Genomic DNA, 288358 nt, shown 5'->3' on the forward strand with positions numbered 1-288358 from the left:
ATCACCTTTTATGCTGATTTTGCGAAACTGTTGCCTATTTATTTGCATTCATGCAGTTTTGTTTCTGGCTACCCGGTGATTTTGTAAGTCTAATTCACTAAAATTTTAGCTCTTGTTAGTCTCCATTAACATCTGAGGAAAAGATCCGGCTCTTTAGCTGCTAATTGCTGCACTATGTTCACCAGCTAGTCACTACTACCATTTGGTAATTATAGATAAAAATAAAAGAAAGACATGAAATAGAGAGACAATACAAAAAAAAATACAGATCTAAATGAACAAAAACTATTCAAAGACAGCAGTTGGTCTGCTTTTCAAAGGTGTCCACAGTGCTGCTTTAATATGAAAGGTCACAACTGAATACTGAACTTCTTCACATGCATGGCTAGAATTGTTTGAATATAATTGCTTTTCTAAAGATTTAATGTTTTGTAAGGCACGAACAGTCTGGGGCAGTGATTTTAATCACAAAAGAGCAACTGTCTTGTTTTTATTGATCATTTTGGACCATAGAGTTGTTACCAAGAGTACATGGTGAACATAAGCTAAAGAGACTGAAACTACTGCACATAGTAAACTTAATCTTAGCAACAGGCAAATACACTGTACTTCTGATCAAATAGCAGGGTAAAGTGAACGCAAGAAGAGAAATCTGAATGTATTTTTCTATAGCACTTACTCAAGCATAAACGAGTATGCAGCTCAAGTTACTGTTGAACAACACCCTGCCGTCCTTTTCAGTGCTGCACTTGTTTCTGAGAAGATCCAATATGCCAGCTCTGATCTCTGGGGTGAAAGACTGGTAGAAGTTATCTGTTGCTGTCATGAAATTCAGCAGACGTTGTCCAGTCTGGCTGCTCGGATTGAAGCACTCAGTGATGTCAAATGTGTTGGGAATGACGTGTTCCTCGTATTTCAGACCCTGGCTCTTCAGGCAGGCAAGAATCTCTCCTGAGGAGCGGTACTCTGTGATTGCGTCGACACAGAGCTCTTTCTTGTAAGTCTTCCACAGGATGTCCCAGCCACCATTAGCTGAATAGTATGAGATTAAATAATACATTAATCCTAGAGGAAATATTTTGAAAATTAAAAGGACACTCAGAACGCAGACCTCCACCAAGGCCAATAGTCCAGTCAAATCTGCAAGTGCAACCACTATTATCTTTGGATATAACTATTAGAATTACAGCATGTCCAAATATGGTTGTGCCTAGCTGAAGCCTCATTGTCTCATTACATTGTGGGTTGCATCTGAATATTTTCTGTAAAAAGCTAGGCTATATGTTGAATCATATTCATTTCGTTTTTCATGTGCACAATATCTTCCTTTGTAATTTCCAGCCCCAGCCGCTAAGTAAAGTTTGATGCTATTCTGACGCTTTTGATTGGTTCTCATGTTTGAATTTAATAATCAAAAAGTATTTGAATGTAATAAGTTACATTACTTTGATAAAGTAATTGAAATAGTTACATTTTGAATTTTATGTATGCCTTTGCTCTTCAGAGGAAAGCACAGACTAGTAGGAAGAATGGCAGGAAGCGGTATACGGAAAACTTACCTGCTTCATTGATTATCATAAGCCTGCCATTGTTCTTCAGCAGGCTGTGGTAGAACTTGATAGTAGTGGAGAGATTATCCACATAGTAGATCATCTGGCAAAGAGAGGGTTGTGGGAAAATTTTTATTTGATCTTTTGCTATAGTTCTGTATTCATTTATACAGTATTTATGTCTATTCATAACACTACTCGTTATATACGATGCTCCTCAATGAAGTCAAGCAGAGAAATCTCATTGCTTACACAGAGTGAGACACTGACATTTGACAATACTCTTTAGTATGCCTCATTTTCAGAGGGTAACACAGGCCAGAAAGTGATCCTTACGTTATTTTTAAATTGTCCAGCAAATTCACGATACCTGAATCATGTGTATGAAGTCAAATTTCTTCATGTCACCCTTTGCTTTGACTTGCTTCTCATAGTCCTCGCACTTCATGATATGCCAACAAAATGGGATCTTCTGAAGGTTGGTGGTCTTTGCTACCAAAGCTAGAAGTTAACAAAACAATAGCATTGTGATAAACAGTCCAGTTTTATCAAGGCTCAGCCTATCTCTTACACTAACATGTCACCCAGTCCGTTCCATCCAATAATAATAATCAGGATTTTGTTTCACAAAATAGTCAGGAGGAAGAAGACGAAGAGACAGAGGAGGGAAACAAAAACATTTCACTGTGTGTTGTTTTGAATTTCGCTACCTTTGAAGTTGTCTGTGAGCTGAGAGCTGCCCTCCACAGTGTCCGCAGTGATCGGGACAGCAGGGAATATAGACTGCAGTAGAGTGAGCATCTGGACATCCAACTCCCCTGGAATAAACCAGGAAGTCTTAGACTATGAAATCCCACTGCCTCAGTGTAATGCTGCCTTAATGTGAAAACATCATGCCCCAAAATATATGTCTTTGCAATATTGCAAACATTTCTGAAACATTCAAAACTACTTTCAGGACAACATGTCATTAATATGTTTAGATCAAGTGTGTGTGTTTGTGCGTGTGTGTGTGTGTGTGTGTGTGTGAGAGAGAAAGAGAGAGAGAGAAAGAGAGTGAGAGAGAGAAAGAGAGAGAGAGAGAGAGAGAGACGTGATGTGGCATTACTCCATAGTCTCATAATCTCAGACACAAACAATGACTTTGATGTTGCCGCTGTGCTATAATCAATGTATTCTATGACCTAAATTGACCTTTAGTTAAAATTAGTACAAACCTAAGTGTTTCCTGTCCTGTCAGGTTTTGTCTTGTATTGTGATTTCTCATTATTGGACCTGTATTGTGTAATAATTATGACTACTCTCCAGCTGTCAAATTCTTACTCCAAATAAATAGGGCACAGCATATCTCATATCAGGTCATAACTGCTGCTAACTTAGTCACTGTGCAAACTAATTGCTATTAGCTGAGTCTGGAATGGGCGCTAGAACCAGAGTCAGATAAGCGGGCAGATAAGCAATGGAACTGAGCTCAGAAGCTTCCCAAAGAACTAACACAGCTGGACCGGGCCGAACACAAGAACAAGAGTCCAGTTAGACGACACGGGCAAACAGTACTGAGGCAATTTACAGCGGTTCCACAGTTGTATTTTTCTGTTTGACACGGACAATACACATACCAGTATTTCATTTCTTGACATTTTGTGAATTTATTTTGTTTATTTATTAGACTGAAAAAACTAAGTGCTTGTGTGATGTAGCAAACTTGCCTTATGCTATCAGACTATCTCCTCTCGAGGTACAGAGTGGTATTACAGCACAGGATGTTCTGTGGCTAGTGGGTAAGCAGGTTATCTTCAGTAGATATCTCTTCAACACATTACATAAACGTCTTTCACACATACACGTCTACATCTTCACCCTCTGTTGATATTGTGAATTCATTTTTTGAATGTTTTAAACTCAAATTCCGGCTGAGTGGGATGAGCAGTTCAAAACGAGCCCTTTTGGTTTACATCTACTCTCATTTTAGTTCAGAATTAGAACGGAGATTCTGTAAGGCCACAACTTCTAGCAGCCAGATGACGGTAGCAAAGGAAGAAGTCAGGTGACGTAATATAAACAACAACAAAGTGCGCGTAAAGAGGTAGTTGGGGTAGATGGATGAAAAGACAGAGGTTCGAGTCATGTGTGAAAAAAGACAGTGATAAGTTTTAAGTTAAATTAAGTTAGTGTAGATGATTAACGTCACGTGAGTTACGAAAGTTAAGTCACTAAGCCAAACCACGGTATTTTCCCAAACCTAACCAAACTGTGACCATTTCACAATGTTAACCACATGTTACTTGTCAAATGTGATTTTTCATAATTGGATCCAAGCCACATTTGGAATTGGTTTGAATTGCAATTGCAATTCCAGGCAGACATTCTTTAAATAAAACTGCTTCTTTAAACACATAAATCCCACTCTAATTTCTAGCACTCATCACATACCTCCACCACTTCCGACACCAAGAACATCCAGGCTGCTTTTTCCTGCTCCAATTCTGAATCAACACATGATTGTAAACAAATGAAAAGTAAAAATGTTAAAAACAAATAAACATATTTGCATTACCCAATAGCACGTACTATAAATCTGTGTGTCACTCAATAACAAAGTGTTTTATATCATTGAACCAGGATAAAGCATTTCAGGACTGAGAGAAATAAAAGATCAGGCAAATAACATGGTACAGCAATAAAATGAAATAAATCAATAAAGATAAATACTTACAATAAAATAGATAAGACATGTTGCCAATAACATGCTGTGTCAGAATTAATTAAAGGCTTTTTGATAAGATATGTTTTGAGAAGTGATTTAAATGTCCCTGATTCGGCAAATCTCAGATCTTCGGGCAGGGAGTCCCACAGCTGAGGGGCCCTGACTGCAAAACCCCAGTCACCTTTAGTCTTGAGCTGGGACTCAGGAACAGCCAGCAGAGCCCTCACAAAGGATCTGAGGCTGCGCTCTGGCTCACATGAGAGTAGCTATTCAGCAATGAAGCTGGGAGCTGAGCCATGAATTGCTTTAAAATCTAATCTAAAATTAACTAGTAACCAGTGAATAGATGCTAAAACAGGTAATATCTTGTATTCTAGTATTTGTTAAAAGCAGAGATGCTGCATTTTGTACCAGCTGAAGGCATGAGATGGTTTTGTGGCTCAAACCTGAATACAATGAGTTACAGTAACAAAGAAATGGGTCTAAAATGTTTAACATATTCTGAGATAAAGGTTCAGTGGGTACACTATTGCTTGCTTAAGGCAGAAGGGAACACAGCCAGTGGACAGTGAGCTATTTACAATCGATAAAATAGTGTTAACACTGTTAAAACTTTTTTTGAGAAATCTGGCAGGCATAAAATCTGAAGGACTCAATGAAAGCTTTAAATTGGCCATTGTGTCCTTTAAAATGCACAGTGACAGGGCCTGAAAGTCACTGAAGATGGTTTGCATCGTAGAGAAGTAGGGTCAACTATGGCATGACCAATCTGGAGTTTTATTTCACTTTTTTTTGGGTGTGAAGAACAATAAAAATTGTTCACAGATCATAGTTGTGGCTTCAGTTTGTTGGATTAGAGGAGGATTACGGATTCAGTAGTTTTGAATAGAGTTCTGGGGTTATGATGGTTTGTTGTAATGATCTGGCTTCGTCTTCTGATAGATAGACATTAGTTCTTACATACTTTGATATGAAACCATCAGACTGTCTGCATTTTCTCCTAATTTCTCAGGTGCTGTTATTTAGCCAAGACATGCTGTGAGTTGCTATGACTTTCCAGATTTTAACAGGAGTCAACTACAGCTTTACATGTATTGTTGAAGTTGTTTAGTAATTCTTCTGTAGACATATTTGATGTAGTGCCCATGTGTTTTAGCCTCCTCGTTAGAATGTCTGCTTCCCATACCCAAGGTCGCTGGTTCAAGTCAGGACCATATATAACCTCCATACAGAGAACCGTTACACATCCACAGGTGCAGACTAAAAATACAGCTAAGGCGTAATAAACACATGTGTTTTATGCACAAATCAGTCGCCCAGTTAGAGACTATATGGATCGTACATATCAATTCTGCTGCTGCATGGAAACAGAAATAGCCATCAAATGAGAAAGAACAGTACAGTGCATCCTACAAGCGGATTTGGATTGCATTCTTGGTAAGAATCATGCATTACTTGAACACATTTCTGACAAAATCAAAAAGTGGAAACAAAACTGCACTGTGTTTCCTGCAAGCTACCCACCTCTGCGTTATCAGGGTTGTTAGGACATGGAACTTGGGCACAAGCACAAAAAAAATAACTTTTGACCAACAGAGAGGGCACTATTGCCAGCCTTGCGCCTGCATGAAATGGTGTGCAATTTCATTTCACTTTGAAAGGACATTTTTAAGTCAGAAAGTAGCTCAATGAGTTAAATGATTGAATGCAAAAAAGACATAAAGAAGGCAACCAGAACAACTACTCAGTCTGGGTAAAGGAAGGAAACAAAGTGCAGTGCAGCACTCCCAGCCTTTCTTCTTGTACCTTTTAAATTCTCCTGGCAGGATGTCATGAACACGCTGGAGAATAGCCTGGTGCTCTCCCGAATGTTCTAGGAAGAACCGAAAGCTTTGGACAGAACTGCCCTCGTAACAAGTCTGCTTCGCTTCTGCAGCCATGACTGATTTCTGCAATGCAAGACACACAGTGATTGGAAATCAAACAAACAGCAATGATGTGCATTCAATAAGCTGCTATTCAAAAGCTAACTTTAAATCACTAATGTTCACTAACAATGACTGTACAAAAGTATTCTACAATTACCTTAAATATGTGGAGAGTAAGGACAGAAAAAGAGTTTCCCCACTCTTAAGTTACAGAGTTAGTCCCCGCCCCCAGGCTGGCTGCCCGCCCTGTTGAGAGATGAACTTTGACAGTACATCAGAGACAATCACAGCGTTGTCTGATTCATATCCCTTGACATATTCTACAGGCTATTTCGAAATGAGCCTTATCATTAGCCTTTTATGGGAATCCAAAATTTAAGCAGAAATTGTTTAATAGTTAAACTAAACAGAGCAAATTATATTATTTTATAAAGTCAAGCAGTAAAACATTTATTATGTTGTGCCTTTTTTACACATTTACTGTAATAAATAAACCCAGACCTTTTTGTACTTAAAAACCTTGCAAGGATGATGTATAGTAAGTCAGGGTTGCTATGGATGCTTTCATACTTATAAAGAAAACTTTCAACCAGCGGCAGGTCAGCTTTTTGCTTCTGGTATGTCATTTTGAAATGCAAAGCCATTAGTAGGGGTGTTAGTTTTAGTATCATTTAACATCTTATTCACCGTCGTAGTACTGTTTAACACCAGTGTAGGTGGTCAGAGTTAGCCAACCCTGAGTTTACTTGATAACCCTGAGTTAACTCTGAATAGGTTGAACTCCCTTCGTAGTACAGGCCACTGATTAACGTAGAGCTCCACTATTAAAGTTTATAACTCCCATGAACTTTATTAGTTAAACATTTTAAGTGTTTCATTTGTATTCTGTTTATGAAAATCTGTGGCGAAGGGTCCTTTGAATGCTGAAATGCCACCATCTTGCCTGGGACATTACAAATCAGTGGGTTTAAAGAGAGTACAGTAAACTGGAATGTAAGGGCGGGCTCACACCTAACTGTCCGGGTCCTGAATCAAACCAATGCGAAGATGATACATTGTTTAAATTTTTCAACTGGTCCGGTTTGTGTTCACAAAGGCATAAAATCAAATGGTCCAGAAATTGTAAACAAAAGTGGAAATGTCCCTGGATTATTGGTCATACAGTCGGCGGGTAAAAAGACAACCCCTATAAATTTCTACCTGGAAATCATATATGGAGCACCATCAGGTTCATGTTGGTGTCTGGAGCGCATATCAGCAGACATTAGAGGGTCATAAATATGAACATTGTCGTGTAAAAAATTCAAGGCTTAAGCCAGATGAAAAAGCTTGAACTTTTCCTAACATGTTTATTTTCAGCAAAAATAGACACCAATTAGATTACAAAAGAGAGATCGATGCAAAATAGAGACCCAGGTTGACATGATGGCATGTAGCAACTGATTTTCTTCTTGAGCTTCTTTTGGACCTCCTTTTACAGCTTTGTTTCTAAGCATTTATTTCATCTCTTGGCTCTTTTTCCTGCTGCAACTGGTTCTGTGGAAATTCCCAGATAGCCAAGTGGCTGTCATAGATTCACCATGATGTCTGCCTGACTGTGTACTGCTCTACCTCTCTTTGGCCTTGGCATGCTTATTGTTGATCATGACATCCTTATTGTGCACTGCCTTATTGTGCTCCCTCACTCTGCTGTGTGTCTTGCTCTACCTCTGCCTGACAGCACACACACACACACACACACACACACACACCCAGGTCCCCCTGTTGAGCCCAGTCAGTCAGATACAGAGAGGACCACACACACAGAGCTTCAAAGTTTTAACATTGTGATCTTAACGCTTTGCAAATCAGAAGGACAGATCGTAAAGATCAAAACATTTTCTGAATACATAATTATGGTAAATCAATCACTTATTGCTTAAAACCCATCATTCTTTGTAATACATTGCTCACAACTAGATGTCTTCCAGGGATTTTACCAAAGTGGTCTTATTCTTATCTTTTTGGAAACACTCATTTTTCTTTTGTTTATACTTTCTCTGCACACATGCCTGGTAATAATTTCCCAACACCTGGGTTCTGATCTATTTACATTAAAAAATGCTCACAAAGAGGAGTAAATCATTGTCAGTGCTTGGAGTAAAGACTCATCACACAGAGAGAGTCATTTTTAAACCTTAAAACATATTGTATGTGTATATAGTGTTTCTTAACGCATATATAAAAAGTGTGCCAGTAGAGGGGTTTAAACAAAAGTGACTTATACTATACTTTATATTAACTTCATCCTAAAATTTAAAATGTTAAGATAGTAAATATTACACAACGTCTCGTAAAACAGGGTATTAAATCATTTGATAATGCAGGCATTTCGTGGAAGATGCTCTGCCATCAGACGGTCTTATCACAGATTTGTTTGCATTTGCCATGCAAAGTGGACCAGTGCAGTAAGTAGGCCACAATTGCAGACATAAAACAAGTTGGCCCATGCAATTGGCTAGTAAAGGTCAATCATAAACGCTGCTTATGTTTACAGAATACATATGTATCTCCTTGAATAAATGAATGAATGCATATATATCCCTACATGCTACATACAAAACTAATTAGCCTATTATTATTATAATATATTGTAAATATTTGTTGTAATGTTTTTTATAGTATCTCTTTCATATTTTGATATATTATCTATATTCATACAGAAAATCAAGATCAAGCAAAGTTTGCCTTTCTGCTCCACAGGAGGTTTCTTTCCTCCCTGAACTCACCTTAGGAAACCTACATTACCGTTTAACAGGTGTACCGCCCCAGTCAAACTCCCTCCTTCTGTTGAACCTTCTGTTCTCTTGACTGTTGCAGTACTTCTTTTTAGTTAATTTTAATGTGTTGATTGGATGTACCAAACACCAAGGCAAACGAGCAAAACCTACAACCTATAATATGAACTATTTTAAATAACAACAATAATACACAAAATAGTACAGTAATAATAAGTATTTTTTAAATGACATATACAATTGAAGCTTCTTGTGATTGATTTGAATGGTGTTTGAGTCCGGCGTTCACACCGACCCAACAAATTGCACCAAGGGGGTAAACGCTTCAGGGTTCGGTTCAACTGGACTAAACAAGGTCAGTGTGAACCCCCCCTTAGGTACAGAACTAATATATATATATATATATATATATATATATGAAAAGATTATATTCCTTTTTAATGAGTCATATGAGAAAATGACATAGCATGTTGATTAATGTTATTTTAAGTTATTTTAGGCACTTTGTTCATTTTGATGAACATGTCTAAATGAAAACTAAAAAAATATTGGATTAAGTGGATGAATATAAAAGATTTGACATTGTTTATTCAATAAATTCTGGCATGACAGAGAAGACGAATGGCCGCAGGTTTCCTCTGCTTTATTATTTCTCCTGTTTACAGGCTTATCATCTGTTTACGTCCGCTGTGCCCGGGGCCTGTTACACATTTCACTTAAATGTGTCATGTAGCCTGGTTTGTGAGAAAAAGCCAAACAAACTAAGAAACTAACACATAAAATACAACCTCCTTGGCAGAGGTAAAAAACAGTAAAGGACAAAATAATAAAAACAACTTCAGCACTACACTGCAGTAAATAATACTCCTTTGAACAACAAAAACACCAAGCGGTCATTCCACCAAGCTGGAGCTGGAGATTATGAATGAAAGACAATTTTTTTTTGTTTTTCATGCTGATGTCTTCTGCTCTGCCTCAACTCTGTGATTTTTTCTGTTATGACTCTGTCTGAACCAGCGCTGTCCAAAGCTTCTCTACTAAAGACATAGGCCTAAATACAAACATACTCCTGGAGCACCAAGCTTCCAGTCTGGGCAGAGTCAGCTAACATGACACCTAGCTGCACGGCTAACTGAGCTAACTAGCAAGCGGCATCTACCGTTAGCAGTAGTTCTATCGCACACAGGCTCTGCCCTCTACTGGACTCTATGGTTACTACCTCCTCCAATCACACGCACACACTTGCCCACTGAAATTTAATCGTGCACGTAGAGGGGGTGGCTGACTTCATGTCAAGAGCTGGCCCTCAACCGAGCGGGTGGAGACTGCACAACAATGTAGTTCAGCAGGTCTGAGCTCGCTTCGGGAGAGCAGAGGTGGATCTGTTTGCCAACACCCACTGCCCGCTGTGGTTCTCAATTCAGCCACAGGACAGCCCACCCTTGGGGATGGATGCGTTACACACGCATTGCCAGAAGGGCTGCTGTTTGCGTTCCCCGAAACCCCATCTCATCCCTCCAGTTAGGTGAGGCGGGAACGGTCGTTCGTCATTCTGGTAGAAGTGACGTAGCCTACAGTGACAGAACCCTGGCCTGTACCTATGGTCTGGGGGGCTCTGTCACAAGGGTGAGACTTCATATGCACAATGCTGGTGTTGGACCAGCCTCTCCAGGTTTTGCTCCTACAAGGGGGGAGAGGCAGATTCGTACAGACCATACAAGCGGCGGGCAGTCTCCACCACGTCTTGCTGTAAAGCTAAGTGGCTGGGCTTTCAGCGTTTATGCATTGAAAGGGAGACCGATCTGCCTACCTGTTCGGTGGGATCCGTTTTCTCTTTCCTGCAAGGTCTGATGAAGAAGGGGCTGTCACGCTGCGGGGTGTGAGAAGACAGCAACCGGTGTCGTGTCTCTCAGCGCTTCAGTAGGACTTGCTGCTTGCTGCTTCTAATATCTGCACCTTATGAGCCCCTGGAGCAGTCCTCATTGAAAATGCTATCTCAGCCCTGCGTCTTGCTCTCACCTCTGCTACGAAGGTGAGTGAGCTGTGTGCCCCAGCTGCATGCTGGTTCTTGGTATCCACAGTTGGTATCCGCTGCACTGTGGACATCACACCTCCTTTGTTCTTAAGAACATAAGGAGCATGTTCAGGTCCAGGACAATAAATCTGGATGCTTTTCACCCCCCTACCCCACTTAGGGTGAAGGGAGGTGAGAGTGCATCTGTTGTGTCCATGTGTGCTAGGCTAACGTCCTATGTAGAGCACACAGCCCCCATTCGATGCACTGGTCAGCTGTTCATCTGTTTCAGTGATAGTGCAGTTAATAAAACCCTGTCCAAGAAGAGCCTGGTCAGCTGGCTTTGTGAGTGAATCTCCCAAGCCTGTACACCCTTAGCGGTGCGCGCATGTTTCACTCGGAAGTGTGGAAGTGTCTACGACCCTTTTTCTCGACCCTTACGCACCCGTTTGTTTCTATCTCTCGGATATGTCGGGCTCCTTCTCGGGATCCTGCTCGCAAGTGCGACCTAGGATCTGAAAAGTGAGGATCTGGTGACTACTGGGTGTAGAGGGGGAACATACACTGGCAGTGCCTGACGTTCCAGTGAGAATTCAGGGCAGTCCAGGTGTTAATGGTCAGGCCAAGCCCCTATCGGTCCAGCGACCTTCTCAGGGGTGTCCCACCATTCTGTCACTAGATGATGTGGTGGTTGGGGCTTTGGCCGGCCTGTACCCATAGAGTCCAGTAGAGGGTGGAGCCTGTGTGAGATAGAACAAAGGTTACGATATGGTAACCCTAGTTCTATAAGCACAGGCGGAGCCCTCTACCGATGAGCCCTGCTGCTCTGGTGCCGACTGCGGAAGAAGTGGTCGGATGCTGAGGCAGTAGGGACACTGCTATTTATACGTCCCGCACGTATCGGTAGTGATGTCCTATTGGTCGGCTACGTGCACGATAAAATTTCAGTGGGCAAGTGCATGCATGTGATTGGAGGAGGTAGTACCCATAGAGTCCAGTAGAGGGCTCCGCCTGTGCTTATAGAACTTGGGTTACCATATCGTAACCTTCGTTAGTGGCTAAAGTAACTGCTAAAAACATGTAAAGCTATCTGTCCATCAGTAAACTCTGTAAATCAAAATCAAAAAGAAAATATTTTCTCCATAAAATCTGATCCAGTTCCTACAAATTAGTGAATAAAGTTAAAGCTGTGTTTTTGTATATTAATCAGTGGGGCCTAGTTTTGAATAGCCAGCCCCATCTCCACACATCGATTATAAGCAGCGCTGTGCCAACTAGGTCCTGCCAAGACCCCAGGAATGAATCCAATTTTCATAGTGGCCAAACTGTGGAATTACAGCTTCTGTTCACGTGATGCACACTGGCCCCAAGAGACAGTTTCCCATTGAGTTATATTGTGAAAGAAGCAGCTGTAAAATGGTGGACACATTTTTTTAGCAACACAACTCCCGTGTTTTGGTAACCCCCCAAAATGCTTCCTTTATAATAGGGTTTATATGTAATAATTTGCTTTCACATTTGTATGGATCCTTGCTCGATTGCTAAAATGTTCATGTGTAAGGTGCAGTAGTAAAATGACACATATCAAGCGTTGTGAATGTGGTGCAGTCAAAAGCAAACTTCACAAATCACAAATCTAAATAAAAACACACAAAAAAACAACAACAACCAAACAAACAGATTTAACTGTAGCCAGTAAATCCAATTTTATTGCAGATACTAGGGATATTCTCGAATCCGGATATGTTATTTGGGAAAGCATGTGTAATGTGGAAACGGGTGTTTCTTCTATACTCAAGGTTGCTCTGTATTATTCAGGGGAAATAGTGAGCTGAGGAATGTGATAATTAGTGTGAGAATGGAACTAAAGACATGTGTTAAATCAAGCTGCAGCAGAGAAGAAGCTGCTGGTGTCTGTTCACCTGTCGGTCTGTCTGGTCACTTGTCTGCTTTGTCTGTTTAAAGCTGCTGCTGTGTCCAAGTGTGTCGGCATAGTTAAAAAAAAAGGTTGCATCTAGGTTATGTCTATTTTTTTTATTGAGACAGGCTGAGCTACTGCCTATAATATGAACTGAGAATAGTCAAGCAAAGAAGTTGAACCGAGGGCAGATTGTTGAGGACTTTGCGGTACACAAGACTCACAGAATGATGTTCAGACAGGTGAGTACAACAACTGCGTTACCTGGCAACATAGCATTGTGCACGTGTGTGTACGTGTGTGTGCACGCATGCACTACGCGGTGTGTAAAAACTGAATAAACTGTTATATGTTTGTGGCTGGAGGAGTTTATATTGTTTATATACCTCTACCTGCTTTTGTGATGTTTTATTCTGCTGTTAAAGGGACAGTTATATCATTTCTGTAGCCTAAAGCCATAAAGGGCTCGGTGGTGTGATGTTGTTCCAGTAGTGTTGGACTGACATTTAATGCAATTGTAAATCTAAGCTCATTCCCTTTATCTAAAGAATATTTCATATAAAGAATATTTTCTATATGCTGTCAATATAACAATATTTCTATTTCCAGTGCCTTTGAGTACATTTGAGTACCTTTTTAGCACAATAGAAATATATGGTATTATTATTATTATTAAAGCAGATGTTTCTGATTGTTCAGTGTCCCCTAGTTAAGGTTGGGAGATGTAAATTTGGTGCATTGAAGGAAAAAAAATTGTATTGCCGATGAATATTAGGTTAGAAAACACAATTTTTTTCTCATTTTCACATGACTTCCTATATCAGCCACACCCACTTATTGTATTCTATCTGAATACAAAGACAGATCATTTTGTTGGTTGAACAGATACAGATAATAACGTCTGTACACCTCTAGCAGATACCTGTCTGTTTTGTTAATTGTATAGTTTTTACAGCAGCTTTAGATTTAATTCCAGTGATTTGCTGTCTAGTTTTCTTTTGTGTATGTTTGTGTGTCAGCTATTACTTAGTGTTTTTGGTGGGGGAGGTGATCAGTGATCTATTAAAGTTATTTTATTTGTCCTTGCTGTGTACCCTTTACATGTCCACCTTTTGTATTTTACAGTTACTGATGCTGCCCTCAAGATGGTGCCAATACTTCATATATAAGTGATAATTAATTTGGCTGAAAACAAATAGTGACTGCAGCCGCTACCATGTGCCTGTGTTTATCTAACCAATATACGGTTCTGCATGTATCAGTATGCATGTACCACGTGTACAGGTTGTAAAGCTGAAGAGACAAGGTTTTCCAGGGTATAATTACATTGAAGTTGTGTAGCGTTATTACAGTTAGTGGAAAAGCCCTGTGCTCTTGTTTGTTTGCTTGATACGTTTAATTTTGCATCTATAAGCCTCACTACAGCTCTTAAATCACTTAAGTCATTGGCCTAGAAAACATCACTAGTGTCAAGATTAGGCTTTACCACCTCCCCCTTCCTTGTGTTTTCTCTGTCAGTTTTGTCTGTCATGTCATGTCATGTCTTGTCTGTGTGTTTGTGGGCGTTTCTGGCTGCGGCTGCTGGATCGTCACCACCTGCAGAGTCTCGCACCTGTGGCTCATGCCGTAATCAACCCATGCAGCGCAATTGTCCGGCTCATCTTACACTCCTCGCCAGTTTATCTCCCGTGGTATAATTGCACCGGCCAATTCTTTGAATTTAAGTCTAGTTGTGTACTTTTGCGAACAGCTTCTAACGTCCTGTGTTTTTGTCTACTCCAGATGTTCCCTGTGTGTAACTTCAGTCTGCCTGCCAGTCAGGCAGCCCAGAACTGAGCTCAAGGACGGAATCGCAGAATCTGGAGTTCTCTGCCCCATCCCCAACCACCTGGTTTTCTCCGTGCACATTGACAATAAACCTGCCTGAGTTTTTGACACATGCCTTGTGTACGCTCTTGAATCCTTTATGGTGAAAACCTAATAAATAGTTAAAGAGGTCAGTAACATTACTTGTTCTTCCAGTCAATTTGGTCAGTACATTTTACCACCATAACGGACATGAGCTTAGACTAGTTGAAATATTTAAAAAAAATATTTGCAAATGTTAATTCCACAGCAGCCGCTATGCAAAATGGAAAGCCCAGTATAAACAGGTCCTGTTTTTTGATTTGAAGTATTCTTATGGATGTAAGAACACCTGCATTCAAAATCACACAAAATACTAGTACAGGAGTGTTCAGCTTATCTAAAATAACAGCTCAATCTCCCTGGAAAATGAAATGTTTCATTTTCCATTTATTTTTATATTTCCAATGTAATACGATCCAGTGAGAGCAGCAGTGTAATGGGGTTGGTAGCACAGCCTGCCAGCTGTAGCCCATAAAAATTATATTATGATAGAATCTGAAGCTGATTACAACATTTTATTTTATTTTATTTTATTACAAGTATTGAAGATTACATTGAAGTAATACATAATGGTATCAACACAATATCTGAAAAAAACAATATAATTAAAATAGACTCCTGGAGATCAGGTTCAGATTGTGTGAAAGCAGGTCTGTCTAGAACTGATCATGTAAAACAAGGTGTTTCCCACATAGGCTAAAAGCCTGTTATTATGCACAGTCAATTACACACTATACAGTTTGAAACAATCACCTTGTTAACCACTAATTCAACAACTATGTAATTAATCTACTGCAATCACTGTATTAACACTGTTTTTAAGTGGACTGATCTATGACTATCACTCCAAGGTTGTTGTTAAAGATAACCTTTCCGTTGGACTCTATACTACAGTCTGGGTGCCGAAGTAACTCCAAGACACCGGCTTTCAGCTCAGGTGAGACTGTTTTACTGAAGTCCAGCACCTCAGTGAGAAAATCAAGTAGCAGCTCTCCCCTCTCATCCCCCTCAGTGAAACACTCAGTGATGTCCATTTGAGATGGCAGCTCGTAGCTCTGGTAGCTCACTCCCTTGGAGTCCAGGATGCTTTTGATGTCTCCTGCGGTCACACACTGACTTATTTCTGTGTTACAGAGCTGTTTCCTGTAGGTATGCCACAGCTTTCCCCAACCACTCTCACCTGGAATAGATGAAAGTCTAAGAGTATAGGCATGTTTAGAGGCCCTGTGAGGCTGTATTTAGGCACAGCGGTGCTTTTAGCTAAATGTTAATGTTAGGGTGCTAACATTCACACACTGGCAATGATAATATGCAGATGCATGCAGGTATAATGTTGAGATAACAAAGGGTTCTCTGTGCATCTTACGGCAGTATGCAGCTAAACCAGGTGTCACCATAGAACATCTCAGCAGCACACATGATGTCTACCTGCTGAAATGTCCCTGTAGTCTGGCTGAATGAACTAAAGAGCTTTAAAGATTTGCATATTTGAACACAAAACTACAAAAATGCTCACAAAACATGGATTATGATGGCTCTGCAGCATCATTACATTTCTGGGGATTAGAAAATATTTCTCCCCCTTTTCCTAAAGGTGCGATATTATCAACTCACTGCTCTGCAGACAAGCGCATTAGATTTATACTCTTAACACAGTTGAACCTTTTGGCCTAAAGGAAGAACTACATTTGTCATGTTTCCTCTAACTGGTTACACTTGGATTCAGTACTTCAATTTATTTTTACTTTTCTTTTGTAACTTTAGGATATGTCTAATGTATGTATAATGCCAATATATTTGAAATCCTGTTCAACCAGTTATACAATGACAATTGTACATCTATTCTAGCCTGACTATATATTTTTTTGCCTTGTCTTTGTCCATTTTGGCTCTGATGAATACACAGTAATGTCAAAACGTTGATCTGTTTGCACTAGTAAAGGCTGCTAATCAATCACTGTGCCTCAGTCCCTTTTGGTCATAAACCAAAGTATTTGGACACATGAAATTTTGCCTTGAAAATATAATCATCAAAGTGATTACAATGCATCCCGAGGAAACATGAATGAGTGAACCAAATTTATGACAATCCATTGAATAGTTGGCTCATGGTGTTCATAGAGGAAAAGTCAAGAGATCCTTAACATAAATCATTTCCATGAATATTTTGGGCTAATTCATCTACTAGATGTTGAGATATTTTACTCGATAAGGTTATCCTGTTAGTGGCGCCAGAGGAAAAGCCAGGCCATCACCAACGTTAGTAGGATTTATCCTCTGTGAGCCATAAATGTCCGCATCTGAAATGTTTGTTATATTTCAGTCTAAAGTAGCAGACAAACCAACTGACAGACAACCATCTGGGATATCTTGGTAATTGCTGAAATCAAATTATTTTTAAATTTGTAATATTAGGACATGAATGTGGAACTTCTTACTGATCTTAAAAACAAATTTTAAATTATTTTAAATGGCAGTTTAAATTATTTTCCCACCTACTCCATGATAAATCTGTACAGTATATACCAGAATGCCTAAAAGGGGTTTTCAGATTTTTACTGAGACTCAGTGCACCGTGTTTTCATCCCTACATGCACTGTACACAGCACGACTAACTCCAACAAATCAGAGAGAAGAAAAAGATAAAATGTCTTGATAATTTAAGATTAGACCCATCCACTTACCAGACACTAGCATGATATAAGCTTCCCATTCTTGTCAAGAAGACTCTGGAAGAAGCTGATTGTAGCTCCAGGATCCTTCACATAGTACAGCATCTGTCGATTTCACATCAGATAATGAGCTGGTAACTGGATTCATAGAGCACCTAATTATAACGCTATGCTAGACAGATGTTCTAATGGGATTAATTGCTGTGGAGCGCCGCCAAATGAATATGACCCAGATGTGTCAAAAATGGGGTCCGGGAGGACTACATCGGCAACACCAACCTGTATCATGTGAATGAAGTCAGCCTTCTTAGTCATCTTTTTCACTTTCCAGTGCTCCTCAAACTCAGAGGCAGTCATCTTGTTCCAAGTGAATTTGATGTAATCTAAATCTGGTTTCTGTGCCACCAAAACTGCATCAACAGACACAAAACAGAGTTATGAGTTTAATTGTTGCATCACTGTATTTATACAATAATTTATGCCAATTAAAGGAGGTGAGAACTGGAGTGATGTGGGACCGACGACAAGTAGGCCTAATTGTTAACAGCCTCGCTAATTTTGGTTTCAGCTACCTTATGGAAACCTACACAGCCATGAATTTTCTGTGAACTGCTTATTCAAAAGAGGCAAATCTAAGGGCGGGTTCAACCTTGGAGCCTTTACCCCTTTGGTGTGGTTCATTTGGGCGGCTGTGGCTCAGGAGGTAGAGCGGGTTGGCCATTAATCGGAAGGTCGGCTCCCCCTGGTTGCGTGTCGAAGTGTCCTTGGGCAAGATAGTGAACCCCGATTTGCCCCTGGGGCTGTTCCGCCAGTGTATGAATGTGTGTGAATGTTAGTTTCCTTTTGAGCACTTAGGCTCAGTGTATGAATGTGTATGACTGGTGAATGCAGATGTAGTGTAAAAGCGCTTTGAGTGGTCGAAAAGACTAGAAAGGCGCTATACAAGTACGGAGCATTTACATTTACATTTGTTGTGAACGCAAGACTCAAATTCTGATGCGGATCGAGCAACCGCCCTGTAGTCCAACTCGAAGGGGTGTCAAAGGAAGTCTGTAGCGGTTCATTTCTGGTGTGAATGCCATTCGAACCAAAAATAGAAAGCGTACTATTGTATGTGTCATTTCATTGGTTAAAAAAAATAAATTCCCCCCCTGTTTTGGTGACTAGTAGCATGTTGGCTACGAAAATGTTGAATAGCAGTGGACATACCTGGACTCACGATGAAGTGAGATGCCACTTCAATATTTGGGCTGAAGGGAACGTTTCTCAGTTACTACAGAAGGTGTATAAGAACATTCAAAATATCACACAGTGTTATGTGAAAGTTAAAAAACTGCATCAACAGTACATCAAAGTACTGTATTATGAAAGTGTTTGTTTGAATGGTTTTGATTGGATTTTCTTTTTGTCATATCTAAATGTAATTTTTTTGATTTTGTTGCAAACTGCTTAGGCAACATTGTTTAAATGAAACACTGAAATGAGCTGTATTTGGAGGGATTTGTTTTTTGACCCGCCAACTGTATGACAAATAATCAAGGGCGTGGATTTTAGTAGGGGCATGTCCGACATGGACACTAAAGATTAAAATGAGAAACCCCAGGATCCTTTTATTATAATAACTTTTTGAATATATGTGTATGTGTGAATAATTGGTGGTAGCAGAAGCATGTGAAACTGCTGGTCAGACAGCAGCAGACCTGGAGCTAGTATGGATTCAGTGTTTTATTCAAAGACACTTCAGAAAGGTGGCTACTTGCTGACATGAGGGCTTGAATGTGGGACTGGTGGTTCAAAGACCATCCCCATACTACTACTTGAATAACTTTATTACTAATGTATTAGTGAGAAAGCCAAGGGCAACTTTAAAATGTATTCTCTGCATTACAAAATACAAAAAATAAAAAGCATTACCCTTATTTGCTGTTAAATTAAATATTGATTTATTATGGGGAGCAGGTAAATATACAGATACAGTATAGATTTGTGATATGCGAGATAAGTGTGTGTACCTCTGTAGTTATGTAGCTGCTGGCTGCTCGGCTCCACCACCTCGTTATCCACCGTCACCCCTGGGTGCTTCAGACGAAGCACGGAGAGCATCTCTAGGTCAATCTCACCTAGAGGCACAAACAGTTTTTATTTTGAAAACCACCTTTTTTATTGAACTACTGCCCCACAGTACCCAAACTGTTCAATAATTAAAAAACATAATTACATGGGTACATTTAGGCAACCAGCATGTCATCATGATCCTCTAATTCAGATTGTGCTGCAGATTTCGGATGGAAATAGCTAATAGCACCTGTCAGTTTTGCAGGAAATTATACATTTTATGACTCAAAACAGAGAGTTATCACTATGGTATTCCTCTCATTATCATTTAGCCACAGGCAGGTGATTTTGTTCTACTTCTTATTAAAAGGTGACAAGTTCCTTTGAACAAAGTAAATTTAAACAAAGAAGCTGATCTGGACAGGAACTGAATCTTTCTGATTAGGTTGAGTAATACCTCGCGGGGGAGTTTGTAGTCATTCTAACAGATTTTACAGTCCATTAGAGAATCTGTAACATCACTCCATTATGATACTGACATGACAGCTCAGGTAAATTAAAAAGGATTGGCTTTGACATAAGTGAAGGGTAACAGCACTCATGGGCAAGTAGTGGATTTGCTCAGAAACAAATTAACCTTGCTGTATCACGAGCGCTGGAAACAATGAGCAATAAAACCAAAAACTGGAGAGGTCGCTTTCTCTGCAACTAAGGTTAAAGATTAATCTGACAGCTGGACAAATGCCTGCGAACCCTTGACAGTGATAATAAGGGTAAAGTTTTTCATTGCCGCAGCCATAAATGACAGCACAGCAATAGGAGCAGTTACAGCAGACTGATCAAACAACGCCGTCTCACCTTTGCTGTCGGCCGCAGAGGCCGCTCAGCTATTTGCTGTGTCACATACAGTTGAACACAACATAACTTCAGCAGTGAAAGTGTCTTATAGTGTGTGTCCTTACCAGCTCCACTTCCAACTCCAATGACATTTAGATGGGGCTTTCCATCTCCAATGCTGAGAGCGGAGCAAAAAAAAAAAAAAGGAGTCACTTCAGAACAGTCAAGTCTGGAAATTCACATCCTCCAACCTGCCAAATGTGGGTCACATTTTCGGGCTTGTAACTGTCAGTTCTGCCTGACACTTAGATATCTGATCTAGCATCTGAAGCATCTGCAATACAGAGGCCTTGATTGTTGCTACAGCATGTTCTGTCACTCACCGTTGGATTTTAAATAACACTATTACACTTTTTAATTTACTTGTGAGTCATATCTCTCCAGATTCCTTTCTGATTTGCACCCGGAGCAGAGAGTTGTGTTTTTTCTCTGCAGCACGGTGTCGGCCTCTTACAGTTCAAGCTTATATAAACATGGAAAAATGCAAGAAGAGACATTTCCATAAACACTCACTCATTGTCATTCACATACACACACCTTGTGTAGCTAGTTAATCTATGAGCATTTGGGTAGTCAATTATTTGGTTTTGTGGGCATAAAAGTTACAAACTGCATGATATAACCCATTAATTATATCATTTTATTTATTATATATCCTGACTGTTAAAAGGTAAACTTTTGCCTTATGGTAATCTAGTTAATCAGCAACAAGTTATATGTTTACTAGAGTTCGACCCTCACAGGATTCTTGAGGAAGAATAACAATGTTTGAGAGTTCTGGTTTCTGGTAATGATATAGTGGCTATTATTTTTCTTTACACAAACAATAATAACATAATCAAACATTTCAGGATCCCTTAAATATGTTTAAAATGTAGTGATCTGGACATTTATATAATGAAAAATAAATGTTCTTATGGACAAACTATATAATGGTGACACTGTCTCTGAATTATCTCTACATATATTTTGTATTTTTTGTACTGCAACGTTATGGTACTTCGCCTACATGAATACACTAATATATCATATATCACAAGACAAGGAAAAAGCAAAACACCACAAATTAAATGTACAAGCTTTAGTGTGGTTAGCAGAGGTCCACAGATATGGAATGAGACTGTAATCCAAATGTCATTTGTGTGTTTTCACAAAGACCTTAAGGCAGCAGTTACCTTGAAAATGTTAAATTCTGAATACCCTAAACAGCTGGGACTTCTAAACTAGTTATTCTACTCTGATGTCCATTAAATTGTGAGGTAATTTCCACATGGCGTTTGTTATATTGCATCTCACTTATTTAACCAATGTTAAGACTGATGTCTTGTGACCATTTGGTCATTTTGTTTAATTTAGATGGGGCCTTTTTAGTTTGGTCTTAGGTGTTTTGTAGGTTGCAAACTGCAGGGCTCTCAAGTTTTATCAAAAGTTTGGAGTGAGATAACGCGTGTTAGAGGAGGAGCCACTCAAATATTTGCAGCAGCGGCCCCTCAGCCCCTCAGTTTTTACTAACAGTTAAATTTGACCTATAGTTTATAATTGACCCAAACAAATAGAAATTATAAAAGTAGGTAAATCTGATAAAAGACTATTGATACTTATATTTCAAAAATACAAATGTAGCCTATCAAAAAAAAAAGAGATTTGGCCCAAACGAGCCCAATACATTGAGCAGCGCTCAATGTATATATCGTTTTAAACATTTCATGGTTTCAGCTTTACAAACCTGAAAATTTGCTGTTTTAACTTGTTATTATTTAAATGTATTTTTTTGTGTCATTTCGTTCATTTCCTTCATTTTAACTAGGCTGGTTATTGCGGCGCTGCAGCCCTTCAGTGGGCGATAAAAAAAAAAAAACAGTTCTCAAACACAGAAAGCTGCCTGGCTTGCTCTAAATGACAAAGTATAATGCACATATTCATCTCTTGATCTTTCTCTATCATGGTTCTATAAAGCCCCATGGTGCCACAACCAAATTCAAACCATGTAAAAAACACAGAAATATGTTGTCAATATTCGATTAAGCCACTACTCCGGCTAAATCCGTCCATTTAAAAAAAAATAATAATAATATATATATATATATATATATATATATATATATATAAAAATAGTTTGGAGAGGATACGACCTCTGTGGTAATTCAACTCGGTAGAACCCTGTCAGGGCTCTGAAGTGGACCCAGAACAACTCTCATCAGCTGTTGGCTGTAAACACTAGCAGGACTGAAGTTACAGTGCGGCTGTGTTAAAACAATAACTTAGCACAACATAACTGCGCTATAATGACGTTATGCTTTATTAAATGTCACAAAATTATCAAAATAGATATTAGATATATGTCAGTCCAGTGACTGTTATCCAACAACAGACTTGCCTCTCATTCCCCGGTGCCAGGGGGGCCGGCAGGAATTTTGGGCCCCATGACAAAAAACTCAAATTGGGCTCCCTCTCCGCAGTTGTTGTCACCACATCTGTAGGACCTAACTGTCCCATCAAAAGCTTTACATCACTCTAATTAAAGGCTAGTAACGGTCTTGCTTCTTGTAGTTCAATACTAGTACTAGCACACTAAATAGTTCACTATTTGATGCAAGATTCAAGAAAGCCACCATAAAAAATGTCCTTATGGCAATCTTTTACAGTCTCAATGTATTTTTATTGTAAAATTAAGAGATAAATTCTCTTAACATTGATGAAAAACAAAAGCCTCCCTGTCCCTGTCAGTCAAATCTGCTGGCCACAAACCAGGGTCAACATCCTTTTTATGACTTCTGTCTTCTTCCACCATACATCTCCCATTCTCATCATCGCTCTAACTTTCTTTCCCTTTTTCCTTTGCTTCCACACTTCTTCCTCATTCTACCTGAGGGGGCTCTGGCTCTGTAGGATGTACACAATGCCTGTGATATATACATATATACCGTGATATATACACAGTATATCTATTAAAATATGCTATATACCAATAAATGACTAACACTATAGAACATTGACCCAAATTACCTACAGTTCTGTTTCACCACCACTTGATTAGATACATTAGATACGATATATTTTTGTGTGTGTGTGTGTGTGTGTGTGTGCGTGCAAGCTTCTCAAATAAATTGCCCTTCATGATGGGAATAATAAAGTCTGTATCTATAGATGTCATTTAACGGCCACAATTCAATCTAAATTAACATATCAAACTGGATTATTTTAATATTGTCTGTAACTTACATGCAGGCTGAGGTAAGCTGCTCACTGTTTCCAACTGTCCAGCATCCAGTACAGACAGGAGGTTGTTTTATTTTATTCATTTCATAATGGTCATTATGTGAGAAAATAATTTGTTTGAATTTCTGTCATTAATAAATATTTCATTGTCTTTTTTTGTTATGGTAAAAAGAGCAAGAGAGACAGAGAAATCCCCGCAGACTCCCTGGAATGATGCTAACTGGCATGTCATTAACACCATGCTGCTCACCTTCTTCACTGGGACAGGGAGGCTACAGTTATGGGCAGACTGGGCTGCTGCTGACTCACCTGTTAGTCTGCTAAAAGGGGCAGGGACAATGATTTAATATGAATATCTTGCTAAACGTTTCCTTGCACTGATTAAATGTTGATGAAATGTAGGCTAACACTAGTCTGCTAGCTAGCTTATTTCACTGTGGAGGCCAGCTAACCACCTTTCTTGGTGAAACACTGAGTTACAGATTGACATCCTTTCCTTTGTCTTTCCTCTCTCTCTTTTCTCCCTTTCCTTTTTTGAAAACCAGATTTTGGTTTACTAGGCAACATTGTGATCACTGTATTTCTGGCCTACTGACTGCAACTAAAGTCACTGATAAGTGCAGGACCAAACCATTTCATGCAGATACAGGGGGGTGTTCGGTCAATATGGAGGTTTACTTTTTGGTCAACGGGATATTTAACTTTTATTGCCACAAACAAGTAAAAACAAAGAGATCATTATTATATTTGAAATATACTCAATGATGATGGTTTATATAATGTATAATCTAATATATTGTATATTAGCTTTTACCTATTTCTTGGGGCCCCTGTCAATCAGGGGCCCTTGGAATTGTCCGAACTTTTCCCCCCTATACAGCGCCCCTGCCAGGTGCTGCCAAGTGAAGACAGACTCACGGGAGGACCCATGTGAGCACTGAACGATTAGTTCATTCCTGCTCCACAGTAGCCGAGATGTCACATGAAAAATGAACGACTCAAACCCAGAGACCCACAGTTATGAGTCCTGAACTAATCAATTCTGTTTCCTGTACTGCCTGCTTACCACAGCCTGTAGCCGAGCTGTCACGTGACAAATGAACGACTCAAACCCAGAGACCCACAGAGTCCTGAACTAATCAATTCTGTTTCTTGTGCTGACGGAGACCTTGCAGCTGCTGTGTGAGTGAACGTAAGAGTCCAAGACTATTCACACGAGTGAAAATGAACGAGTTACTCACTGAGACAACCCGTTCCTCCTGAGTCACATACAAGATTAGGTCAAATTAACGACACGTTCTTTGAACGACACAACACTCCTCTTAACTTACTTCTCAGCGTGAGAAATACAAGGTGTTATATTTCTTGTAAATCTCAACTTAAACATTAATGTAATGAAATCAAATATAAAACCAAAGCTATTTGCCACTGCCAGGGCTTCACCTTTTATCTAGCTTGTTAAAACAAGTTAGAGTCTGGAGCCACCATCATAACAGGCACCTTCTGAGCAACAGAATCTATTTTCTTGTTTCTTTTTTTTTCTGAACAGGTATCAGCAGAAACTCTTTTCTTTTATCAGGGAGCAGCAGAAACAGTCTATGTTCAGTAGCAATTGTCCTGTTAGAGTAAGGTGAAGTGGTCACCTCGAACACATGCCCGCCAGCCGCCGAAGTTGAATTCTCTTGAACTTTTTGTACGCGACGCGCAGCACAAATCATTGGAAGAAAGACTGATCCTCGCTCTTTGTGAGTTTCCAGAATCTATTACTGTTTACAAAACAGGAGGGAATTCGCATGGCAGAGCATCCCGCAAAACTATTTAAAGGCCTATCAGGTAAAGTTATGTAGCCTATAATTTTAATTTAAGTTAAATAAGCTACAGCTGTGTAGAACACAGAAGCCATTGCCATGGTTACTCTCCATAGAGCGCCTACCGTTTACTCGCAGAGCGCTTGTCTCCTGTTTACCTGAGGAAAGAGCAACCCCACGGGGCCAAAGACTACTTTGCAATTTTAAGGATGTTTCATAGACCGACATCTTCCCCAATGCTAATCAGCATGCAGTGTGTAGCTATCCACTTTGCTCTGGCATTTGATCGCTTGTCTTGCTTTAGTTTATCTACTTCTCCCACGCGCTGCATCCAGCGTAGTCTACCGCAGGCTGATCCACATCCCACCCCTCCTCTGGCCCATGGTTCGACTGTACGTATATTCAGAGCCAATGAGCAAGGGACTTTCAAAATAATAAAAATTGTGTTAACGTGTGATAAAATAATTGTTGGTGTTAATTAATTAGCCTAATGCGATAACACGTTAAGGTGCCCAGCCCCAAGTCATTAAATGAGGATTGCATGATTTCTTCAACACTGTGACATCTGTGCACCAACTTTCGTTTATGGAGAAACAGAGTCCGCCTCCCCTTGTTTTTCCTGTGAGCTCCGTTACGCGATCTGCACGAATGAGATTAAATCCCGGCAGGTAAAGTGCGCTGTCTGGGATGTGCTCAGTGAGCCAGGATTTGGTAAAACAGAGGGCGGCAGATCCGCAGGAGTCGGAATTAGTTCTGTTGAGGAGCAGCAGTTCATCCGTTTTGTTGGCCAGAGAGCGGACACAACAGTTCCAGGTTCGATAAAGAGCGGTGGAATTCATAGTTTTCACGTGACGTCACATTATTATTATATTATTATTACAGTGTTTTTATGTGTTGAGAGGAAACCCGCTTGACACTGTTCTTGATCATAAAAGTTTATTACATCAAAGAGTTCAGCATCAATTACAAGCTCTGCAGCAGCTTGGAGAGTGACCCAGCCCGATGTCTCTCTGTACATCAGACACAGCTTATATAGGATATGTTTAGGTATCTGTTCCATAGAGGGGTTTGAGTCTGCAAAATAAAAGGTCAAACCCATTGAAGGGTACAGTACAATTCTGAGGTAACAAAACAAGGGGTTAGAGGTCAAATTCTATAGAAGGGTTCAGTCCCTACATAACCATAATCTTCCCATAGAAGGTCACTGACCCTCTGTCTTGCTGCTACAGTGCTATTTTGAACTGTTATGAGTCAAATGCACAAATATTGTATACCACACTATGGAGCGTAATCCAGAGGCGGCCGTCTGCTGCGCCATCTTGGTCTCAAGGGGCTTTGCAGCCTATAAGGATGTCCATTTTCACTCATCTCCATTATGTCTTACATGATTAGGCTATACTTATATTTTAACTGTTTTGAGAATAAACTGAACAGAACTTTCATTACTAAACTAATATCAGCCATTATATCAGTCTTGCTCTTATGTAGTCTTCATTTATTTCACCTTAGCACCAAAATTTAATTTATCTATTGGTCAACCAGGTCTCTTTACAAAAGTTGTGAAACTTCACTATAACATTATTGTACAGTATATCCCTTAAAAAGCTAAACCATTATGATATATTCTTGACTCTGATGCTATTCTTTTCTGTTGTCAAAGGTGTGGTAACCTTAAACTCATAAAAAGTGTGCGTGTGGCAGATTACCTGGCCAGTATATCTGGCAGCATATTGTGGATGAAGTCCTGCATACACTGATGCTCAGAGGAGCGCTCCAGAAAAAGCTGGAAGGATTTCTGGTACCTGTTATCATCATAAACCAGACTCCTAAGCTGAGATGCCATGGCAAATAATCTGGCAAAAAAAAACAATACAGAAAATAGTTCCATCAGACAGCAAACAGGAGGTCAGGAGGTAATCTGCAAAATGTGTGTGTGTCTGTGCGTTTATTTCTGTACAATTTAGGTTTTATTTTAGCTCCAACACAGTTGCTGTTGCTGACCCTTATACCCCTCACCTATCAGTCAACTAGTGTGTGTGATGTCTAGGAGTTAAAGTCAGGCTGTCAAATGTCTCATTCTAAGACTCACTGTAGACTAAATGCCACTTATTTTCAAGTCAGTTTATAATAGATTGTAATTTTACAATGGTTTGCTTTCATACTGTAGTACTACACTCACTTAATTTACAAAAATACTCAAAGCCGAAGTCAGCGTGTGCTACAAGGTTTTCATGTTTTAGTCATCAGTACTCCACCAAGCCAATATGAAGCCAACTTCCCTCTGACGGATTGTTATTATTCTTGGCTACAGGTGTGCTGTACACGAACATTGTTTCCGGGTCCAGCAGTTGCATGTCATATCTTTACAGTCGTGACAGAGATGCCTATGTATTTACAGATAAACAGCACCATACAGAAATCAGTCCCAGTAATCGCGTACCTCGACATGTTCACAGCTGATCGAAGTGCAAACAAGCTGTTGCTCGCTCAGTGGATGTCACACTGACTGTTTTACATTGTTATTCATTGTACATGTGGTGTACGTTCACATTTCGAGACAAAAGGCGCTATTTTTCCACTTACATGTCGTGCCGCAGCGAGTGCCTCCGGAGAGATCTGCAGGCTACAATAAAACCCCTCCCACTGCAGCCACAGCTTCCCTTAAAGGAGGGCCAAAGGTTGAAAAGAAAATATTCATAGTCTATCCAATGATGTAACACTACACTACATACAAGTCCTTAGGGTTGGCTTTTTTACTTTTTTTAACCACAAACAGCCCATCCAATAATTTACAAAAGTGAAAAATTTTGACTGTTTTTTCTCTCACTTTGTTGATTTTTAAAATCGACCAATTCGTTTTTCAATGATTAAAAAAACAGGAGACACTGGTTACACAAACTGGTGACACTCCCTCACTTCTTTACAGCATGTTTTGATTATACATCCCTAGCAAGCCTATATGGCAAGCCAAGCAGTTCAGAAAAAGGCTACTTGATTTGTTGAAAACATGGTGACAACATGTTAACAATGAAGAAAAGATTGGTAATTGTAGTCATGCGATTGATAGTGCTTCCATTCCATGTCTATTGACTGCCTGGAGGGTAATCAATGTCACTTTACAAACCTATTACATGCACAAAAAAGCTATATAATTCAATAAAGGCAAATATGACCTCTTTAAATGAGCCTCTGGGAGAATGTAAACAGGAGCATCAAGATAGTGATCATAATATGGTTTTCATCTTTCACATTTAGGAAACAGTGCCCATCAACTTTGACTGCATTTGCGCACCAAGAATCACCGCTGTAAACAGAGTGTGCCTCCTCTCATCTTGCCAGTCTTGAGGCTCTGACAGCTCGGAGCATGGTCCCCAAAGCCATTGCTGGATCCAGGATGTTAATGGAGCAGGTCTGTGTAAAGAGTGGACACAACAATCTCTGATTTCCCTTTGCTTGGCAGCCCGAGTCCCATTTTGTCCAGACTGGACTTTAGCCAGGAGCAGCCTTAAATCCAAGACAGGCCAGCATGGCTCCTATCCCGGCTCTCTTTCCTCTCTTCTGTGGCGATTACAGTGCCCGCTGTGGTGCCTCGTCCGGTAAGCATAGGTAATACCTGTTTCAATAAGTGGGGTATTGCGTTGGGAGCAGCTGAGGGGAAATAGACACAGCTATGGCTCAGAAGTAATAGAAGAAAAATATTGTGAGAACACATAATGACAAACAACATATTATGAGGGAAATCAGAAGTATTATTCTCGCCAACAAGTATCCTGGATTGTTACAGAGTAACCTATTAAACACTTCACAACAGCCAGAATTTATTTTATGATGTGGTGTATAACATATGTGCATTTGACGCATAACAGTTTAATTAATTTGGTTCAACTGTTGTAATTGCCCCCTGGCCCAAGATCATGTAAACGGTCTGATGGCTCCTAGGTTTTAGCAGCAACATTCTCTCATTATCTGACAGTAAAATCATGGGTCTAGCTCTCAATCAGTTAAGTTTGTTTATTTGAATGCGCTTTGTATTTAATTTCTCCACTTTGCCTTTGGTTTGCATTCAGGTAGTCAGAAGAATGTAAGTGGATGCATTGTTCAGACCTCATGACCTGTTCAGATCATAACCTTTCCCAAATATTAAAATGGGCACTTTGTAAACAAAACTATATTTTTATGTTGATGAATTGATTTATTTTTTATTTATTTATTGACAAAATTATTATTGTTGATGAAACTATATTTAGACTTATAAATGGAATTCAAGCTCTGTATACATTTATTTTGAATATTTGAAACCCGTAAGGATATTTGTATCACGAACCTTGGTCATACATTTACCCAGCTCTGTTCGGGTGGTTGGGACCATGAAGTCAGTTATCTCTGATGGTTGACGTATTGTGGACCAGGAAACTGAATACGTACTGTTGTAAGTAAAAAGGTACAGTGGTGTGTGTTTATGCAACATTTACAAACCACAATGCATTATAGAATATATCCAGATCTTTTAAGTGTAAGAAAGCATGCATATAAATTACATCACCACAAAAGATACTTTTTAAGTCTTTTTCTAGCAAAAGAGGAAAACTTTTTTTAAACAATAAAAAACAGCCAGATACCAAGATATATGTAAGAGGTCCCTGGAGGTGTGCTATCTAGTGTTAAGACTATACAATCAAGGGTGGAGGAGTAGGAATGTGTTAAAATAGAAAATACAATTACCTTACATAACAAAAAAAACCTTCTGTGAAGAATAAAAATACCTGTAATGGACAGTCTGAAAACAGGACAATAATTCTCCAGGACAGAGGGATCTGCACCTTTTAGTGAAGAACAAACACCTGGGGAGCCTGGGGATCAAACAACTGCTTAGACAAAGAGTAACGATGGAAGGATTAGGATCAGATATATCAATTAAAATAGTTGTTGGTGGAAAATTAACATTTAGTATGTTTGGATGTATATCTTACAGATATAGAATAAATAAAAAAGAATATCTCATGCTAGTATTGTATAGGTAAGTGGTTTCCTTCTTTTCAACTGTATTCAGTGTTAATACACTACTGTGATCAATTTCATGGTGATATTAAATTCCAAGTTAGTGTTTAGAATTTTGGTGGTGGGATTAACCCTGGTTTACATGTGCATTAAATAATGTGCTTGTCAGAATGGCACAGTGCTCAGGTATAAACAGGTAGTTGGGCCAAAATGCAGACACTAAAACAAGCCTGGATCATTTTTCTGGATTGGGAAGGGAAAAAACTTACAGTGATGTCCAAACGAAAGACAGTCCATACAAAAAAAAGGTAATCCAAAAAGACAGAATAGTCCTCCTAACACTGGTGTTAAGCTCCTGAGTTTAGCCCACAATCACTATCATGCACCTTAGAGAATTTGCCTTGGATTGGGCGTATTCAGAAGAAAACAGCAGAGTGATTTTTGATTATTTATGACATTAATTTCAGGAAATTGTTCTTCTTGTAAATTTCATGCTTTCATCTAGAATTTTCTAGGTTATTAACCCCACCCTGGCTCCCTATTTTTTGGACACGTAAAATAGTCTATCTAAATTTGTGAAAACACTTAGGAATTCAATTATAGATGGATGGACTTCATCTAAGGAACTGTCCCGTTAATTAATTAAGATTCCTCTCTAAAATCACAGAGGCTGCAGGGCTTGCTGTCTGAACGTAATGATATTGTGTTCAGAACTTCATTGCAACCATAGTGGAGCAAATCAGGATGAAATCTAAACATATTTTATGAAGTGGTGTGTACTAATATCCTACTTCTCATTAACACTGAGTACAGATGTGGTGTGTAGTCCACGAACAAAACCTGCTCGGAGCAGTTTAGAGATGCAGCGTAAATTGCCATGGCAACAGACCTCGGATAACACTTATCCTGAAGTTACCTAGATGAGTCAGTTACCCTGCTTCATAGTACAGGCCACAGGCATGTTCAAAACAAAACAGGGCACAAACAAGACCAGACCCACAACATACCAAAGCTATCTAAATAGGCGCATGGACACAAATAAATGGTACACAGACAAAAAAGAAGAAAGGCAGGGAAACAGACTGAAACAAGGATCAAAACACAGGACAGACAAACCAGACCAAACATAATGGAATAAGCTACCAGGCAGAGAACTCAAAATAACAGTCAGAACAAAGATAGCAAAACTCAAAGCAGACAGACAGAATCGTGACAGTGCTTCTTTATCTTTTTATTTATACAGGTATTAGCTGGTGATGCCTGTAGGCCTAGCTACTAATTCAGCATCTGTTAACAGGATAAAAGGTTTAATACATCCAAACACTTTGTTGTTATTATAACTTTTATTAATTGTCACCCAAATGAGGGCAATGAAATCACTTGTAACTTCCTCCATTGTCCTGGTTTTCATCTTATGCCAAGTACAGACAACACAACTTTCAGCGTCCGCAGATCACCGTGTTGTACAGAATACGAGACTTGCTGTCTTGTGACGGGAGTCTTGAAGTCATTGTGGTGTTCAAATTATGTGACTGACCGGTGACAGGAGGGTTACACCCTACACGAGCTGGCAGCAACTCTGTCACTTGACACTTGAAACTGGTCTCCAAACCACGTTTTGTCAAGAAAACATGTGACTGGGGAATGACGCGAAACAACGCGTGGAAGAGGGTTTGTTTATTATTAAAGATAAACATTATAAAGACAAAGAATATGAGTGAAATAATGGATTATCACACGCGGACAGCAGAAAATGGCTGTGTTACAGACAGTTGGAAGTGAGTAAAAAATGCTTTGAAGTGAAAAAGTAGCAGCCTGCTCAGCCAGCTGCCTCTCTTCATTGGCTAAATGTGGATGTCGGTCAGGTGATGGCTCCAGATATTTAGCATGTTAGATATCTGTCTGGTATCGGCGATGCCTCCGCAAGCCTCCTTAATGCATCCTTGAGTAGTTCACACGTAATGATTGGCGAGTGCCAAATAGATTTTCCCCCCATCACAGCCTGACAGTTAGCAAGCTCGGTGACTTGCAAATCAGGCCCAAAATCATGTAGTGTGAACTAGGCTTTACTCAAATCAGGGTTTGCATTCTTTGTAAAGTGATAATACGTAGATCATACACAAATGTTCTAATATTATACTGACTATCAAATAGGGCGACAGAGTGTGACAATAAAAAGTAAAATATAACAGTAAGGCAAGTAAAGTAGTAGAGTAAAGTAGTAAAGTAGTACACTACCTGAAGAAAATGCTGCAGCTTTAATTAAAACACATTTAGAATTGTGTTTGAATGTTTCTGTTATTTAACATATTGAAATAATTTGTTAGACTGTGTGATTTATTCTTATCAGGGTTTCTCACCCAAGTACCTAAGTTAAAATCAGGCATTTAGGCCAGCCAATCATTTTTTGCCATGCCCTCTGCACTCTGTATATTTTCCTGCTATTTTGTCCTTTGCCACACATGACTGATGTGTATTTGTGTGCACAGTGTTGCCATTCATTTCATTATGGTACTGTATGAAAATCAGCTTTTAAAATTTTGCTTGATTTAAGCAATCCATCCTGTCAGTTTTACTTTTGTCAAAGACACATTTTTGTTGCATATCAACACAGTGCTACCTCGCACTTCTGCATCACTACACAGACCAAATTTAACACTGACCAGAATCAAAGCAGACAATATTTATTGTGATTTATTTCAAGTCTTAGCAAGCTGATTTTCTCACCATGGAGACCATTTATTTTTCTAATGTAAGAAACTTTAGCATGCTTTGAAATGTGAGGTATGATATTGTATATACTCTAAAAGACTGCCATAAGAAAGACATCCTAAGAGAAGTATGGTATTTTACGTACATTTCTAAGAAAGAGAATGAAGGTTATGCCATGTCTCTTGGCTTGTCCATGGCTCCCACATTTCCCGGTTGTTATAATGTCAGACGGACAGGAATTAGGCCAAGAACCCAAATTAGATTGTAATTAGGCCACAGACCCCATCTGATAAGATTTTAATCCAGGGAATGAATCCCTAGAGGAGTTTTTAGCCAGATATGAATTAGTAGCCAGTAGTCCATAATGTAGTTGTTTGACAAGACGATAACAATATCCATTTTTAGACATGCACCCCTGTTGTTAATAAAAAACCTCAGTGAAACCTCAAGACATTTACTGTGATCCCCAGCACTCAGACTATCCTTTTTTTTTTTTTTAACATTGTTACTGTCAGTATTACCTGGATAAGGTCTTTTAAAGTAAAAGTATATGAAAGACAGACAAAGATTAAATTAATGCAATCTACAAATGAAAGAATCACCATTTTGACAATTAAAATGAATGGAATAAGTGAATTTGTATCTGACCTTGTTCTTGTGTGGTTCAATTGATGTCTTTTGCCTCTATAAGCTGACAGAAATATACAGGAATAACTACATCATAATTCTCCTCCTTGAAGAAAACTAATTTTTAATGCCACATCCTGTTGAACATTACACTTTCAGCTTGTATAAAATACTGCTGCCAGAACATGAACTACAAGCATGGCCGTACCCGTCACCGAGGCCCAGACCTCTGTGCTGTGAAATGATAGCATAAAAATAACTTGACGTTGGTGCAGCTTAGATATTTTACAACACCAAGATTAAATTGTTTGTTGATTGAATTGTGAAACAGGTAACTAGAGAATTTTACAACTGGACTGCTAGTAATTCAATACTATTCATCCAGAGACATCATCTAATGAATCCTGTGCTCCTGTGCAGTCGAGTGAGTTAACTAGATATCTAGCCAGCTAATGTTAATTGTATCCATCCAATGGTAGACTGATACAATTGTGTAATTATATACTATTATAATAATTCAAATTTAAAATGATGCAAACGCAAACATAAAGAAGAAATTGTCTAAATATGTATAAAATGTTTCACTTCAGCGCAAAAGTCAAGTGAGAAGTCATAAAGAAAGAGTCAGGCAGTGAATACAGAGGGTCAGATAGTAGATGGGGTCTATTGTAGGAATTTGTCTCTACTTTAACAATTTCATTAAACACTGACAACATTCATTTTCAACGCATTCTCATCTCAGTGTGTCATTACCGACGCTTTCAGACAGTGTAATTATTTTACGCTAAAGGTACCATTCAGCGTCCGTATGAAACACCATCGTTTGCTATGTCGCAGAAACACAAAGGAGCCAGTCGATATGCATAAAGTCAGTGACTTAAGTTTAGGCACTAACATGTGTGATCGTTATGGTAAGGGTAGTGGGCTTCGGGGGACTGTCAACACCTTTAACACAAACAGACGCTAAAGGGTACCTTTAGTGTCAAAAAACTACCTGAGATGAGAACAGGCCTCATTTTCAGATGTTTTGTGATCATTTGAGCCTCTTCTGTATTTCAGATTCACTGTAAAAAGTCGTTCAGTGCTATTGTCCTTATAACTTAATTTTAAAAACTATATTTATTCCAATAAATTAACTTATTTTTCTTTCTTTGTTTTTTGAGTTTTCAAAAAGTAAAAAAGTGTGAATATTTTCGTAACTTAATATTTTCTATAATAAAATTAATTTCATTGGACTTCACCATAAATTGATTTTACAAAACTCATTTTAAAAGTTTATATCAGACGTATCCTTATGGACGTATCAGACGTAAAAAGACACGACCCGCCCACCACCTGCAGCAACAGAAGAACAAGCCCGGGCAAATCCTTCATTCTCGTCTGTTCCAGAAGTTTATTCGAACGGGGTTTTCTACGGAGCCGGATAATACTTCACGTACCTCATGTAAGTAACTCTTTGTATTGTTAAAAGTGAGATTTTACCCTAATTAACGTCTTTGTGCTGCACAATCGCTCTGTCGAAGAGCGCCAATTTCGAATGTGCTCTAACGTTAACGTTACCTCAAACAGTTTGTTAACTTGAGCCACATAAGTTACTGTATTAATCTAACGTTACGTGTGTGTGCGTGTTGTATAAGTAATGTTGTCTTTGTGTGATAGTTTAATGTTTCAGAGGTGTTTGTAACTTCTTCAAAAACATTGAGTCCACTGCCAACGCTGTCGAAGCTACGACAGATACACGTTAGCTAACGTCTAATGTTAGCTAAGTTAAGTGATTACTGATTATCGTCGGTTGGAGATGAATGTTAATGTGCCAGTGCAGCAGTTACTTTGGCGAGTACACAATCCACACAATCTAACCAAAACCACATTGATGAGGGAGCAAACATTTGCAACTATGAGTGTGGGCACTGTTAGCTAATGTGGATTGGCACATAGCCTGAAATACACCCACACCGCCCGCGGTTAACACACCTCAACGGTGGTGCTCATTTCCATTCTAATTATGCTTTTACAAGAAAGAATGACTCTGGTAGATTAACAAAAATAGCCTAGGTTAAATTTTGGCAAGCGTTACCCTTTAATGTGAACTGAATGAACCAGCATTTGGCAGGTAGTGGATTATTTATGCATTTATTTATTTTTCTTAATAAATGAGATTGTTTGTCTTAAATACTTTATCTTGTATCTCAAAAGGGGGCCGCAGAGACCACTGTTCATGAGGACCTAAAAATTAAGAACATGAGCATCTATGTCTGCCGTGAGCCAGATGCAGTAGGAATCATCATTGAGGGAATACCAGTCCTTATCAATCTTGGAAACCTGGCCAAAGCATGCTGCTTCCTGCTTGGGTTGACATATGCACTTAATCTTGAGTATCCATCCAAGCTTTCCAAAACATTTGAGGTGTTTCAAAGACTTTTCGTGGGACTTGACACACTGCGGCCAAAACCAAGCCCCAAGTTCATGACCCTGAAAAACAAACTCCTTGCCTAGGCACTCAGACATGACTGTCACTGCACTTGTGAAAAGCTGTTTTCTTTGTCTGTTCAACATCATTATACATTGGACATAATGGGTGTTATGTCCAATGTTATATTGGACATAATTGGACATTCAGGGTGTTGTAATGGTTTATCCTGGTCATGTTTTATACTGTACACAGGTCATACTTCCTGGTGTGAAAAAGTAATTATATTTTATACACACAAAATAGACCTGCTGTGAAGCTGCACTTTAAAAACTGGTCAGTAGGTGAGATCAGTGAGATGTTTGACTAAAGATGTTTCAAAATATTCACATTATTATATAGGTATTATGCCAAGTTGAGGTCAGATGGTCATGCTCGTGACCTGTAATGTTAGTGTTAAAATGTTTCAATATTATGTTCACACTGTACTGTTAAAAGGATAGTTCACTTCAAAATGAAAATTCTTAACTATCCTTTTAAGGTGTCTTACTAACCTACTATTTACAAGCTGAGGTCATGTTTTGTTTAATACATGAATACAGAAGTTCTTGATTGTTTATACTGTCCAGCTCATTGCTACTGTTTTGGATATGGCAATGATTTAATAAATGTTGGAAATTGACATAGTAGCAACTATTTATTTGAAGCTATTTACACTTTCAAAACAAAGAAAGGGTAAATTGATCAAAATTAATAAATCAGAACATTATCTACTTATTTTTTTCATTTAAAAGTTACCTATTTTAATTAAGTTTAATGTGTATAAAATGATGATATTTTCTACATTGATAGTACTCAATTTATTGGCTTTTTCTGAAAATGCTACTTAATATTTTTGCATGCATTGAAATTCACATTATTAAGTTGTATTTACTCAAAATATCAGTTAGTTCACTAAACTTGAAAAAAATAGTTGGAAAATGTTGTCTTAATTTTATTGAGTTAGATCCAAGTAACAGTTTTAACAGTGTTCATGGATCAGTCATTGCAACATTTAACTTGATTCTCATGCTAGTTTTCAAGCTATTGTTACTCATTTTGTACTCTCTTAATATGGATGTACACTCAAAAAAATGACCTCAAGCCCTTCTTAGAGGTGATACATTTAAATATACTGTAATTTGCTTTATTTAAATATATCTATTTTATAGCACATGTATATATATGCAAGTTGTTTGACAAAAAAATATTAATAGCTTCACTTATGAGATTGATTTACGTTAGATCGCCAAATAAAAGCTTGATTCGGGACCGGTCTTTGCGCATGCGCAAGACATTGCGCTATTTTGCGGTTAAGCCGCCTACGATTTCTGTGCCTTTATTTTCCTATGGGGAGAGTGGTGGACAAACCTCAGGAAGCACTACCCTTGGCGTCTCGCACTGCTCAGAGACGCCGCTGAGCGCCTCTCTCAAAGTTAAAATTATTTAAACTCACCTCGTTGCTGCTGACCTTTAATGGCTCTGGGCGCAAACAAAGCCAGAAGTAATGATGAGATATACCTGCTCTGCGTTTTGCCTCTGTGCTGATGTGCAGGCGAGTGGAGCAGAATTGAAATTTAGCTGTGAAATTGTTAATCTGTCAGTAGGCTTACATTTAAAATTATTGCATAATTTAACAATTTATGCTACATTTTGGCATATCAGAATCAGCTTTATTTGCCAGGTATGTATACACATACGAGGAATTTCACTCAGGATTGTACATTGCTCACAATGTGCTTACTCATACAAAAATACAATAACACAATAATGAAATAAAATCAGACACAAGCTACAGTGAAGACAACACAAATATACCCACTATGAACAAAGACAATAAAGACAGATTGACAAATTGACAAATAACGTTACACAATGTTCAGTGTTTATATTTATCATCAAATTCTTCGATTCCATTCTAGTATTCTGCATCACAGAAATGGCTGTATTGTTGGTTGAAGTAGAGCTCCTATGCACTAATTTGTATTTGACTACAATTAATGATTACTTTTATTTAGATAACATTACATCTGCTGAGCATTTTCTCTATTACTCACACTTCTAATATATGTATCATCTTTTTCAGTTGTAAAGCTGCTTGTGGCAACCTCCTAGTGATGGTAAGTAAAAGACTACTACTAACTACTACTACTACTAATGCTGGTACAAGGTGATTTGTATCATTGTCATTTGTTCAATGTGATGTGCTAATTCTCTTTATTCTCCTTTTAGTATTTTGACATTACAAATGAGCCCTTTTTCCTACATGGTGGTAATTATAACAAAGACAAATTCTCATTTAAACACATTTTATCAATGGCCTACTTGTAAAGTGCTTCTACCCAAAGCCCCTTTTTTTCCACTGCACAGTACCAGCTTGACTCAACTCGCCTTTGTTTGGTTTTCCATTTTGTAAAAGTTGTACCTGTACTGTAGATTTCGAATATTGACAGTTTTACGAGAAGTGATGGCGGAACAAAAATGTGGTTGAATATTTTTGGAGTTGAGGAGCTCCACAAGGGGCTGCGGGGGAAGCCTGTACCAACCCACGGGAGGAGCGTGTGAGGCCGGCCAGCCGCCCGCTCACAGAGCCCTCTGCTCCCGCTGTCACACAGACCGCTGCAGCAACAACGGCAGAGGAAAACACAGCTGGAAGGTTTTCATACTGCTTATCTGTCTTTACATTCTGAGGAATGTTAAAACGTTTTAACGTAAAAAAGAGAAAGCTGTGTGGATTGCTGATGTGTGTGCTTTGACATTACGTCACGGCAGTCATGTGTGTCCGAGTCGAGTAGTGTCGAGGCGAGTTGAGAGAGCCCGTTCTCATCTCAAGGCGTCATACAGTATACCGATGATTTGAGAAAGAGTGACAAAGCGCTCTGGGGCATCCCGTACAGACCGGAAGTGCTACGTTCATGATAAAGGTGTTGACAGGCCCCCGAAGCCCCTACTCATACCACAACCATCAGAAATGTTAGTACCTAAATCTAAGTCAGTGAATGTATGCATGTCGACCGGCTAACCCTACAGCCTCACGGGCCGATGTGTGCAGCTGTAGGGTTAGCCTCCCTTGTGTTGCTGCAACGTAGGAAACGGGGGTGTTTCATACATCTCAAACATTCAACAAGAGGAACAAGAAGAAAAGTATTTTTAGTCGAGGGATCTAAGTAAAAGATGTTCAAATCAAAATGTATTACAAAAATAAATAAAAAAACATAGACGTTTGTCTCATGTGTTTGTTAATGGGGGATCAAACAAAAATAATTTATATTATATTTAATTAATAATTTCCTTTCCTATTTATTATAAAAGTTTGAGTTAGACAAATGTAAATCAGTTTCATTTAGTTAATGTAATAATTTCAGTTTGGCTGTATTTGATAAAAATGAGTTAGGCTAACTCAATTACATTCTGTTGAATATATTTGATACAAATGAATTAGAATACCTAATTTACATTCTGCTGAATGAATGTACTGAGTTTGAGTTGAGGCTACATATATTTATTGGATGGAAATCCTGCCCACAATTTGAGTTCATCCAATGAGTTATTTGTTTGAGTGTATTTAGATCAGGGAAATGCAATTTTCAGACTGGTATTTCATAGCCCTGTGTGTGGCCCTGACTACAAGTGGGAAACTTGACCATATCACATTAATCTGTTCTCCATTCACTGGCTCAGAGTTCAAGCTAGACTTAAGTCCCTTCATTAATTATACAAGTTTGCACCGTCTTATCTATTCGACCTCATTGTTCTCCACATGCCACCTCCATGCTCTCAGATTACAAGGTGCTGGTCTTCGAATAATCAGGACAAAATTAGGAAGACAAAAAGTCAGTGGGTGAAAAAGTATTTTTCTACCAAGCTTCACATCTTTGGACTGAACTCCCTTTTGCAACTGATTCTGATTCTAATGAACTATGTCTAATTAAGTACCAGATACTCATTAGGATGTCAAAGTAAACAACTGTCTGTCTCTCTCTTACACACACACACACACACACACACACACACTGCTGTATAAAGGGCACAACAGCCAGACAGTGTTACTTCTTTTATTTGTATGATTACATAATTCTGAACTCAAAGGTCATATTTAACAAGAGTTTACAGACTTGCAGCTCTGTGAGGCTGTACTTAGGCACAGCGGTGCTTTGGGCTAAATGATTGTTAGCATGCTGAAAATGACAATGCTAACACATGTAGATGTTTAGGAGGTATAATGGTCACCATCTCAGTTTAACTTGTTAGCATTTGCTAGTTAGAAAGTAGGCCTGCAGCTGAGGTAGATGGGAATGTCATTGGGTCATAAACCACAGTATTTGACAGATACATTTCTTAACAGATGGTAGTGCTAGACTAAAGTTTAAGGGATCAGCAAAATTATTACAATTCATCTTGTGGAGGTCATGAATGTATATACAAAGTTTCGTGACCAAAATGTAGGAGTTTACAGAAATTTCATCATTCATCCAAGAGGCTTCATCAGTTCTGTTGATCAACACTGGCTGCAGGGACTCCCCTGCATCTAAACCTCTTGGCCACAACACCTTGATATTAGTATCATCAAGGTGCATGGAGGGCCACGTTTGTCCAGAGGTTTTTGATGCACAAGCAACATGCAACTGTGATGCAACTGGGGTTCAATTCTAGCTGACTTCTGTTGCATTGCCTTCCTATCCTGTCTTCCTGTTGTTCTCGTTCATTAAAAATGGAAAAGAAAGAAAAATGGAAAGAAATTTCCATAAATATAGTATTTTTCTGGTAAATACAGTTTCATCTTAGAAAGACTAAATATCTGCAGCAAATTGATGAAAACTGTAAGAATGTCATTACTGATGGGGTGTAGACAAACACATAACAAATCAGTAATAAATGATAAACATTCATTATTTTATATTCGGTTATGCATTGTTCCTACTAAATGTTCATTAAGCCTTTTACTCTGCTCTCCCAAACAGCATCCAGCATTTTATCAGAATGATCCAGCTTGCGGTGATAGATGAATCCTGATTAGAACTAGACTCTGCCATCGTCAAACTGTTCCCATATTTTCACTGAAACCTGCAAATATGTCTTGAGAGCTACTAAAATGAGATGGATTGGACATGACAAGATCAGCCCATGTCTTCGCCACCAATCAGGTGGCCATGACACAAGCATTTGAATTCAACCTTCTCTTAAACAAAAGTGACAGTCTTAAATAAATGAATTAGATGAGACAAAAGATTTAAACACTGTTTCCCGCACAACCTGCGATCATCCTGGGACTATCAGACTTGGAATCTAACTGGAGGGCATGAATCTTATCAGCTGCTTATATATTCTGGTCTGTGCCTCAGAGCCTGTATCAGTAATTACAATTTATCAGCACTTGAGAGTCAAGGAGCCGATGAAGATCACAGCAGGACTAGAGCATCTCCTTGCAAAAGATTTCACTCAGTTTGAACCCTGAAATGTACAACAAAGAGGAAAGAATGCAGTGTTTTATTTTCACATGGTTCCACAATTTATTTGCATTTTTGTCCAGCTCTCCATGTACACACAATAGTAACACAAATAGCATGGTACTGCAAACAATGAGTTAACATACTTTGAGATTTTCTTGGACATAACCCAATAGAATTCTCTTCTCAGGTCCAAAGTTGGCTGTTCTTTGTTTTATAATGGAAATGTGCCCAGATAACTTGTTAAATAGTTGACCATGTTATCTAGAAATGATCAACATTCACAACTGAATTTTACACACTTGACATTTACCATATGTCCCTTTGTTAGCCAAATATTAGAAACACTGCCTAAAAGAAACTATTCAAAAAATGTTTGGCATCTTGGAAAACATCTTCGCAAGGCCACTGGGAGCACTTTCTGCCAAAATGGATCAAGCATGCCTACATACAATCAGCTGTTGAAATACAATTGTTACAACATGTAACAACCATATTTGCACAACCATTAAGATTATAGAGTTACTGGTAAAATACATTCAGAAGGAGGTCAGATAACACAAGACCAAATCTTCAGTTTGTGGAGGCAGAAAGAGAAACAGCGTAAACTCTGGTCAGTGCCAAAACCACCAAGTATTTTGTTTGTTGTATTAATTCTCCACTGGGTCATATGAATAATGCACTGAAGGATCCATGTCTATGTGACACAAAATGTAAGAGTTTATGGCCCACTAAGGTGCTTTGGGATGATGCTCTGGCACCAAAAATCGTGGAAATCTGAAAAATTCCTGGGCTTGTCGAGGGGTTGGAGAAATAAAAATGAGAGATAGCTCATTTAAGTTTGGGTGTGTGCTCACAAAAATATTTGGTATTTGCTGTCTTCGTGGTGCAAAAAGGAACACAATACTGTCAAAAACTAGTTATTCACCTTGTTCTATGTTAGCTGACCTTGTATATTGATGTAATGGTATGAAATAAATGGTGTAAAAGGAAAACAAAGTATGACATCCTCGTGAAAGGTGTTTTTGCTAAAAAATACAATGTGTGATCCAGTGGATAATTCTTCACTTCTATTCTTGTATTGTTTTGGTGCTTTATTTGTTTTGCATTTGATGAAACGTGTATTTGAGGTATGATCTTTATCATGCTGGTATTTGATAATTTGCATTGCGTTTATGTTGTCTTCTGTTAATCCTGGACTGCATTTGTCACCAAAGCAGTCTGCCATGTTTCAGTACAAATTCCACGATTTTGAGGTTGTTTCTTAATTTAGTCCTCAGTGGCCGAGAGTCTAATGAGCATCATGAAGGAGAAATTACTGCATCACTGTATTGTTAAAATCAAGGCAAGCCTGCTTTTGGTTTCCACATATACACAACATATGGCATTATCAACATAACACAATCTGACAGCAACAACTTGCATTACAATTAAATCACTAGAAAAGTCATTTGAAAGGAAAAAAAACAAAGTGAATCAGCACTAACGTAGTGCATAGAGCATCTTGTTTATTCTCAGAAATTCAAAAAAGGCTGTTTGTTTACCCAAAAGGCGTGTGACATTTCCTTTCCCAAAGATCCAGCACTGATGAGACAAAGTCAAATGTCAAATGTTCCGTTGTTCTGCCTTTGAATGTCATGAGCGACTGCTGACTCAAGATGTTTTGTCTCCCTCATTACATAAATACGAGACAAATAGCCAAGTGGTTCCTCTGATTCTCTGACACACACAAAAAACACTTTTCGGAGTCCTTGTGATTTGTGGGTGGCAAACAGTGCTTCAACTGTGTTGTTCACATTGCAAGCAGTTAAAAAGAGAAACTAGAGGTCGATTCATTTCCTACGTCTATAGACCTTTTGTCTCATTTTCACAATGTTCGGCTTTGGTTCCTCTTCTTTAGTGAGGAACGTCTGCTGCAGCCAAAATCTCAGGGCTACATTGCCCTTCAGCAGCATGTCACGTGCGAGCATCGCTGCTTGTCCGCTGCATACAATACAATTGGCACTACAGCAAATAGCCACCCAGTTCAAACTGACCAACGATCAGTGGTATGTGATGGGCGTGCTTGCTAACAATCAGAACGGAGTCAGGAGTCTTTATCAGGCCGAGCGCATCCTTGTGAGGTATAGCAGCCTGGTTACATATCCATGTCACCATCATAGGCTAGGGTCAAGGGCTTCTGCGGTGGGGGAGACGTCTTAGTGGTTTTGGATGGATTACTGAAAAAAATAGACAGGAAAGAAAAGCTGGCAGTGTATCTGACTTAGCAGCACAGGGCACCCAACTTTATTTCTGTCTTTACAAAGAATTCCATTATCTGATAGCAGCAGCACACAGCAGACGAAATACTGTGAGGAATATAACTCATACTTGACATGGTTCTTTCCAAGGAAAGCAGATGGTTCTCATCTACAATTTGTGTGACCTACAATGGAGCTTTTGTTCTTCAAATTGTGCATCGTGAAGAATTTCTTAAGAAAGTTATATAGTACATACCAGACCAGGAATGATAACGCAATAATGAAGAGTATTAAGATGAATCCAACGGCAGTCACGGCGTAAACCCACAGCTTTACTCTTCCATCTGTGCAATCAAAAAGCAGTTTTAATACAAACTTTTGAATATATGTACGTCTACATCCTTTGTCTGGAGATCTTTAGAACTTTTCTCACGTTTCAGAATAAAGAAGTCGGTTTATTCCATTTCCAAACATACTTCAGAGCAGTGACTAGAATTTCTTGACATTTTTATGGTCTCCTGAGTTTTTATTTTTTATTTTTTTACGGTATACAATGAGCCCAAGTAAAAACATTGACCTAAAATGAATTCCACCCCCAGCCCAGTGATCCTAGCACTACAAAGGCAGTTTCAAAGACAGGAATGATCACATGCGCGCTGGTTGAACTGTAAAGATGATTTCCATTTCACTACCTGGGCCAACAGGTCGTAAGGTCCACTCGCTGAAGAGGTCCTGGGCCTGAGACGGCCCGGGTTTTAATCTTCCAGAGTTGGTTTTCACATCAGCTTTCTTGTTGTTGTCCGCCCCCGGGGTTCTGGTGCAGTAGTCCAAGAAGCCGTGCGTGGTCATCACTTCGGTGTAACCCTTCTCACACCCACACACTCCGCTCTGCATGGGGGGGCAGAAGAACATAATTCACAGCCAACATAAGACGACTATAATCATTACTTTCCCACTGCAAAAAAACACTGCTGACAAAACAGGGCAAACTCTGCCTTACTTTACTTTAAGACTTTCTTCTATCACTGCAGGTTGATTTATCCCAACCCTGACATTAAACTGTGCTCCTCAGGGGGTAGATTACACCGACACTTGCCAGATTAGGAGACTATGAATGAGCACCAGCCAGACTAAAAACAGACACACTGGAACCAAATGCCAGACAACTGCAGTGGTTTTTATGTATTATGCACTTCTGATAACCTTTTTAAGGAATTTCATCCGCAATTAGCATCTAAAATGCAATTAAATAAAAATTACATGTCAAATAGAATAGAATACATCTTTATGTGGCAACAAGTGAAACCACTGAGACAAAATAAAAACAAGTCTAGAGTACACAATAGTAGGCAAGTTAAACGCAAACATTTGTGAGTTTAGATTCAAAATGCTGAATGCAAGGAAAGACTTCTTAAAAATGCACCCTACAGTGTCAGAGAATCAAAAAAAAAAAGTGTGAGAAAGGTCTGTCAGAATGCTTAAGGCTTTATCCCTTCTATTGACGGTATAGAGCACACTTGTAATGTCTCCCAAGAAGATGAAGCAGTTGATTCTTAAAAGCATCAGCGCTATAGCACACTGTTTTGCTTTTGTAGGTGCAGTTACATGGAGGGCACTCTAAGGGGCAGTAAAACGTCAAGCTTAGGCTCTTCTTTTTTATTTCCATGGCTGCTTGTGTGCAGTTTTCCCCCATCTAGGTGTACTCCCTAACTGACATGGAGCCCACATTCATTGGTATTAATGTGATTATCCTTTAATGGCCTATTCTTCACAATTAAAATTGTCATCTGTCAAAATCAATTTAACTCCTCGCCTAGAATGTGGTAGCAGCAGGAAACAGGAAAAACCCAAGGATAATGACAGAGATCACAGCTGCCTGATCAAAGTATAATGATCTTACCGGTGTGCAGTGTGAGAAGGGTTTAGTGCACGGAGGATGGCAATGTCTCACGGTGGTCGGCCTTTTCTGCGGGAAACACCCCCCTGGAGAAAGACAACAGGTTCTTATTTCTGCTCCTTTACTCATTGATCACAAAATGAACGTACTGTCACACCTGATAAATGGGCTCAGTCGCCTATCAAGGTCCCTGATCAATCTGTGAACATTTTAATTCTAACATGGAAAATTGCACGTCAAAATATCAAAGAGTAATGCCTTGGGCTCTTGCTTCTCTGCAGAGGGAGGTTATTCCTTCTGGGCTCATATTTGCCAGAAACATTTCCTTACAGCGATAAGATCACATTCACCCACTATTTACAGCACATCAAGCTCGCCTAAAGCTTTTGTTCTACCTTTGTTCTGTTTCTCTGCGCCTGCTTTACTTCCCACAAATACAAATGCATGATTATATTTATATGGATTGAAAGCCTCCCAGCTCAGAGTCTGGCTTATTGATTACTTATGTTAAGAGGCAGAGGAGAAATCAATGGAGGCTGCACAGAGAATGGGTAGATCAAATAAGATGCTAAATTCAACTAGAACACTGTACTAAAATTATTCTGCGTCTGCATGTATGTGTGAGTGTGTGAGAAGGTTCACACTGCAGGCTGTCATGCAAAATTTTGAAATGATGCCATCTGATCATATCTATTGTAGGATGTAACCCATATATTGCATTATGATATTGTAAACTGCAATCAACAATTCCAAAAGGCGCCACATATTGCTTGTTTTTGTACCCACACTTCTCACTTGTTTCCAAACGTTTCAATTATCTCCTGAACCAACAAGGAAATCCATTCTAAATTTATTTCCAAACCACCTGCTATAACCACTTGCCAAATTTACGGGTGTGACAACTACCTCAGACGAATGAAAGAGGATTCACTTACTGTCATGGCAACGCTTACAAATTCCTTTTTGAGCGATCAAATAACCTGATATTGTAGCACATATCCATATGAGCCGGAGTGAATTGAAAAATGAGACTCCAAGCAGCTTTTTGCTGTTCACACTGATTTAGTTCAGTACAAGGGAACAAAAAGAGAACTGGGACGCTTTCAGCTGCAGTCTGCATTAAGCCAGATATACACAGCTATTCATTTTTATATAAGAATGTGTGTCTGTGTGTGTTCCCATGAGTACTTCTGCATGTCCCACCTAGGGTGGCCAGAAGACAATGCAACTACTCACCTGTGACATTGACACCATCTGAGCGCTGACACCACACTGCTCTCTCATTGTTGCTCCATCCCCCTGTCCTCCACTGGTAACTGTGGCATTTTCCTCCTATAGCAATAGCAGAAATGCAGAGACGATGCTCATTAGCAGTTTGTGTTTGTCATCAGGCTCCCATTGACATTAGCCACCACTTGTTCTGCTGCCCTGCTCCTTCATATTATGAGGTAAGACCTTTTATGTTTTTGTAGTGAAAGGAAAAGGGCACCTTTTCCACTGAAGCAGCGTGCTTATGAGACAAAGCCATCTTTGGAGGAAATGAACTGGTAGAAATTGATTAGAAATGTATGAAAGAAACTCTTATTTTCTAAAATGAAGGTTCTTATTTTCCCTGCTGGGAGCTATAGGGGAAGACTGATTTGAAAGGACACTTGACCCTGTAGTATTGAATTGTATGGCAAGATCACAAATAGAAGGAACACCACAGGAAAGGACTTAAAAATTCAGTATGAGATAAAAGCTGCACAGGTGTGCAGTAGTATGAATGTAATGAAAGTAATGAATGCCAAGTACCTGGCAATTACCATTTTCCATGAAACGTTTAAAAACAGCAAATTAATGAGGGAAAAGAGAGCTGGCAAGAGTCCAAATACTTTGGGGCTGATTAGATATATTACGGTACATATATTGGGTGCGGCAATCAAAAAAGTTCAAAATTATTTAATGAAACAATGAAAAAAAAGAAACTTCACAAAAATAAACTCAGCTCATGGAAACATTACAATTAAATAATTTACAATACAGTTAAACATTACAATTGCAGTAAAGTCCAGAAACAAGTAGGTGTAGCAGTTCCTTTCTATGTTCAAATACTGAACCTTTAATGATCTCCTTTTTGTAATTGTTAAGCGCTAACCCTCCTTTGACACAGTTTCAATGATAACCATGCCATTACAATCACAAAACTACAACAGACCTGGCCATTTAGACACTTGTAATATTACCTTTTAGCCTCCAAACCATAACATCATGGTGCAAATATTACTCTCATGAGTAGATTACTGAAGATTAATAAGTTTACTGAACATTTATTAGAAGATGATTTCCACTTCAGTGATCCATCTTGAGGATCGGAGGCTTTTGTTATTAAATATCCAATGTTTAAAATCCCAAAAGACACAGTGTGACTGCTGCACAAGGAGGACTTAATTTGTTCTTAAGGCGGACGTTGACCTTTTTTGTCAATTTATAGAAAGAATAAAGGTCAAATTAACACCAGTTAAAACCTAGTTTTTGCTGACATCCTGTCGATGGGGTTCTGATCTTGAAGTATATATTCAGGGTGGCTCCAGTACACTCTGACATGACAGCTGGATGTGTGTAAAAGCCTTGAAACATTCGCACTGGTATATAGTGTTAAGTGTTAATAAGTTTTAAACCTCACTGAGAGATGTTTTGGTCTACTTAGGGTCAGCTGAAACAATCTGTAGACACAACGATGACAAATGCCTGTTATCACCTTTTAAGTTTAAATGACATGTTAGCAAACCATTTCTTGTTTACACATCAGTGACACGCAAAGCAGCATAAGCATTCATTTGTAGTTTTGTCCAAAATCCACTCTCATTTCAGCTGTTTTTAGACTTCGCTAAGTCCTGAGGGAAATATCTGGCTCTTTAGCTGCCAAATGCTCCACTGTGTTCAGCAGCTAGTCCCTATGTTTTTTATGCTGTTTGGTAGCGTATAGTAGCTTTACTACTTTTTTACTGAAAACAGCTGCAAGAAAACCAAAACATTATATAAAAGACCTTATAAAGCTCCACAGAGCTAATTCACTGCCAGTTCATCACGATCGACTGCTTTCAAATAGTCATGTAATCCATTATTCATAGAAGAATACTGATTATAGTTGCTGAAAGTCAGGCTTTCATATCAGGCTATGTTAAGACAACGCTAATCACTGTCACTAGATTTTTTTCTGTTTTTGAGTAGTTTCCTTAGTACCTTTACAAGGCTGGGTCTCAAAGACTTGATGTGGGCAGCTGCCCTGGTTATCCATGACCTGAATGATCACAGCTCTGGAGCGAGCTTGGCGACCGGTGGTCTCAAAGCTCCGCCCCTCCAGGCAGGTCAGCTGGCAAGAGCTCCAAGATGACCACACAGTCAAATGGCAGTCTCCTGAGGGCAATAAGAGACAGAAAAAGCATCACTGATAGGCACAACTTAATCAATAACACTGTCAGACTTTCTTTTCAGATATTTGAGGGTGGTTTATATTCAGCTTGCCAACACTAATTCAGGGATGATTTTATTGGCTCCCCTGCTAGCTCCTGGAACATTTAAAACACATCAAAAACAACTTCAGTAGCACACATCTGCGCCTGATAATGTACCAAATGCACAAACAAATTACTCAGACAGCCCAGTGGGTATTCAGAAGTAATAGACCAACCAGGATGATAAATTATACAATACATGCTAGAACTTCGAGCCCAACTGTAAAGGCAACACACAATCCTAAAACATGTCTCTTGGGAGAAGAAAAATTAATTTGGTTTGGGAAATGCTTTAAGTGGATAAAGGCTGGTTGATGTATTCTGTGACTATACAAATAACCTCCACAAATAACCCTTGCTTCCATGAAGGTCAAGCATTAATATCCTATGTAATCCTTGATAGGGTCAGCTTGTAGTGGTAACATCTCCTGCTGCTACAGATCCGCAGCCAGAGCAACCCTCTGATTCTCTCCCCTGAACGCCCATTAGTGACTGTCTGTGGATTGACGCATCTCATTATCTTTCATCTTTATACAGATCCACTCTATCAGCTCTTCCCTCATGCTGCTACTGCTGTGGAAACATGCTGTGGCAAAAGCTGCAGTGAAGAGCAAACGGTAACATGACGACAACACTACCTTACCACAAACAGACGCATGAACACAAATGGACACACATCTGCTTTGTCCATCAGACGCTTGTGATCATGAGCCGAGGCTCACCGCAAAGGCAGGTTGAGTGATGAAGGCGAGGATCAGAGGAGTGCGAGAGGCAGATGAGCAGAAGCAAGAGCTGCAAAATGGTGTCTCTTCATAGCGAAAGCTAGCAAGAGCCATGCTTGGCATGAGCCTTGTCAGTGGAGATCAAAGTTGTCACACGATAATGACAGTATTTCTCTTTTAAAAATTCCGATATATTCTGTGCTATTTGTGTAGCCAGCTGAGACAATAAAGCTTCATTAGCGAATGAATCAGGTCATAGCTGTCAGTCAGTTGGTAAGCTACTAACAGAAAATACTACATTCACACTGTAACCTAAAATTAGGTAAGAACTAGTTTGCTTCATGGGATGTCAGTCAACTGTGATCTGTGTGGCGATTTTTATAATGATAAGATTGACCATTTTAGAGAGCACAATTAAAAACAATGGTAACACTTTACATTATAGGTCCCTTTTTTCTTTTTGTCTATAAGATCTGACTGGAGCCAAGTGGTAGAGCTCCATCAATCCTGAATTTGGCAGATTACATTGTACATCTTTGAAGGAGGAGACTAAAAAAACATAAAGTTACAGTAGTTATCTCCACTGTTAAGGTAGAGTATGCAGGCAGTTCAAAGATGCAGGCTGCATGTATTTTAATTAATTTATTTTATTTTTTACAGCTATACTAGTGCCGGCACTCTGCCAGCACTCTGGTGCACTTTTATCATTATCCATCACAGGACACAGCGTGCATGTGGCTTGATGTGTACAGCAGGCTGCCAACAGTGAATGCAATGACACTGTTAAAATGGCGAGGAAACAAGTTTATCTAGACCTTCTGCTGACGCATATTTCCAGCAGTGACTGCGGCTGCAGTGTTCGCACTGTTAGTGAACATTCACTCAAATTTTATGTGTAATCTCTGTGTCATTAGCAACGATTTACTTAGTGATTATTGACTAGAACAGATGATCTTAAATGCTGCAATTCAGTGATATAATTTGTCAAAATATATCAAAATATTGTGATGCACCTGTGACAGACAAATCTAGTCCCATATTAAGTAACAACAACAGACTGGATGTTACTATACAAATCTGAGAAAATACAAACTAAGAAATAGTTGAATAAGAATACAAGTTACTATGTAGATGTTTTGCAATATAGTGATTGCATAAAAGTGCAAAGTACTGTATGTTAAGCTCGCTCGCAGATACGTTTTATATACTTATAAGTATATCATAGATACAGTAGTTTCAGTACTTAGAGTTTTCCACTTGCATGCTGTTTTAATTTTTTATGCACTTTTGCAGAATAATAGGCAATAACACATCATCTGCAGCTTTTATGACACAGTTTGATTATTGACATAATCAATAGTCAATTTGCTGGCGGATCTTAGCGGTGGACTGTTTTTTAACAGATCTCAAGTAAAGTTGTATTAAACCATAATGAGGTTCATGACATCAGTAGCAGATTTTGCTGGTGGAGGGACAACAAGTAGCCCCACTTTGTCAGTCTTATACCTCTGGGTACTACTGTTTATCTGCTTTTATTGCCAACCCACACTGGTGTGACTTGTTGCTTCATATTAATGTGTTGCCATCATCTTGTACAATCACCACTCTGAATTAGACTGAGCTTATTGCTGCTTTCACACTGGTACAAAAGCTCAGCCCATACAGAATTCTCATAGCTGTTAATATTTGGGCTGTGATAGGCAAGTCATTGCTTTCTGCAGTGTGATCGGTTATTGTTTCAGTTAGCACAGGATGATTTTCACTGTACTTTGTCGTAAAATCTCTTATTTAATTACTTAGTACTGACTTTTAAAGTGGACATTGTGCCATTTTAGTCAAATTGTTACAGGACGTGCCCAACCAGATCATGTAGAGCCAAAAGGGTAATTAGTTAATCTATGACTTATTGATTTTGTAATAATTATTCAGCAGCTGAAAATGTCAGCCAATTGAGCGATGGGACAGTGTATTGGCAGAGTGCAGCAAATGAGTTTGCGTTCATAAACAAGATAATTGAATATGAACTATTGACCCAGGCCAAGTATTGGTATTATGAATCCAAAATGACTACTGTAATAAATAACTCATGCAATCATGTAGTTCTGCTCTATTTGAAATGATGAAAAAATTATAATATAATGTATATTTCATCCAATTACATCAATAATAACACTGCATATACTGAATGCCAATACATTTGAAAAGCAAAGATGTTAATCCACTAAATATCCACTACATTTGAGTGCAGCTTTACCTGGGCAGGGGACGAAGCAGGGCTGCTCCATCTCCTGTTGGATCTTTTGCATCAGTATATCTCCACAAAGTTCTTCTTCCACTGGCCAAGGAGGAAACTCAGGCCGGTCACCCCAGTGGACGACACATGACAGGTTCCTTCTCCGACGCCCTTCACCACAATCTGCACCCTGCACGAACGCACACACATATATGTAATCTTTGTACTATTTACCTACAGATGTTTCCTCACCATAACTTAGGTAAGAGAAAAGTCTTTACAGAAGCATTTATTTGACTTGATTTGATTTTATGAGCATTTTGTAACAGAATGCTGACTGGCTTACATTGTACTCCATGGAGTAAATTTACACCCTATGGATTTTTACAATCTGTGTAAAAATATCACATATATATTTTTTGTCTTTATTCACTGGGCTGTTAACTAGAACATACATTTCAGTGGGTTTCAGCACATCATTTACAAATTCAAAAAGGTTAACAGTGCCCTGTGGGCTGTTTCTACAGACAAACAAAGGTTATGTTTACAGTTTTGAATGCATATCTAGACCTTCTGTTTCTTCTGAACGTGAACTACGATGTTTGGTATGACTTGGATTCAGTGGTTGAGGTCTACATGAAGACATAACCTGACGTCTTAGTCAGCTGTGACATGACAGATTCTTCAAGACAGAGTCTTGTGCAGACCATGTTATCTTGATGAGATAAACATCTAGCTCTTATACTGAAGTAGAAACGTTTGTGATAAAATGTAGTGTGAAACCAAATGTGTATGGCGTCACCCACATGCTTGTGTGCATGCAAGCCCATTCATAAAAACATTGCTCCATAGCGTTACTAGTCACATTAGTGGTCACAAACTTCACACCTTCAAGAAAAGTGGCAGTTCAGTGTGATGCAATTCCAAACAAACAACAAAATATTTGATAAAAGGGGGGCAGAGAAAAACTGATGGTTAAAAAAAACCATGGCATCACATGAGGGTAGAAAACTGTAACTTTCCAATCTAGCATTCACAGTGCACATCATACCTCTACAGTGCATGGGGACCAGTCACTCAGCATCCACTTATAGCAAGGCCTTATAGGACATGGCTTGGTCTGGGTGAGCTGGTTGGGACAGGGCCGACCCTCCTCATGAGCCTCCTGTAGGATTCTCCGGGTGCGCACAGACTGACCTGCAGAACATTAAATCCGACGCACTATTAGGCAGAACAATAGATCAGAGGAGACCCAAGTGCATTTGAAAGCTGCAATTATATAGCTTCAATGTTCAAGCTGAATACTCTTTTTGCCGTCGTAGGCATAAATCTCAAAAAAGTGATTGTTAATATGACAGACTTCTGAAGAATAAAAACTGTGAATAAAGAATAAAAGCATTGTGAATTCACACACTCAGGACTGAACCGCATCCAAGTTAGGGCGATATAAATATATGCATCGCTGCACAAACATAAGGCCCTATAAAATAACAGTTAATAAAATGAGCCGCTGAAATGAATGATGAGTGAAAAGAGGCTGCACCTTCTATTTAGCCCATGAAATATTTTCCACATGACAAAGACAAATTAGTGCAACAGCACCATACATCTGTGTCGCCATGCCACTTTATGCGCAGATCTCACAGTTTCCTACACAAGTGCTTGGTTAAAATGAGCTATCAATAATGTGTGAAAGGAAAAGTTTGGTAAATGGCAACAGTAAAAAGCACTGGCCCCGGAGCTTGTTTGCAATGTAGTAACAGCTCAGTGTCTGGGTCCTGTGAGGACTCAGTAAGGGATGGCCTCCATCACCCATCCAGTCAAAACAGAAGCTGTTTGTGTTTGTGTTACGCCAGGGGAGATGCTGCGATCCGTGGGCCCAAGGCAGACAAAGCAAAAAGGACGTTCAGCTCTGCCATCTCAAAAATCAAACCCAAAACATTAACGCTCCCAATGGCATCCTGACAAAACAAGATCCTTGTGTCGTATGACACAGAAACAACGCAAATCAATCATCAAGGCTGACAATATGTGAGAGTGGCAGAGAGAGAGTCACAGCAACAGTAACAGAGCAGAGAGACACACAGAAAGAGACAATTTTGAGCTTAAATCCAGTTAAAAGTCTGTGTTAGTGTGAGCTTATTGGAATGAGGGAGCAACTGTGAGGAGACAAACAGCCATTGACAAATTAGAATTAATGAACTTAAGAAGATACTGTTGAGTGTCTCTAATTAACAGAATAATAAGCTTTCTGTCTAGGAGATTGGCTTTGGGAGGCCAGGGAAACAATGTATGCATCCAGGTTAAATCATTAACTTTTGTATATTGCATGAGGTTATGACATAGCTTTCTCAAAGTGGTGCTGAGCATGCCACAGGTTGGTGATTTCTAATTGCATTTTTGTAATCATTCATAGGAAGGGTATATATTTTATTTAGGAACACTGAATCATTTATGACGTCGATAAAGGTGAGCTGTATAAAATTTGGTTTAAATGAACCTGCTGTTCTTAAAACATAACCTCATAAAGCAAAGTTGTCTCTATTAATTAAAAAAACTGGGCTTCGTTCACAATGATAATGAACTGGGAATATTAATACATACATTATTGAAATAAAAAACTCTGCACACTGTTTCCCTGTATAATAAGGCTTTGGATTACACATACTGGTAAATATTTTAATGCATTTAAATGTATTCATACACAATTCAACATCTTGGTGAATGCCTGAGTAGAAGGAATAATGAGGCGCTGCACATGTGGTTGACTCTGTGTCTGTTCATCAGGGTGGTGTTCCCATTGGTTTAGTTAAGTTTGTTTGCTCATATGTTTACCTTGGCTACCACAGGTGTGCGAGCATTCTGCCCATGGCGACCAAGCAGAAAGTATACAGCTGACAGGACAGTCAACCACGCAGTTCTCCAACAGCCTCCACTTGTTGATCAGACCAAACTGTAGAAAACGAGAGCAGAGCTGTGATGAGGGCTAGCTAATTATTTCCACTAACAAGAAAGAGGGAGCGCCTGCATTTCCATATTCAAACCAGGCTGCAGTTTATTTCAGAACAGAGGAGATACAGCAATGAAACATTTTCACCATTAACCTTGCTATCAACTGTTTCTGAGCTATAGTTGTACATACTTTGAATGTTTATGAGTAAGAATCACATTGTTAATGTACACTATAATTAACAGAGGTGACAACATCACAGCCTTCATTCACATAAACCCCCCTTCACTCAGCATTTTAACACAACATAATTGTGAGGTATAAAAAGATATTTTATTTGGATGATGATACAATTTAGGAAGAATAGGATGGAGGGGTCAAGAGGGAAGGAATGAAGAGGATTAGTTAGGGTTGTAGGGGCGGAGCGGTTAGGGGTTGAGGCTTTGGGTGGGGGAACATCTCGATGAGTGGCTTGCTTATCATCCCCTAAAAATGGTGTTACTGAAATAAATGGAGATGGGCTCTTTGGACATCACTGAGGTTGTTACGGATGTAGCTAAGGTAAGCATGGGATGGCCACTAGCCAAAGATTTTCATGGTGTGGTCTGGACTGCCTTGACTGGAGGCATTAAAAGCATACTTCCGGGGAAATACCTGATTTGGATAGGATTTGGGGGGGATGGTGGTGGAACCAGAATCATGTGGCAACTCTGCCTGTGGTGAGTAGTGGGTCTTGTGGAGAAGGTGGTGTAGTCTGTGATTTTTGCATAGGTTTGGATAGGATAAAAGGGGTTCAGATAAGAGTTTAAAAGGAAAAGAAAAACAGGGTTAAAAAAGCCCGAGCTGGTTGGTTTTGCTTCATTTGAATTCCGATAATCTTAAAAAAATGCTAGGAGGAACATTGCTTCGAAGGTTTAATTGATGGAGGGAAATAAATATCCTGTGCCGAGAGTCTGGATGCAACAGGTTTTGGTGTGAGCTGAGGTTCTGTCTATAGTGTCTTTAGCCTTTGATTAGCATGTTGGGTGAGAGATGGAAGGGACAGGAGCTCGGTAAAGGCGTTTGATGAAGACATTTATACCATAAAGGTACAAATGGATGATGGCTGTTCTAATTTGGAGAACTTAGTGAGGGTAAGTGATGAAGCTGGTTAACAATATGATGTCGATTGAAGGAAATGGCAGGCCGAACTCCATGATTTTGAATGATTGGAAAAACTTTGTTTATGATAACGGCATTGTGGTTGTCTGTGTGTACAAGAAGGGACAGTAAGTGAGAGAGAAAGGACTGACCTGGAGGATTGATGCGAATGGTGATATGTAGTTGTAAACGTAGGGAGAGAAGCAGAGAAGCTGGCCTCGTTACATGGGTGGGCGAGGAGAAATTTAAGAAATTTGACACAACTATTCAACGGGGTCCTTCTGTTTTTTCTGGGTAAAGGGGGACGACGAGAAAGGCGACCTTGAGAAGAGACCATATGATGGAGGTGCAGATGGTGGAATGATGGTGAGGAAGTCTTCCAGAAGATGAATATGAAATGGGGAAAGAGGGAGACACGGATAGAACAGGAGGAAATGGATCGGATCTGTAAGATGGATCGCCAAGGCTTGATGTGGCTGTGGCAGAATGGACGGCAGCGTTAGTGCTGAATCCTGCGGGAGAAGGAGCTGAAGGAGCTATGTTAGCTGCAGCTGAGGAAGGGGATGTATGTGCAGGGTTAGGGACACAGAGTGAGCAGGCACAGGGGGTGATACAACCTGGGCCTCTGTGAGGGCTGAAGGTGAGTTGCTGTAGTGGGTGTCGTAGTCAACATCATCAGCGTGCTGCTTGCATGTGGTGTGTTGCTGAGGAACTTGGATAGTGGAGCGCGGTCGCGGTGGATGACTGGCTGGCCAGGTGGGAGTGGGCCGAGGATATTCAGAGACCACGGACTGATCATCATATAGGTTGGAGTCCGAGTGGCTGAGAACCAGCCTACACTCCATGTTAAGGTATGCTATAGTAACTTTTTAATTAACTTGGGTTTGTGTCTGAGTCTAGACGAACGGCTGTGAGAACTGATGCTAATGGGGGTTAGATGGGTTCATATACGTATGTGCAGGTGATTGGATTAGGGAGGCACGGGTGAATGAATTGAATAAGGCGCAGGGGGTTAAATTAGTGAGAGAGAGGGGCGTGATCTTGTTTCTGAACAAGGATGACATCCGATTTGCAACCCAGTGAGAAATGTAGCAGCTGCTACTGTTAGTGAATTTACAGTAACTTTAAGATCACCATCTATGTTTGTATGATTAACTGCTTAGTGAAATATGAAGGTGTTAGGAGATTAGATACAACATTTCCACTTAAACAAATTGGGCAACTAGGCTTTAAATTATGTATAAGCCAGTGGGAACAGAAGAAGCTCTGGAATACTGCAGCATCAATCAATACTTCATACTCTCCAGACAATTTTGAAGCACTATATTATAATATTCTCTATTATGGCACACGTCACCTCCTGTTCTCTCATTCCCATCTGCATTGGTTAAGATTTCTGAGTATATGGAATAAACTGTACTGTGTTTTTTTGCCGCACCCAAAAATATCTGCATGACTGTGAAAACATGATTTTTCCTCAAACTATAACTGTACAATGAAAGTTTTAAACTGCCACAGGCCATTATGAACTTCTAGTCTGACTACACAGTGATTACCTGCACGCATTTCTGCAAATCCACAATCTTGCCGTCGCTGCGAATACAGTCCAGGAGACGCAACCGTGAACCCTGACCACAGATGGCATTTTCACTCAGCTGGCATGTACTCCAGTCTGCAATACACACACATACACACACACAGCAACATATCTGTACATTAGTCTCACTGTGAGATCAGTTTCTATGCACATGCCAACAGAATTACTCTAAGTTCCAACTAGCAGCATTGTGCTGAATTCATGTTATTTATTATTTTGGGAATCTGTACTTTTATCAACTGTGTTTCCTACAGGCAAACTTGTCCAAGCACACAGGCCTTGCTTCACATTCTTTCAGTTCAAAACATATGCATTGCGATTACAGTAAAAAAAACTCATCCACTCGTAGCTCAGACCTGCAGTGCAAATCCTCCTACCTGAGACTGTGTACTGGTAGGTGAAGCAGGTACTGTTAAGGACGCAGGTCTCTGACTGAACCAGCTCTGGACAGGTCGAGATTTCCGAGGCTGGGAGGCGAAGGACACGTCTGCTCCTGTTCCTCATTGTTCCTTGGTCACAATGCTACACAACAATGACAGCAAAAACAAAAAGAAAGTGTCACTGTCAAAGGATTTTGAAACGTGGGGGAAAGTAGAAGGGAAGGGTCCGTATATTTCACTATTGGTCATCATTATTATAGATAAAAAACAGCAAATTTAATACTTTTAATACTATTTAAACCATGTAGTATCTAAATCTGGTTCTCCTCTTTTTCTGCCAACCAAAATTTGTATGACAAGTCATTACTAAATGAAAATAAGACATCCATAAGCCTCATTATGTCTATTTTGGCATCATTATCCCAATCCCCTTTTTATAATAACATTTTGAATGTGAATGACACGTCTAGTTTCACTGTAGTAACCTGGAGTAATTGGCCAACAACCTGGAAGTGTTTTTCCAGTTTTAACCGGCATCTTGCCTCTGTGTCATAGTGGGCTTGGAATGAAAAATTAACTAGCTCTCCAAACTTTGTTTTTGAATAATTCATTACTAATCATCCTACCCATAGAAACCTATGAAAATACAAAAGACATATTTTTTTCTCTCAGTATGTATCTCAAGTAAGTATCTTATGAAATAGCATTTTATAATAATGACTAAGTATCTCAGAATTATGTACTGAACCTCCATTTAACTCTTTTTATGTCAAAGTTTCTTTGTGGTTCTCTATTTTTTTAATAAAGTGTGAACAGGCTGAGTGTTTACACAAGAGGCAATGTAAATTCACTGACACAAATCTGTATAAAGATCCTTTTATATACCCCACCTGAGGCCTTAGGAAGAACTAGGACACTTGTTTGAATAGAATTCAACAGTATAGTAACAGCTGCCTTCAGTGTGCTATAAATACTGTATTTCAGCTGAATGTCTGGATTATCTGCAAAGTAGGTAAACTGTGAGAAACCTGGATGTACTGTAGTATCCACTTTACATGGTGCAGTGGAAGGCAGTTAAAGACAAGTCTGATCATTATTGAAATAGCATTTATGAGAACTGTATAAGAGTACAACATTTATCAAGAATCAACCAAAGGAGACAGTGACAGTATGATGACACTGTGTAAATCACGCAAATCACACTACATGGAAATGGAAAGGTGTGAACGGAGGAGTAAAGGATGTTAGAATAAGTGTTATGTGGAGGGACTTTCAACCTGGTCTCTGAGGGAGGAAGAACGATTCTTCTGATGAAGGTCTTTGCATTGAGTTGCATTTGTCCCTCTGCTCCTGATGTGTCAGGACATGCACCTCAATCACTGTCACCTCCTAATGAGGGACCTCTGTGTGTGGCCCATTAATCATCTGCAGTCATTGCCTGCCATTAATGTTTTCACACCAACTGTCACACAACCATGCACATGCATTGAATACTATACAATAGACGGTACAGCTACAACAGACCTGCACTCTGCAGGCTCAATTGTTGACAGATTAGGAGTCAGGTAAACACATTTTCAAATCCCCTTAACTACAGTGAAATAACTACACTAATAAAACCTACTCAGTAGTAGTTCACAAAATCAATAAATACATTTTAAAAAATCATTAAATTATATATCTATGTTACAGTCATTATAAACATTATGCATATCTATTGCACATATTGCCTCACATTTGTACATTTCTGTGTCACACAGATTAGCAGGCACACAGTTTGAGGATTTTTTGCCAGTGCTGCTCATTATCTATAACTGAAACCAACTGAAGTGAAATCCAGACCTGAGTTTGTGTTTGTGTGTATAAACTGGCAGAAAAAGTGCAGAGCACTAAAACAAATTCTAATAGAGTTTGCAAAGTCAACAAAATGGGTCAGCAAAAGTTACCAATACTAACCTAATACTAAAAAAAAATATTGAGTAGCTCTTCATATACATCAGAGTGATTGGTGGACGCACCGGTCTGCTTGTTTCTCATGTGCCTCATTTCTATAAAGTAATCTTCACTTGGAACAGCCAAACTGATCTTTGAAGAGACAATTACCTTTTTCCCACAATGAGTTACAGTATGGCCTCCGACTTAAAAGTGCCCCAAGCTGCGCTGGAAGAAACAGCTTATGAATAGATGTGTCCTTGAATAAGAATATAATGCTTGGAAAAGCACAAATGTCTTCTTCAGAATTTGTCCTGTATAGTTTTTATTTGGAAGCCTATCAGGAAGAAATTCAGGTATACTCCTTGTTGTTCACTGAACCTGAAGAGAGTCAATGAACTGTGGTCTACGTGTGTGTAGGTGCATTTCACTGCGGGTTGGGTGTATTCTCTGAGCATGATGTAAACACAAAACTTTAACGCAGTGTGCTTCACCTGAAGACTGCTCTGGGTTCATTCTTCTGTGTGATGTGTATCTGTTTCAGAGGGTCTAAATACAACCCCCATAATTGCATTTTTATTGACAAAGTTGGCTTTAACACAACTAAAACAAGGCTATAGGGAAGCACCATCATTGGCCATTGTGAATGTATGTGGAAGTGTAGGGAACCATTACAGTGTTATTAACCAGGGTGCTTTCCTTCATCACTGTGCCACCCTTGGACCCCACAACAGTGCCGATCTAATCACAATCCTGCACATACACTACACAACATCCTCATTCCAGCTCAGAACAAGGAATGGCCCAGGGCTATAAAACTACAGTCCCCTCCAAAAGTATTGGAACGGTAAGTCAAATTCCTTTGTTTTTGTTGTTCACTGAAGACATTTGGGTTTAAGATCAAAAGATGAGTATGAAGAGTTCAGAATTTCAGCTTTCATATCCTGGTATTCACATCTAGATGTGTTAAACAACTCAGGACATACCACCGTTTGTTTGAACCCACCCATTTTTCAAGTGAGCAAAACTATTGGAACATGTGACTGACAGATGTTTCTTGTTGCCCAGGTGTTGCCTTTTAGGTTTATTGTCCAAACATTAAATAGCCCCGCATGACTAGTCATCCTTGGTTCAAACCTATAAAGACCTCCACAATGCACTGTTGGAAGAAGACTCAGAGAGCAGAAATATAGAGGCCACACCACAAGATGCAAACCACTCATCAGCAGGAAGAAGTACAGAGATGAGCCGCAAAAGTTATGAAACAAAATCTTGTGGACTGATGACACCAAGATTTATTTCTACCAAAGTGATGGAAAGGCCAAAGTGTGGAGAAAGAAAGGAACTGCTTATGATCCGAAGCATACAAGCTCATCTGTGAAGCATGGTGGAGGTAATGTCATGGCTTGGCTGCTTCTGGAACAGGCTCATTAATATTTAGGATGTAACTGATGATGGTAGCAGCAGAATGAATTCAGAAGTGTACAGAAACATTTCGTCTGCCAATTTATGGAGAAATACATTGAAACTAATGGGGGAGGAAGTATCATGCAGCAGGACAATGAGCCAAAGCACACTGCCAACAAAACAAAGGACTTCATCAGGGGAAAAAGTGAAAAGGTTTTAGACTGACCAAGTCAATCACCTGACCTTAACCCAATAGAGCGTGCATTTCACCTCCTTAAGAGGAGACTGAAGGGAGAAACACCCTAAAACAAACAAGAACTGAAAGAAGCTGCTGTAAAAGCCTGGAATAGCATCACAAATGAAGAATGCAACAGTTTGGTGATGTCAGTGGGTCGCAGGCTTGAGGCAGTTATTGCAAGCAAGGGTTATGCCACCAAATATTAAATGTTTTTTAAGATTATTTGTTCCATTACTTTTGCTCACCTAAGAATGCTGTGGTCTAACACAAACGGTGATATGTCCTAAGTTGTTTAACACATCTAGATGTGAATACGAAGAAATAAAAGCTGAAATTCTGAACTCTTGTCTCATACTCATCTTTTGATCTTAAACCCAAATGTCTTCAGTGAACAACAAAGACAAAGGAATTTGCCTTACTGTTCCAATACTTTTGGAGGGAACTGTATCTGAACAGCATATTTTAGACTAAGCATCCCTTTTTTTCACTAATACTATCCGTTTGCAAAGAAAAATTCTCCTTCCAGGGTGTCAGAAATTTTGTCAAAACCACTCTTGTTTATAAGCCCTGCCTTCTTCAGAAGTTCCTCATTCCATCTCCACACACTCTTATTACTACATGTGTTAAATGCTTCAGGGTTGATTTATTAACTGTAGAAACAAATCATCCAGAAGAGTTTTATATAGCGCTTACAGTTTAATTGGTTTTCAAGTTACAATTTTCACAATATTATATCACCAAATGCATTTGACAATGCATTATTTTATTGATGTTAAGGGCGTGCAGACTGAAATATTGAACAAGTAAAAAATGTCTGTGGATGAAATTTAGACTAATTAAGTTATCCCTCTATGTCTTTTTCCCACCCTGACTCCAATGTTCCAGTCCACTGAATTGTTATGTTTGACAGGAAACCTATAACACAGCTACATGGCTGTGTGACCGGTAGCCTGTGGCTAGAAACAATGGGGGACATTATGCGACATTGTTTTAGCCTGAGGGCTAACCTTCATTAGAAAATGGAGGCACATTAGTGGACTCAATTTAATTTGCAGTATCCAACATTATAGTGCAAAATATGATTTCAAACCACAAAAGGTTACAGAACAGCTGGGTGGATGCACACATGAGCTCTTTAGAATAATAAGCTTTTATTACTAATTATAACTAACACTTCCCTGATGTGTACTTAGAATGTGAGCATGTTGTTAAACTTTAAATTGGAGTCTAATGAAACATTATGCTTTCTTCAGCAATACTCAACACTTTGTCTCAATGATCACAAAACATCTCTATATTGGGGAGAGACTGGTGAGTATCATAATAGTACTACAGCTGCTGATCATCTGTATTGATAAATCTAGCAATTTTCTAAATTATGGAGTCTAGTAAGATTATTATTAGTCTAAACTGACATTTTGAATTTACTTTCATTTAATATGATGGAAACAGGATTTGAAATGGAGTAAAGAATGCCTATTTTAGCATATTTGTAACTAAAACATAACAATTAATTTATTATGTATCAATATGTCACAACATGTCAAAATGTTAAAACAAATTATTATCATTTGTAATAGTCAAGGAACAGTAAAACTGTGAATTATATATAATAATTGTATTCAAAATCCACATAAGCATGTGTATTTCTGCAAAATGTCACGCAAATCTTTATCAAATGTATTATTTAGAAGAAGTGAAATGCATCTCTTCCATATCTCTCATTGCTAATTGCTTATCTGGCTGTTTTACCCCACTACCTTCTACAGTAGCTTCATTTGAAATATGATGGTTATGGACATGCTTTCAACAACAACAATAAATGATCCGTCTTAGCACACAACCTGTCAACCAAACAAGAAAACAGTCAATTATTGCAATTATTGCTTCTTACCAGAGGGCAGATGCTCCACGGTCCCCAGGGTCCCACAACACAGGTGTTGGGGCAAGCCAGAAAGCAGACCTGGGCTCTGGGTGGCATTTCCTCCTGATCACACAGACTGTCCTCCACAATGCTGGCCTCCCCACTCATTGTTCCCTTCTTCACACACCTAGAGAGCAACAGATGCAGATGTATAACTAGTCCCTGGGGCTCTCCTAACTGGGTCCATTTCTGAGTTTCTGACTAGAAATAGATTACACATATTTTTACAGGGTCGCTACAATTTGTCCCATGTGTACAGGTTGTCTAAACATTTAGCTGTATAAGACTGAAACATGGGTATTTTAAATGACCCATGTTTTTTGAAGAACAACTTCTTGTTGCTGTGTGAATGACTTGTCTATATACACTGAACAAAATTATAAACACAACACTTTTGTTTTTGTCCCCGTTCATCATGAGCTAAACTTAAAGATCTAAGACTTTCTCTATGTACTCTAAAGGCCTATTTCTCTCAAACATTTTTCACAAATCTGTCAAAATCTATTAGTGAGCACTTCTCATTTGCCAAGATAATCCATCCACGTCACAGGTGTGGCATATCAAGATGCTGATCAGACAGCATGGGTATTCCACATGTGTGCCTTAGGCTGGCCACAATAAAATGCCACTCGAAAATGCCACAGGCTATGGCCCAATGCCACAGATTTCGCATGTTTTGAGGGAGCGTGCAATTGGCATGATGACTGCAGGAATGTCCACCAGAGCTGTTGCCCATGAATTCAATGTTCATTTCTCCACCAAAAGCCATCTCCAAAGGAGTTTCAGAGAATTTGGCAGTACATCCAACCAGCCTCACAACCGCAGACCACGTGTAACCACACCAGCCCAGGACCTCCACGTCCAGCATCTTCACCTCCAAGATCGTCTGAGACCAGCCACCCGGACAGCTACTGCAACAATCCTTCCACAGGCCCAAATCAACAACCTGATCAACTCTATAAGAAGGAGATTGTTGTACTGTGCGAGGCAAATGGTTGTAAAACCAGATATTGACTGGTTTCATGCTGTCTGATCAGCATCTTGATATGCCACACCTGTGAGGTGGATGGATTATCTCAGCAAAGGAAAAGTGCTCACTAAAAGATTTTGACAGATTTGTGAACATAATGTGAGAGAAACAGGCCTTTGTGTGTGTATAGAGAAAGTCTTAGATCTTTGAGTTCAGCTCATGATGAATGGGGGCAAAAACAAAAGTGGTGCGTTTATAATTTTGTTCAGTGTAATTACATTCAATGGCAAAGGATTATCCTGCTGCAAAATGGGAGGATGTCAGGCTGGATGGTTGGGTTTAATTGGTTGTGACTTAAACACTATTTGATTTCTTGGGAAGTCAATGGGTTTCTCCTACTCTCTCTTTCCCTTCTAATATGAAGGTTGTACTCCAAAACCTTAACCAAATGGTTTTAGTTGCTAAACCTTAACCATTGGCATGGAAGATCAGAAATCTCTTATGGAAAGTACTAGTAAGGATGTGTAAAGGGTGATTGCTACAATTTCACCCAGAGTTTAGTGTAAGCAAGTGTCCTATAAAAGGTTGATCAACATATGTCAGAAATAAGTAATATATTTTTAGATTAATATAAAGAGTCCTTCATAGCAAACATGTTCCCAAGCAGTCTTTCATTCTTGAGTGAACTGTTAACAGCTTGTGATGAACCTGGAAACTGGCAGGTTTGTTCAAAATTTAAATTCTTTTTGTAACTCCTACATAGAGGGTCTCTGTAAAACCGTACAGGCAGCAGCTGAGTGGGACCAGTTTTATATTCGTGGTTGTGACTCGCACTTAAAGCTAGATTTATGCTTAACAAGACCAATTCAGTTGCTTTTGATGCAATGACACAGTTGCTCACTTTGGCACTTCCAATTTCCAATGGTGCATAATCTAATACAAACACCTGTATATGCTGCCTGCAAAAAAGGTCAACACTTCATTGATTTCTTCTGTTGGTATTTTACCACCACAAAGGCACTGCAAAAATCTAACAACGCTCATTAGGAAGTAGTAGTTTGTTTTTGACCGTTGTTTTCCCCTGGTATTGAAAATGTCATGACCATGTGAGAGCCAGCTACAGGACCGATGCCAGTTTACCCCTCCTGGCCTGTGTTGCAGTGCCAGGCCAGCAGTCTGCCAAGCCTAACCCGCTCACTGACCTGATCTTGCGGCTTTGGACTCCCTCCCCGCAGGCTGGCAGGTCGTCCACAGTGTTGATGGTACAAATGGACCAGGGCTCAATCCTCCACTCGTATTGGCTGCATTCACTGTGCAGCGCACAGCCTCGTACACCTGCACGTGTCCATGTGCATTCCCACAGATGAACAGGCACACACATACACACAAAAGGGACATACATGGAGGATTATAGAAAGAAAGTGTGAGAGTGTTTTACCTGAAAGAATGGACAGGCTTACAAATTAGCTTACACACATACGCTACATTTATAAAGTTGGTGCATATGTAAAGGGTATAATAAGCCTTTTATTGATTATCACGGGAAGTCATTTTCCGTGTTGAGGAAGCATAATAAATCCTGCAGTGGAGTTGAACGCTAGCTAGTTTTCTGCCTCTTTGTTCCTACATAAAGTTGCAGGGTTTAGAAACACCCACCTCCCTGGCAACCACCAGGTCAGGGGAGCAAAACATACATTTGGAGAGAATGTAGATATTAGGGACACTTACTTTTCATAGTGCATCAGTGAGGTGTCTCTATGTCAAAACCAAAATTCCTTATGTGTTTTTCTATGGTAAGTCTAACAACAACAGAAAAAGAGTACTTCCTTATGTTTTCAGGTATAATTGATTGCCTTAATCTAGGAGTTAGGACATAGGACACATAGGACATATCAACGCATAAGACCATAACATGTGCTAGTATTCTCTTCTTTTTGCATTTATTTTTAACATCAACGTCTGCAGTTGTGGATATGCATATTGCTCCCTGGAATGAGGTCTATGCAACTCCCAATTAAGGAAATATTTCTTTTTTTCCTCCTTATATTTTGCACATTCAGAGTATGACAGCTAAAAAGCATGTTTGAAAGCATAGGCATAGATTGTGAGTAATATAAATGAAAAGCAATGTTCAATGAGTAAACTAAAGAAATTTTCACCTCAGGGACTCAAGGAACTAACTGATGTGTATAGCATGCAACCACTGCAGAAAAGCACAAGAATTATTATTATTATTATTATTTCCCACACTGAAATAAAATGTATGCATGTTATGGAGAGAACATCATGGGGGGTGCATAATGACAATGACCATGGCAGTAGGCCCTTCAGCTGAGGATATAATTGGCTGGAACCTATTCACTTCACTCCACTCAACCAGTGACTCTGGCATGTCTGTATATCCAAGGGAACAGCCAGCGCAATGCTCCTGTAAACACATGTTTACTCTCAATCTGCCACAGTAAAAAGTATACTCTAGAGGACAATTTGTGGGAAAAGCTATGACAAGCTGAAATGGGTGTCTATAAGTGTGTGTGTATGATGTGATGCAGACTAGAGAGAAGGAAGGAGTGCTGAGTATTCCCTCCCCTACGGGCCACACAGATGCCTATTACACACCCTCATCATCTCCCATCTGTCCCTGCAGATGCCCCTGCTGGGTAAACTGGCAACTGCTCTGTGCCCACTTTCTCCACTACTATTGTAGGATTCCAGCTTAACAGCTAATTTTCATCACCAGAAAAAAAACGACTCTCACTTTCCACAGTGTATATACTATTTATTGAGCACTAATGCCATTTGTTCAATGGGAAATCATGTAACCATAACACTTAACAAAACTTGTTTATTACATTACACAGACAGAGCAAAACAAATGCAGCATTTCCTCCCAAGTGCATCTTAGGTCAAACACAAGTATAAGAAAGAGGACTAAGCTATCCGTTACAATCAGCTGGTACAGACCGTATTCTCTCATTGGTTATGCGTTATAAGGGCAGTCTATCTTCTGCTCTTTTTGTTCTCTTTAAGATACATCTGATATCAGATATACATTTTAGATAAGCAATACAAGAATGATATTACCTTGCTCAATTTCTTTGAGCACACTCTCAAAAGTTTTACCGACATTATAATTAGGTCCTAACATTCTTTATTAAATGAGGAGCCCCTCCAATGAAAAAGCAGATGGAATATAATCCAAATGCAGTTCACATAAATTTTTTCCATCCATATAGCACTCTCTCCAATCAAACTATTGTTCTTTCTCTCGACCAAAAGATGTAAAGGGTCACAAGAGTAAATGTGACTTGGACAGATCTGGCATGCATTTTGTCTTCATTAGCTAAGCAGAGTATATGTACAGAATGAACAGCACTGACCTGAGCCTGCGTGGATGTCCATATTAGCAGTGCATGACAAGCCAGAAGTTGGGCGGGGGAGAGAAGAACAATGATATGATCATTAGTTTAGATTTTGCCTGCAGTGACAGAAATGCATAGTTTTGCTTAAATTTGATTTTATAATACTGCATTCTGCTCTGTGTTTTATTAATAGGGGTAAAGGATGATTAAGTACTTCATCATCTACCGTGAATCTAGCGGTCCTGGATATTTTGCCAAACTGAATGATTCATGGTGCTGAGAGAGTTTTAAAGTGCTGGAGTTAGTTGCAACATCTGTGCAATGGCCAGACCTGCAGCTGAAGGCAACTCTGAGAAATTAATTTGTCAGGAGATGGTGAGAGGGAAGTCAGCGTGAATGAGCATATGCTCAGAGAAGCTGTGTGCTCTGTATTTAAACAAGGTGTCTAAAAGTAAGTGTAGACAAGCAACCGTTCAGGCTATCCTACTTTATTTTCACAGTAAAAAGGACATTCATATTAAATCCCCTGACCCAAGACAGCACTAACATTTGCTGGAAACGTAGACTCCTTTCACATTTACAGTCACTGTTTTTCTCATCTTCATTTCATTCATTCATGACTCAGCACATCTCACAGAGACAAACTCAGGATCAGGAAAGCCCATCCTCATTTCTGGTTAAGAGGCAATAGGTAATGATGACTATATTTAAGGTTAAAAAAGAAATTACTGCATACATGGTATGTAAAGTAAATTGCATATTGTTAAACTCTCTCAATTGCTTCATGAGAGAAAGTTTACGGCAATCCAAAAACATACACGCCTGCAAAGACTCAATGAGAATACCAACCTGCACATCCACACACAATAATACACACTGTATGGTTCCTACACAATGCATACAAAGGAAACATACACCCACCCACACAAACAAACTTTATACAAAAGGACATGTGAGTCACCAACAGGTCCTCCTGCAGGGTTTGGAATTGTATTTTAAAAGAGAAAACAGGACAAGAAGAGGACCACTCTATTCTTCAAAATCTCTCCAACTGTCATTGTGTGACTAGAACTTCAAATAAACTGCGCTATTACTGTCAGCAGGCCCGTGGATCCGTTAGAAAACAATGGCTACTCTGAGAAACACAGTGGGATCTATTGCCATGTGATGATGACCTCTCTAAAATACTCATGAGATGATGAGTAAAATGTGCCAACAAATAATGTAGCCATTAGGATGACTGCCTGGGTGAGTAAGACAACTATTTGTGCTTTTCAGAAAAGTATTCAGTACTGCTGCAAAAATAACCTTTGTCTTGAAATCTAAACTAATATGAATTAGATGAGAGAAGGTACCATGAAATGAAGCCACAAGGCCTAAAACATTTAGCAAATAAGTGTGTGTTGGCTTTCTAGATAACCAACATACTGTACCAACAAATGGAAACCTCATTCATTTGGAAAACCTGAATCACAACAATAAAAATCAGCAAAAACACCATGAGCATTAAGTACCAAGGCAATGAAAAGTCTGAGTATGTCATCTGCTCTTAAGCCCTACTGACACACTGATTGTTTCACACTCCTGATGATTTAAGACTGGGGGATAACATAGATGGTCTCCTAAGGGAAGTAATACTGCCATGAGAAAAGAATGGGATCAAAGCACTTATGGTATTCTACATGCAACTTGAAATATATAAACTAGATATCTAAACTTAATGCACATAGCTAGTTACCCTCTTATTGTATAGAAATAAAGTAACAAGCTTGTTTCCTGGCACACATAATCACCTAAACATGTTTATTCAGCATATTATTATTGTGTGAAAATGTGTATTAGCTAGCAACATACTGTGTCCCATTTATATAACAGCAAAGGTCGGGTTCACAGATTCACACGAACATAATTTTCTGAGTTGGTTTATATATCATACTCTCTCTCTCTCTCTCTCTCTTTCTTCTACTGTCTTCCTATTAGGTCTAATCCTATGTCTAACATCTTCCTTGGACCCACCGCTGCGTTGGCTCTTCCGCAGGGTAATGGCGTGACTTTCCATAATTACACAAATTATTTGGCCATCAAGCTCTATTTCCAGCAGTAAAACAATGTCCTTTTCTCATTTACTTTGTAATCTATTACAAGGACACACAGCTCAACAAGACAGTAATGCATTAGCAGAGACATTATGCAAGCAATTAACCCTGAACCCGCTTTTAATAATAACTATGGCCAAAGATCTTTTTTCACAGACTTACACAAAAATTTGGGAATGAGCTTCGCTATCATCATCGGAGCCAATACCTCTGTTTTACCATTCAAATGAGTACAGCATATGATCAATTTGTACTTCAAGGGAAAAACGTTGTCACAACACAATTCACACAAAAACTCCTACAAGTCCCATCTGTGCCATTATGTCTTAGTGTTTCTTCCCGCTAACTATTAATTCTACTGTGTGTCTCTATGTTCTTAAACTCTCATTCAGTACAAGACAGAAAACTAATTGCTAGGTGTTTTAGTGTTTAACAAATTTACTATTAATTCTAATAAACATAAATAAAGGGTATTTTCTTGAATGAATGTAGGACTACTGTAAAGACTAGGGCCAACTAGGGCTTAGCATTTATATTTATGTGGTATAAGATTACAAAGCTCACAGCAAATGTGCAATAACTATGTCTAAAAAAAGTCATCCTAGTTATCAAATGATGAGCCTGTTGTTGTGGTGGCAGCCCGGCTGACGGTGAGTGTCCTGGTTATTTCTCCCTTTATTTGTCTGTGATTCTGTTTTTCCCTGTACGTTGCCTGCCTCCCTGTGTCTCCTCCCCTGTGTGTGCTCTCTCTCTCTCTCTCTCTCTCTCTCTCTCCCTCCGCTCCTGAGCCCAGCCAACGACCCACACATGCACCTTGTCAGCCACCTCCTCTGCCTGCCACACCTGCCAGCAATCAGCCTCTTCTCCAACAGTACTTCTACCCCGGGTTCTCCAGTCCATCGCTGCTTGATCGTCGTCACTCCTAACCCGGTGCCACTTCAACATTCAAGCTCGCATCTTTTCTATTTCCCTCTGCTTTTGACTCCGCTGTGTCTGACCCTATTTGTCTGTCTGTCTCTCCCCAGGTTCGCTCACCCTCGTCCTCAGTCAAGTCGGCTGGGCTCGCTCAACTGCCCTCTCCCCTCGGACTTCCCCAACGGCGTACTCCCAGTTCTCCCGTGCCTCCTCTCTTCCTCGGCCCCAGTCCCTCAACCCCTTTCTTTCCCCTAAATAAACCCATTAATCCTCTGAGTTGCGTTTGGGTCCGCTCTGTCCCCACACCACACCCATAACACCTGTATTTAATATTCACCCAGCCACTTAATACAATTTGTTTTTCTAATTAGCAGATAGAAGCTATGATTATCCTTTGTATACGAGGTAAATAGTGTGGACCATCAGAGTGGCTCGAGGATTTAAGCAAAGATAGATAAATGTAGCCTTTCTTGGTGGCAGCATTGCCTAAACAATATGCATGCTTTGTAATGCTGGGCCTGCAGGGGGAGAATAACACATGCCCAAGCACTGCTCTACGTTAATTACACTTCATTTGCCTTAGGTAGCTCCATCAGCAGTCGGCTCCAAACGTCACTCAGGTAATATCTAGCGTTTTGTTTCTCTTTTTCTTATTGGGTTTAAGCCATTCGGTAGACTTGCTATGGGCACTTGTAGATGGATGAAAGGGACAAAGTGTTTGATTGTTAGGTTATTTAATGTTTATTAAAGGTTCCCTAAGGATGAATTAAAATTCCTTTGAGAACTCCCCTTATATTAGGATAGAAAACAGCCAACTTCTCTCTGATAATACAAAGTCATTTAGGAAAAAGTAAAATTTTGTGATTTTTGTATTTTCTTGAAAATGCTCACTCCAGGTGTCAGGGGCGGATTGGCCATCGGGAATTTCGGGCACAATCCTGAACGGCCGGTCCATTTCAGTTTTTATTTTTCAGTTTCTTATGTTCAACTTCAAAGAATCCAGGACCGCGCTGCCCGTCCGGTCAGCTGCAGTGAACGTGAATCAGACTGGGCCAAACAAATGCTTTCATTATTGAGGGGGGATTCAAGCGGACCCTCCCAACATGGGCCGAGCCTAGTTTTTGCTGAAATCTGATTGGCTCAACAGTGCCGATCAGAAAAGAAAGAAAGAAAGAGGAAAAAGAAATGTTTGGTGCCGAAAAATAAAAATAATTAAGCTAGATGCGTCAAATTAACAGACCTCTAACTTGGTGGAAAGGTTCTGTGGCAGGCACAGATGAGGCAGGACCCAGCACAGGCACTGATAAGTGATGCACTAATTATATAAACCTACTGACATTATTTGCATATGCATTTATATGTAGGCATGTAGGCTATATTATATACACTGAACAAAATTGTAAACACAACACTTTTGTTTTTGCCTCCATTCATCATGAGCCGAACTCAAAGATCTAAAACTTTCTCCATGTACACAAAGGCCTATTTCTCTCAAATATTGTCAGTCTGTGTTAGTAAGCACTTCTCCTTTTTCTGCTTCTCCTTAGCATTTCAAGATGCTGATCAGACATCATGGGTATTGCACAGGTGTGCCTTAACCTGGCCACAATAAAAGGCCACTCAAAAATGTGCAGTTCCTTCACACAGCAAAATGCTACATATGTCGCAAGTTTTGAGGGAGCGTGCAATTGCCATGCTGACTCCAGGAATGTCCACCGAAGCTGTTGCCCGTGAACTGAATGTTCATTTCTCTACCATAAGCCATCTCCATAGGCATTTCAGAGGTAATTTGGCAAACGCAGACCACGTGTAACGACACCATCCCAGGACCTCCACATCCAGCATCTTCACCTCTAAGATCATCTGAGACCAGCCACCCAGACAGCTGCTGCAACAATCGGTTTGCATAACCAAAGAATTTCTGCACAAACTGTCAGGAACCGTCTTAGGGAAGCTCATCTGCATGCTCGTCGTCCTCATCAGGGTGTCGACCTAACTGCATCTTCGCACAGCCATTGAAGAGGACCCGGACCCCCCCAAATACAGTGTAACTACACATTTTCGAGTGGCCTTTTATTGTGGCCAGCCTAAGGCACACATGTGCAATACCCATGCTGTCTGATCAGTATCTTGATATGCCACACCTGTGAGGTGGATGGATTATCTCGGCAAAGGAGAAGTGCTCACTAACACAGATTTGTGAACAATATTTGAGAGAAATAGGCCTTTAGTGTACATAGAGAAAGTGTAGCGTTTATAATTTTGTTCACTGTATTTCTATATATTATAAACAACAGTCGAAGGAAGAAGGAAGAGGAGGAGGAAGAGGAGGAGCTATAGGAGAAGGACGAGAAAGAGAAGCAGCAGGTAGGCAATCATCCATTGATAGAATAAGAGAATGGATTATTTTTATTGTTAATTCCTGATAGTTCTATCCAGAGCTGAAGATGAGGGCTTTGATTTTGATGCGCACACTTTATTTTATGAGACTGCATTGTAGTTTTTGATTATATTTAACTATTTTAGCACGCTGACTGACTCAGGCTCGCCTGAACCGGTCTTGTTCAGTGCAGTGGTGCCTTGCTTATAGGCTACAAACTTAAAAGGCAGGTGCCATAAAATGTTTCTTGAAAGTCTTCATCTTAATGAAATTGACTGGATACAAGTACAACACTATATATTAAAATAACTTCAAAAAATCTTTCTTCACGGCCCCAAAGGGCGTTCGCAAAAAGGCCTCTCCGTCTCAAAGTCCCGGGCTGAATTTCAGTCCCAGTACATCCCTGCCAGGTGTTCTCCTTGCTCACACTACCGCAACTTCGACCAGGCTCTTCCTCTAATACCAAGCCAGGTGACAAGAAGAATGAATCTATTGTGAATTTACTGCAAAATGTTGATGAACTGTAGTCCACAGTGGTGGAGACTACATTAGACGAGGTCAATTGAAAGCCAAGCCTTTCTAAGTTAAACTACGATAAGCTAAGGAAATGAATCATCAACTACAGTAAAAACTGTGAAAGCACAGTAGAAAGGAGTAATATACACAAAGAAAGAACCAATATGCAGGGATAAATAAAAAAGAGAACATCATATATAAATCAAAAATTAAAGGAACCAAGTTATTCACCAGTAGTACTTTGAATTGCACTTGAATAAGTTGATAAGCAAAGCAGCTTACGTTGTTGAATAACAGCTGTAAGTGTATAATTGACAGATAAGATAGTGATAATGCTTAATGAGGCAGAGAACAATGTCAGATGTTGACAGTGTCAGATTGTTAGCAAAAAAGTTAATTGCAGTGAAAAACACCTGGCTGTTATGGTTGTCTATTAGTTGGGGTATAAGGTAGCAGAGGTCCTGCCAAAAGTACATATGGTTCTATGCAGTGGGTGAAAGGTGTTGCACATAAGGGACAATATGGCAATGACTCTTTCAACCCAAGGATAGAGCCAGCCTCCCATGTTGGTTTGTCTAGTATCATTTTGTCTGTATAAGAGGCCACTGCTCCACCTGGCCACAACACAGTATATAACTAATGCCATAAGAGAGTGTACAGTGTAATTAAGGCTGCCTTGCATACTGCCTTAGTGTACGAATGTAGTCAATCCTGGGCCAGTTGGTTTTATTTTTCCATTACTAGGGAACTAGGGAACTGAAGAAAATAGATCCACCAGATATGCAGCATAGTGCTAAGACTCATCACCTTTCCAGTACATCATTCATTAACTTATTCAAATTACAAGCTCAAGAGTCTTGGCTTGGAGCAGACAAAATCTCCTCTATGAAAAGCAGCATTGATAAACAGCAGATGGCCACGAGTTCATTGAGTGTGATCATAGTCCTGCAGTTGATCCAGGGAAGTTTAACAAGAGCTCAGCTGTTCAGGCCTAATTTATAAAATAAGAACAGCAGGGCAAGCTGTCCCTTAACTCCATTTTTTGATTTAATAATATGTCTCGAATGCTGATATGAAATGTGTGGCCTTGAATCGGTTCACCAAACCAAACCAATCCAAGAGGAAGGTCACCAAAAAATGCCAACAACATTAGGGACATATTAATACCTCAAAACTTAGTGCTGACATGGGTACTCAAAATATACTGCTTTTTTAACCACTAGCATAAAGCGTCTCAATATGTTGCCAAGCAAAAAACAACCAACTTGGCATGGTAGATAAGAGCACCATAAGAGCTTAGCTTGGCAGCCATACCAGCAGGCACCATGCCATGGCCCACAAGCAGATCTGTGGGTAAGCAATAAAAAACCCTCAGCGTTAATGCCGATAATGAACTGTATGTATCTGACAGTTTTGCCTGTTCTGCTAAACAGACACCACAGCAAAGCTCAAAGTATTCTGAGAATAACAGCCAGCCGCATCAGCAGCCTCTTAGCTTACCGACATTTGCCAAGTACACACCCAGCTGAAATGAACCAGTACAATCAGTGATGATATACTGTATAAGCAGTCAGTAATTTGTTCATTTTTAAGCAATGGGAGAACCCCAGACTACATGTTGCTACTTGTCTCTTTGATCATGAAGGTGAAACTACTCTATAGAGTGTGTAGGCTGCAATATAGTATAAAAGAGAATATTATAGATCCAGATGAATCTGACAGAAGGGCGGGACTCAGAGAAAAAGTTACAAATCAATTACAAATCAGTCTGCTTATTCAGCACCACGGACAGTACCATGGATAACAAGGTTAACAAGAGGTGTTCATTTTGGTAATTTTGCTAACAAGGGAGATGTATCCTCCCTCAAATTGCTTACTGCACCAAGCAAGCACCAAGTGCTTAATTTGGGGAATGAACATGGTGTTGACAATGGTGATACATGGCAGAAAAACATTTCTGCCTTGAAGTGTGTGTTTGTTGGCTTCCACTAATGATAAATTGGTCATTGCTCAGAGTAGCAGAGTCAGTGGCAGTAAATGTGGAGTGCACACATGATTATTTCCTCCATAAATCTGTCCTGAAGTGGCATGATCAGACTGTTGGCATACAAGCTTGCTGATCAAAGGCTATTTAGAGCACCAGCTGCTAGGTGGAGAAAAATAATGAGAAATGCGAGACATTTTTTATAGATTGCAAAAAGTGCGTTGCATACTGTAAGTCAGGTGTGAGCATAACTTGCATTGTCTGCCTGCAGCTCACAGGCTTGCCATGGAGCAGCCGATGCATTTTTCTATCCTGTGATTCGCAGTTATGTTTTTCGATCTTAATTTTTCAAATTGCAATGTTTGGGTCACCCTTAGCAATGACCAATTTTAATCGTGTTAAAGCACAACAGCCCTGTTCTGTGACCAGGGCTGCCAGCTCTCACACAATTGATACTTTTCACATGCTCTCATGCCACAAGTCCATTTTGTCACACAACGAAATTTATAACTGATAATGCAAATCATCTCCATCCATGCCGGGATTATAATCAAGCGTACCCACTCTTGCACTGGGAGTTGCAGCCAGTTTGTGACTAGAGTGGTACCGTTACTGGTAAAGTTTTGCGAAAATTCAACCAACAACAGCAGCTTCCATTAACAGAAAGTTTGATGAACTGATCATAATGTACTCCTCATAATAAAAAGTGCTAGACTTGAACATTTCCAAAAGCTAGCACATTCATTTATAGTGATCCTGATATAACTATTGACGGTGTATAATTTCCTTAATATACATATATTTCATATCTTGATGCATTTCCTTGTATGCTGTAGGTTGCAAATGAAACACCATCAGTTGACAGTAGGATAAATAATGTGCCATAGATCAATTCTATTCTTCCAAGTATAGCTTTTTGATGTATATTTACCACTTATTTGGCTAAAATTATCAACTTAAGCATGATCATAATGTGCTGCTTTTAAAGTTTGTATGGTTTTAAAAATTTGTTATTTTTGGTGCTGCAAATTTGAAAATCAAATCTCCAATAGCATCTGCTCATGTATTTAACCCTCCAGATTCTCCCGAGAGTCCTATTTTTCAATGACATCTTCCCAGAGCCCGTTCTTCCCTCTGTCCTTCCAACTCCATATTTTCGCAACAAAATGACAAATTCAGTACAATCCAGTTCCAACAGTCGCTGAAATTAACAATTTTCTGGGGGAAGATCCCTTGATATCCTGTTTAGGTTTGATCTCCTGAATTAGGCTTTGATGTCTGGAGGTTGGTAAAATTGTGAATTTGGCTGCTGAACTTTGTAAAGAGAATTCCTGGGGTTAAGGAGTAATGACCACGACCCCTGTGGCACCAACTTCACCGATACTGAATCTCACTCTAATCTACACTGAAAAGTTGGCAGCCCTAACTGTAAAATTTAACTTGAGGATGCAGGACTGTTCACCAATATTTACGCATGACTAATATAATATGAACGCTCAACATGTTCAGGTTTCAGGTTTGTAAGAAAAAGGGGCTTAATTAATTAAGTGCTAATGAATATCTGCTAATTATGTTCCTCTGAACTCTACTCTAAGAGGAGGGATAAAACATTTACCCAAACTACTTACCAGAAATACATTTACAAATAGAGCTCACATCAGGGCTCAAATGGCCACATTGTTCTTATAATAATATTTATTGTCAAATTAAAGCACATTCTCTCTCTGTCTATGCAGTATGTGCCATTCACAACAGAGTAGAACAGAACAGAACAACAAACCTTGTTTCATTTTCCATCAACACATCAAGATCACAAATGAACCACATTGATTTTGCGGTATCTATAAAGAGGGGGATGTGATTCTATGGAAATGAGGATTTTACAGTGACAGCAGGAAGGGATATTCTGAGACCAGAAATATATTGAAACTCAAATTGGTGATGTGTTCCACACAACTCCAAGTAGCAAAATTAACAGGATGGCACCTGGGAATGACTAATCTGCTAATACAAACCAGTCTTACAAGATTATTAGAACAACTGTGCATGTGTTTTCCTGCTGCTGATATTTTTTGAGTATAGTTTAATTGTTCATTTTTTAATATCTTTTTGAGATATTGCATTTTGGGTATAACAAACACCGACAAGAACAAATAAAAAAAGATAATCCAACATGCAGTACATAAAGCTACAGTATATAAAAATAAAGCATACATGTGACACAATAGTATAACAACAGAAGTAGAATAATCAACTCAATATTAATGATAGTAATGAAATGTAATGTGACAAATGTAACAGTTTGTCCTTCTGTTGTATAAGTTGCAAATTACCAGAGCTAATTCAATCATCCATACAAATCCATACAAACAACGGCACCTGTCTTATACCATTATAGATCTCTCTCTCACACACACACAAACCTACCACCACTCACACCATAAGGCAGAGGAGCCTCGTAGGTGGACAGGAATGATGTTTTGCCATAGGACAGGCCCAGAGTGGATGGAAGGGAGGCCCCAGGCATTAATATAATGAAAAATAACTATCTCACTAGCACTATGGCTGGCAGACATTCAAGACAATTTTGTTGTATATATGGCAGATACCATTTGGCATCTGAGCATTTGACAGTAAACACTTGTGGGAGTTTTGATGAAATTCAAATGTCTCCTGTAATTATAGATCCAGTTAGTGTGTTTCTCTGGGAGCTCTGCTTTGACATCTGTGAGTTCTCTGCAGCAGTCTCTCAGGGCGACTTGTATTTAGATATGGGCTACAAATACTGTAGATGTACTGTAAAGTCAATCTGTGAAGCCACTATATCAGAATTTGGAAATTTACTGGCATTTTTTTAATAAAAAAATACATTATAAGCATATATGGAATGTTTTACTGACAAATGCATAGGAAGAAAATGTGCATTGTGTGTCTATTAGTGCTTATAGACACTGTTCGAGAATGAAATATTCAGAATATGTCACTAAGAAAATAAATAATTTATTCTCGCAAGACAATAGAGAAAATAAGGTGTAGAATGTCCCAGTATAACTATATAAAAATAGAAATAACAGGCAAAACATTCAGAATATGCAGCTGTTTTCTAAAGTCTGGAACAAAAACATATTCACTTTGTTAAAACTATAGTGCAGCTAAAACAATTCTTACAACAGGTTTGCAAGCCTACTGCTAATTTTATGATAGATAATTTTGATATAGGCCTACAAAACTGACATAGAGCCCTTACAAAGCATATCTTAAATATGCACTTGATGTCAACACACATTTCGTGCTGAAAAACTGAGGCTTAAGCCAACATGTCCCAGGCAAAAAGTCAGCATCCTCGCCATCTGATAATCTATGGCGAGGATATAGAAATAAAGAAACAGCATCTTGTACTGCAGTGTAGAGCTTGTTAGTCTGAGTATTAAGAAGCAGAATGAAATGAGTCTGATGTAACACTTATCACAATAACATAACCGTGTTTAGCTGCTTAGCTTACATCATTGGCCAAACAAGACAGAAGTATTATGCTCCGTTGTCTGTATTTTCAAACAACATGTTTTACTTTTAATGTTACAAGAGAAAAGGCTTTATAGATGAGCACTAACTGATGTGTTTGGCGACCATGCGCTATTTCGGATGGCAAATTTGGGTGGGGTTGCCCAAACCACTTCCTTGAATACTCGATTCTGAGGGGGGCCAAGAGATCCACAAATACAGGTTTCCAGTAAGGGAATGCATGAATTATTCATCTCGATAACACTTCTTGATTGCTCTTGCATTTAATCTTAAAGACTATCTAATTAACACCACACTTACAGTTTACTTTACAGCCCAACTCCTACACAGTCTGTTAGACATTCTAGCCATTTTTGCTCATTATTTTCACTGTGGCACTTTCTCTCCCTTTCTGTCTCTCTCCCTATCTATTTTTCTTGCTCACTCAGCCATGTGATGAGAGGATGAGCTGTGTGAGCTGTAGTGCCACTGTAGATTTCAGCTCTGTCAAGCCAGTCACTTCTGGCCGCGGCTCGAGGGGAAACATCTGCTGGTGGGAGCGAGGCCACACTTTGGCTAGTGAGTAGTTCACAGTGGGACGATAAGAGAATATTTGTGTGAGAGGAGGGCAGTCATTAGGAATGTGAATATTCTTTGTCACGCCGCACCCTATCAGAGACTAAATTAAGTACTACGGACAAAATGAAAGTATGGAGTCTGAGCGGTGAAGTGCGCTGATTCAAGGGTTTTTTGAGACCATGTCAACAAGTCACCCATGCAGGAGTTCCCTTGCTTATCATAACAGCAGTACCTATTGAACTAGAGTAGAGGTTATAGTATCTTTCCACCCACACCTCGGACAGATGTACTTCACTTTAAATGACCAATTTGATAATGGTAACAATGAGCACTAGTCCACCCTCAGGATAAATCCGCGAGGGCTTAGCAACAGCAAGCTCCACTTTCAGTCTCAAGGGTTATTACAGGTCATAACTACAGGGGCCATATAGACCTTGTTAGTGGGCACTTAACCATCTGTACACAAATCTCCACTAGAACACACCGGAATATTTTTCACACAGCCGTGCCTCATCTCCATACTGACCTCCACAAACTGTAGAGTGTCCTGTCAAGCCCATTCAAGCGTACAGGCAGCATTCATAAAACACTTCCCCTCTTTAAACCATGACCCCGTGAGGGAGATATGCTGTAATAGAATATTCAGAGCTATGGGTAAAACCTGACTATGGAATATCAAAAGCTCCCATCTGTCTACTTCTCCCTCTCTACCCCCATTCCTTTTGTTACTTAACAGCATCCTGTTTTTATGTCAAGGAAAGGGCATGTCTTGCAAGTCAAATGATTTTGTCTGACAGAAGACACCAGAAAATGAACAGGTCACCCAGGAGTCCCACTGGCTGAAGGGTAATAAACTTGTCATTGAAATGTGAGCTGAATGCAACAACTACACTGTTTATTTATGTGACAGCATTGAGCTGCAACACAACCTGAGCTGGAGATAAATGTACTCCAAAAGCATACTGGTGATGTGTAAAAAATTGAGATGCAATCTACTGCATGCACCATACTAATGTTCGCAGTAAGAGAATGCAGTATGTCTGTGTAAAACATGGAGCAGTGTGGAAACTACTAGCATTTGCAAGGCCGTCGGCCTCACTATTCAATGTACTATGGTGGTGAACATGAGTGGACTCGGAGTATAGATTTGCCTTATCTGCATTCTATTATATGTGTCCCTGGAAAGAGTCCCGGATGAAGTGACCTGAGAACAATGTAGATCGATGATGCAACTTTGTGGGGTCATTTTTGCAATGCTTTTCTTTTCATTTATACGAGGAAGAGTGTTATGCCCATAAACTGCACAAGCAGGTGTTGGACAAACAATGGCTCTGGGATACCATTATGAGTCCATTCTAACTTTAAAGACAGAGTGATAACATAAACATCAGCATGCTGTCACAATAACAGTTACCTTCCACAATTTGTTTCCCTCTTGTACTGTACAGGATGCCACTGATATGCAAGCACTGGTGCACGTCTTACCTGGTTTTTCAAATCCAGCTTGGGGCATGGGCGTCCCCCATTGAAAGCTTTCTCCCTGAGCCACTTGGACCTGATCTTCAACCCGCTGCCACAGGACGTACTGCAGGCTGACCAGGCTGACCAGTCACTGAGCTTACAGTCGAGGGGGCAAGGGATGTGGCATACCTCCACCATGTAGCCTGAAATTGAACATTGGCGGACAGGAGGGGGAGGCCTGATTCAGACTTGGTCAGCAGCTGCGCTGAGGATCACATTAATAATGTCAGGCAGAGATGCCACTGGCCTGCGCTCCGCCAGACCTTGGACTTGCTCACCACGACACCAAGAGCTAATTATCTGTCTAATGAGTGTCTCGTTCCAACACTGTGCCAACACGACATAGTGAAACTGTTTAAAGGTTTTCACACTGTATAATTCTTCTTGCTTGTTTGCTGCCTGGATAACTTTATGGGTATTATTCACAAAACTGTCTATGACAATGAAATATGCATAAAAATAGGACAAATACATAGAAACTAACACTTTACATAACAACCACCTACAAGATGGCATTAAAGTTTAGGTTTCACCAATATCATGATTTTATTTATGATTATTCTGACTACTAATATGTACTATATATTGTACTGAATATGTTGCTTTTACTTAACTATTCAGACTAATGGTTATGGGGTTATCTTACCCAAATGGCACAACAGTTCAGTATATTATAATTTCCAAGAGAAGATCAGGTTTTGCATAAAAATGCTCTGAAATTGCATTGATTGCGTTAAAAATAGCTGATATGATGCTAAAAATACCCTTTGGATGTGTCTTTCACTTTTGATAAAGTATTTTAAACCAATAGTTGTTAACCTCGCACCAGAACTCTGAAACTCCGTCCACAGTTGGTATTTGTTCAGTGATTTAAATAGCCCTGGTGCCTACTGACAGCTTTTTAGCTGAGTTTGCCATCTCACTACATAGAAAGCATGCTACTTAGGTTCATCCATGAAAAATTGTGACAGAAAATTGCAACAAGCATTCTTACTTACTTACTCATGATACGTAAGTAAGTTGACTTTCTCTCTTAAATCCAAATATTTATGTGGTCAGTCTGATAAATTACAACTGCTACTAAAGCTTCCTTGTCAACTGAAAATGATGTAGACGGGACAGCAAACTAAACCAAAATAACCACACCCTCCCAAATAGAAACCTGCTAACTTAAACTCATGCTGAATGAATCAAGTAAAACAAATGCAGATTCAGTCTAATTATCAGGCTACAATTGTGTAGGCTTGTAAATGGCCAATATATTATACCAGTGAAATTCCTAATTCTGACAATGTGTTTATGTGACTCCTACCTGAGTCAGTACAGAGTGTGGGGTTGACCAGGTGTCCCTGCTGGTCAATGCAGGCCACAGCTCTGTAGCGCAGACCGTGGCCACACTCCTTTTTTTCCCGGTGACTCATCCAGCCCTGCAGGGACCCTGGAGCTGAAGGATCAGGGAGGATGCAAGCAGACCAGTTCCCATGGGGCTGAGACAAAAACTCATCACAGAGACAAGCCTCTGTTTCCTCCAGTTGGTACAACTTCTCATTCAGGCAATGCTCCTTCTTTTTACTGCGACCTGAGTGGAAGATGGACAAAACAATGGAAAGTTACTGTGCACTGGGTGGGTTATAAACGCTGTATGAATAGGGCTTGAAGCTCAGTCACTTTCAAAAAAATACAGTAAGTCAGAACAGTGAAAAAAATGTGCCGTTAAAAATAAAGACCTTTGACAAATTAAGTACATTTTAAATAACAAAAGCAACACAAATGTACAAAATTGAGAAAATAAGACTTGAAAGTTTACATCATTGTCTTCCAACACATTGCCCAAATATAAACAAAAGATTTGCCCCAAGAAAACAAATAAATGTGAATATACATGTAGTTTTGATTACCAGAACATATTAATTTGTCCTTTCTTTGGTACACATTGCGGTGGAGAAACTCCTAACACAGTATTATAGTAAAATAGTATATTGTGATGCAAATAAAGCAACAATGGCTGAGAAAAAAAACATTTTTACCTTTATGATTCTAAAAATAGACTATTGAACATAAATGTGTTTACCACTTTTCCCATATGGTTGCATTACAGACATAATCAAATAAGCAGTTCTTTCCAAATTTCTGGTTACGTACCACACATTGTTGCCAAAATAATGGGGTTGTAGTAATTTACTTTGACTTTATTTCCTTGAGAGGAAACTAACATAATATATTAATAGCCAGTCAAAAGTGCTCTGTGAGCAGTGGCAAGGAAGCCCTTTTCCCTGTAATGCATATTCAAAAAGCACTCTAAATGACCCCAAGGAATGATTAGCGCTAGTTGAAAGTATATTAAACTTTATTTTTTCTCTTTATTTTGAAGGCCCTTAAGGGAACCGTGCACAATTAATGTCCTTATTACATCACTGCAACTCATACACTATGAAGGTTAGACTTGGGTGATTGTTTTTCTATATGTAACACATTCTGTAGAATGCAAAATAAAAATAAGATTGCTTCATTCAACAGAAACACAGTTTCTATATTTCTAACTTTTTGTATGTGATTTGTATGCTAATGCACCATATTTAGGCTTTGAACATACAGCACAGACATTGTGTGTTACTATGAAGAGCAAAAACTGCTGCACCTGAGCATTCTCCCACTGAGGAGGAAACAAAGAAAGACAAGTTCTTTCCCTTAAAAATCTGCTGCCTTTTTTTTTTGCACATTTATTCCCTCTCTTCCTTTTTCATCCACGAGTTCTCACCAGCACACAATAGTTGCTGTTTATTATTAATGGTCAGTGGTACACAGATCCAAGGGGTTGACAATAGTGGAGAAATGGCAGACAATGGAGAACTGCACAGATGTCTTCACACGGTTTTATATCATTAGTCAATGATGTTCAGCTCAGGATTTACTTTGTGAGTAAGCGTTGTAATTCTCTTTTTGGTGTATCCACTCTCCCCCAGTCTGCCTCGTTTTATATCATTTAATGATTTCAAATATTTCCCATAATGCTTTTGGCAACCCCTAGTAACTGCACTAGGGCAACAGTTTTTTCCCCCCAGTACTCTCCCTTAAAACCCACTAAACACATATGTCTTGTGAGTTGCCATGTGAAGTACAGAGACTTCTTCTGATGGAGAATTTGCCAAAATGTTTCTGTGAGAATCTGATTGTAGCTACACCAGAATCATTGTGTCATTAACATTTATCAATGACTATTAGAAAAAGGATAGAGAGATGCACCATGGACTGAAAGCAACTGTTTCAGCAGTTAATCTTTCCTTTAAAATATAATATACACCCCCAAACACCAGCTCCAAATCCATTGTCTAATGAGGGAGAAAATTATTTTTTTATTTCAAGCTTGAGACCTCCATTATGACTATTAGAGCTAACCTCTCAATACAGTTTACTCCAGGCTTCAAATAATTAGTCCTGACCATTATATCTGATGCGTATTAATAGATGAGCATGAGCAGGAAAGTAACATAGCAGCTGAAAGGCATGTGCTCCTCTCAGGCACTGTCACTTTTAATATCTGGACAAGTAACAGGCTCACTCTGTCAAGCTGTCAACTGCTCAAAATCTTTCTCATGATGGATTGTCTGCTTCACATCATTGAATAGTATTATAAAAGAGAGCTTTGTTTTTCTGTTCTCGACAGCTATAATTATCCTGACATATTTGTGTTGCTATAGTTAGTGGTTGAAGAAGTATTCAGATATATACACACACACACACACACACACACATATATATAAATAAATAACACCTGGTATTATAACGTTATCGCTATGTTCATACAATATTCCTTTGTAAATGGTTATTTCCTTGCTCTTTGATGAAAATTAATCCTGCTGTCCCAACACGACGGAGCCAGTTAACACTTTGTGCAACATGCCCAAGTGTGGCTTTAATGAAATGCAATCCCCAAAGAATAAGCAAATTACTAAGTAATTGTCATAATTAAAGTAAATGCCTTGTTTCTGTACTGTAAAATAAAAGTGCTAACAGAATTACTTGATGTGAGCCAGATGGAGAGCGTGCGCACGCACGCACACACACACACACACACACACACACACACACACACATACACAGACACACGCACACACACAGCCCGGTGAAAGAGTTTCACTACCGTTTTGCTAATCCTGCTATACTTGTGCACCTCTATTTGTTTCATGGTCGTTGGCCTCCTGTGTGCCCAATGAGCAGCCCATCTGTTTCTGAAGTGGGTCTGATTGCAAACATTCCTGACAGAGTGCAAACTCACTGCAATTCACCAACAATCTGTTCAATCTACGCCACTACTGGAGGTTGATTGAGGAGCGCTGGTGCAACATCACTTCACTTCGACAACTACATTACTGGCGACAGCACCACAAAGGCCAACAGGCACCACAAACAATCTGCATCCAACGTCTTTTACCAGTATGCATTTTAATCAAACATAATATTAAAACCTTAAGATCTTCCATCTTCTTTGTCTCTGTACACTGCCAGGGAAGTGAGGGAAGGAACTTTTGCTTATTGAGGCAAGGCCATGGATGAAATAGTTTGACAAAGATGTCAATAGACAGACAATAGATGATTGATGTCCCCTTCAGTGAAACGTCAACATGAACCCTTCCTCCACTTGATTGGATGAGTGCACCACACCCTGGTCTGTCAATGGTATGGTAATAAAATACCACAGCTGTTCTAGAAACACTATTGATGCAGGATCATGATTTATTTTTCATCGGCAATGCAATTCTTAGTTGTAATGGTGGGTAATTAGGTTTGCAAGACACATTATCACGTTAATGCTTTAATGATTGGTTGATGCATATCTGAACACGCTGAGCTGAGTATTTGTTTCTGGAATGAAAATGGCGCACCTAAGATTTTTTATTGACTGTGTGACGTTACTAACCAAAAGGAAGGAGTAAGTTTCAGAGCAGTAGGCAAATTGATATGTGTTCCAGCAATGACAAGAGAGTTTCTAAAGGTTGCTACAAAATAAAACATTCAAGCAATGTAATGTGTGCTAATATTGGTAATATGGCATAACTGATAATATTATTTGACTTTAGATTGATACATATATTTTCTCAATCCACAAATTACAATATATATATAGCTCACAATACAAGTCATGTCATAAAAAAACAAAGTCTCTCTATTCTATTGTAGTCTCCCTCTCCTGTAAAATAATGCTTGACAGTAAAGTCCATGTACTGTGAGATAGGGCATGGTGTATAATAAATCCCACACTCCAGCCTTGTGCTATACTTTCTGTTAGTGTAACTTCTTTCCTACACCTTTCTCTGGAGTTTCTCTGGAGTTTCTCTGGAGTTTCTCTGGAGTGGATCAATCTTAATTTTTATGGTACGTTTTAGAAAATGAATAAAAATATAAATACATACAGATAATGAATCAAATGAAATAAAATGATAATATAACAGCAAACTATCCGACAATTTAATAGGAGAAACAAATCACATAAAGTAGAGAATACATAAGAGTATACTGTAGATAAAAGTGAACCATAAAATCACATAGATTCAGTTCACAATAGCAAATGAACCATTAGAACTACAGTATTTCTATAAAAGGCCAAGCTAAAATGACACACATGAGGTACTTAAAAAAGCTGACAAAGAAGAGAGTCGAAGCAATTTTGAATGGCTGAGTAACAGAGCTGGATAGTGTAGCTAAACCATTTATCTGCAGTTAAGCTCTTACAGATACACACACAAACTCTGCTCCCTGATCACTGGCAGAAATAATTCACAGAACTTAACATTTGAATCCCCACACAACAGTCAACATGCTGCTTGAAACAGACAAGGGTGACAATAGAGAAATACAACTTAATACTTACTTAATACTCCAATAAAACGATGAGAACGACACTTGTGCATGTATCATCTTAACATTTTTTTTGTGTCCTTTATTCTGACAGGAGACAGATTCAGATTAAAGAAGCATCTGCATAAATGTGTATCATTTAGACATCTATAAATAATTACCCTATTAATGTTAAGACATCTGTATAATGAATATAAACAAACAAGGAAACTGGCATCCTCTATGGGTTTTCAGAGCTCTTGTGATTCAATAATTGCAACCAGAACCAACAGTGTTTATTGAAAAGGAGAATTTTGTGTTGTGCTGATATATGATAGAAAGAGGCTTTAAAAGGTGGTGTGATGTATTCATTTTAAGTACATCAGCATATCGGTATCAGTTCAAGATGATCACTGTTGTGTAAAAATGTTATTTGCGGGACTTTTAAAGATGCAAATCATCTGCCCAGGATCAAATCAGTAAAGACAGCGATCCCTGGCGGAGAAGACAGCACATCCAGTGTACGTGTCACTTACTATAATAGATCCACAAGTTTTGATTTAACCACTTCATCGCAGGGCTAACACCAATCCATTCTCTTAACTGCCTATACTGCGCAGGAGGGAGAAGGGGCACAAATGTATTTTTTACGGGAATTAATCTTTTTTTTTTGAGTCTATGCTATGGTCACTCTCTAACATAAAGTGTTTGCGTGGGTTTGAATGAAATGAATAAAGAAAATAAATAGACACCTATGGGACATCATCAGTTCATCTAATCTGCATGCCTTTAGACTGTGGGAGGGAATTGGAACACTTTTTGGACAAAACCTGCATGGGATGAACCTGCAAATCCTTCGCAGAAAGGCTGCACTCGTCCTGTGGATCCAGAACATTCTCTCTGACAAGTGACAGTGGTAACAACCCATGCTGTCCTAATATGTCTAGAATGTCACACAAACAGCATGCTCTTATTCAAACCAGTGGTTCAATTTACAGACTTCAGTTCAAGTGACTCATACAGTATTTTGAGCAGCAGTGGGAAAACACAGTCAAACACACAGACAACATCCAAACTCTACGCAAAGCTTGCCAACTGCATGGGTGTCTGGGTGAGACATTTAAAGTCAGAGGTGTAACATCAAATCTGTATAGTACCAATCCAATTATATGCGTGTGTGTGAAAGAGAAGGGGCAGGTTTTGGTATCAGAAGCTGACAAAAAAGTACACAGTGGTGAGGCGTGGCTGCTCATTTTATATCTTTCTCCTTTCAAGCCCTTAGTTTGTTTTGTTTGTAAACACACTGTTATGAATAATAACAGGTATGATGCAAGGGAGAATTATATTCCTTGTGTTGTGTACTTTGCATGAACACCACCATGTCAATTTCCAACCTTATTTCCATTTATCAATAATAGAGCTGTTGTGTTTCGCGGTAGTTAGCCATTGTTCTCTGTATGAACGTAGATGTAGCAGCCTTTACTTCTGCCAATCCACTGACATGCTGACTTCAGCTGATTTGATTTTTTCTCTCTCCACCTCTAGGAAATCCACGAGACATGCACTACAACTGAAGAGAATTTTGCTAAACTGCCTTTTGGCCTTTCTGTTTAGACACGCAGAATATACTGTAATATGGCTCAAAGAGGCTTTTCAACATCGCCGTATTATCTAAGCAGAAGCCTTGGCAAGCTGCCAACTTCCTTAACCACATACAAGAGCTTAAGACCCACAGTGGGTTCGTTTTCCATCAATTTACCTGACAGAAAAATTTAAGCAAGTGTTAAAGTTGGCATAAAAGAGTTGAAATATTGACCTATTATGACCATTACAACCCTCTGAACATGAGTACACACTATTCCCAAATAAAACCCACCACTGAGCTAAGGCTGATTCCATGTGTTGGATTCTAAGAGCATTATAGAAGGAGACAGGGTATGTTTACTACAACCCCTCCGGCATCGGATCAAATATTCATGAAGACAAATAGTATACAGCCTGGTCTGCAACCAGAGCATGTAATTCAGATTTTGCCATCTGCACTGAAATAACGGATTGCAAGCTGTAAGAGACCTAATTTAGACCTGACATAACACTACAGGGACAGTAGAAAGTAACACAGACAGTAACACAGAACCAGAACAGGAAAAGAAGTTGGACTGGATTGCAGCATGTATGTCAAAGTGCAGAGGCTTCTCAGGGCATGAGGAATACGCTGAAACGACAACAAACAACCCAGAAAATCAAGGAATGTATTTGGGTTACTTTCGAAATGAGTGTAGGAGATGACTCCTTTATGTCTCCATTTGGCTGTGTTGAGCAGTGGCACAGGCTGTTGGAAATGTAGAGCAAGATAAACAGTTACCAATGTGTCGCGTTAAGCATATTTTACTCGTAGTAAAAAGTACTGTGTTAACAGGGACTGAGATTTTCCGTTCAACATGAAAAGCCTTGACCTAGGGATCCAATTATTCCACAAGTTTAGACGAAACTACTGCCCTGGGTGATATTTGCGTCTCTCAATCTGTTTTAAAAAAGTGTTTACCTGTGAGTGAGCGCTTGCGACTGCGGGAGCTTCCACATCCAGAGCATTCCGAGAACTTGGACCATGCAGTTAGAGTGCAGTCATCCTTGCAAGCCACCCGGCACTCTCTGATCTGAAGGGGCAAGGGGCCAGCCCATCGCAGGCACTCTGTCATATTGGCCGACTCACCGCTCCCCTCAACACAACTGACTCCTGCAAACACAGGGGGAGGCAAGAATGTCACTCCAATTATACAGACAATGCACACATAACAGATAACATCTCACCAAGGTAGCGTTCAGTCATTGGTATTGTTTTAAATCTCCCAACAGTTATTTGTATAGTCATCTGTGCTAGAATAAGCCTGAATTAAGCATTAGGTCAGATTTATATTCACAGTCTGTCTGAACAGGGACAGGGAGGGAAATCTGGATCTATTAATTCATTTTTAAAAAATGTTTGGTTGAATAGTCTCAGAAAAGAAAAGGTAGCTGCAGAACAAGTAAGTCATAGCCATAAAGAATATCCCTGTGCAGCTTTCATGTTAGGATCTAGTGAAATGCTAATTCAACCTTCAAGCACACCACCTTTATCAGACTTCCTCAGATAACTATGATTTATTGAACAAAAACAAGGCATTCATAATAACAGATTAACGTGAAAGCTAAATAATTTTGACAGAATGATATATACAAAATGTATGTAGAGGATAGAGGAATAAAGACATCACAACCTAGTACTGAAAGAATTATTACTTAGCACACACAGCCAGATCAGATGGGTAATTTCTGTTACTAAACACCTTATGTAGCACTCAATTAACTGGGAGCAGACTTTCAGTCCAATGTGGCGTTTTTTCAATCCTTTGATATCTCTTACATCAAAATGAAAACTGTCAAAGTCACAAGGTTACTCTGTCAGGAAAGACAGAGCTAGCAGAGCAGAGCAGCTTTAGTTAAGGGGGGGGAAGTACAGTTTTTAATACAAATTATTAAAAATAGGAGGCAGGGTCAATCAGAACCAGTACATAATAAAGCAAAGGTTTGCCAAAAAATACAAAATGTTCTTGTTCTTGTTTTACTGAGACTCCTATCTTACAAAAACAATTGAACATGTAATCCCCCAAGAAGGACAAAGATGCTAGGGCTAATCTCTGGCAAGATACTCCATTGCTTTATGTTTTTTTTTTCAAAATCACAGTGATTAAATATCCGTTCAGAGATGGAAATTTTGATCTTTTGTGTCCCCGACTTGCAGGTTGAACCTTATGATACATTCATTGGACCAAGCAGGTCAATTTATTAAACGACACAGAAATACAAAAATAAGACCAGCATCTGAGACATCAAATAGGAGGTTATGCCTGACCAACAGTTGGATAAATTATTACAGTACAAAACAGACAGCGTATTGCTCAATATACTGGTATAATAGTCACCACCTGCTATACAACAAGATAAAGCTAAAAAGTGCATCTATAAGCAAATATTTATATGTTCACATAAATATCTTAAGAAAATACATATCATAAAGCAAAGACATTGTGTCACAGGAACCCTCATCAGTATGCAAATATATGCAGCAAGGCACTACTAAATCTAATCATCTATTCAACAGAGGGAGCATATGGTGTTAGAAGGAATTTTACAGTAGTTAGTATTCTTAAGATATGGTTCTCACAAGAACACACACAACATGCCACATTTCTCAAATTTCACGCATCATACTTACAAAAAAGAAAAGAAAAATTAACACAGACTGCTTCATTTCTGCAGGATGTGAATAGTGACAGTAATGTAGTGGCACATTTAAATACTCCCAGATAAAGACAAATGAATTACAACAATCAGCAGAGCCACAAGGTGGGAAGGGAATTATTGCCCTAATTTCCAACAATGATATTTCCGTCTTATACATGGACACATAATCATTCGGTGAGTGGAAGTGTGAGTGTAGCTGTGGCTCAGGCTAAGCGTAGCAGCAACATGAATGAGGCAATAGCGAAGGACCCAACATGAGTAAGTTCAATAAATTAAATAAAAAAAGAAAACAAAGGACAAGAGTATGTGTGTGGACACTTGTGTGTGAGTCTGCTGCCTCAGGAGAGAGAGGGAGGTGGAGAAAGGGACTCTGTAGCTTTCTGATGTGCCACTGATTGAACAGGAGCAGTTGATTGGACTGTGGCTTCCTCAAATAAGAAATAAAAGCAGACAGACACACAACACAGGATGTTAGAATCCATTGCTTTCTCATGGACACCCTGGGATTTAAGTAAAGCAAGGACATTTCTCCTCCCTCTTCGCCTCACCATCTTTGAGGATTCACTGATATACAAACATGCCTTTAATGCATTTTATTGATTTCTATTTGACTTTTAAATTTTGCCCTCTGACACTGTTTGGTTTCTACATGCTGAGAATGTGTGGGATGGTCATTTACATACAAGGCACTGCAAGGGATATGATATTAGGGATATTGCTATTATTAAAGTAGCTTTATGTAACATTCACGATCACAGCAGCTTATTTATCTTTTTACTGTATGTATTTGGGTTAAAGAGTGATGGCATTATGATGAAACTTCAAAGATGAATCTTATTTTCCTTTTCACAAACCTGTTTGAAAAACAACTAATCAATAATAGCTGCAACAGTATTAGTCCAATTAGCTCCACTGTGAGAATAATTATATGTCCCTGTTGATATTAAGTCCTGTTCATTTACCTAGAATAGTCTCTCTTACCCAACCTACTCCACCAGTGACAACCCCATTCTGTCATCCCCAGTGTCTTTTTTTAGCAGAGGCCAGCGCTCCAAGTACTGACATTCTGACTTTGAACCATTTTTAACATAATTATTTCAGCTGCTGGTTGCCCAAGCCCATTTGTGTGGCCTTTCACATCATCGCCTCTCACAAATATTAACAATCCTTGTCACAGTATCGAGGCCACTGACAGGAATCATCTATAATTATACATTTACTTAGAAAGGTGAATATTTTTCAGGGGCAGTTAAAAGGACAAGCTTTGAATAGGCTCGTCACACTCCATATTTTTTTGTCGTAATGTTGTAGACCTTTATGTAAATGGACATCTTAAAAAAAAAGTTTACAGTTTATTTTATAGTTTTTATTAATCCCACCCACAACATGCTTTCTAACATTGCTTTTAGGTGTGGCATCCACATATAAACCTTTTATCTATGTGATGCCTTGTGAAGAGTGATGGGGATTGGATTCATCATGGCCATTAAGTTACATTTTTCCTGCAGCAAAACATCATCACCATGACTCATTTGCTATTGAATAATTTCTCAAAACAGTTCCAGTTCTACTCAGGGAGGGAAAATAGCACATCCAGCTGGTCATGAGCCACAAGTTGGCTGAAATGAAACACATTGTGTTGTAGTCACTAAGAAATTCATTAGCTCATTGCTCACTAGAAGTTACAACTTCATACGTGCTTTCCCGAGTTGCCTGTTCTATTTAGTGAAAGATTTTGTTTTAGCAAGGTTAGAATTCATCTTCTCAGATCTCATCATTAGTATTTAACGCCTCTTATCCGTGACCCCTGTCATGTCAAGTCAGCGTATGAACCACAACCCTCACCTCATTTTGCACTTGGTCAGACATTAGCATTCATTAACCGTGCAGCCTTGCATCTGACATGGGGCCACATGCACACTGAGATGGGAGGAAGCATTTACTCAGGCCAAGGGCATATTGGCTTTGTAAACCACAAACCCATTCGCATGCTTGTGTCTGAAACTTGGCCCTGATTCTAACCGTACAGTACATGACTGAACTTACGTATCTCACTGGTCCTGTCTGGGCAGAAAATCCATTGCTGCTATTTGAACTATTGCGTAACTGTGATTTGAATGTTTCATCATCTCTGGCCATCTACCAGTTTCCCAGGTATAACTTCTAAAACCAACACTCTGTGATTCTCAACCTGGCAGCCTGATGCTTACCTCAAGGTAAAACAGGTTTCTAAAGTGGCTGATTGCCTGGCGTTGCCTTTCAGTTAGTGTTAGTTCAGCCAGAATGCTACTGATGATACCAAAAACAAAAACTACTATAGGAATACTTGTAATTAAGAGTTAAACAAAGTTGAGTACAGTACATACAATGCAAAGTTTATGGATAGCTGCATTTACATCTACAACCTCATGTAGATGCAAACCACAGTTTCCAAAGCAAATGTGTTGAAATGCTCTCATTCAGAGATATTTGGATGCAGCATGAATACAAACAAAGTCAACATGCGAATAGGGAACGGATGCAGAAGTGCATGAAGCGGCATAGACAGAGGCAAAGGGGAAGTGAAAATGTTATCCCGAGTTGTATGGTTCCATGAATGTACAGAGGCAGGAGCGGAAAAGAGAGTGTCTCGAGGAAATCTGTTTCTGGTAACTTCTGAAATCAGCCTGCCTGAGCTGTGGTACACAGAGCCAATGTCTTAGCAGTCAGACAGGAAACACTTTCATTGGCTGCTTCTAGCCAGAAGACAGACAGACGTAATTACACTCCAAAAACAGCAGTGCTGCTAGGTAGGACTGTCTTTATCATGTGTTACCATGCAGCACTTTATGCTGAGAGTCAACAGAGAGAACATATGGCTGATAGGATAAGGATAATGAGGATACTTAGCTCTTTATATTCATAATATTTGTGAGAATGTGTTGGTTAATGTGTAGTAATTCATTCAATATTATATTAGTCATATAATAACTAATCTTATAGTCATTTACAAATTCTCGTTTAGTGACTTCATTGTACATCAACATATACAAGTTCTACCTACAAAACTGGACGTACATGAAAGAAGTTTGCAATCAGGCCTTTCTGCCAGAAAAGCTTACACAAAGCGTACAGCGTACAAAAATTAAAATGCAAATTGAATTGGACTTTTTCAATTTCAGTTTTTACTCAAATTACACACACACATATATATATGTGGAAAATTATAATGCTATTGAGGAATTACATGATCATTTTAATATAAATCCCTTATAGGCTTCCACAGTAAATGCCCTAGTGATTTTGTAGTGATACAAGCTATTTAACATTTATTTGTATACGGCTTTAAAAATATTAAATATAACATATGCATCTTTAACACAAGATACTACTGCAGAGGAGAAGGTGAAAGCTGAACTATATTTTGGAGTGAAACAGGATGAATGTCTGACATGATAATGCTGCACAACATGCTTGTTAATATTGAGTTTCCCAATAAAGAGAAATATTTGAAGTTAACAACACATCATACACCCATCCTATATTATGTCAATACAGCAGCTACAGTGAATACATATGGAAAATATGTATGGAAAATAACACACTGTTAAGAAAAAAAATACACTGAACAAAATTATAATCTAAGATCTAAGACTTTCTCTATGTACACAAAAGGCCTATTACTCTCAAATATTATTCACAAATCTGTCAAAATCTGTGTTAGTGAGCACTTCTCCTTTGCCGAGATAATCCATCCACCTCACAGGTGTGGCATATCAAGATGCTGATCACCAGCATCTTGGGTATTTCACAGGTGTGCCTTAGGCTGGCCACAATAAAAGGCCACTCAAAAATGTATAGTTTCACTGTATTGGTGGGGTCCGTAGGGGTCTGGAAACCAGTAAATATCTGGTGTGACCACCATTTGCCTCACACGTCTCCTTCACATAGAGTTGATCAGGTTGTTGATTGTGACGTGTGGAATGTTGGTCGACTCCTCTTCAATGTGAGAAGTTGTCAGGTCGAGACCCTGAGGAGTACAACGAGCATGCAGATGAGCTTCCCTGAGATGGTTCCTGACAGTTTGTGCAGAAATTCTTTGATTATGCAAACCAATTGTTTCAGCAGCTGTCTGGGTGGCTGGTCTCATGCGATCTTGGAGGTGAAGATGCTGGATGTTGAGGTCCTGGGCTGGTGTGGTTACACATGGTCTGCGGTTGTGAGGCCGGCTGGATGTACTGCCAAATTCTCTGAAACGCCTTTGGAGATGGCTTATGGTAGAGACTGGTGGACATTCTTGCAGCCAGCATGCCAATTGCACGCTCCCTCAGATATATATTTATATACTATATACATACATACATACATACACACACACACACACACACACACACACATACATACACACACACATATACACACACATATATATATACACACACATATATATATATATATATATATACACATATATATATATATATTATTTATTTCTTAATTATGAGCGTAACTGAAATGTGTGTTATGGAAATCCAAATTTCAAAAAGCAAAAAAGCAAAGCAGAAAAAAGTGTTCCATAAGGGAAAAAAGAAAATGAATAAAGCATAACGTGAGTGTTGAAATCATCATTAGTAATTACATGAACACAACAAAAAGAAATAAAGCTACATCTTTATTATATCATCAGTAGTGATCTAAATTAGATTGTATTATACTTTGTGTTGTGCGTGGGTGATGATGATAGCATAAAGGGAGCTCTGGCATGGCACTGTAGCATCTTTAAAGGTCCTTGCTATAACTTACTACTATTAAATCTATGATATGCCCCTATTCCGTGCCTCTATGCCCCAATATGGCCCTATTCCCAATTATTATGTCCTAATTATGCCCCAGTTTGACATTTATATGTCCGTTTCTTTGAATTGGTTCAGCTATTCACTGAGTAAAAGTAAACCCTGGAAACATTCTTTGTTGCTTAAAATCTATATTTAAATTCTGTATTTCTACCGCATGCAAATTCCAAAGTCATACTTCAGTTTTTGAAATGTCACAGGTATTTAGCTCAGTCATTTTCCAATCATATTCAAATTGGAAGCTCTAAAGGTCAATGAGGCTTGCTCTTAACCTGGGAACACTACATATACTTTTCTCACCAAAAAGTCATAGACATTCACTTGAGAAATGCCAGTCATAATTATACTGCCAAGTAAAAAAAAAATAAAATAAAAGGAGCAATGGTGAGAGCAGAACTACTAGAAAGTTCTCAAGACAGCACAAGAAGCCACTTGAATCACATCAGTAAATTAGATAGAACAGCCCATTTCTGGGATTTATTGGGGCATTTTCTCTCCTCTAAACGGGTCTGAAATGATCCAATTAACACTCTGGCTTTTTAACGATTTGAGCCAGTGGCAGTTGTTTTCATAGCTCTACTCAGAGAAACACAGTTCTTCACAAAGGACCGTACACACAAACCTGCAGAGTCCAAAAAGCATGTTCATACGCTCACAGAGCACAATCAATACAATACTTATAATATGCTGCCAACAATAATGATTATATCATGATACAGGTAATTCTGCAATATGGGACGCACTGCAGACAATCATCAAAGCACAAGTGGTAAAAGTGGAAAATATCCTCATAATTAAGCAGAAATAATGCCATGCCCAGCAGTTTCACTCACAGTTTAACAGAGATAAAACACACAATGTAACAAAATAATAATAATAAGAAAATTAAACCTCAAAATAGTAAATAATGTCAAACATGGCAAATTATATTTTAAAACAGCAATACAGTATACCAATAACATGTTCAAGTACATTATTCATTATAGGCGCTGATTTATCAAAGTATCAAAAGAACCAATTGTGATATAAGTACCAGCGTATCATATATGGCAGTTGTATAATACTGTATGTATTAACTGTTCAAAGCATTGAGTAATGGCACAGCAATTACTGTACAACCCACGCTTTTATCCCCTTATTATATAGTATGTGATGAATGTAATTCTTCTGCTTTTATTTGATAGAGATAGTGAAATGAGACAGGAAGGGCGGGGGAGAGGGAGGGGATGACGTAGTGGGCTGGCTTCGAACCCAGGCCGCTGTGGTAGGCCTTTGTATTTTGCTAGAAAAACACATGGCACTGAAAAAGTTTACAGTGGGTACATTCATTTGTGCAAATGTTTTGAACGAAGGTTCACTTAAAACATTTTACAAGTCACAAGAGACAAAGTTTAATTCTGTGGATAAGAATGATTTCGAAGTTTTGTGTTACATTATTAATGGATACTGTTCAGACTATGAAATGCAAACTCTCTCAGTGTCAAACTTCATGACCTCAAGGGCTCAAACCATTAAGCACATATTTATAATTGCATCAAAAACTCTATTGGTAGGGCACTGTTGTGTGAGCCAGACAGGTTCCTAAACAGTTTTTTAAAAACTTTATAGTGTGTGTGTCTGCCCACACTGTATGTGTATGCATGTAACCTGCTGCTAAATTGTGTTTGTGGCCATCTGACTAGCTGCATTCATCAATGAGAAACCAGTGTTGTGATGAGATCATAAAGAAAAACAGACAAAGGTTCATCTCGTTACAGTCTCTGGACAAATTGCCTCTGTGTCTTATGTTTCCAATCACTTGCTTGTTAAAGGACCAGTTCTGAAAGGACTATTAGGTCTCATTAAATAAGGATAGTAAATAGATGGAAGAGCAGAGCTTAAAATGGTGATATATCAGCAGCTGACATGTTTAGAGAAATAATAGGCCAGGAAAGAAAGGAAACACTTGCCTCTTGTTTCTAAACCATTTCCACAGGCTTCTCCTGGTCCAGATAGTCCACGTTGAATCGAATCTGGAACCAGAATACAGCTGTGCCACTTGTGTGTCTTCCACCTACATAGAAACACAAAGACAGAAAGACTTTGAGATGGCCTAGTGTTACTGCAGCTTCATTTACAGGCAGAAGTGTCCCTGTGTTTGGTTTTTAATTGGTGATCTGGACCACATGCAGCCAACATGCAACCTCTATGTGTGTCATAATTCCTGCTATAGTGAAAAGAAAATCTTACGTAATTAAATTTGTGTAAACCAAGTTTCTAACTTAATTGGTATTTGGAGAGAACACTGCTGGACAAAGTGACTGCACAAAGTGATACATTTGAGACATTAGAAAGATTAGATTGTATATAAAACACAGTAAACACACATACATACGTTAGTATATACTTTCTAATGGTATTTACATTAATAAGTGTACATGTAATATACAGAATTACATGTGCAATGTGGGTGAATGGTTATCTTTACTTTAAAAATCAGGTAGAAACTGAGAAAATTCGCAGTCCATACCTCTATATCATTTATAGTGTATAACTTTTTTGTACTGGCCATGTGAATTGTTTGAATAAATCTCGGAGAAAAAACTTTGAGGAGATTTGTATTTTATAAGCTTTAAATGATTAATTGATTATTGACACTCAATATCAACAATCTGTGAAGGATATGGCAACTGCAGCATATCCACATTTGCACACAGGAAGCACCATGCAACTGAATCCCCAGTATTAAAAACCATGTTAGTACTGTATTAGATAGGCCTACTACAAATCAGTTTTCATTTAAAGGTGTCCAGTGCTGTATCGAACACCAAATATGACACGTAGTTTCTATACCAAAGTAATACTTTAGACTTCAGACATCATCATAATACTATACTGAAATGTTTTGTCTGAAGTATTGTATACAGCCAAAACTGCCATGTACTTTGTCCAATAAACAACACTAGTGAGAATGTTGTTAGCCTGCCATGTAAGAATTTTGTTTAGATTTAGCTTTTTTTATTAACCAATATTCTACATGCATATTTATTCTTACTTTAGCAGCTTCGACAGGCTGCTGTGGCTACATTTTCATTCATCTAATTTAGCTTTTTTTTAAAATAACTTTTGCCTCATTGAGCACAAAACTGCAGCCATATTTATTCATTTCACTGTAAGCAACACGAAAGCCTGTGTTAAGCACCATGGTATCCGACAGTAACGCCATTATAAAAGTTAATGTCACAAGTATTTAACAACATTAATGGATCTTGCACTTTCTTCTCACCTCTGAGGTATTATACAGCAGATAAATGAAGATTTATCCTCGAATAAGAAAGGAAAATGGTTGGTTGTAAATGGTGTTTTTACCTATACACTGGACATACAGGAAGTGATTCACACTCTCTCTCCTCATACAGTGTGTCAGGACACTCTTGACCTCCATTAGCAGACCTCTGAATGATAGTCCTGTATCGAGACTGTGTGGCAGCAGTAGTATTATCTGTTGAACATGAAACACAATCTTGACAAAAAGGCTGAGTTCAGTGGCATATTAGTTGCACAGTTGAATTTAAATGAATGCAGGAAGACAAAGTAAAATGATACTGAGACAAATGGCTGACATATAATGTCTGGGACACCAAATAAATGGCGACACAAAATCACCATTGCAGTCTAATATCTTGAAGAGATGGCTAAAAACCAAGTGGTCTCAAAGTTGATCTGATCCTGATTAGCTTGCCCTTGTGGCTGTGATGTCCTCCACTTCACTGCAGCCTGTTTTTCGGACACACCACACTATAATGGCTTCATTTGGCTCAGGCTCCAAGGCTCATTACACAACACTAATTACTGAACTGCAGTTAAGAAAATGATTACATCATCAGCTGACCCAACTGATTACAGCATATTTACAGAGGAGAGATGCCAGCTCAATTCTTTTAAAAACAATTACATTCTTTTTGATTTCCAAGATACTTACACTACACATATTTAAATGCATTAAAAATCCATTTTCTTCTTATGTGTTAGCTTAATGTAACGGACAGCTAAAACTGTCATTAAATGTAATCAGTGGAAACACTAGAAACATCAAGGGAGAACATATTTGTATGGATACTCTTTTAAACATGTCTCTGGTGGCATAAACTATAACGTATCCCTGTGTCTCATACCATACGATGCTTTTGGCATCTATGTCTTGATACTGTTACTATATACATATTTTTAAGTATATATTGTGCAGAGGTGCACCTAACTGTTAAATTTATTGATCAGTCAATCTATAAAATATTAAAAAATAAAGAATTTCCAAAAATCAAGCATAGCGTTAGTTCAGGAAGGCAACAGAGTCAAGCTCAGCTCACAATCCCAGATAGCAACCCACATCAAGTCAGGCTACATCAGCTGACAGCTCAGCTGATTTCCCTCTAAGTCCCACTCATTGGCAAAGCCATACAAGGTGCCTTATTTAAGCTGCCCTAGCCTGCCTACCCGTGCTGCTTTCTCGTTACCCACCTCAGCTCCTCCTGTCTATTCCTGACCAATCAATGTATTCTGTGTTAATGATGCTGCTCTGTTCTGTACCCTGGGGGGTCTTTGCTGCTGCTCTTTCTGCCCCTGCCAATCCATGTATGCACATGTATAGGCAGGGAGGTACTCTCCCTGCCTCTCCACATGCCTACGTGGAGAGGCAAGGGGGTCCCAGAACAGAGCCACACTGCCAAAAATAACTACTGCAGAGAAGTAAGTATTTGCAAGTATTTGATAAAGCATTTGATGAAGTTGTCCTTACTAAAATGCAAGTTGACATATTAAAATAGCTTTTGTTGTCTGACAAACAGTCTAGAACCTATAGATATAAAATTTACTATAATAGAAGCCAAAGACAACATTTGCGAAACTGGGACCAGTAAATTTAATTTCTGTTTAAAAAATGACCGACACGATTAAACAGTAATCGAAATTGTCATAACAACAATTTCTTAGGACAAAAACATTTTTCTACATATTTAATGTGTGTTAGGTTTTGATTAACTCTGCCATTACCATCATGCCATTTTCAAAAGATTGTGGAGCTATTAGACAGGCAGCTGAGTTCATAGAAATTCATTATAGCTACCTGGCATACAGGTTGATGGGCAGGCTGTCCATTCACTGAAGGGTGTCACAATGCAGTCTTTCTTGCAGGGAAGCAAACAGGGCCGGACAGTTTCTGGACGAGCAGAATCTGAACACCTAAACATACAAACAAAAAGTGGTCTTAAATTATCTTCATCCCCCAGGCGATGAATGATTTACATCCTGAGTCTTGCTGGTACCAGGACAGTGCAGTGAAACAACTGCCCTGTCCTTGACATCACACATCTCCCCACAGAAAACATGATTGATTACATGTCCCCCTGCCTGCACGCTCAGGCAAAAGATGGACAAATATAAACATTTACAGTTTTCTCACACATTCAGTTGCTTCCCAGTGTATAAATAATTGCTCTATGAAAACAAAAATACTGAAGTGGCTATATTTTATAGTTGATAATACATTGACAGTTTTAAAACCCAATTATCTTAAAGCTGCAATAATAAAAATGTTTTATATTAAGAATGTAATGTGAAAGGGGTGGCTCATGGTGATGAACCCACAGAGAATTATTACCCAGCTCTGCAGTTCCTCTCAGCTGAGCCTTTTAGTCTGTTTTGGATTTCCATCCAAGCATTTAGCTGAGCCAGATATTTTTCTTCAGGAGTTGTTGGAGACCAGCACAGAGGTCTCTATAAGCTGACTACAAGTTTATCCACCTTGTCAAATTGCAATCAAATGTACTGTTTCAGGATGAAACCATTTAAATGTATCATCTCGTTTTCAAGGGGTCCAAAAACAAACACACCAATGCATTAAAAAAGAAGGTGATATAAAGAAAAAAAAAAAAACCTGCACAGCCTATTACATGTGACATTGAGAGTAAGAAGATGGGTTTTGGAAGCATTTTGATAAATAATGTTGGCATAGTCCAGTATCTGAAAAATAAGTTATGAATTAAGTCTCTCTCTGACATTAAATATAAAGCTATATCTGGTACAATGCAGAGCACCAACACCTAACTTAAGGTTCTTTATAATGTGCTATAATGTGTAGTTTAAAAGTCAAAGTCAACCCCATCAATCCAAATATTTAATTTGATCAACTTTCTGGAAGGATGTATCACCATCACACACTGCAATCAGAGAGTTGAGTTTGGAGCCAAGGCTCTATGTCGAACCAAGAACCATTGCATAATATTTTGTAGCTTGTTAGCTGACAAGTTTGCAGAATGATTGCAAAGTCTCTTTAATTTTTAATGGAGGAGATTGGAGTGATTTACACCATTGCGTAACAACACATTGCTTTATTTTATCATCACCGATCTAAACACAGAGCCCGCCTCCTCTCATTTTTGCCGGAGTCTTGCGTACTGACAGCGATCATGGTGCGCCCACCTTTCGCTTAATTCGGGATGTAGATGGCGCAGGTCTGTGTAAAGATGTGGGCATAACAGTCTCTGATTTCCTGTTGCTTGGTAGTCCCATTTCAGCCAGACAGGACATTAACCAGGAGCAGCCTTAAGTCCAAGCTGGGCCAGCGTTGCTCTTATCCCTGGGGCGATCACAGCAACCATCGTGGTGATTAATTACGCAACAATGCCTATTGAGCAGTACTACTATATCAGCATAGGTAATGCCTGGTTCAAAGTAAAATTCAATAAGCTGATCCATACTGGGGCGTTGCGGTGCGAGCAGCTGAGCGGAAATAGACACAGCTATGTCTCGGGAAAAGAAAAGTATTGCGAGGGAATACAAAAGTACTGCGAGAGAACGCAAAACTATTGCAAAGGATCGCAAAAGTAATCCCCAAAAATATTCTTCACCTGACCCTTTGGTTTTAAATGTCTTTGGTAATGGAACAAATAATTGAAACAGGTCTATAATTATTGTGATCAAGCGTGTCACCACCTCTATAGAGAGGAGTACACATTTCCATATATTGTAGCTGGTAACACATAGATAATGACAGATTAAAAACTGGCCAATGTGGGTATGGTTTCAATCCCATCAAGAACACTGCTTTCTCAGAAATCAACACTAGCATTGCAGACCTCAGTAGGAATTATTTTGTATGGAAAAAATAACTTTAACAAGGCACAATAAGAAATACAAGTTTCTGATTCAGTGCACATGCAATAAACTGGATAAAACCAGCAACTCTTAACAGACTAACACCACATTTATCTGAGGTATTGTTATTGATATGAATTGTTTATGCATTTCTACTGTGAAGCACTTTGTGATTTTTATCTGTGAAAGGTGCTATACAAATAAACTTTACTTACTTACTTACTTACTTTCACAAACAACATTTTCCCTTGTCTGACCAAATTCTGCCCATTCTCTATCCCTTTGCCTAAAAACAGATAGGAGTTCAGAGACTTTTGAACGTTTCCAGGGGGCATGTTTATTGACCACTTTAGTGAATTCAGGGTAGAAATATCAGGTATGAATTTAAATCTATCATAATTAACGTGTCTGCTGGATGCGTACATACAGTTTTTAATTAATTTGCTAGCGTATAACATATCATATCATCTTCATAAAGTGATAATATGTCTCTGTTGGTTTTTAAGCTTATTCCACTTCCATTATTTAATATATTGTATAATAAAAGTATATAAATACTTAAGAGTACTTGTCTTTGTGGAATGATACAGAACAACATAATAATACATGGAATGGATTACACCTACAAAATTTGTTAACAGGACTGAGTAGCTGAAAATAGGGGAAACTAATTTAGGATCATTTCAAACAACCAGGTGAGTGCATTTATCTCCCCATAACATGTACAGAGCCGCCACAGTAGTCTGTTGTTGCCACCGAGGAGACAGAGTGTTCTGGGAGGAAAAATCAATCAAAGTCCACAGCATGGCTCCTAATTAAACCTGAGAAAAGTGAGGATATGCAAACTGTTTACCAATGAATCACTCCTGCCACGCCAAGGACACCATTACCAGGTTTTAAAGAGCACTCCACTGACTTACCAATTTCTTTGTCTTAAAATAAAAATAACCACATATTTCCTCTGTGTTTAGGCTGCTACATATCTTACATAACATATCTGTAACAAACCCTTTGGCTGTGTTGTATTTTGTGTGTCATGCAACCTTGAAGTGGTGCGGATTAATGCAGCGATGTAATTTCAAATAAGTCATAAGCTTTGATGTCTTCATCAACAAGCAGACCCCCCCCCCTTCCCCAACACACTAACACACACACAGAGACATCCCAATTTCTTTTCAGAATGACTGACTTCCTTGCCTGAAAAACAGATCCAGGTCTCACTAGAGACGCAGCGTGGTGCCACATACCGACTGCAGAAAGTCAGCACGCACAGGAGTGAGATCAAAGTATGCCAAAGCATAAGGAGGAAAGATACATACAATCCATCCATCCCCAGCTTTATACCTTCTCTCCTTTCTCCCTCTTTGCAGTGATGCGTGCCAGAGGGCATGGCAATGCAATGGAGCAGCTGGGGGAATATTGTGTGGCACGCCCAGAATGAGGGAATCAGGCTTACAGTCAAAGCCATGGAGTTCAACTGTGACTTGGTTGGGAACACTAAATGTCTTTCATACATTGTTGACTATCTCTTTAAAACTGCAATATAATACCCATTTCAAAAATTAGTGTTTGAGTATTTATTTGAGTGTGTTGTTACAGCCCTGCACCAACTTTGTATACTCTGAACATAGTTAATAACTATGTTAATAATTAATTTAGAATAATTAAAAGCTAAATATTAAATAATATTGTCAATATTTTGGGGGCCTTTTAAGTCTAAAGAGAGTTGGTTTTATAATGTTCAATTATCAATACAGTATGTTATTATGAAAAACACATGTATCCATTGTCATAGGTTAAATTCTTGCTACCACTGCGTTAGTTTTTTATCTTCATTATATGAGAAAGAGGATAAGTAATGAAACAAAAAATCAATCAAATGTTTTTTCCGAGGGTTCTGCACTGATACCAAGAAAGACTCACTAACCTTGCATTGAGCCACTGCTCACTGCGGAGATTATTGCTAAGCATGAAACACTTAAATGTTTACTGACTGAAGTGGCTCTTCTCACGTAGCATAACATCCAATATGTTCAGGGAGCATCTGCTCCTCAGATGGGAATGGTTCAGAAATACTAAGGACATTCCTGTATTTCAAACATTTTAAAATAAACAGGGGTTAAAGAAACGGAAATGGCCGAGTCTGAACTCCGATATAGCCATATTCTGTCCTACCACAGCGCATCTGTCTTCTGGTAATTCATCTTATCAAGTAAGGGTTGCGATGTTATGCCAAATATATGCGGTTCTATATGGACACAGTCAAATACTGATCATGTCTTACATACTGCACATGCAGTGGAACACACAGCAGAAAGGCCCAGTAACTGACAGTCAAAATCAACTATGATAATTAGCAACATGCAGGGCTGTGTTAGGTGCTGCTCTATTAAATGAACACTGTGCAGCTATACATGAATAGCAAAGAAGTGATTGAATTCACAGCATGCTGCACAGGCAAGATCTGTTGGTGGAGCAGAAATGACAGCTTTCATTAATGCCTCTGTGGTGGGAGATAGGACAATCATAAGAAAAAAGCCTCCATAATCCACTTTACAGCCCTGTCAATAATATATTGAGCTAAAGAAGGGCAAACTTTGTGAATTATTTATAAATCTATCTTCCTGGTGTGGGCTATAACATCATTACAGTGACAGCACAAAAGCCCTTAGCAGTGTTTGATATTGTATTGCTGAAAGAGGAGTAGATAATGCTGGAGCATAAGCAGAATGAATCTCAGGTTCACAAAAAAAGAAATCCTAAACACAGGCAGAAAGCACAAAAGAAGAGCTCAATGTACAAAACTCTGGGGATATAATTTCAATGCATCAAGTCCTCTGGGTCATTTGTCAGTAAGTAAAAGCATGCACTATATATCTTCAAGTAAGACGCTTTCGGAATCTTAACACTTAAATGATTTTTCTGTAAGAGAAACATGATCACCTCTCAACTCCTCCCCAAGATTTTACAAAGCTCTTTTACTTCTCACCAATCATTTACCATTCGTTTCTCTCGGGACCCATTTCCTGGTATCTAAAACTAAGTAAAGCAGTAGTGTCAGATAGGGATAGAGGAACAAAAAAAATATTTTACAAAGTGCCATTCTTATACTGGCATAAAGACTAAAGAACACAAATTTTGTTTGAGAAATATAATTCTTCTCATGAACTATGTTCAGAATAGGCTGATTGTTGGTGAGCTGAAAATGTCATATTACTTGAGTGAAAACATTTTAAAAGCATTTGAAAAACACCTGCCCAATGTTTACCAGGTTGGTCACAAAGCTTGATATGACAAAAGCCAACACAGAAGAGTCAGTGTTACAGTAATGCAACCAACATGTAAGCACATCTGGCTCAACACCATCCAAAGGTAAACAGGGGAAAGGAAAGAGGCAACTCAATGATTCCCCACCCAACAGACTCTGTGAGCTCTCACAATGCTGCCCTAGAAAACATCCATCCATACATCGTCAACCACTTATCCTGCGCGCGGGGGCTGGAGCTAATCCCAGCTGACATCGGGGCAAAAGGCAGGGTACACCCTGGACAGGTTGCCAGTTCATCACAGGGCCACACATAGACAAGCAACCACTAAGGACAATTTAGAGTCACCAATTAACCTATTCCAGGGTTTGAACCCACAACCTTCTTGCTGTGAGGCAACTGCAAACCACTGCACCACCATACCACCACATAGAAAACATCTCAATTTTAACATAGAAAAGCAAGAGCACTATTTACAGTAGAACTGAGATGCCTAAGAGGTGCTTTGTGAGAGAGCGTACCTTTTACTTGTGACAGGTCCAGTGTTCATCTTCATGCAGCTGACTTTGCGGATCTGAACACCCACGGCACAGGTAGGGGTCCCATTCCAGGAGCTAGTACCATTGAGATCCATGGATGCTTCCTCAATACAGGGACCCCATGCTGAGGCCTCCCAGTAGAACACCATACACGGGTGGTCATTGCACACTCGCCACTCCTCCAGGGCAGGAGCTGCTGGACACTCCTTTCCGTCTGGCCACCAACACACAGGAAAGAACCACAGAGTCAAAGACATGATAACTACTGCACAGAGAAAATATGGGTTTGTTTATGCTAAAACTAGTGCTAATCCTAAAAAAGCAACATTATTATGTAACAGAATTCACGGGCCACTTAAAACAACAATTTCTTCCAGTTCCTGCTCTGAGTGTCCTGGTTGTCATATGTTTAGTCATTATTTGGACACATACTGTACAGCTCTATATTCATTTCAACACTGAAAGTGGGATGCACTGAAAAATGGGTGTACATTTGTATTTTTGTCATGACCATCACTGTTTATGAATATTAATATTATTGTAAACCCTAATTCTTTTTTTCCTTTTGGTGGAGGAAGATACTTTCGTTAATGCTAAAGACCAGAGGAATTAACTTCATATTTGTTTTAGAACAAACTCTTAGTTAATCAAGGAAGAGAAGAGCTGAACCAGTAAGTCAGGTGTTGCTGCACCCATTGTTCCTTAATGCGGGAGTACAGTAGCTTAAAGGCCAAGTACACTGATTAATACTGATATGTGAATTAATGTTTAAGGAGTGTAATTCCTAGTTGATTGTACTGCACTATGTAGCAGTTGGTATTGAAACAGTTTTGATACTGGAAAGATGCATTTGCACAGATGTTCATTCCACTGGAGTGTGGTAGAATTGAGAATAAGCAACAGGAGAAGGACCATACCAATTAACTTTACTGGGACACAGGATGGACAGTGAATCAGACAATGGACCTTTAAGGGGACACTTACGCACAAGGGAAAGTTTTGCGTATTTGTTTTGTGCTTTAAGACTTTGTAATGAAACAGGAAGTTTGGGAAGAGTAACTCATGGTTTGTGTTTTCATTCTTCTGAACATTTCATTGTGTTTTTTTTGTCTTTTTATTGTCAATTTGTGAACGGGTGAAGAAATTGGATCAGATTTTCCGCAAATTCCATTGGTTTACGTAGGCTGTTGCGTGCTCCCAAGCTTCTTCAGAATCAGAAAGAATCAGAAAGAGCTTTATTGCCATATGGGTGAAAGAATGGATCAGCACACTCAGGCAGCAGGGATTGTTACTGAGCTACAAAGAAAGCTAGAGGTGAGTAAAACGTGTTTTGCGGTGAAAAGTAGCTGCCTACTCTGCCAGCTGGCTGCTCTCATTGGCTGGATGTGGATGTCGAGTCGGCCGACTCTTCCAGATATTTGGCATGTTAGATATCTGGCAGATGTCGGCGATGGCCAGAAATGTGTCGTGGAGCCGTTTTGACGCATCCTTGAGTAGTACACTCATAACGACTGCCGACTGCCGATCGATCACTGATATAGCCCTGATCACAGCCCGACAGTCAACGAGCTCTCCGACTGGCAAATTGGGCTTATAATCGTGTAGTGTGAACTAGGCTTTACACATACAAGGAATTTGCTTTGGTGATAAGGTGCTACACATAGACAAACATACAGTTGACATAAATAAACGTAGAAATATATAAATATGGAATAAACAAATGCAAGTTATATAAGAATAAGAATAGAGAAAAATAATAAAAGTATTTGCAGAGAAAGAACAATGTGGCAAATATTTATATGTGAATTACTGTGGTTTGTGTTGTGCAGAATTATTGCAACAGAAGAGAATATTGTGTACATAAATATATAAATTGACAATATAAAAATATAGAACAACAACAAATATGTGTAATGTGCCAGGTTTTTGATATGAAATTAAGTAAAAATTTAGAGGTACAGAGACATTTGCATTAATCGAAAGTGTCAGTGGGGGAACCGGGCCTAGTTAATGAGGCTAGCTGCAGATGGGAAGAAGCTGTTTTTGTGGCGAGAGGTTTTGGTCATGATGGACCACAGCCTCCTGCCAGAGGGGAGAGTCTGAAACAGTTCGTGTCCGCTTCAGAGTCCTGGAGGCGTACAGAAGTGATGGAACATTGCAGCCACTCACCTTCTCTGCAGAGTGAATGATACGCTGCAGTCTGCCCTTGACCCTGGCAGTGGCAGCAGCGTACCAGATGGTGATGGATGGACTCAATGATGGTGATGTAGAAGTGCACCATCATTGACTTTGGCAGGCTGAACTTCTTCAACTGCCGCAGGAAGTACCTCCTCTGCTGGGCCTTCTTGGTGAGGGAGGTGATGTTCAGCTCCTACTTGAGGTCTTGGTGGATGATGGTGCCCAGGAAGCGGAAGGAGTCCACAGTGGTGACTGGGGAGTTACATAGGATGATGGGGGAGGGTGGGGCTGGGCTCTTTCTGTCCACGACCATCTCCACTGTCTTCAGAGTGTTGAGCTTCAGACTGTTCTGGCTGCACCAGGTCACCAGATGGTCAATCTCCCACCTGTAGGCGGACTCATCCCCACCAGAGATGATCCCAATGAGGGTGGTGTCATCCACAAACTTCAGGAGCTTGACGGACTGGTGACTGGAGGTGCAGCTGTTGGTGTACAGGGAGAAGAGCAGAGGGGAAAGAACGCAGCCTTGAGTACGAACCGGTGCTGATGATCCTGGAATCAGAGACATGTTTTTCCATCTTCACGTGCTGCTTCCTGTCCGTCAGGAAGTCTGGGATCCACCTACAGGTGGAGTCAGGGACGTTCAGCTGAGAGAGCTTGTCCTGCAGCAGGGCCGGGATGATGGTGTTGAAAGCAGAGCTGAAATCCACAAACAGGATCCTGGCGTTGGTTCCTGGGGAGTCCAGGTGCTGGAGGATGAAGTGATGGGCCATGTTTACTGCATCATCTACAGACCTGTTGGCTCTGTAGGCAAACTGCAGGGAGTCGAGGAGAGGGTCTGTAATGGATTTAAGGTGAGCGGAGGAGTCACAGGGGATGGTGCCAGATTGACCCTCAAAGCGGCAATAGAACTGTTTCAGCTCATTTGCCAGGTGACAGTCATTGATGGAGTGGGGGCCTTTGGGTTTGTAGTTTGTGATCTGACTGAACTCACTCCAGACAGAAGTGACGTTGTTTGCAGAGAACTGGTCTTTTAGTCTCTCTGAGTACAGTCGTTTAGCTTCTCGCACCTCCTTGCTAAACCGGTACTTTAACGCCCTGCCCTCGGCCCTGTTCCCACTCCTATATGCCTCTTTCTTTTCCAACCTCAGCTGTCTGAGCTTAGCTGTGAACAATGATTTGTCATTGTTATTACTCACCCTGGTGCTTGTTGGTATACAGCTGTCCTCACAGAAACTGATGTAGGACATCACAGCATCAGTAAACTGATCCAGACTGTTAAACATCCCAGTCAGTGCAGTCTAAACACGCCTGAAGGTCCTCAACAGCTTCACTGGTCCACAACTTTGATGTCCTCACTACAGGTAAACAGAGTTTTAGTTTCCGACTGTATGCAGGAATCAGGTGCACCATGATGTGATCAGAGTGAGTCAGTGGAGCACGGGGGACAGCGTGATAGGCACTGCTTACTGTAGTGTAGCAGTGATCCCAGATGTTCTCTTCTCTGGTTGGACACTTTATAAACTGTCTTGGCTGAGGTTTCCTTTGTTAAAATCAGCAAGAACAATGGAGTCTGGGTTTGTCTGCTCCATACACAGTATCTGGTCAGCCAGCATGCGCTGTGCGTCGTGCCGTTGGCCTGCGGTGGAATGTAAACGCCGATCAGAGTAAATAAAGCAAACTTACGACGAGAGTAAAAGGGTTTACAGTTTATGATAAAATATTCCAGATCAGGAGAACAATGCTGTTGAATCACTGTCACATGGGTACACCAGCCATTGTTAATATGAAAACAGATACCTCCACCTTTTGTTTTGCTGGAGAGCTCTGTGTTGCGATCGGCTCTGTACAATTGGAATCCAGCCAGCTGCAGTCCGGTATTGATCCACACAGCCACGTCTCCGTGAAGCACAGAACGCAAGATGAGTAAAAGTCTCTGTTTTTCCCCACCAGTGGCTTAAGTTTGTTCAGTTTGTTGCACAGTGAGCGCACATTGGAGAGGAATATTGCCAGTAGCGGTTTGTGGCGGAGTCTCCACTGGTAGAGACGCACGAGCGACCCGGCTCATTTTCTTCTCTTTTGGCGCTTCACAGCCTGAACAAGAGCGAGCGTGCCCTTCACCAAAATATCCAAAAGTGCGAAATAAATCCTCTGGAGTTGTTCATGAGCTCTACTCTGGTGAAAGAGCTCAGGGAATCACAGCCAAAAATTGAGTGAACACGAAAACAAAACAAAACAAAGCGCACCTAACACCGAGGCAGCTATATGCAGCACCATCTTGGAATATATCACACAGCGCAGCTAGTGAAATGGAGTCCGCTAGCAACAAAAAATAACTGGTTCCCAGCACAACAAAGACTCCAACACAAACTCCATGTAAGGATAAAAAAAAGCAAAAAGTTTTATGTGCTAAGGCCCTCAGGCCAAATGAGAATCAAATTGACGTCAGGTGAAAACAACATCAGAAAGGCATGGAGAGAATGCTTTGTTCTTGATATAAAAACCGACCCAGAGTAGGCTTTCATCCTATTGGACAGGCAATCTAATATAATAAAAATCAAATGAAAAATATTGTGTTATTTGATATTTTGTGATTTAGTTGGCTCAAGTTTGGTAACGTCGTCGGCTAACACCGAGCAGTTGCTAGTGTATCCGTTACAAAATACTATAGTTGTATGGCTGGCCACGTTACTTCACCAGCTACCCGATCCATATTCCAATCCTGTGTACCACCGGTATAATGTCAAAGTGTTTATTTTAGCCAACAAGAAATTATGTAACAGTACAAAGCAAATGTGGAACAATTTTTTTTTCCAAAACCAATAGTGAGGCAAGGCAGGGGCAACCAGCTAGATTAGCATGGATACTGTTTCCTTCATAACATTCAATTTGTTGTTTTAACTATACTGGTACACTATATGGTACACAGCTTCTTCGCCAGTCTCAGTCGATGTAACTTATGTGACCCACATAAGATACAATTATGCAACATAACGGTGCAGGACAACAACACAGTGGAAGACCCATTCAGTAAAGCAACATTACTTACTATCATCTAACTGTTATAAAGTGTGGCAACAATCTTATTTATAATATTCAGTCTAGCTCACTGTTTACTAAATTTAGACATGCTGACATTGCTGAGCCTGTCTGCTGAAAGACACACAAATAGTTATTGAATGCCGATAGGCATCTAACGCCGACATATCCTGTTGGCTAAATATGCAAGGTAGTGGTTGTAATCTCATACCTCACCGCTAGAGGCCACTGAAAACTACACATGACCCTATTAAGTAGGATCACAGGTGTCCGCTGGAAAGTGGTAACTAGCCCTAAAGTGAACTGTGACTAACTGAAGGGCTGGGTTTGTCACTGAACCACATCTGCACCTTCCAGACTGTTTTGCAGTCTCAAGCTCTCCCATACTGTCAGAGACTTTCTCACAAACGTACAGGCACATGAACACAAATACAGCATGCGCGCACACACACACACACACACACACACACACTCACGCTCACAGCAACTCTGCCAGCAAGAAGATAGCCAGCAACATGATAATAAACAACACAGTGAGGAACCTGCTTAAGCTGTGAGATTCTTTCATCAGCTGTTATTGCAGATATGAGTTTGGTTACAGGGATTACTAATGGGTAGTAGTTGGCTGCCAAGGCTCTGCTGTCTGACTTGAAAACACAACACTTTGGAGTACACAGAAAAATACTGGCCAGAGAAAGAGCCCTTGATAATGGATGGTCAACTCAAACTAAACTGCTTTTTGCGATGAAACATGTCTAAATAAGACTCTGAAAGCTACCAAAATAACAGCCAAAGTAATACCACAGTGTTGGCGAAAGCTCTGTGATCGTTCAATCAATATTTATCTTTTAGCTTTTAGTTATTCTATGGGGTTTCTTACTTTTGATTCCCAGTGACAACATTAATATAATACATTCTGCAATTTTAGAGTTGTCCATTTTGAAAAAACATCATGCTGCAATTAGTTTTCTTATTTACTGTACCACAGCAGTTTTGTAAATATACTGTAATTTAAAAGAATACTCCACCGATTTAACATTGCACTCCTGCCAAAACCTGGTCCCTTTATTACCCATAATACAACTTGACCAAAGGCAGTTCAGTTGGAGATTCAGGTGTGTTAGTTGCAGCTAATGTAGCTTGGAGCCACTAGCCTGAAGCAGAGAAGAGGAGGGTCTACAGAGGTCTTGTAAGCTCACTTCTTTATAACTCCACACCCATGGATTTTTTTCTTCTCTTAAGCCCCAATCGATGCAGCAATATATCAGATTTTGTGCAGTTTCTTCTGTAGCAACAACCAGCTTTATGCAACTCTTTCTTTTATGCATTAATATTTCCCAAGACCTGTAAGCAAACTTTGATGGTAAGATCGATGGAGCTCCCCTTTAAATGACATCAGTATACATTTTCCAGAAATCAGAATTGCTTCCGAGTAACAATACTACTATAATGTATATATTTAGTATGTACTCGAGAATTACAAGACTACACTCACAGCATTATTAATTTCTGTCCTCCCTAACTTCTTCTCTTAATCTCTTATATATCAGGTTTTGTACGAGTACTACGTAATATTTAGTTGATACCCTGTTTATGTAACACAGTTCTCTCACACTCTTAATTACAGTTATAATCTAAATTGTTTCCAGCAATGCTACCTTCAAAAAGTCGTACTTCATCGGCAAATAAAACATGGGAATCTGGGACATCTGGGAAGTTCTGCACAAAAACACCACAACTGCCACAAAAAGAAAAAAACAAAGATGGTTTATCAAACGGAAAAGATCGCAAGAAGCCACAGGGGACGTTGCATTACCTTTTCCTGGGATGGCCAACACCGTGCGAGTGCGGCTCTGTCGACCCTCTGCTGTCTTGGTGGCACAGCTGTGTGAGCAAGGCGACCAGGACGACCAGGAGCCAACCACACAGTCTGCAGGACAGGCCACCTCACAAGCAACTTCTGTGGGTGGAGGATCGTCCGCACAGTGAGCAATGGGCACATCTTCCCCTGAGGAAGGCAAGTTAAGATAAGACAATTGAAATAGAGACTTCAGCTTTAAGGGTTCAAAACGAATCAAGATGAGACTGATTACACTGCATGTCTCTTGACCCCATCAGACAGCAATCAGATAGTGACACAACCTTGTGTAAATGGAACCAACACACATCGGGGCTAGATTCAAATCCCAGTCCAGGTGAGGGATGCATGAAATCACAAGTTTACTTGAGAAGCACAGAGGCATCACTATGCATGTGGGTTGATCAGTCAGTACTTACAGTTCTTGGGCAGTTCTTGCCCATGTACAAATGCACATTCAAATGCACCTACGTGTAGCGAGGCGGATCATTTAGGCTCCCGCGGAGGAGCCTCACTTTAAAGCTAACATGAATTTCCAGGACTGCAATATTAACCAAACTACACCACTTGGGGAATTTCACCCCAAGAAATATATTTCAGCCAAGACTGATAAATTTAGGCCCACAGGTTCGTCTTACTTGGAAGAGGTAGGGTCAGAGACAATGTTCTATTCACAACACAGTTTCATTATTTATTATTTCCTTTTTATAAGGCTTTTCACAACATGCATACCAATTAAAATATACAAACAGAATTGAGAACACAAACAAGTTAACAGAAAGAAAACAACCAAAATGTTAATTCAAACAAAAGCAAAATCAATTAAATCAACAAAAAACAAACAGTTAAATTAACTCCAAACCAAAAAAATACATAGCTATTTAAAACAGAAACAAAAGTTTCTTTCAAGAGAAAAGAATAACAATAAAAAAAATTACAAAAATTACAATAAACAATATTCTGTCTGAGCTAACAGAAACAGTTAGCTCCTCACACCCAATCCCACTTTCATACAAGCTTACATTAAAATGGTCAGAACTTCTGTCATGTACATAAAAAGGTTTTTCTAGCATATAAAGAAAGAGGCAGGGAAGCTTTTCCTCCACTGTGCAGGCAAGTGACTGGACTGCCACTTCACGGAGGCTCCATGCCCCATGATTAACGACGAATGGACACCCCCGATGCTCCAAAAGGAAGGTTCTACCCTGCAGGAAGCCTCACACGGGGAGGTAAAGGTCCACACTAACAGGGAGCAATTAAAGTGGCTGGGCACATTGCAGCGCACAGTAATGTGGGTGCTTGGTGTCAGCAACAGCAAGAGTAAGAGGAAGTTGCCATGCCACCATTTATACCTTCCTGCTTCCAGTTTAACCAATACCTGCCAACTACTGACCACGCCCACTCCTGTCAATTAACATAGCCATGGTGCTCTAACCCCATGCTGCCACATATGACAGATTGATTGTGATCCATGCAAACCACCTCCCGAGTTGAGCAGGTTTTCATTCTGATCATAGTGAAAGAAAGTTTAAATGCAGTTCATATAGAGTACAGCTAAAAATATATAGTCAGCTACTGACATGCTCTGCTTGTCTATTGTTTCAGTATACCATTTTCTGTAAGGCCTGCACTTTCTTTCAGGGAGATATATATTTCATCGTTGATGCATGTTAATGCCAAGTGTAAACATAATGAGGCTAAATCTAGATCAAATCTGAAAATGAACACACGGTGATGCAATATATAAGAGACCTATGTGGTTTTAAAAAACGGAAAGTCCAATAATTAGTTATTATGCATGTTGATGTTTTATAATAATTTTTAAAATAAAAAAATGATCCTAAAATTTTCTATATTGGCAAATTTAAAATGTTTATGATCCTTTGGGGTCAACGAATATCCTCCTCAATAAAAGATTCACATCAAACTTCAATAGGCATCCTTCTTAAGTGTTAGGAAAATTCTGTCAAATACAAATATAATTTAATGTTATCTAAAGCAAATTATAAGGCCAACCCATTGGTATTCTGGGCTAGTTTTAAAAGCTATCCTTCAGCCTTCATCTTGCAGTCATGCAATGAAATATTTATCATAGCTCCCAGTTAACTCTTCTTTCAGGAGTGAGACAGCTACAGGAAAGACAGAGCCTTCTTTAATGTACTTCCATGATAATGACTCTCTTGTTGTGTGATTAAACACTAAAATTACAGAAAAATATTCTCACATAGATGTTAATTACTGAATAACACCCTTGGTAAAATAAAACTGCCTGTATTTTTTACCCTGCCCAGCGTTAGAGTTCCACAAATCTCTCTCAGGTCTCTGTGTCCGAGAGAGAGAGAGAGAGAGAGATCAATTTCAGAAACAGGAATGCCATCCTGATGTCAAAACAATGCCAGCAGCAGCCATAGCATTGTACACTTACACACAGGATCATTAACTTAGTTGAACTCTGCCACTACATCATGGAATATCGTTTAACAATAACAACCCCAGGGCAGATTTGTCATCAATTTGTCTTTTTTTCCCCTCTCCAAGCGAATACCCTTGATGCAGAGGAGGACGGTGGCGAGAGCAAACGTAGGTATCGCCTCATCAGATAGATGTGAAATACTCCCTTGGGGAGTTTGAAAACCTTTTGACCATCAAGTTAAAGCGTCAGAGATCTCCGGTCATCAAAGCAGGAGACGTTAGTCTGCTTGAAATAATTCCCACAGGCAGGAACAGTCCCATAGGCTACTGTATGGGATGCATTATTCCTTTCAGTAGTGAACATACAAGTTGACATAAGACTCTCCAGTTGAAGTTAACGAACAAAAAAGAATTGTCAAGCGTTTGGTGTAAGGTCTTTAGCATTGAAAGCATGTCTCTAGTATGGGACACATGAGGGAGTGACATGGTTGACGATGGAGTTAGTATTATAAAGTACAATAAACTTACAGTGAAAACTCTGAAAGGAAAAAAAAATTCTTCTGAGCGACCAGGAATAATCTTTATAATTATATATCTCGAAATACACCAACTGAGCAAAGATCTGGAGGCTGCAGCACTTGAACAGGAATTATACTGATACTTTACATAATTGTTTTGAACTGGCAGTGAGATTTTAAGCTGTGGGAATATATTGTCTTGGTTTAGAATGGCTCCCACCTATGTAATTATTTCAGGCGGACGTGCTTTCTACAAAGCGAGCATAAAATGTAAAAGATTCTGTGAATCAACCTCTCTGACCCACATTCAGGGGGACGGACACTGAGTACTGTATCTTTACCATCTATATGGTTTCTGTGTAAATGCTGTGGAGATAAGAGACCTATTTTGCACTTAAAGATACAGCAAGACAATGTTAATTTTAAAACCTTAAACGTTATCTGTACAGTAGAAAGTTTTACCTGAAGTTAAGGAAACAATTATTACTTGTATTACTTTTACATGTCCAGTGCAGAGAAACCAATCCTATTGTTTTCAGGTAGAGACCATGGCAAAATAATTTTCAGCCTTACCTTCACACAAGGTGTGACAAAACAATATTTATAGCATTCTTTCAACAATGACACTGAATATCGAAAAACACTGAAATAGTAGAGTGCATTTCCTTTTCTTTACAGCATTAAACATTCCAACTGTCAAATCAATCCCATTCAAGACTGTATTGTGGTCCTGTGGTGCAAAGCACAACACCATCGGACAAAACAGAAAACTCAATAACATTTCATAAAAATCAATGACCACAGAAAAGGAATTTAAATAAGATAAAAGATTGATACTGCTTTTTTTCTTACATACAGTACAAAACAATACCATGATTGGTTATTGTAAGTTATACTGTACAAAGGAGTTCTCTTTTACCCACCTACTGTACATACTAACGTAATAACGCTTTATAATGTCACCAAAATCCATGAAGCACAAAAGCCTGCCAAAATCTCAGTAGTTCAGTTTTCTCTGCTAGTATCATTTAGTCTGGAAGCTGAACCATCATTTCATTTATGGGTAGGGGTTACAGTAACACGATGACAGCTAGCAATACCATCTGACTGGTCAAAAGACGATCACCCACTGGCTACTTCAGACACGTTTCTTATGATACAATATAGTGCACGAACTGGTGTGATCAAGGCTGTCAGACCACAAACAGATGGATGTTCAGTTAACCCTAGTCATCCTTACTAAGACAAAAAAATTATAGGAGGCTATTTTGACACATTTAAGATTACAACCTAATGTATTAATGCATCCATTATTACATTTCATCATGTAAAACATAGCACGTTTCATTGCGCTCTAGGCATATTTAAGAAATGTATTATTGTCAGCGGTAGATGTATTTGCTATCTCTTTACAAACAGTAGAAAATCAGTAATTATTCAGCAATCGTTCTGCTGGAAAATCACAAAGGACTAATGAATATATTAGCAAATAAAAATAACAAAAGACTCACAAAGCTTTGCCTGGAAACACTGCCTAAAGAAAAATGGTATGATAACATGAATCCAAAGTTGTGCATGTGTGTGTATGTGTGAGGCTACATGGGTGGGGGGGCTCTGCAAATAGATGGCTGCCCTAGGGGTCCTTTTGCATTATTAATACAGGGATCTGTAGTTGGGGCTCTTACTCAGATATAATACCACTGCCTCCTGCATGCAATTTCAACATGATTTCTATTCTGCTCGCCCACACACCAATTAATCTTCTTCATTGTTATTATTCAGGTAGATATAGAAAAAAGAAGAAGTCCTCGCCTTTGCTTAAAAGTTAATAATCACATCCACTCTGCGCAGGCTGCTTTTAAGACCAAGTTGGCGGGCAAAAGCAACAGAGCAAATTGGGCAAAATCATTGTGAACATCAAAGTAGACTCTGACAAACCAGCCTGGGTCATTCATTAATGTTTTTGCTGTTTTCGCCTGCCAATCATGTGACTTTACAATTTAATTATTACTGACAGTCACACAGCCAAGTTTAGGGCTGATTTCCTGAGTTCATCATCGCCTGAATATTGTTGACAAGTCGAGTAGAGATAGTTAAGGCTGATGTCTACCAAAGTTACTGTTGTTGGGTTTAGAAATGTCAGCAGGTTTGGGAAGGTTAGCCAGAATGCATCTATGAGGGATTAAACCTACCACGTCAGCTGTCCGTCAGCGGTGCACCCAGCATGTCTGAGTCAGCGTGACCAGTGGTTGGTAGTTAGTTCAGGAAATGGGACTGACTACTCCGGTGTGAATGGTAGCTGTGCAGTGAGTGGGAGCTGTCAAAACAACTTTACTAAGCCTGGGGCAAAAAGCCAGTGGGTTAGGCTAACACAGCGTTTTTTGTTGTTTTCTTTGCCATAGTTTACAGCCCAATAAAGTACAATAAGTGCCCATTAGCCTCCCTGTGTGAGATGATGTATTATTTTTAACTCAGTTTGCAAAAACTGTAGATATACTTCCTTCCAGCTCAAAACTGCATGTAACGCAACTTCCTATTCCCACAGCTAACATGAATATGAAGATGTTAATTGTGTTTTTCAAAGTTGCAAATAACATGGTTTAAAGTTTGACATCTTCTCTCTCTGCCACATTATGCGGTCAGCATGAGACCTGTCTGTCAGTCTCAAACCCTGTCAATCTGATGCCTGACAAATGCAGATAAATGTTACACAATTACAATTTCTCCTTCACTTAAACATAAGGTTTCGGCTATTATTTCAACAATGTTGAATATTTAACCAATGTAAGGGAAAATTTGACATTATCTCTCAGAGTAAGGAGCAAGCTAAGTTATAAAGTGTTAAGCAATTTCAGTGAAATAGAACAACCAACAACAAAAGGACAAATAGGGATTTAACAGCCTTGATTCTAAGACAATGCTATTTCCCATGGTACTGAATATATCAAATAGTCAGATGGTCTCATTAAAGAATTGCTTAGGGTGTACTCACACTAGGCGATCTGTACCATGCCCAAGCACATTTAACCCCCAAAGTCCGGTTCATTTGACCAGTGTGATCGCTCCGTGCCGTGCCTAGGCTGGACTCCAGCACAGTACGGATCTAGTGTGATCGCAAACTGTGCACGGAACCCCAACACAAATTTCACTGTGCTGAGAGAGAGAGAGAGAGAGAGAGATTTTTTTCACAGAATGACGGTTGATATTGACTTCCAGCAATGTACAGCGTGTTTATCTCACATCCTGCTGTGATCTCAGCTAGGCTCCTTACATGCTTGCTAATAACCTTTTTAAGGTGGGTCTCCGACATTGACAGTTTTGGACAGATTTGTGCAACGGTGTTCATGGCAGAGAGAGAGAGAGAGAGAGAGGGTGCTGCGCGAATAGTAAAAAAAAAAATCACACGTGGCATTCAAACTGTGGCGGGCCGTCACAAACAAATCAATGTATGTGAAACACTGAGTGATGATGTAAACATGCTCCGACTCGAATCGTTAGCCGCAGTGTGAGCGCAGGCCAGCGGGGGGAGTGGGGAGTGGGCACGGCACAAGGCAACCGGGCCTAGTGTGAGTACGCCCTAAACACACCTTGACAATCATGCCACAGTTCTCAGCCAAACAGCATGTCTTAAGCATATGTCCTAAACAGTACATTTTGACAGTTTGAGCGGCCATAGATAATAATTCAAATAATTCAAAGATAAACTTTGCTGGGAAAGTGCTGCCTCTGACTCTTTACAGGCATAGACTTTCCTCAAACAACATCATGCAAGAATAGTTTCATGCCGAAAAATTGGGAACCAAATGCTATCACTCAATCAGGGAGTAAAAAAGGAGAAAACATTCGACATCTCTTGGGCAAAAAATCTAAAATGGTACCTGCCAGTTCAAACACCTACTTCCCTTACTCCAGTTGAGTGTAAATATATTTAACATCAACGACAATTATCTTCATAGCATAACATTCTTTGTAATATCTTTGTCCGACGCAGCTAAACCCTGGCCGCATTTGTAAATCCAACCAAAAGTGTTGGCAATTCTTAGGTTCAGAACATTAAAGCATGCTCCTATTGGATGGTGAACAAGCTTTTCAGCCAAGGAATCCTGGCCATAGCTGACCTTTCCACATTCGCCATAGCAATCAATGAGATTTGGGTACTTGAATGTACTATGAGGGATAATTGACCATGAGGTGTCTGTTAAAAGATTTCAACTCAAAAGTCTGATCTAAACTGTTGTTTCACAACATTGTCAGAATTTACCATTTAGAACAACCCATTTTTCTGGCGGGGATACATGACTCAATATACAGTTACGGATGTGAAACCAGTCTTATTACACAAGAAGATGGGTTTTATTTGTGCAGCAATTTAATAAACTAAACTCAACTAAATACAAGTGAAAAACAGTAGGCAACAGACAATGGCCACGAAAATATCACAGCAACACGATAAAAACTGCTGCAAATGCTGTGTGAATACACTTTTGATTGGGTCATGGGTTAAAGCAGGTTTTAAGTAAATGAGAGAGAAAGCTTCTGCTTAAAATTGAGAAACTGTGAATCTAGAGGGGAAATAGGAATTGACTGACTGACATCTTTAGTGGAATCCTTCCAATTAAAAATGTATTTCTCAAACAAGACAGGGTAAACCAAGATGATGGGCTGAACTGCAGACAGGGCCTTTGTTTGTATTTACTTTTACATCTAATCCATAAATAACTCTGAACTCCAGCTCAAGCATCTTAAATGAACCCAGAGAGCTCAAATCCAATCAGCCTTTTAGACAAAGACAGGTCAGTCAGCTAATTTATTTGTATGAGTAGAAGGCAAGCTGTTCCTATTGAACGATACGTGCATCCACAAATATCACAAATGCTTATTGTTTACGACAACATTTGAGATCATTGTAAACAGTTCTTTCATCTTTGCAGAAATGTCACTCCTACCTCTCCTTTCTCTCACTCCTCTCCGCCTTTCTCACCCTGTCAAAAACTTTCTGCACTTTTGGAAAAAGAGAAAATGATTGAAACCAAGCCAACAGGGGCTGTGCTTGCAGGTACTCCATAGTCAGTCTAAACATTCCTGCCACAGCAGCTCCAGACTGCCATTGCTCTCGCTCTCTCTCTCTCTCTCTCTCTCTCAGAACTGTAAAATATTAGTGGAAACTCTTCACAGAAAGCACACCACAGGAACCCAAAGATGTTGCAGATAATGTCATTAACAATGCAGCTCTAGGGCTGGATTTATCTTGGTATAAATGAAGCTTTAGTTAAAAAATATGGGATTAGTTGTGGTTCATAACAGTCACTACTTATTTTAGAATATACAATCTACCCATTAAATTCTTTCTTTGACCTTTAAGTTCTAATTCATGGTGGTAAATGAGTTAATTAGTGAGTGAACTTTCCATAGTTTGTTTAACTGAAATGATCTGACTGTTTGATTTGAGTCCATAATAAACAAAAATGTCCGGCTCTTAATGTTCCTCTCAACATTTTTTATTTAATATCTTTTCTAAATTTAGTGTGACAAATGGAATGTGCTAGATGAGCCAAAGCAAATGATACATCAGCTTTAAAATTTAAAATCTGTATAATATATCTGTACCCTGTATTTTTTTACATTGATTTTCTAAAAAAATCACAACATTAAATCTTTGTTTCATTTTAGTTCTTATATCTTTTGTCAAACAGCCTTTCACAAATTAAAAATAAACCTTGGTGTTTCTTTACAGGCATCTTGTTTCTTAAAATAGCGACAAACATGGGTAGACGTATGTTCTTATAAGCAGTTTGAACAAATGACCAGTGCTGTATTTTGTTGTTACATGTCTTTACAATGATTCTGTGAGGAATGCTGAGAGCGTGCCAGTAACAACGTGAAGTGGCATTTGTGAGTCATACATTATTTGTCTTTGGCTGTGGCTCATGAGTCGCCCACTAATCGGAAGGTCGGTGGTTCGATCTCTGACTATTTCAATCTGTATGTCAAAGGATCCTTGGGCAAAATGATAAAATTACTCCTCAAGCATGTGCCATCAGTGTATGAATGTGTGTGACATGTTTTATAAAGCATTTGAATGGTTGGAAGACCGGAAAGGTGCAATTATAAGTATTTTTATATATTCTTCATAAGGATTGTTTTGTGTTTGTTACTGTTAATATTTTACTGGTACTGTAGAATCAGTTGAGGCTTAAAATAAATACCCTGATCTGAAAAGTCTTACAATGGTACAGAGTCCGGCAAAAGCTTCACTGTTATTTTTCCCAGGAGAGAAGTATTCTTCTTCCAGAATTTCAGCATGGCACAGACAAAGTGTCCATCACCTCTACTTGTGCAACAGCTGAGAAGGAGAGCTTGAATGTGTATGTGTTGAGTCTAAATGTGTGCAGACAGACTGGCAATTAGCGGCTGCTTTCTCCAAGGTGTACTAAACTTATATGTCAAGCGTAACAGAAACGTAACTGAAAGCATATTCTATCTCATATTCTATCTTGAGAAAAACTTGAGACAATCAAAGAGATTGCACACACACACAAAAAAATCTCAGCAGCACAACTTATTCTGTCCGTCTAATTATCTATTTTTCCATCTGTCACCATTCAATTCATTAAAGAAAAACATAACAATACTGGGTTTTAGAACAACACTTGGAGTGGGTTTTATGAGGTGCAATGAGCAAGTAGATGGTGCATTTATGTGAATAAATGAATTGACACTGTCAGCAGGGTCAAATCCTTGACAGAAGAATTGCCAGCCTGCCAAACATCTTTTCATATTACAGTTTTATTTTATCAGAACTATTCATAACAAAAATCTAAAAACAAGAAAATCTCTCCAGTAACATGTATTTATCAAATTTATGACACAGCATGTGAACATTTTAAAATAATTTTGCATTTGTGTAGATATGACTTCTTAATAGACCTCTCAGATATTAAGACAATATGTAACAACAGTTTGAAACTTTTTTATTTCAATAATTGCAAGTATCTATAATGGAAATTATTCTCTTGCCATGTATTTAGTACCGTTAGGTGTGACATTATGAATCATATTGTCATGCTTACAGGGTCACTGCATGAACAAAAAAACATCTCCTTGCAGGGTTTTGCATCACTTAACAACTTGGCTCTAACACTGTTGTGAAAGTGTGTGAAAATAACCCATTGTGCTTGAATGGTAAGTCCAATGAGCCAATTAAGGAAGGAACAGTGAACAACTTGTCAACTTTCGCTAACAATAAATCCGCCACAGATCATTTCATAAGCCTTTTTACTCAAACCTGCCAAAACTTGCATTCTTAGTTGTCCTGTCAAAACTCATTAGACTCTACTGTTGGCTAATACATTTGGACGCTCCACTGCCTTCCTGATAAACATATACATGATCCATTGTGACAGAATAATAAAACACAGGCAAAAAAGGGTGCAATTAGGTTTATAATGTATGGAGATGAGCAATTAATGCCTGGTAGGAAGCTCTGATTCTGACTTTTAATCAAGCCAATGTTTTCTGTGCCCATAAACTTGGTGATGAGCCCTCATGAATAACGCATGCTTCATTAATACTGATATTCCTTTCACCCAATGTGATGATATGGCTGAGCACAATGGCTCACAATATACCTGATGTTCATGCATCTGAAAACATCACATGTCCGGACTACAGCACTCATGCCTCTACTATGGCCTTGATGAATTTTACAGCTATTTGTAGATGTAGTCTAATTATATTTATGAATACATGTTGCATCCTATGGTTAGCATCTTTTTAAAGTTATAAAAAAAAAAGAAAATATAGGAGCCCATATTAAGATTAACCAATAGCAAATAATCGTAGCTGTCATTTAAAGCTAAATGACAGAGGTCATGGTAAATCCAGTATCTGTGGCTGTCACTGTAATAAGTCCAATCATTTCATTCGGTCCGAATAAAAATGATTGGCTGGCCTACCTGTGCACTCACTGCGCATGAAAATGTCTTTTGTGTCTTTAATTTAGTTTAAGTATGAAACTACAGCCAGGAGGTGGTTTGCTTAGCTTAGCATAAAGACTGGAAACAGAGTGAAAGCGCTAGCCTGGCTCTGTCCAAAAATAACAAAATGTCCCTATCAGGGGGGATGAGGGGGGATACCATCCCCTTTGTGACCAAAATGTATTCCTCTTGTAAACCTGCCAGGGGCACGGGCAGAGGGGTTGCTTAGTTGAACTCACTCTGCATTTTGTGAGTGGAAAAAACTCCATGGTATGAGTGAAGATTTTCATTTAGGTGCAACTGCTCCTTTAGTGTGTGGACAAATCGAGGACATTACCTTCAGCGGAGACACAGGTCACATTCTGGACTGCAGTTCCAGGACCACAGGAGCTTTTAGTGGGAAAGCATCTTTCTTCTTGTTGGACCTGCCACAGGTAGCAGGCAGGATCCTCACAGGGGATGAACTCCACCAGATGAGGGCAGGTCTCCGGAGGACTGCTGGACTCCCACAACACCTCTCTCCTCCTCTGTCTCATACCTGACAAAGAAGAGGATTGTAAGTTGCGAACAGAAAAGAGAGGCAGTTCATATTTCAAGACATAAACAAAGCAACAGTAAACATGTTGTCTCACACAGAGTACACAAAACTTCTCTTAGCTCATCATGTCTCTCTGATAACCATGAAATTAAAGGTGAATAATGAAGGAGGATTTTCAAAGAAGAACCTTTGCCAGTGCCAGGCCACCAGGGTTTCTTTACAACAAAACTGTTCTTGTTAGAAATTAATATCATATTTAAGTAATAATCTTTTGGTATAAAAACATAAAAACTAATTAAGAGGCTTTGTTATTCATCCATTCACTTTTTTAGCACTGAATGAGAAGTGCTACATCTACTGTATTTATACATTAGATTTATATGCAACTCTCCACAGTCGGACCTATTTAATTGATTGTTGCTGAGTGAGAGCCATAATCTGTTTCCACTCTCTCCACATGGAAAGGATCAAAGCAGCAGTCTGTAACAACTGAACATACAATTCAAAACCGTCTGTGTCTCTCGCTGCTGCTCGTATCACTCAGCTAAGTCCCTCCCACCAAACCCACAAGAACAGGAGACGACAGGAGATCGCTGCCTATGGGGAGAGGCCATGGCTCGCCTGCCAGAAGCTGGATTATCTCTGCGACCCAATGCTTGGATGGCCACCGTGGCACCACCAGGATAAGTGACAACCCCTGCTCTCTGACTCTGACCAGGGTGGGGGAGATTAGGCTGAGAGGGGGAAATGCATAGAGCAGCACTCTCGGCCACGGGTGGGCTAGCGCATACACCCCCAAAGGTGTACTTACATCCGAGAGGGAGAAAAACAGTTGACGCTGAGAGTTTTCTCGCGAGGCGAAGAGATCTACGGCTGCCTGGCTGAATCTCTGCCAAATTTGATCCACCACTTGCGTGTGAAGAGTCCATTCTCCATACAACGGGTTCCCCCGCCACAGGAGATCTGCCCCCCTGTTCAAAACTCCTGGCACATGTGTTGCTCGAAGGGACAGGAGTCTGGTGCTGCTCCATAATATCACCCTTCGGGCTAACCTGTGTAATCGTAGTGAGTGTGTGCTGCCCTGATGGTTGATGTAAGACACCACAGGACATGGCGATTCTGGAGAAAGTGCAGAAAATGTTTCAATGTAAGGAATACTGCCCACAGTTCCAATACATATATGTGAGCGCGAGCCAGCTTCAGGCCCCAAACGCCATTCACAGCCCTGCACGACATGGTCGCCCCCCAACCCGAAAGGGAGGCGTCCATTGTCATGGTTACCCAGATGATCGAAATAACCAAGGCCATGAGGCCGAGCAGGTGCAGGCACAGTCTGAACAAGACAACATTTCCCAGCCTGAAGAGGGACAGACTGTGTGAGGGATGCCTCCCCTCTGATAGCGTGACGCGATGAGAGAGGGAGTTTATATTGAAACACAGATATTCTGTACATTGTACGGGTTCCACTCGGCTCTTTACCCAGTTTATATTGAACCCGAGATCCCTGAGGTGAGCGACCAACATTGTAGAATCCCTGACCACCTGCTCCCGCGAGCATGAACATATCAGATAATCGTCTATGTACGAGAATATTCTGATGCCGCTGTTCCTTAACGGAGACAGCGCTGCTTCCACACACTTGCTGAACACCCTCGATGCTAATGACAGCCCAAATGGGATGGCTTGGTATTCGTAAGATCTGCCCTGATGAGCAAACCTGAGAAATTTCCTGTGTGCTGGATAAATGGCGATGTGAAAATATGCATCTGAGAGATCGATTGTTACAAACCAATCTCCCGGACGGATAGAACGGCAGAGCACTTTGTGTGTTAACATCCTGAACGTGTATTTTCGTAGGTGTTTGTTTAACACACGGAGATCTAAAATGGGGCGAAGCGATGAGCTTCCTTTCTTTGGAATGAGGAAGTAACGGGAGTAAAACCCTTGTTGCTCCTCCTCTGCTGGTATGGCTCTGATTGCATGTTTGTCTAGCAGGGATGCTATTTCGTCCTGTAGGACTTGTGCTGCATCCCCCCTGGCCACTGAAGCTAACACACCGTTGAATCTGGGTGGTTTTATAGCGAACTGTAGTCTGTACCCCTGAGAAATAGTGGACAAAACCCAGGAGTGAACTGGGCATGCACGCCACCGGCCTGCTCTGACCCCCCAGGACCCGGAAGGAGCGCTCTCCCCCTGGAGGAGTGTGAGCGCCCCCTGTCGGGATTAAAGGTGCACGACACCATTTTGTTTTTGTTTTGTTTTGTTCTTTGCAGCATCTCGCCCTTGGCACTGATCCTGGCTGCGAGGATGTCAGCTTTATTTCTGAACATCTTGCAGGTGCTTAGTGACACTGTGTTACCTGTCTCTGAGGCTTGGCAGCCCCCTGTCTCCCTTTCACTGCTGCTGCAGCAAAGCCTGCCCTCGGTCCTTGTGGGATGCGAGGGATGGTTTTTCCGGGGCAGGCAGAGGTCAAAAGCTTCCCCTTCTTGTTTCCTAAGGGTGCTGGTCTCCCTCATCTTCTCCAGAGCTGGACCGAAAAGACCCTTGGTGGGGTCGTATGACACATCCATGACCTCTGCCTTCTGTGCATCGCTAAGCCCTGAGAGGTTTAGCCACAAAGCCCTCTCCCCTGCGACAGCAAGCCCCATCACACGGCTACAGCCTTGGACTGCTCCGCGTGAGGAGCACAGGAGCAGTCATTGCGTTCAGAGAGCACATGGACTTCGCTGCATACTGCATACATCCTCTGTAAAACGGAAGCATGCAGAAAGAGAGTGGTGGTTAGGGTGGAGGTGATAAGCCACTGATGGCTCCACCACTGGGGGTTCAGCCAGCCCCAGTTCAGCCATCCCTTGGATTTCCAGCTTAGAGTAGCCCTTGGTGGGGAGCTTACTCTTAAAAGGGCTGGACCAGTACCGGCTCATCTTTTTCATGCAGTCGGGCACAGCTGGCAGGAGTTGCTTAGATGGTGGCTGGGCTGGTGGGAGCCTCTTACCATCATACAGGTCTCTCACCGCACCCTCGGCATCCTGGGCTGCAGGCCACAATATTCTCAGTTTGATGTGGCCCGTTTGCAAACCTTGTATAAGCTGCTGTCCAAAGGGGGCACTTCGTCGGATGCACTTGGGTGACTGGACTGTTGAGCAGGGAAGGTGGAGTCATCCTCCTTGTCCTCCATCTCATCCATGTCGAGGAGGTCAGAGTTGCCATCGCCCTCTGCGTCCTCACAGCCCGGTTCCACTTCGAGTTCCTCGAAAAGTAGAGGCATGTCTAGGGCCTCAGACTCCATCATGTCCGCCCAGCTTGTGGTGGCTCGCTGTTGATGGGAGCTGGATGAGGCTTTTGGAGGGGCTGTTAACGGGCATGGATCCTGACTGTTAGCCACTGCCACTCTCAGTCTCCTTTCCAGGATCTTTTCTGGCATTGACGCACAGTGAGGCCATGACTGAGGGTCAGCCAGCGATGCCTGGGCATGTTTAGTACCCATGCAGGCTATGCACATGGGATGAGGGTCCCTGCCCTGAGATGGACGCCCCGCATGACGCTGGGCACAGGCAGGATGCAGCCTCCTTGGCCTTCGGTTTGGACCCTTTGGTGGGGGCAGCAGCCGAAGACATGGCTTTTTTGCTAGGTGCGCCGCTACACGTTAGCCTATCCGCTCAGTTAAGCTAGCGCACAGGGTTTTAGCCCGAGCTAAGCAGGTAACGTAGGAGACCGCTTGTCGTGACACATTAGCTGTGCTCCGGGTAACGTTACCCTGCCCAGTTAACAAATTAATGTTAACTAAAACCCTATTTGACTCGCCGTAACGCGTTAGCCTAAGCATAGGATGCTAACTTACAGTGATTGGACACCGGTAAATTAATACAGGGTGGCTGGAGGAACAGTTCGCCTTGAAGCGCACACCGCTCTGAGATTATGCTGTGTAACAGGATAGAATAGGATGCTTACATTTATCGGACACCGGTATATTAATACAGGGTGGCCGGAGGAGCGGTTCGCCTTGAGATTATGCTTTGTAACAGCAGAATATACTTCTTACGAATGATTTACTCAGCAAATCCAGACTAGCCGTGCACTGCTTTCGGCAACGTCGGCCTTAACGGATCGTCTGTGAACAGTTAGCAGCTAACCAGATAGCCTAGATGAGCTGAGGGAGCTTTGTATAGTTTCTTCACAGGAAGAAAGCGAGAATGACTTGGGAGGGGTTGGTCGGCTGTGGTATTAGGAGGGGGCGTTCCCTGAGCACAGCTCGACCTGTCTGTCACTGACAGATGTTGTGTCATTAGAGCTTCCATAGTTGGTTACGCCGAGGCGATTCCCATAGTGAAACACCGAACGACGTTAGAAAAAGAACCAGAAGTTTTTCTTTACATATCTTCTGTCTTATGTACTACTGTCAGGATATCGTTATAATTTCAGCAAATATGCCAAATGGTTAATTTTCAAAATAATTCCCTACTGCTCCTTCAAGTATGAGAGTAATTTTCATGGGATTTGGCCTTGTATCTATGTTGTTAAATTCATTGTAGATGTATGAAACTGCTGTAAATCTTTTGATATAGCCAACGAGAACATTTTGCAATTAATTTCACTGGTAATTGACCAGATTTGACCTACAAGCTGGTCATTGTAAAATTGTACACTTCTCATCCCTTTTCCCAGCCAGACCCAGGATTCAAAGTGATGTCCCCCACCTGGTTCTTTATCTACCAGACCCCTACCATCTCAAATTTCCTGCAAACTGCATTAAACTTGTCAGTGATATGATCAGTGGTGTGCAAGATACTGTGCATGTATGTAACTCTGGCATAACCGCTGTCGTTGAAAATGCTGCAACTCACATTCTTTCACTTTTCATGCTTTCGCTTCTTTTTTTTATTTGCTCTTTACAAAAAATACCCAGATTTTTTTAAATTGCATGTCCCATTATTGTTTTCATGTTTTCATGAATTAAAAACAATTACTCATATAATTAGCACACATAACAAAGCAAGGATAAAATGCAAATGAGGAACTAAACTAGGAACTACAGTAAAAATTAAACAAGATTAACCTAGTAAGCATAATTTCACCTACACATTTTAATAACTGATTTTTGTTCATCCAATTTCCTTCCCTGTTTTAATATTCAAAACAAACAGAGACACAGAAAATGTAAAAGATACAACCTTTCTGCTTTTTTATAAAGGAAAGATAAATATAATCACAATATCATGGCGTAGAGGGAAAAATTAATAAACTAAAAAAAAACTCCAACTGAATCTCCTATTTCCCCAGTGAGAAGCGAGACACTAAGAGGAGAGGAAGATAATGAGCCAAATGGCAGGGCAAAGCAGGAGGTCCTTAAAAAAGTGTGAAAGTGGAAGTGATTGGGGTCAAGTCACAGTAGTTGGCAAGACTTTCACAAAGACACCTGTCTCTCCAGACACTGAGTCTCACTGTCACTGCAGCTGTTTCAGTTAATAAATTGGGGCCTACCAGCTGAGGTGTACTGGCTCCACACCATCACCTCTGTACTGTTAGAAATCTAATAACCATCAAAACAGCTCATTTCAGCTCAAATTCAGTCTTGTATTGTTATGTGTATTAACCCTAGAAAGTGAAGAGCAGCAGTCTAAATTAAGACCAACATTCTCCTGTTTTATTGTGTAAAATCATATCACTCTTTATTTACATGGTTAAGAAAAATGCATTGTTCAAACGTGGGTTTTAGAACAATCACGAACATTTTGAAAAAGCTAAATTCATCAGAAAACTCATCCAGGTACTCCAAATGATCTCACTTCCTTGACACAATATTTTCACTTCAGAATTGTGAAACTCATTTTTATATTATTAGAATGTCTAGTTGTCAGGATCCATAGATTAGCACAGCTTATATTATCACTTAAAATTAACATCTAACAGGGCAGAAATGACACAGTGAGAACACAGTGAGAACACTTCATGATATTTGTCCACTGCAGTATGGGTGTGAAATATATAGAGTCGCCTACAGCAGTAGCTAAGAATAGGATACTGTACACATCTAATTTCTTCTGTGATATAATTTAGATGCAACTAAAATCGAGCCCCAAGGCTGACCAGTTAATCTTATCTGACGGTCAAGTGTGAACAAAGAAAGTCCTTCATTCAGATGTCAAGTAAAAAGAAAAATCATGATTGAAACGTAGTGTGCTAGCTTTGTGCTGAAAGAGAAAAGGCAGTGGTTGCAAAGATCAGTAAAGATCTGCAGTTTGAAGTAATAATCTGTTCTCCCATGTGTCACTGTGGCCTGCCTATGTAGTTTTCCTTTCCAAGGCTTTTTTTGTGGAGAGACAAGCAATGTAGGGAGGGAATTTAAGGTCGATGGGGAAATGATATGTGACAAAGGTTTTCAGTCCGACTAAAACTGGGGACATCACAATTACATCGTCTAAGATGTCACAGAAAGAGATATTCACAGAGAATACAGCAAATTATTGTCAGGGGTGCAAAACTTTGCATCACGGCAATTATGAAGAGAAGACACTTTTTAGAACCGCAATCATACTGTTTGTGTGAGGAAATATTGCAGCTTGATTTTGTCAGTTAAAAAAAACATCAGAGAAACAAAAGGTCCTCCTGGAGTGATAAAAAATCAATGTGGGAGATGTATGGTACTTCTGAAAACCTTTAAAGTTCCTTGACAAGATTATTGCAGTAAACAGATAAAAAAAAAGGTCTTTAATTGGCTGATTTAATATTATCACACTACAGTGAACCAGCTGTGAGTCATTAATAGTCAGGAGAAATACACATTCAAGCAGGTGGCTAGGGAGACCAACACGTTCTCATGACGACCTAAGAATGAGAATGAGCAAGGGAGGCAGCAGGTGAAAATGTGTGAAAAATAAGTTGTGTTGTTGTGCTGCTGAACAGACATCCTGTAATGTGGTGTTACATGCTACGTATAAATTGCTATAATATTCTTTACCATTGTCACTAACTGGTTTTTATTGTGTGAACTATCACTAAAAAGTGTGGCTTACTTATCTAAACTTATCTGGCCCTGCATATAGTCTCCCTCTCTCTGTGTTCGTCCAATTTAAAAAGGGCCTCATTTTGACAATGGAGTACAGACAGAATTTTTTCTGAGGCAATTGGCAATTATAAATTGGGTGCAGGAGCTATTTGTATACATTTAAAAATTTAGCTGTGCAATATTCTTCCACTTTGCCTGCGCAAAACCCCTGTGAGGGCCTTTAGTAAATATGGAGAAAGAGAATTGAAGAAAGAAACTAAAGAAGAATTCCCTACGGAATGGCATCTTACACCACTGGATTTCCACATCACATGTACTTTCTGCTTGATTCACCTTGATACATCTTAAGTGTTAGTAATGCAGTGACTATAGGCAGCTTTTACATTCCATCATCTGTGTTCATTGTCTTCTGTTTTGACAGAAAAAAATGACAATGACAGTGAGATCTAAAAGGGGATTTAGCGTGACATGAACAATAAATGGCTCTAAATATGGTTTAAATTTGCGATTAGTAAATAGTCCGATAACATGATGAACATTGTGACACAATCATTATCATTATGCCAATTTCCTAAGTGACTAAACTGATTGGCCAATATTTGATTCATATTCCCCACAATGATTATTTCAAGGCTGGATTTTTTGTGAAAAGGTTCTTACTGAGTGGACATGTTCTAATCTACAGTCTCTATCGACTACTGAGCTCTTCCAATTCCCTGATGACACAGAAAAATGTTCTTGTAGATGAAAAACGGCAAGATAAAATGCCTTTTCTGGGCTCCAGCACCTCCCCCCAGCAAACGTCCATGACACTTGAGCAGCAGCAGCTTTTCATTTTTGAGCCATACTCATTTCATCGCAGCTCTGACACTTGGCAGAAAGGTCCCACATTTTTTCTCTCCCCCTGGTGGAACTGTCTAACCCCCAGGATGCTCACTCTACAAATGACATCCCCCGACCATGTACTGGTGTGAGGCACCAGTTCAGGTGCCTGATCCACGCGGTGCTGCGCGGTGTGCCCTCGAAGAGCAAAGAGACTGTGGATCGATTGCAGTATTGCCCAGAGCACTTACTGCTTCTTAAATCCAATACCACAAAAAACAATTTGGCATGGGCATGCCCCCATGGATATTAATAACTGAAAGGTTTCTTGGTCATACCAGGTTTATTTCAGGGAAACAAGGGCCATCCAGTGATTTTCAGCATACCTTTCTTCAGAAATACCCCTCCCTCCAGCTCTGTGACTTCTAGTAGGGGCATTACTAAAATTCTATCCACTAACCTCCCGTGTTCAATTCAATTTACCACATAGCTGCAAAATGTGATAGGCCAAGATAACGTAAAAAAAAAGTGAAAATCACATAAAGCTACTGAGAGGCAATTTAAATTTGTAATTTTCAGCAAAGCAAAGCTGGGGCTGCATAAGATCTAGGCTACTTGGCTCTTTTACCTGAACGGATGGGATCCCGCGGGCCTTTCAGTTAGAGACGGATCACAGTTTATTCCGATGTTGTGAAACATGAAGGCTAAGTGCAAGTTGAATAGGAGCAAAAAATTCTCTGCCGCTCAAGGACCACGGGCGAACGACTTCGATCATAACAATGCCTACTACTCAATAACTGTTCATTGCTTCGCAGACCACAGAGCTCAATGCAAGTGAATTTCTATTGGTTTCATATTCTGTCGGCTGTGGGCTATGGATCTTTATGAATGCCATCAAAAGACAGTGTGCCACAAGAGAGTCCTGTGCAAAACAGCATGTGCTGTGTTTTCCACTCCTTGAAATATATTAATGACACTGTCTGTGAGAGGAGCTGGCTCGTCCCATAGAGATCCTGTGTTGGAGAGTGTGGTCACTGACCTGAACAATCCACACTTCAGTCTCTCCCCAGGGGGCTTTCATGCACATTTACTCACGGCAGGGACGAGGTCATGCTGCCCTTTTAGCATGCCAGTAACACACTAACAGATCCGACAGTGCCGCACACCGACTGAAACACACACTACACTACACACACATTGTGTAGCCTCTCTAAAGCAGTCAGTCCTATGACACGCGTTCACCTGTGAAGAGAGACAAGAACATTCAGACAGCATGGGCACGCTGAATACTCGAGCACACCTACTCGTACACACACACACACACACACAGGAAGCATCTTATCTGTTGATTCTTTCACCCTCCTGGGGATTGAAAGCTGAACTACAGGTGTGCTCTCATTCTGTCTCTCGTCTGCTGTGGTTTGTACGTGTACTGCCTTAGTCCAGAGCACACTTCCTCTCTGCCAGCTGCTTATCAACAAACAATTTACGATTCAACCATATACTGCCTCTCTCTCCTGCTGACAACATCGCTCTCCTAGCCTCCGTCAGCCACAGTACCACTCTCTCTTTGAGTTTCAGCATTACCAATGCATAACCCAATCTATAGTTTGGACATTCAAAACGTGGTGTAAAGCTAAAGTGAAAACATTAAAAATTAAACACGGGTGGTGTAAAGCCCCCTGTTGACCATAATGAAGGTACTTAGCTCTTAGGCAACAATTGCTGTGAACAGCTGATTGTAAAAGTAAAACATGGCTATCTGCAGTACAACTGTACAGTTAATTGTTTTTTGACAAAGTGTTTATGATTTACCACAGGTCCATCTGTGCAATTATCAGTTTCAATTTTTAATCATATCAGCTTGTTAGTTTGCTATCTGTACTATCTTTTGGATGGTCTGTCCGTCCATCTGTCAAACATGATTCTGAGAGTTCTGCTTTTGAAGACACTTAGAAGGATGGTGCAGCTTCGAACATTTTTTGGCATTTAAAAGAATACTGATCTCATTTTTGTGGGCTTGTTACATTTCGTTACAGCAGCTATCATGTTAGTATTCAATTTGCACATGAACTATTTTGTGATAACTTGTGTTAGCAGTGGTTGGTAGTTCATCTGATGTTAATCTTTATATTAACATCAGGTGCTCTGCTAATTTTAGTCCACTGGATGATGTTCCAGGCAGAATTAAGGGTGTAGCACAAAACAATAATATGTACAATATGCCTATGTACAATATCCTGTACATAGGCATTCTCGATGGGTCCTCCCAGCATCCATGGCTATTCATTCTAGTATCTATGTGGAACCTCCTCCTGTTCCCTGCCTGTTCCCTGTTGGTTCTTTGGATTGAACATGTTTCTGGATTTTCTGTTGGATCACCTTGTTTGCTTGGACTGCTCTGCAACCTCCAGAGAGGTTTTGCCTTTGGCGCCGGCCTCCTGCTCGGTCCCCAGTGTGTTTCCAACCTCATTGTTGGCTGTCCTGCCGACCCTTTGAACTCTGCCTGTCGGGTCCACCTCTGGGTCATCCTCCTGAACTATTGGTCCCCTGTTCCCTCTCTACCTTGCCTTTGGGCCGCCCACCTGAACTCTCCAGTTCCCCCTCTGTCCTGCTTCTGGGCCGCCGACCTCAGGTCCCCTGTTCCCTCTCTGTCTTGCCTTTGGGCCACCCACCTGTACTTTCCATGGACTAAGAGACTGTTTTGTTCTGTGTTTTGGACTCTGACCCCCCTGCTGTTCTCCTTCTGCCCACCCTGGTTCAGTTTTTTGGACTTGGTTTTGTGGGGTGGGTTTTTGTTTAAGAACATCAGGGTATGTTCTTTAGGGGAGGGGTACCTGCTCTACCCTACACCTGTTGTGACAACCGGATTACCATGATTAATTTCACACACTGAAATATGAATGTTCAGTGTTTCCATGGACACTGGACATGACCCTCTTCCAGCACAAACTGGATTATGTGACAACGTAAACTTTTTACTTTAGTTGTAACAACTAATATGTGAAGATTTGGATGATAGATGAAACTATAAAAATTTAGGCAAATAAAATGGTTAAGTGTGTCGTATTGATTTGGTGATGTTAGAATACCTACTATAAACCATATAAATTAAAACAATTGAGGTCTTTGGAAGTAAACATGGGTGCTTGCAGTTGAAGGTAAAGCACACAACAAATCCCCTTTCAACAAGCTACCACTTATTTCTGTTCATGTCACATCAGTGATGGGAAAGTGTTTTTCAGCTTGTAGTTTTATATAGCTTTATTGTACCTCTTGTACTTTGAAATCCAACAACTACAACAGTCATACTCATCATCCACATTTACAGTGTCTACAATGACATAACACTGTTGACAAATTTACATGCGGTTCTGCAAATATTTCAAAAGCCAAAGCTTGTTCTGTCTCAAATCCTATTTATTCCAACATACCTTTCTTCCCGTGTGGTTCTTTGCAGTTGTCATGTAGGCAGGCACCCCAGGGTGACCACTGGGAGAGCAAGCACTGGTGCTGGCAAGGGATGATGCAGTGCTGGACAGCTGACGGGGGCTCTTCACCAGCGCATAGCCTGGCATTCACAGGCCTGGACACTGAATAAACAAGAAGAACAAAGGAAAGGATATACCAGGCTTAAGTCAAGCTCAGACACACACAGGCAGCAGTGAAGTGTGCGTGTGCGTGTGTGTGTGTGTGTGTGTGTGTGTGTGTGTGTGCGTGTGTGTGTGCATGTGTGCACACTATTGCTGTCAAAAAACAAGTTTGGAAATGTAATGCAAACAGAAAATGAAGAAGCACTGTCATTGACTTCACTGTCATTGGACTGAAAAGTATGGATGTAAATTAGTTTAAGATAGTAGATTTTTGAGTATTGTATGTATTAGTAAAGACTATAGCTGGGTAGATTTAGAAAGCTTATTGTGGAGTAAAAAATAAAAAAGCAAAATAGAACAGAAGGAAAATTGCTCTCATGTCATGGCTGGCTCAGGAGAATATTAAATGGAGGGCAGTGGTAAGCTAAGGGAGTAAACAGGAGCTAAACAGGGAGATATTAAGGCAAGACACGGTATAACCAATTCACTCCTAAGCATGGCTGGTATCATTTGTAGATCAGAGAAAGCTCAGTCACCTGTAATAGGCTCTGACATTAGTCTTTCACACAGAATGAGAGGGCATTTTTTGCCTGTCCACAACATGGGGATTTATTCAATCTAATATTCCATTTTGATGCACCTCCGCACATCATTGAGTGGCAAATTTCCATTTAAATGAGAGCCCAAAGAGAAATTCACTGTCTATTGTGCATTTTGTCTTCTTAACAAAAGTAATTTACATGGTGTTTGATCTCCTCTGTAAAAATTGAGATGCTTGTTTAAACTCTTGCTTGCTTATGCATAAAATGCATAGTACATAGCTTTCTGCTTTGTATTTGTCAATTGCATTACTGCAGTAGGCATCCAACAGGAGCAAATTGTTTTCCACATTACATGAACAAGTAGATCTCTATATTGCAGCCATACAGCCACATCTGTCTACATTAACTAATGCTGTGCAGGTCACATTAAAGTAAACATTACAATTGATGTATTGATCTTTGCCCCTCACATCCATTGGTTCAAAGAGCTCTCCTCATTTATATTATATATTCAGCTAACATATTCACTATCCAAACACTCCTGATCTAGCATTTCTCTGTACACATTTGGTGTTAAAGGGGCATCCCATTGCAACTGCCAAAACACCTCAGCTATGAAATTAAGCTACCCAAGACTTATCTGAAAAAAAAAAAATTGTTATTATTAAATAAATGGTTATGTTTATTGGGAAGAAAGAGTCTGATTTGCAAAAAATATATAGTTGAAAGCCATGAAAAACTACCCACTGTGCTTAATTAAAAAGATAAATTAAATACTTGGTATGCATGTGGTCCATTTCTTGTAGTGATTGATTTTATAAGCCTAACACTTTGATTTTGTTTAATTGAAATTTTGTAAAAGAGTATCACTTTTTTACACACAGCTATTTGGAGTTTTTTTTAACCAAGTCTTAGGCAGAATCCTAGTGGCCTGAGGATAGAAGCTCTGAGCCTCTCAGCGCTGGCCTGGTGTATCTTTCCGATCGCAGCAGGGAGAAAAGACCATTATCCGGGTGGTTGGTATCCTTAATGGTTCTCCTAGCTTTATTCTCGCTGCCCCTGGTGTAAATATTCTTTAGGCTTGTAGAGCACCACCTATTGTATGCTCAGCCAAATGAACAACTTTATACAGGGCTTTGCAATCCTGTGTGGTGTTGTTTCTGTACAAGGCGGCGTTGTTCTCTGTCACTAAGCTCTCAATGGTGCAGGAACAGAAATTCCTCATGCCTGGAATATGAAAATAAAGTGCCTTGCCTTTCTCACCACTGTGTCAGTATGCAGCGTCAAGGTCAGGCCCTCTCTGATGTGGACACCAAGATATGTGAAGCTGCCCAACCTCTTCACCACCCTCAGGACCTGTTGATATTAAGAGGGGGCATAGTTCCTTCTCTGCTTCTTCCCATAGACCACTATCAGATCCTTAGTATTGCTGACATTCAGCAGTTGGTTAAAGTTCTGACACCAGTGGGTCAAGTAACCCTAACCCTTATCTGTGATCAGGCTGACCGCAGCTGTGTCGTCAGCAATCTTGATGATGGTGTTGAGTTGAAAGTGGCTACATAGTCGTATGTGTACAGGGAGTATAGCCATGGGCTAAAAACACAGCCCTGGGGTGCTCCCATGTTAAGGATGAGGTTAGAAGAGGTGTTTCCCCCCCACTCTCACCACCTGGGGTCTGCCTGTCAGGAAGTCAAAGAGTCACATGCACAATAAGGTGTTTAATCCAAGGTGCTTGAGCTTTGTGACTAGTCTGGAGGGGACAATGGTGTTGTGATCTGCAGTCACTGAACAGCAATCTTATAAAGCTCCCTTTCTTGTCCAGGTGTGAAAGGGAGCTATGTGAGATTAACAGAATCAGTAACACTGGTTGTCTTAGTGATTCTGGCAGTTGTTGTTAAATGTTGTATGCTTTTTCATCTGTATTCATATCAATGTTATTACCAAATTCCCTTTAGCTTCACGTAAAACCTGGTTAACCTGTGGTGGTTCTGGGCAACAACAAAAGATCTTTGACACTTTGAGTACATATACAGTACTGTACAGTGCAAAAATCTTAGGCAGGTGTGAAAAATGCTGTAAAGTAAGAATGCTTTCAAAAATTTTAATAAATTAACAAAATGCAAATTGAAATCGGAATCAAATCAATATTTGGTTTGACCACCCTTTGCTCTGAAAACAGTATAATTTCTTCTAGGTATACTTGCACAAAGTCAGGGACTTTGTCGGTATATTGTCAGGTGTATGATTAAACAATTATGCCAAACAGGTTCTAATGATCACCGATTCAAAATGTAGATTGAAACACAATCATTAACTAAAACAGAAACAGCTGTGTAGGGGGAATATAACTGGGTGAGGAACAGCCAAACTCAGCTAACAAGGAGAGGTTGCTGTCAAATGTTATTTGGCAATGACTGAGCATAGCAACAAGACACAAGGTAGGTATACTGCATCAGCAAGGTCTCTCCGAGGCAGATTTCAAGGTAGACAGGGGTTTCCAGATGTGCTGTCCAAGCACTTTTGAAGAAGCACAAACAAACAGGCAACGTTGAGGACGTAGACAGTGCACTTACGGCCAAATAGCAAGACCTCTGACATGGTAACAAGGCCAAGAGACTCAACTATGCATGGACAATATTTATATTGCATGGAAAATATTTGGCTATAGCAGAAAGGTTGAGAGCGGGAGAAGAATGAGTGGCTACAGGCAACAGTGAAGCACGGTGGAGGTTCCTTGCAAGTTAAGGCCGCATTTCTGAAAACAGAGTTGGGGATTTGTTCAGAATTAATGGTCTCCTCAATACTGAGAAGTACAGGCAGATACTTATTCATCATGCATTACTCTCAGGGAGGCATCTTATTGGGCACACAAAGTTGTAGCATATCTACATTGTTTTAATAAATTTATGAGAATTAATACCCAATTATGAATTTTAATATTCAGAAAATATTAATCCATAAACCTCTCGTTTTGTGGGGTATGGTTTTAATAATTATACAATTATTCACTAGTGATCAATTAGTTAATAATCGCTCAATTATCTTAAATCAGTCAGTCAATCTCATATCGAAGGGTAAATTCTCTTGGCAGGGACTTCGAGACAGAATTCATTTGGTTAACTTACAGTGAAATTTATTAACTAACTAAGGTGAATATAAATGCAGTTACATTTACATCAAAGAAATAAACAATGGCTAAACAATGAGAATGTGGAGGTCTATTGTGGGAGAATTTGACTCATACGGCAGCTAATGAATGCAATTAGATGATAACTCGGTTATATTTGTCTAGGAGTTTCAAGGATTAAATATATTGGACTAACCAACTATTGGACATCACTGACCACAGAATGCAGGGTTTTGGTCTTACTTCACACTGGCAGAGTCCGTGCATTCTTGGTTAGGACAGCTTCAAGCCGTCGGCCATTCGCTTTCTTGCCAGGGAATTGCTCCGGAGGACCTTTTGTAGGCTTATTGAAGAAACTTGCAGTGGGGACCAACCCTGGCGCGGGTCAAAGGTTTGGTCGTCCTTTGTTACTGCTGGCGGGACCACGGGCTTGGCCCGGGCGACGTGGATCAGTGTAAGTTAGCTCGAAATAAAGCTTAAAACTTGGTCGTTCTTCAACTAAACTTGTGTAACTTAATGGACTGATAACTTTTAATAAAACAAAACCAAAGAAAACAAAACCCAAGTAAAGTTGCTGTTAAACGAGGGAAAGCTGAGGTCGCGGCACTTCGCGCGTGTAGCTTGAAACGAACAAAGGGCATTCGCTGCGCCGGGCCAAACTCTTAGGGCTTTGCCGGGAGAGGGGGCACGCTGGGCACGTGCCGAAGTGCCGTTGAAGAGCCAGGACCATGCAGAGGACAAGAGAGAAGAGTGACAGCGTGTGTGTCGTGGTTGTGGGGGGCGTGGTTCCCAGAGGGCAGGGGGCTTTGTTTCCGGTTTCCGAGAGAGCGTTTTTCTTTAGACATTAAAAATCAAAAATATATTTGCGCGTATTGTAATCAAATATCTTCCCACAATCAAACCTCAATTGTCAAACAGTTGTACTGTTCTTAGTTTTAAGCACTTGATAAGGGAAACAATTGTCAGATTATTGGACATGATAAATACCGAGTGACATTTATACATTAACGGCATTTCAGACAATGGCATGCAATACTTATTTTGTCCACTTGGGGGAGCTCAGGTTACATGAGGATAGATTGGATTAACCCTAAAACAATCTTTGCTCAGGAGCTGGGGAATTTAGTTATTTAACCTTAAATTCAAGCTGGCAAATTAATCGAGTATAGGATTTCTTTATCATCTTTTCTAAAGGAAGTGTCAGAAAGTATTGTGAACAAGCATTGGTTACACATAAAAATAAAGGAATGACATTAACCTTGCTGAAAATTAAAACACTGCAAAATTAACTTATTTAGATTCTTTTCAGCAACAAATAACAACAACAACAACATGGTAACATAACTACTCAAATGTAGTGGAAAGACCTAGTCAAGTAACTTTTAAAGATTTAATTAAACAAGGTAATGCTTTGAGTTTTGAGGAGACAGCAGTCTTTGTTTACACAAGTTCAGGGCTGTCCCTGGTGTCCTGGATTTTCTCACACCTAGGCGTGAGAAGATGAATATCCTTTGATGTGAGGTAATTAAACAAAGAGCAAGGTCAGTTGCTATGGTTACGCATGTGGAGGGGCAGTTTAGGGTTTCCTGCCCTCTCTCACGAAGAGTTTTGATATGCTGTTTCAGGAGAATGCTAATCTCAGGTCAGTGTTCCTATTGTCATCTTAACAGCCAAGCACCGCATTATCTGGCTGCGGCATCAGAGGTGGCACGTTTTACGATCAGACTTCCCAGAAACAGCACTTAGGGAAAACGACCTTTCACCTTTTCCTTTGGAGTTGCTTCAGCCGTCTGTTAAGTTGATATCCCAAACCCCCTCCTCCTTCTCTCCGGAGAGAGAGAGAAAATTTGCAGTAGTCCAAATTTATTTGGTATAAAATGCACAAATCCACACTGTTGGTACACTACAAAGTTCTTCTGCAGCATGACAATCATCCCAAAACATACAGTGAATTAAGTCATTAAGAACTAGCTTCAGCATAAAAAAGAACAAGAAGTTCTGGAAGTGACGGTTTGACCCACACAGAGCCCTGATCTTAACATCATCAAGTCTGTCTGGTATTAATTAAAGAGAGAGAAGCAACTGCAGCCGCTTAAATCCACTAGAAGCATTGATGCTGATGAAGGCAAAGGGTGGTCACACCAAATATTGATTTGATTTTCCAATTTTTCTTCTGTTCCCTCACTTTCCATTTTGTTCATTTATAAATATCATCTATTATAGGGACTGGCGACCTGTCCAGGGTGTAACCCGCCTTTCGCCCGATGTCAGCTGGGATTGGCTCCAGCCCCCTGCGACCCTGTACACAGGATAAGCAGTTGACGACGGATGGATGGATCGATCTATAAAAGGGGCATTAGGGAGTTTTCAGCAGCCACTAGTGGTGCGGTTTTGAGATTTCAACCACGTGTGTGCTTGTACGTATGCTCGCTTGAACTGATGAGCGAGCGTGATTCCGAAACACAACCGCTTTCATACAGAGATCTGCAATAAATGCAGAAACACCGGCATGCAGGCTGTAGCTTTTCACACAGGCATATTCAGGCTCTGTTACTTTAACGTTCCTGGCTCAGAGGCAGCTCAACAGCCGGCTATTGACAGACAGGTAGACCGCTTCACACAACATGCTGGAAACTCAGGTAGACTCCCACTGCAACGTTACTGTAATAGTTTTATCAGCTTGAAGTTGATAACGGTTACATGATAATGGTACATTTACTGCATTTAGCAGACGTACTACATCGTTAGATGAGACAGCTAGCTTGTTAGATCGCCTGTCTGCTTTTCAGTAACTATCTTTACTATCTGTGTATCTTTCACCAGAGGCTCAGCAATGTCCAGTGACCTAGACTGTATAATGTAAGGAGATTGTGTCACACTTTATAAGAGTTAGACCGCAGTAAGTAACTGTAGTGTTCGTGGATGGGTCTTCCTCTGTGTTGTGTGTCCCTCTTGTTGCAGTGTTATATATATATACACACACACACACACACATATATATATATATAAAAATACACACATACATACATATATCTTTAAAGCTTACTTTAAAGCATTTTTCCCACACCTGCCCTTTGCACAGTACTACAGTGTATCTATGATTTTGCGTATCACTGAGTGATACCCACAGTCATGATTCAACTATAGAGAAAGCTCATAATTTAAGGTCTACTCTTTTAGTTTAGTTTTAGTTCCACAATTCTTTCCAAAAAAATTTTAAAAATCCTGCTACAAAGGACTGAGTTTTATGATTGTGGCAGAAGAAAGAGCAGTTTGTTTGGGAGGTAAAAAAAAAGAAGAGACAGAGACAGAGTAGCATGCAGAATGAGCAGAGCCACCACTGCTGAATGACAAAGGAAAGTGTGGCATATAACAAAACTCAAATTTTGCAGGAATAGCAAATGTTAAGAGGGTTAGGTCAAAGCTCCACACTGTAAAATTTATCAGGACCAACCTTTTCTTTGTTTATATTCTTCACATCAAGTTAAAACAGGACAAGTGCAGAGCAATGAAAACACAGCATCTAAGGTTTTCCTCAATGCATAGTTAAGAGCAGTAAACAAACGTAATGCAGGCTTCACAACCAGCTAAGCTGATCTGGCCCCTAAATACACAGTTTAAATAAATTTAACCAACAAATAAATAATTAATTTAATTTTTTTACACCACTGATATACTACATGAATCCTACAATGTTACAATGTGCAACTTGGGATTATCACAATAAAATGTATGTATAAATCTTACAATTACGCTATTGGCAATTTACATTTATCCGATGCTTTTATCCAAAGCGACTTACAATTGCTATGTCTGTCAGAGGTCGCATGCCTCTGGAGCTACTAGGGGTTAAGTGTCTTGCTCAGGGACACAATGGTGGATGGGTCACAGTGGGGGATTGAACCCAACTCTCTCACACCAAAGGCATGTGTCTTATCCATTGCACCACCACCCATATACTGTGTGGATTTGCACATACTGTACATGTATATACACTGTGAGCATTCAATAGGACTGAGTATCATTTGAGGTTTTGTTGATACCAAACAATATGTTCTCGATGCTTAAATTTGAGAAATATAAACATATTTTTCAGACAAACCCCCTTTTTTCATTTGGAAGTCTCCAAACTCTTTTCTGAACACAATCAGTTGCACAAGAATATTGCCTAAATAAAATTTAGACCAGAAATTCAGTGGTTGTTTTTGATATTCGTTGCTACAGACACATTTCAATCTCAACCTAAAAAGTGCTGAGGTTCAATACCCCGTCCTAAGAGTAAATGGCACTAATTAATGTATGTTAAATTCAGTGTGATGGGCTACCATCTTGCAGGTTGGTCAAAGTTTGTCTGCCTTTTCACTCACCTGTCCCTCAGCTGCAGTGATTTCATCATGCTTTTCGAGGTAATCTGACTGAACAATTAACTCCCCACTAAGCTTAAACTGGCTTTCAGCACTGCCTTTAAGACAAAAACCACAACATGAGATGTGGTTCTTTCTCCTTTTAACTTACTAAAGACAGTAACCTTCTACTTTTCTAACTTGAGTTCTATGCATTGACTGAATACTTTACCTTATGCCACCTGTCTACATTATATTACATCTTGTTAAATCTGCATTATACTAACATAATGCATAATAACATAAGCATAATTCATAGGCAGAGGGAGGATCAGGTTCCGCTTGATGTTCAAAGTAAACGCAAACTAATTTATCCCCTTTAATACTATCGCTGATGTACCTTGATTTAATGTAAAAATACACTGCCCTGCAAGTCTGCCATATTTATCAACTCATAAAATTATTTTACTTATTTTTTTAAAAATGCCCGTTTCTCCTACAATCCAGGCCAGACACAATTACGCAGATGCTTGTACAATACCACACCCACATCAATGTGATTTAGGCATTTAGATTTCTCGCAATAACATAAATGGGAGAAGGAGGTAAGACTGAAAACATTAAACATGAAAACTTTGGCTGTAATAATGCCTGTCTTTATGTACATTTTGAGATCATTCATGTGTGACTACAGCAACAGGGTTTGAGAATTACCAGCTACTGTTATTGTACAGAGTTTTCTGTGACATTTCCACCATGCATCAACTAGGAATCTTGTTATTCTTATGAATCTTGTGCCATGCTAGTTGCTAGTGATGACAAAAGCCTACCAAGCAGCTGTTGGTCCCCTTTTCCTGATGAACAGGTGTTTAGATGCAGATACTTTGTATGAACTTGTAGAACATAAAAGTTTTCTACAGTGCACTCTAAGAAAGGTATTTTCACATAGATGCCAAATAGAGATGTGCCTATTATCTAAAAAGGACATTAGAGTTGTGATATAATTAAGAATTACTGAGGTAAATGTTATTTACCTTTTATGTAATGCATAACCATCCTTCAACAGGCACTAATTGTGGTTGTATTTGTATTCTTAGGATAATGATCTAATAACATTGAAATGTTCATTTTTCACAGTCAATGGTGCATTTCCTAATATAGCACTTTTTAGCCAGAGCCGAACAAAGCCGTTCACAATGCCTCTTATTCACCCACGCACACACTGACGGCAGCAAAGCTGCTGTGATCATCCGAAGTAATTTGGTCTTGTGTCTTGCTCAATTATTTTCTGGTGGGAACATTACTGCCTCGCAAGGACGCTAGCATGGCAATAGATTTCTTGGCCCAGTTCAGTCACTACCTGGCGTCTCTGCTAGTTCCCTGGCAACATCCCGGTTATGTCAAGACTCCAGCAAATACAGAATATATCCCACTGAATAACCATAATTTATCAATTTTACATGTTGGTTTTGTAAGGATTAAACAGAAGAGTGTTAATTAGTGAACTTTAGATGTGCTTGTAGGCCGATTTTGTAACCTTCGGACCAAGTTAGCTGTTTCTCCTTTTTTCCAGTCTTTGTGCTAAGTTAAACTAACCAGCAGCTGCCTTCAAATTTACCGAACAGAAATGACATTGTATCAATATTTTAATCTAACTCTCAGTAAGAAAGCAAATAAAATGATTTCACAAAATGGCAAACTATTCTTTATGAGAGGTGCAACATCTGCATAATAAAATACATCCCAGGCAAACACTTTTTAATCCCATGCAGCTTTACTTCTTTTTCTGTAAGGTGTAAGTGAGGGGATCTTCCTTAAAACTCCTAGCAATTGATTTTCATCCTGCTCTGTGGTTGCCTGGCTCTCAACGTGACATAAGTGACGTTTAATGTGAAACTGAGGTGAAAATGAGCTATTTCAGATGCAGAGTAGTGTGCCTTTAGCCACAGTATATTCAAGCTCAAGAAAACACAAGGCAATGATCCTTACTGTCTACTTTAGCTACAGCAACATAACATAATACTGTAATGCTAAGTTTCACTTTAATAATGTATGCTCACAGCTTATATCAAAATACTCCACTGAGTTTACTTGGAATTTATTGTAGTTGTATCTCCTGAGTCACCATGTGCTTCCAGCAAGCCATGGGTCAACTGTGATGAAGGCAGTTTTTCATACCCTCCTTCCTGTGATGTGGTGCTGACTCATCAGGGACTTGAACGCAGTAGGTCTTCCTGGTCTGGATCCCCGCTCCACACAGAATACTGATGTTAGCGAGACGCCGGTCCTGCTGGCTCAGTAAAGGAGGGATGCGACACTCGCCCCAGTCAGTGGTCCTCCACACATACCTGACAGAGCACACACAGACACGCAAACACATTTGGAATACAAACAAGCAAACAGCAGTTAAGTTGAGTCATTGCTGGAGTCACAGTTTGATATGTCTTAGGAAGTATACAGGTTTATCATTATTGTGTATTTGAGAAACAAAAACAATTTCTAAATGAATATATTTAAAAAGGAATTCAGTATACACACAACAGTGGCAGCTGTTTCAGAAAAGCCACACAAAGTAAAAGACAAATCAGCGAGAGCAGTCTCTGGCACGAGTCTCTGTCACAGTATGTCAGGAGGAGGGAGGCATGATTATTTGGATTTCAAAACTTCTAAACAAATGTTTGGTTTCAACTATGAAAAATGCAGTGGTGCAGAAAGCAATAATAATGGAGGAGTTTACCAGAACAACAGCCTGTAGTAATCTATCAAATGCTTAATTTCCGTAATGAGTTTTCCCTAATCATGTAAATCCTCTGCTCTCAGGCACTCAATGTAGATTTAGCAAATAAAACAAAATCTACCAGCAGGGCGAATAATTCTCTATTGACTACTTTGTTTACTGCATGTAATATTAGCCAAAGCCTATCTCAAATGCTCCTAAAACAATGCAGTTCTGTTAAACACTGTCATCCATGTCGTGTCCATTGGGTCAGAAACTCCCAATAGTACATTAGGTTAGTGTAGTTGTCACAGATAATTGAGGTAATGCCAAAAGAATATGCACAAAATAAAACAATAGTGAAGTCATGAATATTTGCCCCCTCTAGGCTTTCTCTCATAATCATTCAGGTGAAAAAGCTCAGAGAAACTAAATTAAAAATCATTATTTGGTTTTAGACTTTGACATTTTATGCATTAAACATCTGCATCAGGAGATTACACGTGAACAGAGCTTTTGTTTCTGAGGACTGTGAGATCAAAATGAGATGATAACCATGTTGAGAACTACCTGGGGCAGTTTGGAAGTAAATCTCCGATGATGTTGCAAGCTTCTTTTTCCTCAAGGGCAGGACATCGTTTTCCACCTCCAACTGGGATCTGCGTCATGATCCGTGACCGGAGGCGATAACCAGGAGACAGGTCGGTGGACCGGCAGGTCTTAGAGCAGGGACTCCACGATGACCAATCAGATGTCTGACAGTCTTTGGGCATCACACACGCCTGGAAGGTCACGGGGGAGTTGTCCTTTGCACAGAGACTTCAGATTGAGAGGGTAAAAAAAAAGAAGAAAATGCATTTTTTTATTTCATACTATAACCTCTTTGTAACCCCTTCACAGTTAGAGAAGACAGTTTCTATTTAAGGAGTCAGAGAGAATGAAACAGAGGAATGATAAATGTTGGGATTCAAATAGATTGGTGGCTGTTTGTATGAAGTAATAATGACATCAATTGTAAGAAATACCACCTGAATGGAGAACCTACAAGTGGATGTCTTGATTTCCTAATAAAAAAATGACCTTTGCAGCTTCCACTTCTACATGACAGTCAACGCTATTATACATCATGATAACACAGGTCTCAGACATAAAGCCAGCCTTTACAGAAATGGTACAAAGAGCTGAAATGCTCACTTAAAAATACAAAACATGTGCATTAGTCATGTAATTACAGCTTCCATTGTTTAATTTGGACAATTTAATTAGTTAGGTTATTAAGATGTGAGTACCATGTTCATTTTACAATTTTACTTTGTAATTAGGCTGTAATTAGAAACGCAGAATGAGGCAGAACTCAGGTGGGAAATGCATATTCAAAAGCTCCGATCCCACTTCTTAGTAAATACCATGCTAATCAGGCACTGTACTGTAAATGGTCCCTTCACACTCAAGCCATAAAGCCAGCGAACCTGCTTCGCCTGGGACAATAACATGTGACTATCATAGCACATAACAAGATACACAGTGTAAGCCCCTTCATCCAAAAGGCATGGCACAAACAAGACGCATCACATCAAAACTGGCATGATACTTAATTCTATACTGTACACGAGAGTTCCCTTAAGGTATTACTGCTTAGCTTTTATTTAGCTGTGCAATGCACTGCTCGTGACTATAAATCTAAAGCACTGAAAAGTGGTTTCTGATACCATGATTTCAATGAATGGTAGTCAACAACTGATTTAAACAGTCAACTAACAGTGTAACTTTACACCAATGGTGTAGTGGCATTTAGTCAATATAATATACACGTAATGACTTTCTCTCCTTGAAAAGAAAGCACAAGATTGAGCATTGTTTATTTCAGTGTGTGTATGTGTGTGTGTGTGTGTGTGTGTGTGTGTGTGCGCACGCACTTGCTTTGTGTGCGAGCATGTGCAAAAATCCATCCTTATCAAATTCAAATACCAGGGTCAACTCAAACAGCGGGGACGGGAGGAGAGCAGCACTTGACATTTACCACAATAGTGCCTCACCACCATGCTAATATGCGGGTGAAACACCAGCTCTCGCATAATCTTGTTATAATTGAATAAATAACCAGCATCAATAAGAACCTTTTTTCTTTCAGTGGACATACCTCCGCAAGAGGAAAATGGCCCACTGGGATCGTGAGGGGGTTGACCATTGATCATGTCCCTGTCATGTTACAAAGCAATGCAAGTGTGGAAGAACCACGAAAACAATCGACTCCATTAGAACTATTTCACCTGACAGACACCCACATTCAGCTAAAGAGCATTTTGTACAACTCACCTCACATGCTACATCAGTGGAAAAAGAGATTAATGTAAGACAAATCCAATTATCTGTGCAAGTCTGTTCCCAAGACCAACTACAAACCACCTCTTTTCACACAGCCACCTTGCTTTCATCGTAATCTTGAGCTTATCATCATTTTTCACTGTGTGTTTATTTCCCCTGTATTCATCTCAGGTTCACCTTTTTTTAATTCTCACTCTATGAAAGGTACAGTACTTGTGATTGGCTTACCTTAGCATAGCATTCCTGCCGTCACTCCGTGTGCAGCGGACTTGTCGTGTCTGGTACCCCACCTCCAGTTCCCATGACATGGGGTACTTGTCATGTGCATGAGGGTGGGGGTGGTGTTGGTGATGGGTGTGGTGGTGAGACGCCTGTGTGTGCAATGTGACTGTGTTGTTCTCAACGGAGCTGCTAAAGTCCACTGTGGTCCTACCACTTAACAGGGCATCCTTGTGATGGGGTAGTCGGCACTCGCTCCAGGCCCCTACTTTAAGGCTATACTGGTACTCGCCCTCCCCAGCAGGGCAGTCAACAGGGCCAGAACAAGTCCTGGTTTCAGTCAGGTTGGGGCAGTTTTCACCTCCGTACATTGGTGTGGCCAGGACATGTCGAGTTCGATGCTGCAGGCCAGAGCCACAGGTTTTGCTGCAACTTGACCAGGAAGTGAAGTCTGAAACTACACAGTCCTGGGGGCAGGGGATGAGGCATGCCTGCTCCACAGATGGTTTCTGGGAAAAGAACTCACATATCCTTGAGGTGACTGTAGTACGGTTTGAAGTGCGTACACAATGAACTTTGCGCCTCTGGATGCCGTGCTGTGCTGTAATACACTCAGCTGTCCTCAGCTTGAGCTCGTTGGAAAAAAAAGGGACAAGAACACAGCCCCCCCAGTCTGATACCTCCCATTCAAAGAGGTCCTGGTGCCAGTCGCAGACCTTAAAGCAGTGCCGCTGGCTTTCTGGCTTGTCTGTGCGCTGGCAGTGGGAATGGTGGGTAGTCCAGCCCTCCATGTGGACACACCATATTGTCCTTGTCTGCACCCCGCCAGAACCACACTCCTCCCCGATACACTGACCCCACTGGCCTGCAACCGAGAAAAGACACACAGAGAGGGCATTTTCATTAAAACCTGGAGCTTTAGGAAAAAAAATTATGATTTAAATTGAAGCTATCTGGTAGCTTGCAATCAAGCACAATTCAAGGCCATTCACTTAACCTCCATGATTGCTTTATTCATGAACTGAGGAAGAAAGGGACAAAGGAACACAAAGTAATCAAACCACTGGAGGACATTTTTTAGTTAGTTTCACAAAGGACTAGATTCACTTAAGGCTCATGCAGACACAACTTTCAGTGTCGGCCAATGGCCGTGCTGTTCAGACTACACAACTTGCCGTCTTGTGACAAGATCTTCAAGTTGATTTAGCGTTCACACTACGTGACGGATCGGTTACAGTGGGTGTCACACTTCACAAGCTGACAGCGGCTGTGTCACCCGACGCTGGTCTCCAAACCACGTTTTGTCAAGAAAACATACGTGAAATGTGAAACGGGAAATGACACAAACCTACACATGAAACAGCTGTTTCAGACAAAGAATTTGGGTGAAAGAATGGATTAGCACACACAGGTAGCAGGGATTGCCTGGGATACAGAGAGAGCTGGAGGTGAGTAAAAAGTGTTTTGCAGTGAAAATGTAGCTGCCTGCTCTCATTGGCTGGATGTGGACGTCGAGTCGGCTGACTTCTCCAGATTTGGCATGCTAGATATCTGGCTAGCGTCTGCGATGGGTCAGGGAACCGTTTGATGCATCGTTGAGTAGTTCACACATAACGACTGGTGGCCGCCGATTGATCGCTGATTTACCCCTGATCACAGCCTGACGTTTGCAGAGCTCCCCAACTGGCAAATTGGGCTTAAAATAGTGTAGTGTGAACTAGGCTTTAAGTTCTTGTTTCCATACTGATTAATAGCTTATGTAAGACATGACCAGTTGTGCATCCACAGTTGCTGCTAAAATGCTATTACTTTGCTGAACTGAGCTCTTTAAATCTAGCTTAAAAGAAATATTGTTTATTTGTTTTCTAATTTCAGTCATTATTGTTAATGTCATCTTTTCAACAGTGCAAGCATCTTGTCTGCAAAGATTAAACTGAAGTTGTTGCGACACGATTTTCATTTAAAATAACTCGAAACCAACCACAGACATGTACGGCATTTTGTTGCAATCAGACTCTTTGCTCACAGCACAGGAGGATTTGAGTTGTCTTGATGTGCAATTATCATTGCTGGCTGGAAAAATTTAAGAAGACAATCAGGTCTTAAAAGGAATTTCAGCAGCAAAGCAATTTCTGTCTCCAAATAAGGAAGAAACTTAGAATAACGTGACGTTGCCTTCGAGTCGTTTTCAGTGTACAGAGAAAAAAACTAAAAGTAGATATTTGTGTGATAGCTTTAGGAACTGTTAACAACACCACAGTTCAAAAGGTAAAGTTCTGAGGGTTAATTCAGCCTGATGGTCTTTTAATGCATGGTTGAAACTGATTTATAAATGTAATCTCTGCTGCGGTAACATTTTAAATAACAAACTCTGAAATATTATTGTGGACACAAATGATGTGAACATTCTGCCATATTGACATGTGGAGTTTAGGGCCTTAGGCAAGAAAAATGAACTAAGCAGCCAAGTTAAGCTACACTCACAAATGTGCAAAATCCTGTTTTCTCATGAAAATGCTCAGTCCAATAAATTTCACACACATTTAAGTTTTGAAAGAGAGCAGCAACTTCCTTTTCAGGTATTCAGCATCATATCTGAGTGATGATGTGGTGGATTTCTGTAGCGTGAAACAGAATCGCACTTGGCAGTCACTACTTGGTAACATCAAAGTGTGTGTGACAAAAGCACAGTAATTCTCCACCTCTAACAAATAGTGGAAAGTAGAAGCTCTCTGTGGTCAAGAGGGAAGAAAATTGCTGATACCTTTTTCCCACTGTGAAAACTTGCATCTACGTCAAATTGTAGCTTAAAATGTTATACTTAGATGAATTCAAGCTGACCACAGCCTCTATTTCTGTGAAGAACTTACAACTTTTCACAGCCACATACAAGTCAGTTCAGGTGGTGAAGATATGATGCTCAAAAAAAGCTAGATTTGTGATATAACTTTAGGTATTTTTAGTTGATGTCATCCATCTCAAAAAGAAAATAGAGCTGGCTGTTTTATTTATTCATAAGGGGTAAAAAACAAAAAAACAAAAGCTATGTTAAAGTAAAATTAAAATGGCAATAGAGGAGTCTGTCATAGTGGTGCAGTGGTTAGTATTGTCACCTCACAGCAAGAAAGACCTGGGTAGGAATGAGCGAGTACACCAAATCCACACCGTATCTATACTCAGAATGGGTGGGGCTGGGTGGGATTAACTGGAAGTTCGGTATGGTTGATCAGAAGTTGCAATATTTATTTATATTCACAATAATAAGACAACTTTTTAAAAGATCCTATATTTTCAGTTTAAAATAAAACATAGTGACACATTTTACTACTCTGAAAAGTATATTATCTGTACTGGATACTCATTTCAACTGAGTACTCGCTCAACACTAGTCCTGGGTTCAAATAGACAGGCTGGCTGTGTAGAGTTTTCATGAGTGCAGGTAATGGATGGATGACAAATATAGGAAGAAATGTTGCTGTGAATAACTGTCAGACTGTTCCTACTCATTCTTTCTGTTGTAAAAGACACAACACAAGCTGATGTTCAGTCTCATGAAAATTCATGTCAGTCCCAGTACTGAACATACTGTACTTTAGCCTAACAAAGTTTGGTAAATGAGAGTCCCTGGACTGTTAAATAAGAATATAAATCTGGAAATTAAAACTTCACAGAGTTATCACATGTAGGAAACTCCTTATGCTGTAAATCTTTTTTTAAGAAAATTTTTCCCATTGATCGTGCCTGGAACATCCAACAACACTCATTTTGTTGAAAAATTAAGTCTACGTCTACTATTTTATTGCAATGTGTTCTCAAATCTACACCAGAAAATACCCTGATATGGTGATCCACATTGTGTTAATATCTACAGTAGTATGTGTAGATTAAGGATATTAAAAAGGCTAATTAAAGAGCAATTTTATAAAATGCAAAATTAATTTGTGGTTCATAAAACCCAATCGAAAAACTGATTTGTGTCCTGTTAATTTAGTTTCTGACCTTTTGTCCTCTTTTTCAAAAGAAGTAGACATAAATTAAAAAAGGAAAAAAATGAAATCAATTTGCTGATATGATGTGGTTATCTACCTTCACTTCTCATCCAGTTATTCTGCCACATGCTATGAAAAGGATAATTTGATTCATTTCTTCTAATTGGAATTAAATTGATGTAATAATAAGATCCAACTGCTCCCTAAATTGCTTTCGAATGACAACTCGCTGAAAATGTTTCATGCCTTTCGTGCCAGAGAAATCTGTTATTAACACTTTGTTCCCTGGCCAATCATCGACACAACAACGCTGCTCTGAAGCTGTTGCTTTCTGCTTAAGGGGGCAATATTTCAAACTGCCGAATTGTTTCACAGTTCATCGAAGCACATCATTAAGTTTATTTGTCTGGGCAATGTTAATCGGGACTTACAGTGTAGCTAACATCATTATGTTCGTATGATCTTTTTGTCTTGCACTGAACTGAACACGCCAATGACAAAGCTCAAAGCATAAGAAATTATAAGCGTTACAGTTTATTATTTTAATTTAGCAATAATATTTTTTTAAACTGTAAAAGAGATTGCGCCATAACGAGAACAAGTGCTTCTTTGTCTGATTCAATGAGAAACACATTGAGGGTATTCCAGCAGATGCACATGTTTTATGTGGTACAAAGCGATCACTGTGAAAGTCACGGCAATTATCATCATCCTTTTGTCTTCATTCACCCTGTAGCTAAACGAATCCTAGATGACACCTTTTCTCCCACAAGACATACGGTACATGGGTGGCATAAACCCATCACATGGATATATGGTGCAAAGTATGACATACATGTGACTTATAGAGTAATTCTATTGTGAGTAATTATATTATGTGCCTTTCACAGGGTGTCATTTTACCAGTACCGTCTACCAGTATTAACATGGAGGTAAACAACACACAATAATGTAGACAAAAGCCACATTAAAACTTCATTAGATACACACTGGAATAGTTTGGGATGGGTGGTCCCTTAGTGTAGGGGCCATAGTTACGCTGTTATATAGTTTCTACACTGTTACTTCCTCAGAGGTGCCTGGTTGTGGGCAGCATTGTCTATGACAGCAGTATTGAAAGCAGCAGACTGCTAATTAATGAGTAACTGAGATAGAACTCAGTTAAGAGGTTAAATCAGAGGCGCTCGAAGGCAAAAAAAATATTTGGTGACCTTAGCCTTCCCAAACAAAAGGCCATTTGCAAATAAAGACTGGCAATTTTATACAGGCTACCTTGAAAACAAGCTCCATTAAACAAAAGGGCTAAACAAAAATATCTCACAATAGAAAAATAGGTGGATCCCCAAACTGGAGCAGCTCAGCAAACATTTATATTGCCATAGCCTATTTTACTTGTTTAAGGTGCAAGTATGCATTGCCAAAAGTGGACCATCATTCATTATTTTGTATTTATGAATGCATATTAGGCTGCAGCATGTTGTATTAAACTGAACTAACATGATTGTGTTTCAGTTTGAATTGATAGTTTGAGCTTGGGCTTAGGATGATGAGAGCTGCCAGGCTATTTGTTTACAACCTCGAAGACACTTGAAGCACTCTGAACAGGAGAGACACGTTGTTTCTGTCAGATGAGAGGAGAGGCTATGAAAGATCACTCACAGCTGTGAAAACATCTACACATGTGGAAACATTTTAATAAGACACATTACACAGTAGATGTCAGTCAAATTGAATTTCAAAAAAGTGTAGTCGTATCCCCACTTTCAACATTCCTGCTCTGTGCTGTGCTTAAAGAGTCATTCTTAATTCAGTGAATGCTGACAAGACCAAAACGATCTTATATTGGTTACACCTTAAAAAGGACATGAAAAACTCTCCACAAAAATAAGATGCAAGCAGCAATTCTTAGCTGAGCTTAAAGACCTCCAGTGTCATCACTGAGCAGCTGAGTGCGCTGCTGTTGTGGTCATCTGATGGCAAGGTTTCATCGGCAACGTTGCTCAATGGTGCTGTTTGCACACTGTGCCAGGATATGTGAGCGTGATTTATGGAGGTGTGATTGGGAGTGATTCCGCTGCCAGGGGAGCCAGCTAACACAAGCACTAGTTCATCTCCAAAGCTCTGAATAATCACTCTTTCGATCTGTCAGCATCAGCATCTGTCAGCCCCTCAGGAGGAACCAGTCACCCACAGCTCCTTCATTTCTGTCGCCTTGCTTATACCTTCGGGGGGCTCCGGTACCCCTGGAGTCATTGTAATATTTACTATTCAATTTATGTACTAGAGTTTTCAACAATACAGTCTATGAAAAACACAGAAATTAACTTGACGCTGTAACGTGACAGAACACATATTCTCTTTTTCAACACTGTTCAGTTGACCCGTTAAGTTGGACAAATTAAAGCAAAGCGTACAACAATAACACATAACACAACAAAAGCTATCTCCACTATGCCCTGAAACCAGACAGACAGAGACAAGAAAGAAGAAAACAGCAAAGCAGTAAACAGTTGTTTAAACAGCAGTGACTGTCGAGAGCAAACTGCACCCAGCACTGTTAAATCTTTTACCACTCTGGTCCCTGTCATTACATTTGGTAAAAGCATCAGTGATGTCTGAAGGAGTCATTGGTGCTGAACTTTCCAACTTCACGCCGCCATTTTGGAGCCTTTAAAGTGCAATGTTTACTAGTGCAGATTTAAACTTTTCAACCGAAACAGCTGCATTTTGCATGCCCCAAGACGCTTCTGTAAAGAAAGGGGTACATTTTTTAGCTACGCAATCCGCTGCTTCAGTGCTTCACGAGAAACAGACACAAAGCTGTTTTGAGCATCTATTGATCAACTTGATTTGACTGTCTTTCTCTATCTACTGCACTGCCTGAGTACTTTATTTAGCTTGAATTGCATAAGAAACACATCAATTGCTTCAGCTCTGGAGAGACTTCCCTTTTAACAACATTCAATAATGAAACTTGAACGGAACAACAGCACCACACTTTTAATTACATGTTTATCGATGTGCGATTCATTTGGTGATTTACTACAGTGAGACATACAGAGATGTTTTTCACTCTACTCTGCAGCTTTTGGTGCATTTTCTTCTCAAACATCTGCTGAGTTTACTCACCATCCATCTTCAACTTCTCCGCCTGAGTTAAGTTTGACTGTTTGGATACATGCGTCCTTTGTCGCAACACTTTTTAATTAAATGATACCTATGCCACTGAGCCTCATTATGCACAGAGCCGTCCCCCATGCCACACTTCCATCAGTTGTAATTTATGAGCAGCGAGGTGCATCCTCAATTACAACATTCATATATGCAGAAATTCATCAGATTATCACCAGGCAGTCAATCCATCTCCAGAAGGTCTGAATCAGCTCATTTTAACCAAGTGTTTATGTAGCAGGTTAGAAGGAAATTCTGAAATGTGAGCAAAATAAGTAAAAAAAAAAAAATCATTGCCAGAGGACAATTCACAAGCAAATTAGGTGACAAAAAACACACATCACCTGCAGCTAAAAATAAAGTTTATGTGACAATAAAAAGGATGAGCAGCTACTGTTAGAAGTTTGACCTTCCTGCTTGAATATAAATACATATATTTCCATAAATGCTCAATTATTGAATGCATTATAATATTTGTGTTTTGGTTTGACAATGAGATACTTATTGCAGCTTGCATTACCCGAGGCAAAGCATCAAATGCAGCTTCAATATCCCAAACTAATGAATTACGTATCTTGGGGCTATAATACTATACACATGGCCCCAATGGGCTTTTGTTATAATTTAGCATTCAGCCCTATGGCACCAGTGCCAGACCTACTTGAATGCCTAATCACTAACTGAATGGCCAGCAGTATAGACAAGACAACACTAACACATGTTGTGCCCATTGAGTGATGTAATCCCCATTTTGGCCAATCAGTAACTAACAAAATAAGCTGTGTAATGCAAACCCCTCTTCAGCCATTTTCAAATGCAAAAGTGTAACAATGAGACTCATTTCCTTCCATTATAGAAAATCTGATTAGCGGTGTTCAAGATATTATGTTTGATAAACAGACAAATAAATATATAATCTGGGACTAATGCAGAGACTCTAGCTGGATTTCACCAGGTGTGAAGGTTTAAAGAGCCAGTTTCACACTCTGTAATGTATAAACCATAATGCAGGACCTACAAGCTCCTCTGCTCTGATTTATCTCAAATCAATACTGCAGTAAATCATGAAGAGGATAATTTTAATACCAGCATGAAGACTTATAAGTGAATAATCAATCATATTTAGTCAGTATTAGCATGATTCCTCTAGAGAGTAATCGTTATGTGGGGTATCATCAAGATTGCACCACAGTCAGAAAACACACTAAGGTGGACCCACAATAAATAATAAAAGGTCATAAGGAAGTAATGGCTTTTCTGATATATTCACTGTGTGTTTTCTGGGATATTTCCCTCTTCAGCCAGAGCAAAACAAACAACACAGCACTGTGGCAGGCTGCATGATTATGCCAATGAAAACTGTCATTTTGATCCACATTTATATGCAATCATGGAAGGTGGCAATTCAGCAGCTTTTGATATAACTCAGTGCTGATATTGTTCTTGTGTCACACTGACAGTCACTATGCACAAACACACTGATAGTGTTATACTGTAACATCCAAAAATCAACGACAAAAGAGAACTTCCTCTGATTTAAACATCATGATATTGATCCAGAGCTAAGTTGCGTTATATGGGGTGGCTGTGAATGGGACGTCCCAGGAGTAGAGACACACATTGATTTGTTGCTCAGAGGAAGTTTCAGGCTACTTTTTAAGCTAATTACTTCTTGTGTGCTGAGGAAGACTGACTTTGCATCAGTTTGCTGCAAACATAAATACAGTAGGTCTATCACATAATTATCTTATATCCAAAGACACACATTTTTGCATACTAACCGTGAAATGAATACACATTTGTGCTTAAGCCAGAGGCTTGAGGCCATAGTGCTGTGTGGAACTTTCATCAATCATAAGAGCATATATCCACCTTCAAATTAAGTGAAATTTTTGCTCACTGGTAGCTTGAAAAGCTTCATCTGTATGTGTGGCTGCATATGCACAGATGAAGAATAAGCCTGCATTTCTTATTTTCTTCTCTGCCAGATATATATTTTTTTCAGGGTTGTTGCTTGATTCATATTTGTCTTTGTTTCTACTCTGTATATGCTAACCTGCCCACAGCAGTGGGCTGTCAGAGAGTTTAAAATGGGTGCTGTTGAAAACACTCTCCTTTCTTTTAAGTCAAGATAAAACAGCTGACATGAACATAATTTTCCCAGGTTTCCATGCCTTCTTGCTAAAGAGATCCTGGACTTGGTCACTGCAGGTAATCTATTAGTAAGTTCTAAGTTTTAGTGGAAAAATTTGTTTTATGTTTTGCAGATTTGCCTGTTGCTTCTATACACTGATATGCTGATATTTTTGTTTCAGATTTAATTGCTGATATCCGGGGGCTTTGTGACACTGCTAGCCATGGCATTACTAGCAAACTTAGTTGCTCAGAAAATATTGTTAAACTGGGAACTTTAAAACATGTCTTACTTCTCCTTTTGCTTTCCCTGACAGACTGTTGTAAATCAATTAACGTGGTGAGTAAAACGTTATCACACCTGACAAGTGTAATGTCCAAAACTGTAAAAACGGTTTCAGGTTGACAAATGGTATTCAATTATGTGTAATGTCAGTGTAACAGAGAAGGGCACCAGTTTCTCTATACTCAGGTTTCACAATAAATCTCATGCCATTGACATTTCATTTTTTTCCTAGTGAATTCGGCATGTCCCTCTGTCTTGCTGAAAATATGCTCATGATCAAATCTGGACAGAACCTCCCCCACTGAAATCAATGTTTGTCTGTTCTATTAACTGGCCTTGGGAGACCTGGTAGTTCATCTACAAAGCAGATATTGTATTTCCTCTAACATCTCATTTATACACATAGATCACACTTTGATTTTAGGCTGGAAAAACACCTCCGGGGGTTTCTCTGAGAATCAATGTGTTTACACTTATAAATGCCACAGTACTTTAGTCTGTATCACTTTAAGATAAAGAATACAGCGGGAGCCAGCCAGAGGTGTGCTATAGCTCTGGGGTGATCAGAATCCTTTTCCATGTAATTGCTTGTCTCATGTGGTCTCCTCAAGTCATTGCACCATCCTGTGTAAAGGTGACAAGTAATTGGATAGGATGTCACTCACTCTTCTGTCTCACTGTCCTCCGCTGACCTGGGATTTCTCTCCCGTAAGCACAGGAGCAGAACTAATGGCCATATCTACAGGCAGCAACCTGAGGAAAGACCCTGGTGTTTAGATAATGCAGAGGACCAGGGCCACTGCAAGAGAGAGATAAAGTGACAATTGTATCTCGTGCAACGTGGCAAAGTCTAGATGATACATCCGTTGATTATTCTTAAAAAAAAACAGGCTGAGGTTTTCCCCTGATAATCTGTCACTTAATATTGTATCCACTGAACAAGACCAAAATAATGTTTTTTATTTACAACACAGGATAATTTGACGTAAATCCCAGCAATAACTTAAACGCTTTAAATTACATTTATGAATTAAAGATGTAAGAAACGTTGGGCGGGCCCGGGGTGTGACACGGTCACGCCGTATATTTCGCACCTTGCTGATGCGGCTCTGATGTCACAGTCTTTGAACACAGAGGACTTAAACGTCCCTTTCTGTGTCACCTATGTTGCACTACAGAGCACCCGTTATATATGTGTTGTGTCTCACCACTTTAGGTGTGGAAACCATTGTGAAAATGAGTTTAAACCGTACAATGAGACTCGGACAGAGCTTACTTCCTGTTGCCAGTACGTAGTGCCTGGTCCGGTTGTTTGGGCCGGGTGGATCGCGGTCTGCTGCTCTTTAATCCAAAAACCCTGTCTTCATCTTCCAATGACTGTCATTTCCTGTTGCCAGCAGGTGGCGCTATGACTTTGAGTGAATATTGGCATCTGGGAGTGTTCAGGCGGTACTCTTATTATACATTTAAAAGTTGGTGCAGATGTGAGCATGCATACTGAAGTTATAACAACTACCTGTTTCATGGCAAACGATGCATTTTCGATGACACGCCACGTTCACACTGGTTGACTAATAACCATTAGTACAGCTTTTAATCGTCAATGGGTTTAGACTGCACAGCAAAAATCGTTCGGACTAAATCCCCAGGAGGTGTTTTGCGTTAGGCCCGTTACTAACATCCCGAATAAAGAGTACTAAATTGCGTTTGCATTCTAAAATATTGCACATGCAATTTCAGTACCTGTTAGTGGTGATAACTAAGAATTATTGCGTAGATGACAAAAGGAGCAAACACAATAGAGATGGCAGTATTTTAATGAGGGTTTTGCGTGTTTTAATGGTTTCCGCCATGGAGAGTCGGGAGGGAAAGCAGCCACCGCATAAAAACCTTGGTATGTTTCATTCAGTGCGTCCCGAATATGTGGAAATCGTATGTACCTGCTCATCCTGCCTAAGATAGCAATAAGTACTTCGGACAGCACACCTGAAAAACTTTAGGAAACCCCAGCAGAAAGAGATACAGTATGCTGGAATGACCCTGACGTGAGGAAATGCCAGAGGGAACAATCACCGACCGTCCACACCGTGCCCTGTGGCTCCGCGATCTCCTGTCCCTGTCCGCAAAACTTTAGTAAATCTGGTATGTAAAAAATCCAAAATGGCTGACTTCCTGTTGTGCTTAGGCAATGACTCCAAGAGGCTTTTTTGTACGTCTGGACAAGATACACGTACCACAGAAATTTTGTACACGTAGGTGAAACTTTGGCCGGTGGCTGCTCTGTAGGGAGCGCTAGCGAGCCATTTTGACACACCTATGCTTGAGCACCATGAAATGCGAAATTTTTTGCCCCGTCTGACGTGTGTGCAAAGTTTGGTGAGTTTTCAAGTATGTTTAGGCCCCCAAAAATTGTGGACCTCGCATGTTTCATGCTCAGGCCCTAATGACGATGCAGGTGAGTTTGTGTAGGTGAAGTGATTGACGATGAAGGAATACTCCTTATATGTGTTTGAGAACACCCTTTACAAGACGGCCTTCATGGCTGAACATCTGCCGAAACTTCATTTGCGCACTGATTTCTGATGCACCCTAGAGGTTTTCCTTGAGCTGCTCTCAGATTGAGCAGTGATTCCCAAGTGCAGCTCTATTTCTGTTCAAGTGTAAGGTGAAAGCACTTCAAATTGAGGCAGACAGTTTTCATCTACAAGAACAATGTAAACTATGTCTGGCAAGTGCTCATCACTATACAAGAAAAATGGTTTGTCAGTGTTTCAAACAACCTGCAGCATCATGTTAAGTTTTGACAACCAAAACTGCTTAGTTAAGGTCATAGAAAGCAACTAAACTAAATAAATTGCTTAAAGCTGCACTCAAAAGTCAATTGACTATGTTATGTAAAAGGAGGTTGCTCATAGCGGCGAACCCACAGAGAATTATCACCCAATTCTGCAGATTCAGATTTTTTACTGCAGGAGAAAGGACTCAGGGCTCCAGTGTCGAAGTCAAAGACTTTGCATGGCCATCCTAACCTCCAGACCTTTATTTTTTACCCCATGTCCTGCAAGTTGCCTGTTACTTTTGAAGTGGACAGTCTCACCACTACCATTTGTTGCTAGAAAATAACAGTTCTATTTCAAAGCATTTGCGTTGGTATAGACAAACGATCTCACTTCTTTCTTTGTTTTCTGTTTAATAGAAGTCATTATAAGTTTGTCAGATTTTCAGCTTTCAACTTTTTACAATACTTGCTGTAAATGTTACCAGTTAGACCTCAGAAAGTAACATTACTGTAGAGAACGGTTCTTCTACTGTGTTGTCCTGTGCAGTTATTTTGCATTATTGTACATTATGTGGGTCACATAAGTTACAGCAACTGAGAAGCTTGGTACCTGAGAATTGGTAAAACGGCAATAAATCTAAATTGAATGCAAACAGTGGTAGATCCTTGTTAAAGTAGTTGGTTTCCTCTGCCTTGCATCACTAGTATAAACAAACCTCTTCACGTTTGCTTTGTACCATTTTATCCTTTCTTGCAGGCTAAGTCAACACTTTGATATCCACATTACTATTCTGTGGTCCACAGATGATGAAGTAATGTGGAAAGATAGCATTAGCGAGTGGCATTAGCCAGCGAGCAAACGTAACTCTCTCCATGACTCAAACCTTTCTGATGTGACTGTTCACAAGACGACATCTGACTCTCGTTTGGTCTGACAGGCTTCATCACATAAACCTTTGTTCTTTTTTTGTATCCTTGCGTGGAGTTTATGTTGGAATCTGTGTTGTGCTGGGAGCCGGTTGTTTTGTGGTGTATGTTTTTTTTGTGGACAACAATTCAAGCAACAGCTGTGCTGTTGTCGCTGCAGTCAGAACATCCAGACCTGTTGCCTTCACCTTTAAAGCAGAATAGTGGCTGTTCCAAGCGTTAGAGAAAACTGGCGGGAGCTTCATTTCTAAATGAGTTTACCGCCCACTGACAATAAGGCAGTGAAAATGTATTTATTAATAAGTGATTTTGAAAAACTACATATAGCCCCTTTAAGTGAACTCATCAGTTTATATAAATAACTCCAAAGGATGCTTTGTGCTTTTTCTGCCATTATAGCAGAAGAGTACTTGAACCTGAGGTCACACCCGCTGTTCCTGTCCTCAATTATAACTATACCCTTCAAAATATTTCATTTTGTGATTCATTTGAACTGAAATTATTTGTGAATAGAAGTGCTTGGTAAACACGATTTCTTTAACATTTCGTTCTCAAAAGGAGACACCGAGGTCATAGGTATGAAAACTTCAGTATGGATCTTCCCCTCCCAAGAAACCTCTGCCTCACAGTTATTGAAAATGAATGGCAAATCATGAATACACTGCTGTTTTTGAAAGCATCCCCAGGGTTTTCATCTTCCAGATTCATTTCATGGTGCAGACCTAAATCAGAGCAATTTGTTTTCTCCTTTAATCAACCACAAATTGGTCTCAGAGCTGAGTTGATGACCACGACAAAGACCACAAGCTAAGAGAGTTTCACTGATGGAAGAAGCGATTACCCGAGTCAGGTAGCCTGCAGAGTGCAACCTGCAGACAACAAATACTTCAAATGATTTCCATCTGTCATTTGTTTTCCCTTTGTCCCTCAGTTAATAATCAGATGCTCCCTCATTTTATGGTCACCTGTGGGAGTTCAAATAAATAATGACCGGAAAAAATAACATTTACTAGGATCCCTGTCACTGCTCATTCAAACTATGAACTTAAATGATATGTGGCAATGGACGAAACCACAAGTCTTAGAGAAGACATTTTCTTTCCTGATGCTTAAGTCAGCATAAGCTCAGTGTTCAGCTACAAGAAACCCACATTTTCCCCACAATAGTACAATATATAAACATAACACATCCTCATACCTAAATGACAGAATAGGTTGTTTGCTAGTGACTCCCTAAACAACATATATGACCATTAGGAAGTACCAGCAATGGGCAGGAACTTTGTACCGTAAGAGACTTTCATCATCATGGTAACAACAGTAATGACATGGTTAACGTTGTCAAACGGTCACTGTTTGGTTAGGTTTAGGCAATGAAACTGCTTGAATAGGTTTAGGAAAAGAGCATGGTCTCGTCATAATACGAGGGCCACTAGAGTTTGCAATAAACATAAATATGGGTCATAATAAGCTGCTTACACTGACTTATTTTTGTGAGGACGGTCTGTAGAAATGATAAAGTATGCTTTGATGTGAAAAATGTGAAATAACAAAATTGTTATATACTCTGTACATTGATCCCCACACAATCACCTCAGCCAAAACACACAACCCAACAGTCTCTGGCCTGTCTTTATCAAGGATCCGAACAAAGCCATCTGTGCAGCCATGGTAGTTGTTATCACTGGGTCCATTAAAGATGTGCAGACACCTCACATTCCATTCTTCTGGGAGACATATTGGAAAGGACAGAAAACTAATGGATAGTTTGGGAGTTCTGATAGTTGGAGGTGTACCTTCCATCATCTCCCTCTGATAACACAGAGGACACTCCAGCTGTGGTGTGCAAATAAGCCAAAGTCAAATATATGGTAGAAATGTATCAATGGCAGAAATAATTTTGTTATTTTTGGCTGGTCGGTTGGTTGATTCAGCCACTTGGTTCGTCATTTTGGTCCTGAGTGAGATATCTTTATGAAGAGGCAATGTATATTACTGTTGAGAGATTATAATGTGTATTGTCTCTCAAATAATTGGATGACTTGCCTTAAAAATTTTTGTGCAGATTTTCAAAATCACATTTGCATAAATCCTGTGGACTGGATTGGTCATTATTATAAAATGTGTTAAAATGCAGAAATATTGCACAGATATTCATGTTACCCTTGTTACCATTTCTAGCGCCATAATTAGGAAAAAATTTTGATTTGTCAAGTACTTTGGTTTTTCACTAAATTTTTTATAGTATATGTAGAACTTATCCCTTCAAGCTGAACTGTGTGTTTAGTGGTAGTCCTTACCTAGTACATCTGACCAAGTAAACATGACAACCACTACCACTACCTGAGTCCTTGACTGATCTGTTGTGTGAGAGCTTGGCATTGTCTTCTCTATTATTAAATACACAGAAACTAAGAAAGGCACTAATGTAAGCGTGGGCACACATCAGTGAGAGGCGTGGGGGTGATGCATGGATGTGAAATGACAATAAACCCAGTGAAGCCCACCCTGAAAAGCAGCTGTGTAGCTTGAATGTTGCTCATAACTCAAAGCAGAAATTGAGACAAGGCATTCACAGCTCTGAGTATGAATTGAATATTCCCTACTCTGCACTGTGCTACCTGAATATTAGGTACACCTGTGATAAACTGTAACACAATAACCCTTTGTGAAGTATTACACATTCAGTTTTTGTTGATACAGTGTCGGTGAGATTTTGATTTAGTTTTACAGTGTTTTGGGAGCTTGTAGTTCTTGTTGATGTTGAATTGTGTTGTGTTATACTGATTCTCAGATAGCAAAATGTCTCTGAAATGACTATAAGCTACCTAAAGATTTGATTACACATTCTTTTTAATGTGACCTGGCACATCCTGCAGGGTGTTGTTATCTAGGTCTAACTGAAATACAGACACAAAATCCACATCTTGAGGTATCCAATCTCAGCTGTGTGAACATAAATCTGGCTACAGTCATGATACTGCCAGCAGCAACATTCACTTATCATGCCCCATTGACATGGTACCGATGAAGGAACAAGGAAGAGAATACAGTGTTGCTCAGACTCTTGCTGAGGCTTTCTGGCACATCAGTTCTGCCCTCACACTGTTCTCTGCACAGATCAGGGAAACACTATGGAGAATACTATTGTACAATACTACAGAAAAAAAACATTGGGAACTGTTTGCTCTCTATGGGAATCCAAAAGACTCAACAGAAAGCTCTTTTTGCGCTGCATATGTTCATCTACTGATGCCTAAGCTATACAACCAGAAATAAAAAAAAGTATATAGGGATTACATTGGCAGGGTTGGGAGAATTACTTCAAAAATGTAATCCGGTACAATTACAAAGTACTTGCTGAAAAATGTAATCCAGTAACGTAATCCAAGATAAAAAATGAAAAATAAAAGTAATGTAACCTGATTACTTTTAGTTACTCTTAGATTACTTCAGTGCCAAATAAGCAAATGAAGACAGGAGAGTATCAAAGATGTGTTGTCTGATCAGTGTATTTTTAGAGAAACATGAACAAAATCCTACATTCCCATGAAATCAAAATCCATGTTTAAATGTTTTCATAAGATATGCTTTGCACTATGTCACCACTATGGCAGTATCTGGCCCATCAATGACAAAAATTGTGTTTTATAGATATTCTTTATGATATTTAAGAGTTTGTCATTTGGAAAAGCATTTTAAAATGTTGATGACTCTTTCTGCACTTGTTGTATTAATTTATTTGAAAAGATTCTCAATGCTGAAGCTTAATGTTTCTGGGACTGGGCCCCACTGATTACTGTACAAAACTTTTTTCACTGATTTTGGTAAAACTGAATCATGTTTGATGGAGAAATATTAGAAAATATATTTCTAGTTTTCTCTCTTATGTCCCCTGCTGCTCTGCCTCAACTCTGTGATTCAGAGTTTCCTGATGGACAGATTATTGTTATTAGCTCAGTTAGCTGTGCAATCACTGGTTAGCTCTGCCTGTACTGGGAGCTCGGAGCACCGGGGGAGTATTAGTGTTTACCATCGACTGTATAAAGGTGTTTACACCTTTACTCAAGCACTGGAGGTTTTTAGGACAGGGGCAGGGAGGCCAGCAGGGAGTGATGGAGGGGTGTGACGCCTGAATGGGAACAGGAGCAGGGTGAGCAGCAAGGCCGGATTAGTACCCCCAGGGGCACTGATGCTCCGAAGGACCTTCCTCCCATCCCTAACACCCACATTTTGGATAACAAAGCTGTTGACATCCAGCAAACCACAGGCACCTGATAGAGCCTTTGCCCGACCAGACAGACTCCACCAACACGCACAGACACACAAAGGATGCTAAAGCCCACCTTAATTAGGCTATTTTAACTTCCAGCCAAGCTGGCATGTCAAATCCATACATATTGGTGAAAAGTTGATGACTAGTCCAGCTGAGCAGGCAGCAAGTATGCCTGTCCAGTTCAATAAACCAAGTACTGCCATCTCACAAATCACAATACAATGATACAATTAATTAAATCATCCCAAGACAGTGTATGGCTAAAGACTGAAACATGACTGGCTGAAGATACAACGTCATAAAACAGCACTGCTGAGTGCAGTTTGCAAAAGAACAGTCACTAAAGTGAGTTGGGCAACTTCCCACACTCCAAAAGCCAACATAAACTGCACTGACAAACTAACTCTCACACACGTTTATAGTATTTTATAGTTTATACGCTCTCTGTAATCTATCCCCATAGTGCAGATGATGGTATCTGCCACTGCCGATGAGCTTGAGGTGGAGTTACCTAGTTCTGTTTTCTGACCGGCGTCATGTCTGTCTTTTTCCGTTTCCGTTTCTTTCCTAAAGTTAGCTAACGTTATAGTTAACTTACTGAGGGTGAGCATAGCTGGTAGAGTAAACGGTGCTTCCAAGCTAACACTGGATGGCTCGACATCCTCCTCTTTCCTATTTCTTGCTTTTTTGAAAAAGCCACTTATTAGCGGGACATTTTTTAATGCGGCTGCTTCTTTCTCTTCCTTATCCATCTCTTGGCAGCTCCACTGGGCTTTCAGTTGTTACGACTTAGATTTCCACAAGCACTAACTCACAAACTATCTGACCATGGATCAGTTACAAATTAATTCCACTGTTTTAATCTAAAAACTGATCTTGAATCAGTACGGTGTAAACCACCTGCTCTACTGTATGCCCACCCACCTTTAAGTAGCCAATCTCCACAGTGCATTGTGACCTGCTCCGAATCATTACCTGGCCAGTCATCAAACTGACATATAAAACAGACAATCATAATGAGACTTCATTTTTGTAAACAACCTCAATCACACAGGGCCCCTCTCTGCCTAAAGGCCCCTGGGCAAATCTCGCTCAGCAGCCTCCCTGTGAACATAGAATGAACAGGACCAAACACAGCCTCAGAGACCAACAAGGAATTCAATACTGAGATTTGTGTTTTTACAGAAACACCTACATATAGACTGTATATAAAAAAAACATATATACCTAACATACTGTTTCATGGAAACTTTCTGCTTAAGAGTATTCCCCAGTTTTACAAAATGTACCTGTAATCTGATTCCGTAAATTTCTTTCTGTACTGTAACGGAATGCAGTCACTTCTTTGGTTGATTATGTAATGACGTTACATGTAATCTGTAACTCCTTAACCCTGTACATTGGATCAGGCCATCAGAAGTATCAGGAGAAGCTGATTTGCCCGGAGTGTCAGGTCAGTGTTAAAAATACAAAAAAAAGAATGGGTAAATCAAAGTGAAAGCAACACAGTGAACTTCAGGATTGTAGTCATCTTCTGTTTTGAATTATTTGGATGTTTTTTGCAGCACGTTTTGTGTGTAGTAATAAAGCTAAAAGATACATTACTGGCATAAACCTGAAACAGAAAAAACATTTCAATAAAATGGTTTTAGTATATATGGTCTGAATATGTGGAGATTGGCCTGACCATTTAGTGTAGTAGAATTATCGTGCAATCATTGGCTGTGTTCAAAACGGAAGGCAGTTGCCTCGCTGCCTCAATATCGTAATTAACCGCTGCCTTAGAAGGCATCAATTTTAAGTGAAGGCATCTCCGTTAACATTGGTTTCGAACAGCCTTCCAGGGCAGCACTTACAGCAACGCGTGACGTAAGCACACCGTTTGGCGTCTCTTCTGGCTGTCAGAAGAGATGCAAGCCTTAGCATCATCTAACTAGCTAGTGAATAGCCAAATGGCTAACAGATGCCTCAGAAATCATACTGAACAAACTTGGTTACAGTCAGAGATGGGGACTCGAGTTAGAGACTCGGACTCGAGTACGACTTAAGTCGCACACACAGTGACTTCAGACTCGACTCGGACTCGAGGTGCGGGACTCGTGAACAATGTTTATTTTTTTAGGAAACTTCTGATGAGCGTGCTGTTATTCCCTCCTCTGTTACCTATAATCTGCCTACGTAACACATAGCATCTGCTGCGTGCGGCCGCACGTGAGAGAGGACAACAAACAGTGGCAGCTGCTGCGCCATTCATCATAAACTTTGGCTTTAAAACTTCATACAACAAGACCCAAACAAAGAAGAGCTGAACGCAAATATGTGGTGAGTAAACAATGTTTAGCTCAGTACTGGCCATCTAACGTTAGCTTGCTTCTTGCTTCAGCTACGACCTACGGGAGGTTAACTCCGACTGTTGTTCGTTATGAAAAGATGAATGAGCGTTTGTTTACTTGCCAAACTTGTGGTGGTCGATTAACGTAATCATTTACGTCCCGCTGGCTGCTATCACATTAATTATTACCGTTGGCTGGAAAGAGGTTACAGGTTTATTGTTGATCATGTAACCTTACAGTTTTATTTGGTTATAATGTTACACTGGTTTGAGAGTGGGGATGTGTTGACTTACAGTAGTTTAAGCTGTCATTGATTGCATTGCACATTACATGGTTGTGCTTTGTACAGTAAGTTAAAAACAGGTTACGGCTTTATTGTTGACCATGTAACTTTACAATTTTATTTAGTTAACTTTACACTGGGTTTGAAAATCAACAGGATTTGTTGACTTACAGTAGTTTATAAGCTGTCATTAATTGTAGACGCATTGTACATTAGGCTACATGGTTGTGTTCTGTAAGTCTAAAACAGACAGGTATATTGTTGATTATGCAACGTCACAGTTTTATTTAGTTAACATTACTGGGTTTAAGAGTCTGGGGAGTGTTTTGACTTTCAGTATTTAATAAGCCGTCAACAATTGCATTGTACATTACATGGTTGTGCTCTGTAAATGAAAAACAGATTACAGTATTCCTTATAGCCATGCAGTTTTATTAGCAACCTGGATTGAACGCAGCAGGTGATACAACATTCGTAATAACCACAAGAGACTTGAGACTTGACTTGGACTCTAGCTCAAAGACTTGTGAGCATCTCTGATTACAGTCATGGGCTAATATGATTTCAGTGTTTACATTTACATTAACTCATTTAGCTGATGCTTTTATCCAAAGCGACTTACAATTGCTATTTATGTCAGAGGTCACATGCCTCATGGAGCAACTAGGGGTTAAGTGTCACATTGGTGGATGTGTCTTATCCAGTGCTCCATCACCACCCCAGTTTCGTTCTCGCTTGCTTTTCAAAAATCAAAGCAAGAGAACTACTAAAAACTTTTAAAAACGTATATTTGTGTATGAATTCGGCTTGTTTATCTGCCGTCTTAACCAGTTTTCGAAAGCTACGGCAGCTGTAGCCACGCTAATTTTATGGGTAATAGGCAGCATCAAGCCTTCAAAACTGGTCGTTACGGGGGCAGTTTGAAGGCGTCAAAAAGAGATCGTTCAAGCCGTTTCGAACAGCACTCGCCGTCCTGTTACACACCTTCTGAGAAAGCAGTTTAGCCCGTTTCGAACACAGCCACAATATTACATACAATATTAATAAAATGCACTATTGTCTTCAACTTCTGTGAAAATATCAATTATTATAAATATATAAAAAACATATAAACATGTAATTTAAGGTTATTAAAAAAGTTTTTTTTTTCATTATTGGTTCAAAATCTCAGGATAAAGTAATTGCACTAGTGTCATGAAATTTCAATAAAATACACCACCCTACTGTTGGTGGATACAGCAAGCAATCCCAAACTGAAAATACATTTGGGGATTTCCTTTGAGTCAGCATTGTGCTAGCTCTTTGGATCACAAAGACAAATGCCTTTCACCTGTTTACAGCCCGGCAAGTTAACACTCAATTAAAAGAATCAGAGACAGAACAGAAGAGGGGATGGTGGTGGTGGGGGGGAAGGTTTCTGCCTACATTTTAGGGTCCACTGGACATTAATCAAGAGCATTTCCACATTAGTTACTGAGAAGATGATTAGAGAAACCCCCTGACCAATTTTCTCACCCAGCTGAGCAGAGAGTTTTAGAGCCAATTATGTTTTTGAGAGCTCATCTATTGGGACCTTCCACAGATTCCACCTGTCCTCTTTTGGAAATCTGTAGCCATCAAGACACGTTGACAAAGACAGTTGGATAATGAAAAGTCTTAAATATCCCTTTCTGATTTGGAGGTAGCAGCTGCTGTTCCCTGTGGGTTACCCTAAAAAGAACACGGCTTGTCACTGTATTTTCAGTTCCTCCCCAATACACTGAGCACATTACTCAAAAGGAATGCTGGAAAACTACAGCGCAGCTATGATTATTAATCAGTTTCTGCAGACATAGCAAAGACTGTTTCTGGATCAAAGACTGGAAAATAAAAGGCAGCACTCAACTCAGTGCATATGTGGAAATCTCGAAGTTATTCCATTACTGTCACTGTCCCTTGAAGAAAGGTCATGGGGTTGATAAGTTGTTTCATCATAGTAGCAGGTGTGTGTACCAGGATGAACAACAATTCAACAGCTACAATTTAGCCTCTTGGTTATTATTGTTATTAATATGCTCTGTCTATCTCTGTCAAATAAAGTATCACACTAAAACAAAACTAAAACCAGGTAAAAGTTACATGACCATCAAACTCAAATCTTCCTGCTGGGAACGTCAGTGTTCAAAGCCCATGTCTGACATGAACATTAAAATAGAGGCCTTCATATTACCTCTATGCCGAAGGTAATAAAAGATCAAACATCACTCCACAAATCCTAATTAAAAATTCACCTGGCTTCTCTCCACATGATTAAGTGCTGGGCGTTTGGGGTAGAAAAATGATGCATGGCGTATCCAACTTCTATTAATTATGTGCTAGGAGTTTCTTGCACATTGACATCCTGCAAACTTGTAGTTAAGCGTCTTTCCTTTGACAGAACACCCCAAATATAATTTCAGACGATCTGGCAAAGAATGTGTGCTTATTTCTTCCTATGGGATTAATGAAAATTACTTCTCTCAGGAGGATGGTGGGTTGGGGCCCTTTTAGATGTTCTGATGAACAGAAAAACACCTCCAGAGAGAATTTGGTCCATTATTATGTGTACTATTTGTACTCTAGTAGCTATGAGAGAGAACAGTACCAAACAAGTACCTTGAAAAACTGAAGTATTTTCTCATTTTTTCAGTTCCTATTAAAAGTAAGTTAGAGAGAAATTAATAGAATAGAATAGAATTTTTTCCTTTAACATTATGAGAATAAATTCATACAACATTGTCTCTTGGCTTTCTTAAAACAGTGTCTTCATTGTCTTTATCTGCCAAATGTAATTTTAGACATGCTTTTATCTAGAACACAATGCAATGCTCAACTGGCTTTCCATTCTTAAATTAACTAGGGCTATAGTATAAGTATATAAAAAGATTTTTTAATCACAGTCAGACCAAATCCTGTACTAAATGTAAGCCTGTTTATAGGTGTACAAATGTCTTTTTGTATTAGGGCTGTGTTTTGTTATTATTATCTGAAAGATGTAATTTAAAGTCAACAAAAAACCAAGAACTTTTGGGCAAATACTGTTCCAACAGTTAGACCAAACAATCAGTGACTGAAAATCACTTGTTCTCATAATGCAACTTATTATACATGTCATACCATTGTTATCAATGGCAGTTTAACATCACCTCTTCTCCTATATGGGTACGGAGGGGTTGGTGGTAAATTTCTGCCTTAGGGACTAAAGGAGTCACATAAGTTAACACATTTCAAATTCTATATGTATGAGCTTTAAACAGACTGCTTATTAGTGATGGCAGTACACAAGCTCACCTGACACATGAGGCTGATATACAGCTTTAGCAGCTTTGAGTTTCTGCCTGAACCAGCTTTTCACTTTTCATTTGCGATGAGTAGTTTCTTTGGTTATTCTGACTATGTCATTGCGTTGCTTCTGCCATTCTTTGGCTCAGGCCGCATGCTGCCAAATCAGCCAGCCTGAGAGCATGATCCCTGATCAAGGAAAGCCCCCCAAGCACCCCTACAGCAAAACCCACCAGCACCCTTTTCCCATCGCCTTCTGTTTATCATTACACAAGTGTTCTCTCCCCTGGTTACATCTTATTGAAATGCAACTTTGTGAGCACCTCATTTAAATCTCTGTGAACTGCACTCCCACTTGAGTTCCGCACAAGTTCAACATTACAACTTCAGGTTTGTGAAATTCAATAATATTTTTTTTTCAACAGGAGCCAGGGTTTGAAGGCTGTGGCGATGTAGTCCTGAGGTAAAGTCACTTTGCTGAGATGAATAATTATAAAACCAATTGTGCTAACTCCCCCTAAAGGTATTAAGAGACTTCTGAAGATCTGCACTGTGGCATTATTTTAATTGCAATTTCTCAGTAAAATATTTTGCAATTAGTCTTATTTGAACACAAATGCTCTTATTGTAACAGTAAACAAAAAGACTACAATGTTGTTGAAAGGGCTTGTTTTTTCCATGCTAGCACCGTGGCTCTATGGTAATGTCTGTCTGTCAGTCAGTCACTTGGTCAGGTGGTCGGTTCAGTAACCCTAACCCTAACCCCCAGACTGAAATATATCAACAACTACTGTACTGGATGGATTGCCATGACATTTTCACAGTCCCCAGATGATAAATACAACTTACTCTGGTGATACCCTGACCTTTCCTCCTGCCCCACCCTGAGGTTGACATTTATCTAAATGTCTAGATTACTGGATGGTTTGCCATGAAATTTGGCACACACGTTTATGTACCCCTGGGGGGAACATGGTAAGCATTGTATTTGCTAAACATCAGCATGTCAGCATTGTAATTAATGTCACAAAGATGACTCAGCATGTTGGAATGGTATGAAGCTAGAATAAAGTCCCATGGCCTGTTTGAATAGTTTTTTTTCTGATTGGCTGGAAGTGTGTCAAAACCATTAAATCTAACTATAGTGGTTTTAAAACTTGTTTTAAAAAGGTAAGGTCAGATTGTTTCAAGAACACATATACATTGAAATAGTTATTGCTCACTGTGATGCTTCCTCTTCTCCATACTGGAGAGACATATAAGAGATGGAGGATCAACTACGCAGCACTTGCTCTGTATAAAAAATGCATTGTAAAAGTTCAGCCAAAGCTAATATGAGGCTTCAGGAGTCTGAGTTAGCCAAATTAAAATGCCAATGTCTATCAATATTTATCTCATAATTATCTTGCAAATTCTAAATAATGACTCTATAAGTGCACAAGTTCATTTTGCCTCAAAAATTATGGCTGAGATGTCTTGTTTAACTCCCGTGCAATATATTCCCTTTCCCCATACAGGAAGTGGCACTCTCTCACCTCATAACTACAACAGAACATTGTAAACTGTCCACACTGTGATTAAGAAGTCACTCACAAAAGATTATTCAACAGCCTTGCTAAATAAAATAAAAGGACGAAAGGAGAGCATTAGCAGAATTAATTAAATTGGTTTGTTGTGCCCATTGAGTCCAATAGGTCGATCCAGCGCTCCCTCTACTCTCAACAACAAAGAATTATTCAGCTCCTCATCCCAGGGCAGGGCAAATGAAAATTAACAAGTGGTAAGACTGAATGAGAAAGAAATGACATGCAGCAGATATACAATGGCCAAATTCACAAAAAGTCTTCAATGCAAATGAAATAATGCTGCATAAAATCCCCAAACCTCATATATTAGTTACTGTATCAGTCATATCTGGGATATCCGTATATTGTTAAAGTCATCCATTTTTAAAGAAGCCAGCCTTGGTTACTTACTACTGTATCATTAGTTATTGAACACCAATGGATTCCAGGATTCATTTTTGTCATAAAGTTTTGTAACTTTATGAATTCACTGTTCTTTTGTTTTTAATGATCACCAGTCTGCTTGAATTAACTGATGCTGGAAAGAAAAATCAAATACCCAGTGTCTAATATCAAATTAAGTAAATAGCAGTAGGAAGCATTCGTTGAATGTTGTGCCCCTTAATCGAAACACGATCCACTGCTGTTACTGTCAATGTAGGAGTTTTATGACTTCCTGTACAATTTAAAAAAATCTGTGTGAAAGAAAGAAGTCTCAAGTAATCTTGTGTATGATGTTAATTTTAGTTAAACAATGTGTTACTAAACTCTATGTTCTGAAATGGCCCCAGGAATTCATGGTCAATCTCTGGGGGTAATTGGAACAGGTTGGTCCCAACATTCAAAAATATATAAAATATTTTGGATGCATTATGATCACAGGCAACTTTTTTTTCAAGTGAAGGAATCATAAATCTGTAGTTCCTACATGAGTGGACATTGTATTGCAAGAATTGCATTGTTAGTTAACATTTTACTGACAAGTTCAAGATCAAGATTTTGCAGTTTACCAGATGTTACATTTTGCCATTATGTTGATTAAAAAAAACAATCCAGGCGGCATTATGTTTAATTTGCAATCGCCAATTATTAGTATATAATATTTCTGGGATATAAGATTTGCACAGGGCTACTCAGCCAGTCATCCAGTTAACTCCATGCCTCTGCTTCTTGGAACAAATCCCAGATCTCACATATATGCATGCTTTTCAACTCTAACTTTTCTTAGTTGTGTGACATATGTTATAATTCAAAATGTATATTTTGCATTGGCTACCACATTAATACTGGATAACTCCATGGCAATGCCTTCCTCACAGCCTCTCTCCTCTCACTTCCACTCTTCCCTTGTAAAACCCTCTGTTCTGGCTAGTCTGTTTCAGCACAGCGGTTGATCAAAGGGTAAAATAAAACAAGCACGCTTGAAAGACAGTGCTCTGCAATCAGAAAATGACTCATCTGGGAATTCTTCTCAGGTAAGAATAAAATCTATTTAGTTTCACCTCGCTGTTTCTCCAGTGTGTTCCCCACTGGGTCAAATACACAGTAAACAGAGTAGACTATTTTAACAGGTCTCTGTAGAGGCTGCTGTTCAAACACAGAGAACGTTATTAACATTTCCGTTTTTCTCTTACTGTGGGTAGTGGATGGGTAAGGAGTTACCATCCTCCGTTATTCTGAGGAGATATTTTCGGTGAAGTGAAACACACAGCCCAGGAAACAAATATCACAACATTAATTATCAAACAAAGGAGGATGTAGTGATAGAAACTGAGTGGAACTTGCAAGAAGAAATGAGAAATCTTATCAGTTGGTAACCTATTTACTTCCAGCTCTGTCTGCAATAGGGGGTATAAGCACTTGTGCTGACAAAGACAGAGCACTCCAGCATGGAGAGCAGCTTGTCAAAGAAACTGCACCATGAAGAAGATGAACACAAAGGAGTTTTTTTAAAGCCATTTTTAGCATTTAGGTTTTAGCTGGCCCTGTATATCCCACAGCTTCTCCCTGGACTCATACTGACTCAGTCTGGCTGAGACCTTCAGGCTTACAGCTTTAGCAAAGAGGAGTTCATCTCATTAAAACTATTGTAATCACTATAGGTGTGTTATGTTTTGAAAAGCAGCTATAGCCTTTTTTTATTAACTGGAATTACAATGAAGCGTCCTCACTAGAGAGCATTTATAGAGCATATTAAGAACCATGACAAAAATGAGGAACAGAATAATAGAGTAATAATGCTATGTGACACTGAGGTTTAATTTATTTTGTAGTGTGCAGCAGAGGATGTCAGATGCTTTGTCCGTTCACTTCATGCAGTGCCAAATTATTTTTACGGTCTCTTTATGTGCCCGACCTTCACACAGACAAGCATAACACACAAAGTACAAGGTCATTCACATCATCCGTAAAAACTCAATACCAACTCCTAGTACGGCATCAAAGAACAGGACATGCTCCTGCCCGGCTCTCCTCGCTGCTGATTAACTGAAATCTTTGCACTTGGGCCAGTTTGCAGCAGTGGAACAGGAGAGCCTCCTGTCAGCAGGTTGACCTCATTTGCATTAAAAAAAGCTGAAGCTGTTGACTAATCAAATTTCAGTATTGTGCCTTATCTGCTTGTGAGGTGCGACTGTATTCCTAAAATTCATTCTAAATATCTAATTTGGTTGAGTTTTTATTTCAGCTACACTTATCCGCAAAATTTACTGATATAGCAGGGTTCAATTTGTGCAGTCAACTATACTACAGAGACTCTCTGACTTATGTGACAGGATGGTTGATGCTTCACACACAGCTAGACACTGTACAGCATCTGAACTTTTGAAATTTTCAATAGCCATCATACCATCTAAATTAATTTGAGAGCGATGTATTAAGGAAACTATTCTGCACACATGAGGCTTTATCAAACACAAATGAGAAGCTCAATGGATGTCTTTCATGTATTTCAATATTAGTATTAATTGAAGCTGCAGGAGCCATTCAGTAATGAGATGACCTTCTATCTTTGATTGCCATCATTTGCGCAATGGTACTTCAGGCTGGATATATCCAGTAGCTACTGGAAGTCCTTATAATTACTTCTGTCCCCAGTTACAAACTAGTCATGGCTGTGTGTCTTTCCCTATTCCTCCTTCAAGCCTCTAATAGAAAAATTCAACTGTGGGAGATTTGACCAGAAGTGGAACGTTTTGTGTTAAGGGTGACGTGAAAGCCCTGCGCTGCTTGAAAGGGATGTTTAAGAGGAGAGCCGCTCTGAAAGCTAACTCTTCTCTGAGAATATTCTCATGGGATTAAGGATCTGATGGCTATGAAACTCCTGCCTTGTGGCACTCATGAGACTGGCCGCCAGCTTTCATGACAACCTCAGTCAGCTGCCTGCCAGTCAGAAGGAGGGACACAAGTTCAAAATGATATCTCAATTGCATTATCAATGTAAAGGGCTTTTGAAGAGATGTCAAAAAATTTTTTTAACATTGCTTTGACAACTTGTTTATCGTTACAATTATGACGCTTTCAATGCTGATCAAATTTAAATTAAACAAAGCAGAGCATTCGTTTGTCATTCACTTTAGGGTTTTCTGTCAGTGGTATGCCCAGGGCGCAGTTGCAGTGTGGATTTGTTTGGGTTTTTACAAAGCTTGAGATATAGAATGTTTGATTGGAGCAAAATTTTTCAGCCTCAGATCAATAGTCAACTTTAATTTTATTCACCTTGATCCTAATCAGGCTGACTCGGTGTACTCGATTTAGCCTTCCCAAGGGAGATATGCATGGAGGCAGATAACAAACCCCATTTCTTTATTTCAAATTTTAATGAGACAGCAGTTGTGCACATTTGCAGGAATTTGCAGAATTATAATACCAAACTGCATAATTGATACTATAGGAATTGTACAAGGGAAACATCTTGAAAGCTTTACAGTGTTTACAAAAAGTAGGGGGAAAACACTTAAATCAAATGTGTGTCACAACAAATGGTTGTGTGAGAGGACATAGAAGCTCGGTTGGATGAAAGTGTTCTCTGAAACCTCCACAGAATGTGTTCATATTTAAGTTGTTGGTTTTGGACACTGTCGTGATTTAAAAAAAAACCCAGGTGACTCTTTGATGTACATGTGAATGGCTCGCAAAAAGATAGCTTTACTAGTGAGAGAACTGAAATGTTTCCCCTTGCTTCCAGTATTTGTTGTAAGCTAGCCTAAACATAATAATATAAAATCAAATTATATACTAATACACTGTATTAAGCAAACAGCCTCTGTTTTTATCTATTGCAAAATTGTTTGGATGGGATTTTTGCACATTTATCTCATCACTCATATTTTTTTACAACATTGAAATGTCTATTGTTACTGTGACATTTATCATTTCCTCACTTTCTAAAAGTTTAATTTTCAGATTTGTATCTGATCTACAAAATTCATCACCACTACCTTTACAACAATAATATTCTTACCCCTAAGTTAGCGAGAGGGAATTGTGTGATGTTGATGTGTGGTTGCAGTCAATAAAACAATCACTGACTGACGTGTTGCAGAAGTTTTTGGAGCATATAAAGCAGAGCAGCAGGAGCAGTTCTCTGCTCTGTGTGAATCACACGCTTATTTACCTTTACACTACCTCGCGATACACTATGCAGCAGAAGAAATCACATTTTGACAGGGATACACAACTGTTGTCAAACTGCTGAGAACATGAGAGCCCACAGGACAAATCACCTGACAGCAGTTATCGTTGTGATAATATTAAAATACATATGTGAATTTTGAGAATATATTTCCAAAAAGTTAACTAAAGTGCCATCTCCAACACATTTTGTAACTTTCTATCAGAGTCATTCTATAAAAAACAAAACAATATCAGACTGAAGGATGAATGACTGAATGTAAACTCTGTTATACAGTGTCAACGTCAGCAAAAAGGTTAGTGCAATTCCAGCTGGATCTGAGAAATTACTGCAGGCTAGAGGTGATTTCTAGCAATGATTATTAGTCCGCAAACCACAACACTTTATAATTCAAGAGTTTAGCTAAAGGCAAGATTACTCACTAGAGAATTAATATTCTATAAAATCCATTTGATGTGTTATTTGTCTGAGCAATGGGGGTCATTGAAGGGAAAATAAACTTTTGAGGCTCGCTGTAACACTGTCATTAATTAAATCATTAAATAATTAACTACTTGAAAGAACCATTTCTGATTTAGTGAGCAAACACGCAAACCTCAATAAACATGAACCTTAGATTTCCCCACGTTCATTACCGCACATTCATTACCGTAACTACGAACTGCAACAAAAGCTAGCACACACAGTAACACACACAACACAGAAGAAAGAAAGAAACCGTATAGCAGAGTGCAGGCAAGTGGACTAGTTAAGTTTGAGATGTACAGAGATAATTACAGATTAAACTGATTTGTTCAAGGTGATTGTTAGTTGAAAACAGCAGATTGGTAAGAAATGCTGTGTGACGCTAACATGGAGGAGAGTAGTCCATTTTATCAGTAAAAAGACTACAGCATCAGGAGTCATTGAAATAGAGGTTGCTACTTGCACATTCCCTGGGTTTAGTTGTCAGGATATATGGCTTTATGGGGGATGAAGCCCGCTGGAACAGCTAGATGAAGGAGGAGGATCTGTGCCAGCACTGTAAAGCATCACACAGGAAGTAAGTAGAATAAACTAATCTTTTGTAATTAACTTAACATAAATTCATTCATTTAAAGTTGATTCAACTTAAAGGGGCTATATGTAAGTTTTTGACTTTAATAAATCAAATTTTCATTGCCTTATTGTTAGTGGGCTCAAAACTCACTTAGAAATGAAGCACACGCCTGTTTTCTCCGTTGCTTGCATCAGCCACTATTCTGCTTTTAATGTGAGGTCTCCGGGTCGCGCTCCCGAGCTTCTCTCAGACTACAGCGACAAAACGGCAGCTAACGACATGCAGACGACTAACGCCATAAAACAACCGGCTCCCAGCAAAACACAGGCTCCTCGTAAGGATCCAAAACAACAATAAAAGTTTATGTGCTGAAGCCCATCAGACCAAACAGGTTCAGATGATGTCCAGTAAGAACAAAGTGAGCATTAGCAAAGCTGGAGAAACACACAGAAAGTCACCGAGCAGTTGCTAATGTTGTCCGGTGCAAAGTTATATCGCTTTCGCATTACTTCACCAACTAATGCAACCCATGTTACTTTTCCTCTGTACCACTGTTACGTCAAAGTGTCAAAGCCTGCAAGAAATGATGTAATGGTAAAAAGCAAATGTGGAGCGATTTGCTTAACGTTATTATCCTATTGTAATGCAGCCACGAGCAGCCAGCTAATGCTACATTAGCCCCGACCTGCTACTGTTTGCTTCATAACGTTCAGTTTAGATTTATTGCCTTTTACCGATACACAGCTTCTCCACCTCTCAGTCGCTGTAACTAACATGACCCACATAATATACAACCCAGAGGAAGAGCCATCCACTAACACAACAGTAAATTTACCTACTGCGGTCTAACTGTTATAAAGTCTGACACATTCTCGTTATAATATTCAGTCCAGCTCACTAACCGTTTCATTATCATCCAGTACATGTAGCTGTGCTGAAATTGTTGAGCCTCCGGTGACAGATTCACAGTTAGTAAAGACAGTTACTGAAAGCAGCAGGCGAGCTAACGCTGTAGCATGTTGGCTAAATGCAATGTAACTTTATCATGTAACGAGCATGGATTAGTTCAACATCAAGCTGATAAAAATATTACTGTAACGCTGCAGTGGGAGTTTAACTGAGTTTCCACCATGTTGTGTGAAGCTGTCTCCCTACCTGTCTATAGCCGCTCTTACTTTGCCTTTTTTCGGGAGTAACGTTACTGTGCCAATATGCCGGTGTCTCGCTGCGCTGAATGAAAGTTACGGCGCCGGTGTCGATCTGCCTCTGAGATGGGAACGTTGAAGTAACAGAGCCTGAACATGTCTGAGTGAAAAGCCACAGCCTGCATGCATTCCTGCATTTATTGCAGGATTTCTGTATGAAAGTGGTTGTGTTTCGGTTCAAGCGAGCACGCGTACAAGCACACGCCTGGTAGCAATTTTAAAACCGCACCGCTAGTGGCTGCTGGAAACGACATAATGCCCCTTTAAAATACTGTAACTTGAAATTCTGAGTTGAATGAAAGTACTACAGATAGCCCACTCAACTCAAAAAAAATTTAAATTAACTTTGTTAAGAAACATGTTACAGCTACAGCTCTGCTACAGAGCAGAGGGGTTTTGTAGTTTGAAGAAACCATATACATTGGGAAATTGTTATACATCCTTAAAGTTCAATTAACTGACCTTTTAAGTCAGAAATGTTTTTACAGTGGTTTACAGCCTTGACTTTGATGGAGAACTCTCAATCAGTTTAACAAGCAAACACAGAGAGTGCTTCTCAGGTATGCCTCTTAGCCAGATGGGATGTCCCATCACTGGGATTGGAGCAGATGTTAAGGGCCTTATGACGTTGTTTGTCCATTAGCCTTGCCTATGTTGTGCTCAAGGCTGCAGATGGTCCACGATTTCAAATTGTTTCTTAATACTGTCAAAATTCTTTAGTAGTAAAGTAAAAAATAAAATAAATTATTTTCTTGTTAATTTACTATTTGCAATAGTAAATACAACTCAATCACGTTTTCAAAATAGTTCTTTGTATTTGTTGCTAGGGAAACTGAAAGGAAGGTTCAGAACCTTTCTTTTAATGAGTCATGTTCATGAATTGTCCTGGTTTAACTGGCCAGCTATGTTTGATACAAACATTGTTTTTATGTTATATAAGTTGATTCGTTCAGGGGAATGCGATGACACTTAGTCAGACAGCTGACCAAGACAGCAGTTTGAGCTGCTTGATTATAGGTTGATTCAAGCGCTAAATTATCTTGAGAAAGCTGATCCAGACTTAGGCAGTTAAGAATGAAAACGCAGTTTACACTCAGGTTTGTCAATACATGCTCCACCAAGACTGTCGACCAAATCGCAGTTTTATTTTCCACATCCTCATTACAGTGTGGGACTGGCATTTTCAGATCATGTTTGAAGAGCATTTTTGAAAAGCATGTTTTTGAGGCGTGACAAATGCCTGCATGGTGTGAATGGAAGGCCAACATAGAGAAGAAAAGATGTGTTTGGCTTATACTTTGCACATGGCCTTGATAGGACATTTCCGTGACAAAGCTCAGTTTAGGAAAAGTATTGCAAGAGCGAGATAAAACAACACTCATAGTTGCATCAAGATCCTTTCAATCCAATATCCACCCAAAACAGAAATGTAAATAAATAAGTCTTAATAAGTCTTAATAAGTGAGTGTTCAGTTGAACCATAGGTTTTTCGTAACTTTCAGACTCATGCACACAGTAAAGAAAAACTGTATGCTCGTATTAGGGTTTGGCAATGCAAGAAACCAATTCAATTCAGCTCGACGTGAGTAATCAGATTGTGGCAGTGCATGTAAACATATTCTCTGATTATTTACTATTCAACTCATTTGTCATTTGCAGTTGATCAGGTCTTTGAAAGGTCTCTATATCTATAGCATCTATGGCCACATAAGACCTAAGTTTATAATTTAGTAGGGGTCAGACACAAGATGGAATTATGACATTATTATTAAATTATGACATTATGATAAAAAGCTGTCTTGCGAGACTCACTTAATTGAAATTTTTCACATCCTGTCAAGCCACACATTAATTTTTTCACGCAGTGAAATACAAATGTATAACTGACAACATAGACTCACTGAGCGAATCAACTCCACTCTGCTCACGCAGAAACGGCGTACGCCCTGATAGTAATCAACTGAGCCGCACCGCTTCGCTGTTTGTCCAGACAGCTGTGACGAATTGTAACGTAGCTGGAAGAGTTTTGCAACATAAACATCTAGAAAGTGAGGTGCAAACTTGCTCTGTTTGAGACTCTGAGCGCTTTATGAGCTGCCGAAGTTAATGTGTGTGGATTTGCGGTGAGATTTATGCTTGATCACAAGTGTTTCACTTTCGGTATCACATGCAACATGCAGTCCCAAACTGCGTCGGTCAAACGTTCTGAAGGGGATAACGTTACTACGAGTGGTAGTGTAGCTGATAGAGCTAGAGTGGTCACGTAGCTGGTAGACTTCTTATTAAATGATGATGTTAGTCTGATAATATTATGTCTTTTTTCTGGACATGTCAGAGAACACAGATACAAGGGAGAGATTTTGAATGTGCAGAAAGTATTGAACATGAGCAAAAAACCTGTTGAAACTATTAAACTATTGAAGTCAGGAGTTTCTAACTGAAATAAAATTAAATAATTTATCATTGAGGTGAAAAGGAGCTACAATCACATTTAAAGACACAAAGAAGAGCCTAAATCATGACTAAGCAGGGATGGTATTACAGGAGAAAAGTTCATCTACAGGGGAAACAGATCTGAAAGCAGCACAGAATGACTGAGAGCTGCACTTCATTATATTTTAGTGGAGTTAGGCTATAGAGTTTGAATTGTCACCTGCCACTTGAACTTTGGTTGAAAGAACCTGTTGGATCTGGGGACCCCTTGATTGCTCCTCCAGCACCTCCATCAGGACAAGCTTTGGATCATTGTATAAAATAATTCTATCAACCACAAGTTACAATATTGGCTGTGACAATAACAGCTGATAGGGCAGTGCATTTACCTTTGTTGTAAGAGGAACCCAGTATGAGGGAAACGATAGATATTGTTCAATTGCAACAGCTTTTCCAGTGATGCTAACTGTCTAAAAATGCATTTGTCTAATGTGATTTTGTCTCCTTTGTCACCATAAAGTGAAAAAACCCTTTCTAAATTATTCAGTGCCATTTGGTTAAATGTGAAATCCTGACAGACCCGATCCTAGCACTCTGCCTCCTTTGAGCTTATTTTTCAGAAACAACAGAAGCTCACAGCAGCATTGATGTTTGATTTCAGCTTTGATGGTGCAACAGTGTGGTGAAATTGCAAATAAATACACTCTGAGACCTTGAAATGAAATGTAAATGTTGCCTGACTGTATCACTGCACATGTGGGTTTATTCTTTCTTACAGCCACCAGGCACTGGGAAAGACCAGTTCCCTGGGGCTTCAGCCCCGTATGCTCTCTTTGAATAATCCAGAAGGAGCTGAGATCCCACTCATTAAGGAAATCCTTTATTGATTTCTCAATCTTTTGAAAAGCATCACCCCTCAGCTGATTCTTACAGCTAATATAGGTGTAGTTGGATACATTTTGCAATACCCCAGAGAACCCTAGCAGGATTTATCAAAACAGCGACACATATAATTTTATGTTTATAACCAAAACAGGAGATCAACAGGAGTCACTAAACAAATACAAATGCCTTTTCTTAATCAGTGCTCACTGCAGTCTTGATACTGTACACAGTCTCAAATGTATTGTTAAAATGATGTTGGAATATCACATTTTTCTCCTCAGAGATAAAGATACCTCACTTTACCAAATTAGTTGGATTCCCTTGTCAAAAAAAGGAAAATAAAAAACTTAAATAAATATGTTTTGTTTTTTTTTACAGAAAAGAAGCTTTGATGTACAATACAGCCCCGTCTGGGATGAGCACTTGTATCTAAGAATAAAGCAGCTCTTTTCCTGTTTGTTAAACTAGGCCATATAAAACGCAAATAACTTCTGATAGGTTAATCCCAGCATTTTAAAGACTTTTTACAGAAGAATAAATTACGCTCATTTCAAAGATGACAAATGAAAACCTGGGAGAGAAGATCTTACTTCTTCAGGAGACTAAAGCTGACACTGGATGAGCACAGTGTCGCTCTGTCGTGTTTAAATGCAGATGCTTGTGAATGTCAAAATAAATCCAATTGTAACGCTCTGTTTTAGAGGATATAGCATTCTGAAACTAACAGGACTGTATATGATCTCTTGGATTTCAAAAACAACATTTAAGTGGCACAAGCTACAGTGTGCACATTTTTAATTGCCTGCGATTATATTCATTAATGCATAAACTAGTGATATGAAATCTCTACCAGGGCAACAATACTAATGTAATGAAAAAATACAATACCAAACAATACAAACACACACATACAGAGAAATGCAAATCACGCTGGGCTGTGCCAGTTGACAGCACTGATGTGTTGTGAGGGTATTTGCAGAGGGAAACCTCTATCATCATATGTGATATTCCCTATAGCATTTTTCTTACACACAATTTGGTACCAGATATTTGTGGGAGATAACTGATTCTTCTCTTGCGCCTTACAAGCTCAAATGGTGGTTTTGAACTCTTATTACCATCTCAGTGTCTATTCTGACAAACTGCTCTTCAGTGTGCTGTGAGTTAATGTGTACCTCGCAGTTACAACGAGTATGGCTGTTTAAAAGGGATCGTCTTTCAAACGTCACTTTAAGAGTTAAATAGTAGTCTCATTAGCGGCAGTATTTCAATGCTCAATTCTGCTCTCCAAGACACTGTTGAAGGTCAAGCTTAAATGGCTCCAGCTCTCTGTTTGAGCCAGCGACTCCCAGCTTAGCCACAGCTCTGGGAACTGGCTCACACAAAAGATTTACCCCACAATGCTGCTGGCCTAGATAGACACACCAAACATACAATAGGATAGATGTGCATAATTTAGAGCACATCTTTCCTACATTGACAAGGCTAAAATTAAAAGTGAGCTTGTGGGCCAAATTATGTATTCAAATAAATCACGTCCATGGTAGACATGGGGACGTTAAATCAATATTTGCCAATATGAACATAATACTCAGATTTCTGACATAAAGCCTGGAGCTGATGCAGAGATAGTGAATATGAGACAGATGTGTGGCCCAGAAGAATGTTTACCCATTAAAACCAGACTATTCCAAATACATCCTCGCACACGTGTTTTATTGTACAAGTGACTATTCTTCAACTAAAATTTCTGTTGTCATATTTCACTTCAAAGCATTGTGATAACGCTTGTTACAGTCCCTCAGTTTTTACTGGAGTCAAAGTGACATCAGGGGGATATATTCAGGGGAGAGGCATGTTACGTTTGAGATTTCCTTTCTTATTTTTAAAGTGGTTTTCATTTCCAGTTAAGCAACAACTCATAAGCCATCTTAGCCCTGCAAGGATGTCAAATCCTCACACTTGGTGTCCCGGTTAAAACCCTTTTGAACATACGCTCTTTCAAGTGAAATTAATCAATCTCTTTATCACTTGGGCAGTGTCATTACCCAACCACAGAGTGAGAAATGAAAGTGCTAATCGCACAGCAAGTGGGGCTTTTGTGTGGGAAGGCCAAGTTTTCCTCCTCAAGCTGCTTTGGAAATGCATTTTCAATTGAATTTGTTAAGCGAGTGAAGGATGAATCGGGAGATTGCCTCACATTCCCTTTATAAGGGAGTGACGTGTGACAGAAGCTTTCCAAACAGCTGTCTAAAGGTGGTTCACTGATTATGTATATAATATTGCATGGATGCATAATAAGGTATTTGTGACAGAAAAAACTTTTAGAAAGCCATCCATTTAGACTCAACATTCACAGAGCAACATATGTACTGTATACAGCATGCTGTTCATTGAAGCCATGTCAATCAGACTGGGACCATAAATCCTCAGCAGAACACGCGAGGACATGATTATTACTCTGCACCAATGTCTCATTAACCACTGCACGTTACCACAGCATACACATCATTATGGTAACAATCATAGCCCTACTTGTCACCATGGAGCTGTGGATGGATAGTCGGTCAGACAGAAGGGATGATGCTAACCGCCCAGGCGAAAGCAAAGGACCCTCTGGCTTGATGATGTCCAATAGCAGATCGAGGTTTGTGCTCCCTAACATTATGTATCAGAAAGAGGACCTTCCCCACAGAACTGGTTGCATAGATAATGAATCTAGTTGTACAGTATTTTTCTCCTGTAATGAGAAGCAGTGACTGTCTGACATATGTGCGTGTGTGTGTGTGTGAGTTTGTGTGCTCATACATGCAACATTTCCAATTGTATGAACCTTTACAGGTTAACAGATGGATGTCTTGTTAAATCCTTACACTTGAATGGTAAAGAGTCATTGTAAATTAATACATTCCATAGAATACCAGTGAAGCGACCCCAGCAAATAATGAGAAGGTGAGATGCAGTTGCATATCTCATTGTGTGGAATTGTGAGTTACTTCATCCAATGATTTTGCTCCAGAGATGAACAAGATTTGACCTGGATGATTGTATGTGAAGACTCAAAAAGGGGTGTTCATTAACAAATTTATAGCAAAGAAGAATAATTAAACATTTTACCTGCTTTCCATGAGAAATGATGGTCCTTAGGAAACAGAATGTCTGACGGGACAGAAAAGGCAAAGAGAGACAAAAGGAGGAAGAGGCTGAGGTAGCTCCCAGCTCGCCGTGTCCAGGCAATGACCCCAAAGTCATCTTTTAGAGTCATAGTCCAGCTCATTGCTTCCTCTCTTACTCCTGTGGGAAGAACGTGGAATTAATCAGTAACTCACTCTGAACCAGAGGAAGAGATTGTGTGTAGCTCTTTTAAAATGGGGAAAGTGCAGAAGGTGTCAGCCACTCTGAGACTGCTGTGTAGGAAATGTCCCACTGAAACCTCCAGCCCAGAAACATGACATTCAGTGTCACCTTCCAAAGTGCATAACACTCTCTCACATGTGAATCATAGTCTTCTTTTTTTGGTAAATCCAACATGCCATGTGTGCTTCTCCTCCCACATAGACCAGACATAATTTGTCAGATAGTCTTGAACAGAACATCTCAGCCTCCCAAGGCAGAAGTGGAAACATGTACTGAAGGAAGGGCAGACTTTAAGCTTGGAGTAATGCAGGGTATTAGTACATTTTTATTGCAGCTCATTTATTGCCATATCCTGCTATTGTTATTCATGTCCTGTGAGTGTTGGGGATTAGTCCTGGATTCACTAGGCCTCTAATTGTGTTGCACCAACAGCAAAATTAATGAATATGGAATTGAATCTGTAACACCTGATGCTTTGAGAGACTGATGTTACGGTGTACATGATAGTGATTCATTTTCCAAAATCACATTTTGCTGCACTGTAAGTCTTGGGTATTGTGAGATTTGTTATTATTGGCTTATCATCCCACAGAGCGCTCCCTGCTGTTTTTTTGTCATTCTGCAATCACGGGACTCAACCTAAAACCTTTTGGATTCACAGCAAAACTTATAATTGCAACACATAATTTGGCATAAAATGTAATACAATTGCACAAATTATGCAACATACAGAGTTGATGCATAAGAAAAAAAGGAATTGGACAAGTTAAGATTATGCAAACTGAGAGATACTGACACAAGTTGGTGTCAGCAATACACACATCAGATGGAGACTTTTTGAGATTTAGATTTTCAAGTTGTAACTATTCTATACTATTGTTTGTATTTTACACCAAAAGCAATGTTAATATATTAAATATGTAAGCAAGATTTACCTACTGAGCTTAATCATAAAGTTCATCATGGCAAGATATAATTTCATTTTTCTTTTAATGTTACAGATCACCACAACACAGTGGGTTTACATTTTGTTGTGATGTCTAAGTATCATAGAGATTGTCTGACGGTAGATTAAATGCTGAGTGGCAGCAGGCATTTGAGATTTAAGATTATTTACACATGGTGTGTCTGTGAAAACGCTGGGTGCCAGAACATTTTTGCTTGATTTCATTTTTGGGAAATTAGATTTTGACTTTGCTGCTTTAGCTGTGTTTTGGTGGGGGTAAAATGTGTTTAATGAGAAAGAATTGCAGGGTGGAGATGGCTTAGTGCCCAGAAGTGAGCTGCCAGATGCCTAGTTTTTGATGGACTGTCCAATTTCCCTCAGGGTTTGATGAGTTGTTCTATAGTCAACAGTGTTTTGGTCTCTTTGTGTCAGAGGGTTTTAACTTGCACAAATTCAGGGTTTGACATTTCAGAGTCAAACAACTCTTGTTTGTATCTGTCAATACCAAACCCGCAGCACGGGTTTCACACACACACTACACAGGCAAATGTGTAGCATATCATTTTCAATCTGTCAACCCAAAAGACAGTGATAGAGATAATAGTTCTCTCTGCTATAAAGAAGCCACTTTGAATAGAATGTATGCAGTACTTTTTTTTTAATTAAAGCTTTGTCTCACATTTTTTTGACGGCCAGAGAACTTATTCTACTTGGATGAATGAGCAGAATAGTCTGGCGCTTACGCAGCCATATGCCAATTAGACACCTCTGGTTGCTGATTACTAGCCAACCTCTCCGGCTGCACTGCTCATACCTGACTGCACCCAGATTACATCCACCCTCTAGCCAGTCTAATTTGCCTATTCATGGGACAAGCAGTGATCTCCATAGGCTGAGAGAACATGTCACAACTGATTGGAAAACATGGACAAAAACAAACAATGAAAACAAGCATGACCCCAAGGCATGCTGGTACTGTTTTGTAAGCTCAAGCTTGGACTCATCCAGTCTGTGCATGTTAGGAAAGGAGCAATACATATATAGCTATCCTGAAAATCTTTAAAAAAGAAAAAGGAAAAGAAAAAAAATGAAAAGCTTTTAAACTGCTAAATATCTGGGTCAAAGGAATCATGCCAGGCTCTCAGTGGTCACAGAAAACCTGGCAAACAGCAGCGTGGCTCAGATGCTGCTGTGCATCCTATTAGATACTCCATGATCTGATGGAATGCAATCTGCTTCTCTGTCTCTTGTGGTCCTTGTTTGGGGCTCACTCGCTGGATTCAGAGAGTGAGGACCCTGCAGCTACCGTAAGGGAGCAGACGGGCAACACTCCACAGCCTCTTCTTTCACAGGTGGCCACAATAATTAATGTTTGATTAGATCCTTCCAAATGAATGGCAAAAGCTAATTTGGTATGCCAAGGCTCTGAACAATCACCGTGTGATCCTCCAGCCTCTCTTTAAATAAGCCAAACAGCCAGTTCAGTCTGGAGTGGAAACAAAGGCATTTGATCCCAGTACGTTTACCAGAGATGCCACCCTCTTCTCTGGATTTCCACACAATTATGAAGCCGACCAGCTAATTCTCTCTTCACTTCTCTGCTAAAATGCCTGCTCATATCCCTGTGGTGTGTGTAGTACGTCCAGTATATTCAGGTTAACACAACTGTATTTTCTTCGCGTGCTGATGCGTGACATTTTTTGTGATTAGCTTTGGCAATATAAAAACAGAAATCCATCCTCACCAAAACAGGCTGAGGCTGATTTTTGCAGATGTTTTCTTTGGCAGGAATGACCATGGCAGCATTGAAACAATCAGAAATGCAATGCACAACACAGGGTTGTTTTTCCTTTGATCACAGGCTTGTGGGTGCAGTTGCATTCATCTGTCACTATATGGACTGATATTTGAGAACATTGCCATCCATTTTATTCCTGAAATAGCCTGACACAGTGTACAGTCAGAACTGTAACAAAGACGACTTCCCAATTTTGTTCTCTGAACAGATGATGACAGCTTTGAAAAACTATATTCGTTTGCCATTTCCAAAAATGTTTAGCCTCTTCAGACTTTTCATCATGACAACAAATGGGCACTGCTGATTGAAAAGGAGTTGAAACAAAACATATGGGGACAGATCAGCCCAGTATCCCAGGAAAAGACATCCATAATGGACGAATCCCCACCTCACCAATGACATCCAATGCCAACAATCATTATTCATTCATTCAATCATTATCATAAGGTTGAGGTGGTGGATGGGAGTGTAGCAAGCTGGCCTTTCATACAGGAAAATGGAGTTCTTATCCCATAATAGACCTGTAATTAGCGTTGACCTTTTATCAGCTGTAACCACAGTCTTTCCCTGACCTTGACATGGTGTTTTACCTGTCTAACCCCAACTTCACCTTAGTCTGCGATCTTTCCCTAACATTAACTCTGTGTTTTTGTAATTTTGTTTCTACTTCCTGTCGAACTCTCAGTGGATTCTTGAAGATTATTTTGCTAGTCCATAAACCTTTTTCTACCAAGAAGCAGTAACATAAGAAAACGTTACTAACGGAGACGGAATGTTCCTGACTGCAAGATGCTTCTGATTAACGTTATTGCAACAGGTCAAACGGCTAAATCTATTATTATCATTATTATTTAAAAGAGACATTTTTTAAGGAAACTGTTTTACTATTCAGCGGGCTACATTTTGTGATTCAGCATATGCATGCAGGTCACAAATAAGACTTGGCATTATAACAGTAGGCTAATTAGTCCATTTGTTCATCTTTCACAATATACAGTAGTTAGTTTTTCCAACTTCAACAATCATCTTTCAACGAAACTGAAACTGGTTGGGACACATACAACAAAGCAATGTACCTGCGCCCTCGAATAAAACCCAGAAATAACTATTTTTCCTCAAAATCAACCCAAACTGTAGGAACATGTAAATATAAAATTGCAAGATTGCGCTGTACCTGAGCAAGATGACTACCAGTCATCCCTTTGGGTGATCTGGTTGGTGCAGTGGCAGATGCTTTTTACTTGTCCTTCCACAGAATACAGGAGCGGGGGCAGAGGAGGCTTCCAAAGACGCTAAGTCTGACAGGGATGGTAAATCAGCTGCACCAGGCCTTCCGCCTGAAGCATCATGTGGTGGCTTAATCCTGTGTGAATCAATGTGTAGAGGGCTGGGACTGTGTCACACCTCCAGCAGCACTGAGTGGTATTAACTCCCTGGCACTGGCTCTGTCAAGTACCCACCCACTGATGTTCCTACCGGGGTTGGCACAAGAGTCAGCCTAGGCCACAGGGTCTGAGGTAGAGGAAGACAAAAAGAAAGGAGAAAAACACTGACATAAACATCTGATACCACAGCAGAGCAAAATTTGACACTTCACTCAAGATTGTATTTCTTTCCCACGATGTATTGTTGAAAGCTATCAGGTGTACAAAAGCTACTAACAGCAAAAAGGAATGAATGACAGTGTGTAGATGCAGGGAGGATAAAAATGCATGACCTGGGCAGCGGCCTTTTATTTTATACATTATCACTACACACTGATCCTGAGGTATGACTTTCCTGTGATTTAGTATCTATTTATTAGTTCTGTCTTATTCATTCTACTACTCATCTTAGCAGAAATATCTCAGAGAAAGTTTCTGGGCATATAAAAAAGGATTGTTGTTTTCCAAATTTAGACTTGCTGCAATTATAGAAGGGAGGGGCAACATCACTTATGTATTGGATTGGCACAGGGTTGGTTGTTGTTTGTGAATTCTACACAAAACTGCAAGGCTTACAGTGATGATTTGTCATTGCCTGTGTCACATTCTGATATCAAAGACAAGAGTGCAGTCCAAGAGTTGTAGCTTGGGTTTTTGCTCTCCCATGACATTCACTGATTACATGTCAACCATGCAGCCAAGCCGGTTCTGAGAGCTCTTCCAGAGGAAACTCTGATTCTATTAACACCTCCTGCCCTTGTCTCCCATCCACCCCCAACCCCTTCCTCTCTGGCCCCACCTCTAAGCTCTGCACCCTTATTGACCTTCCTGGCCACGGTACTGAAAACCCCAGATCCCAGTGACCAAGACCGTATTTCCTAAGGCTTTTAAGTGCTTTGCCTTGCCTTTCCATTGTGGCTCAAATGAATGTGTCTCTGTTGCTACACTTCTCCTCCTCTGGCTGGCTACTAACTAAATAAAAGTCAGCAAATAGGATGGAAGAAAGGTGCTCCTGGTGGATGGAGCAAAATCACTTGGGAACATGCAGTTTCAGGTAGGGACAAACAATTCATTTAATCCTTTATCAATCTCAACTTTAGACTTCTATTACAGTCAAAGTGTGTGTGCTACCTCTACCTGTTTTCTCACCTCTGTACTTCTGCATCTAGGTGATAGTGCAGTAATTGCTGTTGTGTACTTACACAAACATAGACAATGTCTAAGAAATAAGAATAAATAGTTAGAACAGAGGATGGCCAGTCAATCATGTCATTCCAAACTTCGATCTCTTAACTTTTCATCTAGCACCATGTAGTGAACACCGGGATGTTTCCCACATTTCATAGGCATTTCACATTTCACTGAGGGCCAGGGGCGGGGGGTGGGTGGGTGGAACAAGCCGTACTTAGACCTGCCGGGCTAACTTCTTTTTTTTGACTGATAGTAAAGGTGTCACTATGAAGACTTGCCAGACAAGAAAAGTGTGAGTAACCATGCTTTTCTTTGATTGCTTTAGCAAAGAGAAGAGACAGAACACACACACACACACACACTTTCCTGATGTGGCCTGAGAGGAAGGTTTGCTCGTCATAATGACAGAGAGGAAATGAACTACTATGTCCTTTCTTTTGAGCCAGGTTTGAATTAAGGAATCAGTTATCTAACCAGTAACTAATCCAACTAACCTTTCTTATCACAGTGTTTTTAACACAATTTTAATTCTTGTATGACATGAAATCAGCAAGGTATTAATTCACAGAATTAGTCTTGTATACCACCTACACTACCATCGACTGACTGACAGAAATCTCTGTACCCTTCCCCATTGTAAACCTGTATAATCAGGAATTGGCAGTATTTATGATACATTAATTTAAAATACTTATTTTAATTCATTTTTACTTTGCAAAATAGGATTTCGCAATGTGTTTCATATGACTGATAAAAATTGCTTCATATTTTTTATCAAAATACTTCAGTGTTTTGTATTTTGTAGTTTAAAATACTGTAAAATACTTGTAAGATGTCTACGTGATAAGTCCTCCAGACCTGAAGACAGTCAAGGTGAGAAACATGTAGGTTGCCAGCTTTCTATCAATTTTTTGCATAAAAAAATTTAATTCCAAGTGATACCATGTGACTATTTGACCTATCCTGTTGTTATGCTTTTGTTTGTCTGTGCTATTAACCTTATGTTCTGTGTTATCCGCCCCCTCGTGTTTTACCGTGAATATAGCCCAATGAAAATACAATTACAAAAAAATGGCTACACACTTCACTCCTTGCCAGATCATCTGTTCACACTAGTGGTACTTACGCTAAAGCTATTTTTGTTTTGATTGTCTGCTCTGTTCCTGATTTCTGTGTGTTTGTTCATGCTTGTGCCTCAGGTTTTGTGTTTTGTTCACAGAGAGTATTCAGTCTGCCTGCCTTACTCAGTTTTTGCCACTGCCTGCCCAGCTCAGAGCGCCTGCCTGCCCGCCCACAGAGCCTCTCTGTTTGGAATTCACCATTGCACATTTTTGAAACTGTCAATAAATCCACTGTGCCTTTTACCCCAGCCTCTGCGTCTGCAATTGAATCGTCAGTTTCTCCAGCCCTTAACAAAGGAGTCACCTGGAAGCATGACTGCACCTCCCCGCTGCATGGCAGCCTCAACCCTGTGCGAAACGCCAGAGTGTCAGCTGGAGCATTTCATCTCTGCCAGCACTTAAAAACATTCGGCTGAACAACGATTGTTGCTTTGATAAAGAGTTGATGTCGAATAAAATATAGTAATACCTCTAGTGCCCTAGCGATACGTTATCATTTTACCATTCCAATGTCAGGTCACTTAATTCACTATAATAAGGTTTATTTCATCATTATATATCCTGTTCATCTGTTGTGTTTAATTCTTTTCATTATTTAATCCTCATTTATTCATTTACTAGAAATTTAGCTATAAATAAATACCCTCATTTAATCTGTAAGAAGTTGTTTGTTTTCTTTGATGTAAAAGACAAGGTCAATCTAGAAAGAATTCAACTGATCAGTTTTAATTACTCCGGTTTGTTTTTCCTGTTTTCTGTCAGCTGTGATGGTGCCCTTTTTGAGTGTTTTAACATGTTTTCTTAGTGTTTCTCTACAGCTTTCATCAGGCCACACGTTCCCATCAGCCTCAGCTGTATTCCATTTGCATGCTAACACACTAAAGTAAGATGATGTCCATGGTAAACATTATCACCATGCTGACGTTACTATGTACTGTAGCTCAGTACTGCTGTGCCTAAGTACAAACTCAATGATGCTAGCATATAGATTCCAATCATCCGTCCACAACCGCTTATCCTGGCCACTGTGCCGCCCAATTATACCCACTAAACATAATAATAATATTTTATTAACACTCAGTTGCCACTTTATTAGGTTCACCTCGCTAAAACTAAAGCAGCCAAATACAACATCCCTACAATAAATCATACCTTAAGGAAAGTTAATGTTCAGTTTTTCTGTTTTAGTGAGATGTTGATTAAATATTAGTCATTTTGGAGGCGGTAGTTTTTGTTGCTGTTGAGTGTTTCTAAAAAAAAAAAATTGTCCATCATGTTCATATCAATGAAGGAGAAATATCAAACATCTCATTATAACCAATACAACTCAACAGCACCACAGACAGAACTACCTCCACAATGACCATATAATTTAATAAATGTCTCTCTAAATGACAATTTCACAACTCTCTAAATGACAAGAATGACAATTCTTGACAACATTATGACCTTCATGAAGGTGGGATTTATTGCAGTGCTGTTGTATGAAATAAAGTAAGGCAGTTTGTATGCTTTGTTATGGTAACTCCATATATGGATGCTGCCTCTACACGCCTGCCTGCTGTTTCGGCACCATTCCAGAGTTCAGCCCAAAGACAGAAGTGTACACCAATGTCTGTTGTGATGAGAATCACATGCAACCTCAACCTGCCTCATTCTTCGCACCTTCCTTCAGGAGCTGGTTACCTCACCTGGCTTGGCACAATCCTCCAGTAACACAGCCAAAAGCCCTCTTGACACAACAACAGAGCTTTTGCTCTACATTGCATGCACTGGTTTACCCAACCCAGAGAGTGCATTTAGCCATGTACCCTGTCTCTGCGTTGTGTTTAGCCTGCCAGTGTTTCACACATCTTGTAGTTGCCAGACATTTCTTCTTTTTTGAACCTCTGCATGTTTTCACAGAAACAGCCTGATGGAATCTTATGTTGAAGAGATGCTAATTTGACAACCTGTACTATTACAAAACAAAACTGTATAAACACTACATAAAAGTGAAAGTTGAGGCACCATATACACTACCCTGTTTTAAAAACAGAGAATTTAAACAAATATGATGTCCATCCACACCAGCGTTTTAGCTGCATATCAGAGTTGATCTCCGTCTGTACTAAAACGACTTCACGTACACTGGGCATGAGCGTGCGGGTGTAAACATGAAGCAGATGGTCTATTCCATAGTTACAGAAATTTTGGCGAAAGAATAAAGTACTACAGACGAAGAACCACACCAGATTATACAGTATTTTGCGAGGACCAGTAACGAGCTGGGACTGTTAATGAACATAATAACACAGGAGATTAAAGCGACTGTGGCAGCAGAAAACAGACTAGGAGTCGTCACAAAGTAAATGTGGCGACATACACAGTACAATAAGTGTTATTTGCACAGTACAAAATATTTCAATAAAAATAGCATCAGTAGCATTGTGTTTCTACTTTGCATGACTTATGAGCCCCAACCAGACCGCCAAACGTGAGCGTCTGCGTCATTGTTTCTAAAGTGAAAAACGGGGTCGTCAGCGTTTTCAAACTTCTCTGCTTTAGGTCTTTGTTTTTGCTGTTTTAGTCTGGACGGGAGGTGCAAACGCAGAAAAGGTCTCCATTTTAAAACAAAAACGCAGTATTGTGGATGGGGCCTGAGATCTATTCCAGGGCTGCCACCTGTATCATTTTGAGAGATTAAGGCCTAGATATCTTGCTGAAATCAGTGTAGGACAGTTATATATTGTAACATTATATTGTAGAAATGTTATTCTCATGTGGGTGGATGATGATCTCCTGCACATTACCATTTGTCAAATGATTTCTAGTTTCCTTCACTTATAATTCATTGTTTATTTAGAAATACATACATCGGGGCTAGGTTCTTGTTCACAATATTAATTCTTCATATCATCTATTAATGACGTCAGAATGTGTCTGTATAAGTTTTTCCTGAAGCTTGGCAGTATGCATAGACTCAAACTGTCTTAAATATCATAAAATATTTTCTACCCCAATACCTCCCCAGATGAACGTCAAACTCAACTGTGATAGCTCTGCCAACAATCACATGACTAAACAGGCCATGTATTTCGCACTGCTCCCAGAAATTCAGAATAATTTTCCCAGACTGTTAAGATGTTGTATGTAGCCGTATCTGAAAGAGAGAGGTATCTCTACTCTGCCAGCACCTCAAACAGTCTGGCAGCCCAAGCAGCTGCTCCTGAAGCCAGGGTTGTGAACTCAATCAGCTGCATGTTTATCGTTGTGGCACCAAGCATACTATGGCTCTTTCTGCCTGCCTCCCTGCGCTGTAGGTGCAGTGGTATGGCTAGTTAAGCAAGCTGACAGGGTCGCATCATTGATAACGACAGGAGAGAATTTGAACTCAGCTGTGCCCACCAAGCCTCACTACACAAAGATGAGTTAAATGATACCGTCCATCTACTGCTGAGTATCTTTTTCTTCACAAAATTGTGGAAGGGGTTTTATTTTGGTTTGAAATCTTTTTAATCTCTATACTGTGACACTATCTTTTTTTAAAATCAGTTTCTGAATGCTCAGAAAGTAAATTACTTTCGGTTAGTTTGGAAATTGAATCATTGAATTAGCTGGCCTGGAAGCACGTGCATCTTTCGAAGATTGCTGAATTAGAGTGATTAATTACAAAGCAAATGTGATCAGACAGGGTAAATTTGAAAAAAGAAAAAGTGTTGCACCGGAATGTTTATATATGGACGAGCTGCAGCAAATCTCTTAATCAAATTAGTTGCGTCAAATATTATTACAGAGAGGAAATCTTTACTTCAGTACACTTAGGGGTATTTCTAATTTGAGTCACATTCTGCAAAATCCTAAATCATCTCAATTACAGCATTTGTTGGTGTGTGATTAACATCTGATGAAAGGAAAAATGACACCAGGCAAAGCCGAAGCTCACAGCTGTGTTGACATACAAGCGCTCCCACTATGTTGGTCAAAATCAAATGTCTGATCCGGAATATGAATCTGTTCTCAGTGTGATCGATGGCAGCTCAGCCTCACGTTTCATCAAAACAGTCCAAAGTCAGTTAGAGACAGGTATGCATTTAAAAGGATAATTTTGTGTACTTTAATGTTAACAGACCCTGATGTTTAACAGAGAATGCCTTCATTTATCAAAGCTGCTTTAAAGATATAAAGGTGTTTAATTTCATAGCTAGATATTCATGCACCATTTACTCACTCACACATTTCTCTTTTCAAAGCAAATCAATAGCCTTTAGAGAAAAAATGACGCTAATTGAATTGATGTCTAAAACAAAGCCGCAGAGCATTGTGTTGTTAGCCAGATAATTCTCACTGAATACTTTTTTTCACACCATAAATATTTCATCAAAGACATGAAAAGGGATCTCAGAGAATGTTAAATTAGCGCACAACAATAGCAGAACAAAAGCTGCAAAATGATAAGCCTTTTTCTATTTATTGGTGTGAACATGCTTGATAAGAATAAGACAAGTCTCCCAGGAAGGCTGAAGTTGCTTTAGGTGAAAGGACATCTCTCATCTTCCTTGCACAGAATTTTAATTGGTTATGTTTCAGGTAGTTCATTCTCAGTGAAAATAAAGTAAGAAGCAGAGACAGCATGTGCAAAATAGAGCAAAAAAGGATTTAGAGCAGAAACAGACACCAAAAAACAAATGTCTGTGCTTTCTGAAGCGGAGCTGGGAAATTATTCCACAAAAGACAGAATGAGAGAAATGGAGAGCTTGAAAGAGAAACAAACCGTTCCTGGATAATCGGATTTGTTTTGTGTGGCAGTTCCACCTGGCCTCTCAGCCGCTCCCTCTCCTTCATTAAAAAAGCTTATAATTAATGCAGCACTGGCTGTAATCCTGGTCACTCCGTCTCCCCTTTAAATTGATAAGAAAGTCTCACGGGACCGGGGTATGCAGGTGAGCGTGTCTGAGTCCCGACTGCTAAGGGACCAGAGGGGATTGTCACCCAGAGAGGAAGCCATCAGTGTGAGTGAGGGGGGTTGCGTGACGGCGTCAGGATTAATTTTGAGGAGGCCTGGTTGCTGAGGCAGGCTGATAACATGGGTCAGCAGTTGCAGAGACACCTGGACCCTGAAGCCACGAGTGTCTCTCTGGAAACTAACTGTTAATGCACTAAGCGCTGTGTGTATTTACTTATCTGTGTGTGTATGTGTGTGTGGGCGGGGTAGAGGAGGGGTTGATACCTGCCTAGCCTGCAGAAGATGTCCAGAGATGGCTGAAACCTGCAAAAAGTCAATTATACAGGAGGGGGGGAGGGTTGGGCTGTGGAGGAGAGGGGAACCATGGGTGAAATTAAAAGCCTGGTTCTTGTGATAAGTGGCGATGGTGTGAAGTCATCACCAAAAAAGTGGTAATCTGTGTAAAAAAAAAAAGTCAAAAAGTTCAAATGTGTTGGAGAAAGAAGAGGTTGCACGGTGTGTGAAAGAGAGCTGAAGATGTAGTATTGAGTTTTACAAAAGACTGTGTAGCTGCTGTAGTTTTCTTTGTAAAAACCAACACAATACTAACAATTAACAACAAGTTGTCACTGGTTTTACTTTTCTATGAATACATCAGACTACAATACACTGACCTTTTCACTGCCCAATATGTGCTGCGGTCTGACAATAACAGATGTAAAAAAAAAAAACACTGCATAACTTAATTCCCTAATGGCACTTCAAAGAAGGCTTTGCATAATAAACATGTACATTTTAGTCTTTAGAGCAGAATTGCATATTTTGGATCAAGGCGCAGTCGAGACATCGCAAAGATTTGGAAATTGAAAGTCTGTCAAAAAAGTCCACAACAGGTCAACTAGCACAAGATATAAAGTCAAAAGATGCTAAATCATAGCACACATTAGGACATTAAACTCAAATGTTAGTGTCTGCAGTTTCTAAGAAAAGGCTTCGATTTATGCATAAAGGCACCATTTTTGTATTTTGAGTCATCAAAAACATTACTATTATCTTTCCCACAGTCTCAGTTCTAAATGTCAGAACATCATGTTCACTTTGTTCACTGACCTTTCCCATCCCATCAACACTGCCAGCAGCACTAATAACCCAGATCCGCACAGCCATGTTTCTATCTCATACTGTGCTATCTACATATTTGAAACAATGAGCCAATTTCTATGCGACAAACTATTATGTTTATTAATGCTCTGAAAGACAACACATTTGTGTGACATTATGAATCCAAAGCCACGGGGTACAGAAGCAAGAAGGAGCCACAAATCAGGGATGTCCTTTTGTCACCTAATTGAACAGACATTTTACCAGAGATCTGCTATGCACAAACATTCACAACAGTTTATTCCTTTGGTTTATCAAAATTAGACAAACATTTACAGCACCTGCCCATGGGAACCAACAAAAACAACACACCGTATTCCATCTGATGAAACAACAAAAAATTTTCTAATAGGCACAGGCAGCTACAGACACACACACACACACACACACACACACACACACACACACAAAGAACTCTCAAAGAAAGTCTCTTCCACAAAATGGGTAGAGTCTAAGCTCCACTGCATCAGAGCTCAAAGTTCACATTTTGAGGGGTGATGGGAAACAAGTTGGCGCTTTGTGCTTTAAGGAGGCACCAGTATTGTGCCGAGAGATAAGGGCTCAGGACAATAGAGAAAGGCTGCCTGAGAGACCGGATGCTGAGTCTGTAGCAGTCCGGATTATCAGAGTGCAGCCATGGATAGAAAGGAGAGGAGAGCAGACGAGAGGAGGCTGGCCCAGTGTCTCTTACTGGGAATTATGGTTCCACATAGAGAAAAGGCACTCAAACGGGTGACTTCCTGTATTGATTGATGGGTGTTCCAGGGATTAAACCTTAACCTTATATTGATCCAGTTCACTTTGCGATATAGGTGGAATGCACTGCAGCTGTTACAGTTCCCCTCACTGATTTCTTAATTTTAATTGTTGCAGCTTAGGGGTCTGTTTGTCCTGTTTGTACGCATGGACCAATAGTCAGCAGGCTGGCTCTGATGACTGAATTGTGTTGCTATAGTAAACTCTATCTGTCAGGTACTCCAGTAAAGAAAACATTTATTATTTACAAACGATGTCTGACCCAGATCTGACAGGAAACCAGGTGCATTGCAAATAAGGCAACGCTGTTAGCTCGCCAGTAAGATAACTGATGTCACTCAAAAGTGTTGCAGCGATACAAGGCTGATGAGCAGGAAATAGAGATGATGGAACACAATTTGTCACTCACACAATGGGTGTTTATGTAGGGTGTAGCATAAAAAGGAATAAGTGCTTCCTCTAGTATCGAGTACACAGACAATGTTTTGGCAGCTGCAATTAGGCTCTTCGCTGAGCGTTTGAGCATTTGATAGGAATTGTCTTCACTCCTTGCAGGCTTTAAAATAACACAGAATCATTTGGGAAGATTAGTCTGTGAATAATGGCAATCTAACGATGACAGGAGAGGATGGCTCTCTTGAATGATGGCAACATATACTATAAATACTTCATGTCTTCCTTGTAGATGCTTGGCTGCAATATTCCAGACTTAAACTTTAACGCACACTATGGCTGCATTTGCAATAAGTGGATCAGTGATTGTGATCATGCTTTGCTGATTCAGAATCACCTCCTACAAAGTGTTAGAGAGGTGAAATCAGTGCACATTTTAAGAAGTTTCAAACTCACTTGTTTTCTTCATCTTTATCGTGATCTTAATTTTGGTGATTTGGACCGTTTGCGTCCATGATTTACATTTGACCTTGTACATCTGTTCGGTCTTCTCTCTTCCTTAACTTCGTTCTGTAAACTCATTTATTACAACTATTTTGAGAAGTGTTATATAAAGTTTAAGTGTAAAAACTATGTCAGACAGTACTATTCAGTACTCAATGGTATTCAATATATTGTTTTCCAGTGGTTCCTATTTGGGTCTGGCCATGAGGAAGCAAAATTTTCTGCAAAGAAGGAAAAAGAAAGCTGAAAAATGGTAATAACTTTGTAGATTTGCATGGTAATAACCTTAAACTTGGCTCTGTCTGTTTGTGCTACATCTTCCTTCATCACTCCCTGTTCTGCCCCCCAAAAAGAAAAACAAAGATACCTTATTTGCTCATCCACAAGTACATCCAATATAGAAATGGTCCACAGTGGAAAAATGTTGGGGGACCCCTGATGTGTCTTAGTACTGTGTTCATAATATTGCTTGTTACACCAGTGAATCTAGCGATGCACCCAGGGGTTATCATATCTACTGTAGTCAATTATACTTTTATGTAGATTATAATTACTATGATATTTTGTAATTTAAAGTTAAAAACGTCTGAAATGTTGACCATTATCTTGATGATTATTCAACCTCAGTGATTATAAGGTTGATTTTATGCTAAAGCCCTAATTTGATAAGATTAATATTCTAGGGGGAGGTCCTCAATAAATTATTTGCCCTGCTCCTCTGTAACTGAACCTTGAAAATAATCATTTTCTGGGTCATATAGGACTGTCGTAGGACCCATTATATTAGCAAAAACCTTGTATATGTTCCATCCTTCTTCTTCCTGGGCACCATCATCTCCCGGGACCTCAAGTGGGAGCTGAACATCACCTCCCTCACCAAGAAGGCCCAGCAGAGGATGTACTTCCTGCGGTAGCTGAAGAAGTTCAGCCTGCCAAAGTCAATGATGGTGCACTTCTACACCACCATCATTGAGTCCATCCTCACCTCCTCCATCACCATCTGGTACGCTGCTGCCACTGCCAGGGCCGGCTGCAGCGTATCATTCACTCTTCAGAGAAGGTGATTGGCTGCAATTTTCCATCTCTTCAGGACCTGTACACCTCCAGGCGCGCAGGAAAGATTGTAGCTGACCCCTCCCATCCTGGTCACAAACTGTTTCAGACATTCCCCTCTGGCAGGAGGCTGCGGTCACTGAGGACCAAAAGCCTCATTAACAAGGCCTGGGTCCCTCACAGACACTCCTTGCTTCCCTCTCTATGTCTTTGCACATGTAAATATTATTTAATTTCACATTACTGCACATATTTGTTTTTTGTTGTTAAGTGTTAATCGCTATTCTCCTATATTTTATTATATAAAATGTAATTGATTTTATTATTTTATTATTATATTTTGTTAATCTATTCCATATTTATATATTTCTACATTTATTTATGCCAGCTGTATGTTTGTCTACGTGTAGCACCTTATCTCCAAAGCAAATTCATCGTACGTGTAAAAATTACAATAAAGCATTTTCTGATTCTGATTTCTGATTCTGATTATCACACAGAACTCATACTGGACACTAAGCTGATGAAACTCTATCAGGAAAGGCCACTCTTTTGTATGAATTCCAAAGATATTGTTTGGCTGTGTAAGAATTGTTCTTTGAAACATTCTAAAATTTACTAAAATTATCAACAGAATGTTAAACAGCCAGTGTGCACAAGGAGATACACACTATTTAACATCATCTAGAGGACATGTTTAAAGGTTTTTACACAATCAACTTATCATTTATCAACAGTCTTGTCTTGGTGTTAGTATCTTGGTCACATGATTTGGTTAAATTTATCTGTTATTGTTTAGTCAGCCTGATCAAAAATCATCACAGAGGCGCAGGACATGCTGACCATGACATAAGTAATTACATATTACACATATTTATTTTCAATAAAAAAAATGTATAAATTAATTAAAGTATATATGAGTATTGTCTTAATATGCTGATGAAGAAAATGTGGTGTAATTGTGTTTGTGGCGTTTTTCAGCAACTTTTGAAATGTATGTATCCCACGAGATATGTTGTCAGGTTAGGGATAAAAAATGGTCAATGTGTGATATTGAAAATTTTGTTTTAAACTGGAGGAAATGTTAGTATACGCTGCATAAATAGTAGGGATGGGGGGGGGAAATAATTACAGCATAGTATCGCGATATTTTCCGTAGCAATATTGTATTGATACACAGATGTGAAGTATTGATCTTTTAGTATATAAATTGTACATCAGAATTTTACTTTTTGGTACTATTATAATAAAATCAATTGCTTTTTCAGTCATGAGAAAAAGAGTTTTCCTTTGGGGACACAATTTGAAGTTGGGAAAAAAAATTTTTAAATCGCAATAATATCGTATCATGACAAAGGTATTATGATAATATCGTATTGTGGGGCCTCTGGTGATTCCCACCCCTAATAAACACATATTATCATGCGCAGGTATGAAGATTATGACAGTAGTACAGAAAGTGTATGAAACCCATGACCAAAATATTCTGACATTCTGTCACTGTGCTACTTACGGATAGAATATTAACGAAACTATATATATATAATAATATTAACGATAAAAGTATTGCCCTTTTTGCTGGGGACCCCCTGGAACCCCCTCAAGGACCCCTGGGGGTCCGCGGACCTCACTTTGAGAACCACTGTGATCGAGGACATCCCATCCCATCAGACTCATGAAGATGAGGAAATCATGAGATTGAGTCAGCAAGTAATGGTAGCTCTTCTGAGAAGGAGGAGGAGGAGGACATGGATCAAAAGTCCAAAAAAGCCAAGGGATTTAGGTGACAGTGCTTTTATTGAGGGCCATTGATATGTGCAATCTTGAAGAAAGTGCAATCCATAATAATTATAGTGTAAAACACCCAAGCATTAACTTGCAATTTCAATAGAACTGGAAAGGAATAACATATTGATGTAATATGATGACTGGTTATCATCATATGAATAGTTGTGATATTTACTAAAGGTAGCACGCTAACCAGCTAACTTTAGTCTGGACCTGCCTGCAATGCCACTTGGAGTCACTATGGTGTTCAGTACCTGTATGAGCAATCTACAGTACCTAAAACTGTTGATTTTTAATTTTAAGATCTATATACACAGAATAGCATAGTTATGGTACAGGTGTTTTGCGAGGACTGTACTTTGATTGAAATGATGAAATCATTTTAAAAACTAGTTTGAAAGTGGTTCTGACAAACAAGAATGTATCACTTCTCTTCATGAAATTAAACATTAAAATGTTAACTATTTTGACCTTAATAGGGCAACGTATCCTGGGAGATACAACCCATAAAATCTGAAATAAACAAAATATTAAAAATATTTTTTTTGAAATGTTTTACTTATAATAAAAATAAAAAAGTTATAACATTATAGTATTTTTTGCAACTCATTTTCCACTTCTGCCTGCTGAAGGGCTAAATAAAGCTACAAAAGTTAGCATGCTAACCAGCTAGCTTCCCCTATCTGCTAATACCACTTTGTACTTAAACAGGTGATAGTGAGTCACTGTAGCATTCAGTCTGCGCTCAGTCCGATATGATAGGATGGAGAATCAGTGCTACCCCCAAAGCCAAGAAACCATGCAAAGAAAGAAACAAGAAGCAAAACAAGAGGCAACATTGGCGTTGCTTTCCACCACTGGAGACAGCTCTTGGCATGTAAAGGGATGAAGTTTGATGCTGAACTTGCATTGTTTCTTCTAGACTAATAACTAAGCTGTTACTACTAATGTTTGCTATTTAGCGATAGCTTGTAAAGGTAGCTAACTGTATGACGTTACTGACATTACTGTTTGCTAAGTTAGCTCTTTGTTGAAAGAAAGAAGGACCTATACAAGGGACTGTGCATTTCCTTTGATTGAAGATTGATGACAAAAACTATAAAATAAAAAAATACATTTTGGAAAAGAGCTTGGAAGTGGTTTTGGCTCTCTGTATTCAAGACCTGTTCAATCTTGTACCAGTCACAATGGGCAAAGTACAAGGGTTTGACAGGCAGCTGCCGGCCTTTTCTTTTGTCTTTGAAACTTGGCAACGAATAAGGTATTTCTGTAATTCCATTGTAAAGTGGTGAGACATAAAGAAATTGTGGCTTTACAGCAAGTTAAAAGAAAATAATGTTGAATAAATGCTACCTCGGAAGCTGGCTGAGATGCTGATAATAGTAAACCTGACATCTAATATGTGGCCCTAGCATATAATAATATATGACATATGAAATACAATTATAAGGTCTAGATTTGCTCTATATTAAAAGTGCCCTGATATAACTTCTGCTGTGATATGGTGAAATGACAAACAAATTGTTCTTGCTATGATATGTAATATATGATAAAACCTACTGTATAGTGTTTTCATACTGAATTCACCATCAAAGTCCATTATTATTATTATTTAGTGAATAAAACCACGGGTTCACAAATATTTCCAAAAAACAAATGTAGTTACATCATCTGTACTGAGTTCATAATGTGAGTACCAGATCAAAGATGTGCATGGGATGACATTAGTGTCACTGTACATATGACTGCTAAACTAAGAAATGAGATCTTTTATATATTAAACATGCAATGTAAAACCTAACAATAAAGTATAATAACATGGTTGAAATATGTACTCTTTCATGTTAAGCGCAGAGACAGAATCCCTGTCAGTAAAAATTAAGAACTTAAAATGATTAGGATTTAGGAAAGGGCACGCCAATTCTGGTCCAAGAAAGGCCAGTCATTTTCTCTCAGTCTGTACTTCATGCTACAAAAATAGCAGGTATTGTATTTGCTGTGAAGACATGTACAAAGTCAATAAGACGCACAAAGGAAGGTTTCCTTTCTTAACCAGTTAATCCCGCACACTGCCAAGAATGGAATATATAAATAGAATGCTACAAAAGAAATCAAGCCCTTCCTTAAAAAGGCCAGTAAAGCCATATTCTGATATATCTTATGGATGCATTCATTATCCCATTTAAGGATTTTAATAATTGATTAAGTATTAGCAACAGCTTAACCTTTATATAAGTCATACTGCATCACTAAGCCACATTACCTTTTTAAATTAGATGCATTCCTTGCTAAAGAAAAACAGTCTAAAGATCCTTTTACAAAAGACAGCCTGACACTGCACTGTATGATTGCATTACATCAGTGGAGATTTATTTGATTACAACCTTGTAAATGAGTTGAATATTCAGTTAGCATGCATCTCTCAAGTCATGGCGTAAACCAAATTGTCTATAACATCTCAGCCAATTAAGTTTGCTCACAAAAGTCAACCTTATGGAACATATAGACATTTTTTAGGAAACAGAGTTTAAGTCACATGCAAAACAATCAGACCATGATGCAATTAGTGAACCATATGTTGACTGAGTAAACACTGTATTTTTTTCACTTATGTACAAGTAGGTAATCTGTATGGCCTTAGTCTGAAATGAAAACAGCAGGGAAATGTTTTCAACGTGACTTTAAGTCCCAGAAAGGCAACAAAGTGCTTCTAGTGCTTCTAATCTCGCGGTGATGCCAATCTTCAAGATAGAACTCCTTGTTCTTTAGTAGAGAGCCAGGTCAATGTCAAAAGACAATTTACAGGTCACTCCAGTTGACATACATTTGTGAACTGGAGTCATGTTTATCAAGCATCTAAGAATCTCTTTTAGGAATCCAGCTCTTTTAAGAATCAGGCTGAGGATTCCTGCCTCAGACATGGGAATGATAACAAGATAGAGATGCAACAGCACGGCATGAGCTGGGACTTGTATCTATACATACACACAGAATCTACATCTCCAGACTCTGACCAGGGTGCCCCACTATGACATGAATCTTTCACAGCTCCTACTTCACAGTACAACCCACAATTCAAAGGCTCTTTCATTGGAAGCAATTCGTGTTGTACTGAGAGGCTCTTAATGCCAGAGAGACAAGACAGAATCAGTTACAGCCAAACAATTCCTGCAATATCTGTACTGTGTTCAATAGCATTGTAATTCTCTGACTCTCTGATCTCTTGCCAATGATCCATGAAATATTTTTGAATCCTCAAACATAAGTGGAGCTTGGAGGATAAAAGCGTTTTCAGGCGTGAGCACCAAGATGAATGGCTGTTCTATTGTTGGAGCTGACTTTCTTCAGAGCTACTATACAGCATCCAGCACGAGAAGCAAGTAAATGCAAAAAACATTCCTAGCGTTGAGTACCAGTAGAGGTTTTTCTGCCTGACCTGAGATGATTTCTTACATGCGTCTTTAGGCTCTGATCGGAATTAAATTTATTTTGACCTGGTTTCAACAATTTGTCAGTACAAGACAGGCTGACTTCAAAGCAGTTGCACGACAACCTATTAACCTAACATATTTGATTAACATACTATACTTAATCAAATAAGGTAATATTTTGTACATGAAAAAAAAGGCATCAGGGTGAGGGATTGAAGTAATCCAAAATGCTAAAATAAAGTCAAGAACTTGAATACAGTGAGTGTGAAAGCAAAACACATTCTTCATACTCAAATTCTTTTTACACCACTATAATACAATAAGAAAATGTGCTATTGACTGTGATGGTCTAGTAATAAAAAATCTATGCATTTATTCTGAAATGAACTCTAACCTGATTATTCATCAAAGTGGCCACAAGGAAGTGCCCCTCGCAGCACAAACTGAAAGCTGGAGTCACAAGTGAAAAAACGCAAAAGGAAAGAAACACATTTCAACCAATGTTATTTCATTGCGACTTGCATTGTATGCAACAATTTCACATTAGCAATTACTAAGTCAGGGAAACACGCCACATGGGCTACGTTTTCATGTGAAACACCAACCCTTTCTCGTGTAAAACCGCTGGGTAGCCCTTTAGAAAAAAATTTCAACGTGACAAACATTATGTCAGGTAATGTAGCCTAGATGTAGCATAAAGAGCGACAAATTCTGCAGAGGGAGGTGGTCAGGGAGGATGTTTGAGTCAAACAAACACCGGACTGGTATTTGTTTCCTGTATGAAACCAACAGTCAATGTTGACAAATTTTTAACTTAATTGAAATTCTCCTAAAATATAGATAGTTTCCTGTATTTCTTATATAACTTAGTTACATAACTTAGCTTTGGTTTGAGAGGTTGGACATGATGATACATTGTGATTAGACATAACTGGATGCTTATAACTTCAGTCATATACAGTGATTACAGAGCAATTTATGTTGTGTTAAAGGCTTATTTAGATGCTTGCTGTTTGATAGGGTGACAAAATAATCTGATCATCCACTGATTTCCCATTTGCATTTTGCGTGAAAATCGCATGCTGTCCCCGGTACCGGGGGAGTCTATGATATTAAACCTATCCTAACTATAAGTAGTTTTGGTGCCTAAACCTAACCAAACTGTGAGCATTTCACAATATTAAACACATGTTTTATTTTGAAAGTTTAACAGGACATTGCATATTTACTGTTGATAACATGACTGTGGAGCCCTGCACATTCAGAAATGACGCTATGGGTTCTTGACCAAGCAACCATATGTAACAACTTGACAGTGAGAACATGAAACACAAACACTGGCACTACATCAACTTTAATACAACCTTCCAAATCTACATTTATTTACATAAAGGCACTCAAACCTGACAACTTAGTATTCCCTCTGTATAAAAAAAAAAATTCACTGATATGTAAAACCTCTATCCACCTGATAGTGGATAGGAGTTGAAAACTTTCTAGGTATGTTGTGTATAGGTTCTGACAGGAGCTGTGCATCAGCAGACCGCTCTGTCTGACCTTCCCTGCTGTTGAGCCCATTACGCTTCAATTAACGACAGTGGCCTGCTGTGACCAGAAGGAACAGCTGCTGGGCCCACATGGTGGTAATTCAATGAGACTCCCAGACAAGGGGACACAAAACTTGATCCACCAATCAGACACACCTATGCACAAGGGGATACAAATTTACTCTGCTGTATTGGGCTTTGAGAGAGAGGAGCGAGAACCGTGACCTGGACTCCACGATGCTCTTGCAGTGTGCGAGAGTTAGTTGGAAATATTGCTGAGCTTCGCCATATGGGTAATTCGATTTCACTTGCAACAAAAAATCTGATTAGTTGCTATGCTCTCATTCTAATGGATCCTCAAAGTTCAAGTCAAAGCACTGCAGAGATTCTTTTCAGTTGTGTATTTACAATCATTTGAGTGGGTGATTATGGTCTTGTCTACTAAAAGGGGCGTACTACATAGTCCTCTTTTAAACACATATAATACAACTTCATGCAATTAAGGCTGTGCATGGTTAGATTACTGGACAGGGCTGGGCTGGAACAAAAACACGGCCCTGGCATTTTAGCCCCAGGCAGCCATCAAAATCGTGTGGTATGTGCCGTAGATATGTGTATGAGTGCAAGTGAATCAGTGTAACCTATTTGCACTAATTTACTGACTCCATGGTGATCAGAGGTGGCCATAGAGTACACAACTCATACTCAAGTACAAGTAGCCTACAAGTCATTTTCACAGCAGCGATAGATTAGCCAACGCAATGCTGACAAAATAACCTCACTACCATTACCAAAGGGCGTCACTTTGAATTGAAAAGTGGTGGGGACAGGGCTCAGATTAGGGGTATGACGAAACACTTGAAATGTGACATTGCACAAGATTGGGGTCATGACAACAAGACAAGAATATATTTTAATACTATTTTGAAAAAATATTGATGAAATATACGATTGGGGGTCTGAGGTTTCTCCCCAACAAGATTTTGAGCATTTAACACTTAATGTCCTGCATTCTGGAGACATTTTCTCAGCCAATTTATAGTGGAAATGTCTTTATTAATGTAAAGAGAAACACAAAATTTAAGTGGCATGTGACAATTGAGAATATATATATAAGAATAAGAATACTGATAAATACTTTAGAATAATGCAAATATAATTTGTATTTATTGGCCTAAAATAGTCCTTCTGGTTGTTTCCTCTGCTTCATAATTTAAATCCCTACTGTGCTTGGGCACTTGGACCCTGCCAGCTGCCATTACTACACACAGAGAGAGACAAACACAGACATGGTGAAGGAAGATTGATTCAGCATAGAGAGTGATGCAGAGTGAAACTGTAAGTTGTTGTTAGTGACTGTATTTTATCTGTCACACTGCTGAGCATTTAGTTGTCTATGGAAAACACTAGTGTTGATAAAGGGAACGCCATTAATATTACCTATCTCTACTAGCCTATTTCAAAACAATATTAGTCCCCATAGAATGTTGTTGTCAGTGAAAACTAAGGGCCCGTGTCCACCAAAGCGTTTTTTATGAGCTGAAAACGGCAGCTGCTGTTCTGAAAACGCCTAGCTGGGAGCGCTGGGGTGCGCTTTGGAGGCGCAGCGTTTTTTTTCTACAGCCGTCACTTTCATGCTGCTGCTTCTTCAAATCCATTCTACTCAGCTCATTTATATAAGTTGAACTTCATTCCTTGTTTTCACTGCTCGCACCTGCTGCACTGCCGTGACACAGCGAGGTAAAGAAAGCATTTTAGGATACCTGCTGCTCAGTTGTGTCTTTGTGCTCACATACTGTCACTAAAAAGCTGCTTTTTAAATGAATGTTCATCATTTGTTCACCTGATGCTTTTAAAGGCATCATGCAGTCTTTGTTGCAGCGTTGAATAACAGTTACACTGACACTATGTTGTTATAACACTTATAACAGAGTTATCTGACATTTATGCAAGGCTAGCTACCTACAGTAATGTTAAAATTAACAAGGCAGTGTTAGCAGCTCTTTGAATCCTGGTCAATGAGAGAAGCTAGCTAGCTGTGGTACAAGTGCCAAATCTGATTCAAAAATGGACTGGACAAAATTATTGTTTTTTCATCTGCATGTATTACATAAGAGAGTTGATCTACAGGAGGAAACATATCTGAAAGCAACACAGTATGACTGAGAGCTGCACTGACTTAAGTTCTGTTGAGTTTTAGATTTTGAATTGTCACCTGCCACCTGAATGTTGTGTTTCCCTTTGCATGAACTAAAACATTTCCACCAAAAATAGATGCAGGAAAAACAGAAATTTGGGCAGAAAAATTCAGCAGAATGCAGGAAATTAAGTGTTTGATGCTCAAAATTTTATGGAAATTTTAATGTTTTTAATTTTAATGTAACATTACAGTAATTTTGTTCAACAAAGGAGAAATGGAAGAAGAGATTATGTTTGTCGCTTATTATTCTTTATTTAACATCTTGGCTTCTTCACTAGTTGTTGACATAAGTGTAGTTCTAATACAGTAACTAAAGATGCGAGTGCAAAGATTTTGCAAGCGCAAGTTACGCATACTCTAGGGTATAAGCCCCCCAGTCTTTCTATTCTAGTGACATCCCTGATATACAGTATAAGTGATTAAAAACAGTTCCTGTTTCTATCATACAGCCGCAAGAAGGATATGTGCACTCCATTTATGGTCTTGTAGACTGTAGAGGAATGTGCTGTGCAGAATGACACATGTGTCAAACAGTACTCATACCTTTACTGATTGGTTAAGTGCTGCTGTATACGCAATAGAGTGTGAAATGAGAGATCAAAACTGATAATCAAGCCAAAAGACACGCATCTATAACACAAGGGTTTTTACTCCATCAAGTGGTTGTGCAAAAAGTCACCTTGAAACTTTGTGCTTAATGCAACACCAAATCCTGACAATGCAATTAACATGAAAAATGTGAAACAATATGTTTGTGTAGACAGGGTTTCCCAGAGTCCCCTAACAATGCCCACACCTTATCTGTAACTTCACCAGGAGTCTTGGAGAATGTAATTACACCAGGACGCACCAGCCTGGGACAGTGCTGTTGGCCTGATTGGATCTCACCTTGACTTGACCTCTTCGACCTGGGGTGACTGAAACAACTGTCTACATCTCGATGAGGAACAATGCATTAGTTAATCAACTGATAAAAACTCCAGATAAAAGTGTCCTAATCCCATTAGAGCTGGAAATAACTCTCCACTCTCTGCTGGCAGTTTTACTGTTGCAAAGGATGTAGTTGTACCATCCTATAGAGCCAGTATCCTTCACTATGGGTTGGCTTCTTAATGAGCAACTTTCTTTGAATGTGGAGTCAGCCGAGCGTGCTCAGAGGACAGATAGACACAAATATGAAATTTTGTTAATCTTATCTGTGTTGTCCTGTGTAGGTCATCTGAGAAAACTATAGTTCTATGTGTGCATCCATATACATAAAATGGAGGGTCTATTCTTGAGTTAAGTGCAATGTTCTTGTTTGTACTTTTTACTTCTTTGCCCCTACATATAACACACCTTACCAGTGCTACTGCACACCACCGTCAGGGATGAAGGTGTTGCTTGCAAAAGACAATTTAAGTGGAAAAAATATCAACACATCTACACATTTATCCCAACCGCAAACACCCAAAGCCTCATCAGAGCTGCTGTAATTGCACTTGTTAGGTGTGCAAATGCTTTGATTTCTTTTTATTGCCACCACATGTTCATAACAAATATTTGTTTAAAGTAATTAGCAAAACCCTGAGCCAGTTACATTATCTTATAAAAGTAATTTAAACTGGCTTCAACCACCGAACAGTTTTGGGGCTTTTTGTAACAATGAGTTTAGTAAAAAAAAAAAAAAAGACACACTTTCCAGCTTTAAGGTGTATAAAATAACACCTGGGATCAGCGTGTAAGAGGGTACAAACAATTAATTTCCGGAAAATAGAACCATCCTGTCACTGTTAGTAGATGAGGCCTGAATGCTCTCTGGGGGACATTACCAGCATGTGACTGATCTGTCTGACAACAGTTTACAGTATGAGGACAGGACTGTCTTTGTCTCTTTGAATCTACTCAGACCTTCGGTAGCAGAGCATTAAGACAGCTCCTTCACACAACTGTCACATTTGAATAAATGAATCTGAGACAGGAGATGTAGTCTTGGATCAACACTCACTAACCAAAAACTGATGCACTGAATAATGCATTCCTCATAACAACAATGTGCCGCAAAGACATGTGAGACAGAGTAGGGGAGGGCACTGCCTGCTGTGAATTAGATGGTAATTGAAAACTTGACAAGTAACACCGCTCTCAATCTCGCAAAAATTTTGAAATGCAGAAACTGTAGAATATTAGATAACTGTCTAATGTTAGACAACTGTAAAAATAGGTAATACCACTATATAGAGCATTGTATCATGTGACATTTTTTTTATAATGACTAGCACTTTTTCCCAACCAAATCAGTCCTTCACAGATAGAACTGATGAAAGTCAGTGAGCTCACAAAGAGCATATTTTAAAAAATATCTCTTCAATTCAACGTTTAAAATAAGACATTGGATTGTTTTCCTGATCTCCAGCAAGTTACAATTTAAGAACTTTGGAGCCCTGACTGTGAAATACTCCAGTGCTCTCTGTCTCCAGCATGGGCCTGGTGGAAGTGAACAACAAGAGATCAGCAGACCTTAGGCTACAAACAGAAATCAAAGGGCAGAAGGTGCAAGGCAGACATATGCCTGAAAGTCTTTAAAATTAATTCTATGAGCAAAACCAAACCAGTGAAGACAAGCCAGTATGGCAAATGTGCTAACATTTTCATGATCCAAGTACCATCGCAGCTGTGTTTTCTATAAGCTGCAGGCAGTCAGTTAATCTGAAGCAGTCCGAGAATGAAAAGCTGCAGTAATCTAATTGTGGGGAGACAAAGTAATCATTAAGAGTTTGTGCGTCCTTGAATGTATGTTCCTATCTTTGCGACTGTCCTGTGATACTTTATTATGTTTAATGAAAATGGTTCAAAATCACCCAAATGTATCTAGTCTTGTGCAAAACCAATGGGACTATGAAATGCCTCGCATGTTTTCTATTTACTTTAGAAGCAAATACAATCAGTTTAGTTTTTTATCAGTATTTAACAATATAATTTGTTGCCATCCAAACCATTTTGAAATGTCTGATGGGTTTATGGACTAGAAAATATCTGTATATTGTAAGAATATCATTGAAAATGATATTGTTGTTGTGAATTACTCAGGTAGCATGTACGGTAGATAAACAAAAACAACAAAGTAACCAAGAATTCAATTCAGTTCATAACATCATTATGTCATCCTAATTTTTTGGTTTAATCCAATCTTTTTAACAACAAAAATGGATGATGATACTTGATGCAGTTAGTGTTTAATTTCATTAGCAGTTCATAACCTGCAGCACCCTGAAATTAGTAAAAAGCTCTAGACAGAAATACAGCCCTTTGTCTGCAACCAAAGGCAAAGCAATGTGCTCTTTCACAACTGAAAAAAGAAAGAACAAAAACAAGATGAACTTCAGATAAGCAAAACATTGGGCGATCTGAGTGTGATGTTATGGAAATGTATAAACATGCAATTAAACAGAGCAGCTGACATTCATTAAACATGAGCCTCTCTGAGAATAACTATGCGCTATCTCTGTGCTATACAGTTCATAAAGCCCAGATAAGCTGTTTCCGCCTTTGTGAATTATGTCCTTGAGCGGGTTTAAAAACAAAAATAAAAACAAAAAATGCATGTCATTTAGTAATGTATTTACTACTTATATGAATGCCATCATATACATTTAATCTACAGAGCAGCTGGTATTGTCTCAACGCTCTCAACTATCCTGTTATCTGTCCCTGTTGCTGAACCTCCCTTGTTCCTCTTAGCTGTCACAGTTAGTCCATGTTTAGCATATACTGTCATTGAGACTGTTCCCACTGACTGTTAAATAATTCGGCAGTTTGTGTGACCTGTGACTGCAATTCAGAAACAGACCATTTGGGCCATTTTGAGCTCTGTTTGGCCTTGTGTTGTCTGCCACCTGTAGTTAAGTTTTCACACTTTCCTATAAACCTATTGAGCTACTATATTTCCTATCCTATTATAAATGTGTAAAACTTACTAGCGCCCCGTCACACAGTCATCTTTGATGTGCAGTTTTAATATTTTAGTTAAGATGTTTAAAACATGAACTATTTCTCTCAGCTCCAAAGTAGGTTATATTCAGAAAATTGCTGATAATACAGATACAGTTCCACTGAATAAATGCACACTAAAGTGTAGGTGGGCAGGATAAAACATAACAGAAGATATAGCCACAAGTGTTCTTCCATCCTAACTGCCTCATTAATACCGCTGCTAAGGAGGTTATGTCTTTGATGCCGTTTCTTTGTCTGTCACCAGGATTATAGAAAAACTATTGGTCTGATTTTCATGAAACTTGACATAGCATGGGCCAGGTAAGAACCCTCACCCCATTTTGGAGTGAATCCGAATCACGGAGCGGATACAAAATAGCTTTTCACTTTTTTTAACATTGCGAGATAGTTCGATGAAGGTCTGCGCTCTCCAAGTGCCCTTCTAGTTAAATGTGGCACTTTAATAGAAAGCCCTCGGGACTATATTACACATTGATAAGAATTAAAAGAATATTTAACTTCACACACAAGAACTCTAATTGTTGCTCTATCAACTCCTTGGTGGTAAGATGCTGAATGACACATGGACTCGCAGTGTGAGTGCTCTATCTCCTTTGCTGGCTGAGGCACTTATCTGATTGTGCTTCCCGGATAAGAGAGAAAGGAGAAGGGGGAGGGGGGGTGAAAGTGGGACTTTATTGAAAATTCGGTCTCTGTAGACAACCCTAGGCTTGTGAAAGCAGAGACCTCACCGTGGCCAAATCCAATCAAATGTTTTGAGGGATGACAGGTCCAATCAGTCAGCAGCTGGTTGCTGCTCACCTCTCAGGTTCAGTTTAGGAGGAAAGCCTCTGGTTCTGGACTTTTACAGAGACAGAAGCAACACAATGTTGGTGAAAAATTACTAAAGGCAGAACAGTCTAAAACTGAAAAGAATATGTTTCTTTTGTCTTAATGGCATCCTTTTTTAATTGTATCATAAAAATTGCACTGTTCCATCCACAAGACAATTTGCATGTAACACAGCAAGTATCGTTTGGGAACTGTTTGACCTCCATTATAGTGAGCACAAACATAATCTTTTTCGTATATATACTGTAGCATCTTATACTTCAGATTTATTTTGTGGAATCTTTCCTTCTGGCAAATTCAGCTATTCATAGAGGATCTTTTGAAGATCTTTGGATTGATACTGTGCCAGATAATACCCCTATAGACTTTCCATCAATGTCTTTGATTAATAGCGCCAATAAGAAGATTACACATATAGAAGAACTGAACCCATCTTTGAAATCCAAATCAAAACATTGTACAGATCAGCAGGTGAGTTTTCTTTACATATCTTTGCAGAGCTTCACAAATGCAGTTTGAGGTCTGCAGCAAAGGTGCATTCACACCAAGTCATTCAAATTCCCTTCCTTTTCAGTTTGGTTCAGCTGGTAGGTATCAATTGTGCCTTTCCTTTTCAGGTACCACCAGCATGCACTTGGATGGCAAAGCAAGAGAGTTGCTGTCCTCTTTCAAAAGACCAGTGTTGCAGATCACTGTATTCATGCTTAGCATAATACAAAGGAACTTTGATGAACCCTAATACTTCTGATTCCTGGCCACGTTGTCAAAACTCTTTACAATAAGTTTCACGATAATTGAGCAATCTGAACATACAAAAGCCAAAACTGAACATGCAGCAAATTGTGTTTATAAGAGAACAAACTTGTGTGTGGGGTGTGATCACATCCTGCTAAACGCTGATGAAAGTCGCAGTAACAGGCCAGTGTGTGAAGAACAGTCGTCATTTCCAAATAGGTTGCAAAAATAGGAGAAATAGCATTGCATGTGAATTATTTCAATTAGAGTGCAATCAAGTTAATCACTTAACGAAAAACACACCCTAATGATTTACTTAACAGTGAACTGTAACCATAACAATACAATCCCATTCTCCAATCACTTTATCACACCATGCTTGTTAGCTGTCAATATGTGGACAGTGATTGACATTCACAGTCAGTAATGATAACAGATCTTGATGTTCACTACATACAGGACAGCCGAAGAAGCATATTCCTATATTATGTAGGAAAATTACATAAATAATAATAATAAATAATAAATTACCCTGATGGCGTAGTCCCCACTTGTTTGTAGTCAACCTGAGCCATAATCAATAGACACAGTAATGTAGGTTCACATACCTGTGACTTCGACATGAATTTCCCCAGGCTCGCCTAGGACAGTGATAAAATCAGTCTATACTCCAAGACACCGGCACAAAGAACTCAAACGATTTTCTGCTATGCCTCATCCACCTCATTACACAAACTTGAAAGAGCTGTAACAAAATAATTCACTGTGTGTGGAAAAAAGCAAGGAGTTTCAAACTGACATCTCATGTTACTTGTTTGATCCACGGTGAGCCAGGCTTTTGTACCTCCGCAGAATGTAATGTGTAGGAAATAGACTAAATTTAATGTAAAACTGTAAGGGACTTGTGTCCATATAGCATTTTTTTTTCTGAGCACCAGCGTCGTTTTTTCCAATTGTTCCCAGGAGAGCGGCATGCAGCTACGCTGCACCCAGCATCTTTTTCAGAGCGTTCAGACTTGTGCAGCCACTCTAAGTACTTTCAGTTGAAAATCTCTGAACTTTTCAGAAAGGCCCTGGTGTCGTCACTGTTGTTCCTTCAGCCAATCATATATTAGATGGGGTGGAACTTGTCACCCTGGAATCCAAGAAAATGTAGGAGTAGTGCGTTCTGGTCTTTTCTGTCCATCCTGAGCTTTATGATATGTCAGACTGAAAGTATCAAAACAGAGCCGTAAAAGCCCATGTGTGGGAGCAGATTGGCCGAACACTGAATGTTGCTGGTGAATGAGGGTTGTCAGCCCTCTGCTAACCTAGCGTTTTTTTCTCTCACCACACAAACGTTTCATCCCAGCACTCTGCAGCGCCTTGCTAGCACTTCTGCCGAGAAAAAAACGCTCTATGGACACAAGCCCTTAGGTTCAAATGAGTGACACGACTGGCTGAGAGACATTCCATTTAGCACCCGAATTTGACCACTACAACATAACTATAGCAACTCCCCCAACATGACAACATCTATCTAGACTGTTCTCATTGTTGCTAATCATATCAATTATAGAGATATGAGCACCTCCTTTAGATTACAGAGGCATAAAAAACAAATACACCTAATTAACTGCACTGATGTTTGAATTAACACAAGTATTTATGGCAAGAGTTTGGGTGAACGTAAACTACAAAGCAGCGTTTAGTGTCAGATCTAAAAAGAGCTATGGATTGGTGGAAGAAATACTGAGGTTCTTTACTTAAGTAATAAATAACACAATCTACAAATACTTCGTTAGTAGCATCACTTTGGAATCGTCTAATACTATATTTTCAATAGCCTAATGTAATTCTTTCTGTTGGAATCGGTCATGAGCAAATATCACATTGTTTGTTCAACTGTGCAATAGACTTCACACACTTCACAGTTTATACAGCAGATGTTGTTATTGTTAATGAGAGCAGCAGGCAGGTGTTTTGGATGTGGGCTGTGTCGCCGTAACTTGGAGGAGGCATTCCTCACCAGGGTTACAAAGTAGCATCCTTGAGCTGACGATGTCTCATAGCTGACATGAAAACAGAATGCTTGTTTTTATTTTTGGTAGTCTGGATGTCAATAACTTGGTGGTATGGAGTCTGGAGTAGATGATCAAAAAAAAAACATACTTACATATTTGCAAGGTGCATCCATTGGCAACATGTTTGGAGCACTGTGGAGCTGTCACATTTGGCCTAGTGTAAACAGGTTAGGGCCCAAACACAAGACACAGGAAAATACTGTCTGTGAGATTTATTTAACAAAAGGTGTACACACTTCCACAGTCCAAGCAAATCTAACAGAAATGGTAAAATCCAAACATAAAATGCAAAACTCAATGAAAAGTCCAAATGCAAAATAATCAAGTAAAACAATATTCCAGACAGACTTGAGAGTGACCTCACAGACTTAGGCGGAGAACATGACAAACAGGACTCAACATACTAAAATGCATGTATGTGGATCTATGAGACTCTGCCCATTAAACATGTTGAATATCAAGAGCTTAATATTTCACATCATATATTTACAATTTTATTCAGAAATATCCAGAACTTGTAAGATGGGAAAGAAAGTGAGTAGCGATAAAAAAAAAATGAGCAGACAAATACATTTGCCTCTAATAGGTGTCTGCGCCTACAACAGCTGTATTCCACAGCAAAGCATTAGCAGTGTTAGTTTTCTTGAAAAGCTCAACTGCTTTGTTGCCCAGCTCAAAAAAAAGAAAAAAGAACAGTGGCTGTAAGTAGTCTGACAGCTCAACCTGAAACAAAACTGTTTTTTTATTATTTGGCCGCAAACATCGGCATTGGCGTAAAATTACCAGAGAACTAATACACAGTTAGTTAGTTTTATATTAAAATGTCTTTCAGAGTAATCTAAATATCTGATTAAAAAATAAAGGATTTATGAGCATAGGAAAATAATTGCTCCGGGAAGTTAAAAGCTATTTGAAAAGGGATCCGCAGGGCTCCACATTTTCAGTAAAAGGAGTTTTATCCTCACATCCCCATATCATTTATCAAGGTTGGCCATAGCATTGTGTGGAGAGCTGACACAATAACCAAGAACTTGTTTTCATTTGAAAATTTTGCATCACTTTTCACCATGGCAATCTAGCATACTTCCTGCTATAATCACAAATTCACTGCTAAGCCCACATTCACAACACACACCTTCACACATACGGAAAGTCAATGAATGGCCCAGCATAGCTCTAAAAAATCACACTTACCTTTGATTAGCCAAAATTACTGCAACTAATTACGTGGCATGAGATCAGCTACGGACAATTCTTACACTGTGTGATACTGATTTGTAACTGTCAATCATGCGTGTGGAAACAAGAATTTAATGGCTGTGAATTTAATACACTGTGTTTTGGTGCAACATCCCTAGAACACTCCTAACAAACATGGTGAGATATGGCAGTGTGTCTGTTTTCCTTGTATATATTACTAATTAGTTTCTTTCAGACAGTAAGCCAAGTGGATATACAACATACTAGAGCACTGTTTTGGTGTGACTAATACTGTGCAGTAAAAACACACTTGTAATAGCAAGATAGAGACTGTCCTTTTAAGAAGCATGACATCATCAGTTGTTTGAGCAAATGCCTCAAATCCACACATGCTTACGTTCAAGTGACAAAGCCGTCTAGCGGGCATAGTAATTATGACATGAGCAAGGATGAAGTCCAGTGATGTTCTAACAGAGTCTGAGTAGGAGGCTGGGGGTGTTCAGTGAACAAAATATGGCACTGCTGTTTGTTTACCATTTTAAACCAACAGTCACTGTTTTTTTTTTACCACATGACCACATTTGTTCCCTAAGCTTAAGCACATATCTATTATTGTATAGTAGTCCTTTTAAGTCAAACCATGACTTTTCTCTAAACCAAACCAAACGGTGCCTACAGTAAACCTAACCTTATCCATAGAACTGTTGCATCATAAAACTGAGTTATTTGTCAACAGTGATTTATAACGGTTTTGGAAGGCATTGACAAATTATGTCCTGGTGATAGGAGAAATTAGAAAAATGCTTCTGTGTCATTCTAGAGGACATGAACAAACGACGTATTTTGTCCTTTAATTTGGAGGACTGCCAAGATCACTTTTCCGACATACATCACACTGAGAGACAGGATCTGACAAGCCAGGAGTTTAAAACAAGTGTCAGATCAATGTTCATGGAATAGAAAGTCGAGTAAAACATTTAACAGCTAAAGCACCAAATAATCCAAAGCCCCTCCAGAGCCCAGGAGGTGATGTGGATAACCAACACGCACCAGCAGGCCTTGGCACTCCTAACTGTGCCACATTTGTGTAAGGAGTTATTCCCATTCCAAGGCTCTGGCACTTGGCCAGGAGGCACTCAGCACCAGCACAAGAAACCAGCCAGTGCCAGTCATTATCCCATTGTTTGCAGGCACACAGCCTGTCCTAATTAGATGCAAAGAAGAAGCAGAGAAACTGTATCTAGTGGCACTGCAAATGAGGATAGAGAAACACGTCATACAGCCGGCTGCTGCAGGTTGGAGTGTAATGAAATAATGAACTACCATGGGATCTTCTCCTGCTGAGAGCAAAGCACATCAACAGGCGGCCTTTTGAAACGGGCAACAGCTTTAAACAGCAAAGGACCAGCACAAAAAAGGCCCGCAACACTGATCCTTGCACCCCAGGTGTCAGGGCATGAGGGTGAAATGTGATCGATAAAAACTGATCCTCACAGCAGCTCAACAACACATTTAAAGACGACCAAAACAGTATTAAAACAATTGTAAATAAAAGCATCTGGCTATTCTAACAGACAGTAAAGATGTGTGATGTTGGCTGGATTCCTCACAAGACTCATCAGAGGAGGCATCATTTTATTGTCACTTCATATGCCCCTTGACTGCATAACACAATAGACAAAATGATCACTGAGCATCCATTTCTAAGAGTGCCAGAATGTTCCGTTGCATACAAAACACTGAAACAAGATAAGCACAGCTTGAAATTGTAGGTTGTGTCTGTCACTTCTGCTTTCCATTTAGGCAGGTAGCCAAGAATCAGTCTGTTTATTCCTAACAATATTTTTTTCGCTGCTAAATTTAACTTGTAAAAGAAATTGTGCATCTACTTATCTCAGTGGACAAAGGATTAAAGAGTTAGATTAAATTCACTCACAGTTTCATCTTTACTGAAAAATAAGCATTTTAAACCAGAACGTGTTAAGATAAATACTTATCAATGGTCCAACCCTCTCCTACAGTACTCCCCTGAGTGTTAGGTTCTCATGTTCTTAAAATGAATGCAATGAATGAAATCTGTCCTTTATCACACGCAGAAGGGCGAGAGACATACAGAAGCTACAGAGAGAGAGAGAGGGCAGGAGACTGCAAGAGAGGTAGAGAGATAGATATAGAGGGAACGCTAACATCAGTGGATTACCAACTTCTAAAGACATGGGCCCTGGGCGATCATACGCACACACACACGCACACACACACACACACACACATAGATAGATGTTTAAAAACTGTTAAAACTGAAGGTGAGGTCTCATTGCCAACACATTCACATCATATAAAATGTTCATATGTCCAAAATCAGAGAATGTAAAGGTTGTTAGAGAGATGTATGTGTGTATTTGTGTGTGTTTGTCTGTTTACACATAATGATACAGTGCCAGAAATGTGGGTGGTAATTAAGTGTAAATGAATAAATAGAATGATATAGACTGCACATCTCTGCTTGCATACAGGAGCTATAAACCAGGCAAAAGATAAATGGCATTATCAGCAAGATTTAACCATTCATACATAAAGCTCACTGAATAAAAAAAAAACATACAATGCTCATAAAATACACTGCAGCAAAGGTGACTGTATCACTATCAATGTAACTGTTAGGTGTGATTGGTATGGTTTAGCAAGGGACTTTTTAAGTTTTTTGTTTAACACAGTACATTTCATCGCATGGCAACTTGCTGCCTGTGCAGCCAATTGCTATCATTGAACAATTAGAAACACATAAATAAAACACAGTGTTGCACCGGGTGAAATGTTCCTTTTTTTAAACGTGAACATTGGCCCAGGTTTATTTTGAGTCAATACATCATCCTGTGCCACAAATACACACTACAGCACCAACTTCTAATGACACAACAGTTCAGTCATCATTAGTAGGAAATAGAGGGCTTTGGGCTGAGTTCCAGAAGGACTAATGCATTGCTTGTTTTGGTCTTTTCATCGGATTTGTTGAGAATAAGACAAATATTGAACACCACCTGCCTCATAGTATTGGGGATACTAGAATTGTCTTGCAGCTTCCCCTTTTTCATGTTGCATCAGCGATAACTTGGGGGTTAACATCAAGAGTCAAGTCACCATCTTGGCAGGTGACAATTGCAATTGGCAGCTATCATATATATATATATATCTTTGACCCTGGTAAGGCTGTACAATACTGGAAGCCTCAAGATTCACATATTACATATACTTATTTGTAATTTACACTTGGAGGCAGCTACTTAGCATGGTAAATCGAATAAAAGCAGCAGTGACATTAAAAAGAGACTGGGAATCAAAAGAACTTTCCTCTTAAGTAGTTTCAATGGGATCTCACCTCTCCAGTCTAAGGTATATATACACCTTCCACTCGTCATTACTGGTGAGATCCACTCATGAAAAATAGCACCTCTTTCAGAATCCATAGGACACAAAAGTGTGTTTGAATTCAAAACCAGTGCTAACGCCTGAATATCAAAGTGGAATCACATCAAATCTGACTGACTGCAGCTGCACATTTCCATTAGCGCGATAGCAGCAACAGCATGTTTTCACCAGAGGTCATGTGTTCTCTTCAGGTGAACAACTCTTTTCATTTCTCATTAGATGTAATTACTGGTGACACCTCAAAGACAGGAGGAGAATAACAAAAGAGATACTGCCAATTGAGACAGAAGGTCTGGACAGGTGGGCGAAAAAATGTACATTTGACCACTAAGAGGGAAGAGTATTGCTCCACTAATTCCATTATGTGAAAGGAAGACTTAGTGAATATAGCCAGTGATCCAAATTTAATATCGGTGACAGAAGCAGGAGATCCAAGCTAAAGGCCAAAGGGCTGACAGGAGGCTGACTGGGTTTTGTGACAGCTTCCTTCAGCTGCCTGACAACTGCCTAACACCCAAAGAATATCCTGTGTGGCCAGATAGAAAGAGCTCCAGACAAATAAGGTGGTTACTTGACAAAGACCCTTGAGATAAGGCATGCTCAAGCGCCTACATTTGTATTCCACGTGAGGTTGGAGGTGGGGGCTAATGTAATTGAAAACTGTTGGGGTGTTTGGAGTCAGCAAATTCAATAGACTCCAAAAAAAAAAAGAAAAAAAAAAGAAAGTGTTAGTGTTCTGAGTAGCAATGTGAAGTAGCAATAGCCCAGCTGAGCACAATAATTCTTCTGCTCAAATGAGAGCTTCCAGATCCTGCCCTTTCACTCCATCCCTCATCACACTGATGTAAAGAGGGACGGCAGCATGAAATCATGGCTACTAACAATGTCAAGGGTAACGCTTGCTAAAAGAGGTTTCCTTTCTTTATTTAAGTGGATTCAGATATTTTATAAGCAGAAGTGGAAAAAGGTGACAATTGTTTCCCTTAACCAAGCTTAGAGTTTTGAATTTATCTCTGGGGTCGTTGATTCAGCAGCATTATTTTTCTGTCAAATTAGCAGTTAGCAGCACATGACAGAGCAACATACATCATTTGAAGAGGAAGAGAAGTAGAATATCAATTCCGATGAATGAATGAAAGGCAGAGAACATGATAAAAAAAAAGTTATAGTTCACTATAGTGAGGATCACTAAAGGTTCACCCTGAGTGATGTCGATCTGATGCTTTACTGCCCTGTGTCATCTGGGGTAATGGAATAAAGGAATCCCTGGATGCTCCTATCATGGTTAATCACTTGATTAGCACACGCACACACATGCACAGATCCACACACTCAAATGTTTACATGTAAGGAAACCACCGTAAAATAAATCCCAGTGCTTACAAACATGCTACTGTTTTTCCAATGTTGACCATCATAGCAGTTTGTTAAGCTCCTCACTCATTGTAAATGTAAATGTAAATGCTCCGTACTTGTATAGCGCCTTTCTAGTCTTTTCGACCACTCAGAGCGCTTTTACACTACATCTGCATTCACCAGTCACACACATTCATACACTGAGCCTAAGTGCTCAAACGGAAACTAACATTCACACTCACTCACACACTGGCGGAACAGCCGCCAGGGGCAATTTGGGGTTCAGTATCTTGCCCAAGGACACTTCGACACGCAACCAGGGGGAGCCAGGGATTGAACCGCCGACCTTCCGATTAACGGCCAACCCGCTCTACCTGAGCCACAGCCGCCCTCATTAAAATCTATATGGTGAATCGTAATGTAATGAAATTTCAGTGCAACCAAGAGTCATCATTCATATTAGAACAGCATAAACTCAACAACTTTTTTTATTTCTATTCTCCAGCATTCATCTAATCCCCTTGCATGTTACTCGGGATGATATGCGTTGCATTGGATTATTATTCATATTCTATGTATACACTGGAAGAACCCCACGTGATCTGAGGATATTTTCTGCCCCCAACCCTTCTTCCACTGGGTCTGGTTCGAGGAATAATTTTCAGTTTAAGTTTGGTTTTAAGCTTTGAACTGAAATCACAAGCTAATAACGATAATTTCTGCTGAAGAGCAGGAGGGAGTCTCTCTAACACAAGGTAAGAACATGCTGAAATTAGATAAAAGCAGTGCATTTTGCCAAACTTGTCACAACAGCAATCCACTGTAATCTATATGACCACAGCCTTCGTTCTCCACAAACAAAAACGCTTACCTGTAAAACGTTTAGGGCCACGTGGGCTTCAAATCTGCAGGGAGTCAGTAATTGATGCAGGGTATACTGAGTATTTCTCTAAATGCCGTGCTCAGAATCTTTACTAAAAGTATCCTGAATGAAGATGATAAAGGAGGGAGCGAATGTGAGTGAATTTTCCCAGAAATGAACCACACAGCTTGAAAATAAATAAATGGAAGCCAGCTGTTTAATTACATGACAGGAAGTAAAGCCATGTTGAGTGAAAAGGGGGACAAAATCACAGTTTAAAATTATATTTGAACTTCAGTAAACTGTTCATACTGGAGATGAAGAAGCTGTCACAACAGATCCACACTGACACTCCTCTCCACAAAGTATTAAGGAAACCGTCAAAGGAAAGCTGTGATGCAGGTTATATTTTCTTAATGTAGAGCTTTTCATCTGTCAAGCAAATCTAAATAGCCCTACAAGATGTGATATTCAGGGAAAAGAGTAAACAAAACATGTTTTATATCAGACTTGCATTTGGATCCACCAAAAAAACTTGATAGACATCTGACTTTATGTCATATCAATAAAAAAGTGGCTACACTTCCAAGAGGTAAATTTAGTGTCGCTGGTGATAGAACTGACCATTTCTAGGGTCCTATAAAATCTCCAATGTCTAGTTTGACTGTGGAAAACTTGTTTCTGAGCTCTTATGCCTGGATTGCACTGGGCACATTTCTATAACGTCACATCTGCTGACTTTTTACAGTCCTCGGCAGAGCTTCACACCCCACAGGGAGCGTTTTGCCTGCCTGAATTGTTTACTTGCTCAGACTTAGTCGATTTGCTAATTTTGCAAATTTTTATTGTTTATATACATTCAGAGTCTGCCCAGTCTATTTAATTTAGAAAACTGACCCAAATCTCTATGCCGTTTCTGTCTCTGACTTCCTGCCCAGTTCAGTCTGCTCCAGTACATTCAGCTATGCTGGATGATAACGAAAATGTTTAGCTTGATTGAATATTGTAAATGAGATTGTTGCCACACTATAGTATAGCAATTAGACCATAGTAAGTAACATTACTACTGAATGGCTCTTCCAATGTGTTGTTGTCCTACACAGTCATGTTGCATTATTGTATTTTATGTGGCTCACGCAAGTTATGGCGACCGAGACAGGCAAAGAAGCTGTGTACCTGAGTATCGGTAAAATGACAATAACGTTATCTAACTTGAGTCAACTAAAGCACAAAATCACAATATATTTCACAGTAATTTGCAGTAATGTTAGTTTACCTGTCCAAAAGAATGAATGCCAAATCTCGGTAGGTTTTTACATCCAAACGCCTTTCTGATGTTGACTGTGTTTTCGCCCGGTGTAGATCTGATTCTCGTCTAGACTCGTCTTGACTGGCTTCAGCACAAGTTTTTTGTTGTTTTTTGTCTTTTTTTGGTGTTAGTGAACTCCATTTCTTTAGCTGCAGTGTTGTCACAGTTTGTACAGTACAGAATCAGTAGGCAAGAGGCTTGGGAGCGTACATGAACATCACAGCCCATGTAAACCAATGAATTTTGCTGAAAATCCAACCCAATTTCTTCACATTGGAAACAGCTTAGTGGCTTTTCCAAGTGACCGAAAAAGCAGGTGAATGGTTCATTTCTATGTGAGGTTACAACCAAATAAAAAGGTAATTAGTAAAAAAAAAAAAGCATTTATTTAGTTTAAAGCCTTATCGCCTTAGGTGGATTCATATCGTGACAATATGGTCACATGATGTAGGCTAATTCTGGTGTCAGATTTTTCCAAGTTAATTAAATCCAAGTAACAAAATACATAGAAGTTTTATTTTTTATTAAAGTGTTTCATCCAATTAAATTTCTAACAGTAGAACAGTTCATTGCTTTGACCATAAATTTGACTGGTTTATGTGATTTATGCATACAACTGTCCCATCACAGTATAGTGTATATATATATATATATATATATATTGATACTGGAAAATGATTCTTATAGATATTGTAATATGTTACATCAGCGTTTTGCCAGCCATAATTTAACCTCTTGACGCCTGAATTTATTTACAATTATATAAGAAAATGCATCATTTTTGTTTAAATTTGCTTTCAAGCTGAAGCTAAATTAAGTGCAAATTGTTCATTTGTCTATAGAACATAGAATAGATATAAATTCAGGTATGATGTAAGTATGATGCACGTTTGCGACAACAGGCATAGACGAGAAACCAGTGCTTGCAAAAGGTTCCCATGTAAGAATCGAATATGCACAAACTGGCATTGGGGGAATACATACACTATCTGCTGCAGTCTGAATGGAAGCGGTGTGACGCGAATTTACAACAATCAGCGTTAAGGGGATATATGTTAGTGAATTCTTAAGAAATCTGGCATATAGCTTGATCGGTAGATAGACTGACAAATGGTTTGCATTCATAACCTTATAACAGATTTTAGGCTTATCTTACGCTGTTAAACCAGAAGACCAATGATATATTGAAATATGATTTCACAATATATGTCCAAAGCCTGTGTGTGAGTTCTGTATCTGTTATTAAATACCAGAGCAGTGAAATGCAAATTAACTGCAAACAGCTCGTTTGACTGCTTTTCAGATGCATCTAATCCTATTAGCAGAAGGATGTCATTGACAAATAGCTTCCTACTTGCTCTGTTCTTTTATTTCATCATATCAGGGTAGAGATATACAATTATTCAGAGAGCCCTTTGTGCTAAATATGTATGCGCTAAATCTTCTGTATCCTGTTCATCTAACAAGCAGAACTCTAACATTAAAAACGAAAACTTAGTGCAACTGGAATAATTTTACCTTCAAAGTGGCCACCAATGGCAGTTATGAAGGACTGAGAGGAAAAAATTGTGTCACTGATTACAAAAGTGCAAAGAAATACTCTAATGTGCATTAGACTTTATTTCTAAAAATCACTTTGATTAATCGTATTTATTTGAAATACCATTAGGCCATTCAAAGATTACATACGCCTACACAATGCAGAAATTGGACTCAGATAAGTTGTAATCACTCAAAGTGCTTGTGATCGTGGTAATAATAGTTGATGTGTTAGGCTTGGAATAAGAGTGCTATTTATTCCTAAAGTCACAATGTAAAATCAGTGGTGAAAAGGCGTTGAGCAGCTGTCACTCTGATGGGAATCTGGGTCTGGAATAGTCTGAAACATTTTTATTAATTTTTAATAAATCTAAATCTAAATTGTATTATTCATAATCAGTATTTCAGAATGTTTAGTTTGGCTGAATTTGTTTATTTTTTGCATGTCTATGCAGCAATGTCCCATTTGTAATTAAACCTGCAGTGCAGAGCTTGTCTCCCCCTTCTGACAGTGAAAGCAATTACACAACACTGCCATGTGCTTATGACATATAGGCTCTGCCATATTGAGTTTTGGTCGCTCCCCCCTTCAGCTCTGGCAAACAAGTCATTGCATTAAACACATCACTACCACCGCAGGGATGTTGCCCAGATTGAAAAACGCCAGTGCTGTGAAAGACAGAGAGATTTACCTGCCGGTGACTGGCATAATCAGTATTGTGTGAAGTCCTTTGGTAAGGGCCTAAACGTTCATTTAAGTGTAAAAGTCCTGCGCTATAGTTTTAACCTACTAATCCACAATATGTGTTTTTGTTATTCCCATATGTAAATAAATAGAAAACGTGCCCTTCGTCTCAAATCATTGTCATATGGCAGCTGTCAGCCAATAATTCATGTTGGTTTATTTCATTTAGGTAGCAGTCTGGCTCTAGCGATGGCAATGTCTGGCTGTCAGTTGGTCGGCCACTTTGGTCCAGACAGAAATATCTCAACACCACGTTTGCCAAGTTTTGTACAGACATTGATGGTCCCCAGAAACTTAATAAGTTTGGTGATCATCTGACTTTCCTCATATCCCAGTATCGGCTTTGGCTTATGCTCAAATACCTGCTAAACTAATGACATTCCCATCAGACCCAGCTGATCTTTGTGTTTAGTGCTAATTAGCAAATGTTGATTAACTAAGATGGTGGACATGGTAAACATATACGTGTTGTGAGCATATTAGCATTTAGGTGCAGCAGTGCCCCCACCCCCACACATACCACATTTACATAAAAAAAATTTCTCCAGAGGGGCAGCTTAACCAGGGCAAATGGGTTATTTATGATTGGATTGTATACTGCGCTGTATTTGATACACTGCATCAACAAAATAAATGAAAATGACAAGTGACAACATTATCGAATGCTCATTTTAAATGCTCATTTTATTAAATGACCCAGTGGATATGGGTGCTTCATAGCCAGCAGCACCAGATAAAATCTGTAAGGAGCCCACAAGGGACAAATATATAGCAACCGGGAGAGTTCACCCCTCCCTTGTCCCTTCTCTGAACAGATTGGCTGCCAGATGAAGTCTGTTTGCCAAGAAACACTCTGCTCTACTGTACAAACTGTAATGTAATCTCTTGGCCTTGGCTCCCGGTTATGTGCCCTGATAGGCTTATAAAAGATTAATTATCACATAAAGTCTCTAACATTAGTACAAATCCCCCTTGATGCTGTAGGAATGAAATTAGCACAGACACACACACACATTTAAATCAAATCATCGATTGCTCGTACTTGTAGGGTTACGTCGCCTATAACTTGACCACCTCAGTGGTGTCCAATATACTGCACTCATATTTCAGTCAATAATCAGGGTGGGATGCAATTAGTAACTTGGGAGAGTCACATGACAGATCAATCGAGGAGAGAGGCGGCACACTCATTGGGGTGATTCACAGCCCAACAGTTTGTCCCCCGCTCAGCCTGAATCCATGCTGTCTATCTTCTTTATATGAAGCATTCAAGGCTGGAAATATGCATCTGTCAAACGTTCCCCATTACTCCGGCTGCCTGTCACACCTGGGGCAGCTCACAACCAACCAGAAAAAAAAAGACGGAGTGTAGCTGTCAGCAGAGAACCCTCAGTGGACTGAAAAGGCACCAGCTCCCCTTATTTCTCTGACTCTAATTTACTCAAAACTTGGATAGTTTTCTGAGTCTCCGGCTGAGTGCTGGGTTAATGACAGAGGCTGTGTCAGGCAAGCAGTTTAGGTAGCTTCCTTTTGCTCCAGATAACATTAACACATTGTTTAATATCAAGGTATGTTAAACCAGATGCCCAATATGTATATACTGCACTACAATAGTATAAAATCTCTGGGCTGGTGGCTGTGTAGCTGAAATTGAAGAATGTGTCATTAATATGCTAAAGTGGTTTGTCATGAGAGAGTCTTTACCACAGACTTCTTTCCATACTGGACACAGTGTGGGTTGCAGTGCCCACCAAATGGCGTAACTTCTACAACACTGCTAAACTGTGGCTCGGTGGTTGTGGACTGTGGCCAGTATGGTTAAAAAGAACAAGTTTCAATGCGAGTCCTTACTACTAAAGTGCAGCTCCTGCTATTCGTGCTTCCACCGCATCATGTCTGGATGTTCTCTCACCTCAAGAACCAATGTCTTTTTACATCACAAAGCTGTATGTCTCATTTCTCTCCATAGTCCAAGAGAGCACTGCAAACTATGTCATGAATGAAATATAATCACACCACTGTATTACTTATGAGACCTAACTCAACTTTGCTCTGAGCTATTTTCAGATTTCATTTAAATTCATCAGTGTGATGAATATCCTTATACCACAGACACGGGCGATAGGGCATCAGTCCGCGAGAAAATATTAGCTAAAGATGAACTTCAGAGATTACTTATCAGCAAAGACCACCTTTCAACTACCCAATAATGTCTACATCAATCATTATAGTAAAAGCCTTCTTGCGAGGCTTCTCCAAGTAATTCTAAGGCAGAGCAAACAGTGGCCAAGCCCACTGTGAGACATGATTCAAGTGACACTAATGTGCTTCACTGTTTAATTTCAAATGTAACATTACATTGTACTATTGTTTATTTAAACTTCAAAGGCTGAACATTCTCATGGGGAATCTTTAACTCATTTACACATCTCCTAAATAAGAGAGACAAGAGGAAAGGGCTATGTCAGTCATTTATGCAAATTCACATATTAATTTCAAAGCTTGCAATTTGAAAGGGAACTATTTTTAATATATATTTTATCAGTAATTACTATTTACCCTCCACTATGACCTAACCTTCTCTGTATCACACAGCAATGGACTGAATCTAATGATCCTCTTTCTCTCTGTTTCCAGCACATTAGGAGTTAATGTTCCATGCACACAGATTTACAATTTGTGTCAATTAGTCAGTAGCAGAAAATCCATTCTGACAACATATAGCCACACATGTTCAGGCACACAGAGGGTCTGTAGATAAGAGCAACGGTCCTGCATCCTTTATTCTTGCACCACACAGACAGACTCCCCCATCATGTCTTCACTGCTGTATATAAAGTCATATCTAAACATTCCATAAATTTGCCAAAGATACAATCTGGATTTAGTCCCAGCTTACTTCTGGGAGGACGCCTGCTCCAGATCAATAGAGAGTCCACTTGTCACCTGCTGATCTGTGAACGAACACCTGAGCTCATGCTCCGGCAACTCTTAACTCACTTCCTACCACCAGCTTTGATTAGCGAAAGCCCATTCGCCTATCTGTCTAGTTCTGCTACTGGATCTTTCTTATTCCCTCTGCCTCTTTCCCTGTCTCTGTTTCTGTATGATGTCTATCTGTGATTTTATCCTATATGCACCTCTCAGGTGCACCCAGGCCAGATTCCTGAAGTTGTCATTGTTACAGTTAACCAGCAATAAAAGCACTTAGAAAACCACGTTTGAGTAGGGTATGAAATAACTTAGCTCCCACTGTCCCTCTTAACACAGTCAGATCTCCACTTCAAATTCATCGCGGCTAAACAGCAGAAACTAGAAATGTAGAGAAATCAGTGTGTGCACATTGGAGAGCCAGCAATAAGGTTTTCAGTGTTATAGCCCCTCAGTGCAAAGTGAATGAATTACAAAAAAAGGTCTTACCTGGGCTCTTGGTAAGGCTGCTGCTGTTTGTAACGGATCCTCTGCCTATGGGACAGAGTCAAAGAGAAGGAGAAAGAGGAGGGAAAGAAAGCAAAGAGAGAGGAGGGGCAAGGAGAGGGACCGAGAGCGCGGATAAAGAGAGGGAGAGAAATCAGGGAGAAGGCGAGAAAGTGTCTGTGGACAATGAGAGAGAAACACAGACAGAGCGGAGGGAGGAGAGAGCAGTGACAGTGGTGCTCTCACACAGCGCTGCGTTACACTGAAGGGGATGTGCTGGCTGTGGGAGGTGGTACTTCTCAGTCAAATGACATCTGCCTCACTCTAAAAAACCATTGGCTAAGAGGGATGATTTCCTAATAAGCCATCCCCGCTGTCTCCAAGTGAACACACCCCCTCTTTCTGTTCCACTGCACATGCATACACAGATGCACGCACACAGACAGACACACACGCACACACACACACACACACACACATCCACAGATATTCTTTCACTGTGTAGCAGAGGTACACTTTGCCACCCCTTTGTCTTCTCTTTCTTTTCCTATTCTCTCCATCAGCACTTTCATATCTCTTCATTGTCTGACATGCTTTCCTACACGTATATTGTCATTTTTCACAATTGTTGCAGGAAGTGTTTTTAACTTGCAATTCAAAATTGCTTCAGCTTTCAATTGTGCCTTCTGCTGAAGGATATTTTCAGCCTTAGCTTTCAAAAACTTAATTTTCTGTACAATGTATAGATATACCTTTTACAAGTATATACTTTTTCAGCTATTTTGTACAGAACCACTCTGGTATAATGACCATGATCACCCTGAACAACCATTTTGGAAAGAAGGCACTCATTGCTTTCAATTCCCTTCCACAGATGCTTAAGTGGCAGAGATGAGTTCCAATGTTGGTTTTTAAGATGAGATTTTGAAGTTTTATCAAGTTTGGGCCAGATTTAAACCTCCTGACAAAATAAAAGCACTCAGTAATTGGCCCATTTGATTTAACCTAGCGAATAAAGTTTTTTAAATATGTGGGAAATCACAATTAATCGAATGCTAGATATTAAGGCACAAATCAATTACAGTTTTCAAGTAGTGTCATTGACTAAAATGAGAAATTATACAGTAGCTGTTATCGCCCACTCGCAAAGCAATTACTGTTATTGAACGATCTGTGTTGAAAAATATGTTTGGATGTTTTAATGCCCCTTCATGAGAAAAAAAAATAGGCTTCAGGTTTGTGGTGTTTTGGATTTAACCTAAAACATGGAGAGAACACATTTCTGGAAAAAGGCAATAATTTATATTACAAGCACATTATGTGGCACATATTTTAATTACACTCCCTCCATGCACTTGGATTCCAGTAACAAAAGGTGGAATATAGGATATAAGACTGTATCCTGAACCTAACTTAATAATATAATATATATGTATATTTAAATTTTTTATATTGTATTTATTGTATGTAAACTAGTTTCACTCTCAAAGTTATTTCCAAGTCACTATGATGTGAGTGACCTTAAAGCGGCACTAATGAATTTTTAAACTAGTACTATGAAACAAAATGTTATATAACAAATTTACCCAACTTTACAGTTCCCCTCAGCCCTACGCAGTGTTTTAGCATCTGCCAGTACATTGTGTTGGTATTACAGAATGCAACTTTACTGTTTTGGTTCACTCTCAGCACTATCATTAGCTGCAGCAGGCACTTGTTTTCAGTGAAAAAGCGGTAACAAACCCACTGTAAAAGTAAATACACTGTATAAGTGTGTTATAGTTCACAGTCAGACTTGAAACTCCAACTGTTCTCTTTTAGTTTGTTTTTCTTTGTCTTCTTCTCCCCCAAAACATTTATGGCTGTCTGTGGAACAGGCAGTGGGCAAAATAACATAAATGACTAAAATACATTCACAAATGCAGCTGCAAAGTCGTTATTTTATGCTGACTGCCATTTAGCAAAATGAGCCTATTGAACTATAAAAGAGATCAAACATTCAAAAGAAGGACATATTATTGGATTCCAAACTGCATGTACATCAGTCACAAAAAAACAGTGTGTTAAGGGGAACAGATTCAAATAACACCAAATGCCAACAATGGAGGAATAAATACCAAACCGGCAAAAAGAAAAAGTGGTTGCAACAGGTCACCAACAGCGATTGGTCAGCACTTGCCTCAGATGTACAGCTTTAAACTGACAAGCTGGGTCTAAGAAACAGCACTGGAAAAAGTAAAGTGGTCTGATGATTCATCTCTCTCAGATTTTTTACATCTGTATGGGTTTCATTTTTAGAAAGTCAAAGGATGCCTGCAACCCACAATGTCTGCTGCCAACTGTTAAACATGGTGGAGAATATGTAATGTTGTGGGCAACCATTACTGGGCAGCCACAGTAATTAAACTGTCTGTACTGTCGTACAACAGCCAAGCAATATGAGACCACCGTATGGTGCAAGCACTATTCCCTTAAGGTGTTAACACATTTAATGATGATGATGCCCCACATTACCCATCACTAAACACATTCAAGGCTGGTTCCATAAACACCAAGACAAAGTCAAACTCACCAATCACCATATCTGGATATCGCTGGACATTTTCTGGCACAGAATACAAAGTAGAGTTCTACTCTACTGTAATTGTAGCGCTGGAGGGGAGTTAGGGCTGAAATGCTATATGAGCAGCAGCAGCAGGTTTCTGCAGCAGTATTACACCTGACTTTGCAAATGAGTAACAAAACAGCAGAAAAGAAGGGCAAACAAATGTGATATTGGAGCTTAAATAATATGTGCTGTTAGATGTATTTTATTAGCTATATGTTGCAGAAAGTACAGTATATGTCATGGACTTCCTATCGGGAGGAAATTGATAATCTTGCAGAGTGGTGCTCAGAGAACAATCTACTGCTGAACGTCAGCAAAACCAAGGAGCTGATCGTTGATTATAGGAGAAAGGAGATAAAGACACACACTCCTATCTACATCAGTGGTGCTGAGATGGAGCAGGTGAACAGTTTCAGGTTCCTGGGAATCAGCATCACAGAGAACCTGACATGGTCGTCTCACATCTCCACACTGGTAAAGAAAGCTCAAAAACACCTGTATTTCTTGAAGAAGCTTCAGATAGCTAAATTCCCGTGCCAAGTTCTTCTCAGCTTTTACTGAGGAGCAATACCTGACTGAAAACATCACAAACTGACATGGGATGTGCACGGCCCATGACCAGAGGGCTCTGCAGAGGGTGATTAAAACTGCTCAGAAAATCATTGGTACCCATCTCCCAAGCATCAGTGATATCAGTGAGGTGAGTTCCCGCACAGCTCAAAGGACACTAAAGGACAGTACCCACCCAACCACAGCCTGTTCACCCTGCTGCCTTCTAGAAAGAGATATAGAAGTTTCTGTTGCCGCACCACCAGACTTTTCCCCCAAAGCTATCAGACTTTTAAACTCAAATTCATCCTCAGCACTGCTGTTTACCATTTTTATAATTTCTTTTATATGAATATTGTCTGCTACGTAGCAGAAAGGAGTTACAAACTCAATTTCACTGTACAACCGGTTGTTTAGTGATAAATAAATCAACTTTGTACTTTGTATGTGTGAGTGAAACAACAGAATTTTTCTCAAGTCTTATTGTAGTATTTAGCCATTTTGCTTACAGATTTTAACATACAACAAGACCACAATCAAACTAACAACAAAATGTGCAGCACTGAGAGGAAACACACCACATCAATCATTTTTAGCACTTTGTTGTAAAATTATTGTAAACAATTTGGTCCCTGACATAAATATAAATGTGTTTAGACATTCTTGTGGGGTAAAAGTTATCTCGTTATTTGGATTCATAATCCCTGCTAGCAAAATCACTATTACTCCATGGGGTCATTGTTAACCACAGAGGTCTATGACACTACTGCTAAAGACAAGACTTTAACTCCTGGAATTGTCTTGTTAGCCACACAGTCACATGACTTTAATGAAGCGTCCTTTGGCTGAACACTGAACCCCAAATTGCTCCCGATGCACAGGGCACTCCTTGCATGGCAGCTCTGCCGTCATTGGTGTGTGAGTGTGTATGTGTGTGCAAATGAGTGGCAAAGTTGTAAAGCGCTCTGTCCATTAAGGTACAAAAGCAATGCATTTACCGTTTATATCGGAGGAAATCAATCATAAAAACAAGACAATGCATTGTGATCTTATCTGTCAATAGTTCCCACCTGTTGTCTATGTAGAAAAGTGCAGATTGAGACTTCAAAGTGAAGAACCAACCTTTCTCAACTTGAGGATCAGAATTCAACTATCTTTAGCAACACATTGGATTCCTTCCACTTCTGTGACTTTCCCTGGAGATCTTAATGCATCTGAAGATGCTTCTTCCCCAAACAGCTTCAAACCCATCAAGCATAAAGGTATAAATCGGATTTAGATTGTTTAATCTGGGAAAACCAACAGGTCCTCATATTCACAATGCAAAATTTGTATTCCCAAATGGCTATTCCAAAAACTATTGTTAATGTATGGTTAAGGTTAAAAAATAAAACTAGATGGTTATGCTTGGGAAAATCACTGGTTAATGTTAGTGAAAGAATGCCTTTATGGGTCAAAGAAACCAACCAACCCTGACTGTTGGCAGCTCAATGTGTGAATACATGACCACTAGTGTTGCTTTTTGGTGATGGTGAAAGGATGGGCTTCTACTTGACAGCATCTTAGATCCACATAACTTATCAATCATACTTAAAGCCCTTGCATACCCTTCATCCGCCTGTACAGGTGTTTTGACTTAAGTTGCCTGATTATGATTATTCTCTGGACTGCTGCAGGCAGGTTCAGTCTGGGCTTGATTGAATTTAGGCATTTTCAAAAAGAAAATTTGACAATGCCTGATGAAGATCTCCGTTATATCAATATGTTGCTCTGTTGAATTGCTTTTAGCTGCTGATGCAGGGAAATCCCCAGTAACAGTTAGACAGTTTGAGAATGTGCTACATTTTATCCTCCTTGACTGCTTAAACATTTAATCGTTTTCCACAACCTGCATGGCAAGTCATTTTGATAATGGATGGTCCTCTGCAGAGTGCATGTCCTATTTTTGGGGCCAATCTCATTTTCTATCTGTCTGACATGCAACCTGCAAACACAAAACCAGGGGTAAGTTCAATCTCAAAACGTTTTGCACCAGTTTGCAACATTTTCAGATTGAACGTTGCGCAACGTTCTGCAACAGGCTTCGAGGTATGTTTTCTTCTGTTTGGTGGGTGTGTCACGGGTGTTACCCAATCAGCTGTGAAAAGTTTATAAACACAACAGCATTAAAAAGGCAGGGAAATGCATTGCGCCTGTGTACACAACAGGGTGTTCAGGGAACCACAGTTTCTGTTGAAAAAAACGTTGCTTTTGCTACATTTTGTCTGCGCTGAACTCAGCCCAGTCTTCATTCTTATGTGGATGACATATGGCTGGACTGGATCAAATAAACTCAAATAAAGATAATCAGCCTTCCTCCTTAACTGTCCTTTATCTGCAAGATTGACATTGATGAATTTCCTGCAGTGGAACCAAGACAAATACACTAGTTACAGTTATAAAATTTGACCATAGTTCAAATAACCTTGGTTACATTTGAACGATGAATCATTTTCAAAATAAAATTATAATTTCAAATAGTGTAGTTTGCCAATTGCAAGGCCCTCTCTGTCTGGTAAACTGCCACATCTTTCAATCTCAACACCCTTAGTTTGTAACACAGGCTCCGTGTTAAAATATTTCAGTCTCCTGGCTCAAGCAAAGATAACCATGATGACATCACTATGACATCATTATGGGTCATTCTCAGACTTTCATTCTTCCATTTTTTCCCCTGTGACTGGTAAATAGATTGTGATGTGTAAAATCGGTGGAATGCCCCTTCAAGCAAAATGTCCCATTGTATTTATCATTAGTCATATAAATGAAACATTTCTGTGTGTTGTAAGTGTCATTATTATATTTTCACTGTCCAAAATGGTCTCTGTTCTATCTTTATTCCGTAATTTGCAAGTCATTATGCTTATTAATGACAAGAGGGGTTGAGGCATCACCATTGTCCTCTTACTGTATCTATTGTACTGTTGGAATATCTCACTGTTGGGACACAACCTTATCTGCTGGCTGTTTCATGTCCCCCATAATTGCATTTTTGATGGACTCTTTTTGTTTGACCCGTACTTTTCTCTCTGACCCACTGGGATTAATTGGCTGAGCTAGTGATAACCCCCTTGAGTTCTTGTCATTCTGCCCTGACATCCTCTGCAATCCCATACTTTTATCCAAAGAGAAATATAACCTAGGATAATTGGAGTTTTTCTCTTTCTTCAGTATCTGTCAACTTGCTTTACTTGCTCTTCAGAAACAAGAAACTTTCCTTTTGACAAGAAGCAAAACAGCTGACCCATCCCACAGTAATGTGTGTACTGCACAGCATCTAACGCTAATTAATCTGACAGCAAATGAGCCTTCAGATTTCCTCAGGTATAGAGGGCCAAAAGATTTTATCATTTCCTAAAACAGCATGTTTACTAATTTATGAAGTGGAAACTATTTTCAGGCAAAGCTTTCATCCTCAAGCAGGGAATAAAAAATCTGAGCTGACTTCCAGTGTTGTCGTCTCTTTTCATTTGTTATCACAAAGAATTTCATTTTGAGATTCACATGCGACAGGATGTACTCAGTAGTACAAGTGCAAGACATGCCTTTCTTGAGGTAACGGGCACATGGAGAGAACTCCTTCTCCCTAGCTGCACAGCTTGGAAAACACTCTCAGTCACAAACTGAAAAGCCAAAGACCAAATCAAAATCTAGAGATGGCATTAATCCTGACAGTAAATTCAAATCACCCGACGCTGCTGGGGCTGATAGCTGACTCTCTGCATCTCAGCCTCTGGATACTCTTTTTTCATCCTTGGAATCGCACAGAGGACTATGGCTGGCTGCCTGCGGTTTGCTATCTGATTATGTGTTTTATTTAAAGCTGTTCTTTCCAAGTACAATCAGGCTTTCCATCAGGTTGCCTGTCTGTTTGCCTTTGACGCATTTAACCTCACATGTCAGTGTCAGCCAGAGGCAAGCTGCTGAAGCCATATCTTAAAATGGTCGCGGTTAAATTCACTTATCATATTAAGTACTATTGGAACTCATTGCTATCAGCTTCTTTACGCAGTGGAATATCTCCTTAATTACGCCCTGGCTATGGCGAAGGAGATAGCTTATCATTTACTTTTAAAGTAAAACACATCACCCACAACCTGACATTTGCCGGTGTAATTAAACTCAAACAAGTCAGCCTGTAAACACAACACAATATTTGCTTAAAAGTATATGGGTTGAATAGGTAAGAGAAAATAATTGCTGCAAAAAAAAGCCCTGTTATTTTCAACATTTACACATGACCAATCTCTCTAAGAGCATATTTGCATGAAATTCACTGTGCTGGTCTCATTGAAAAATCCTGCTTATTGAAAGCAATGGAGTTGAAATGGGAGCGTGCATTAATTTATAAAACTGTTTCTGCCAAATTTCTCGTAATTGCATAGATTTTACCCTTTTAAAATGGTCAGTGTAGGAACATATAATGTGAATTAAAAGATAGAAAAAGTGATTTAAAACATAAAAGCTGCCAAAACTGTTAAGGATGATGGGTGATAATGATAGATGAAGTCATTATACGTCATGTAAAAACTAACATGCAGTTATGAACCATTTATGTACTTATTATAACGGACGTTCAGGAACAAGACCACGCCTCTCTTTCTCACTAACCCAGCCATGCTTCACTCATTTCATCCAACTGTGTCTCTCCAATCCAATCACCTGCACATACGGATATAAGCCTGTCTAACCCCTTTCTCTGCCGTTTCTCAGTTCTCACATCCCTCCCCTCCCCAAATCCTGTGTCTCACCTCTTTCAATGGGCAGCACTGTGGCCTCACAGCAAGAAGGTCACGGGTTCAGACCTCAGTAAGCCCAGGCCTTTCTGCGTGGAGTTTGCATGTTCTTCATGGGTTTGCGTGGGTTTCCCCCGGGCGCTCTGGTTTCCGCCCACCGTCAAAGATGTGCACGCTAAAATTCATAATAGCACCAAAGTAATTCTTCTTTTTGGAACCACAGGGCATCATAAACCAAGACACTTATAGAGAAACACACCCTAAGTCTCGACCCCCAGGTTCCAAGCCACCACAACCCAGACCCCCTTTATCCCCACCTTCTTGACCCCTCATCCCTACCTCCTCCTTTCCTTCCTGACCTTCTCTCTAACCAAATAAACTACCCGTCGTACATGAATTGGCTTGGTCTTAGTTAGTGAACAGATATTATGATTACTGTCAATGCTGCCTAATCATTTATCAAATTGTTCATTGATGGCAATCAGTCAGATTTCCAGGTGATCCATGAAAATACCATGAGGTGTGGAATTTCAATTCAGTGTATTTTTTTTTGTGTTAAAAAGTGATTGTTTAATTTACTGTTCAGATGAAGAAAACATCTTTAAGCCCTACACAGTATATGGATTTATGGGAATATTAATATTGTTTCTTTTAAACAATATTTTCTATTTGTTTTCATAATGCTACTGTGGGTTTGTAGCAAACTTGAGATGAAAAGGAAATGTTGAAGTGATTGATGGGGGAGTGGAAAGTCTTTATTGTTCTTTTGAACTGTATGTAATGGGATGAGGCCGGTTAGTGAGGGCCGCAAGACGTGCGCTGTCATTTTGGTGTGATTTGGTGTGATAAAACGAGAGCACTAAAGTCGTCCGACAACAAATGGTTTGAGATTTTGGGGTCACTGATGTTGGGGAGGAACTGACAGTGGATAAACTGTGCCTTACTGAATGATCTGCTACATTTTGTCCATGAACTAGACTGTCATGGAGAAGAAGACGATTGATGAGCCTGCAGAGGTCAAACGTTTTTAGTGGTCATGCAAAGAACATACTCTGAAAAATGCTTGTGGTTTTAAAAGGTGCTGTTACCCCGAGGTCCTGAAAGCTAATCGTTTCCAAACTTAACTCCCCACTCATGAATGAACAATTTATTATAGAAGCGGTAGTCGTAGGGAATCATGGGAAAGGAAATTGCCAAATTTAATTACTAGTTAATGTGAACTGGTTGTTTACCTTTCCCTGAAAATGTGTGTTTCCATCCAAATGTGGCATAAATTTTATCCTAGTTTGTAAAACTGTGATTTCCATCATTAAGTGAGTATTTTGAAGATAATGCAACGAGATGACTTGCTTTTGAGTTACATGCATGGATTAACTTGTTTCTGTGATTTTTTTTTTTTTGCTTTGCAAAGTTTCTATCATCTTTATTGCATGCTATTTATATCAATACACATCAAGTGTTTTCTCTCTCAGCGAGGCAGAGAAGTTTTATGTAATATTGATAGGTTTTTTCTGAAATTTTCTCTCTTTGGTTATACACAAATTCAAAATGAGTTTTCCATGCATTATTAAACTTTCTATGCCTGCCCTTGACACTTTACACATACATGAAATCGCAAGTCTAGACATGAAGTGGTTGAGAACATATGTGATTATTCTTGCAGCGTCTATAAATCTCAGTCTAGAGCTGACATTAATCTGAATGGTAAAATTTTGCCATTCTTTTAGGGCCTGATTGATCCGTTTTTAAAGTAATCCCAATTTAAAAGAGTTACATTTTCTAATTGCAGAAGCTGCTGTTTTAATTAGAATGTGCATGATTAAAAATGTCTTGATTAATGAGCTGTTAAATATGTTTAGTTTTTGTTAAAGTTTAGTCAGCAACCAGCAACGTCTCCGGCTATAAAGAAAACCTTTGCCGACACATTTACTGTAGCTAATTAACACTAATTACAGTACGTTAGATGGTTTTGGTGGGTGGTGACGATGATTATGTTTTAAAGGCCTTACACACCTACGTAGGTGTTCTCCCTTATTGTGACTAATTAAACCGAGTCACAGAGAGGTGCACACACAGGCAGGAGAGAAGCCACTCCCTGCAGATCATCACACAAGGCAATGGTCCTTTTAGCTTCATTGTTGCAAAAGAAGCGACGCCCCACTAATCCAGGAACACATAAAAAGCTTAATTCATGAGGTTATTATAAAGATCAGAGTTCTACATGTCATTAGAAAAGAGGAGAGGAGCGTGGGAGGAGGTGAAATGCTGCACTTTTTTGTTGGGATCATGTGGCCAGGAATTACACATTGTACGTTTAATGGTGAGCTAACTTAGCGGGTAGATGTAATGGCTGATACCATTATTTTCACAGTAGTTTATCATAGTTACATTTGCTAGGTTAACATCAAATTATTAATTAGGTTTTAATAGTTTAATAGATAATACAGCTGCACACCAATGAGTATGTTGATACTGGTCACTTGGCAGAAATTGAATCTTAAGTTTATGTTTTTTCTCCCGTAAGGACAAAACCTGAGATGCATTCCATTTCACATAAACGGCGAACCCAACTCCATGCTCCCTGTACAGGGAATAAAATTCCTTATTCCACTGAGATGCATGCAATTTGTGTTAAAAAGTGATTGTTTAATTTACAAGATGTTTGTTGCATTCCTGAAGATAATAATATTATGCAAGTATACACATTATGTTATATGTAGATTATTATTACGTAATGTTTATATTATGTCGTCCTTGATATTTGACCCCAACGAACAGCAATGTGTCCAGACCAGAGTGCTGGCTGTGGCCTGCATAATGAGTGCTGTACTGGTTGTTACTTATGTTCTAGCAGCCAACAGTAGCTCAGAATATTTGTTGTAATTGAATTGAAGTTACACTGCTATGCTAGCCAGTTTCGCTTGCTAGGTCAACAACAAATTCTTTTCCTAGAAATATTGGAGTATTTGATTTATGCATTATTTGAGCATTGATGACTCATGGGTAATGATGCCTGTTAATCGTCCAATTGATGAAACGTTCTTCCCTACACAGTTCCCAACTGAGCATTTTTGCTCCCTACGATTTGGAATTGAACTTAACATTGCTGATAACAGATGCAGTCGACTTCACAGGGAGCTACAGGCAACCAGAACACACCCCTTGTTCAGCTAAGCGACCTACTGAAATTGTGTTTTGCCGAGAATGGCGCTCACCCTTGAAGAGCAATGGCCAGTGGCAAGCAATAAACGGATAATTAAAATTACCTGATGAAAATTAACCACAGCTTGTTGCAGCTTGTTGAAAAGGCTTGGGACTTCCTGCCTGGTGATATTTAACCTTCCTAGACCTACAGATTAACTAAGTGTCCACATAAGATTATTGTTCATCCCTCTATACATGTATGAAGGTTCTATTGGATATTGGTTTAAATCAAGAACCTGTGCTTACCTATGTTAACCTAAAGTCACATTGTGTGGCATTCAAGCGATATGCAACACTTTCTGCACAGAGCCAGTCAGTCTGTCTGTAATGAAACAAATTAAAGATAATCTCAGCCTTTGGTTACCAAGGAAATGGATCACAGAGTGTATCCTTATCAAAGTAGCTGCATCAGTCAGTCAACCAAACAAACAGACAGAGAGGAGACTGACCCACTGTTTTCACAGGCTGTCACCTTTGGCTTACTTTAACTCAGCAATTGACCCTATCATGACCTGGGGAAACCTGTGTTAGTACCCCTAAAATCCCTTCACATAAATACTAAAATGAATGATGGTTGAATTGAATTCCATTTAGCTGCTTCAGTTTCAGGATCCTGCTACAGAAAGTTTTCAAAGCAGACATTTTGACCGGTCTTAGCAGGAAAAGCACAAGGGAAAAACATTTTTATTAATGATGGCTTAGTTCCATCAGGTGTGACAGTAAGCCAGCATGCACAATACCAGGTGCGTGGAGCTAGCTCAACTAAATGTCATTTTTAATGTTATCAAAATGACCCATGCTTTTATTAATATGACAAGCCGCTAAATGGAAGTCAGCCATCATTAAGGAAAATAGTAATAAAGTTGCCATGAAGTGTGACAAGTGTGAATTCTGCTTCATTATTTAATCTTGAAACATTAATTAATTACTTTCTGACTGGATTAGTATGACATTTTTAAAATTATTTTAAAAAGAATTACGTTTTCCAATATGCATCGTAACCATATTCCGTGTCATACTTTAAAGAATTGGTTAGTTAATTAAAGTGATTCTTTTATTTTGACTTTTTAAAATGCAAATTGAATCACGCTGCTTTTAATGTATCAGCTCATTTATCATGTTAAATTTGCCTGCTGACCAGCAGTATCACTCAATCAGAGGATGGAAGCCAAGGATGCGGCCGAAGAGATCAGATCTTAAAGAGAGTCATCAAAACATCAACATAACAAGCATGCATTTTCATTTTTCTTATTTTTTTCCAAGGGACTCATTCTAAAGGGTGTAATGAAAGCAGCGCAGCCAGAGACAGTGAGTAATTGCATGCTTGGCAGTGTTATCCATTACAGCTGGGAGGAGGGTGAGCTCACACAGAAATGCTGTTCCTATTTACATTTAGACAAGCCTTTCTTTGATGCCAAACCTCCTCTTAATCATGACAGGGTTAATAGTCTTTTAATCTGCTGCTGACGAGCAGTCACGTGACTTACAAGTCTAGGTTCAGGACAGTCTACATGTGACAGTGGCGTTGATTACTAACTGGAAGTTATAGGCTATCATTTTTTTCACATATATATTAAAAGCACTTGCAGAGTCATACGGCTGTGCAGTTGAGCACAATCCATCTTTATAAATTACTTGTTTTACATTTTTCCAGGTAGTATTTATAAGGCCATCGATAATCATTGAAGTTGCATTGAATACATTCGGCCAGACATGTAATTGAACAGATCATTACATGATTCCAGCGACATGTTTTTTCTCCATTGTGCCTAGAGTTTTCTTATGGCTCTTCTCTGTCAGCTGAAAAGTGTCACAGCCAAGCTTTAAGTCCATCACCTTATCAACTTATACTGAACAAGCTGTGGTGGTACTATATTCCTTATTTATTATTTATGTAAAATGTTGAAAAACCTGCAGTTTCTGGTTTCACTATATTTATGTTTTCAATGGATTTTCTTAAAGGTTTAGGTGGAAAATGTAACTCTCTTGAATGAAACATTAACCATATTTATGAGCAGATCTTTTATTTAAGATACAACTAGGAACAAAAATGTTATGGGTAAAGATATTATCGTTAAGGTATAGGCCAAATGTCTGAACTTGAGCACACCTTAGTAAACCACAATTTTAAGGTTTTAGATTTTAGATTTTTGCACAAGGACATTTTTTAAAAAAAAACACAATGATATAGATGACATTTAATTTCATAGACTGGCTTTTAATTTATGTGACTAAATGTGACTAAATAATAATGTATTTGTATAATAATGTATTTTACAATAATATAAAAAATAAAGCAATTAGTCAAAGTCTCTCCTTCTCCATCTGGAACCATTTTAACAGGATACACAAGATACAAGCCGAGTAGACAAATCAATCTCAAAATGCATTCAGTGCAACAAACAAGATTCTGCGTCAGTATCAGTCTATCCATTATAGTCACATCACTAACCTTCATCAAACATTGATCAGGACCAATGCACAGTAGAAGTATTTTGGTCCTGGATCCAGGCTAGGTAACTTGAAAGGACTGTAAATAATGAGACAAACAGTGTAGCCTTCACCTAGTATTAAGCATCACGGTTAAAATCCTTAAGCCGCTTTCCACTAATAAAAACAGACCCTAAAACATCAACAAAAAAAAACAGTCAGCTTCTTACTAGAATTCTCACCAGTTTTGTTAGTGACAAAAAGCAAAACTTCACCAGCTGGATAAGTTTTCATAGAGCAACTCTCTTTGACATGAAAAATCTGTGAAGAAAACCTTAATTTTGAATGACTCTTTCTTTTCCTTTCTTTGTATCTTCTAAAGCTCATATTGCCACTGCCCTTAGTCTCTTTTATCCGTTGCATGACTACGTAGAGGGCTTTCCCTCAATGGTCTATAAGCTGTATTAAACGCATGTACAGTAAAAACTATGATCTTTTCCACTATTTCTCACAAAACTCCTGCCCAGAGGAACTGAGCACCACTACGGCACCAAGTCCTTCTCATATATCAAACATATTGATTAATATAGGGTTAAAGAAGCTATAATCAATATTTGCATAGTAGCAGTGAATCAAATGGCAATGTGAAAGGGCTTACTTGTAGTGATGAAGTGAGAAAAACTTGATCATCCGACTTCAGCTCATTGTTTTGCTTTTTAGGCTGAAACTTTACTGTTTTGGTTCATTTTGACCGATCTCATAGCTTTCCAGCAGCAGGCAGCTGTTTTCTGCAAGAAAGAACCCACCGTACACTACCTGCTCAGATCAAAATGGCAGACAAAGTTAACAACCAGCTGGTGAACATAGTGGAGCATTTAGAAACTAAAGAGAAAAGAAACAAATCTCCAAATGAATAATAGTTTTCCTCCTTATTAGCTGGATGTGTCAATTGGAAATTGTTTGCTAACCAACTTGCCATTTAAATAAGTCAGAGTTGTGTTCACCCTAGTGGCCATTGCACGTTTAGATGAATCTATAAAGTACACTAAGCATTATCTTTATGTCTTTTTCTGAAAAGGAATTTGTTTTTTGAATTGATTTGTTGTATTAATACTTACTACGGAAAAACTATCTCAATCCCCAAGAAGAGTACTACTGATGCATTGTAAAATATCTCCCTATTTTGTAATATTTTGTGCAAATATTTTATCCTTAAAATATATTGTGCCTTATGTCCCCTGACATTAGTGAGTTTGGGCTTTTCATAGGCAGTTAATGCTGTGGAGAGTGTTATGTTTTCTCAGGAAGCCACAGAATGTTTTGGGGGCAATGACATCCGTAAGCTTTAATTTCCCATTAAAGTATGAATGAACTGGCTCTCACAAATCATACAAATAGGCAATTAGTTATTGTACTATATACATTTACACAGCTATCTTGTGCTGTTTAAAGGACAGGTTAATAACTGCATTATTCCATGCCTTGGAACTATAATAATATTAAACAAATTCAGGAGTAGCAGTCACAATTCAGGGATGCATTGATTATGCGTGCATCCATCAAAAATACATTTTCAGGGCAGCATTTGTTGTGATTGCACCATGTCATATCTAAGGCTTGAGTACAGTGGCAGTTATGAAAGCTAACTACATGTAAGAAGAGAGCTCTAATGGATTCAACCTCCACTTCCATCCTTCCATAATGGCACACTTACACAGACTTCTACATTTAGCATATGAAACATAACTTCTGTGCTTATCCTTAAACACTTCGTGGTGCAAATGATGTCCCAAAGCAGTACGCAGAGCTCCATTGTTTTTGATGTTCCAGATCAAAACTGAGATCATACTGAACACTACAGTGTCCTTGCAGTGTCATTTTAATGAAAATACTTCTGCAGTTGGATACTGGAGAACAGCTGGATGCAGTATTTAAGCTCAGCATCAGTGAGCTATAATTTGTAAAGCATAGACATCCATTTCCTTAGTGAGCACAATTACAAATGTGTTTACAGGGAAAGTACTGTAGCCATTCCAATTACTCCAATGTACCAGAAAATAACTTCTATTAAATAACTACTCTGTCTTACTTGCATGGGTGCCTCTGAATTCAGAAATTCATCCCTTTGGTTCCATGGAGAATTGGTATTCCTTTGGGAAACATAGAAGGCACAATAAGGTGTAGGGCGTGAGTCCCTCAGAGGCTTATTTAATATTTAATTAATTTATTGCTATGCAAATAACATCTTAATATAAGATGAGACTTAACTGATCTTTAGAAAAGAAATTAAGTGAAATGAAATAAGGTAAATAAGATTCAAAAACTATGCATTACTCAGATCATACTTTGTACTTGACTTGCTCGTTGTTTAGGAAGCTATGTGCAAATGTATGGAGTCCAGTAGTGTCTGTTAGAATGTGACTCTTATGTACTTACAATACAGTACATCATATTCAAAGGCACAGTGTAGGTCAGTGACATCATTTCTATTTCTGATTAATTGTACCATTATATAAGTAATTTATATTTATTATTTAGTTTTTTAAGCTGGCTAGTTTTAAAAAATGTTTTGCACATGTCAGTGTGAGTTTTGGTTTGTACATTCAGTGAGTTTTTTATACGTTAACAAACTGCTACAAAGGCTTGTTCTGAAGCACAAAATTTGGTTGGTGGTGTGGCCAGCACAGACAAAAGGGTTGTCTTAATCCACTGTCATCTTCACATACAGTCGATGATTTAAAAAAAACAACAACAAAAAACAATATTTTGGGTGAGTATTGAGTATTTTTAAAACAAACTTGCCCACCTAACTTTCTCAAGGGCATCTCAGCAGTAGATGAACCATGAACTGATTGAGGGGATCCCCTTCTATTTTTTTGAAATACAAGCTACACAAGTACCATTTGAAAATCCACTTTACACTGAAGTGATAAAAAGGTGGCGAATGTATAAAACACCAACACCAAATACTCTGTGCTTGTTTCAAGCGGTACGTTTGTATGCCGTTAGAATACATTTGAGTTTCATCTAATATTCTCTGCAAGTTCATTATTCTTGTCAAATAAGTGGATTTTATTAAAAGCTTTAGTAAAATTTTAAATTGTAGGGGCTCAGCCCAAGAACAAAACAAAAACTTAAACCTAAAATCGCCAACAGTGTAAAAGGAAATTTGGAAAAAATAAATAAATAAAGGGCATGTCTTTATTCTGCATCCACAATGAACATACTTCTGGCTATCTTTCAACATTATTCAGCTTTGTGCTTTCTGTGGCTAGTAAAAGCTCAGTAGTTGTCAAAGAGACTTGGCTCCGCACAGTGAAATAGCGTGTTAATGTTGTGGGACAAAAAACAAACAACAAAAACAAAAATAAAAGGCACTAGACAGAAATGAAGCTAAAAGAAAGGCCTTACAATGGATGAAGCTTGAAAAGTTCAAATACATGTCTACACGGACAGTCTATATTACCGCTGTCATATTTTGACTGAAAACATCAGAAAACTGCCAGCAGATTCAAGGTGATGTCTCGCGTGTGCTACTCTTAAGAGCAAAGTGCGCAGTAGGGTCATCAGATTGCAACCGCAGCAGGAGCACACCGCTTTCTTTCCTGGCATGGTGTTGAAATGATCAGTGAGAGCAGAACATCACACAGAGGGATGATGTTTGATTGAAATTATTCAGCCAGTCTTATTTTCACTCGGTGTGGGTGGCTGCCTGCAGTATCTGCAATGTCAAGCTTGCATCAACATTTAAAGCACACCAAGAATGAAAAACACGTGCATCAACTAATTTACAGATTTTCCTCATGTGAATGTTTGGGGAGGATGGGATGTGTTATGGACAAGAAAAATATCAGATTTCTAGTTCCAAACCCTCCGCACACCCACAAAGCCTCTCCACAATGCTCTGTCTGAGAAAACATTGTTTAATCACAGTCCCCAAAGAACTTTGGTCATATCAGCAGGTTCCTCATCTCCCCTGACAGTTTCTAGGCTACTGTTGGTCCCATTATTTTGTCTCTGATATCTCCTCCTCCCATGTCAGGTGGGGTCCACGGCAAAATTCACACTGCAGTCAATCTCACCTTTGTCATGATGCTGCACTGAGCAAGCTGGGACTACTTTTTGAATGCGTGTGAAGAGAGAGTTTGACAGGTGAAGGAGAAAGTGAGCGAGAAAACAAGCATCCTGTGTACTCACACTCGGGGGTAACACCAAGACTGACATACTGTCTAAGGGTATACATTCACATGGAAATAAAATGAATAGAGTTGATGGAGTTAGATATGACAGTTTGCAGCACTGATGGATATTTTTAAGGCCTGTTCATTTCCATGGGCCAGCTGCTGTATGAAGACACATGCACGGACATCCACACCTTAACACATACATACACTCTCTCTTCCATGCAAACCCATTACCACACAGCTTCCTAGTATGATGTAACATGAAATAAGCAAATGCAAAGTGGCTCTGTCTCCTTCTCACCCCTCCATGACACATGGTTTATTACAGCACGTGTGGGACAGCTCCCATTTTGACCCTGACATCAGTCACTATTAGCATTTACAGATCACAATGGCAATCCGCAGCTATAGGGCCACAGCAAAGCGATACAGTGTTGGATTTACAAATGTGACATGCGATGACTCTGGAAATGCCCATGTATAAATTGTAGAGGGACTTAAATGCAGGAAATGCCCTCCTCTCCTAGTACTTCTTCACCCTCCCATGGCAATTTCCTGCAGAAAAGGGTGGTAGTAAATATAGTTAATGTGCTGAGGCGGCAATGTTACACCAACGTGCTGTTAAAACAAGACATGAAATACTGGAGTGATTCTTCCCACAATTGGGATGTGAAATCCTGAACCATAAACTAGTCTTGGATAAGATTAACCACGAGAGGACCACCGAGAGGGTAAGAATTTAGCCCCCCTCCAAATACACATCTAAATTTTGAAGTGAAGAAAGACTAAAGTCATGAAGATCTGTTGCTGCCTTCTTTCAAATGAGCCAACATGTGTTTCATAGTGTGATGGGAAAGGGAAAAAACAGCAACAACTTCTTTAAACTCGGGCTTAAAAACAGATAGAATTGAAATGATGGACAGTGCCACCAGTCAAACTGCCACATCATGCTAATGTTGAAAAATTCAAGCTGGACTGTGATGCTCAGAGATGACCAAACAAACCAGAGAGGTAAGACAGCTGGAATTTAAATTGGGTAGTTAAGGTGAATTTATAAGGTTTAATAGTGGATCACAATTTTCGGTTGCCACCTCAGTGATTTTGGCTTTTAAGATGGGGGTGTTTTTCCAGGGAATTCTTGCTCAGTGCTGCTTTAACATGCCAATAAACAAGGGAGTTAATGTACAATGATCATCAAATATGGCCCAACAGAGTTAATGATGAGATCAGAAGCAGAAGCTCACTGTAATTTTAATACATGGTTATACAAGACATGAATCATTAAACATTCACTACATTTTTTTTAAACTCTGCAATAAAACATTTTAGTACTATGTCAAAGACAGCTGGATAGATGTTTGTCTCATAGAAAATAGCATCTGTGGCATAATTGTAACAATAGAAACTGAAAGAAATTTCACCTGATTTGACTGTGGCAAGCCGTGGACAGTATACAGTATTTACTGTAGTATGTCACACCACTTAGTGGCAATTGCATGTGAGCGACAAGCCAGAAACAGAGAAGCAATTGTAGCATTAGCTAATCTGCAACCGTAGAACAGAAATGTGTAATAGTGAGCTTCACTGGCCCTTCAAACATAGAAACACAAACAAATCGGAATTATGAGTAAGATTCAGCAGCCTATATTTTTGCAATCTCCTGCAAACTATCAAATGTTTTTAAATAAAATAAAAAGTATATATTGAAGATTTGATTTTAGCCAGGAGGCTGGCCTGACCTTGCTATAGTCATTTGGATTGTAGTCCAAAATATCTAAATGCCCTTTGATGAAGCAAACAGTGACATCATAAACTTTAAGAAGGACATACACAGTTTGTTTCTGTCTAGTTTCATTTACACAGACACTGCAGAGGCTGTAAAAATATCTATCTATCAATCTGTGTGGATAGAGGTGGTGATCAGAGACCACAAAAATGGACCATTTCCTGAGCTGTTTCTTTCCAACATCTTGTGACGCTACCCAGCACTGCTTGGTGCATCCTGATCATATTCTCAGGAATGACAAGATTAACTCTCAACCTGTCTGACTGTCAGGGGTGGGACCTCTGATCACCCATCCACTGCCACCGTGTTCAGCTGGAGGACAGCTCCTGGTGGTCTGGAGGATCCTCCTGCCTCAAGGACGACGTTTCATTTCATGGTTCCCAAATGTGAGAATCCAGAAATTCTACTGCTAACTATGTGACCAAACTACAGCTTCTTCTATTATCATCTATCCAAAAAATTTGATAAAGTAAGAAAAGAATACACTAAAAACAAAACAAAAAAAACATAAAAACTGCACCATCTCTCTTGTCTTCTGATACAGAGCTGTTAAGTACAGCCAGTTCGACCAACTCCAGATGGATTGCATCCTAAAAGATCCTGATGCTAGGTTTTAAGAATGAGAACTAGGCTTTGAATCACTGTAAGATTTCCAACATCTGACACCTGGTTACCTCATTCCAGTCAGAGTCTGAGGCATATTTTTTATTTCAAATTCAAATGAACTCTCTTTGACCTCATGAGACCTATTCATTGTGGTTTGTTTTTTCCTCCATGTCTACACTTATCACAATGAGTATTCAAAAAAGCTGTAATAAAAAAACACAATGCACCATTAACACAGCTCAGTACTTATTAAAAGTGGAAACGCATGTTCCCTCACCGTTTCACACAAAATTCTATGTTTGCACATACATATTTCCAGTTTACTACACCTTAGCTAACTGATAGTTTTTCAAATAATCCGTATGCATATAAAAACAATGTTTTTTACTTAACATAGGCTATCCACACCTCAAAAAGCTAAGCATGTGTCACTTTTGCATTTTATGTCTAAATTGACTAACCACTTGTAAGACAAGATACCATAAATGTATAATGTTTGGCAAAACAAACATGAACTGTATGTAGCATAAGTTCACCACAGTATAGATTCACCTTTTAACTGCTGCATTTATTAAAAGTGTATAGGGTGCACTGGGTAGTTCAAGCGGGTTGGGAGATTCTAGCATGTTGAGGAAGCTTCAAACTTCTGCAGCCTAAAATAGGAAAAAGGAATAAGTGGCATGGATTAGCAAAACTGGAAATCCCCTCTTGATACTTTACACTGTGGTTCTTTTGTGCTAAGGGCTGGTAAAACATAACTGAATAGACCTTTAAGCGAACACAGAGGTACAGGAAATGTTTGTTCTTGGTTCTTGTCAGAATTGCACAACCTCTTTGTAAGCGTATGAATCAGTCTTGGAACTTGAACAATGGCATATAGGAAGACTGTACAGGGTGAAGTCTAAGCTGAGCCTAACTGTGCACACAATGACACCGCTATCCCCAGCGTCTGGTCGGATGAGCTGTCTGTAGCTGCGTACCATGCATCTCAGTGACAGGAACAGATGGCGTTTGACACAGGTCACCCATGCTGTACAATCATGAACCCTCTCCAACTGTGGCAGTTCTCAGCTAGTCCACCTATTCATTATTCATAAACAAGTCACTGGAAAGAGTGTAATTACCACAAATTACAGTCTATTGAAGCTTAAAGATGATGCAATTTAAGTTTGGAGACATTGTATTAATGACTCATCAAACTAAGGAAGTGCAAGCTGGCATTTGGCTAATGTAGATTCAGAGACGCAATTAAACTATTGTCATTTCACTCTATTTCATCATGAAAAGCACTGTTCAGTTTGAAACAGTTTCTCCCTAATAGGAGGAAATCAGTATAATTTAAAATGTTTTTTTTTGACAGGACTATGCAAAATGTTGAAAGACATGCGATGACAGGAGTGAAGCAAGGTATTTCATATTCACTTCATAATAACGTGCAAATCTGGTGTATTTTCTGCTGAATATTTGAAATAGCCTTCAGTGACTAAATTTACATACACAATTATTTTCCATTTTGATTATTTTAAATTTGATATGGGTCATGTAAACAGCAAATTCTGCTTGGATATTCCAAATTAGGCCTTACTCTGAATGTAGCATTTTTTGATTAAGACACGTGGCATATGGCGAGATTTTAGGTTTTATGAGCATTCTGTGGACATGTATAGAACACATCTGGAATATACTATATATATATCTCAGTTGGGGTTTTTAGCGCGGTTTGCAACACATTGCCTCTTGCTTGTTTGGTCAACAGTTTACAAGGCTGGGGTAAGATGCCTGCACAAAAGAAAGCCCGCATTTCTGGTCAGAAGGTCTAATTGTATAAACAGGAATCTTAGTGGAATATTCATTTCAAAAATAGTCAGTGACAATGATCCTGCCTGCACGGACCACAAACCCAGAAAAGGGGTCATGGTCAAGGTTTTCCCTCTGCTAAATGGTATATATATATGGTATGGTATGTATATATATTAATGACAGACTCTTGAGTTGAAGATTGTTCCTTTATTATGTCTGTTTTAGTGCATGTTTTTGCTTAGAAGACATATCACAACAGTTGGCTCATTTGTTTTTATTTTACTCAGTCTGGCCCTTTGTCCCTGCCCCAGGCCTATGTATTTCTGAGCAAACTGATGTGCCATTATCCACCTGTCCACCAGATGGCCTCAGACTTTCCCACCAATCCTAGGTACCTGACTCCCACATCCACTATTCAATCAAACGCATTCAATCTGAAAACGGTGGTCACCATTTTGCTATGGTTGAATAACATTTTTCCTTGAAATGGTGTGAAACGGTGTTCAACAGGCTTTGAAATCAAATCAATTTCAGCAATGTAAATATGCCATTTCTGTCTGTAGTCCCCAGCAGGTCGTCACAAAGTACAAGGTAACACAGTTAAAATTAAAGTAGATATATAATATAACACAATTTAATAGACATCACAGTTTTCAACATCATATTATAAAAGACATCACAGTTTTCTAGGCAGGGTTGTGTAGTTTAAAGTGCTATTTAGTGCAGTAAAGTGCTGCATCTAGTACGGTAAACACAACCATATACACACAGTACAACGGTATATAACACATACAATACAACAGAGTCAGTTAGTGATCACAAATTTGATGTGTCTTTAGCCATTGTTTGAGATGGTTCTTAAAAAAGCAGTGCAATGCAGCGCGCTTGCATAACACAACAGGGTGTTCAACGCACACATTTCCAAATTATCCCCACCTGCTCACCAACCCTTTCCATTGGCCAGTTCATCAGTGCACTCGCATTCTTCCCTGTGCCTGTTTTCCTGTTCCTGATCTTCTGCCTGATATCTGCTATCTGTGTTTTGACCTGCTGCCTTTATATGATCTGCCGGCCCATGGGTTTGTTTGCCTGTTTCTTCTCCTGCCTGACAGTAAGCCTGTTAATTTGAACATTTATGTAGTAAAGTCCTTCATTCTGTTCTACCTCAGTGTCTGCATTTGGATCCTCAATCCAACAGCTCCCCTCAACAATTCCACCTTTGGTTATGCTTTTGGTTTCCTGGCTTCCTTCACCAGAGAAGCAACACATTTTATGCCTCAATTAGTTACTTTTCTGCATCAATTTATGGTGGGAAGGTCTTTATTCATGTATAGGAAGACACAAAATTCAGGCATCAGGCGAATAGAAAATATAATAGAATATAATGCAGTGAGCTCTCAGGCATTCTGTATTCCTTTCAAATATGTATTCTCCTGTAGATCTAGATGTAGATCTACTTTTTTTTCATTTAATATCATCCCTGCTGGATCAACACACATACACGATTTTTGTCTTTGATTTCAGTCAAAATGACCTAAATTACATTTAAGGTTACATACAGTCACTACCTACTTTACCAGAGGCATTGTTGCATCTATGAGGGAAAACCCCCGCAGACACACACCTAAATCTATGATTATGTTTCAAATGTTCCAACAATAAGCTCATCCTCAAGTTTCACAGCAACCTTACGGCACCTCCCAGCAGCATTAGCGGCCATTTGTGACTGTGCCTAGTAAGCGTTTCAGCACTATATTTGCTCAGGTTTTTACAATAAAGAGAAATGAAAACAGCTGAATCTGGATCTGATAACGGCCTGTAGAGCTGCAAAAGGGGGTAAATGAGTGAATGGGAGATAACAGCCCAGAGCCACCCGAAAAGCTATTTAAGAGCTGCGGCAAGATACAAGGGGACTGTGACGATGGCAGGCCTTTTGTTCCCGGCCTTCAATGCAGCAAGGGCTCCATTCTCTCTCAGTCTGGGGTCCCATTCCCTCCATCAACCCCACAGATAAGTGCAGGTCCACAGAGAGAGATGAAGGAAGAAACAGATTAGAGAGAAAATCTGATGCACAGCAACACCATCGGCTTCCCCAGAACAGAAAGACTGCTCTGCACCCCATCACTCTTATAAAGGAACAGTGTCCATCATTACAATGAAGGAGGATTCACTCAGCCAAGTAGAGACCTGTAGACATGTCAACTGTATGGATTAAAATGTATAATTAGTGTGAAGTTCTTGCAAAAAACATGTGGATAATTTACAATAAAAGTAATGATTATTGAAAAAAAAATACAAAGAACAGAATGCTGGAACGCTTTCTACGGGGAATCAAGACGAATTGGCACAGGCAGAGGGGAACAGAGGGACTAAGTTCACCAGTAAGGAGGGGATAACAAGACGCAGTTGAGATGAATCAGGGTGGGGCAGGAAACAAAGGGATAGGAAACATGGAATCTGAAATGAGAACCAAAGGTGAGTATAACAGGAAATACTAACTGAAAAACTGTAAACAAGAAAAACATAACTTAATCAGAGACAGGATGTTGGTCGGTGACTTTACATTAAAGAAGGACAAAATGATTGAATGTTAAGTCCACTGTTCTCTGCTGTTAAGGACAATGTTTTCCCACTTGTGACAAGAATACCAACAACAGATTTTAATTTGACCAAATAGGGTATGTCATCCCCCTAAGTGGGATTGCAAATCTTCTCTGTTGGTGGCCTGAATTAAGAGCACGTAAGAATTTTTTTATTTTCAACGGAGGCCTCGCAAAGCTGGACGACATCTTTCTCTAAAAAGTCTTACACATCTTGAGCTAGATGTTGCAATTGTAAAATGAAGCATAATACTGGAACTGACTTGAGTCTCAAACAAAGGTATATTAAGCCTTTAGGTGTCATAATAATAAATTTATAACACATATAAGGTGAGGCATATGAGCAACAGAAGTCACAGGAATGCTCGCAAGGATAAAAAGGCTACCTTAATAGCATACAGTACTAGAACATTTCAGAGAATGTGTGCCTGCTGCTTGGAGCATATCCCAGTAATCAGTTTTTTGATTCTGGCTGTTTGCCAAGTGGACACGAGGGATCACTGCATGGTTGCCAGATGCAGGGTGCGAAAGTAGTATTCATTTAGGAGTACCTGAAGCACTATGGGTGACAGTATTAGTGGCACTGATAGTGCCACTGCTACTCCAGGCAATGAGTGGTATGAGGGCTAATATCACCAGTGGCATTAGACTGAGTTAAGCAGTCTACTTAACCAATCACTTTAAGTGATGTCACCCATTCCAAGTGTGAAGGTACCATGCAACACACCCATTATAAAATCTGAAAAGATCTTGAAACATCATACAACGTAAACTGAGATTTTGTAAAAACCATGCTAGCTAGCAAAAAGCTGAATTAGCCCAAAAAAGATCCAAGTGTTGGGACCCATTTAAAGTTTAAATAATTTTTCTACATGAAAGTATGATGAAGTAATATAAGTCTAAAAAGCAGTGAATCTCAGCACTGTTCATGACAATTTCCCATTGTTGTGTTGTGTGTTGAAAATGTATTGCAAAAGAGTCATTGTATAGCACACCATTCCCACTCAAATCATACGTTTTTATGTATTTATTTTACGTGTAGACAATGCTGCAAGCCATGTTTTTTTCAAAACTTTGTACAGATGAAGAAGAAGAACAACAACAATAAAAACTGTAACAATACTGATATCAATGGTGAATAACAGGCACACTAAATTAAGGCCCCATCCGCAATACTGTGTTTTCATTTTAAAACAGAGACCTTATGATACTTTTGCACCTCCCGTCCAGACTAAAAAGGAAAACAAAGACCTAAAACAGATCATTTTGAAAACGCTGCCGACCCCGTTTTTCGTTTTCGGATGGGCAAAAACGTAGGACTTTAGAAACGATGATGCAGATCCCCACATTTGGCTCTCTGATTGGGTCTCATAAGTCATACAAAGTAGAAACACGATGCTACGGAAACAGTTTTTAAATTGGTATTTTTATTAAAATATTTTGTACCGTGCAAATAACACTTACAGCCTACACTTGTACTGTGCATGTTGCTGCTGTTGACCGAGATCGTATTCGTTTTAAAACTCTGTTTTTAAACAAAAACGGAGTAGTGTAGATGGGGCTTAAACCAAAATCTCAGTCAGTCAGTTATAATTAAGCCTTGAGCAGGAACCAGTGTCACCGCCTCCACAGCTGGCAGACAGTCACATTACCTGGAATGGCACATAAAACTTTACAACTGGGACATCTTCCATTTATCAGACGGTCACCTCTGGTTTAAGGTTTGGCAGAAGCTTTGTACTCCTGACAGCTGACTCAAAGCTTAATTGAAGTCTAACCATGTCCTATTACTTAGAGTAATAATTCATCTTTATTAAATTTTAAAGAACCCCTTTCCATTCATCATAAGTAGAAATTTCTAGTTGCAATTACAGGATCAACATGTGGCATTTGTCCAGATTAATCCTGATGACTTTAGTGGTCTCCTGCCTTTTGTTGTGTGCCATCATGGAGTAGTTGATAGTTGTGACTTTGAGTGAAATGTGAAATGACCATTGGATGAATTACCATGACATTTGTTATGGACATTCATGTTTCTCTCAAGAAGTATTGTAGTAACTGTGATCCCTTGACTTTCCCTGTAGCACCACCATCAGGTCAAAAGTTTGTCCAATATTGGTTTATAACCAAATACCTGCAAAACTGACAACATACACGTCAGCCTCAGCTGTACTTTGTGTTTAGTGCCAATTAGCAAATGTTAACATGCTAACATGCTAACCTACAATGGTGAACACAGTAAACTTTACTGTGACGCTAAACATCAACATGCAAGCATTGTCATTATAAGAATGCTAGCATGCTGACATTACCATTTAGCTAAAAGCACTGCTGTCCAAATGAGTCTGTGCTTAAGTACAAAAAAAACAAGACTCTACAACCATGCTAACGGTTCTGTGGGGCTACAGAAGATGGTTTGATAGTTTAAACCTTTTCTGTAACATTTAATAATAGTAATAATAATAATAATCAATTATTGGGGATAGTTATAAGGGATGTCAAATGTCCAATTTTTAATGGTACATGATCTTGTACCTATACACTATCATAAGGGAGAATTGCAAGATAAACATTTTAGCATGCAGAAAATTTGCTGCCAGAAGCAAATCTACCGCTTCTTGATTGATTTCGACATTGAACTGAAAAGGCAGGGAAACAAGCACAATTCTGAGAGCAGCAAGACTTTTTCTGCACAGCTTGGCAGTACAAATGCCATTTCATTAGGAGGAGAAGGTCAATTGTATCCATCACCCTTGTTGAGATAAATGAACAATTGTGTGGCAGCTAAAAGATCATCAATTGATGAAAGACTAACATTGATCTAAAGAAATAGGTCTAGGCACCAAAGTGCCTAAAACAGTAGTTAGGCTGTGTTTTTTTAACAAAATCAGCCTCTGAGGCAAAGCCATAAATGCTAAGCCGTTAATTAGCATGTTAAATGAATGCAATTCTGAACTATTATACATAATTACCAGGTGTCTGAGATAAGGGCAGATTATTCATTCGTTTATCTATATTAATTAGCACAGGGGTGACCTATGCAGAGTTGTGTTTATACTGGTATCACATCTATAGACTAATGAGAGGAATCCAAAAATATTGTTCAATACTTTATGACAGTTTGCTTTTAAACCCAGGCTTCTTTTTTACTGATAATACAGGTTTGTTCCCATGACAAGAGGAAGATGCCTAGTTTATTCTGAATGCTAACTTCCAAAAAAATATGTAGAATATAAATATAGTGTATTTTCCCTCTAGGTATGCTCTTTAGCCTAAACAAAGCTGACACAGACACAGGCCAGTGTGGAATCTCTGAGGGTAGTCTAGTTGGGGAGATGGCCCCCCAGCCGAAGCTTGAATAATGTATGAAGGATCTGGAGACATCACTTAGAGATGCTGTCAATATCAGCTGGGGCCCTGCCCACCAGTGTGGCTGCTGCCCTTTACCACAACCTTTAAAGGTGGATTCCCTAACTATGGACACATTTGTTTTCTAAAATACCCAAATGAAAAGATAAAAATAAGCGATTCGGTTGCCACAATAATGTGTATGGGTTTCCACTTTTTGGGGACAGGGGATCATTTCCTTATCCATATAAGAGTGGTGTATTGGTACTCCAGATGTTTCTTCCTCAACTGTGTTTGGTTTAGCACAAAAACTAATGGAAAATTCCTTTTTTGGCTTATTCAGTGTCATATATGAATTTATGGCTCACCATATCAAAGAACTTTTGAAAGTCTAAAAATAAATAATATATTATCATAATCTAAGAAGTCCTTATAATCCACCAAGTTCAAAGCCAAACACTGACTATATTATTGGATATATGGCATTCTTTCATGAAACCAGATTGGCATTCATCCCTGAATGTGTGTGATTTATATTAAAGAGACAAAAAGACAAAAGAGAGGACAAGGCCAAAAAAAATTTACCTACAGCTCAGAGAAAAGTTTATACATTTTTGAAGTCAGACCATCACAACCCTAGAGATTTGTTATTCTTTAATTGGGTCATTCGATATTAACTCTCATCAAAAGTTAAATCCTGTCAGCATATTTTGTTGTATTCTTCTTCAAAATTGTTTGGCAAGTCAAATGAGTTAAAAATTTCAACCGAATGTTTGAGAATATTATCTCTCGAATAAAGTTTTTCATAAAAGCTGCATATATAGTCAGATATTTGTAAATATCCTCGCTAATCTTTCTCCCAATGTCAAGTTTTTTCAGAGTAGAGTTTTATTTTCTCTATATTCAAGAAATATATGCTATTTTTCTTTATGTTGTTCCAACCAGTTTCTACGTAACCTTATAAACATTCCTTTTGCTTTGTTTATCTTCCTTTTGCTTGGCGCGCACATCACACCTGTTTAGCATCACCTCACTGGTTACCAGTCCAGTATAGAATTCCGTTTAAAATCCTGGTCCTTACTTTTAGAGCCCTGCACGGTCAAGTTCCTCCCTACATCTCTGGGTTGATACAGCTTTATACTCTGACCTGTAGTCTGAGGTTATCAGGTCAGAGGTTGTTAGTGGTTCCCCACATCATTTTAAAACCAGAGGGGATCGATCATGCCAAGCAGTGGCACCTAGGCTGTGGAACGCTTTGCCTCCCTTCCTACGTTGTGTGAATTCTGTCAGTTCTTTTAAAAAGCAACAGAAGTCTCTGCTATTCAAGCAGGCTTTTAGTTAGACAAGGTTTTTTTATGGTTTTGGTTCTGTTTTCCAATTGTTTTTAAATTTTCTTATTTTACTTATTTTATTGTGAAGCACTTGATTTTTATCTGTGAAAGGTGCTAAATGTAAATGCTCTCTATTTGTATAGTGACTTTCTAGTCTTTTCGACCACTCATCTGCATTCACCAATTCACCATTCACACATCCATACACTGAGCCTAAGTGCTCAAAGAGAAACTAACATCCGCACGCATTTATAAACTGGTGGAACAGCCACCAGGGGCAATTCGGGGTTCAGTATCTTGCCCAGAGACACTTTAACATGCAGCCTGGAGGGATTGAACTGCCGATTTTGTATACTGTTATACAAGTAATTTATATCATAACATCATTAATTTGTGCGGATATAAGAGCCATCCTTTTTCCAATATTCAGAGCAGACAGATTATTTGTCATATTTAAGAAATTCCCATGACTATTTTAGCAACATTCAATTGATGTTGAGTAAGATGTTCTATTTTTGTCTTTTTTTTCACAAGATAATAAGAAATGATTCAATTTCCAGTAACCACTTGAAAATCTCCCTCTGTGTTCCTTGTTAAACTAAATAATTAAAGATGTGGCCTTATGATCTGTCAACACAGCGGGAGAAACAGTGGACTTTTCATCTTCGCAGTGTCTGATGGCTAATCCAAAAATGGGCAAAGAAGTGGAGCTGACGCAGGCCAAATGAAGCCTGGTTACTGTACCACTTAGCCACATGAGAGGCACCGACCTGTCACTCAAAGCAGCCACGTCCTTAATTATGCATAACTTTAAAGGGGCTATATGTAGTTTCATTGAAATCACATATCAATAAATCACTTTTTTACTGCCTATTTGTCAACCTCACATGAAAATAAACCAAACGTCTGTTTTTTCTGTTGCTTGGAACAGCCACTTTTCTGCTTCTTATGTGAGGGAATCGAGCCGGGTTCCCTGCATCCTGAGCCTCTTGCCTACTACAGCAACAACACTGCAGTCAGGGTTCCAGTGACGTGGGAGACCAACCTAAGGATGGTCTGAGCATGGAAGTAGTATAATCATGCATCTGTGGGGGGTCTCTAATTCATTTATCAACAACCATTATTTTGAATCACAAATAATGTGTTTTTCATTGTAATTAGTACGTATTATTATTTACATTAAACAAGATAAACAGACTTAAATGAACTTTCCTAATGAACTACGCTGCGCATTGCATGACTGACAGGATGGCTGCACTTCTCCACCATCAGCCACTATCGTGCGCACAGTTTTGACTGAAAAGGTTGAGGCCGCGACCCGTGAAAATGAACTCAGTTGTATTGTAGCCGACTTTATTACTCTGTATTGACTGCAGCTTATTTGTTTAGCATTATTGGCTTTTTGATGCATCCTCCAATTAGTACAGCGCTACAAATGATAATACGCTTGCTACCGTGTGCCGGCGACAAGCAGCGCGTTAAATAATAACACTATTACCATAAAGGGCGGAATTGCAGTCTCTCCTTGAGCAATAGTCTTTAATGGTATTTTTCAGGCGATTGAAACTTAACGGATTGCCTAGTGTGAGTAGGCCTATACCCTGTTGCAGTATCACAGACATCTGGGGCAAGTAGTGGACTACTTTGTGTGTGTTTGTGCGTCGGCATGTGTGTGAGAGAGGGAAATGCTGAATCACGTAATAAGCAACGACCCCCCCCCATCCCCAGTAACGTTAGGTAGTATATTAGAGATCCCCAGGAAGCTCAGATTATAACTCGAACCCTGACTGCAGCTAAGGAAATGGACTCGACTAACACCATAAAACAACTGGCTCCCAGCAGAATACAGACTCCAACACAAACTCCACATAAGGATAAAAACAACAAGAAAGTTTTATGTGCCGAAGCCCTTCAGGCCAAACGAGAATCAGATCAACTTAGGGTCACGTGTCAAGTGTTGATCTGCAAGAAAGGTTGTAATGGTACAAAGCAAATGTGGAAAGATTTGCTTCTAAAACCATAGTGATGCAAGGCAGGGGCAACCAGTTAATGTTACAATAGCACGGATCTGCCGCTGTTTCCTTCATAATGTGGTATTTCCTGTAGACTTATAGTTTTACTGATACTCGGGTACACAGCTTCTTCACCACATAATATACAACAATGCAACATAACAGTGCAGAACAACAACACATAGTGAAAGACCCATTCAGTACAGTAATGTTACTTACTATGGTCTAACAGTGTGGCAACAGTCTCATTTATAATACTCAGTCTAGCTCACTAACCATTTTCGTTATCATCCAATAAATTTAGCTATGCTGACATTGCTGAGCCTCTGGTGAAAGACAGTCATTGAAAAGCCGAAAGACCAGGTAACGCCGTAATGACATATCATGTCGGCTAAATGCAGTCAATGTAGCGTTGTCATGCAACAACCATGGATTAGATCAACTTCAAGCTGATAAAAAGATGACTGTAACTTGGGAGTGGGAGTTTACCTAAGTTTCCAGCATGTTGTGTGAAGCTGTCTCCCAGTGTGTCAGATTCTGCTTGCTCATGAGCTGGAGCAAGAACCAGCGGCGCCACCAGAAACTTTGAGCCCCTTGACAAAAATCTAATTGGGCCCCCTCTGCGCAGCTGTTATCACCACATCTCTAGGACCTAACTGTCCCATCAAAAGCTTTACATCACTCTAATTAAAGGTTTGCAACTGTCTTGTTTCTTGTAGTTTAATACTAGTACTAGCACAGTATTTACTGCTGGTGATTTGTACATGCAAGTCTGCATAGAGGATGCAGTTCACTATTGATGCAAGATTAAAAGCCACCATAAAAATGTCCTTATTGCAATCTTTTACAGTCTCAATGTATTTTTATAGTAAAATTAACTGTCATTTAACAGCCATAATTAAATCTAACATATCAAACTGGATTATTTTAATATTGTCTGTAACTTGCATGCAGGCTTAGGTATGCTGCTGACCAGCATCCAGTACAGAGAGAATGTTGTTTTTATTTTATTTCATAATGATCATTATGTGAGAAAATAATTTGTGTAATTAAATGTTGATGAAATGTAGGCTAACACTAGTCTGTAGCTAGCTTATTTCACTGTGGACATTAAGCCAACAGGTTAACACCACTCACAGACTAAAGACATCCTTTCCGTTCTCTCTTTCCTTTTTTGAAAACTACAAACAACAACAACATTGTGATCACTGTATTTCTGGCGCATCTACTGAATGCAACACCATCACTGATACAGTGTGCTAAGGCAGGACCAAACCATTTCAAGCAGATACAGGGGGGGGGTCGGTCAATATGGATGTTTACTTTTGGTCAATGGGGATTTTTACTTCTATTGCCAAAAATAATGAGATCACTAATTTTATTATTATATTTAAAATACTCAATGATGATTGTTTATATAAATATAATTTTTAAAATTTTTAAAATTATATATATAATTAGTTTTTACCTGTCGGTCAGGACAAGAACACACCTGGTTGCAATCTAAAAACTATTTATAGCCCCTTTAAGCCTTAAAGGTTCAGTGTTTAAGTTTTAATGGCATCGAGTGGTGAGGACTGAAAACGGCATCGAGGGGCTCACTTTGGATGGTCGATTTCATGTGTTGTGAAGTCAGTCTTCCGACTTCAGTGTTTGTTCACGTACTCTTAAATCGGACTGTGGAATCAACATGGATGCTACTACAAAGATTTATTGGATAAGCATTATCAGAGCATTTAAACAACATGCAGACATATAGTTTACTCTACATCGGCAGTGAACTAACCGTTATAACCATAGTACACATCTGCAAAAAACACTCACTTGCAACTTTATTAAATACACCCTTGTAGCACCATGTTGGACCTTCAGAATTGACTTAATTCTTGGCATACTTTTCACAAGGTGTTGGAAACTTCCAACAGGAACATTTCCCCCTGACTGCCTAGTTAAAACTTACTAACACTTACCCTGGTCTTCATGCGGCTTGTGGTGGGTATTTATGCATGAAAAAAACAGCGGACACAGGCAGACTGCATGCAGGCACCCCACAAAAATCACATTGATGTGCCCCTGAGACAGCTTGTCCGAAAACAGCTGACACTAACCACATCACCACAATCCTATGAAAACAAACTGACGCAACCCAAAGGGGAAACGGTACTTACACCTAACAGGGAATGCCTGTACAAAGGGTATCAAAAACCGTTACTTACCCTCTGATCAGAACCAGTCAGGCACTAATGCCGCGTTCAAGACCGGTCGGAACTGGGATATTTCCCAGTTAAATCTTCCGACATCAAAGCGTTCCAAGTGCATGGTGGTGCATGACGCCGAAAGTGAACGAAAACCATGGCTGACCATGACAAAGTGTACACACATTTGCACCCTCAGCAGTGCTTTAGGTGTTAATTAAAAGGATGGCAGTTTAACTGCAACAACTGACATAAATAGCCCATACGTTACTATCTCTGTGTACCCCTACATAAGTTGGTAGCCCTCAAGTCGGTCAATGTTGTAGGTTACACTTCCTAATGTTTTCGCATTTTCAACAATAACTTTTATGCAGAAAAGATGACTTTATGAGATTCTTTTCTGTAGCCAGCTACCTAATGTGCAAACAGTGATGAGATGAAGGCGTGTAAAATGGTCTTGGTGTCCTTAAAAGTTAGCATAGATCGAATTTTTGCTATATTTCTAAGTTGATAGAAACATGATTGAACAAGCTTTGTGTTGTGCTGCTCAAAATTTAAATTACTATCAAACCAAACACCAAGGTTCTTTGCAACAGGCTTATTTAGGTGATTTACTAGGGAACCAGCCGATGGCAGTATTTGTTTTGCCATCTGCTGGGACCCAATGACCAGGATTTCTGTTTAGTCTGAGTTCAGCTGGAGGAAATTATTTGACATCCATTTTTTAACTTCACAAAGGCAGTTGTTAAGTGAACTCAGCATTCCAGGGTCTGTGGATCTGACGGGTAAGTACATTTGTGTGTCATCAGCATAAATATGAAATGAAATACCATGTTTATGGATAAAATGTCCAAGGGGAAGCAGATACAAGGAAAACAAAATGGGTCCTAAGACCGACCCCTGAGGCACACCATATTTAACTGGACAGAACGAAGAGACATAGTTTTTTACAGACACACGGAACTTCCTATTTGACAGGTAGGATGAAAACCATTGTAGGGCAGTACCAGAGATCCCTACTCAGTGCCTCAGTCTGTCTAACATGATGTGTGTCTAAAGCAGCGCTAAGGTCTGGGAGTACCAGGACTGAGCACATACCTTCATCAGCAGACATTAAAAGGTCATTGGTGACTTTAAGCAGGGCAGTCTCAGTGCTGTGGTACTTCCTGAAACCAGATTGAAACTTTTCAAATAATTTGTTATCTTCCAGTACAGTGAGCAATTGTTTGGACACGATTCTTTCTAAACTCTTTGTAATAAAAAGCAGTTTTGAAATTGGTGATGGCATTAGGTCCTGGAGTTTTTTTTAAATGTGGTGGCACCGGGGAAGCAGTGAGTGGTAGCGTTAAAGAAACGGATGTTTCTGATTGTGGAGTCACCAATTATTATTGTGGTTGGGGAGAAAAGAGGACGAGGAGCTGCCGGTTGTGGGGTTCCAGAGCAGGACTGAGCAGAATCTGCTTCAACACTGCGTCTGGACTGAGGATGGAGTGTGTGAGTTACCGAGTGTTGTGTTGGGAGTAGCAGTAACAGACCTGAGAGAAGGGCTACATGACGGTGCAGGGTAGAGACGGCCTCTGGTGCGTCTGAGCACAGCCTCCTTCAAGATCAGGGAAGCGGAGGTTTTTAATCGGGATGACGGCCTCTGATCAGGCCCAGCGGCAGACCGGCGGCCCTGCTGATCACCGTTTGCCGTTTGCAGGAGATGTAGCCGGTGGAGGAGATGCAACAGTGTCGGCAGGCACTATCCGCTGAAAGGGATCCGTATCAGGGAGACTCGAAGCCGCAGGTGCATCCGCTGGATGGACCGGAGTGTCGTCAGACAGGGCTGCATAGCGGTTGGAGAGGCCGATGTGCGGAGGAGAGGCAGCCCCGTCCGAGCCTCTCTTGCAGCCACGGACCACCACTTCAGCCCAGGTTGACTGATGCTTTGGAGTCGAGCAGGAGGAAAGCCTGGGAAGGCCAGAGGGGTCCCATAGCACGGTGTCCTGGATGTTAACGGTTGCGCTAAGAGAAACAATCTGTTTGGCTTGTACTGAAGCCACATCTATAAAGCCAGTCAGCTCTCTTTCTCTTTGAGTTCCTCTGAAAGTCTTCCATAAGGTCAGCAATCTTTTTGTTTGCTTTCTTAAGGAGTATGCAGTCCTCAAGGGGATGAGTTACTCGGCTAGCATAACGTTAGTCGCCGGAGCTTTATTGTGATCAGTAGCATTGTTAGCAATCCATGTCGGATGACTAAAATCCTTAACTCACATAAAACTTAAGTTAAAAACTAAGTTAAATAAAAGGATATAAAAAATGTAATGTAAAAGTGTGGATAAAAACTGGATAAGGTTTAAGACAGCGCTTCCAACAGGTAGCTACAGACGCCAACGCATGCGCAGAGTAATCCATAAGAGAGAGAAGTATCCAATACATTCCATCAAACTCATTTTTGACAGCTATTTCCGGTCCCCCCACCCCACCGGATGTCTGTATGTAACTGATAAGAGGGGGGGCATCCGGTCCCGCCCCAACCGGAAATATGGCTGTATGTAACTGATAAGAGGGGGTTCATCCTGTCCCACCCCAGCCGGAAATATGTCTGTATGTAACTGGTAAGAGGGGGTGCATCCTGTCCCGCCCCAACCGGAAATATGTCTGTATGTAACTGATAAGAGGGTTGCGTACATCCTTCCATTGTGTGTTTTTCATTGATTTAAAGACTTTATTAAGTAATACAACTTGAATGAATTAACTAGGAGGTGTTTGTGACAATAAATTTATCATTAAAAAGTATAGCAGTGAGTTATAAGTAAAAGGAGGAATCTCCGGGGCCAGCAAAGGATCAGTAGGAGGTTTCTTTGGAATCAAGTCAGTCTTTATTATTAAACAAGTGAAGAATAAATTGAAATAATGACAGCAAAGCAGTAAAATGGTATAACGGTGAGTAAAAATTACCTTCAACAGCATGCAGCAAAATAAGAGTGAGTTCCAAAATTAAACTTTGTAAAATCTTTGCTAAAGCTTTGTGTGACAAACTTACCATCATTTAAGAACTAAAGAATAAGATGAAATAATTACAGTAAAATAGTATAACAGTGAGTTAAAATTAAACAGCATTTTTAATTACCTTCAAATCTTTGCTAAAGCTTTGTGTGACAAACTTACCATCAGTAAACAAGTGAAGAATAAATTGAAATAATGACAGTAAAGCAGTAAAATGGTATAACGGTGAGTAAAAATTAAACAGCATTACAAATTACCTTCGGAACCGACGATGTTGAAGAAGGAGAAGAAGGCCAGAAGGGTGATGGAGGTGGTGAAAGAGGGGAGATGCAACCAGAGTCCGTGTCTAGCATGAAAGGGTCCCTGGCAGCCCTGCTAGTGGTGGTGGTGAAGCAGAGGGCTGGAAGTGGCGCTCTGCGCCTGCTGTGTTGCTGCTGCTGATGCAGGATTAGTATCGAGGCTCTCATGCTCTCGATCCGTACACCACCAAGTAGGCATATTGCTCATGCTAAAATGGGTCATCACCAGATGTGTTGTAGAAGGGGTAGCTGTCTCCTCTGACCCTGGATGTGGTAGAAGAGGTAGAGAGTTGCTTTTTCTATGAGTCTGCTGGCTCGAAGACATGGTATTTCAGATTTAGGCCTCCTTTAAATTGTGTTTTCTTAGGGGCAGGCTTAGGGGGCGTTGTTGGAGGAGGAGTCTTCTGTGAACGTTAGAGTCTTTTTCATTTGCAGAATCTCCCAGGAGGTCTGACTTTTTTTGAAGAGATCTTTTAGCTTTTCTGCTTTTTCAAACATCATTTCCATCCAAACCTCGACAGGTATCCTTAATGAAGTCTGAAACACGCCACATTCAGTATTGAAATACTGCAAGACAAATTCATCCAAGGCTTCATCTCCTTCACTCTTCTGATGGCTTGCACGGTAGAACCATCTACCAGAAGCTGAGCTTTTTGTCTCCCAAACACTACAGGAAACAATTTTTTTAGGAACAAACACGGGTGGAACTTCCTGCTTGATTCTCACAGTTGTTTGAGTCTCCTTGTCTTTTGTAGCAGGTTCCTCGGACGTCGCGGCTTTCAGATTGTTTAAAACCAACAGAGTCAGCACAGCCCAGTCCGTTGATGTGAGCGTTGCTTTTGCTGTGAGGGGTCCAAATGTTTCACCTTTCTCCAACTGGTAAAAACAAAGTTCGTTTACATCATAATTGAATGCATACCCCCAGACACGTCCTGAATCTAAATTCCATTCCTCATGAAGTGTATCGGGTGGCGGCGTCTGGATCCGACTCAAGTACAACACTCGTTTCTTCGGGGCTCCTCCTGGGGTTGAGTTTTGATAACTCGTTACAGGTGTCTGGCTGATCATCTTCGAATTGACTGCTCTCTTGCTCATGTTTAGGTTGTTTTGGAATAGTTTCGTTATATGATTCTGAATGACTAAATGGACTCCTTTTATTTTCACAGACTCCCATCATTGGCCTATGGTAACCCCTCCTAGTCTCTTGTCATTGGCTCATGGAAACTCTAGGCTACAGCTTTGGAGTGATAATGATGGCAAGTTTGTAAGACAAAGCAATAGCAAAGTAATTTGGAACACTCTCTTATTTTGCTGCATGCTGTTGAAGGTAATTTGTAATGCTGTTTAATTTTTACTCACCGTTATACCATTTTACTGCTTTACTGTCATTATTTCAATTTATTCTTCACTTGTTTACTGATGGTAAGTTTGTCACACAAAGCTTTAGCAAAGATTTTGAAGGTAATTAAAAAATGCTGTTTAATTTTAACTCACTGTTATACTATTTTACTGTAATTATTTCATCTTATTCTTTAGTTCTTAAATGATGGTAAGTTTGTCACACAAAGCTTTAGCAAAGATTTTACAAAGTTTAATTTTGGAACTCACTCTTATTTTGCTGCATGCTGTTGAAGGTAATTTTTACTCACCGTTATACCATTTTACTGCTTTGCTGTCATTATTTCAATTTATTCTTCACTTGTTTAATAATAAAGACTGACTTGATTCCAAAGAAACCTCCTACTGATCCTTTGCTGGCCCCGGAGATTCCTCCTTTTACTTATAACTCACTGCTATACTTTTTAATGATAAATTTATTGTCACAAACACCTCCTAGTTAATTCATTCAAGTTGTATTACTTAATAAAGTCTTTAAATCAATGAAAAACACACAATGGAAGGATGTACGCAACCCTCTTATCAGTTACATACAGACATATTTCCGGTTGGGGCGGGACAGGATGCACCCCCTCTTACCAGTTACATACAGACATATTTCCGGTTGGGGCGGGACAGGATGAACCCCCTCTTACCAGTTACATACAGACATATTTCCGGCTGGGGTGGGACAGGATGAACCCCCTCTTATCAGTTACATACAGCCATATTTCCGGTTGGGGCGGGACCGGATGCCCCCCCTCTTATCAGTTACATACAGACATCCGGTGGGGTGGGGGGACCGGAAATAGCTGTCAAAAATGAGTTTGATGGAATGTATTGGATACTTCTCTCTCATAAGGCCAGGCAAGTTTATTTCCACAACATAGATCTATAACCCTCTTGCTTTTAACCAGCTACTTGTAGTTTATTTTATCTGTAATTTGCACCTATTAAAGTGATTTCACACCACAGGGGGGGCATCTTGCCCATGTGGAAAATGCCTTTTCCCTAAAAAATACATTTGATTAAATGCAAATTAATTTGTCAACCGTAGCTATTTATTTTATTTTATAATATGTTACCCAAAGCATAGCAAAAATCAATAAAATGTTCTTTAATGTCTACTGAACTTCTTATGGAATTGTGTAATAGAGGATTGTTTCTTGAGCTAATATTAGTTTGTGCCATAATATGTGATGTTGCAATCCTGTGAGTAATTCTTTTTCAAAACACACTGCATTGCTTTAAAGACTCTGCATCTGGTGTCATTTCTTCATACTTTGCTAGTCCGGCTTCACTAGCACATTCTCTCAAAATAAGAAACTTTTAAAAACCTATACCCAATCAATAAAAAGTTAATGGAAAAAGCCTATACACACCTTTGTGGTGCGTGTATGTATTGCCTTTAAACAGATTCCATATGTATTTATCATTTATCAAAGATTGTCATACCCTTGTGTCGTCAGTACTCAAATTAGTTCAGTTGTTGAAATTGTAATGCTGAAACTTGTGAAAATGTGCCAGTATTTGTTACATGTTGTGGTAACGTGTTTTCCACGTGTGCTCCACGTGTGCTCCACATGTTATTCCATATTAAAACGTGTGGAAACATTTTCCACATGTGTTTGACATGGTATGTCCTGTGGTACCATGTTTTCCACCTGTGATCCACATGTTATTCCATATTACAACATGTGGAAACATTTTCCACATGTTACCACATGTAACAAATATGTAGTAACATGTTTGTTACATGTGACACATATGAGCACATGTGGAAAACATGGGCAAATCATGTGGTTTTTCTGTAAAGGTGTTAGAAAATGGACTTGAGCTTGGGGGGGGGCGTCTTACCCCACTAGCTGGGAAAAATGCGTTTCTCCTAAAATTTACATTTCAAGTTAATTTGTCAACTGTAGGTATTTATTTTACTTTATATTACGTTACCCAAAGCATGGCCATCTCCAAGATACAAAAAACCCTATAAAATATTATTTTATGTGTCAACAAATAGACATTGAGCTTAGGGGGGGGGGGCGTCTTACCCCACTCTACCCTAATAAGTGTTAGGGTTAGTTCCGCTACCATCGATTATTTGCTCTTAATTACTATCGAAGCGTCGAAGCTCAAAAAATGACATTCGGGCCAGCTCTAGTACGTATTAAACGTAGTGACGAAATGCGCTCTATAGAGACGTTAGTCTATTTGGGCTACTGTAGAAACATGGTCGCACAACATGGCGACGTCCATGCAAGAGGACACATGGTGAATGTATATAGAAATGGCTCATTCTAAGGTAATAAAAACATAACGGTTCATTATGTAAGGTCTTTATAAACCACTGAACATATAGTTATGTATAATACTATGGGGATTGACTCCCTTTTGGAGCCAGCCTCAAGTGGCTATGCTTTGAGGCTATATGTTCCCCAGGATCTGGCAGGTAACTATCCAACTCAGGAACAGTTACTGACTCAGGAGCTGGAGCTTCGGAAAGGAAGGCTGCAGGCTCATGAACCCGATTAACTGAAGTGCAGGCAGATTGCTAGTGTGACCTTTGTTTAAATTACTTCTGTCTAAATGAAATTTGAGGCTTGTGGTAACAGCAGATTCCACATCTGCATTTATGACAGGACAATAGAGTATAATAGTCAGAGGCAAATCCCCTGTTGCTTTTAGGATTATGTTTAAATTTTTGGAAATCTAGTGCAATACATAGACACAGACAAGTTCTGCCTATGTAGCTGTATTTTTTAGGCTAATGAACAAATTAATGAATGTCTTTATTGCCACTGCATGGAAAATACAACGAGATTTCTTGCCTCTCGTGAAGGAAAAACTGTTAACATCCACACACACACATACTCACACACAGTTTTTAACCCTTGTGGTGCGGCATTTCAAGGCTCTGTAGTGCCGAGAGAGCAGCAGTTGGAACAGGTGCTGGAAGGGATATCTAGTCTCTAACAATTCTCCCAGATTTGCTGTGGACGTGAGACCTGTCGAAAATACATCCTCTGTTGGGCCTTCTTATCCAGCGCTGTGGCATTCACAGTCCACTTGGATTCCTCACTGATGTTGACACCTAGGTATTTAAAGCCGGTGACCCTTTCCACCTCCTGGCTGGTGGTGCACTGTCGGTCCCTGTCTGAAGTCTATGATGAGCTACTTGGTTTTCCTGATGTTCAGTGTCAGATTGTTGACTGCACACCACTGAATTCATTTGCATCTCTGTACGCCAACTCATTTCCGTTACAGATCAGTCCCATTAAAGTTGTGTCATCTGCAAATTTTATGATTTTATTTGTGGGTGTGCACTCATGTGTGTAGAGGGAGTAGAGGGCGGGGCTGAGCACACAACCCTGTGGGGCTTCTGTGCTGAGAGTGTTGCTGGGTAACACGTGTGGGCTGAGTCTCACTGTCTGTGGGTGGTTAGTCAAAAAGTTCTTGATCCACCGACACAGCTGGTTACTCAGAACCAGGTCATGTAGCTTTGTCACCAGCCAGCTAGGGACAATGGTTTTAAAAGAGCTGTGATCTACAAACAGCAATCTGACATGACAACTCCAAGTGCGTCAGCACTGTGTGCAGGACTGCATTTATGGGATTCTCAGTGGATCTGTTTGCCCTAAAAGCATACTGGTGTCGGGCTAATGTCGGAGAGAGAACTTGATGTGTGCCAAAACCAAATATGACATGTTTTTAGCCACTAGCGTGTTGTCTCTTTAGTGATGATTAAATCTATAGCTGTAGGCCATCTAAAGTCACACCCAGGCACTATATACCTGGGAGCCAAAGATGTGTCAACTTGAGCATGTTATGATGATGGACCGAGTATAAAATAAAAACAAAATAGTTGTTTTATTCATTTAAAACATTGTCTTGATTATAATAACTAAATCATACAAGGGCAATTAGAAGTAAGCAAAGACCACTTTACGATTGGCTATGTATAGTTAACTTACCAGCAACATTATTTGTTGTATCTGCAGTAGAGTCATCTTCTGCTGCTGAGTGGGACTAAGAGAGGGATTATAATATAGTGATGAGTAAAACATGCATAACACAACATAAGCAAATAGCACAATTGCATTGATTTGTGATTTTGTTTAGTTTCTTCCTTCATACTTTCTAACAGTGCATATTAATTAATTAATTACTTTTCTGTAAATTAAAAAATATATATATTGGCTGGAGTACTTGTAACTATCAGTGCACAGGTTGTTATTATATTTATACTATTCAAAATAAAGACAGGAAATGCTCACTTACAAGTGCTTTCATCATCTCTTCCACCACCACCAAAATACTTCATTATTGCTCCTGAGACAGTGATTTTTATTTATTTTTTTTACAATTACTGTGAACAGAAAATAATGCCAAATGGAAAGGCTGGAACATGTTACATACGTGACGATGCTTGCTTGTTGCAATAAATAGATAACTTTAAAGAAAATCGACTTTTCAATGCCAACCATTCATACAGTACATGTTCTAACAGTTCAAGTCTTTCAAGACAAATATCTGAAGTTTCCCATTTTAAGCTCCCAACACATCACAGATTAGTAGTAACTAGTAGTTAAAACTTTTATAAATTTGCAGTAAGTAATTGTTCTCGCAACTTTGTTTACAAATATCTCAGCATCACCAAAATGGAAGAATGTATGTTAACTGCAGCAAGAGGATATTTATGTGACAGTTCAAAAACGTGTATCTTCTCACTCACAGGCCCTTTTGACATACTGTATATTTAAGCAGTAGGGGGTAAATACTGTAGAGATACTTGTACTGCCAAGCTTAGTGTCAGAACTGCTAAACTTTGCCCTCTAGAGAAACTGAGGAAACAGGAATAACAGACTTTGACTTTTGACTTTAGATACTCACAAAAACAGTGTAAAAAGCTGTCGTGGGACCTCACTTTCAGCTAACACTGTCCAGGAAAGTGCAAATAGATCTGTCCATTCGAAGCAAAGCGGGGCATCTCCTGCCTCTGTAAATACAGTATATCACATCAGCAGTCAATGAGATCGATGTGCAGCTTTACCCCACGGTTAGACAAACCATCCCTGTGCCAGGAAGGTCACAATTTCCTGCCTCCCTTTAAAAGTCAATGTCTCTGTCTCTGTGTGAGTGCTTGATGAAAACCCACACCTGCTTCGGGTCAATCAAAAAACCCTCCATGCACTCTGATCTCTGTGGTGAAGAGTGGCTATATTGCATTTTCACACGAATTTGCAAAGCCAACGCCTTATCGCACCATGTTTGTAACATAGTTAGTAGTTGAAAACTCTAAATATATTTGTGCACCCTCTCAACTCCCAGTGCCCCCATTTTTGTGTTTTTTTCCTGCCAGTCAGTGATCAGAGATTCAGACATCAGGGAATCATAACAGCTTCTACTTTTGGTACAGTCTGCAAGATTAATGGCGTGTTAATAATTATGATTCTGAATCAAAGCCTTGCTGTTTGTAAGAGAAGAGAATTCATCCTGACAGATAATGAATTGCTGGTGTTCACTCAGACTCATTAGTATTACATGAACAAACTGAATGCAGACATCCTTGTGAATCAGTGCTCTAAGGTGAACAACTTGGCAACCGTCTTTGACAACTAAAAAAGTACAGTTAAAACAATCCATATTGTCTGTATCCACATTTGCACCCTAATGAAATCTTCCCTCGTCTAGAAGGAGACTCTTGGAGAGCCAAACAGGGACAGTTCAAAGTATTCTCATGTTAAAAATCAAATCAATCAAAGAGTGTTAAAATCATCCATAGGCGGAACAAAGTCACAGGGGAGTTTCATGCATGAGTCAGAAAAATAGAATGCCTTAAAGCGCAGTCCCTTACGCTTCCTGACAGGTGCATGTTTGTTTTTTGTCTCTGTTTATGGAGCTCCTTTAAAAAGAAATGAGTCCCATACTCGTATGTGCCATTATTGAGATTTTCCCAATGCTGCCATAACCCATATTGCCATATTGCGTGTCATCATCTCAGTGGAAGATTTGCTGATGGCTCTTTTGGAAGATGAGTAGTGTTAAGTTGAGCACAAAGTGTCCAAAATTGGTCCAGCACTGTCCACCAGACAGACAGATTCCATGGCAGCTGTTGTACTTGTTGCGGGTCTCAGCATTTCCTCGAGGCGTCAAGCTCTTTCCTGAATAATCAACTTCAACCGACAGCCTTGACTTCACTGCTCCAAAGACTTGGAACCAAACAGCAGAGAGCATCATGGCAGAACTGATCAGAAACCCCTCCGCAAGTATCAATAGTTTTGTCTAAATCTATAATAACCAAGTAATACGATAATTAAATTCTGAAATAAGAACATAATGTTATCATCTCTTTATTTTGGCTGTTTGTCAACATTTCTCTGAGCAAATAAACCTGGCAATTTTCTTCTTTAATCAAATGCAGAGAAGACACCATTTTGACAAGTTTGAAGTCAGAGTTGAGCGAAGTGGCATGGTAGATCTAACGGAGTCACTGGTGTAGATTTGACTGTTCAGCAGTGGCAGATGATTCGGCAGAGTGGGGGGGGGTTCATTTTCTCCTAATTACACGAGATCGAGCAGAGGCTTACTGAGCTGGAGCAGGAAAACACCTGCAGCCTCAAGTGTTTCTCGCCAGATTCCAGGGGCAAGCCTGTAAAATGCTGCACACTAACCACAGGATTAGGGCACATGCTATTGCACAGGCACCTCTGGAGATGAGCAAATGAGAAGCTAAAACCAGAAAAAAAGGGAAGGTGGAAATGGATGTGATCAGTTGTAATTGCGAAAGTAAATTCAGCCAGTTCAATCAGTAATTAAATAAACATATTTCTGATCGTTGTTGTTGTTGTCATTTTGCTCCGCAAAATAGATATTCAGCCACAGCAATCATGAAGCATATGCTCCATGCTCATGATCTTTGAGAAAGTGGTAGACACAATAGCCACAGGACACAGTGAACTCTCAGAGTCTGACAAGATGCCATAGTACATTGTTAACAAGGGAAGGTTGTTTGCTTCCAGGCCAGCCATGTCAACTTAAAGGGAAAACTTTTCTTTTTCCTGTAGAAAATGCATACCGCAGGACCAGCTGCATGCTTTTGTGAGAGGCTGACACCATGACAAGGATAACATCATTTGTTGGAGCTGAAAGTCTGAGGGAAACAGCAGTGTGGTAGTGGCAGCTCGGTCCAGATGTTGCTCACGTAAACGCACCCAGTCGCCTATGGAGAGAAGAGTGTACAGGAAAGCGCTTTCTGTGTGAAATGACTTTACCTGCATTACTCCCGCAGCGTACTCTCTGGCCTCAGTAAGCAACAGCTGTGACAAGCTTTTCCCCTCTCTGCTACACACACAAAATCTTTAACAAAGGGAGCCACAAAAGCAGAACATCGCAATTTGTGACTGCCCTGGAAAAAAAAAACTGACTCATTAGTTGTCCATTGCTATAAAGGTCACTAAGATTAATCTTTTTTTAAGTGGGACCTGGTCACGAGAGAGACCGCATGGTGACAGAATGATCCTTCATCCACAAGTAAGATTGGAGGAACTACGTTAGCTTTACACAAAAGGTTTAAAATTGGATTGCAGTGTCTCATGTGGATATAGGCTCCTGTCACTGAACTGAGAGCAACCCCCTCCTCTGCTACTGCTGCATAATGAGAAGATACTGTGCCATCTAGCGGGGGGGCTGGGGAACAACACCGTTACAACCCTTTCAACAGGAGTAAACAAGTAGCAGTGAGCATCCAAGATTTGCATTTATTTACCAGCCACTTCTATAAAACAAATGATACAGCTGACTGGTGTAATGAGGCAGGAACAGAGGACAGGAACACAGAGCTTAATCAGAGCGTGTCATTGCCCCAGCCTACTCATCAGATTTAGAAAATTGGAAATGGTCTGGATTTATTTACTTGCACCTGTCTGTCTGTGCCAAGCTCAAAGGGAAGCGTATGAATAGGTTTCCAAAGAATACATTCATTCATCACAGAGAAATACATATTGGTTACCAATAGCGCATTACCTTGATCCAACACTGTCTGCCAACCTGCAGTTTTGCTACTTTCTTCAACACAAAGCTCAAACAGGTTTGATTGTGTTTACGGGGGCTGGGTAAAGGAATTAACTGCCCTCTGTTTTCCTGTATTGTGAACACAAACCCACAAGATTTTAAACAGGGGTATACAGTGGGGCACTGACATCAACACTCCTGCACTCAAGGGCTGTAGAGGCATTTCATTAGGTTCAATACTAGACTGGTTCAGAGAGTGAAATTACATATCATGCCAGCGGTCTAGCGGAACATATTCTCTATTACTTAATGGAATACTGTTTGCTGAGTTGTAGGACTGCAGAAATATAAGAGCCACAAGTCAAGCACCGGGAGATAGAGAATAGCAAGAGAACTATAATAGTGCACACTTTCCTAATCTTTCCTCTCTATACGTATCCACAGTGGATTCATCCCATGAGACACTAATGGGAAACAGCAGACAGACCTGAGCCACGGAAATAGACAGCGAACCTAGCCTGGTCAGTGCATCCAATTAGCAATCATGGCAAAGCCTCAGCCCTAGGCTAATGGAAATGTACTGTAGATAAGATCTTATGTACAATTTGGAGGTAGGATATAATAAGGGACTGGCAGATGGTGACCAGGAGCCTTGAGATGCTATCTGACACACTGGCCATGCTTCTGCTGACCAAGCATTAACAGCAGCCTTCACCCACAGAGCAAGAAGAAAGAGAGATAATTATGTCATATAATAATGAATTACATTGGCACCAGTTCACAGAATTGTAGATAGCGTTTGTCAGCACACCACTTGCTTTGTATGGCTTCCAATTTGGCCAGTCAAATAAAGCCCTGGCGGTGGGGAATCTATTCACATGTCTTCTCCTTTTCCTTCACAGAATAATGAAGAATAATCGGAGAGGGGGCAGCCTCTGGGTGCCAACTCTTTTCCATTACAATGTCTGAATCCAAACTGCTTTGGCACTCAAGTGACCAAACTTACTGTCTCATGTGTTGTATCTCAGGGCGGTATGCATATTTCATGTTAATTCCTTTCTAATTGCATCAATGAGCAGTGAATGGAGAATTGCATGTGGCTTGTAGTGGCTCGTTTGACTACAGGGCAGGAGTTAAAACATGCAGTGTCCTGCTCAGCAGAGTAGATCGCTGAGACCGACTCCCTGTAATAAAGCTCTGGGCGGCTCGGCGGGGAAATGGGGGCTCACTCTGCATGCAGCCATAGGTGATTTGTCAGTATGGTTGAGAATATAAGTGTGGGGGTGGGTCTGTGTGTATCTGTGTGTGAAGATGATTTTCTCTGTATTTCATCACCTCGAATTATCCTTTGTGGGGTTTTTCTCTTTCTTTTTTTTCAATGTTGCTTGTAAGCAAAGAATTGATTTTCCTTTATATTGTAGGCTGATGATGTTTTTTGTGTGTTTGCTTAGACTCCAGAAGAGTAAGAAGTGCTCAGAGTATTAATACAGTCCTCGAAAAAATCACCTACCATAGCAAGTTTGCCAAACTCTGATTGACTGACAGGATCTAAATGAAGTGTTAGCTCTGTAATGATCGAGATGTTGGCACTGCAACCTCAAACAAGCTAATGAGTCCCTATACGTTGCATTTCCTTACACAATTAGAAACTTTTTTTGTTTCTGGGATTGAGATAAACTGCAAAGTAAGTGTGCCAAATCTATTAGTGTAAGTGGAGTGTAACATCTAATGAAGGTAATTAAACAATACTAATGAAGCTTCCTAAACAAACAGCTAATTACCTTAACTCCAGCGTCTGTGAGATAAAGTTGCTTCATCATAAGCGGCTGAGGTGAGGTGGAAAGATTAGCCAATTTTTCTGGTTTGATGCAGCCCACATATTCCATACTCAGCAGCCCGGCTGTCTTATAATTAGAGAACATCACAGAGAAGACGCAGCTAAGGCAGATATTTACCTCAAGCAGCTTTTCATTTAGCCATGTCTGAGCTGCGTTGAAATCTTTTCAGAGACTCTTTGTTGCCAAGCAACATGAACCTGAGGTACTTTATGGCATTCTAGTTATAGAGTTTTCTTCTGGCTTTGACAATTCATATCTGAGATATACACTGACATCCCCGTCTTTTGACCTCAGCAAAGTCAATGTTCAAAATTACAAACCTGCTATGAGATGTGCTGCAGATAACAGTCGTGCATGACTGAGAAGGACTTCCTGTAATTCTTATATGGAAGGTATCGTTTCCTTTTTTCTCCTCATAATTGGATATGTATAGGACACAGGAAAGAGGAAATCACTTTCATTCTTAAGTCTATATAAAGACTCAAAAGAAAATGCATACATTTTAACCCTCGTTGCTGAAGCTCCTGTTGCTTTTCGTTGGCACAGAGTTTGCCACTAAACTCAACCTCATGGATTCTGGCAGTGAGCCAGGCTGACATGAGGTTAGAGAGTGTGACTGTCTTCATGAAGAGCTGTGTTGAAAAGTGACAGTTTGGCCAAGACTCACTCTCTTGGGGTGAGAGATGAACCTGAGTGGGCCTCTCGCATTGTTGGAAGCTGTCCAGATTAATTAGAAGACATCTGAGAATACAGAGCTGACTCCCTCAGCCAGCTTCTCCCCCCCCCCCCCCCCCTCCGTTTGACAGGGATGCCATCACAAGTGGATATCTATCTGGGGATCTTTGGGAGCAGGAGCGCTGCATGATTTATCGAGGATAATTTTGCAGCCTACCTGCTGAATTTGTAAACACCATTGATCAATCTGGCGTAGCTTTTACAAATGGCTGCAGTTTCTAAAAATGACAGATCATTACAATAAAGGTGTAAGGGCAGGAAAGTTGCTAATATGGATCACGGCCTGGAGATAAACTCAGATAGATTCTGAACAGCATCATTGATTTCCCATGCATCAAGAGCACCAACAGCACTTAGATGAACAACACAGAACCTTACAATGGGAAGAGAAGGGAGGAAAAGTGTTGAAAAAGACATACTGGAACAAACCGCAGGCACTGGGACAAAGACAGCACATAAACCTTTTGTGATTAAACAGAAACTGCTTCACTCTTTGTGTTTTATAGCACCGGCTCTGTGACAAGCTTCTAGCCCACTGTGCTTCTGCCGAATTCTCTCCTCTGCATATCAACTCCTTAATCTTTGAATGTGGCATTTTAATAGTGCGTAGTGGTGAAGCGCAAACCCATAACACTGTCTGCAAAGATACAAAGGCTGATATTTTGGGTGTCTTTGCTTGAAAGAGATCATTTGCTGAAGAAACGCTTCAACATTCAGCATAGAAAATAGCATTAGACTAGGCTACAGACATATGGAATAGAACAGAATGGAATAGATAGACCCTTTTTTAAGTGCAGTGTGTCTTCAACCTTCAACAGAGGAGCCTGAGAAGTAGGGCATAGCAGTTTCCCTTGCATGCAGCCAAATGAACTGTAATTGCCTGGGGAGCTTGGAATCAGACTCGAGGGTACAGACAGGAAGGCAAAGCTCATTCAGTACTCTGATCAGCAGTGATGACTGGCAGGTCATTGTTAACATTCTGAAAACAAACAACTCCTGCATACTGTAAAGAGCCTCACTGCTCAACAGGTCCAATAAACAATGAGCTGGAAGTCTCCAGAGACCCAGGGATGATATAACTGTGTAGGAGTAACTAAGCGATGGGCGTGAGATTTAAGATTATTTTTAATAATGGAAATGCTTTGGGCTTGAAGAAACAGAAAATGAGGATATTAAAATTTGCTCTGTGTGGATGATCAAAGAAATATAGTGCTTTGTTATGAGAGTTCAAGGCAGAGTATATAAGTGTATTTAGCTTGGGATCTTGTAAACAGGTCAATGACATGGTGGAAGAATTCATTGATGGTCTATCAATTCCCAATTTGCTCTGTTTTTCTTATTTAGCTCCATGTATTTTATCTGGGTTGTAAAACAAAAGCTCCTTCCCTATACCATCAGCTGTTTTCTACTGAAATGCTCGCTGTGGTTGAAGCAGTGAAAACAGTCAAGATGTGGGCTATCAAACCAAAACAATGAGTCCAAGGATGCCGATATTGGTCTGTCAGGAGGTCAGTTGGTCAATTGTTCATTTTATCCTGTAGCGTGGCTTAGAGGAAGATGCCTTCGCAAGTACCCATTAGATTTATATTAAATGTATGAGTATGCACGGTGACCCACTGACTTTTCCTCTACCTTGAGTAAGTGTTCCATTTGTACACATCTCAAAATCTGATGAACAAATTAATTAAATTTACTGAACTTTTTCAGCCTGCGAGTCTCATTAGGTGCCCTAGTTAAGTAGATGGCTGATGGCATGCAGGGTGTGCACTGACCTCTTCAGAATATTATGTGTCTATGATACTTTAAACATTTAAAATGCAAATACACCGAAAGCTGTGCTGATGGAAGTGCCTCTCCTGAGCACTGCATTTGTTGACCTGTCGGTGGAAGTGTTAAAACATGCTGCCTTTGCTTCACTTAGTGAGGAGCTGTGTATTTAGTGCCATTTGGGAAGGATATTGAGGCAGACTGTGTTTGAGTTCATTTTGTTTCATTAATGAGCTTAAGACTTGCGGGGGGCGCTATTCTACATACATTTTAGATGTAGCTGAAAAGCTACACGGACCAGAAGGAGTCCCCTGTTGCCAGATACCTATTAATGCAGAACAAAAAAAAAAACCCAGAAGAATTCTTATCATCATTTATCAGCTCGGTGCAACATTCAGCTTCCAGTGAGCTGAACCTCCCACTCCGAGTCCGGCAGCAGCTCTTTCCAGCTAGTTGCCTTTCTACTACCCACACAAGCAAGCTTAACTCTCTCTTTGTAGCCTTGGTGCAGAGACAAATGGCTTCTGTAAATTACCTAAACACACACTGCCAATACTGGCAGTGCAAGCGTTGCAAGAATGATTCACTGTAGGCTAAATCAATCTGAACAATACTGTTAGTGTGGTAAACTATTCTACAGTAAGCAGTCTACTTTTGAGATGTACCGTTTTCCTTTCATCACTACGTGAAGTAGCAGTGGTCCTGAATGTTGGAGATACACCAGCTTTGTTTATTTGGATTTTCTATATGTTTCTATAATATGCTGATTTCTCACAAATCACAAAAACCTTAACTTTAATGGCCAGATGCAGATATTGTAATTGAAAACAAATGAAAGATGTTGACACTAAATATTGAAGATATGTTCATCATACACATCACAACATTCATAGTTAAATAGATTAAGAAACCTAATTCAGCATTTATCCTAACCATCATAAGCCTATAAAAATTAGTTGAAATAAATTGGGGGCCGGGGTTGCTCTTTAACAGATAGACAGGCAGTAGGAAGGTTTGAAAAGGAAAGTGTAGTTTTCCCACCGTGGACCTCATCACACTTCAGGATGTCCTCTGGAATCGTTTCAACACGAACCTCCGTCACATTCTCATCTTCTCCAAGACAGATTGGCTGCCAGCCAGCTGGTCTGGATCATTCAGGTCTAAATGAAGAGTGAGACAGAATAGACGGCCTTGTCAATTTGTTCCCAATATCCTGGCTCACAGTCCTCTCTGACCTGCCCACTTCAATTCTCTACACTATTAAAAGCATCTCAATCCAAGTAGAAAGGAGTGGCGAAAAGTCATGTCAAGACTTTTTGCTTTAATTGTAAGCAGATAAAAATTAAAACACTGATATGTACCAGTGTTGTCAGGTGAGAGTCATTTAATCGACTCGACTTTATTTTGCAGCAAACTGTGATGCGTGGTTTACTACACAGTGGCTTTGGCATATACCTGTCAGGAGGTTTTCCATTTCATTCAGATAAATGCTCCTGCAGCTCTTCCAACACCCTGTCTTCATCACTTTACACTCCTTTTGGAGACTTTATGGCAGTTTAGCAAATGGAGGCAGCACCCAGACAAGGTTTAGAGCAGGAGAAATGAGTGCCATTTCACCAACAACAACTGATATAAATGCTGACAATGTAATTTAAGGGCTTGTGTAACCTTTGACAAAGCAGTTTGGTAAGACAACTAGTCCCCAAATAGCTTTGCTGACATTAGGAAAAACAATCTGCATTTACCTTGATTTGTGTAAACCCATTTTGTTGGACAAACCGCCTGTACCAAGAGATTAATGAGTTAATCCAAGCCATTCTCTGGTCCTCTCTGTGAATAAAGGAAGTAAATAATCATGGATGTGGGTGTCATTATGTACTTGGGGTCTTTAGTCCTCCTGGATGCTGAGTAAAATGAGAGAACTTTATCTCAATTGTGGCTGATAAACACAAAACTGTTTCTGGAAACAAGGAAAAATGCCTCCATGAATCAAGCCCAGGAAGACGTTTGGATTACAGAGTGTATCAGTGGCCCACTTACCGTAGCCACTTAGGGTTTGTTGATGTTTCAGATGGAGCCGGGTAATACTTCATCATAATGTACTGTGTATTTTTTAACAGATCATCTCTTTGTTTGTTTGTTGTCCATTGTGGAACTACGGTTATGTAACTAAATTGAAAAACTGCAGTTCATCAATAGAATTTTTTTTTCACGTATGAAAAACTAAATGCATGTGTTCAAGCCACAAATATTAAAATTTCCATTTCGCATTAAATTCTCCATCCTTCTATAATACAACCTTGTCAGCAAAATACTTTAGGATTTTTGTTTATTGACATAACTGCTGTGATGGAACGTAAATGAAAAATTGAATAGCCAATTGACATCTAATTTCCATGTTTTTGTTTCACAAGTGTCAATAATCTAATTCAGCACCATTTACATGATTACTTTTGCATGGCTGTTTATCTACCCTGCCAAAATTGAAATACAAATGAAATTCTTCATTTGCATTTTTATTTTCAAGCAGGCTTGTAAATCAAACTGTGTAGGTGGAGATGGGAAGGCATGGCTGTTCAATTCTCGTTTATCCCAGTCAACTAATCCTGGGAAGCGCTACGTGAACTGATGCAAAGAGCCAAACAAGCAGACAGATCAGCTCGAGAAGAGAACACAAGGAAGACAATGACAGAGATCAGTGAGCAATGTTCATTTTGACATCCATTTTGGGATTTAGTCTCAGATTAGGCTTTTGCCACAGTATGAATTTGGTGAGAGATTAAATCTGTGGTCATACGGGTCAACTAAGTGTCATTTTAATTAAGTCATGTTAGTCATACAACACT

General features: G+C 39.5%; 3 protein-coding genes and 1 long non-coding RNA gene across 4 annotated transcripts; 1 reads left to right on the forward strand and 3 right to left on the reverse strand.

Annotated features, from left to right (window-relative positions):
- Positions 1–306: 306 nt before the first annotated feature.
- LOC119903905 (histamine N-methyltransferase-like) lies at positions 307–6427 on the reverse strand. The gene is made up of 7 exons (XM_038720205.1): positions 6343–6427; positions 6064–6206; positions 3984–4036; positions 2261–2368; positions 1921–2051; positions 1560–1653; positions 307–1032 (listed from the first exon to the last, which is right to left on the reverse strand). Exons 2-7 carry the CDS (start codon positions 6195–6197, stop codon positions 680–682), a joined length of 873 nt encoding a protein of 290 aa, XP_038576133.1. The 5' UTR covers positions 6198–6206; positions 6343–6427; the 3' UTR covers positions 307–679.
- A 7666-nt stretch (positions 6428–14093) lies between these two features.
- On the forward strand, positions 14094–14835 carry LOC119904153. The gene is made up of 2 exons (XR_005444658.1): positions 14094–14585; positions 14677–14835. It is a non-coding gene; the product is annotated as an uncharacterized LOC119904153 (long non-coding RNA).
- Positions 14836–15298: 463 nt separating this feature from the next.
- LOC119903906 (histamine N-methyltransferase-like) lies at positions 15299–28001 on the reverse strand. Its single transcript, XM_038720206.1, is given in 7 exon segments — positions 15299–15977; positions 17475–17579; positions 17754–17884; positions 19487–19594; positions 20492–20544; positions 27160–27306; positions 27894–28001. Coding segments are annotated over 7 exon segments (909 nt in total). The 5' UTR covers positions 27902–28001; the 3' UTR covers positions 15299–15620.
- A 15201-nt stretch (positions 28002–43202) lies between these two features.
- Positions 43203–193613, reverse strand: thsd7ba (thrombospondin, type I, domain containing 7Ba). Its single transcript, XM_038720892.1, is given in 30 exon segments — positions 43203–43905; positions 44183–44270; positions 44619–44814; positions 45827–45909; positions 47060–47155; positions 49049–49222; positions 52297–52465; positions 53327–53472; positions 55111–55228; positions 57922–58037; positions 58340–58484; positions 63814–63970; positions 66016–66124; positions 66127–66148; positions 68194–68199; positions 81632–81810; positions 82980–83246; positions 90048–90239; positions 98568–98671; positions 99967–100099; positions 101720–101835; positions 107537–107768; positions 114588–114779; positions 125873–126073; positions 137336–137494; positions 147685–147854; positions 148793–149041; positions 150776–151631; positions 189121–189297; positions 193279–193613. Coding segments are annotated over 29 exon segments (4917 nt in total). The 5' UTR covers positions 189281–189297; positions 193279–193613; the 3' UTR covers positions 43203–43823.
- Positions 193614–288358: the final 94745 nt, after the last annotated feature.

The sequence above is a fragment of the Micropterus salmoides genome, unplaced genomic scaffold (assembly GCF_014851395.1).
Source record: "Micropterus salmoides isolate LMB-PRFRI ecotype aquatic unplaced genomic scaffold, ASM1485139v1 Ms_hic_scaffold_15, whole genome shotgun sequence".
Classification (NCBI taxonomy): domain Eukaryota; kingdom Metazoa; phylum Chordata; class Actinopteri; order Centrarchiformes; family Centrarchidae; genus Micropterus; species Micropterus salmoides.

What these genes read in the sequence shown, in the direction of transcription:
- LOC119903905 (XM_038720205.1), bottom strand. Translation starts at nt 6,197, where the DNA reads ATGGCTGCAGAAGCGAAGCAGACTTGTTACGAGGGCAGTTCTGTCCAA. An exon ending in CTGCCAGGAGAATTTAAAAG is followed by an intron (nt 4,037 to 6,063) that starts GTACAAGAAGAA and finishes GTGTTGATTCAG; the next exon opens with AATTGGAGCAGGAAAAAGCA. An exon ending in TGGTGTCGGAAGTGGTGGAG is followed by an intron (nt 2,369 to 3,983) that starts GTATGTGATGAG and finishes GGTTTATTCCAG; the next exon opens with GGGAGTTGGATGTCCAGATG.